The sequence below is a fragment of the Furipterus horrens genome, unplaced genomic scaffold (assembly GCF_987537825.1).
Source record: "Furipterus horrens unplaced genomic scaffold, mFurHor1.1.pri manual_scaffold_17, whole genome shotgun sequence".
Taxonomy (NCBI): Eukaryota; Metazoa; Chordata; class Mammalia; order Chiroptera; family Furipteridae; genus Furipterus; species Furipterus horrens.
In genome coordinates, this window is record NW_028327187.1 from 115,605,294 (window position 1) to 115,893,651 (window position 288,358).

Below are 288,358 nucleotides of genomic sequence, written 5' to 3' on the forward strand. Positions count from 1 at the left end.
TTGAATATTCACCAAAATTCTGTTTGAAACCTTCAAGGTTTTTCTGAACATGTAGGATATCTCTTTTTAAACAAAACATTCTAACCTGCTATGTAAATGTGATGTGCTCAGAAACATGATGGTGCAGATGGTAGCATTCTTTTGGTCATGTTATTTGACATGGTGTTATTATAAGATTCCAGTTTTTGAAAAGAGGCCCTTGGAAAGATCCAAGATGAGATGGCTCAATGAGGACCCTACCAGATGGAATTTATGGCCCTCTGTGCTAAACACATGTTTTCCAGCTAGGAAAGCTGTGACAACAAAGTGCACCCAAATGCATCTAATGGTCAGATTTACACACACACACACACAGCTTTTTAAAAACTGAAAATATTTCGATTGCTTAAAAATTAAAATGAGAAGTCTCAGTGCCAGTCACCACTGGTCCATCATTTATTTGAGATAATTGGAAAGTCAGATATAGTTTTGTATTTAATACTGTTTTGTGTTTATTCTTTATTTTTATTTTATTTTTTAGTTAAATTTATTGGGGTGGCATTAGTTAATAAGACTATATAGGTTTCAAGTGTACATTTCTGTGATACACGATCTGTACATTGCATTGTGTGCCCACCACCCAAAGTCAAATCGTCTTCCATCACCATATATTTGGCCCTCTTTACCCTTTATTATCTCTCCCATCCCCCTTCCCTCTGATAACTACCATACAGTCATCCGTGTCTTTTGAGTTTCAGTTTTATATTCCACATATGAGTGAAATCATATTGTTCTTAGCTTTTTCTGACTTATTTTGCTCAGCATGATATTCTCAAGGTCTATCCATGTTGTCTCAAGTGGCAGTATTTCCTCTTTTTTATGGCTGAGTGGTATTCCATAGTATATATCCACCACATCTTCTTTATCCAGTCATCTATCAAAGGACACTTTGGTTGTCTCCACGTCTTGGCCACTGTGAATAGTGCTGCAGTGAACATAGGGGCACATATGTCTTTATGAACAAATGTTTTCGAGTTATTTTTTAGGGGGTAGATATTCAGAAGAAGATGGCTGAGTCATATGGTAACTCTCTTCTTTACTTTTTGAGGAACCTTTATACTGTTTTCCACAGTGGCTGTACCAGTGTACAATCCAACCAGCAGTGAATGAGGGTTCCCTTTTCTCCACAACCTCTTCAACACTTGTTATTACCGGTTTTGTTGGTAATAGACATTCTAACCGGTGTGAGGTGGTATCTCATTATACTTTTGATTTACATTTCCCTAATATCTAGTGAAGTTGAGCATCTTTTCATATATCTCTTGGACATTTGTATGTCTTCTTGGGAGAAGTGTCTGTCTAGGTCCTCTGCCCATTTTTCAATTGCATTGTTTGTTTATTTGGTGTTGAGTTGTATGAATTCTTTATATAGTTTGGATATTAAATATCTTCTCCCATTTGGTTGGTTGCCTTTTTGTTTTGTTGGAGGTTTCCTTTGCTGTACAGAATCTTTTTAGTTTGATATAGTCCCATTCATTTATTTTTGCCTTTACTTCTCTTGCCTTTGGGATCAAATTTGTAAAATGTTTTCTGCAACCAAGGTCAATTAGTAACTAGGTTTTCTTCTATGTAATTTATTGTGTCAGGTTTTATATTTAGGTCTTTGATCCATTTTGAATTAACTTTTGTACATGGGGACAAACTGTAGTCTAGTTTCATTCTTTTGCATGTGGCTTTCCAGTTTTCCCAGCACCATTTATTGAAGAGGCTTTCTTTTCTCCATTATATGTTTTTGGCTCCTTTGACCATAAATGATTTGCCAATATACGTGTGGTTTTATATCCGGGCTCTCAATTCTGTTCCATTTTTCTCTGTGTGTTTTTCTGCTAATATCATGCTGTTTATATTATTGTAGCTCTGTAGTATAATTTGAAGTCAGATAGTGTGCTACTTTTGGCTTTGTTCTCTTTTCTCAGGATTCCTTTGGCTATTCAGGGTTTTTTGCGGTTACATACTAATCTGATGGATTCTTTTGTATTTCTTTAAAACATGGCATTGGAATTTTGATGGGGATTGCATTAAAGCTGTAGATTGCTTTGGATAATATAGACATTTTAACTACGTTGATTCTTCCAATCCATGAAAATGGAATATCTTTCCATTTTTTGTGTGTCTTTTTAAATCTCTTATAATAATGCTTTGTAGTTTTCAGTATATAGGTCCTTCACATCCTTTGTTAAGTTTATTCCTAGCTATTTTATTGTTTTGGTTGCAATTGCAAAAGGATTTTCTTTTTCATTGCTTTTCCTGAAATGTCATTGTTAGTATCCAGGAAAACTGTGGATTTTTGTACATTGATTTTTGTATCCTGCAACTCTAGTGTATTTATTTATTGTTTCTAATAGGTTTTTTTGTGTGTGTGTGAAGTCTTTAGGGTTTTCTATATACAAGATCATAGATATGCAAAAAGTGACACTTTTACTTCTTCCTTCCAAATTTGGATTCCTTTTATTTCTTTCTCTTGCCTGATTGCTCTGGCTAAGACTTCCAGAAATATGTTGAATAACAGTGGTGAGAGTGGGCATCCATATCCTCTTCTGATTTTAGGGGAAAAACTTCCAGTTTTTCACCACTGAGTATATATAATATTAGCTGAGGGTTTGTCATATATGGCCTTTATTATGTTGAGGTACATTTCTTTTATGAGTATACTCATTTTATTAAGTGTTTTAATCATAAATGGATGTTGTATCTTATCAAATTCTTTTTCTGCCTCCATTGATAAGATCATATAGTTTTTATCCTTTGTTTTGTTTATGTGGTGTATTATTACATTAATCAATGTGCATTATGTTGAACCATTCTTGTGCCCCTGGAATGAACTCCAGTTGATCAAGATGTATTATTTTTAATGTATTGTTGTATTTGGTTTGCTAGTATTTTGTTTAGGATTTTTGTATCTGTAGTTATCATACATATTGGTCTGCAGTTTTCTTTTTTGTGTGTTATCCTTGCTGTGTTTTGGTATCAGGATTATGTTGGCCTCATAAAATATGTTAGGAAGTATTCCCTCTTCAATTTTTCTTGAAGAGTTTGAGAAGGATGGGTACCAAATCTTCTATGAATGTTAGGTAGAATTCACAGTTAAGCCATTTGGACTTGGACGTATATTTTTGGGAAGGCTTTTGATGGTTGTTTCAGTTTTCTCACTGTTGATTGGTCTAGTTGATTTTCCAGTTCTTCATGTCTCAGTCTAGGAAGGTTATGTATTTCTAGGAACTTATCCATTTCTTTTAGGTTATTGAAATTGATGACATATAGTCTTTCATAGTTTTCTAGTATGATCCTTTGTATTTCAGTGATGTCTCTGGTAACTTCTCTTTCATTTCTGGCTTTGCTTTTATGACTTTTTTTCTCTTTATTCCTTAGTGAGTCTAGCCAGGGGTTTGTCAATTTTATTAATCTTTTCAAGGAACCAGCTCTTTGTTGTATTAATATTTGTATAGCCTTTTTGTTCTGTATTTCATTAAATTCTTCTCTAATTTTTACCACTTTATTTCTTTTGCTGACTTTAGGTTGCTTTTGTTTATCTTTTTCTACCTTTTAAAGATATAATATTAGATTGTTTATTTGGGATTCCTCTTGTTTCTAGAGATAGGCCTATAATGATGTAAACTTCCTTCTTGTTACTGCTTTTGCTGCATCTCAGAAGTTTTGATATGTTACATTGCCATTCTCATTTGTTTTTATATATATTCAGATCTCACCTTTTATTTCTTCTTTGACTCAGTCATATTTTAGTAGTATGTTGTTTAATCTCCACATATTTGTGGGTTTTTCTACTTCCTGTTTGCAGTTGATTTCTAATTCCAAAGCATTGTGGTCAGAGAATATACTTGGTATGATTTCAATTTTTAAAAATTTGTTGAGGCTAGTTTTGTGTCCCAACACATGATCTATTCTTGAGAATGTTCTATGTGCACTGAAGAAGAATATATAATCTGATGTTCTGGGATGAAAGGCTCTGGAAATGCCAATCATGTCTCTTTGGTGTAATGTGTTGTTTCAGGATGATATTTCTTTATTGACTTTCTGTTTGGATGTTCTTTGTAGAGCTATCAATGGAGTATTTAGGTCTCCAACTATGATTGTGCCTTTTTCAGTTTCTCCCTTTAGTTCTATTGATAGCAGTTGCTTTATATGTTTCAGTGCTCCCTCATTGGGTGTGTATATATTGAGAAGTGTTATCTCTTCTTGATGTAGTATCCCTTTTATCATTATAAAATGTCCATCTTTATCTCTTATCACTGTGTTATCTTTAAATCTATTTTATCAGATATAAGTATGGCTGCCCCTGCTTTTTTGTGAATGCTATTTGCTTGGAGAATCATTTTCCACCCTTTCACTTTAAGTCCATTTGTCTTTGCAGCTTAGATGTGTCTCTTGAAGGCAGAATATGGTCGGGTTTTGTCTGCTGCTCTGTGCCTTTTTATTGGTGAATTTGGTCTATTTTCATTTGGGGTCATTATTGACATATAAGGATTTCCTACAGCCATTTTATCTTTTGTGTTCTGGTAACTCTGTGCTTCCATTGGTTCTTTCCTGTTGTGTTTTTGTCTGTTGTTTTCGTTTGGTATTTCATACCTCTTTCTTCTAGTTCTTCTTTTTTAAAAAATTATGTGTCTCGTTGGAGTTTATTATGTGTGGTTAACATCAGGCTTGTGTAAAAGAAAGTTTGATATGCATATATGCGGTAGTCCTTTTTCTTTTGAATGCATCTGATGTTCACCCTACTTTGTAAATTCGTACCTTACTTCATTTTCTTTTATATTTCTGTTGTCACAATTAACCCTGTTTATGCTGTAAGTTTGTTGGGAGTCTACTTACTTGTACTTTTGTCATCTTTTGTTCTTTGTTTCAGGTTAAAATAACCTCCCTGAGTATTTCCTACAATGGAGGTTTTTCTGGTGATAAATTCCTTCAGCTTCTTTATGTCTGGAAAAGTCTTTATTTATTTTTTATATCTAACTTTGCTAGATATATTATTCTTGGCTGATAATTTCTTTCTTTCAGTTGTTTGAATATTTGGTTCCACTCTCTTCTAGCTTGTGGAGTTTCTGCTAAGATGACCTAATGGGCTTTTTGACAGTTTTAACACAAAGTGCCTTGGAGAAGGCCTTTTTTGATTGAGGTAATAAGGTGTACTGTTTGCTCCTTGGATTTAAGCATATAGCTTTTTCCATAGGTTTGGGAAGTTCTCATCAACTCTTTGTTTGAATAGGCTCTCTGTTCCCTTCTCCCTCTGTTCTTCTGGTATGCCCATTATTCTTATATTGCTCTTTCTGATAGTCATATAGTTCTCATAGAGTTCTTTCATTTTTTTAATGCTCAAGTCTCTCTTCTCCCCTCTGAGCCATGTCTAGATTTATTTTTTATTAAATATTTTATTGTTATTCTATTATAGTTGTTCCAACTTTTCTTCCTTTGTCCTCCTCAACCCAACCCACCCCTCCCCTCCACAGTCATTCCCCACCCTGTTGTCTGTGTCATGGGCATTTCTAGATTTCTATCTGTGATATTACTAATTCTTTTGTCCATCTGGTTCATTCTATCTCCTAAGCTTGCTAGTTCATTCTTGATCTCTTATTGATATATGAAGTTCTTCATCTTCAGAATTTCTGTTCACTTCTTTTTTAAAGTTTCAATATTTTTGGTAAGGTAGTCATTTTGTTCATTGATTTGGTTTCTTAGTTCATTAAATTGTCTGTTTTGTTGCATCTCATTGAGTTTTTTCAATACTGCAATCTTGAAATCTCTGTCATTTAAATCACATATTTCCATGCCTTTAAGTTTATGTTCTGGAAATTTTTTTGTCTTCTTTCTGAGCTGCCTCATTACCTTGGTTATTCATGGTATTTGATGGATTCCTTCTCTGTCTAGGCATGTATTTATAAGTAGATTGATAAGAAGTCTTTCTATTGTTTTTTAGTAGGTGGCACTGAATCTCAAGTTTTTTTAGCTCTCTTGCACTTTTCTGGCTGTTCAGTTCTCCACAGGGTGGTAGAAAATGGCCTGTATTTTCTGGGAAAGTGGGAGCCTCTCCCGTGATTTTGTTGTTCCAGTTGCAGGGGACCAACCCCACAGGGAACGTGGTGTGCAACGGGGCCCCAGATCCATGAAATCTAAGTGCTGTCCCGAGTAGCCAGATGCTGCCGGCAGTGCAGCCTCAATGTGTGGGGCTAGGGTGAGTTAGAGGAACCTGACCACCTCTGTTCTTGCTTTGCCATCCTAGCAGTGGCGACCTCATACCTTCATGGTGTACCCCCTGCACTTCCACCTGACCTGGGATTAGTCGCAGTGCACCCTTCACTCAGGGAAAAAATGTTTCTGTAGTATCAATTCTTGGGTTTGCAGATAATGTGCTCTGCAACCTGACACGAAGGGTGAGGGGAGGTGAGCTCTGAGAAGTTAAGGGAAGGAAGCCAGGTTCTGTGGCATTGTTCCTCTGTCTGGAATGCCAATTGCCAGACAGCTGTGGCTGCACATCTGGGCTTTGTCACTGCCTAGGTCACTGGGCTCGGCCCAGCTCATACTGCCTACTCCTGTAGGAGTGCTCACTAAATCTCTTTGCTCCTCCTGGCTGAAGGAAGTGCCAACCACAACCTGATTCCTCCCTTTTTGGGGATGAGCCCTATGTTATGCTCCAGGCTGCAGGGCTATGTATGTGGCTTGGCTCAACATTTCTCCCTTCTCGTCTCCCCAGGTCGCTCCCACTTGGCTCTCCTGTAGATGTTTCAGTGCATGGATCTCTCAGATATGTTTGTGTGTTGAGCAGGGAATCCTTTGTGGAATTATAGCTGTTCAAATTGTTGAACCTTCAAGGAGAGAGACCAAGGGGATCTTTTATGCTGTCATTCCTCTGACATCATTCCTCTGTACCAAGCTCATGTTTAATACTGTTGTCAGAATAGCCCGATTTATCAGCATCGAATCTCCACATCATTTGTGATAGTCTTTGAGATTTATGAATCAATTTCAATTCCAACCAGGTCAATTCTGGGCTACTGCTTTGAAGTTATTTAAATAGTAACTTCCATTTGCACCAAATTTTAAGAATACCAGTAAGGTGGCCTCTGACTTCTTGAGCTTTTGACATTCAACCACCAGAGGCTGCTCTGAGACCATTATCCTCCTTTCACTCTGGGTCAATCCCAATGGGGAAACCTGTAAGGACTGATTTGGCTTCTATTGCTTTGAATTGTCCTTGCTCAGTGCAGTTCCCTGGTGGTCTGCTGTTGGAGTATATGATTAATTAGAGTCAAGAGGAGGTGCTGAAAGAAGGCAAAAACTACACATTACTGTTTTGCCCTCTTTATTTTTAAACTCTTAATCTTGTTCTATTTCTTTTAAATAAGAGAATTGGGCAAGGCTTTCCTATGGACATTTGCTAACTCTTCATCATTTTTTTCTCTGTTATTATGTTTTCAAAGATTTCTGAAGATTTTTTAAAAAAATCTTTATTCAATAACATTTACTTCTATATGGTTTCTATTCTTGTACATTTTACCAGGATTTTATACTTGCTTTCATGCTGTTCCCTCTGTTTTATTTTTTTTTTAATTTTGTTTTTCTCCTTTAAGTCTTTCTCTTTAACAAAACAATCCAAAACTTAAATGGAGTATGTGTAGTTAAGTAAGAAGGATAAAAAATGGTTTTGGTGCCTGTGATGTATTTTCTATTTAATCTTGGACAACTAAGGAGTGATTTAGTTTCTTCACGTGAAATTGCTTTTAGTCTTTGCAAGCAAAGGCATGATATAGGTAGACATTGACCAGCCACGAAAAACAACAGATTTTGTGTTAATGTTACATATGTCACCCTAAAGAATATACTTCCATAAGAATAAGTTACTACATCCAAATGTAGAGTTTTAGACCCATGGAAAATATCAAATTAAATGTTTTATAGCAGGCAAAGCCATCAATATATAGATGATCTGGAGATTTTCAACACTACAATTCTTGAATTCTAGACTTTTTTTTCCTGCAAAATTCCATATATGATTGAAAAAGATATAATTTAGGTGTGTCTTCTTAAATACGTCTCATTTTCTATAGATTACAGGAAGAAATCAATTGAACTTGAAGGAAAGTGAATAACTATTTTATTAATTTTTATTAAAGATAAAAATTTCAAGATTTCTTTTGCTCTGAAATGAAATTACTGAGATACCACGAGACACTCCTAAATGTTTGGTGATGTTATATTCAGAGAATAGAACAATCCTTAGAAGTGTTCGAAATGTTTGATATTTTACTTCCAGTGTAATCACAATAATAGAGATTCTTACCCTAATACATTCATGACTAAAGTAGGATACAAGGTCGCTTATATTTGTAGGTAAAATAATAGCAGCCATACTGTGTAAATTGGCCCATATTTCACTAAATGCTTTGTTAAAGGGAGCATGCCTGTGAAGGTGCCAGATTCCTTCTCTGTGGCAGGTTCTGCTTTTCAACTTTCTGGTTCTCTAAGGAGAGAACCAGAAGTCACTTGCCCATGAGTAATACCTTATTAAACCATCATGTTTTCATGTGGTATATTTTTCTCTCGATTTGTGTGCCTGACAGTTGACTTCCTAAATATCATATTTGATCTGAGCAAAAAAAAAAAAAAAAGAGAGAGAGAGAGAGAGACCCACTGAAGTAACATTAGGTCAGCTTTGTGGGATGCATTAGCGGCCTGTCTGAACAAAGATGAGAGACTCAGGCACAGAAAATCATCACGTGGCCCTGGCCCTGGGAGCCTTGCAGATGCATTGCATGACTCATTGTTAAACATGCCGTGAACAGACAAATTCCAGGCGAGTGAAGCATCTACTGATCCAACCACAGTTAGGTAAGTTGCGTGATATTTGTCTTCCTTGCTTTTCCTTGAGGAGCTTCCACGCCATTTCCAACCGCTCCTGAACACCATATGTCAAATGCACAGAGCAACCGTATTAAGATAAAACTGTTAGCATTAAAGACAGGCACTTGAATTAGTATAACCCTCAGGCCAGTTACACTTCACTAAATTGTATAGCCTTTAAAATACCGGCACTCAATTAAAAAAATGTATCCATAGCAACCTCTTTGTCAAGGGAAAAGTTACCTGAAAGGATAGACATCTTTTCAAAGAAACAGGGAGACATAAAACCATATTAGTTAACTGTGGATGATATTACTTGGGTTTAAATTTAATTAGGGGCATGATTCGGGGTGAAATGGGACTTCTAAGAAATCTTTAGCACTTACATGTTTCTTCCCAGTAGAATGTGTTTTCATGCCTTATCACCAAAGGGTTCTGATGCATGAGACTTTTATTAAAATACCATGAAATAACTGAGTTTCAGATATTTAAGAATACATAACAGCACTCCTCGCATGCCTACCATATTCCTAGAAAGTTCCTTCACTTAGCATACACCATGTTTATTATCCTGCTATCAGACATGACATGGCCTCACGTAAAAGTCCACAGTCCTTCTCTTGTGAGCTGATCTGATTTAACTCATCCTGTTTCCAAGTTGCTCTCTGATGGAACGGCCTTTCATTTGGTCATGTTATATGACACTGGCTGCAGGGAAAACCCAAGCAAGTGAAGTGTCAGGCTTTTTGATACTATCCAGGGACAAACTGGGGTAAGTTAAAGAAGGACTTTAAAACTGGGGAGCCTGCAAATCTCGACTTCTCCCATCTCTTGGGTAAGAAGTGTCAGAAAGGAAAATCTTTTCCTCTACTCTCCTAGGTTTACTCACTAGGGTCTGTGAATTACACTAACAAAAGCCAGAATAACAGGATAAAAGGCACACAATTTTCAAAATATTCACGTGCACAGATCACAGAAAGAGAGTGAAACTCAAAAAAGTTGTTAGATTCAAGGACTTAAATGCCCTTTGCACAAAGAAAAGAGGATTTGGACTTCATGGGGAGACAAAATGTGGGGAAGGAGATATATGGAGGAGATATATAGAGATAAGGGCTATTTTTGTAAGATCTGTTTATGCAAATTCATCTTGGTGCTGACACCTCATCTTCAATGAGAGTCATTTTTTGTCTGTGTTATGGGGGGCACCTTCCTCAAAGAGAAATTTATGCCCTGACTATAGGCAGATAAGAAGAGGGTAGAGAACTCTTCCTGTGTCTGTTGGTTCTCAGTTGTCTTCTGTTCAATATAATCCTGATGCCAAAGTGGCATATTTTGGAGTAGTATATCCTGATTTTCAGGAGGTAAACACGTCAAGCTTGAAACTTGTATTTAGCTAGTGTGAGACAGGGCTGGCCTCATAAGCAAGTATGCAGTCACACAAGGCCCCCAAGCTTGGTTTAATGATTGGTTGAATGGGTGTGGCTGCCGTCCAATAAAATTTTATTTATGGACACAGAAATTTCAATTTCATACAACTTTCACATGATACAAAATAGAATTCTTTTGATTTTTTTTTCAACCATTTCAAAAATGTTAAAAGTCATTTTCAGCTGATGACCACGTGTAACATAGTGGGCAGAATGTGGCCTGAGAGCCTGAGTTTGCAGGCCCCTGATCTAGAAAAGTGGTTCCTAAAGCAGCAGCATCATCCCCACCTGGGAACTTGTCAGAAATGCAAATTTCCAGGCCCCACCTCAAACCTGTTGAATCAGAAACTCTGTGGTGGGGCCCAGTAATTGCATTTTAACAAGCCCTCCAGGGGATTCTGATGCTTGCTAAAATTTGTGAACCACTGATGTAGACTGACTTATGATTCTCAATCTTGGCTGCTCATTCTAATTCCTTAGGGGAGCTTTTTAAAAATCTTCCCACCAAAGCCCAGCCCAGATCAATTAAACCAGAGTCTCTGTGAGTGAGACCAAGACACTAGTATATAAATCTCCAAGTGATTTCAGTGGGCAGATAGGCCAACTAATGTTTTCATTGTACAAATAAGGAAACTGAAGTTCACAGAGTTCAAGCATCTTGCTTGAGGTACATAACAAGAAAAATAATTATGGCATAATCTACTTCCACTTTTTTAGATACAGAAGCATTAAAATACTACCTTTGGTTATGGAATGTGTTTGCCAGAAGCTTCAGGGGTCATGTTATCTTTTATTACTAGCACTGATTAATTAAAAACACATCTGGAAACATACCCTAAATAAAATGAAAGCTTGCTTTAGAAACTCGTTAGGCCAGACAATGTGACTATAATTGGAAGAAATCACTAGGCAGGACTGAGGACAATTCCATCTGTAAGCACTTTCGGGCTGAGGGGAGACCTTCAATATTGTGGTGGAGGACAAAGCCTGGAGCTACTTGCCAGTGTGTCTGAGCAATTGTTTCCTGTTCCATATATGGAACACACCAAGAAGGCACAGCCTTAAATGTCATTAATGACACTGGAAAACCAAAAGTTACATGCTTATGATGGGTTTTATGACTCTAGGACTCCTGTGCCTTGGGCGTTTTTAAAGGGAACTTTAAAATGATGAATGCTTTGTTCTTCTCAGCAAAGGCTTCGCCATATCTGTGCATTCCATGGAAGGAATAACATAAGCTGTGCACCCAAATTAGAGCTGGAGAAAGTTAAGGCACGGATAGAAACTGCATCATGTGATAATTACAAATGGAGCTGTACAAACATACAACTGACCATTGGATGTTTTTATTGTTTTAGTAGTTACCTGATCATAGTACAGGCTACATTTTTTTGAGCATTTGCTGTGTGCTGTGTTCTCATAGTTCTGTGGTTTATAAGATGTTTTCAGGAGCCAGTCAGCCTGAGTGCATAAACCAAGGTTTGTAACCCCCTAGCTTAGTGACCTTGGCAAGCCCCTTTGCCTCAGTTTTCTCTCCTAGAAAATGGAGATAATAGTAGTACCTATTTCCATAGGGGTAAATGAAAATTAAATGTGCTCACAGGTGTCTGGCACCTAGTAAGCACTCAGTAAATGTTAAATAATAGTTTTAAACAAATTCCTGGGTTCAAATCACAATAACTTTGAGGAAAAAATAAGCAGATGGTTCATATTCATACAGTTAAGTGACCAAGTTGATATTTGGACTGAGGCTGTTTTTGGAATTGGTGCTCCAGGCCACAGCGCTATACTGCATTAATTGGGATTAATGAATCATGGGCAATGCTTTTTTTCCATGTATAGTATAAACTTTTTGGGTTGGTTTGCATATCCCTGGACCTTCTTTTTATCTGGACAATTTTACAATGTCTCCAACCCCTCTTCCCACAAGAGACTGAAGCTGGAAGGTGGCCCTTCCTCTTAACAGCTCCCCCTGCAGTTGTCTTCCTCTCAGTAAATGGTGGCTCCATTTTTTTTCAGCTGTTCCAGCAAAGAACTTAGAAGTCATCCTAGTCTCCTCACTATCTGACACATTCACTCCATCAGCAAATCACATTGGCTCTACCATCACAAAATATCCAGAATCTGCCCACGTCTCCTCACCTCTACTGCCACCCCTATCCCAACCCACTATCATCTCTTACCTGGTTGACCTCGTTGACCAGAAGAACTTTGTCAGTGACTTCCCTTCTGCCCAACAGGCTGCTCTCTGTTACAGAACTAAAGGGGTCCATTTGCCTGTGGATCAAAGCCCAATCAAGCGCAAACAGGACTTTGTAGCCAAGAAAGTAAAGGTTTCATTTTAAGAAAATGGTGTCATGCCTGGAGTCACAGGTGAGCTAATGTTCAAATACCTGGATCCCCAATGGCTTCCAGGGGATGGGTTATATGGGGGAAAAATAGTTAATCATGGAGGCTGAAAGAGTTGGGGTTGTGGGCTCTACTGATGGGTTGGGGCCAGGGTAAGGAGTAGTGATCATTGTGTCAGGTCCTGATGTCAGCCATGGCCTTGTGCTCTCTGGTGCCATGAAGGTGTGGTCAGTAGGGTCAGTCAGCTTTAATGGGCTTGGGCCTGGAAACACAACCGAAGTCAAGATGTTATCTTTAGCTTAAGCAGACTCTGTCTCTGTAGTAAAGAGACCTGAGGCTTTGTTCTTAAGACAGTTGGGTGCTGACCAGAATCATGTATCCTCACTGTTTAATGATTAAGGATAGACAGAAAGGAGAAAGGGTCATGTTAAAGAAATTGTTACATCTCCACCCAACAGCCACAATGAACTCTGAAAAGTTACCATTTTGTGGCTCCAAAGCCTCCAAGTCTCCCCCACCTAACTCCGAGGAACACCCAAAACTCTTCCAGTGATTTACTAGACCCTACATGACCTACAAACATATGCATGCACACACGCGCACACACGCACACACACACACAAACACAGTCACATTTCTGAGACCCCAGCTCCTATTACTGTTGCCCTTACTCACTCACAGACTTCTTGTTCTCTCGCCCTGGAGCTTCTACTGTTATTGTTCCCTCTGCCTGGATAACTCTGCCTCATCTATCACCATAGCTGAAAGTCTTGCTTATTCACTTCTTTAGAACTCTGCTGAAATGTCACCCTATAAAATATCAACTTCCCTACTGCACCCCAACATTCCCTATCCCCCTCATCAGAACCTCTATCACCATCAGACCCATTTTGTATTTACTTCTTGATTTGTTTGTCTATCTCCACTAGAAGGTATGCTAATGAGGGAAGCCCTTGGCGATGCCTGGAACATAGTAAGCACTCAATAAGTACTTGTTGAATGAGTGATTGGCCATTCCACAATGAGAAAAGTATACCACTACATCATGGTTAACATGAGGTTAAGGCATGAGAACTCCTCAGCCTCTTTTGCTTATAGGAGGCACTTGTCTTTACACTTGAGATCTTTGGATGCCCTGGGAGGGGTGAACATCAATCCGTAGAGATCTATGGATATCTGTAGGTTGCTGATGAGATCAATGATTCAGCAATTAGCTTTGAGTGAAGAAAAAATCTCCACAGGCTGCATTTCTAACTGGAAATGAATCACAGAAATGTATTCCATTGGTAAAGCCATTGAGAAATTCTGAATGGAGAAGGAAAACTTCATTCACCATCCTAGACAAATAACCATAATAAAATCCACACCCTTCCCTACATAGTACAACAGTGGCATCTTTTTAAATGAGGAATACTCCATCAATGGGCATATACGTGTTTATTTTCCCCACCCGCATATACGTGTTTATTTTCCCCACCTACAGATGATCAGATGAACGCAGACCATATTTGATGAACCATTAAACATAGATAAAAACCATGAAAGTGTTTCAGTTTGCTTTCAAATGTAATGGGAAGTTGCTGGTTTAGCTTGAAAGTGCAGTGTGATATACTTTGGGAGGTAGATTGAGGTTGGGAATTTCAGAACCAAATCAGAACCTGAGTGGTAAATCCCAAAGAGCCCTGTATGAGGCTCAAGGGATGAGGGAACATTGTGGTGAGTCATGGGTGTGCTGGCTTTTAATGCTTCTTTCCAAAGGAGAACTGCATCTGGATGAGGATGACAGCATCACATGCTGAAAAGAACATGGGTTTTGGAGTCAGAGAGACGGGTTCCAGTTTCTGATATACTATACAAACCATGCACTTGCTGCATCTTCAAGATGCCCTGATACATAGCTGGTCTGTCATCAACACAGGATTCCTCTCATATCTCCCTTCCCATGCAGCACAAATACATCCTAATGTGTTTTATTGTATTAAATAGCACATCTCTCCTTTGCAGGTGTCCACTTTTTAATTTAAGCTTTAACTGAGTTGGACCTCTTAGAGTGGGATGTATCAGCTGATTTTGAATTTCTTTAATTAGGTTAGATTACTTTATCCAGTTGAAAATAAGTATCACCAATTGGTTGGTTTCTGAAGATGACCATAACAAAATTACATTTTCCCCACGTAGATACAGCTTAGGAGAAATATTAGTAGGTTTTTTTGATATAACATAGATAAGGCTATGAATAAGAGTACAGTTATCTTGGTCATTGTCTGATGTTATTTACATCACTCATTAAGACAATTTTAAACAACGGGACTATTTTTAAAGGAGACAAAACATAAGCCCTTTCTCTTGTAAATTAATAGAACAAAGGAGAAATAAATTGAAACCTCATTTGGATGCAGTTTCTCAGACATTTAGAGCTCTTTAATAAATATGGAGAAAGCTAAGGCACTGATAATCAATGTTTGCATTTTTTTTCCTTGCCAGGACTCAATATGTTTATCTTGCATTAGGAGAATAGTACAGGAAGGTCTATCTCAGTATATGTGAATTTTCATAAGTGGTTCCCAGCAGAGGAAAAGCTCACAATGAGCTATCTAGTTATAAGGAAATAAAGGCAAATATTATTTCCTTAATTACTTACAGAGTAAAAAACACCCTGACTTGTGTCTAGCAAAGGAAAGAGACATGTAAATAATGATTCTGAGGTTGTTTTTATCTTTACCACCATCTTAAATGCAAATATACGGGATAGGGTTTTCACCAGTCAGAAAAGAAATATAACCATTTCAGCATCTAGATTATAGAATCTTCATTCCTGGAGATCTAGAAATATTTGTCTAAAACTGTTTGGATTGGGGCTGTCTAATAATTATTTCTCACTACACATAGCAAATCGGTCATAAACTGAGCAAATTAAATCTGTGATGGGGGAAAGAGGAAATGTGAATCAGATCATATGTTCATGATGTAGTGACATTGCACTTGGGGTTTAGAATGGGCCATCAGGCATGTAACCTCTGACTCCTTGGTCAACTGTGGGCCATATAATCATAAAATACTGCTAATTTACAGAAAGTGGGTTTAAGGACAAGAAATTGATTTAATAACCAGCATATATATTTTGTTTATTTTAAATTAATTTAAATTGTATTGGTTTAATTTTTTAATTTAATTTAATTTTTCAATTATGCTAGACATTTAACATTATCTTTATTTGTTTCAGATGTGCAGCACAGTGGTTAGACAACTATATAACTTATGAAGTGACCCCCCCTATAATGCCTGTACCCACCTGGCACCATACATAGTTATTACAATATTATTGACTATTTTCCCTATGCTGTATTTTACATCCCTGTGACTATTTTGTAACTACCAATTTTTACACCTTAATCCTTTCACCTTTATCACCCAGCTTCCCAAGATCCCTTCAGTCTAGCAACCTTCTTTGTCCTCTGAACCTATGAGTCTGCTTCTGTTTTGTTTGTTCATTTGCTTTCTTCTTTAGGTTCCACACAGAAGTGAAATCATATGATATCTGACTTTCTCTGTCTGATTTATTTCACTTAGCATTATGCCCTCTAGGTCCATCCATGTTGTTAGAAATGGTAAGATTTCATTTTTATGGCCAAATAATACTCCATTGTATATACGTACCACCACTTGTCGATTGATGGGCACTGAGTTGCTCCCATATCTTGACTATTGTAAATAACGGTGCAGTAAACATATGGATGCATATATATTTTTGAATTAGTGTTTTTATTTCTTCAGGTAAATACCCAGAAGTGTGATTACTGGGTCATAAGGTGGTTATATTTTAATTTTTTGAGGAAACTCCATACTGTTTTCCAAAATGGCTACACCAATTTTAATTCCACCAACAGTGCATGAGGATTCCCTTTTCTCCACATCCTCACCAATGCTTATTTGTTAATTCATTGATGATAGGTCATTCTGACAGGTGTGAGGTAATATCTCATTGTAATTTTATTTTATATTTCTCTAATTATTAGTGATGTTAAGCATCTTTTCATGTCTGTTGGCCATATCTGTGTGTTCTCTTTGAAGAAGTGTCTGGTCAGGTCCTTTCCCAATTTCTAATTGGATCGTTTGGGTTATTTTTGGGAGCATGTCGAGTAGTATGAGCTTTTTATAAATTTTATTTTCTTTCATTCAGTAGGTTGTCTTCTCGTTTTGTTGATGGTTTCCTTGGCTGTGCAAAAACTTTTTAGTTTAATGTAGTCCTACTTGTTTATTATTGCTTTTGTTTCCCTTACCCAAGGTAACATATCAGAAAGAAAATATTACTAAGAGAGATGTCAGAGAGTTTACTGCCTATGTTTTTTCTAGGAGTTCTATGGTTTCAAGTCTTACATTTAAGTATTGAATTAATTTTGAGTTTATTCTTATATATGTTATAAGAAGGTGGTCTAGTTTCAGTTTTTGCATGTATCTGTCCAATTTTCCCAACACCATTTATTGAATAGACTGTCTGTACCCCATTGGATATTCTTGCCTCCTTTGTCATATATCAATTGACCATGCAGGCATGGGTATATTTCTGGGCTCTCTATTCTGTTCCATTAACATATATGTCTGTTTTTATGCCAGTACCATGACGTTTTGATTACTATAGGCCTGTACTATAGCTTGATATCAGGTAGCATGATACTTCCAACTTTGTTCTTCTTTCTCAAGATTGCTGTGGCTCTTTGGTGCCTTTCATGGTTCCCTATATAAATTTTAGGATTATTTCTTCTAGTTCTGTGAAAAATGCCATTAGAATTTTGATAGGGATTTCTTTGGTAGTATGGACATTTTAACAATGTTGATTCTTCCTATTTATGAGTACAGTTTATGCTCCCATTTATTTGAATATTCTTCAATTTCTTTTAATTTTCCAAGTACATATCTTTTACCTTATTGGTTAAATTTAAACCCTAGGTATATTTTCAATGCAACCATAGATGGCATTGTATAGAATTGTCAGTTTTAAATTACCGTATCTCAATTTTTATACTTCCAACCTTCCAGTATTGCAATTACGAAGCAATAATCAATCTATTATTTATAAAGAAGAGAGCCTTCTACTACCAGAGGTTTTTAACTTATTATTAATTTTGACAGTTTAGTAAACATTTACTAAACCATATACTCTATGCTTGCTGTTATAGGGATATACAGTAGTCTCTTAGTTAGGCTATTGTACCCAGTTATTCAATCAAACTTTGAGTGTTACTGTGAAGGCATTTCTGTAGATGTGGTTAACATGTATAATCAATTGACTTTAAGTAGAGGAGATTATCTCTGATAATGTGGATGGGCCACATCCAGTCAGTTGAAGGCCTTAATAGTAAAACTGAGCATTCCCTGAGGAAGAAGGAATTTTGCCTCAAAATTATATGATGAGCTCCTGCCAGCCTGCCATATGGATGTCAGACTTACCAGTCATCACAATCACATAAGCCAGGTCCTTAAAGTAAATCTCAATATATGTTATATATTCTTCTGATTCTATTTCCCTGGAGAATCCTGACTAATACAGGCCTCGATGACCTCAGAATCTAAGAAAGGCATTGATAATACAAGTAAAAATTAAACTTATAATGACTCTCCTCTTACAAATTGAAGCACAAATTATGATAAAAAAGTAGATGATTCAGAAATTGAAGAATTAATCCTAGGAAGTAGGATATTGTGTTGACATAAAGCCATATTTAACCAATAAACAAAAACTAGAAAATGTCAAAATATTTCACCTCTAAAAGAATAAAAATTTTAATAACGATATTTAACTAAAACTTAAAATAACATGATTTATTTTAATTTCTTAATTTTCAAGTGAGGAAACATCAAGCTTAATTTCTTTAAAACCTTGACTGGTGACCAGTTAGTCAGTTCTGTCCTGTCTGAAAGTCTACCCTTAGGGTGTATTCTTGTAAAGGATTCCTCATGGTGTGCCTATTTGTTCTGTTTTTGTATTCACGGATTTCTTCCCTTCTTTTCAGAATTTGCTGTCCAAAACATTCATACAACAAGCAATAGTTACAAAAATCTTTGCCACCTATGAGATCATTTGTCTTAGTCCTTGTGGGATGCTAAACAAAGTCCCATACACTGGGTGGCTTTTAAAGCCAGCAGAATTTTATTTCTCATAAGCAGCACCCGAAGACACTACCTTATAATTCCATCCCATGGAGTGTTAAGATTTCAACATATGGATTTGGGGGTGAGAGGACACAAACACTGAGTCCATAATTTGCCCAACTGTCCACTGAAAAGTCTTGAGCTTAAAGATGTCAGTTGGTTTATCTGCCATCCATCAGCTAGTTTACTGTCCATCAGCTAATTTACTGGCCACATCAACACTCCAAATTGCATTTGCCGTCCCTGCTTCTGGTATGCCACGTTGCTTTCATTAACCAACTTTAAATAAAAACTAACTTAATGAGCACTTGTACTCAGTGAGTATGAACTTGTTTCTTTTTTGTGATGTCCTAGAAGACTTATAGATGGCATTATTGTTTCTAAGCAAGGACTTGTGTTGTTGTCAACTTAAATTACCTTCACTAATTATTTCAAATACAATATTCCTCAGATTTTCCTCTGCCACCATAAATATGAAACAACTGGGCTTCTGTAACTTCTGAAGGAGAATAAACATACTCTTTTCATAGCCCCCAAGGGCCATACACTTGCACCAGGTGAACTGTTCAGTTCACTGAGTAGGCAACTTCTTTGATTGTGATGATGCATTCTGACACATATCTCAATAAACTATATGAAGTTACTGATACTATTTTTGTATTTATACAAACACTACTCCCATGTGTGTTGTCCTATTAGAACACTGAAAGAGATGGCACAGGTACTGCTAGTTGTCCTTTAAGGTGCCACACCAATGTCTGCCCATGTCCAGTAAAGCCTGGCGAGGACCACCTGTCCAGAACCTATGTCACATTTGTTGTGGAGGTCTATTTCTAACCAAACCACTACACAGGGGTATCATCTAGGTTGCTTTTTTTTTTTTTTTTTTTTTTTTTTTACGGAAGATCTGTCAAGACTACAATATCCCTCCAGCTGACATTTACAAATGCCGTTAATCACAGACATGAGAAATAGAACATCCTTTCCTTTGATGAATCCGCTTACTGTTTCCAATATGTAGCTCTAATCCTCACCTAATAGACAACCCCCCCAAGGGCCATTTATTTAATTAGAAATGATTTTTAATTCTATTTATTTGTAAACAAAAAACCACTTTATTTATTTACACTATTTACTTTTCTTAGGAGTTTACTGAGTCATTTCCAGATACAGCATATTCTATGATAAAAAGCAGAATAATTCTAATCCTAAATACTAAGTTTGATTCCTGGTACAGCAAGTTATAAGCAATAAAACCTTGGGTTATCTACTTTGCCTAAATGATCCAATCTGTTCATTTTAGCCTAACAATCGTGATGCCTACTTTTTAGTATTTTGGTGGAGATTAAAAGGCCTTTGTGAAGTGCCTGGCAAAAGGCTTGGCTCATATGTAGGGACTCATAAGTATTGGTTGTTCATGACATCGCCATTAGCATTCCTGTCCGTATGTGTTATGAGAAGATGGCAGATAACAGTCATCAGTTACTACCGCTTACCAGAGGAAACGTCCTTTTGTACACCTACCTGGGGTTATCATATATATCTCTCCCGGGGAGCTTGTAATCTATAACAGATCTGATGTAATACGCAGACACAAAAGTGTATGCTGCCTTCACATAAAAATATAACAAACATACTGTCTCACAAACGTGTCCATTAAACTGAGGTTCTGTTTTAGAAGGTTGGTCTCTTCTACTCAGACCTGGATATGGCACAGGTGTGGGAGTGTTAGGGTACAAGATGACATTATGCTTATTGTTTTCATAAGTGCAGAGTAGGTGCATTAAATTATGGTGAGAAGATAACCTTAGTCATTTATTTTCCAAGAAATTCTTTTCCCTTTTCAATGTGGCAGTGGCAGCAGTCCGGTGTTCATGTCTCAGAGAACTTGCACATTGCATTGCATTTTCCTTTCACAAATTTGTCAACCATCTACAGCAGAGGTCCAGTGTAAGTGGCTGCGGTTGCTAAGATGAACAGGACACCTTTCTTGCCCTTGAGAGATTTATAGATTGGTAGGAAAAAGAGACCCCAGGATATAAGATTACAGGACAGCATGCCAGTGAAACAGCAGACGTGTATTATGGGTTGCTCAGGCTGGTGCTTACCATCCCCTGACTCAGCATAGCTCTTTCCAACTCTGTATTCAATGTCCTCAACTGAGGGAAAGGAGGCAGTATTTACACCCTGGAAACTGGCAGAAGCTACAACAAAATTTGGCTTTTCTTTTTCTTGAGAACTAGTTAGTAAACATTTACCAGCAGACCACTGCGTGTCTAAAAACTGCTTTATGGGCAGAGTAGAGAAGAGATTAATTTGTCCTGGGGCATTTGGTGAAACCACAAGAGTGGTGACATTTGACATTATAGGATTGTAGTGGAGTGGGCCAAAGGAGAAGAAAAGTGGGGGAAACTTTGAAAGGGCACAGTGATTGCAGGCAGCTGTCCCAGCTCATTTACCTTTGAGGTGATGACAGCTGAAGGCAAATGCAGTCGTGAGAAGCTTCTATTGATAAGGTGATAAATTGATGTGCCTTGGGATTTAAGCCCAGCGGTCTCTAATGCGGCAGCTCTGGGTAGCTCTCTGTGTCCTGGGGCTGTGGGTATACCTAGGGCAAGAATAGGTGCAGCGTATCTCAAAGTGAATCAGAGTCCTTTGGCAGTGGGATAAAATGCTGATTCCCAGACTCCTCCTCAGATCTACTGACCGGATTCCCTTGGAGCAGGAGCAGGGGTTTGGGGATCTGCATTTTTTTTAAAGATTTTATTTATTTTTAGAGTGATGGGAAGAGAAGGAGAAAGAGAGGGAGAGAAACATCAACGTGTGATTGCCTCTTGTGCCCCCAACGGGGAACCTGGCCCGCAACCCAGGCATGTGCCCTGACTGGGAATCGAACCGGCAACCCTTTGGTTTGCAGGCTGGCACTCAATCCACTGAGCCGCATCAGCCAGGGTGGGGTTTACATTTTTAACAATTGCCCCAGAAGTTTCCTTGAGTATGTATCCAAGTTTGAGAACCAGTAGTTCAAAGCTGGTAAATCAGTGGTTCTCAATGGGGCATGATTTTGCCCCCAAGGAACATTTAATAAATGATTATTATTGATTGTCATGACTATGGGGGCACTACTGACATTTAGTGGGCTGAGGCCAAGGCTGCTAAACACCCCACAACACACAGCACAGCCCCCACCACAGAGAATGACCTGACCCCAAAAGTCAGCAGTACCAAGGTGGAGAAACCCTGATCTAGGTCAGAGTGAAGGGCTCAGAAGTAAATAGGAGAAGAGAACTGAAGTCAGCCTGGGCCTCCAGGTTGGTCCTTATCTACTGAAGTGGGGGCTGGGAGGTTACTGACCTCCATGCCCAGACATTGTGCTGCCAGATTTCCATAGACTTGGGCAGAGCTCACATCTATTGAACCCAAGGAGATGACACTCCTGAAACTGATTCATTATTTGCTAAGTTGTTTCTTTTTCTCTCTCTGATACCAAAAATCTAAGATTCCTTATTGAATGATTCTCACAGAATTTTGGCCACTTCTTTGGGGAAAAACCCTGCCACTAGTGCTACACCAAGTAGCCTGTGGTGGCACTTTTTTGAAATCTGAAAGCTAGATTTGCATTGAAGTCATGTTGGCTAAGAGTTGAATAAAGTTATTGTTTATATGGAGCTAAGAAAACTTTGGAAATTCTTTTTAAGTCTGGGTTTAAGTTTCTAAGAAGTCAGCTTTCCTCCCTTTCTCACTGAAACACGTTAATAAGCCCTCCAGATCAACCCTGTAGATAAGGTGAACCATAGTGAACGACAATCCCACTTATTTCACTTACTTAAAATTTGTTCTTGACCAAACATCCGTGTTTATTTTACTAAAAACAATTTTATAAATAAAACCATGCCTCCAGCCCTCAATAGACAAAGATTCTTGTTTACTTGCTGCGTTTCAACAGGTTTGTGTGCGCATCTGTTAAGATTTGTTTTTCGTAGATGGATATATAGTTCATTTATATGGAAATAAAGCAGGTAGAACCCGCCTCTTTTGATTGCTTGTTTCAGTTAAGGTGTTCTGCCTAACAATTTCGTTTCCTCCCCTGTGTCTTTGCAAAAAGAGGACTTCGGGTGCAACATTTTCAAAGTAGGGTTGGGTCCTGAGTGTTGTACTTTCCTGCCTGAAATAATTCTGCACCTTTCAAATGCTTTCGTGTTTTCAGGGAGCTCTTAAAGGCAAGGCCTCAAAGGTCCGCAACTAGTTAAGCCTTGAGCAGACCCAGCGGTGTGAGATAAGAATAGAACTCATCTTTTACTTTTGGAGCTTTGGGCAATGTTTCCAGCTGCTTGCAGTCATTTAAATCTTGTTAGTTCTCTAATCTTCGCGGAGGCGGCCTCGCTGGCTCCCTGGATCCGCCCCTTCCTCCTGATTGGCCGGGCTCCTCCGGAGGCCCACACCACCCACCTACGACTTCTCTGAGACCCGATTTGAAATAGGAGCCAGGCGGTCCTCGCTTCCCTGCTCCCTACTTTTCATAGGCTGGGGGAGAAAAGCTTGAGAAACTTGACATTGCCTCGGGCAGAGTGCATGTAGCAACAGATCAAAGGAAAAACGGAAGAAAACGTGCTCTTTGCTGCCTGTGGATCTCGCTGAGTAGCTTTTGTCTTGCGGGTTTGGTGTTTCCCCTCTGAAGACCGCAGCGTGGGCTTCGAGGCAGCTCACTCCCTGCCGGATGGGTCATGGAATTCTAAACATGAGGCAGGTAGGCTGCAGGGGCTGCACTGGCGGGTGGAGAGGGAGGGCGAGGCTTGGGATCCCTCCGATGTTGCTCCGGAGCGCTTGCTGGATTAGCAGATGCCTGACTAAGGCGGTCTATTTGGCGTAAAGACCGGGCTGCATTTTCCTAAGGGAAACACAGAAGGAGATTTTCTGAGGTGCGCCCCTCCGCCCCTTTCATTCTCCCCTCTCCACCCCTTCCCACTTTTTCCTTTAGTGGTGATTGGTGATGTCAGGCAGTCATTGTAAAGGGCTTAAAAGCGGTTCGTAGAATATGTAAATCAACTCCAGTTTTCAGTCGCTGGAATGTATTGTGCAGGACTATCTCGAGCTTTTAGCCTCTATCCTGTGCTTTGGGTTAGAATAAAGACAACTGAATATTCTGAAAAAGAATTACACGGGGCCTCTTATCTCATTTTGCCTCCCCATTCTCAGTACTTACTGGTTTTATGGCTGAGAAGGCGAAACCAGCTCAAAATGAGTACAGACAGCCCTTCCAGAGCAATGCAGATTTGTTTTTCTGTTCTAGCAGTTCTGAAACTGTACTACTTCTGGACGTGAGAAGATAACTCTCAAAGTAGTGAAAGTAGAGAAAGGGTTTGGGGATTACTTAAATGAGTCTTTGTAAAGAATTTAAACCAGCAGCTTCTTTCATGGCTCCAGGGCATGATGATAAAATTCCTTATCAGCGCTGGCAGAGTTTTATAGCATTGCCATTAAGAAACGAAAAAAGTGGGTGTAGGAAACTAAGAACAAGGTGTAATTTACAACTCAGTCACAGTTATGGAAGGATCTTATGCCAATATTTAAATAACAAGATCAATACTCCTAAGGGGAAGACAGGACTGGTAAAAACGTGCCAGTAGGCTGGTGAGGGCTGAGAATCACCAGAAGAGTAATTGCTTTTGCCAGTTCTGAGTAAGTCTGGGTAGGAAACTTTAGCATCTTCACTTTTTCTTTAAAGTATGCTGGGCACTGGGCCACCCTGCACACTTTGGGGGAAGTGATTTACATAGGAAGCAAACTTTCCATTTAGGGACCTGGGGCCACGGATTTAGAACTTCCTGTCTCTTTCCTACAGCTTAGGGCAGTGAAGGTGAAGTGGAGCCCCCACCCAAGGGTCAGATGCAAAGACCCTCTGCCCTCTTGCCTCCTTGTTTGCTTGGTTAATTTCAGTGAGTGCAGAAAAAGACATGAGATGAGCAAGTACCCTGTGTTTACAGTGAATTGCTTTTGCCTTGCTGGCGACTGGGGCTGAGGCTCAGTTTCTTTAAGTTCTCCGCACTCCCAGTTCCACCCCATTCGTTTTATGTTGAGCAATCAGATGGGATGGGGAAAAGGAATAAGAGGCCTAAATGGAAAGGACTTAAAAGGAAAATGAATGAATAACATTTTTAACAAAGGTCCTTGGCTGGAACAAAGAAGTCACTTGATCCTGTGTGGAACCACCTGTCCTCTCCTCAACGGTGTCTGAGCTTAATTTTCAGAATCCCTGTTCCCACACAGTTCCTCTGGAGCAGTGCACTCCCTGTGCCTCAGGCCAAAGGCATGCTGTCCGGAGCTTGGCATGATTTTCACCATGCTTAGCTCCTTGTGGCATTCACATGAATTGGAATCTAGCCCAGTATTGAAGTGCTAAGGGTACATATGTAGTAACTTCTCAGTTATTTAATGAATGGTTAGCTTTTTATCCCACAACTCTGTGTATCTAAGGAATTTTTTTTGGTTTATTAGTACTTGGAAAGAGAGTGGGGTGCAGTAGGATATACAAGAAGAAGAAGGAAGAGAGGGGGAAAGTCATTACTCACCCAAAGAGTCAGGCAGTGCAGCGTTTCAGAAATCTAACACATTGTTCCAAAAACAGAACAAGAATATAGAGGGGGCGATATGGTGGCATTATTGGCGTGGATTAATCCTAACTTGACTTGCATTTCTCTTGGGGCACAACTGACTGTTGCATCCAGGCAGGGTGGATCACACCTACCAGCCAATTCCTCAGCTCAGCCCTGCAGCCCCACTGGACTCGCAGGGTTAACTCTCAAATGGGTCCCTGTGTCATCAGCTCAGCAGTGAAATCCAATCTCTTCGCTGAGGAGTGATCGGTCCCTAGAGCTGCGCAAATGCTGAACAATGGTGTGGTAGCCGAGCCCCTTGCACTGACTACCACCCTGCACTGACTGGCCACAGTGGGTAGCCAGAAATCACCAGCAGAATTAGAAAATTGCTTGACTGGTGATGAGATTCAAAGGGGTTTTACCTTCTGCCAAGCTAGCAGAAAACAAGTGGTGTAGAGGAATAATCTTTGCACATTCCCAAGGTCATGCTGAGTTAGGCCAAAAGAAAGTATAAACCTGACTTGCCCTTTTCAGGAAGTAATTTTAAAGTGTCTGCCAACCCATTTCTGTACTCTGATCGTAAGTGGGAAACTTTCCTGAAACTTCCTTGAGAAGGAATTGCCATGTTCCCAGGCAAAAGGAAAGGCACAGCCACCTGTTCTAGAACCCCAGCCAAAAACAACAGGTTTGCCTGTGGCATTCTTACAACTGCAAATATCCTCTCCAAATAGCACACCCACCCATTGTCCGTACACATGAGAAGAACAAATAATTCTTTCTCGATCTGGAAAAAAAAAAATCAGATTCTCCAGACAAAATGCCTACTAGACACATTTTGTGTTTTTAATATCCTGATGACTTTAGAAACTACGCCAAGAGAAGAAGGTGTGCAGCCCATTTCTAATGGACTAAAACAAATCACTGCAGTCACCTTACAGTGTGAAAGGAAAAAGAGAGTAGTTAGCCAATGCTTTAAGCAGCTGCTAAATTCTTGCAAGGACAGGATGGTGCCATTATAAGGAAGCTATGACTTAGTTTGATTAACCTGTTTTGCATTCTTTAGATTGAAATTAAAATGCCCAAGGACATCTGGTTTAATAATGAATGTCTTTGTATTAATCTTTCCTTTGAGGATTAGAAAGCCCTTTACAAACACGATCTATTTATTCTGTGCCACATCCCCAGGAGAAAACGAGGTGGCAATTTGATCCTCATTGAACAAATGGCGAGGTGAAGTCAGAGAAAGGTGAAGTAGAAAGATACACAGCAAGTTCGGTGCAAGTCTGAAGTTGCATACTACCCACCCCCAAAAACAAACTGCCTGTGTAGCCTTCGAATCACCAGTGATAGTCTAGGGATTCAAACAGAACTCTCCTGCATGTCCTTTTCCTTACTCTGTAACCAACCTGTAGTGTCCCGAAGTATATTTTATGGTTTGCTGCATTTGAAAGGCAAGGCTGTAAAAGTTTAAAAGGCATTTCTGTTCTCATTTGTCCCAGCACTGAGATCAGGCAGCTTTTATGACATCAAATAGAAAGATACCATAACTAGCCGGAATTTCAAATATGTATCTGAGAAATGTTCCCTTTCAGCAGATGTTTTAAGTTTTTGCACACGGTGTGGAGGTCCAGTATCTTTAACACACATTAGAATTTCCATTTCTTCCCTGCTGTCTCTCCTTTGCAGGGAATGTTATAACCGTAAGACTTACTGTTGGATTAATGATCTTTATTGGTTGATTTGAAATATTTTTTTGAGTTGTCCCTTTCTGGCCATCTGCTATGACCTGCATTAGTAGCTTGCTTGGCTGTGGACCACATAGGCTGCAAGCAAATCCAGTAATTGGTAGTTGCATGTGATTCACAGACATTCCAGTAAGTTTTAGTGCTGAGCGTGTATGTAGATGTCTCCTGGCTTTGATCCCTTGTGTGGTAAATAGACATCCAAGGTAGCTATGGCAACCTGGGCTGTGCATTGGTGAAGGAAGGGAAAGGATTTGGTCACTGGACAAAGAGTCAGTTTTTAAAATTAGAAAAAGGTGGAGCTGATCAGGACATTTTAAAATCCACATTATTTGAGGATTCCAGTTGATCTGAATCATTTGTTTTTCTTGATAGACAAAAAGAATCAATGACTAAGTATAACCAGAGTATTTTGCAGATGTAACTTAAATGCTTTTTAATCAAGTGGTTGCTGCTTTCAAAAAGCAACTTATGAAATGAAAGGGCAGTCCAGCATATTATATTAGTATCCCTATTGTACTTAGTGTGAATGTTTGCATTTTCAGAACTTGGTGGAATTTTAAAAAGAGACTACAGTCTGACTGGTCGGTGTGTATTTCAGTTATCCACCTGCAGAGGTCAGGCTTGAAGTGTCTATAATGGAAGGCCAGGCGGTGGACTCTGCTCCTGGGAGGCATCAGAGTCAGAGAGAATTGCTCTGATTATTTGGAACAATTAGTTAGTGATTCTTTAATCTTGTGACCAAAGCCACGATGAAAAGGAGTTCATTCAAGGGAGAGAATATCAAATACTCTGTGATTAAAGAAGGGTCTACAGAGCCAGGTCAAATTGGAATCTAATCTCCATTTAGACGTGGGACAGTTTATTAACATGATTCTTTCTGGCTCATTATCAACTTTTATTTCACATGAAACTAGAAGGTTTTTGCCCAGTTTTATGAACTGGCATGCTCTAGAAATTTCATTAAACGAAAAGCCAAAATATTAGGAACCCTTCCAAATTCACAAGATATTTTTTCCTCCAGAGGAAAATATTCCATGGACACAGATCAGGATGGTTAACAGCCTGTAGGAAGTCAAGTTAGTATTAAGGAGCTCAGAAAACTGAAATACTGAAAAAAAAAAAAAATACAGGTGATTTTCCTAAAAACAAAAACAACAACAAAAACCCTAAGAACTTATCTACTTTGTGCTATAAAACAGAAGTTCTAGGTAAAAAAGGCAAAAATAAAATGAGAGACGTGCTGATTATTTATAGTACAAATGGCTTTGAAAGTTTTGTATATAGTCAACTGTTGATGATGAGTGTAATGCAAAGGTTCTCCTTCGTTTCTTTTATCATTCAAGGATTAATATATTCATTAGTTCATTCAATAAAGCTACTTTAACTGATTATTATCATTTAGCCAGACCACTTACAGGCTACAAACATGATTTTGGTATGGTTGCTCCCCTGAAAAACAGAAGATCTAGTGTATAGTTTACTCTACCAATAGCACAGTGTAAGTTATTCATGGGAAGAGTGCCAACTTATTAATAGCTATATTTGTATGAATTAGAGTCTGCTTAATAAATTGATCATAGCCAAAACTTTGCTGAACTAAGGATACTTGAGAAAGTATTTGTAATTGTGAAATTTGGTTGATTTTAACCACATTAATTTGTACAAATTTATGAATTCCCAGTTGAAATAAATTTATCATAATTACTAAATAGTAATTTAAATAATTTTTCTTAATAGAGAAAAATTACTCATAAAAAGTCTCTTATCTAAGTATGCTTTCTGCTCTACGAGTTTGTTGTTTGAAAGCCAGAACATTTTCCAATGAGAAATGATGCCATGGTTTAAGATGATCCCAAAACACTATTTGAAAAAATAACCAATTTTATTAATGTCAGGTTCATTTCTGAGTTTTGAGTCCATGCCTCCATGTTCTACAAAATGGAACATAGAAGGAGAGAGAGTTGTCATACTTTTGGTAGTAGGCCAGTCTTGGCAATATTTGAAATGAGAAAAGTTTGCAGTAGTTTTCACCTTTCACTCACCATTCTTCTAATATCCTCTGGGTCTTACTGGGATGTCTCTCCCAGTCCTAACTTAATATACAGTGAATTGGGTTTTTGTAATTGTCCATTTTCCTGCCCTTTTCCTCCCCCAGCTCCAAACCATACTCCTATTTCCTCTAGACAACCCGATGTTGAGAGAGAAGCAATATGGATGAGCTAAAGCTCGTGACTCTTAGCCCTTTAACCCTCAGGATGAATCTTTAATTGGGAAAATAGCAGGCAAGATAGATCCTGAAGCTGCAAAAATCAGGATTGCCCTTTTAGGGACATTATTTGTGGGCAAGGTCGTGCCTTTGGCAGGCAGCACTTGCTGGTGTGTCTGCCAGTGGGGTCAGACCTGTTCACTTGTTTTTTGTTTCTCAGCATCCTGCCTGAACTTCTGGGTTCACTGGGGTCTTTTTGAGTGACAGCCAGAGAACCACAGGGGGCTGGCCATGTGAGGGGAGTGATGGCATTTGAGGGTTTGTGCTGTTTGTAAGTATACTCTTTGTAAGATGAACATTGTCTATTTGGATTAGAATACATGGAAAGGAAATAGCTGGAGCCTCCTCCTTTACACACAAGTAATTGAAATGATGTATGCATTTCCAGTTAACCATTTGCCTATCTTGGGACTGAGTTACTCAAGAACAAGATTTACATCTTAATTACCTTTAAATCCCCATGTCCAACCACAGTGCCTGGCACACAGTAAACATCATTAAGTATTTTACAGGTACATGCTGGATTAACTTTAGCAGGAAAGAAAATGGAAGGTGCTTCTTATGATTAGAAGGGATATGAGGAAGAAAGGTCATTTGAAAGGTTGAAAGAATAGCAAGGACTAAATAAATTGAAATTAGAAAAAATTAAAATGTGTTGTCATTGCTTAACCATCTAGTCTATTTGATTGTGTTCTGGGTGAGGACAAAATCCAGAACATGGCAGGCAGCTTGGCTTATACACCTCATGATGTGGCTACAGAAATGATTAAGAAATGGGACATGCCTTCCAGTAGCCCAAAGCCTTAAAGCAAAGATAGAATCGGTTGTTTACTCTTATTGAGCCCAACCTGATGTTTTGGGCCTTTGACCCATGTGCAATTGGTTTATTTTGCCAGGCGAGGGGCATGCCTAAGGTCACTCAGCAACTAAGAGATTGTTTCTAGAAGACTGAAGTCTTCCACTCTACTCCATGCATATGGCGGCCACATTTTCTGCAGTAAAATTCAAGACATATGCTGGACAAAACATTTTCACTGCTTCCGGGTGTGACAGATCATCTGAGAGTCATGGTCAAAATAATGAAATAAAAATTTCTGAGACACTTAATCATTTATGGTGACAATAGGACTAATACATTTTCAAAGGGTCCATGAGTTAGACTATATTATCTGTCACATGTCAAGCTGTGGAGTGTGGTTTCAGTTGTATGTATTTTGAAGTGGTCTTCTCCAAACAATTAAGAGGGAAGGAGCTGTTTGTGGACAAATAGAATTCATCGAATGCCCTGCTGAGTTACCAATAACAGGATGAATGGGCAGTTAATGCAATCATTCAATGGAAGACATCACCAAATATTAGAAATGTACTCATTTGTACCAGATCATGTCTTCTATAGGAGATGCATTAACAATTCAGATAGAGTACTACTTGAAAGTTTAGTATTTGTACGCTGAAATTTTACCACAAAAGAAGGCTTTACTTTCTGACAGGGAGCAAAGGTGTGAGCAAGTTTGCATCTAGAACCTGAGTCTTCTACGCTCCACATCATATTCTCTTTTGACTGTACTATATACCTTCTAGTAAGATATAATTTGGATGTTTTGGGGTTACATGTTAATTTAATGTGCTAATAAATTTTGACAGTTTGAATGGATTGATGGTTTATAATGAGACAGGAATCAGGAAAGATTGATCACCTTTAGGAGAAAATATCATCTGAAAAATCCAAGTAGCCTAGTAGTCTTATACTTGGGTTTTGTGCTTCTTTTGTCTATATATTCTTTGCTCTGATTTTAGACAAGTGTGAAAATGTCAGAGAGTAAAAACTAGGAGGATTATGTTTCTACAGGAGAAATTTTAAGGAGATGAGTACTTTTTTCTACGGATTAATCAGCTGTGTTTTCTGGAATAGTGCAGGAAAGTTAAATGGAACAAATGGAAGAAGAAAGTGTGAGTCATTTTAGTCAACACCTGGGGAAAACAGAATAGAAAAACTGGCTGTTTGGTGAATGACCCAGTTGAGTTTTTTCATTTTTCAATTGTTTAATTTAAAGTGGATTTCTAAAAAGATATTGATATGCTTTTTCCCTTTTTATATGGCTCTGTGTGAAGGAAGGAAAAAGTGTCATGCTAAATGATTGAGATGGGAATGGCTTTCTGAATAGAGAAAGACATGATAGTAGACTATTAAATAATGAATATTTATTGCTTAATTTTTTTCAGCCCAGAAGAAACACTTTCTGAATATTTTTAACATTTCTCCTTTCTAACATTTCAGCTGTCAGAATTGAATGATTCACATGTAAACTACATTGTTTTGGTTTAACTAACAAAGAAAGTGATAAGACATAAATTGTTTGTGACAGCCCCGAACATTGATAACAGAAGACATTAATGCCTGCAGACATAGCCTACATGGTAAAATTCTGGGAGCAAAAATGCTTATTATGTTAGGCCAACATGCTTTGACCTAGTTCTGCTTTTCTGCTTGGAAATTATGTCAGTATTAGTTACATCATCCCCAGGGATGAGCAATTTCACATTCTTGTTTATTTCAGCATCATTTTATTAGCTTTGTATATTTAGTTCTGACCTCCATGAAGCCAAACTAATTTTCATTGACTTGCCCTTCCATTTTGAAATGTCTTCTGCATGATAGAGACAATTTTATGTATTAACAAAGTAATCTAAGATCCAGTCTTCAAAGACATTCATTTTTTAAAAAATTGGGAGCCACTGCCCTCCTGAAGGCTCCAAGAGGCCAGCCAGTTTTCTGCTGTTCAGAATTGGTCTTCCTTTCTTTGTCTTATGGGGATGGAATAGATTACTGTGTCTAAGACTGCCATAGTTGAAAAAAACAAAATGTGACAGAGAGGTTGATGGGACGTCTCCCAGCTCATCATCCTTAAGTTTGCCCATTGCATATTTCTGCTTTATTTATCCAGTAGAAACTGACCCACATATTTTTCCTATTTAATATTTTTATTGAATAATTTTCAAAATGAATTGTTTCCTCAGTTGATCTCAAACACTTTTTTGGCCACTTAATACTTTATGTCACCAGGGAAAAGAACCATTTAATTCTTTCATACATTTATGAATTCAAATCTTCAAAGAGTGTGAGTTCTTCCAGTGATCAACTTACATCAGATTTACAAGTATAATTTGCTACTAAAAGACTTTGTATGGTGTTTGGTGCACATGTTTGAACATTTCTTATTAACAAATATAATCAGGCAGAAGCCCACAGAATTTGTATTTATGGTTCCTCTTCAAAAATTGACCATTTGCTCTTGTTTTCTAACTAAATCCCTTTGTTGTTAGCTACTTTTCCAATCCCATGTCTGAATGCAGAAAACCTAAGGAGGGAGTGTGTCCTTCAAAACACTACTAAACCAACTGAATTTTAACCAGGTAAATTATTGATTAGCTGTGGATCATTTTAACAAACAGTAAGGAAGTAATTAGGATAGGCACAAGTCCTGTGATCCTAGGAGGCTTCAAATGTTTGAGTCAACTCAGTATTGTATTCTATGTCTGATCCTTATCTAACTTGAATACTAGTATCCTGGAAAAAAAAATTTTTTTTAGAGGATTTCTGGAATCCCTAATTGGTTATAAACATTGTCAAGTCTAAGTTGCCCAAAGTTGTGAAATATACTCTACGCCTCCTGTAGTGATATACATTTATAGGTATTGACAGCAGACTCCCAGAAATGTTTATGATTTTTATAGGAAAATACAAATACAGTTCCTTTATCTTACATAGAGAGTGGCCTTCCATATACACTATTTGCAACCTATCTTTCCACTTTACAATATATCCAGGAGATCTTTCCATAACAGTACACAGAACTTCATCCCTCCTTTAACAAAAAACAACTGCATAACATTCCATTGTGAGACTGTACCACAGTGTATTTGACCCTTTCCCTACTGCTCACCTGGGTCGTGTGCAATTTTTTGTCATTAAAACAATATGCATAGAAAAGCCTTGTGCATTCATCAGTTTATGTGAGGCAGGTGTGTCTGTATTATAAATCCCAGAAGTGGGATTGCTGGGTCAAAGGGTGCATGCAGTTCCTAATTTTGATGAATAAGTAAAATTGCCTACCCAGTGAGTGCTTCCCCAGAACCTGCCCAAGAGTGCATTGTCCAACTTGTACATCTTTTGCTTACTAATAAATGAAAAAAAGTATCACTGCATAGCTGTGCATTTCTCTTCTAAGTGATGTTGAGCATGTTTGCACATATTTAAAGACCATTTATATTTCTTGTGCAGTGTCTGCTCACATCCTCTTTTTCGAGTTGTTCTTGATATTCATTTTTAGACCATCTTTATAATCATTCACCAGAATGCTATATCTTGTTGACTGTCCCCAAGTATGTTGCCAATAATCCAAAGGGGACTCCTATAGTAATATAGCTAATTCTAAAAATTTTATATGAATGGAAGTGGAGCTGTTTCACAGCAGACATTCATGTAAGAGTCTGGATGTCTAGGTCTGTTTATTGCTTTCTAATGTACTCTTTAGCCAGTGAATATCAGGGGCCTGGGCTTTATAAAGCAAAAATAACCTCTAAAGTGTTGAAAGTTTGCTCCTGAGGGTCTAATCCTGGGAGGATGCAAACTAGTAGTACTCAGTTTGTTGGAATTGTGACCATTTTCCAAGGAAATAAAAGGTTCCACTTAAAATACTCAAGACCCTGGAAAATTCTTTAAGGAAATTGTATCTACTTTTCCTCTCAGAAAGCAATTGTCGGGGTGCACCATCTATAAGAATAATTTTAATATTTCTGCACATTTGTGTGATTCTGGGGAGAACAGTTGCATGGGTCTGAGGTTTCAATGTATGTTCTTTCTTTTAATAACGAAAATCATTTAATTTTATAAATGTTCACAACAAGTACTTATCATTTTATGGGACTAATCCAACTATTTCACCATGTGTGATTCCCCTGTAAAATGAAAACAATAGTCATAGCACCTGTATTATGAAGTTAAGAAGATTCAGTGAGTTAGTATTTGTCTACCACTTGGAATAGCACCATTTACAGAATAAGTTCTGTGTTAGTGTGTGTTATAGATTGGTGGTTAACAAGAATTGTGAAGGATATGAGATTTTACCCTACTTGCAAGCCAACAATTTGGCCTGTCACAGTTTCTTGGATTTTGGCAGAAGACATTAGACCCCTGGGTCAGAAACAAGGGACTTAGTCCCTCACAGCACAGCAAGTACCATGAGCTTTGTATTCACACTGGTTCTCTTTGCCTTCCAAGTCCCACAGGGCAGCACAGGTAGATGTTGTTCAGGTGGTGGGTTTGCCTCATAGGTATAGATCCTGAGCTTAGGGAACCTGAATCTCTTAAAATGAACAGTAAACACACCCTCCCATCGCTCTGGGGAGGAAGCTACTATCTCTGTCTCTATCTTCAAAGACTATTCACTAGACAAAAATCCTTGAAAGGGTGGTCTGGAACAAAGGCTTCCATCGCCTCTGCCTGCAAGATGTGCAAAGTAGCAGGAATGCATGGAGAATTTACTCCCAATAGTAGTGGTCCAGTGAAGTGCCTTTCAACCTTTGCTCCTCAGAGCCTCAGGAGTTCCACAGAGGAGAACTGCATGGGGCAGGAGGAGAGTGATTTTGGGCAGACACAGGAAGAGGGAAGAGAGAGGGGGCAAGAGCCATCTTCCACTGCCCTGCCATTTCCATAAGAAGAGCTGGGTGTTTTATTCTGTTTTTTGGCTCTTCCAAAATATTGAGCTCCTGAGTAAGATTTCATTTGAGCAAAAGCATCTTTCTTTAAGAAAAAAATGAAAATACCAGGCCTGGTACAGTGGTGTTTTACATTATTTTGACAGTGGTAAAATTACTGTTTAGTTAAGAGAATTATTTCAGGCAGTAGATTTGAAAGCATTATATCAGAGACCCCTTGGGTAAGGATGCTAGTGACTCACTTCCTAGCTCTGTGACCTTGGGTTGATTCCTTAAACTCTCCAAGTTTTCTTACTCATAAAATGTAAATGCTATCACCAACTCATAGGGTTTATATAATGATTAAATGAAGAACTACATGTAAAAATGAAACATAAAGCACTTCACAGAATATTTGTTATATATCAGGCATTAAGAAATGAACGACACAAACAAACGAACAAAACTGAACCAGAGGCATGTAAACAAGGAACAGACTAATAGTTTCCAAGGGGGAGAGGAGGAGGGAGAGAAGAGGAGTAAGTAGGCGAAGGGCTTAGTAAAGGAACGTGTATAAATGACCCACAGACATGGACAACGAGGTGGGGATTGACTGTGGGAGAAGGAGTGCGCTGGGTGCAGAGGAGCAATGAGGGGAAAAGTGGTTCAGCTGTAATAGAAAAACAATAAATAAACCAAAAAATTTTTAAAAAATGTTAGGTTACCTTCTCTTTTTCTGGAAACAAGGTTTCAGAGAAGCTGGGCTTTATGGACATTTTCACTTGTTAGCCTCTGAATGAATACAGCCCCCCCCCCCACACATAGTCAATGAATATCTACACACACGTACACACAGTGGGTGTAATGATCTGAAGTCATCTCTTCAAGCGGATATCTATGTGTGCGTTTGTCCACATGCATGCACAAATGCATATATGTTTGCATGTACATATAAAAATATCCCTGTAAAGTATAAGAAAACTATAACTTATTAATAAAAGTATACCTTTGTATGATGACAAAGTCTCCTAGTATGCTAAAACAAGACCAAATCTCATTAATGGACATGATCACTCATCGTTAGTTTTCATGTGTTAAAGAAAAAAGTTATTCTGATACTTGACACCTCAAAAAATAAAATGGAGTTGCCTTATGACCCAGTGAGTGATTCTACTTCTGGGAATATATCTGAAGAAACACAAAACACTAATTTAAAAGACTATATGCACCCCTATGTTTATTGCAGCATTATTTACAATAGCCAGGATTTAGAAGCAGCCCAAGTGCCCATAAGTAGATAAGTGGATTAAAAAGCTGTGATACATTTACACAATGGAATACTACTTCACTGTAAAAAAGATGGAGATCTTACTTTTGCAACAGCATGGATGAACCTGGAGAACATTATGCTAAGTGAAATAAGCCACTCACAGAAAGACAAGTACCATGTGATTTTACTCATACGTGGAATTTAATGAACAAAATGAACTATCAAACAAAATAGTCACAGACTCATAGACAGAGAAGGTTGGCAGCTCTGGGGTGGGGGTGGGGTGGTGGAATTGAGGAAAAAAGGAAAAACTGGAAAAACTCTTAGACATAGACAACAGTGTGGGGATTGCCGGGGTTGGGGGCAGGTGGTGGGGGGAGGATAAATGGTGATGGATGAAGACTTGAGTTGGGGTAATGAACACACAATACAGTGTACAGATGACATGTTGTGGACTTGTGCACCTGAAATCTATATAATTTTGTTAACCAATGTCACCCCAAGAAATTCAATAAAAAGGAAAAAAAGTAAGAAATACTTTACTTTGGGCTATTCCAATAGAAATAGAGGAGAGAGCTCTAACTCAACTCCTCTGAATACACCACAGACAGCCAAGGCTGTAGAGAGTAATGAAAAATTACTAAAAGGAGACATCAGGAGTAGAGGGCTTCTTGCTAAACCAACTTAACAGGATTCTTACTGAAGGCAGGCCAAGATGATCTGATGTCAAAGATGGGACTTAAAAGGATTATTTCTGGCCCTGGTCTGTGCAGGCCCAGCACAAACTATGAGCTAATAGCATAACATTGGTCAACTACAACTGCGAGTGTGGCCATTTAGATGCTTTGTTTCTCAGGGCTTTGTTGGTATAAAAATGTGGTTTTATAAATGTTGTTTGTATTTTTAAATACTTATAGATCCAGAAGAAGTTGTAAAACAAGGTACAATAAGCTCCCATGCACCCTTCACTCACCCCTGTCCCCCATCCTTAACCACTGGCAACCAGTAACCTATTCTTCATCTCTATAATTTTGTTGCTTCAAGAACATTGTATAGCCCTGGCTGGTGTGGCTCAGTGGATTGAGCACTGACCTGTGAACCAAAAGGTCATTGGTTTGATTCTCAGTCAGGGCACATGCCTGGGTTGTGGGCCAGGTCCCCAGTTGGGGGCGTGTGAGAGGCAACTGACTGATGTATCTCATTCACATTGTTTTATTCTCTCCTTCTCTTTCTCTTTCCCTTCCCCTCTCTCTAAAAGTAAATAAATAAAATCTTTTAAAAAAAATATGTATAAAAAAGACTTCTGGTCAAAATGGAGGACTCCTTGTATGACCACGGAGAGAATTACAACTAAACCTCAAAACAAATAACACCCAGAACTGTCAGAAAATTGAACTGTATCAAAGTCCAACAACCAAGGATTCAAAGAAACCACATTCATTCAGACAGGTAGGAGGGGTGATGATGCAGAGATGGGCAGAGAAGTCAGGAGATGCAGTGTGGTGCTGAGAGATGATGACAGAACAGGTGGTCCCACATTCATGTGTGGTGGATAAAAATCGAGGGATAACCTGGGAGCATGTGATCCCAGCCCCAGGCCAGACTGCACAACCTAGCGTTCAAGCACCAGGAAGATAAATCCCTATAACATCTAGCTGTAAAAACCACTGCGGGTCACGGCATCAGAAGAAACTGCTGGATTTTTGCCACTTAAAGGGCCTGCATGGTCTTAGAACGTACACAAACCCACTCACTCTGAGATTTACCACCACCACAACAGCTGGAAGGGCACCAGTTGAATACAGGGAGTGGTTGAAGTGACTGAAAATGGGGGAAGTACCGGGAAAACCTCCAGAAGCCAGGCAGCAGCACTGTCCCCTCCCCGAGAGCTCCCACCACACAAAGCCATGTAGTGGTGAATCCGGTTGTCCCGCCCTCGTGATTACCTAAGGCTCCACCCCACATAATTTATAGGTTCCTTTTCTTTTTTTTTTTTTTTTTTTTTTTCAGATTTAATGTGTTTTATTGATTAAAATATTACATTTGTGCCAATTTCCCTTCCCTCTGCTCCCCTCCACCCGGTGGCCCCCCTCCCTCCAGTTGTCCCCCCCTTTTAGATTATGTCCATTAGTTGTGCATACAGTTCCTCCCAATCTCTCTCCGTCTATTCCATTCCCTCCTACCATGATCCCCAATTCCTATATCGTCTCCCTCCCTCTCCCCACTCCTCCTCCCTGTTGACCTCCCCCCACTATGCTTCCCTTACCCACAGTTCCTTTTCCACTCTCGTTGCCTGTTTCGTTTGCCTTTGTTTCATCTCCCTAGCTTCTGTTTTTTAAACCAGTCCCTTTAACATCTCATATAACAGTGGTTTGGATCTAATGAACTCTTTCAGTTTTATTTTGTCCTGGAAACACTTTCTCTGTCCTTCTATTCTGAATGACAATTTCGCTGGATAGAGTATTCGTGGTTGTAGGTTTTGGATTTTCATTACTTTGAATATTTCTTGCCAGTCCCTTCTTGCCTGTAGTGTTTCCCTTGAGAAGTCAGCTGATAGTCTAATTGGGACCCCTTTGTACATAATTCTTTTCTTCTCTCTTGCTGCTTTTAAGATTCTCTCTTTATCCTTAATTTTTGACATTTTGATTATAATGTGTCTTGGAGTGGTTTTCCCTGGGTCCAGTCTCTTGGGAACTCTCCTTGCTTCCTGGACCTGCATGTCTATTCCCTTCCCCAAGTCTGGGAAGTTCTCCTTTATTATATTTTCACTCAATTTTTCAAGTTCTAGTTCATCTTCCTCATTCTCTGGCAAACCAATGATTCTTATGTTGGGCCTTTTATAGCTGTCCCAGAGGTTTCTGATCCTCTCATTGTTGCTTGCCATTTCCTCTCGCTGCATTGGTTGACTGCTTGTTCCTTCTCCATATTCCAGTTTGTTGAAATGAACTCTGGATTCCTCACCATCTGTCTCGTATGTGGTTTTGTTCCTTTCGTTATGAAAGTTTTTCGCTTCTTTCATATCTTTTTCCTGCTCTTTTGTGAATTCTGTAAGCCACCTGATAACAATGGCCCAGAACTGAGCCTCTGACAGGTTTCTTATCTGTTCATCTGTCAGGTTCTCCATCTGCTGTCTGGTGAGTTGTGCCACCGGGATCTCTATATTTGTCTGCCACATTTTGACAGATGCGTTTTGTTTTCCTGGGCTGGCTGTTGGGGGCAGTGCCTGTGTACGCGTCACAAATCAGCGACCGGCCGGCGCCTGCCTGTCCGCGACCTATTTCGCAGCCCTGTGGTGCTTTCTGTGGGGGTGGGGGTCCAAGATGGATTCACACAGTTATTCAGCTAGGAGACCGGGATCCGTCCTCCCGCCCCCCTGGGCCTCACTGTTCAAGGCGATGCTGCGGCTGCTCTCCCCAGCGCCCGGAGTCGCGCACCACCAGGGGCTTGATTGGAGTCCCGCACACCAGGGGCTTGATTGGAGTCGCGCACACCAGGGGCTTGATTGCCTCCCGGATTTTTCGCCGCCCCGCCCACCGCTCCGCAAACAGCTTTGCCTTCTTTAACTCTTACCTGCCCAAATGGCACCGCTGGTTTATAACTTCATATGTTGGGCTTCCGTGTAGTTTTATTTTCTGGAATTTCTAGTTATCCTTTGTTTTGAAGTAGTTGTATTCCTCTATAGTTGTAGAGGAAGACCTAGCGTGTCCATCTAAGCCTCCATCTTGGCCGGAAGTCTCTAGGTTCCTTTTCTACAATAGGCCACACTACTAAGACAGGGAGTCAAAGCAGCTCTACCTAACACACAGAAACAAACACAGGGAGGCTGCCAAATTGAGGAGGCAAAGAAATATGGCCCAAATGAAAGAACAGAACAAAACCCCATAAAAAGAACTAAATTAAACAGAGAAAACCAACCTATCAGATGCAGAGTACAAAATACTGGTGATCAGGATGCTTTTAAGAGGTAAATGCTTCATATTCCAAAGTAGGTGTGTTCAATACCTCTCAGGTAAAATTCTCACACCCAAATGTGCCTATCTTGGTTCATGACTGAACTGTGAAAATTCCCTGTGATTGCTGGGTCTTCAATTGAGCCCTCAATAAAATATTGATCAAAAGAATGAGCAGTGTTGTGCAAAATATGTCTTTAAACATTATATTGGCCTTCAGTTTATACTCTAAGGAACACAGAGAATTGATACTTACTCAAGACATGGCAGACCCACAATTCATGCATTCCTTGGGGAATAGACACATTTAATATTAGGAAGAATTGCCAAGACTATTTAAAACTTCTCTCCTCCCCCTAAAAAAACATATTCCCTGACTACGTATTTGCATAAGTTAAATAGGAACATGATCTATCTTCATTGTCTTCATTGTATATATACACACAAAAAGACATTCACAGGCTCTTTTGACTTTTGTCCTAAATGTTCCCCAACACACTATCTAGATTCTTTCAGGTCAAGGTTTCTCAGCCTTGGCCTAATTGAAACTTATGGTTGGATAACTCTTTGTAGGGCTGTTCTATGCATCAAAAGATGTTCAGCAGCATTCCTGGCCTCTAACCACTAGACACAGGTAGCAACACCCCCACTCCCCAGGTTTTGAGAACCCAAAATGTCTCCAGACATTGTCAAATATCCACTGGGGGCAAAGTAATACCCCACACTCTTTGAGGATAGCTGGTCTAGGTAGAAGAGGAGAATCTCAGGCTTCAAGGTAGCTCGCTGAGTTGCAGAAACTTGATGAGCATCTCTGTTGTGAGACAGATTTGGGTGCCTACTTGGTCACTTTTGATAAATACCACAGTTTCTTTAAATTTGTTTTTGCACATTATGGCTGAAGATTAGGGGTTAATGGAGAAAGATATCAACCCTTGTTCTTAAAGAGCTTGTACTCAATACTTTAAAAAAATGAATTTTGTTTTATTGTACTTTGTGTTGATAGTTTATCATTTACATTGGATTTTACAATTATTTCAACAAATACAAAATTGAATAGATAATAAAACATCTTTATTAAATGAGGCATATGCACATGCATAGAGAATTTTTTAGAGAGGTTGGCACAATATTTGGTCTTATTCTAATATATCTTATTTCACTGAATTCTCTAATGGTAGAGTTTTTAAGACTTTTAAGAATTCTAAAAGAGACCAGAAAAATAGTCAGTTTTTCAAATTTAAATTGTATGGTAAAAATAATTATTTTATCATATAAAAATTATATATTTTTTACCTTAAATTATATTTATAGGGTAAAAACATTATATTTTATGTTTATTATATCTCAATAGATATATTATATTAGTATGTTTCTCTTTTAGAATTAAAAGAGGGTGAAAATAATTATTGTTTGAAATACTGTACATAGCACATTTTTATTGATATTAGAATTAAAATATGTATCTTTTATTTACATATAAATTACAAATTACCTGAAACAAGAATAAACTATAACTGCATGTAAAAATTAAATATTTCTATATTAGTTATACAATTTCAATTCTACTTTTGTTTTTCACCCTTACCTCATTTTATTAGTAACAGAATATAAGTTATTATAGTGTGCTGGAATTTGGACATAGTTATTAATTCACAGCTATAATGGCCCTGCCATTGAATCATAATACAAATCCTCCAGGAATGCAAATGCTGAGTCAATCCAGAGTGAAGCCTTTCTTTCTCAGAAACAGAGATTTATAAACTGCCTGGAGATATCACTCTTTCTAGACGAAGGTGTGTCCTGAGGTGTTCTTGTTTTTTCTGTGTGCCTATGATCCCAGCAGACTAAGCTCAAGTGACACTTAAATACAGCAAAGGCTCTTGGGGCTGTATGAATTCTAATAAGAAAATTAACCAAGAAAAAAATACACAGAAATATAGGTTGACTCCTAAAATAATAGAATATATTTGTAAATGTATTAGCTTCATAGTATGACAAATAATACTCAAAAATACTTGAAAATTCTTGACTGTTTAAAAAGTGCTCAAAGGGATTTGTAGATTATGTTGAGAAAAGGCTTTGGAGGAAGAAATATTATATCCATATGAGCCAAGAAAATGATCCTCCTTTGTTTATAGGATTATATAGTAGAATTTTTACCTCTAAAGTAAGACTACATATTCTTCCAAAAAGTCTCTGTAAAGTTATATTATTTCATGCATCCTTCATTTAACTTCATTTAAGATCTATGTCATAGTAACATCATGCACACTTCTGTTTCCTACACAGTTGTTATGAACAGAGCAAGAGGTTCATTTATTTTTGGAGTTATAGAACAAAGGGCTGCTAGAATCCAAAATAGCATACCTCTAATTCCCAACAATCCCTGACAAACTCTATGTAAGGTACGATGTCATAGTATAAACCTAATAATGTCAGCATGGTCCCCACATGTTCTCATCTTTGCCTTTTATAATTCCTTTCTATGCAAAGATTGTATAAGGTGACTTTTAAAGTTTCAATATCTCCTTACAAATTGGGATTATTGGCTGAGATTATAATGGTAGTTGAACATTCACTCAAATTCAGAAAATGTCAGTAAAAGGGAAAAAACCCTCAATTTTTAGGCAGTTGTTTTATTTATTTATTTCCTAATCTATTTCCTTATTTATTTATTTATTTATTTATTTGATCTTCACCTGAGAATATGGTCATTGATTTTATTTTTTAAAGATTTTATTTATTTACTTTTAGAAAATGTAATTTTAAGAAATGAAAAGTACTTTTGATTAGTTGCAGCCTAAGGCAGTGGAATGCTTCTAGATTTTAAATTATTGTATTCTTCATAATTAATATCAAGGTAGAATCCTCCCTGTGGTTCATGATTTTCTTGTAAAAAATACATGCTGCCTTGTGTTTTTAAATTTCAAGTTTTTTCATGGAGCTCTTATCTAATGATAATTTTAAGAATCCATATATAAAGAGCAAGTATTTATCATTCAATTTTATATATGACATATATTTTTCTTTTAAATTCTAAATTTCTTTATTTTTATAAAAATATTTTTTATTTAAAAAAAGGATGTAGTATTAAATATCTGGACAGTTTAAAAATCCCTACCTATAAATGTTAACTAATGCTTTCCTTTTTGATCTGCTGAATTGCTGCATAAATGGTTTTAAAATTATGTTACCATTAACATTCAGGCATCATCTTATCACTTTCAAAAACATACCATTCTTTGGAGTTGAACCATCATAGCTGCTTTAAATTAAAAATCTCCCCAACTGGGTTCCTTATCACCACTCTTCCCACAGACTACATCACTGGGAGTCAAAGGTCTTTAGTTCATTTCTTTGTACCCTGTCCTATTTGAATTTCTATAATGTCAGCAGCACCCCCTTTCTAATGGCCCCAGGAATGCTAGTGCACAGGGGATTCTCCCAAGGCCCAATCTGATTTAGGACATTGTTTGCAGGTACAAGTTTGTCCTTAGATAAAATCTCTATGTTTCTTCCTATTGCTTTTACCCATGTTTGGCCCCTCTGCCCAATGCAGAACACGTGCAGTTATTCTGTTCTCTGACAGCACTTCAAAGACAAAGCTAACAGGGCCTTCTGGGGGCAATTTTCCAGGTTAAATATGCCCAGATGTGTTTGATTTGGACTCTATCCTTTAGGATCAAGCAATGTTAGTAAGTACAAATGTCCAACAGTTAAATGATCTGTCCGTGGGAGAGACTCACCTGATTGGAGGAAGTAGATACTGTTCAGGTTCTAATACCCGGTGATATGAAAGCCACTATTTTAAACTCTCACTGCCTATAGAGACTTTGTCTAGCTTACTTCTGGAATGGAAATTCTGAGTCTTCACTAGTGAATGAGCAATAATATGATGGCAGACATCTAAGTACTAAGAAAAAAACCATTCATGGCCAAGGTTTGAATTTTGTTTTCTTTGCCTGCCTGGTACTCCATAAAAAATCACAGTATCTTGGTGTGTGTTATAGGACTCAAAATAGTAATCAAATAAAGCAGTCCTAAGATGGAAGAGAAGAAAATATGGGGTAGATAAGTAGGAAAAGAAGAGGATGAAGAATCATAAACTTTCTTCAGATATCTGGAAAGTTGAAGGCAACAAATTATTTTGAACATCTTAAAAATTACATCATTTTTACATAAAAAACTAGAACTCTGGAAAATACATACAATATGTTGGCAATACGATGTTCAGGGGTTGACAGATCAAGCCAGGATCTAACAGAAAGTAAGGTGTATGAAGAGCTAGATCTGAAAGTCAGGTGTCTTGTTTCCCGTCTTGAATGGTACATGGCATAAACCAGGCACCCTATGATATTTTCTGAGTAAATGCGCTATTTTTTTACCATTTTGGAAAACTCAAAGGAAAATGCAGTCATTACCTTTAAATGATTATTTTCATCAGATACTTTTAAACCTGGGGATTTGTGAAATTAAAAGTGAAGAGGTTTTAAAAAATATTATATTAGTGAGAGAAGTCAGCCATAAAGAGCCAGATATTGAATGGTCTCTTTATAAGAAATATCAAGAAAAAAGCACAGGTCATAGAAACAGAAAGGACATTAGTAGTTTCCAGGAACTGGGAGGAGGGGAGAAGGAGGAGGGACTGCTAGTGGGTGCGGCATTTCTTTCTGGAGTGATGAAAATGTTCTGGAATCAACTAGTGGTGATGGATGCACAGCTCTGTGAATATACTGAAAACCACTGAACTGTACACTTTAAATGGCTGAGTTCATAATATGTGAATTGTAGTTTAGGAAACCCTTCTGTAAAATGATAATCAAACTCCCAGCATTTTAAAAGGTGGGGTGTCCTTTGTGGTTAAAAAGTCAGGAACCACTTGCTGATTTTATGTAGATTTTATTGCAGATTAATACATTCCTGTTCCATCTCTAAAGGGAACAAGCAGAATCTTTCTGCAGCTATAGAGCATGGAGGTAAGCTCTGCAGCTGGCAACTTCCCTCCTTCCTCGGCCCCATTAATTAGGAAGAAGTGTGGAAGTGGAAGTGTAACACGTGCAGTGCTGAGAGCTAGGTCGTGAGACTTCCATGATCTATGGACATCTTCGTGCTGTCACGGGGCAGTTTCAAGCTGGTTATACCATTCCCATACCACATAAATCTAGGCCAGGGGTCAGAAAACTTGTTCATAAAGGGCCAGATAGTAAATGTTTTGGGCTTTGTAGGTTAGGTTGTCCAGTGTCTGTCAAAACCACTCAACTCAGTCATAAACTATATGTAAACAATTGGAGGTGACTGTACTCCAAAAAATGCCCTATTTATGGACACTGAGATTTGAATTTCATATAATTTTTACATGTTGCAAAATATTATTCTTCTGACTTTTTTCAACCCTTAAAAATATAAAAGCCATTTGTATCTTGCAGGCCACACAAAACAGGAAGAGGGCCACAATTTGCAGACCCCAGCTCTAGGCTAATGGCTTAGAAAGGTATTCAACTAATCAGCAGGTTGTTGTGAAGCATGTTAAATTCCTTAAACCAGCATGCAATTTGAAGCAATAAATAATGCTAAATTATGTTTAAAGGCCAAGCTATTGAGAAACTAAATTGCAATAGTCAACTTCTTGGCAAATTATGGAAAATCAGCTAATAAGATCTTTTCTAAAGAGTATTTAGAGTATAATAATGTTACCTTGTGTGGTTTCGAGATTTTTCTTTTCTTTTTTATTTAAATTTAATTTTTTTGTACTTTTTTTCATTGCCTAGAGATTTTTATTTTCAAGTCAAGGAAGCTATGGATATCTTGAACATAGGCCATTAGGAATTCTGCCAAGGCTGTGCATTTAAAGACCTGGGAATTTTTCATTGCCCCTGGTGCTGAATTTTAACAGCAAAGTTATTCATTAAGTTCACATAATTTTTAACTACTAACAATGCTTCTTTATACTTTATCTGTATTTGATGCACATCCAGAAAGATGATCTTTAACTTGACCAATTAGTACATTCATTGTCGTTTTAATGACAACTAACTTACGGAAAGAAAACTCTTCAGCAAGCACGTCTCATAAATCTGGGAGTAAAAGTCCCTGATGCTCCAGTCCACGAAGGAGCAGTTGGCGTTAGGTGGCTCCTCCAGGATGCGGCCCTGAACGCACTGGCAATACTTCCTGGATAATGAGCTGGAAATGCAAACGAAAGAAAACAGTTTGAACTATGTTTGCCATTTTATATTATATATTTTGGGTTTATTTTCCAATTTAAGCACCAGTCAGAAGTTGAGGAGCATGAGAGTGAGGCCTACTCCTTGTAACCTCCATACGTCCCCCTTAGTTCTGTCATAGAAATATTTAGCTCTCTTAATTTGAAGAAAAGCAAAAGCTATATTTACCAAGATCATAAGAAAATTCACAGGGAAAAATCAAATGTTGAGCTCACCACAGTTTTCAGCATAAACTTCACCTTTAACAGATTTTTTTTTTTGATGCATAAGTAAGTCAAGTTGCCCCCTGGGGCTGCAGTTCTCAGCAGACCATGTATATATCCAAAGTGAATTAAACATGGGCTCTGTTCTCGGGGGGCTTATGGTTTACTCAACTTTATAGAAAACCCAACAGATATACGTGAACAAATATGGCAACTGTAGAACTTTCTTCCTAATCCTAAAATTTTTTCCTTATGTTTGTATGTATACTGAATATATATATATATATATATATATATATATAAAGTATATACATGATGCATCCTGGCTGGTTTGGCTCAGTGGATTGAGCGTCGGCCTGCGAGCTAAGTGTCGCTGGTTCGATCTTCCAGTCAGGGCACATCAGAGAAGGAAAACTCTGACTCCAGAAAACCTCCGCTGCCTTGCGGCATACCTCTTCAGGGGAAAGGCTAAGGGAGTAAACCCCGACAGAAAATCCGGAGCCGGAGTCCCTAAGGCGGTTTGACGTTGTAGTCAACACCGGCAACTCCTGCGGCGCACCTGAAGCCAAGCTGTATTGACTCCGTCTTTCCCTTGGACCCTTCAGCTGCGAAGAGAGGGGGGGTCTGCTGCATGGGCAACAGCAGACCCTCCATGTCGCCCTGCCCAGGCTCTGTAGCTTCAGCTTCACTGGAGAGGACACTCCAGCGTCATCGCAAGATGTCAATTCAACACGGGAGGAGACAGATACCGTGTCACTCCCGAGTCGGACTGCACAGCCATTCTCGGCGGTGCAGATAGACTCTTAAGAAGCTACACCATCGTCTCTCGAGACGGACGGCTGCCGCCGCCGACGACATGATGCATGTATAATGTTGTGAATACAGCATCCTAATGTGAAGTGATTATTTCTACATCCTACAGTATGCTAATTGTCAAGCTAAAGTCTGCCTTAAAGAAGGTTAACTGTGGCTTTGGTCTTCTGCTCATGGAAAAGATAAAGAGATGGAAAGCAATTTATACAAACTCTTACCTAAATTCTTCTCGCAGTGATATTTAAGTGTTTGCATATTTTATTTTCTGTTATCTGGGTCTGTCCCTCCTTGCAACTCTATGGTTAAATATTACTGTTCATCTTTTACAAATGAGAAAAATGAGGCATAGAAAGATTTAAACCACGCAGCAGGTACCCAATGTGATAAAATACTGGGAAAAGTTCAACTTCAGCCACATCTGATGCCTAATCCTCTTCCTTCTCTTTGCACTTTATCATATATATAGTTCGTCAATCACTGCTTCTCTTTTCTCTACAGAAACCTTAGGAAAATTAAGGGATGGCAGAGTATCTGACATAACCCTTTGAGTAGCTCACTACGGGAAAATGAAGGTATGGGGACTTAGAGAGGCAGAAGAAATGTTCTAGATGTAGAAAGAAAAGTTGTAAGCAGGTAAAGGACAATTTGAGTGAACTACATCAGATGGATGCATGAGCTGGAGACGACGTTAATTAAGCACCAAGGAAACCAGGTGGTGGAGGGCTAGATGATGGAAAGCACCACGAACTTGATCATTAAGTGAAGGTAGTGAAGACCCTCCTAAGGGACAGTTGAACAGAGCAGGGGTCAAGATCTAGGACTTGATAGGCAGCATTGATTACAAGTTCTCAAAGGATTAAGAAGGTCAGTGAAAGGCCCAAGACCAGAAACTTTATCTGAACTGGTCAGGGTCTGTGACCTAGGAGACAGACTTTGCCAGGATGCCACTCATTGGTATGACTGGTATGATTGTAGAATAGAGGAGAGAAAGTATATTATTTACTGTCGCTGTGTAACACATTACAGTATTCCCTCACTTATCGTGGGTATTAGGTTCTAGACCACCCTGCGATAGGTGAAAATCCGTGAAGTAGGAACCTTACATTTATTTTAGTATGTATATATATATTTTAAGGCTTTATAAACCCTTCCCACACACTTATAAACCTTTCCCACTCCCTTATTAACCTTTTCTACACTTTTATAAACACTCCTTATGTTCTTAAACATATTCTACACTCTTAAGCCTACATAACTTTAACAACATACATATACAGTACTGCAAAATTTTATATGAGTACTCACCAGTGAAGTATACTACAACTTGAATGATGAAGATGATGAATTAGCTGTGCAGTACTGATGATGATGAAGGTGATGAAGATGAGATGAATGTACTGCACAGCAAAGAAGCGCATTACAGCTCTTCTAAAGGCTCCACTTCATCAGGCGCTTCTTCGGGTGGTGCAGTTGTATCTTCGACCTCATCCATAACTTCTACTTCCGCTAAAGGCGTAACCAACATCTTCATTCAAGTGATGAGCATAGTTATGGGGAGTTGCTGGCACCGCTGCTTCTTCTGATTGAGAATGTTTTTGTAAACTGACATGGCACTGTCAATTGAATTTGCAAACTGCAATGAACGAACCATATGGGAGTCCCATTCTTCAGCCACTTGTTGAAGTTCTTTGGCCATTCTGACCATGGCTGCGAGATGATCAAGTGTTAGGCCAACCTCCTTCTCTTCTTCAGCCTGTTGTTCGTCTTGTTCCTCATCCTCTTCTTCACTTGCTGACTTAGTCAGCTCCTCTAGGTCTTCGTCTGTCAATGGTTGAGAGTACACATCGATCAGGGTACTTGCATCTTCAGTAGTCATGTCTGAAGCCCTCTCCTCCCAGTATTTTTGCCAGCTTCATGGCCCTACCCACCGCCGAGTGATGGATTTCATCAGGAGAGAATCCCTTGTAATCATGGACCACTTCTGGCCACAATTTTTTCCAGCTGGCATTCAAAGTCTAACTCTTCATCTCCTTTATGGCCTTTTGAATATTTTGGAGACACGATGCAATTGTGTACTCATGCCAGTATACTTTTAGCGAGAAGTCTTCATCCGAGTTCATTGCTTCAATGAGATTTTTCAGGGTGTTTTGGGTGTAGAGCACCTTAAAAGCGCGAATAACGCCTTGACCCATTGGCTGAATGAGCGATGTGGTGTTCGGCAGCAAGAAGTGTATCTGGACGCCATCATACGTCAGGTCGACAGCATGGCCTCCAGCATTGTCCATTAACAGAAACACTTTGAAATCAAGGCCTTTCTCTGCCAGATAAACCTTAACCTCCAGGATAAAACATTGATGAAACCAAACAGTCGTGAGGAGTGTCGTGACCCAAGCCTTAGGGCTGTGCATCCAGTACACAGGCAACACATTCTTATTTTTGCTTTTTAGGGCCCTTGGGTTCTTGGACTTATAAACAAGCCCTGGCTTTATCATAAAGCCCCCAGCATTCCCACACATGATTAAAGTTAGCATATCTTTTTGGGCCTTGAAACCAGCGGCTTTTGCTTTTTCCTTCATAATGAAAGTGTGAGACGGCATCCGTTTCCAGAATAAGCCCATTTCATCCATGTTGAAAACTTGTTCAGGCTTACAGCCTCCTTCCTCGGTGATGTGTTTGAACATGTTGTTCATGTACTCCTCGGCTCCGGCTTTATCCGCAGAGGCAGCCTCTCCGTGCAGAGAAACACTCTTGAGTCCAAAGCGTTTCTGAAATTTGTCAAACCAGCCCTTGCTGGCACTGAATGGGGTTGGTCTGGTTGGAGAAGCACTTGAAGGTCCTGCTTCAGCGTCGTCATCGTCATCCTATTCTTCATTCTCATCACCATCGTGATCGTCCCTTTTTGCTGCTAAATGATCATACAGCTGCTTGGCCTTCATCCAGATGGTGTTTGTATCCAGCGAGATATTCTCTTCTCTGCAATCGTTTATCCACACACCTAATGCAGACTCCATCTTCACAATGATCTTATTGTGGGAAGCAACCACCCTCTTTGCTGTTTTGTTGAAAGTCACTGACGCCGTAGACCTGATATTCTTCTCGTCCTTCTTTATATAGCAAACTGTAGATTCATTGATCCCATAATGGCGGCCAACAGATGCATAGCTTCTCCCCTCCTTCAACATGTTGAGAAGTTTCACCTTCTCTTTTATGGTAAGCATCTTCCTCTGGTGCTTGGGCTCACTGCCAGAATCCTTAGAAGATGCAGAACGTTTGGGTGGTATTGTAGGGCTTGCAATAAATTCAGTCTTTAAGGAAAATTTCACAAAACACAACACCGCAGAGCAAAACTGAGCACAGTGATCGGAGATAGGAGAGAAGTAGACAAGGCAAGATGCTGAACGTATGCACACAGTGCAGGATAGCAGACAGACTGATGCTATGGTTACTGAGCCAATCAGCACCCAGGATACACAAGACAATGCTCTGATTTGCCACCTTCCATCAATCAGCCAATCGTGTGCCATCTACAATCTCATGTAGGCAAACGAGCTCGAGCATACATCTCATTTTCGGTGTAATGTATGTGTCCATCTGCCAAAAAAATACATACTGTAAACTGCAGTATTTTATTTCAATTAAATATTCTTTTAATGTTAGAATCATTTATTATATTTTTTATATATTTTTTGAAAATTTTAGGCAAAAATCATTAAAATCATAAATGCGCATACAAATACGTACACAGTACCACAAAATCCCGCGATATAGCAAAAAATCCGCAACAAATAATTAAATATATATTTTTTAAATCGTGTGATACAGTGAGGTCGCGATAAGTGAACCACGATATAGAAAGGGACTACAAACGTATAGGTTAAAAACACATCCATTTATTAGCTCATGGCTCTTTAGGTTACAAGTCTGGGTGAGGCCCACTGTGTTCTCTGCTCTGAGTCTCATGAAGTTGAAATGAAGGTGTTGGCTGGGCTAGTCTCTAATCTGGAGACCCTGGGGAAGAATCTGCTGCCAAAGTCACTCCAGTTGTTGGCAGAATTCATTTTCTTGTGGTTTTAGGACTGAAGTCTCCATTTCCTTGAGAGCTGGGGTCCACTCTTTCTTCCTAGGGGCCACCCACATTCCTTCTCACGTGACCGTCTCCATCTTCAAAGCAGCGACAACACATCAAGTCTTTCACACACATATGCTCTATCTAAATTTTTCTTCTGCCATCAGGTAGAAAAAACTCTCAGCTTCTAAGGGCCCATGTGGTCAGGTCAGGTCCATCTGGATCATCTTTCTCCCCTAATGTCAATTGTACAATACAACCAGGGGAGTGATAGCTCACGTTCATAGGATCTGGGGATTACAGCAGACATCTTTGGGCCACTACTTTAGAAATTCTGCCTACCACAAAAAGTGATGAAGATTTTCAGCTGCTGCCTTGCTTCTTTCTGAGCTGTATTGCCTATGATGACAATAGCTTTGTGAGCAGTTGGTCCACCCTCTCCCAGGGTTAAAGGGCAGATGAGAAACTCTACAGCTTTTCCTGCCTCCTGATATTTGCTTCTTCCTGCAAGGAAGTCTGTGTCGTTGGGCATTCTCTTCTGTCTGTAGCCACCCCGTGGATGTTGGTGCCGAGAAACACTGGAGGGTAGGTAGATGGCCCATCAATTTAGGGGAACTTAAGGTTGTTGGGAAGAGGCATGCTGGAGTCCAAGAGAGCACAAGAGGGCAGCACAGAGCAAGAGCTGCTAAATGTTGAAATGCAGACTCACCAGTCCTACGCCTTTCAGAGATGATCTGTTCATCTGTCTTCAAAGCATCTTCTCACCCACATATGCCTCATAACCCAGGTCCCACTGAGCCTTCAGTAAGAACATTGCAGAAATAATGTGCATCCACCATAGGCATATCACAAAAAAATGAGCTCTCTAAAGATCAGCTTCATGAAACCCCAGTTTCTCCAACTCAAAAATGGGCTGGAATTCATTCAAAGATGAGACATTTAAAATGGAAAACTTCATCTTTTGAATTCCAGCAATGTAAAGAGCTCTATTTACAAGTCTGATGCTATACCACAATATTTCACAATCTTTCAAAAAAATTTTCCTAATCATTCCCCTCCCTTGAATTTTAATACTGCAACTATAATGTATATCTATTTATATATACCTGTGCTTTGCACATAAAAAGAATAAAATTTTTTGCCACCAAGAACTAATTTTCTCCAAAATGGAGGCAATATCGTCCTCACTGACAGTGCACATTGTAATGGGAAAAAATGCCCACATTTTAATATTTATTAAATCTTCAAATTACATGATCTATTTCATTTGGGAAGTGGCAGTAATACTTCAGTTATACTGAATGGTACTTACCATTAATCCTGAGAAATCAGAAGAGGCTTTGAACATGAAAAAGTACCGAATATATTGAATTTAAAACAACAACTTGCAAAACACGTTGTTTTGTGGACGTACAGGAAAATTACTAGAAAAATCAATCTACCACATGTTGTTTCTTAGTGGTTAGATTCTTCTCTAGGCCTTTTGCTTTGGGGGAATGTTACAAATAAATATATATTACAATTGTGTCAAAAAATACTATTTAAAAAGTTAACCATTCTCTTTGTTGCCTCCAACATTTAGGATTAATGGGAAGTGTAAACTCAATCATTCACGTGTAGCAAAAGGAGAAATATTTTGCACGGCCCATTCATGACTCCTGTAGATCTCTAGAGGGCTTCCTGCCTCAAAGTTTATTGTTGCATTTTTCTTAATTCTGCCTGAATGCATGTACATTATTTTATGCAAAGAAATACCACCTACTAAAGAATGTTTCTTCTATTCTAGTAAGATTTTGGTCCCCAGAGCCCCTTTAGTCCTGTTTACTTTGGATATTTCAGGAGTTACTGTAGGATTTAACTGTGGTGAGTCTTTAAGCCCTCTTTTTAAATTCACAAACTGCCTCTAATCTTAGAAAAATGTCAGGTTACACTTTGGAGAGGCTTGGGAACTTGACATTTTGTAGCCCAGTTGGGGTATAGGCTGCTTCCATTCTGAGCACCTTGTTCCAATTTACGTCAGAGGGAATTATATACAGGTCAGGGCTGAGAGCAGGTTATAATTAATGGGGTGGACAAGTGGATTTTTAGTGTTTCATAAAATAAAATAGAAATCACATGTGCTTGGAACTGTTGTGTGTTTTAAAATATTTACATTTATTCAGGTAAACATTAATTATAACTGATATATTTCTCCTGTGAACTTGCTAACTGGGAGGTCACAAGCCCTTCATTGTTTTCTGAGTAGAAAGGTTGGATGACAAGCCATATATATATATACACATACATACACATACACTCAGACACACACACACACACACACACACACACACACATATACAGCTTGGGGGAGATATTGGTGAGTGAACTCGTGGAAGCAATCCAGTCTTAGATTTTCCTCCTAATTTTCTCTCATGTTTAAAGCACCCACTTGCCAATATGATCCAGATGTCAGTTCTTCTAAAGGATATTGGGGAGTGCTTAGCTTAATTCCTGAATGGATCCTGGTGAACACGCATAACCAATGTTTAACTATTACTCTTTTTTTTTAAATTAAAGTTTAGAAGTAGTTGAAGTACAACCAGAATCTACAGCATCAAAATTTCTTTACATTCATACATTAGAAATTTCCATTTCCTTCCAGATGGAACAGCAACATGTTGCTGATGAAAGAGCTCTTTAGGAGTTAGAAAAACCCAGATTCTGGGTGGAGGGGAGCAAAGGGGAAAAAATTGGAACTATTGTAACAATATAATCAATAAAATATACTTTAAAAAAAAAAACCCCAGATTCTAAACTAGACTCCGTCATGTGCTAGCTCTGTGGCCCGGGCAAGATGCCTTCACTCTGAGCCTTGGTTTCCTCATCTGCAGAATGGGGAAAATGACCTCCTTTTTAGGGTTTGGGTAGGAATTAGAGACAATGTATGTATCAGTTATTGTTATATCAAGGAATAGTCAAAAAAAGAAATTCAAAGGAAACTATATAAATTGCATTACGTGTCAATCATTGGTGTTGGGTATATTAATGCATTCTTTGTTTTTGCCCAAAAGTATTCATCTCCCCCAAATAAATATTATTTTATTAAGGTAATAAATTTTTATAGGCATTCTTTGTTTTGTGCAGTGAAGAATCAATATAAGCACACTGTGTCTTTTGTGGTTCTACATGGGATGGGGCCACTTGTCCAGATACTTGACCAAGGAAGTTATATCTACTCAATCAACCTGGAAATCACTGTGGTGACAGATGTTAGAGCCTGATCACCCTTGTGTCCCTAACACCACTTTTGAGTATCCCAGCTTACAAAGTCTTTGCAGAATTCTCCAAAGTTTTTTTATATCTATAGTATTCTCTAGGGGTCCTTTAAAAAAATGCCTATATTTTGGTCACTACCCTTCTTCAGGGCAAGACTTGGTGAAAAGACACTGAAAGAAGATAGTACAAACAAAAAGATGAAATAAGCAAAAAGAAACATCCTGTTGATTATGTGTTGTAGATTGAGATAAAAAAAATCTACTCAGAACATATATTCCTTATATTCTTAATACATTTGTGCCCAAGTCATAGTAGTTTAAAATTAATGTACAAATGTACATGTTTATGCCTTATAATAAAGTCCTATTTCAAAATGGTCATTGTTCAGAAACACCAACACTGCTGCTAATTTTGGCATCATTGATCTAGAAAGAGATCTCTTGTAAGTCCATAAGTGAAATATGGCTTGTCCCTTCAGTTTCATTCAGTCCTTTGTGGAAATCTTCATGAAAATCCTACTATGTGCCTAGTAGCTAACAGCTCCTGGCAAATAATAGGATCTTGATATACATCAGATTTTGCCTAGGGATGCTTTGAGGATGAGTGCATAGTAACACCCATCATCACCCCGAAAAAGGATGTGTGTGTGTGTGTGTGTGTGTGTGTGTGTGTATGAGAGAGAGAGAGAGAGAAAGAGAGAGGGGGGGAGAGAGAGAAAGAGAGAGAGAGAGAGAGAGAGAGAAAGAGAGAGAGAAAGAGAGAGAGAGAGAGAGAGAGAGAGAGAGAGAGAGAGAGAGAGAGGGCACCCAAGTCTTATCTTTCTATCTACAGTGCAAGGCATTTGAAATTGGAAATGATCTTAGCTGACATTTTTTCAGTCTTTTATCCAGTGCAGGAATTCTTTCTATATTAATATTCACCGAAAGGATGGAAGCCTGATGTAAGGTTAATTTCTGTTAGGCAATTACTTGACTCAGTACAGTGTTGTTATTTGGTAGCTCAATGTGGCACAGTATAAAGTTCTATGAGAAATTGGACCATGGAGCCCAGGTGAGGGCTAGGCTGCTTGTGACAACATTGTTGAGGGAAGGATATTTGGGGACCAGTTTGTAATCACCATTATGGTCTACCATGAAACCTAAATTATAGTACTTTCTCAGTGAGTTAAAATACAAACATCAAGAACTTACTCTGTTCCAGTGATCTATATGTCTGTTCTTATGCCAGTACCAGACTGTTTTGATCACAGTGGCTTTGTAGTATTGTTTGATGTCTGGTGTCGTGATTCCTCCTGCTGTGTTCTTCTGTCTCAAATTGCTTTTGCTATTCGGGGTCTTTTTTGGTTCCATATGAATTTATGGAGTATTTGTTCTAGGTCTGTGAAATATGTCATTGGTATTTTAATAGGGATTGCATTGAATCTGTAGATTGCTTTGGGTAGTATGGCCATTTTGATGATGTTGATTCTTCCCATCCAAGAACATGGTATTTGCTTCCATTTATTTGTATCTTCCTTAATTTCTTTCTTCAATGTTATGTAATTTTCAGAGTACAGGTCCTTTATCTCTTTGGTTAAATTTATTCCTAGGTACTTTATTTTTTCTTGTTGCTATAGTAGATAGTATTTTCTTTTTTGTTTCTGTCTCTGGTATTTTATTGTTGGGGTACAGAAATGCCTAAGATTTCTGTATATTTATTCCGTATATGACTGGATCAAAAAACTGTGGTACATTTACACAATGGAATACTATGCAGCAGAGAGAAAGAAGGAACTCCTGCCATTTGCGACAACATGGATGGAATCAGAGAGAATTACGCTTAGTGAAATAAGCCAGGCAAAGAAAGAAAAATACCATATGATATCACCTAATACAGGAAACTAAAGAACAACATAAACAAACGAAGTAAATAGGACAAGGAGCAGAATAGCAGTCAATAGGGGGGAGAGGGAGGGGGGAGAGAGAGAAGGGGGATAAGTAAGGGAAGGATTTAGTCAAGGAACGTGTATAAATGACTCATGGACACGGACAACGGGGAGGGATATGATTGTGGGAGAGGGGGTGGGCTGGGTGGGGGGAGCAATGGGGGAAAATGGGACAAGTGTAATTGAAAAACCAAAAAATAAAAGAAAAAAAATTGATTGGAAGTACTATATTAAAATTACTTATTTTTTACACTTATTAAAAATCAGATAGAGAAAAAGGAATTTTTGCCAGTTTCTTTTAGCATGCAAACACAACGAAAACCTCAGTTTACTTGAATTTTGCCAAAAGAATCAAACTTCCCTGTTAACCACAGTTTTCTATATTAAACTTTCCTAAGATTTCTGAAGTATGAGGAAGAAGATGATATTATTGATTAATGTAAACATTCATGATCATGGATACTATTATACATTCAACTCAATCTCTTAAATCTTCTTTATTTATGATTCAAAGAAAAAATGATCTTTATGATGAAGATCCCGAGGAGCAATAAAATTTGAAGTTACCTTAGAACCTTTAAATTAGATCCAGTATGTTGTTTGTAGTTATGCAAGTAAAGTGGATTCAAGTGTTTTAGGAATGTTTCAATGAGGATTTTTTTTTTTTTTTTTGGAAAAAAGTTTTCTATTTGGGGTTCAGTTAACCAGAAAATTAAATTAACCAGAACTCTTCCATTTCCAGAGAATTTCAATTAATTGAAGTTTGACTGTACTTTTAGTGTAAACTTAGTTCCCATGCATAAATGAATTTCATCTTCTGACTCATTTCTTGGAAAGCGCCTAGCACAATGAATGCCTTGAATGAACAGGGCAGCGTGCCTTTTTGTGTTTAAATTTTAAATATTCCTACATATCTATGTCTGTACATATCTATATGTCTGTACAGTTGATAGAGGAAGAGCTTGCTGCCGGAGGTGTTAATGTTTAAAGAAATGTGAGTCGTTAATGCTCTCACTATGATTTGACTTCCATCTTCCTCTTTCAAGTATATTTCACACCCTTTGAAATCTGCCATTTAGAATTGAGAAGTATTTTTTTAGAAATAGAACAATGCTTTCTACTCTGTTTCTTAAGGCAGTGCACAGAAGGAAATGCATCATGGTAAAAATAATTTATACGTGAAATTATGATGTTTTGCTAAAGATTACCAGGAAATGAGGAACAAAACCCCTCAAGTAGCAGAGAGGCCAGATGGTTGGTCTGGTTTTTTTTTTGTTTTATATATGTGATCATTAAGCGGGAAATTTTGCATGATTAAGTAGACACTGGTCTTGATTTTCATACAGCAGTTTTGAGGTTCTTTCTTATGAATATATACACACACACACAACACACAGCTTTCATTCAGTCAATTGATCATTCGTGCCATTGTAAGTGAGATCGTGAGGTTGAGAATGTGAAGTCTTAATGATAAAGAAGTAAATAGGTTCCCAAGTCCGAGCTCTGAAAGAACGTGGAATCTGCACAGCACCCTACAAATCCTCGGTCATTACCATCTCCATCATATTGTTGTAGGCTCTGATGTTTTGTTTTGTTTTCTTTTGATAACTGGGAATGGAAGAAATGCTGTGTACCACAGTGGCTAACTAGGGTTTTGTGAAATACGGGGTAGACTCAGGAGAGAAGAAAAGAGGTTTTGGAGTTCAACACTCCAGGGGGCTAATGTGCATAAAGGACCTGAGTTTAATCCTTGGAGCTGCCAGTCAAGATCATGATGAAGAAGCATCCATGCAAAGAATTGCCTCTGGATGCTGGTGGGCGGGGGTGGGAAGGGGATCAGAGCACCCCTATTTGGACTGTAATGTTTTGGCAGTTGATGTTCGGGGGAGGTTGCCTGGCAGTGGCACAACAAAGCCCCCTTCTGGGAAGTCACCCTGCCATCGTCTGGCACCCTTTGCCCAACGCCCCAGGAAAGGGATATTTCCCAATCTGAGTTCTAAGGAAGAAAATGAATAGAGTTGTGAAACGGAATATTTGCATCCGTTTACAAGAGAGAGTCAGTTGGAGGAATTTGTAATGGAAAGAATAGATTTAGACAACTGGCAGCACTATTTGGAAGCCTGCCCTGAATCAAGTGTCTGTTGATTTAAATAAGGACAATCTGAAGAAGCTACATAACAACGGATAATCCATCAATCTTTACCATAAAGATGATAAATCAGAAAAAAGTTTTTTAATGCTATGCTTTCTCATGTAATTGTGATTCTTTTTCCAATTAACACTCATATTTATTATAAAAATACATATAGCTCTACTTTAATAACATAGCTTAGCCACCTTGAAATCTTACCGTTCTTTAAGCTAAGAATCTTTTCACAAGTAAATTTTTAAACCTTAGATTGCATCTCAAGTACTACTTTCATCTTTCCTTACATTAAAAAAGATAGCTTAGTACATAATTTGATTCAACGAAAGGATAAAATGTACAAGATGAAAATCACACCAGATTAAAATGAAACATTTTTAAGGTTCAAATACTCCCAAACAATAAACAAATAAGACACAAACCAAAACAACAAGAATGCTTAGTCAAGTCCCTAAGATCATAGCTTTTAATATTAATTTGAAGGCAATGTCTTGATTTCCTGTTTTACAAATTACATGTATAATTTCTCCCGAAGATACAGCAAGCAAATGTATTTGGATAATGCAAGAAAAAGCTACGAGAGTTTAGTCTGCCCTGAGAGTATTTTTAAAAAGACATTAGAAGTTTCATGGAACTTATGGGATTTATTGTCATGTAGATTACAAATATATATATAGTATTTTTGCAGATTATCAAGCCTCCAAAGAAACATTTTAAATCTTGGTTTTTAGGCCAAAAAGCCTTTGAGTTGGGGATAACTCACTCTCCAAGAATTACTTGCTTTATAACCCCCTCTACTCCTGCCACCCCGTCCTGGCCTACGCTTATTTGTTTCACTAGGGAATAGCTGGCGCCCCCCACCAGACTTCCCGAGCTCCTCTCTGGGCCCCTGCTGCAGCTGCAACAGCAATTCTTCATTCTTTCATAGCAGTTCTCTCTGTAGTCATCTTCCTTCTAGCTCCTTCTTTAAGAAATGGGCTCTAAAAATCATGAGTGGCTGCTACTGTGATTTTACCTAGCCAGTGACTTTATTTTGAGATACCTTTTGTTATTATTGTCAGTAAGACAACAATAGGTCTCTCGGGCAATGGGATCCACTCCTTTTAGTTCATCTTTGATCCCCCAGGCATAGAGCCCTGGCTGTACCTGTTCATTTCCCTCGCACATTGTTACCCCGCTTCTTTCCTTTTCCTCCCTGAAATTTCTTCTCCTAGAGAGGCAAGAACAAAACCAATGACTCTTGAAACGCCTCTCTTAATTTCCTTCACACCCTCCCCTGTACCTTTAACTGCATGTCCATGGTTACTTTGAACTCTAGGTTAACATCCTGCCATCAAACCTTTTGACATTCAGGGAATTCTAAGTACCACTGTGTGTGTGTTGGGGAGGGGGCGTTTCCCACTGTGTGATCCTGTCTTTTCTCTCTCCAGTTTCGGTGCTAAAATAAATAAAGTGGTCACTGCTTTCCAATAATTCATCACTTTGTCCGTTCCTGTAAGAAATAGTAAAAGTTGGATTTTAATGTCCTAAAAAATAAATTATTCCTAAAGCAAATCTGAAACTAAGCATTTAATAATTTGAAAAACTAATTACAACTCTTTTCCCAAATACTGGAAATTTTTATCCTGAAATCATAATGTTCTTTGCCTGTTTACTGGCAGGGAAAAACAAAAATATCAAGAAAGCTTGCACAGATATGTGAGTAGAAATATCTTCCTAGCTAAAGTAGACCTGTATCCCGTCCTCTACTTTCTATCATGACCCTGGCTGGTTTGGCTCAGTGGATTGAGCGTCGGCCTGCGAGCTAAGTGTCGCTGGTTCGATCTTCCAGTCAGGGCACATCAGAGAAGGAAAACTCTGACTCCAAAAAACCTCCGCTGCCTTGCGGCATACCTCTTCAGGGGAAAGGCTAAGGGAGTAAACCCCGACAGAAAATCCGGAGCCGGAGTCCCTAAGGCGGTTTGACGTTGTAGTCAACACCGGCAACTCCTGCGGCGCACCTGAACCCAAGCTGTATCGACTCCGTCTTTCCCTTGGACCCTTCAGCTGCGAAGAGAGGGGGGGTCTGCTGCATGGGCAACAGCAGACCCTCCATGTCACCCTGCCCAGGCTCTGTAGCTTCAGCTTCACTGGAGAGGACACTCCAGCGTCATCGCAAGATGTCGATTCAACACGGGAGGAGACAGATACCGTGTCACTCCCGAGTCGGACTGCACAGCCATTCTCGGCGGTGCAGATGGACTCTTGAGAAGCTACACCATCGTCTCTCGAGACGGACGGCTGCCGCCGCCGCCGCCGACGACATTAAAACACAAGCTTTCCCAGGGCAGACCTTTATTCTCATATCCATCAGTGCCTGCCACACAGCAGGACATGCGGAATACCTGTTGAATGAAAGAGTAATCAGAGAAATGACCTTCTCTGTGTTCTTACTCCAGAAGTAGTTCTAAACTAAAAATAATGCTTAGTTAAAGAAAGCCAAGTTAACATAAACATAGGATTTTCAATGTTATAAAAGTAAGAAAGCTACCTTACTCTTCTAAACTCTTAAAATGAGTTTACGTTAAGAGTGAAGAGTTGAAGTTGCAGACCAGGTACAAGCTGATTTGGGACTCATAAGGAAATTACTAAGGACTCTGTTTATTTAGGCAAAATCTATGTGTAGGGCCTGCCTGCCCTCTGCCAGTTTTCCTGGTTTGTCGGGTGATGTTAGGGGATGGTGGGGATGAGGAGTATAGAGCACTTCCTTGGGACTCCTTTTACCTTTGATCTTCCATGGCTCAAGCATAATTTAATGTCACTTAACTGCCTCTATCGTAACTGCTATTGACCATATCTCCAGGAGGAGACAGGAGCTGTGTCTTTGGGAAATAATTCTCCATGGATCTCTCCAGTTTCTGTACCTCTTGTCAGCTGAGGTGCTGTCGGCCTTTGTTCCGGACTATCTTTTCAAGGATGTTTGTACACAGAACAGCTGTGGAAGACTGAGATCGAATGTTTCCACTCGAGTAGAAGGCAGGTTCGTTTGTTGTCCATTATAATAAACAGTGTCTCTCCCCAGGGCAAATGTCAGGCAGGTTTACTTGCAGGTAGTCCATAATAAAAGAGTTGGTTGTCCTAAGATTGGGTTGCTCAGCTCTGATACAAACTCCCTGCATATGCAACCTGCACCTGGAATGCTCTGTGGGGCTTGATGGGACAGGGGAACTTATGTGAACATGAAACACATGCTTGTTGTGCCCTAACTAAAAGTGTCCTTCGTCTCTGATTGAGGGAACTTGTGTCTTCTGCCACCATCCATAAAACCGGTAGGCTCACTGAATAGTTTGCAAGTAGGGAAAATCTGAAACCCTTCACTGTTTTTGATGGTCTCACTTGCCTGACCGCTGCCAGGGTCCCTTATTTCCTGTAAAATTTAAAAAGTCTGGTAAAGAATTCATACGGGACAGGGAGCAGGGAATTGAAACTTCAAGATCATGGTGGGATCCAACAGAAATGAATACAGCTATGTTAAACTCTAAGAAATAGATGAGATTGCCTATATAGAGACATTTATTTAAGAGCAATGTTAATAATAAGAATGCTAGTTTGTTAATCACATAGTGTTCCTTCATATAAGCTGCTCTATGAACATTATTGACTAAATAAATGGATTTATGTCCTTCCTGTTTCCAGAAGTGGTTTGAAGAGGTTTCCAATAATGTATTCAAAGAAGAGTGGGACAAGGTGGTTCAGGACTAGAGGGGAAGAAGGATGTGAGAACTACAAGTTTTCCAGGCACTTTTCAAACTTTGCCTCACTTAAATCTCAAAAGACCCCTTAATATTGCTCTAATTGTCATATTTTACAGGTAAGGAAACTGTGTAAGATATGCAGAAAGCCTGCGAGTATAAAATACGTTGAGTAGCTGGCTCCTGTCCACCTTTGCTAGGAAATGGCAGAGCCAGCATTTGAACTCAGGTTCACCTGGTTTCAAGGCACACATTTCTTTGCATGATAGCACACTGATGGTCTCACTCCTAAACTAGACCAAAGACACTTGGGCTTAACTCCAAGTTTTCTGACGGCACATCAAAGAGAAAGCTGGATTAAATGCATTATCTAAAAGAAGAAAGCCTATCAGTTCACCTCTCATCTCACAATAGAAGGAAAGGATGGGAAAGAGAAAAAAGAATAATAACAGAACCTGCAATTTTAGATGCAATACAAGATATATCATTTACTTTCCTGAACCCCATTAGCTTAGAGACTGCAATGATGATGATGATGATGATGGTAATACTTATGTGATAAGTGCAATGAATTATAGGAACTCTGATGATCTTAGTAAATGTATTGTCATACTAACAGCTTTAACAGAACTTGTATCAGAAGAAAAGTAGAAGATGACATAAGCATGATTTGACAAAACTAGTTTGTTATATTAATACTAAGTAGTTAGTTGTGATTGTTTCTTAACACAGAATGCATTGTATAGCTTCTCTGGGAGTTCTTGAAAGCTCTATATAAAGGTTTTATTTAATGTGTAAGAGTATGGTCTGAACGAAGATGTTTTTCCTTTAAAAAAAGTTCAATATAAAAAAAAGTTAATAATATATACTGAGTTAACTCAGTTATTTGATTTAAAAAGAAACAGTATCTTATTTTAGATGGGACAAAGCATAGATCTGGAAATCTGAAGAAGTGGATCATGGGTTTAAAAGCGAGTGATTTAATGTGATTTGAAAGCAGTTTTAATTTTATGATACTTTAAATTGTGTGTGTTTTAATGATAACCTAATTTTACTGCTCTAAGCTTAAAGATATCTTGCTGCCTGGAAAACTACTTCATTCATCAGTGTTTAAATCTGTTCAAAGGATTTTTGCTCAGATTTCTTTCAAGAAGCTCCCACCTTTGTTCTGTACAGGGACACACAGTTCTGACTCTGTTCTTAATATCCTGTTTTTGTTTGTCAGCGCAGTTGTGCTTTTCATTGCCATGTTCCCATCGTTCCCCTTTTCTCATGTGGTTCTTTACAATAACAATTCGTAACAAAAGAGTCACTCCTCTTTCTGTTGCCTTAAAGAGAAAGGCTTGATCCCCTGACTGTAGGGCTTCAGTGATCACGGGAAATGTTTAAAGCATGTTCTTCATAATGGTTAACCAGGAGTTGTAAATAAAGGTTACTTTTCCTTACTTTTCAAGATCGCAAAGTAGCTTTAGGGTATTGTAAGCATGAGGTTTTTGTGTGTAGTTAACTTTGAAGTTGAGAGAAGAAGTGATTTCCTGTGAGAAATTGAGCTATCATATTTGAGAGAATTTCTCAATCTGTTCATACAAAGGTAATCAGTTACTATGAAACATTGTCATTACCTCAGTGAGTCATGGGACTGCATTGGTAGTTCCTTTCGTTGAACTTAAGCTTTCCCATATTCAGACAATTGTGAAATGCCACATTGACCATCATCAGCAACTATTTATTGATGCATCGTTCTTCTGGTGGATAAGTGGGAAGAGGAGATTGTGCACTTTCTCTGCCTTCTAAAGGAATATTTTATAAAAGAAGTAAGAAAAAATTTTCCAAAGTGGCAAGTGTTTTCCAGGTGGAATCTACTTGCTGCAAATATCTAGCTTAACTCTTCTGCCCTTCAGACACTAGACCTCATATCATTTTGCTCATAGCCAGGTAACCCTTTTCAGGTATAAGTAGGTGGTTTTTTGTTTTTTTAATGCATAAATTATTTACAGGTTTCTGGTTTTGCACAGATGGAGAAAAGTTTCTCTAATGCAGGAGGTCTATGAAGAGTGAATCCTATCAAGTCCCAAGTGATTTTGTGAAGATGCTTTTGTATATGTATGTGTGTGGGTGGGTACATATATACATGTACATATTTATATATGGCTACAAAAACTAAATCCGTTGTAGACAGATGTAGGATTTTCTATAGACAGAGATAGTTCTATGAGTACATATAGAAATGCCTACCAAACTTTAAATGTACTTGGAAAAGCATTCAGGGGGCAGTGTTGAAGCACTTTTCATCTGTGAGTGGTGTCACAGGGATCAGTGGCTTTCATTTCTGCCACTACCACGCTGTGGGTCTGCTCTCCAGGAGGGTCCATGTAGACTTCTATCTGGAGATTAGGTGTGACAAGTTCTGACTCTCTTCTTTCTCCTTCAATTCTGCTATCACTGCCTTCAGAACCAAAGGCTTGTCTGACACCTAGTACAGCATAGGCCTGGAAAACACCAGTCATTTTCAGTACAATTTAAAATAGGTTCCATTTACTTTTAAAACTATGTGCTTGATTTCTTAACATAAACTGTTAAAGACATGAAATGCTTGAGACCCTCTGACAGTGGAGAATTTCCTGTAAAAGTTGTCAGATTATGCTCTTTAGAATATTATAAAATTTGTTGTTCATCATTTTCTTTTTTTTTTTCTTTGAGGGGTAGAGTAAATATTTGTTTCCTTATATTTCAACTTGAGATGTTCAGGCTAATTTTCTACTACAATGTCAAAATATCTGTGAAATTTTTGACAATTTTAATGTTGTTTTAACAAAAGCAATGCTTTTAAATCTGTTGATTAGAAAGGTGTTTCAAATTCTATTTGATCCTGTAAATGTGTCTTACGTCCGTGGACAGTAAGGACCTCTTAGGGAAGTCATCTGTATGTGAAACTGAGTAATCCTTTTGTTTATTGTTCAAAGACAAATGAAATTACGATTTGCAGAGACAAAAGCCAAGAAAATCTATGTTTGCATTTTGATGTATAAACATGTGAAGCATGCTTTGGTTTACCACGGGGTGTTGCAATGGCATGAAAAGTAGGCGTCGCGATTTGCAAACTGTGCAACACAAGGAAGCAGCTCTGGCCTTCTGTTTGCTCTTTATCAAGAATGTTCTTTAAACACCTTTGGTGGAGTCCAGATGCCTGGTGTATAAATGGACGCATGCAAGTTTTCAGTTATCATGTTTGTTTGGTTTGGTTTGGCTTTTTACACTTTCCTGAGATTTACTTAAGTTGTTGTTTATTGTTTTGCATCGTGATAAGCAACATCCTTGAAAGAGCTACAGTTCAGGACACTTTTTTATTTTTTTCGCATTTGGAAAGACTTCTTCCCCTTCTTCCTTTAGACAACCAGTTTTTACAAGATTACTTTCCATTCTCAAGTCACTCTTTCTTTACTATTCTGGAGACCGAAATTTGGAATACCCATCACAGGTTTGCTCTGTGTGTGTATGTGTGTGTGTTTACATATGTATTATATGCATATGTGCACATACAATATGTATGTATGTGTGTGTGCATAATATATACATGCATATCTGTGGGTATAAAAGTTGTGTGTGTGCATATGTACATATTTCATACACACATATTTTCAGTCGTTTATCAGGCTGGTAGGTTGCAATTTAGATATCTAGTTTTGGAAGAATAATGACTGCTTTATCATGTCTGTACAAGAGTTCATCCTTCCTGATGTAATATTTAGAAAAACTTCTAGATACTGTATTTTAACTCAGAAGACAGACACAAAATAATAAGCATATTAGCAAAAATAACAAACCAGCACCCAGAGCATAATGTGATCATGTGCTCAGTGGGACACTGAAAGAACCAAATTGCAAGGGAGGTGAGTGCCCATCACGGACTCCAGGAGCTGGGCGGGACAGCCCCTGTTGGCAGCATGGAAAGCTGGCATCCAGTGGCACTGATCCGCTGCTGGTCCCTGTGAGCAGTGAGGTGGACAGATCCTGGTGCCAAGTTGTCATTTGGGGGAGGGGAGGTGAGCAAGGCAGTGGGTGTTGACCTGACCTGAGCTGTCTTTTCATTTAGTTTCAGTTGAACACTGAGTGGGCGAGGACATAGAGAAACCACAGCAGGGTCCGTGGAAAAGGCATTTGGAAAGCAAGAGAGAGTTTTGATTCTTCAACTCAGCAACCCTGGCGGGGTGGATGAGGTGGAGCTGGCCTTCCTGGAATTGTCGCGTCGATTTTCCTGTTGTGTTTCACTGTTGACGCTCTCACAGACACACAGGACTGCTCCAGCACTGCCTGCCACCCACCATCTGGTCTTGGTGGCCTGTCTGTCATTTCGTGGGTCCCCATCTCTGCCTACGGCGATGTTTCTTCAAAAAGAACTAGGGTGCAGTCCATTGGTGGGTATTCAAGGCAATCTATTTATAAGAATCTGGAGAAATGCTAAAAGAGCTATTAAGGACAAATGTGCTATTTCCTGTTTTTAACCTGTTTATCAGACTTTTGGTAGAATAAATTGCGTTTCTGAGACTGTTATGGGGGTTTCTTCGCTATTTAGACAGTGGAATCTGTCAGTTATTCCTGGAGAAATCAGGATTGTTTTACTGCATTGTCATTTGTGTATTTTTGCTTGTGTGCTTGTGTAAATGAACTCCAGAAGGTATATTTAAGCATTAAGTGAATTTGGGAGACTAGGTTTCAATTAAAATAACAAGACAATGAGACCTAGCTGCCATTTCTCTTTAATTTTTATCATTAAAGCCTTGATATCCCTAAAGACATCTGCCGTGCTTTCAAATGATTCTTTTCAGGAATGTTCATTCATTATTAATCAGGTTGCATGGTCAAGAGAGTGTGTGATTATTTTAAATAATGTCCTAGAGATCCAATTACTAAAAAATGAGTGTGTTATAGGCAGATGTGGAAGCACAGAAAAGGTTTTGTGAACAGTTTAATTCAATTTGCATGAATTCCACCAGGTGGACGTTTGGTGAAATTAAAAGTCTTCTCTGGCTCTCACTTTAGGTATTAGATAAAATGTTTTCACTTTACACTCCTTAGAATAAAGATGAAATGAAAAGTTACCAAAAATATCTGTTGTACTAATTAGTTATTTAAAACTTGGGATTAGTATCTCAGTGCTTATCAGCTTGTTGGGGTTTTTTATTTATTTATTTATTTTTCAATCAGCCCCTCTGGCGCCCTAAAATTTGGCTCACAGAAATTCTTAGTAATTCGTCAACTGCTGATGTGAACAAGTTTGAGTGTGTTGACAGTTGGAGGTTAACCACAGTGCTATTTCAGAGGCATTACCTATTAAATGTTTACAGGATCACTGTTTTCACCTGTTCCTACTCAGTGTATTATTTATACTGTTGCTTTAAGGACCTCTTTGCATTTTTACTGCTCTCTGCCATAATCTGGGGTGGAATATAGCCTATGTTGTGACATCAATTTCCAGTCTTTCATAATGCCATTAAATTCAATTGGAGCTCCTTCTCCCCTCTTTTCCTCTCTTCATGGGCCTGTTTTATTGTCATATACTGACTCATCTGTGTGTCAAATCAACCAGTGTACCAATCAGTAAAGTGTAATAGCATTTGGGTAGTGTATTTATTCTGTGGTTTTTATAAGTCAAAATTAAATACTAAACCATGACTGAATATGGACATTCAGTGTTTATGCTATTTAAAATACTCTTTTTCTGGAGAATTTGTCTTGGATGTAGCATCCAGTTTTTATTGAGTTTCTGTAGATAATGTTTTGTGATGAGAGATTATGTTTATCTGAGATGAAAGCAAGTCCCTCCTTGGTTTAGTCCCTGTTGCACACCCTACCTCACACACTAAAGTTAATTTCCAGTGTCTCACAGTCCCAAAGATATGAGTTCTCTGAAAATCTGTATTTCTGCTGATCCAACACAAAAATATTCCACAGTTCTTAAAAAAGATACTCCGCCTATGGTTCTATCATCTCATAGCAAAAATCCAGATGATAATGAGTCAACTAAATCTTAATTACCCATGTGAAGAGACAGGATAGGAATAGACTTGATCGTGTTTCTGAAATTTAGGACTCATAAAGAATTAAATTTACTCATAGCATTTCTGATGCTCTTTTTCCTAACACTTTTGGAAATTTTTCTTTCCAAACCATTTTTATGTGGCCAGGTGTAACATTGTGCAGTTTTGATAGTGTGTTTTCCACTTCAGTTATGTTTTGGTAAATTTAATGTCAAGCTTAGTTTCCATACCCCAGAGAACATTTGGGGGAAAAATAGAGGAAGTGCCTTGGGATACAACTGGGCAGTGGCTAAGAGCCACCTGGTGTTAACAATTGATCACAGGCCACCCAGTGTTGGTATCCAAGTCTATTCCTTGGTCCAGTGACTAATTAATTTCCCTCATAGTGATGGCTTTCAGAACTGTACAAAGTGAGGGACTGCAAGTAAAATTATTGGTGGCTAGAATGCATTCTATTTTTCATATACTCCAGTCTAGAAAGAAGATTATATTTCATGGACTATGCACACATGACATAGAATACTGGTAGAGACGCATTGAGAATTTCAGTGCCTCCATTAAGAGAAATTTGAAATAAAAAAGCTCATGGATGGCATGCTGACAATGAGTGTCTCCTTATTTTAGTAGGTGATTGCTCTCATAGAATGCACATGTTATGGAGACTCCTAATTCTTGATCACTTCTTTTTTTATTTTATTTTGATATTAGTTGTTTATTTTTATTTTTAAATTTATTTTTATTGTTTTTCTATTATAGTTGTCCCACTTTTTCCCCAATTTCTGCCCCCACCCAGCCCACCCCTTCTCCCACAGTCAACCCCTGTAGATGAGTGTATTAAAAAACGGTGGTACATTTACACAATGGAATACTATGCAGCAGAGAGAAAGAAGGAACTCCTGTCATTTGCAACAACATGGATGGAACTAGAGAGAATTATGCTTGGTGAAATAAGCCAGGCAAGGAAAGAAAAATACAGGAGACTAATGAACAACACAAGCAAATGAACAAAATTGAACCAAAGGCATGTAAACAAGGAACAGAGTAACAGTTACCAGGGGGCAGGGTGGGGAGGAGAGAAAGGGGGTAAATAGGGGAAGGGTTTAGCAAAAGAACTACTATAAATAACCCATGGGCATGGACAATGAGGTGAATATATGAGTGAAATTTCCATACTCGTGGGATTTTGACCTGGAAAGTGTGCTCTTTGACTTTGGCCATGGGTTAAATCTTACAGTGCATGCCATCTTCATAGAAGTCCCAGATGCTTCTTCAGGGTGCAAATTATATTTATTGTTTCATAAAAGAGGTCAAGAGAGACTACAAGGAATAAAGTGGTAAAAATCTAAAATGAGCTACCAAGTATGATGGTGGCAAGGGTTGTGATAGCATAGACAGGGATTTAAATGTTTTCTCTGAATTGGCTTGCCAAGTCAATTGTTTTGCCTCTTACTTCAAAAGAGGAGAGAAAAAAAGGGAGGCAAAAAATATTAATCCAACAGACATAAACCCCCTTAACTTCCATCTCCTTGGCCTATAACAATAATCCATAAGGGTACTTTTCTTGAGTTCCCTATCTCCCTTGTCAAGCCCAAACCCTACATCTGAACTCTTTAAGATCTAATGTCCTTCCTCATTCTGTTTCCTCCCAGATCTTGTACCTAAGACAAAAGAAAGCTATTCTCCCTCTAGGAAAGTCCTCCTCCTGGGATGAGTGCTAGCTCAGGCTAATGTATCTGGAGTCCAGAGGGAGCAGGGGTCCATCTGCCGAGGCAGCTGGATCAGCCAGATTACCTTAGCCGTCACTTGGGTGTCCAGGTCCTATCAGCCCTACAGGCCTCACCCTTAGCTCTCCATCTCTCTGTTGATTTCTCCTTAACCCTGAAAGGCATAAGTCTCTTATAATCAGCTTTTTCATGGATATGGGGCACTGAGGGGAGAATGGGTCTTTTGGCTCAGGTCACACATTCAGATTGGCCCCAAATTTATACCGAATGTTATCTCCATGTGAGATTGGTGTTTGTGTGTGCACTTGTGCATTCATGCCTGTATTAGTCCCAGAGCTAATCTAACTATTTCAAAAGAATAAGATGAATTATATGATTTTAAACCTGAGTCCCATTACTGATCACTGTTGTGTACTAGAAAATAGTATTATTCAATAAATACTTCAGTTATTTTGTAATTAGGATAATTAGATTGCTTTGTGTTTTCCAGTTAAAAGCTTTACTTTGCTAATTGTAAACAATTAAGACATGTCACACTATTTAAAGCCATTTTTTAAAAAACAATTCTTTTTGTTTAACATGAAATCCCCAAATATAGCAGTGGCCAGGGCTCTTTGAGCCTCTAGGATATTCTGCTCTCATCTTAGAAAACCAAAAAACAAAACAAAAATAAATAAATATGAAACAAAAAAATTATCTCACAAAGGAAAGATGATGTGTGCTAGGAAGAAAAGCAAAGGCAATTGCCAAGATTAGCAAGTGGTCCCGTTTACTGGGCCCCTGGTATAGGAGGCAAGTGATTGGAAATAAAGTTGAAGAAGCAGTTTGGGAGAAACTTGGCCAAGACTTTGAAAAGGAGACAAGGAGTCAGGACTCATGCGACGGTGTCAGAAGTGTGTTGCAAAGATGAAACTGAAAGACAAAGATGGGAGGTAAAATATGAAGTTAGGGGATTTTTTTTTTTTTTGTAATAGTCTAGGAATGCAGTAAAGAAGATCTGGATCAACACAGAGACAGTGAAATCAACCAAACACAGAGATAAGGAAACCAACCAAAGAACTACTCAGGATTGGTACTTACATATCTTGGCTAATGATTTGGATTTGGGGGATGGAGAGTATATAGTTTCTTATTGATGCTGTAGCAAAACACCACACATTTCATGGCTTTAAAGAACACTGGAGGTCAGAAGTCTCACATGGGTCTCACTGGGCTATAATCAGTCTATCTGCAGGGCTGAGGTTCTGGAGGCTCTATGGGAGAATCTGTTTCTTTATCACTTTCAAATTCTAGAGGCTGGTTGCATCCCTTGGCTTGTGGCCCCTCCCTCCATCTTCAAAGCCAACAATGGCCTGTTGAGTCTTTTCTGTGTCACATTATCTGACACTACTCTTTTGCTTCCTATTTCTACATTTAAGGACCCACGTGATTGCATTGAGTCCACTGGATAATCCAAGCTAATCTCTTGATCTCAAGGTCAGCTGCTTAGCAACCTTAATTCCATCTGCAACCTGAATTCTCCTTTGCCTTATAACCTAACATGTTCATAAGTTCTGAGGATTAGGATGTAGACACCTTTGGAGGCCACTATTCTCCATCCTCCAGAGAGGGAAGAGTAGAAAATGTGGTGAGTTTCTGACTTGTTGTGATCAGGAGAATGGAGACATCAGGAGGTGTGTAGGGCAGATGGGTTTGGGATGGAAGCAGATGAATCCCATGAGAGGCACACTCTGAGTTGAGGCACCTGCAGTAAATGAAGCACATAACTGTCAATACTGAACTGGGATTCTGGAAAGAGCTGTCACTGCAAGATACACACCTAGGAGTCATTCTCAGAGAGGCAGAACATGAAATGAATGGGCAACCTGTGCTTTTTTTTTTTTTTTTTTTTAAGGAAAGCTATAAAACACCTAGACTTTGATAAGCTGGAAGGAGAAGTCAGTGCTTAGAGAGAGAGGAAAACCGGAAAAGCACAATGTCAGTGATGCACAGGACGGGAGATGGAGGGAAAGGAGAAATGGAGAGGTGTGAAAATACATCATTGTTCATCCGTTCATTAATTTTCCATTTTAAAGGAGTGTATTCCTCAGAAGTCTTTAATCTGTACGTTTCTGGAAAAGATGTCTGGCATTCAGTGTGTTCCAGGGTGCAGGGTTTAACTTAGGGATGTGATTAGAATGAATACTAGAGGAAATCAAGGGAATATGTTTGGACACTCACCCAGAGACATGCAGCTAATAAATAACTAAGCTGCAGATCATCCCCTCCAGCTCTCTTCTTTCACTCACTATTCTGTGCCCTGCTCTAGACTACAAGCCTTGAACAAGCAGAAATATGAGCTGTGAATTGTCGCCATTCCCAGTTTGTTGCAGGGGGGTCCCACGATTACCCACATCCTCTTCTGAATGAGGACCAATCAAGCCATTCAGAAAAATGTAGGGCTATAGAATTTCCTGACGGAGATATGCAAGTGTGATTTCCTTCCATTGTAGTGACAGTTAAGAAGCCCTCTCTCTCTTACTTTCGTCTTGTAAACTAAATTATGGTAGTTCAGTAAAGAAAACATTTTGTACAAAATCTACCCATACCTGCCTGTATGTTCTTGGTGAACTGCTATTCATCTTTCTAAAACCCACTTTACATGTTTCGTTCTTCAGGAAGCTTCCCTATCCTCTTCTCCCTCAATCTTTGGCATGCCTTTTGTTATGATGCATAACAATTTGTTCATATTTTCTCTCCCCTAACATCACTGAGGCAGGGGCCAGGTGTTACCATTCCTTGTCCAGAGACCAAACACCTAGAGAGATTTCAACATTTTGTGAAAGAACGAATGACATTTTCATTTCTCAAAAAAACTATGTTTTAAAGAAAGCTAAATACCCTATGATCTCACTTATAGGAGGAACCTAATGAACAAAACAAGCGAGCACAGCAAAACCAGAAGCATGGAAAAACAAGGGACAGACTGGCAGTGACCAGAGGGGAGGGCGGGAAGAAAGGGAAGGCTCTAGCTAAGGAACAAGTATAAAGGACACATGGCCATGGACAACGGGGTGGGGACTGACCGTGGGAGAGGGGGTGGGAGAGTCAAGAGAGAGCAACGTGGGAAAAATTGGGACAATTGTAATAGAAAAACAATAAAATTAAATTAAAAAAAGAAAGCTAGAAAAGAAACCATGCTGTTTTTTAAGGTAGGAGATTGGAATGTATGCTTACTAGTAACATACTGTTAAGTAATTTAACAAAAGTAACGTCGATACCATGGCAAGATCTGCATAAAAGTAGAAAAAAATGGGATCCATTATGGATGTCAAATCAAAATTCGCCCCCCTCCTTTTGGCAGCACACAGGCAAAAGATTCAGCAAATTGACTGAGCCTCACTTTGCATCTAGATATTTTGTCATCACTTCATCCACGTAGCCAACATTTACACCCATAGGCACTTTCACAAAGCACCATGCCAAGTGCTATAGTGAGAAAAGAAAAAAACCCAGTTCGAGCAGCTTGTTACTAAATGTTTCTTACACGAATTGCCCCACAGCATTCGTCTCACATGATTTCCATTGAGGTAAGGGTGAAGTCCTATTGCATATGATTTCCTGATGGCACTGGGCACTTGTGCATTCCTGTCAAAGTCTTATTCCACCGTCGTGGCCATTGTTGCCCTGACAGCATTTCATTGATACTTCTCTGAGAGTGACTTTCATTTATATTTTGACTAGCTGTACACGTGCTTATCCTCTAACACATGGGCCAAATCCATCTTGCTATCTGTTTTTGTAAACACGATTTTACTGGGAAGCGACACATTCATTTATGTATTGTGTAGGACTCATTTTGCATGCTACAGTGGTAGTCACAGGGACTCTATGGCCTGCGATGCCAAGAATACCTACTACCTTGCCCTGTATAGGAAAAGTTTGCTGAACTCTGTTCTAATATATTGAGAGATCCTTGAAGATGGTGTTTACGTTTTATTCATTTTGGTTTTAACTCCAAATTCAGTACATTTATTAGTTTAATCAATCAATGTTTGAGCCCTACTATGTGCAAGGCACTGCTAGGGCAGCCCTGAAAGAGCAAAGCAGTCTCTGTGCTCAGAGAGCTTATATTCTAGTGGTGCAGCAGTGGGGAGAGATGGAGCAGTGAACAAACTAATAGATATGTCAGTGATCAATATTCTGGGGAAAAAAACAAGCAGACAGAGGAAGGCTTGCTGTGAGAGGTGTGTGGGTGGATGATTGTGGTGGTAGCAGGGGAATTGGTTTTATGTGGGTACATATGAAAGGTGACACTGGAGCAGAATCATGTGCATTCCAGGACCTTGTGAGGGGAAGACAGAACGTGCTTGGCATGTTTCAGGAATCACAAGGAAGCCAAGGGCCCAGAGCAGAACAAGGGGTAGCATGAAAGGAAATGAGGTCACTGTCTGAGTCTGTGTTTTCTAGGGCTAGTTTTATTCTGGTAAATTTCTCTCTGAGTGAGATGGGAAGTCCCTGGAGGATAGAGAGGAGAAGAGGCAGGCCTTGTCATGTTTTCACAGCATTGCTGGCTTCTGAGTGGAGGATACACTGTGGAGGGAAGGGCAAGAGTGAGAGAAGCCAGGAGATCATTTAGAAAGGCATTGTGATAATCCAGGTAAGAGATGATGTTGGCTTGGCCCATGATCACAGAAGTGGGATGATGAGGATGCCAGATCTAGTTTCTCAAGCCAGCTTAGTGCTTGGCATTCAGTAAATGTCTGTTGAGTAAAATGTCAGCATTTCCATTGGGGTCAACAATGGAATCACCTCTGGAAATTCTGATTGCGCCACTATGGGATGGAATCCTGGCAGCTACTTAAAAATCCTATCATCATAGCTCTCCAGACATAATCAATGTTCATCCCTCTCTGTTGAGATCCGCCTGTAAATGAAACAGACTATAAGGGCTACATTTTTACTTTAATTTACATGCTTGTGATGGGAAAAGAGAAGAAATTGGACATAATTCTATTTTTCCATGATTAACCAAAATAATGATTAGTAGGTAAAACCTTTCAATTTCTTTCAAGCCACCTGTCGGAAGAGTTACTAGGACCAGGCAGGAGCAATAAGTTTCTCACAACAGCAGTCCTGGGCTTTCCATTGCAGGTTGTGGAAAAGGCAAGCAAGCTTTGATATTTCAAACCTCAGCTGTCCATTCATTTGTTCTTTCTTATGTAAGTAATATTAGCAAATGGCTGAAGAGTTGTTTTTAAGATACCAGGTTTCTGTGAAGCCAGCAGCTCTTTAATTTTTAACAAGCCCAGCACATACTCTACACTTTTAATGAGCAGTTAACATTCAGTTGGTAGCAAGACGAGCATTAGTTTAACCAAAGCACCACATGGTATTTCTGAGGGATGCTGTTTCAGAAAGGGTCAGGGTATTGTAGAAATTGAGAATTTCGGAAATAAATAGAGGTGTCAAGGCAAAAAGGCCAATTGTTGGAATCACTAAACATAGCTCTGGGTGTAAAGCCTTCCCATAAATCGGGCTGAGACCACCTCCCTGCAAATTTGAACCGTGAGTCCACTGGGTGAACTGCACTATTCTCACACAGCCAGCAGTGGGCTGTATCTAATATTCTTGGCACCGTTCTGCAGGCCTCAGCTAATGGTCTTGAAAAGGCGAAGGTTCAAAGAGGCTTGGTTCCCAGGCCTACTAATGAGCATGAGGCCTCTTCTCCTTAATGAACCAGTGCTTTTGTGGGATTCTCCCCCTTACCCTTTTGGAAGGGAAGGCAGACAAGAGTTCACAAAAGCATCAAGTCTTCATGGCAAGGGGAGTATGCAGCTGGGCCACCCAAAGGTGGCCTGGAGTGGAGCAGAAACACTAGTGGAGGCTGTGCTGGGGCTACACAGCTGTGAGTGTGAGGCTGGACCTTCTTGCCAGCCCGGCCAAGCGCTTGCTGGGAGTTTTCCGGCCAGGGGGGCTGTGCAGGGTCCCTTAGCAGCCTGCAAGCCTCTTTAGAGTAATGTGACCACCCTAAACTGCTTCCTAAATTGTAATCATTACCACTGTTATAACTTATCAACTAAATAGTATAGCCATTAAAATGCTTGTTCTAATTATCTAAATCGTTATTACTCATTGATACCCAAGCTCCCCACAGCCACTAAACACACCCTTAGATATTGTTCTCTGTTTCTCTCTGCCTACCCACATCCCACTACCTGGATTCACAATGGATGATTCAGAAGAATAGCACACACATGCCAAAACCACTGCCTCTGTCACAGTCATCTTTGTGAAAGTCAGTGTTTTCTCTCAGGAATATATTTTGAAAACTGACATCCCACATTGAAGCATTTTTTCTGCAGAAATCATGCATTTGATTTCATACACATTTCATGCCTGTTTCTACAATAAGTGCCTTTCTACTTCTCTGATGCCTGCTTTGGTATTCCAGAGTACAAAAACCTTAAAACACATATACATGAAGTATACATTCATAAATTCAAAGTTATGAAAGACTCTATAGTTCATTAATTAATGTTCCTACAGTTTAATTTCCAACAGAAGGTAAGACTTGGCTGTGACACAATGAGATTATTGTGATGACACACAAATTACGAAAATTACAGTTTCAATAACTTGCCAATTTGGAGTAAGACCTTTTAAAGAACAAAATTGTCCCTCCTTCCCCCCACCCCCAAATTGCTGCTTTCAATAACTGGAACTGAGGAAATGTTCGCGGGTATGCTGGCTTAGGGTGTTTGTCCCCTCCTTATTTCCCCAGTGAAAAGAAAGAATTGTTTGGAATGTACACGGATTTATCCTTCCATGAACTGTGTTTGGAATTATTCTGAGATGCATTCACGGCTGACAGCCCCCCATGGCTGACCCCCTCGTGCCTAATCAGATCTTACGTTCTATTTCCAGAGAGCTGATCAGCTTCCTTGGAATTTGCTGATGATCCAGGAGAGCTGTGCCTGAAGATGGAAACACTGGAGTCGGAGCTGACCTGCCCTATTTGTCTGGAGCTCTTTGAGGACCCTCTCCTGCTACCCTGTGCACACAGCCTCTGCTTCAACTGCGCCCACCGTATCCTGGTGTCACATTGTGCCACCAACGAGTCTGTGGAGTCTATCACCGCCTTCCAGTGCCCCACCTGCCGACATGTCATCACGCTCAGCCAGCGAGGTCTAGACGGGCTCAAGCGCAACGTCACTCTGCAGAACATCATCGACAGGTTCCAGAAAGCATCTGTGAGTGGGCCCAATTCTCCCAGTGAGACCCGCCGAGAGCGGGCATTCGACGCCAACGCCATGACCTCCGCTGAGAAAGTTCTCTGTCAGTTCTGTGACCAGGATCCTGCCCAAGATGCTGTGAAGACCTGTGTCACTTGCGAAGTGTCCTACTGTGATGAGTGCCTAAAAGCCACTCACCCAAACAAGAAGCCCTTCACAGGCCACCGTCTGATTGAGCCAATTCCGGACTCGCACATCCGGGGGCTGATGTGCCTGGAGCATGAGGATGAGAAGGTGAATATGTACTGTGTGACTGATGACCAGTTAATCTGTGCCTTGTGTAAACTGGTTGGGCGGCACCGAGATCATCAGGTGGCAGCTTTGAGTGAGCGCTATGACAAATTGAAGGTTAGTCCGATCCGCCTTAAGCCAACCCCTTTCTGCCAGCAAATGTCATGGAAATAAAAAGTGTATTCACTGCTAGCTACATAGCAGGTGAAGGTTTTCTCTTCACCTTTGTTATCTGATTTGTTTTAGCATGTTTTTGGCAGCCTATAAATGTTACACAATCAGGGTATCTTGTAAAAGTTGACTGCTGCTTGTAATTTTAGCGTTGTCAAGGTGAGGGCGAATTTGAAAAATCTGGATCATTTTCAATACTTGCAGTTGAGAGAGAGACAGACAGAGGCAAAGGGAGGGAGGGAGAGAGAGAGAGAGAGAGAGAGAGATCAAGAAGGAGCGGCAGATAAAATCTGGCTTTGGGCATTTTGGAGGCATTTATTTTCCTCACTCACCAGGGAAAACTAATTTCACTCACATTGTACTTGTATCTAGTTACCACACAAACAAAAGACTAGAAGGAGGAATGCCTGCAGCAAATGTGGGATTCTAGAGGACATGTGACCTTTTATTCCTTGTGGAAATGATATCCAGCTTATTGTGAACTCGAATGCTCTGACCATCTCAGATTTCACGAAAGAATTCCTTTTTGTGGAGACTTTTTATTCAGTAAGGTTACAAGCAACACTGTTTGAACTTCACTTTCAACGTGAAATTATTAACTTAACCCCAGCTCGGGGAATTATAATTAATACGACTATTCGTCAAATTTAAAAATCTCTCTAAATATGGATAGAATGCACCAGGGAGGAAATAAGCCAAGTCTCCAGATGTCTGTTCAACTTCAGATGATGGTGGGTCTAATTATTGCAACCTTAGCCAAGAGAGTTTGTTCTGTTAGTGAGATACTATGTTCACCAGCTAATTTTAGTTCACAAGACATCAATTAAAAGGAAAGGAAGTATAAATTAAAAGCTTTGAGTAAATATATATTGAAGTCCTTCCTCTCAGGAAAAACACACATCATTTTGTTGAGCAAACAAAAAAGGAATCACATGATTCAAAGAGTATTACCACTCAGAGCACATCGTCACCTTTCACAAATGGTCCCTATCACTTCTCAGCACGAATGGATGCTTGTGTTGCCTGGGACCTCATAGTTTATTTTGTGACATGAGGATTAACAGACCACAACTGTGATTTGGTTTGGCTATTTCTTGATATGATGAGGGAAGTTGACATGCTGAAGTGAATCCCTGCTTCCAAATGTCACTTGGGGAACAAAAACATCACCTGGGAAGCATGCCTCACTTAAGAGTGTCTAACGATGATTGGTGCAAATCCATCTTTAAATGTGGAGAGGAAGTTAAGCCCAAGGATTTAGTCATATAGACAAGGCAAGACAGACAATGACTGGTTTTCTAGTGCAATGCATGGCAGTAGCCAGAAACGCGCTGCTAAAGTGAGTAATAGCAAAGGCAGTGCATGTATAAATTGTGTCTCTAAATCAGATTCCTCAGAACTTGATATGACTGTCAAATTTGAGAAACCAACATGATCTCCCTCCATCCCCTTTTTGATTACGAACAAAATGTTTAGGATGATTGGACAGGTGGTATTGTTTTCCAAAATGTAAACACACCAAATTTTTTTGTTCTTTTATCAAAAATGTTCCTTTGATTGGATTATTAACACCACCATTTAATAATCGTTTGTTAAGAGGCCAACTCCCGGATTTCATATTTGAATCTGGTAGTCCAGATTTTCACGTTACTTGTATACTGTCACAGAGGAGTTATTAATTATGTATATAAAACCTCCAAATTTATGAGGTGATACTGTCATGCTCTAACTCTTTTTTGTGGTAAAACAAAACTCTTCAATTATGAGCCCCACACACCTGTCTTATGAAGCCAGTGGGTTAGCAGGTGTTGATACTGTCACCAGGAGGGCCTGACAATTAATGGTATAATATATTTTATCTTCTAATTACAGAAATATAAGCATATAAACAGCACCCAGTGCACCAAAACACATTTAGAGCTGCTCAATAAAATATACTTATGAGCACTTATTTATAGCCATTTCACAAAATGTGCTTATAAGCATTTAAACAAATAACATTCTAGCATAGCTTGTTTGTTCTAAAACATGCCACTTATGTTATAATAAAAGAATCAAGGATATATGACATGTGGGTATCTATGGTATTTTAGTTATCACATATTTATGAAGATCTGTACTTCCTTGCTTTTAAAAAACCTTGGTACAATATAAACATTGATTTCTGAAGAAAGTAACAGCATCCAGAAAAGACCTTACTTTACCAAGAAAGTGTATTTTTGTTAATTATTACTTTGGTCTGAAAAAAAAGACATCTGTAAGTGTACTTTTCTGAGGCTTTCATGATAAGATAATAGATTCGCTTGACTGATTTTGGATATGTAAGGGTTAGGGTGTCTCCTGTTTGAAATTGTTTTAGTCCTTCTGTTAGTAAAAGTCCTTTTTTTGTTTTCTGTTTTTTGAAGAGGGGAATACTGCCATGATTATGAAGAATAATCATTTCTTGCAATAGCACTAAACCTTAGGGGACATTTGTACTCATATAAGGTGTCAGAATACATGTGTTTATATAAAGAATTGGCATATACCTTTTATAATTTTTTTCTAGGCGTAAAAGAAAAATCTCTCATAAAAATTCCAACATGTAGAATTCATACAAATAAAATCTTCCACATCATCTGAAATAGCATCATGTCAGTAATCTAATGCTTTAAGAGACTATGCATTGGAAAGCACTCATAAAATATTGAAGCAAAGAGAAAATTAAGCCAGCATTTCCTGAACTCTATTTTAAGATAAAAAGAGAAAAATCTTCGTGCCAAATGAATAAGTCTTTAAATGGAGCATATCATAATGTGGGGCTTTTTACATCATTTTAATTGAATTTTGAGAAGCCTCTCAGTCCTCCAAACTTGGATTAAAAGTTTGGTTTATGAACACATATCATACAAGAGAATTTAATATAATGCATTCCAGAATTTTCAAGGAATTACAATGCATAACTCCTTTTCTTCTGTTCCAACATACAGTGTTGGAGCTCTTGTTTCTTTTCTCTAGTTACACCTATAAAAATATACAAACTGAGAAAAATTGACCTTTCCTTGCCCTTCAATTTCAGCACAGCCCCACTTCAAGTTAGCTGACACTAAAGTTCCAAACCATTGTCTTGCTATTCTGACTCTAAAAGTTGGCTGAGGGAGTGTATTTGTACAATGCTTATTTCAATGGATCATCCCATTGGAATTTTATAATAGTTTGATAGTGGTTCCAATTAAAGCTCAGCTTTCCTATACAGCCCTTCTCATCTGGAGGTGAAGGCTTGGGATTTCACTCTTGGGTTTCATTTACAGATTGTAAGGTTTTATATTTTTGAAAGTCTTGTACTTTATTTGCAATTGGGAAAGTTGTAAGTGGATACTGAGCTAGATTTTTTTTTTTTTTTAGGTTTCCTCAGAATTCTATAACTTTTTTTGTCTTTGAAAATAGTAGCATATGTAGTGCAGGTTCCAGTGAAAAGTGTGTTTGTGCTACACATAGTGGCTAGAGGCCAGGGATGCTGCTCCATCTTACCATGTGCAACATATACTCTCCACCACATATAATTATCTGGCCCCAAATATCAATAGTGCCTACATTCAGAAACCCTTGTCTGTGAGATTTCAGTGTTTATCACTATTAATTAGCTAGAGCTCCCATAACAAAGGACCACAAACTAGGTGGCCTAAGCGATAAAATTTATTCTCACAGTTCCGTACACCAGAAGTCCAAAATCAAGGTGTCAGCAGGGTTGATTCCTCCTGAGGACTGTAAGGAAATGATGTGTTCCAGACCTTTCTCCATGGGTTGTGGCTGTCTTCTCCAAGTCTTATCACCGGGCATTCTCCCTGTGTGCTTGTCTTTGTGTCCAAATTTCCCCTTATAAGGAAAGCAGTCATATTGAATTAAGGGCCCACTGTACTCCAGGATGATCTCATGGTAACTAATTATACGTGCAATGACCCCATTCCTAAATAAGGTCACATTCGGAAGTATTTGGGGCTAGTACTTCTACAAATGAATTTGGGGGAGGCACAATTCAACTTATAACAGTTACTATGGTGTATACCTAGTTATCTAGTCAACTGAAGACATGTTACGTCTATCAAGGATTTAATCACCTTAAGTTAGGCAGAGACCTTTGGCTGACACTGTCATCACTCACCTAAGCCTAAGCGCAGGGTCTTGTAGATAATTAATTCTCAATAAATATCTGTGAGTTGCTTCATTAATCATCAACTATTAACCCTATGTGAAAGTTTCAATTAAATTCATAGTAACATTGCAGGTATTGATTCATGTATATGACAAAGCATCTGCAAGATAATTTCTAAATAATAACAGAGCCAGGTATTTTACCTAATTACACATGTACATCGCATTTTGTGGGCTTAAACTTAATGGTGTGAATTTGGGTCAACTAGGTCTCAAATAATTTAGAACAATTTATGTTTGCTTCATGCTGATATGTGATGGATATTATTTATTTTATTTATCTTCCCAACAACCATATCTGGCATATAGGGTTTTTTAAATTTTGAATCATCATCAGAAAAGTTAACATATGCTTAATAAGTGAAGGCAACAGAAGAGATACAGTTCCCCTCCTTCATAGAGCTTGTAATGTAGTACAGAATTCTAGTAGGTGAATATTTGCTCTGGTGGTGGAGGTAGATACATCATGCCCAAAGCAAGGACGCCAACCCCAGACCTGGGAGATGGAGAAAGGCTTCCCAGAAAAGGGACTCTTACACCTACCATTTACAAGCCTTTATTTAAAACCAATGTTTAATTACTAGATATCTATACATTCTCTGATATCAGTCTTTCTTTTTTATTTTTATCACATATGACATGCCCTCATGTAACACTACATTTTTTCAAACTAGTTCACAATCATTTCAGGCTAGATTTTAATCTAAAATGTAGATAGATATACCTTAGGACGTTTCACCACATAATGCCATGGGGTATGTAAATAAGTCCTATATCTCCTAAAATGTTTTGGTTATATGGACTTTCACCAGTTCCAACTGGCCCCTTCAAAATGCAGTTCTGCTTGTTCTCATTTCACAGGAATAATTCTTCAGTCTGCACTATATGTTAAAGTTCCAAATATTTGTAAAATATGTTAAACTTATATTTTAAGTTTCTTAGTTTTGTACAAAATTACTTATGATATATGGAGGAAAAGAAAACATCTGAAATCTCCAGGGATATGCTTTTAATGGGAAGCCCAAGGCCACATCCTTCCTCTCGCTCCTTTTCACCTGTCTATCCCCCCTCATGAACTCCTTCTCCCCTCCTTCTCCAGAGGAGAGGAATATATTACTGCCTGATGGTTTATTATTATTGGCATCATTTTTTATAAACTCGGAGAGTTATGAAAAAATGCACAGACAGGTAAAATACATCCACTAGGTAGCCTTTCTTCATGTGGATGTGTAAACAAGTGTAATTCTTGACTCAAGTTCCTGTACTCATCTATGAAACAGGGCTAATAGAAACAGAATCACATGTTTCATGTGTACCCTCATCATTTGGCCTAGCACAGAGGAAGCCTGAAATATGTGTGAGAACATGACAATATATGTTAGCAACAAGGGGGTAGAGTGGTATGATGGGTGAGATGTGGACTTTGGAGGTAGACTGCCTGCCAATTATTTTCTAACCACTGCTTGTGTTATTTGAGTGTGAGATAAGGATTCATGTTGTTGCTTTAATGTGTTTTGTAGTTTTGTTTCCGAAGCACCTGGCAAAGGACAGAGGCACAATAATGAAGAAACACTTGTTGACAGACATGCAGAATTGATGGGTTAGGAGTGTTTCAGGATTCGGAGGAGGAAGAGATGATTCTGGTTTTGAGTAGACGAGAAGCCTTGCTTCAGGGTGATGGGATTTAGCTGCCATGACAGATCAGTGGATTATGCATCAAATAAGAAGCGTGAGGCATTCCTTAGGAGTGAGGCCAGCAGAGACCTGTTGGCAAGAATCTGCAAGACAGCTTAGGGATTCTAGACAATGCTGGCTAGAGCACGGGGTGCTGATTGAGAGGCCAGGAGAGAGCATGTTGGAAGAGTCATGTGGGGAGAAGATTCTGAAAGTCTTTGAATGCCAGGTTAAGGGTTTGGGGCATTTCAACACCGAAGTAATTTGCTTTTTGAGAGAGGCTGATGTATATGTTCTGAAGGTAAGGTCAAATAAGGATATCAAAAGGATTAGGGCTACTGTGAGCATAGAAGAAGTAAAAGGGGGAAAACACATTCACACTACTCTAGGTTTTGTGGTTGGTCTCTTTTTCACTTGGCAAAGTGAAGTAGTATTATAAGTCAAAACCCACCACACTGTCAGCAGAAACATGCAAGGATGAGAGACTCGTTGTCTTTCCCATGAAGACTAAGAAGGAATAGGTGTCATTGCTGGTTGGCTCTTGGACCCAGGCATACATGCAATTCTTTTCCTGCTTCCCTAGTGCGACGACACACTGTCAATGATATGTGCTTATTTCTTCCGGCTTTTTTTTTTTTCACTATAAGGACGATGCTACTCCAATCTCTGAATTTTTACTACAAACCTAAGGAACATTTTAGAGCCCGAAACAACCTTGGGGCTCATGTTGTTGCACCCCCATTTTACAGATGAGGAAACTGGGGCTGAGAATAATAAAATGCAGTTGCCCAAAATCACATAGTGAGATGACTCTGAACTAGGACTAGAACACAGTTCTGCTGCCCAGTTTGTTCCGTGTCTCTTTGGGTACTTGCTATTGCAGCCAACAGTGCCAGTTCAGACACCATTGCCTTTTGAGCAATCCAGTCATTCCTGATGTTTCTTTTAAGGTTTTGAGACTAAATCCAATGCTTTTATATAATTTTAAGCACACACCTGGCTTGGCTGTAGGCCACCATCATGGTTGTAGAATGATGCCTCTAGAGCCACCAAAAAGATGCCTTAAGATATCCCCATGCTGATGTTTTCTACAGTTAAGCCAGTGTAGACTAAATTATCTTGAAGGGCCAGACCTCATGCCGGGAGCTGGGTTCACATAGACAGACCCAGGTGAACTTGGGGACTTCACAGAGGAAGGGAGATGCTCATGTGGAAACAAATGAATCATAATTACAGCTCAAATGGGCTCCCTAGTTTCCTTCTTAGAGTAACTTTTTCCTGAATGTTGTAATATACAGATAACTATTAAATTTCATTTAAATATATAAATTCAGTAAACATATGTGAGGAGTATCTATTTGTGTATGGTATTTGAACTGAAGTTGAAAAGTTTTAAAAGAACACAATTCATCTTGACCAGTTAAAAAGTTAAAGCTAGTATGATTTGCTGAAATTACATAAACTAAATATTTTATTTTTTTAAGACTGTTATTCAAAAGTGTCTTTCATTCAATGTAATGGACAAACCATAAATTGGGGTATTCTTAAAAAGACTGGTACATTTTTTGACACTGCCTAGGTAAATAATAAAGAAGATATGAGTGGCCTGAAAAGTGAATATGGCTAAAGATTTTATTTATTTCAGTATGTGATATAAATATTCTGGAAAAATATGATAAAACTACATTTATAAAATCCACTTCAAATTTACTAACGTCAATTTTTTTACTTTTGGGCATAATACTTTAGGTGTTTCAATATCCATGAGGATAGCTTTCCATGATGAAAACACATTTTCTATTTCTCATCAAAAAAGAAAACACTTGTAAAGTGTTTAGCACGGTGATTGGCACATGGTAAGCGTTCCACGAACACGAGGTATTATTATATCTGGACATTTACTGTTACAATAAAGACTTCATTGGTGTGATCCAATCATGAATTTCCTGACAGTATCATAAATTACTCAGTTGCCATAGGGCTGATTGGTGTTTCTGGCTGACATTGGAAACTTTGAACAACCCTCAGGGGAATAATAATTGGGTGGAAACTTTGATTTGTCTTAATTCCTAAACCAAGCTAAGTAGTAAAATGGACTTTTAAGAAGCAGCACAAAGTAGACTGAAAGAAGTGCTTTTAGAAACAAGTACCATTTTGAAGTTTGTAGGGGATGAGCTTGTCTTTCATGTTCCTGGTTTAATTGACAGGACCAATGCCATAGGTGTTGACAGAGAACCTACAACTGCTTCATAGGAAACAGAAGCTGGCATTTGGGTTTATGCCATGACTGTCACATTCAGACATGGACAGATAGAAGTAACAAATATAGGTGACATGACACACAGGCAATCTGGACCAATCACAAGCTCAGTTGGTCAGCTTTCTTTCTCGTTGTAGACTGCCTTTGCCGTGTGAGTGGAGAATGGACCAAGCTGGACTTGGCCTGTGTGTTAGCAGCTATCTGCTTTAGAATCAAAAGAAGGCAGGCTTTCAGTATTGGTTACAACTAAGAGAGAAGGAAAGTATAAAGTGAAGGAGCTTGCAGAAGAGCAGGTGTCCAGCCCCTCTGTTTAGTGGCCCTGGGGTGTTTTGTTCTCCATGCTGTCTTCTGTGGCATCGGGGCAGAATGCATAGAACAGCAGTATATCATCGGCCTCCTTCCTTATATGTACTTTACTGTTTAATGGGGAGAAAATCAGGAAAATAATAGTTTTTATTCACATTGGGATAGACTAGGTTCTTATTACTGAAACAATATGGAAAGCATGAAAATCTTCTATCCCCTTTGTGCCTTTATAAATAATCTTTTCCCCCATCTGCTCTATCAAATCCTGCCTTAAAAAACGAAAAAGAACCCTTATTTATTCACCCAAGGAGTATTTGTGTGTAGCTGGTGAGATAGGCACCGGGTAAACTCTGGGGATGCAGAAATGAATAACAAAGATAAGTCACTGCTTCCGTGGTCTAAGCGTAATTATAACTTGTGATAAAAATATATTAAAGGGCTGTGATAAGAGTATATAAAGAGGCTATGAAAAGAGTTCCATGAAACTCAATCCATGAGACAGTTTTTAATATGAATAAAAGTACAAACTTGGAGACTTAGGTGTCGCTATTTGGAAATTGCCTAATTCCAAAAGCCGAAGTGAAAACTCATTTTGATGCAAAGCAATGTTCAGAGAGGCCAAACTGTGCATCCCTTTGCAGTGGCAGATAAGGGGAAATATGAGGGTTGCAGTCCATGATAAGACTTGGGACAGACCCTTTCTTATTAACAGTCTGCTGTTCATGGGCCGGGCTGTTAGCTCTCCACGCATACTTTCCTTGGAGGTCTCTATTTCCTTCCTGAACAGGGCTAACAGGTCAGGTGACTATCCAGGCTCAGAAGCGGTTTCTGTCATTTCCGCTGTGAAAGGACCCGTCGCCAGGCACATGTTGTGAGCAGCAGCTGGAGGAGGTGCCGTTGTGTTGCCAAGCTAGCTGATGGGTGTGCTGCATCTATTATGGAATGTTGACAAACTTAGGTGTTAGGATGAATATCCTGTCCTGATAAGCGAGGTTTATTTCCTCCTCTTTTGACCCTTGCCATGGCTTTCCAGAGCTCAGTTGCTCTTAGTTGGTGTCGTTAGATTTAAGGCTGAGAGTGGTGAAATGGGCAGGCTTTCACACTCATGCTTACTGTGACCTGTTGCTTCTGGAAGATGTAGGAGACATAGGGCACTCATGCAAAACCCCACCGGAAGGGCTTGGAGGGAGATGCATGTTTTGCCCCTAGATTGCTGAATCAAGCTCTTGATGGTTCCAGCAAACAATGGTCTCACCCATTCATAGCATTTCAATTCATTAAGTGAAATGGTTCCAGTTTTCCTTTTATTCTGGATATTCATCTGGAAACATATTAGGCAAAGCTATCATGCTGCCTTCGTACTTCCAGAAAAAAGACTTGTAGGCCAGGGCTGGGTGGTAGTAGAAGGAGAAAGAATTATCTTTCAAGATGCTGCTTTAGGTTGTTTTGAGGGTGTGGTTCAAGGGTATTTGTGGATTCAACACCAAGAACTAGCTATTACCAAGAATAATAACTAGCATTTGTAAATCTCCAGATTGACAGTTTGCAAAGCACTTTCAAGTATTATTTGATCCTTGGAACAACTGTGTATCCCCCGAAAAAGTATGAGAAAGATAATACCTGCTCATTAGGGATCTTGGAGGATTAAATGAGATAATATATAGGTCTAAGTGTCTAGCCCAGTGTCTAGTGGTGGGAGAAGCATGGTAAATAGAAAACTTCTTAACCATGCAGAACATGAGGCCACAGGAAATTAAATAGCTTAACTGTGGTTAGAGAAATTGAAGTTGGGGAGCTCAGACCGAGGGGCCCCATCTTGCCCCTAACTAATCATCGCCTATGATTAAGGCAGAAGGAACTATGGCTCAACCATGCCACACTTCAAAATATTAGCAAGCAAAAAAAGAGCTTGGGTGCTGGAGAGACAAAATACTTCTGTATTAGCTTTTGACACAAGGACTCCCTGGACTGAGCAAAGTTTTCTTTAAAATGGTGACCGTGATTGAAGATGATCTATTTTCAGTTCTAATATAAATAAAGAAGTAAAAACACAAAGTGGAAGTATGGAAATCCATGTGGAATAATTTTTATTTACTTACAGTAATGTTGAATTATTTGATAGTCATCAGCTACTCTATACATAAGTGTTAAATGAAGGAATGAATGAATCTCTGATGATCCTTAAATTCATTTCATCACTTGAAATGTGATTATTTATTTGCCCTGGTTAAAAATAGAAATTTAGAGTCTTGGCCTATGAGTTCAACATTTCAGATCTCTTAAGAAGCCTAAATGAATTCTTATTCATATTTCGTTATTTTTGGCAAAGCATGGATGCAAATAAAAGTGGTCACCACGTGTTAGTCACTAACAAATCTTTTTGGTCTGTTATCCATTCTTCTTTCTAGAATTGCTTATCAGTCAGAATTGTAAGTTTAAATTAGTTTCTTAAACCAGAACGTCTCAATCATAAATGTACACAGGAACCACTCGGGCATCTTGTTAAAAGGCAGATTCTGATTCAGCAGGTCTGAGACGGGTTTGGAGTCTGATTACAGCTTGCACCCTGGCCTTGCCATTGTAGAGTTGTGTGAACTTAGGTTAAGGAAAAAGACAAAACAAAACTAACTTCACTAAGCCCCATTTCCTTGTTGGGAAAACAGAGGAAGTAATTTAGGGTTTAACCCTGTAATGCTTGACCCTTGGGAAGCCCCAGCCAAAAGACAGTGGCTCTTCTCTCCATTACCATTTTATTCCTTGACCACTTATACCTCTTCCACTATTTATTCCAAATTTGAAACCTTTTCTACAATTATAAAGACAATACAGTTTCTTCCAAGAGGTTTATATAAATAAAAGCAAACAATTTCCCTTCTCAATCCTTCTATCCCTTCCTCTATTAACTGCACATTGGCCTTAAAGGACCAACTCTTGGCTCACTGAAGCTACTCTAGCATAGCTTTCCATACAATTCTTTAACCTCAGACACTCCACATCATTTTTACCACTCCTTTGTAATTACATAGCATTCCATATTATTTTATAAATATTCTTTGATCACAAGCCTTCTTGCCCCAATCATTCATCCATTTCTCCAGCCCAGTGACTGTATTTTATAGTTCTTTTTGTATCTGATTAGTCATTTTTCAATGACTAGAACATTTTTAGAAGTGACAAGGTATTTTATCAGCAGCAAATACTTGTTGAAACAAATGAAACAGCCCATAATAGTTTAATCATATTATAGTCTCTACTATGTCAGTAGAATTTGTCCATCAGATAAAAAAGAAAAACCATAGCCCACCAACATTTGGAATTTTGAATATATAAACAAGCAAAATATTGCCTTTCAGGTTTCTACATTCATTTCTGAATCTATAAATTGTTCCCCAATGATTACAAAAAAAACATTTGATTTTTTAAAATTTTAGTTCAGGCAAGGGTGATGAAATATTTGCCATTCACAGGAGGTAGAGGAAAATAATGCTATATACACGTACATACACACTGATACACACACACACACACACACACACACACGCCAGAGACACTTCTTATGTATATATTTTGTTCCCTGCTGTCTCAGTACAGTTACTTTTATTTCCATTTTGAGGCAGGATGATAAGAAATAATGTGAGGACTTTAGGATAAACTTAGCAGAACATAATTGCTTTATTATCACAAGTTGAGGGTCAGGAGGGCTGATACTGGCACCTAGTGGGTCAAAGACCAGGATGCTGCTAAACATCCTGAAGGAACAGGATGGCCACCACAGCAGAAAACCCTTTTGCCCTAAATGTCATTGGTGCCAAGGCTGAGACACCCTGAATTGAAACAAAGCCATTTTTGCCGGCAACACAAAGGGAGATGCCCGGCTTCACTCTCAAGAATTTACTGTCTTGTGTGACCTCGAAAACCGAATCTACTTTGAGAGATAAAAAGCTCAGCCTTTGCAGAATCCTCCTCCACCATCTGTAGCTGCCCTGAGTGGCAGGCTGGCAGCCACCCGCAATGCTCTGTGCATGGCAGGCTTCTTCCACCCCAAGCACCGTGCCCATCTTGAGCAGTCTGGGCCTGCACATGCTGTCCTTTGGGCTGTTTCAGGAATATTCACACCTCCAAAGGCTTATTAAATATTCTTTAATCCCTTCCCAAAACTTGATTTAGGTGCAGTTTATACTATCTGCTTTCCCCAAGTTTCCTAGTTATTGCAGCTAATGTTCAGGACTACCTTTCAGGTGTAGCTGTCTGTCTCAGAGGTAGCCTGGGGCTTTCTACCAAGTGAGAAGTCTGCAGAGAATAGGCTGGTAGCTGAGGTGTTTACCTGAATGGCTTATATTTGATGTATAATAGTTGTAATTGTGATATATTCAAAGTAAATTATTTCCATAGATCAAAAGTTCCTCATTAAATCTCTTAGTCTATTTTAAATCTGTCTTCCAAAGAAACTGTTTACACTTACAGAGCTTTGCATCTTTATCTATGCAAAACTGTAGATTCTAAACTCTTGAAGTTGAACACTTGGAATGGTATAAATCAAATGTGAGTCTTCAATGCCAAGGCTGAAAGTATTTAGGCATAATTTCCAAGCATTTGTTCGTGTAGGCAGATAGTGTGTATTTCACAAGAGGTTCATGTTGTGAAAGCCCTGAGCTGGAAGAACTTTTGTCATTGTCTAGTCTAGTGATTCTCACCCTGGCTATGCATAAATCACCCTGAGCAGGGGCCCAGGTCAATGCAACATAGTCTTGGGTGCAGCTCAGGAGCTGGAATTTCCCCAGAACTCCCCAAGTGACTCCAATGTGCATACTTGGTTGAAAACTTTAATCTTAAGCAACCTCTCAATTACAAATGGGGATGCTGAGGCCCAGATTAATTCATGAAGGCAAGAGCTAGCAAACGTTGTATAAGAAGCAGGTACTAAAAATTGTCGGCTTTGCAGTTTGTATGGTTTCCGCTGGAACTGTGCAAGTCTGCCCTGCTGTGAAAGCTGCAATACATAAAGAAATGGGCATGGCTGTGTGCCAGCGAAACTGTATAAAAACAGGTGGCTGGCCGATTTGGCCCACGGGCCATAGTTTGCCAACCCCTGGTTTAGGCCTCATAATTGATCAGTGGAAACCCATATGCTAGACCACAAATACACCAACCTTCAGTAACTATTCTTCCGCTTGATGCAGTCTTCCTGTTTGAGGCGGTGTCTGTGATTGATACATGCAGTTTCTGTAGAAGTTAAATAAATACCTTCATGTAAATTAAGACAAGTATTTTAGTGTAGATACTCTTAGTTTGGAGCACAGAAATTTTCATTTTCTGTGTCCTAATGAAGGATCATCATTTTGAAGAGATTTATGAAATTTAAGTTAATAATCACCACAATGTCTCTGTTCTACTAAAGTTATAAGCCCAGTCAATAGTATTTCTTTTCTGCCCAAGAGATTTTTTAGCTGGAAAATCAGAAAATACGATGATGTAATGAGAATACCAAAGCAAGGAGGGAAAAAGAATACCATTCTGCTAGGGAAAATGAGATCTTATTTTCTTTTCAAGTAGTGAAGAAATTAGTTGTAAATCTCTAATTCTTTATCATTGTGCTGATAACCAAATAGGGGATGTTTTACTTAGATTTCTCTTGACTAAATCTGAGAAATTTAAATGTTATCTCTAATAGCTAATGATGCTTTGTAGGAGTTTTTGGGAGAGACTGTGAGGTAAGGCCAAGGTGGTGGAAATGAGTTCATCACAATTAATATGAAGAGTTATGTATTTGGCTCTTATATGCTGTTTGTGTAGCCCTTCCTCCAAAATGTACTCACAAAAATAGATTCCTTGGATGGTCAAAGGCCACTGAATCTGGTCATCTTCCTTGGAGATTGATTTGTCTGTATTTGGTAATTACCTATATCTTTTAGAGAAGATGACTTCATCTCTTTCATTTTGTACCTAAACAATACATTTGATAAAAATTCTTCCTGTTCTGAAACATATCATGGTCATATTCGCAAGGATAAAATCACTTTCTGTCAGTGATTTCTCAGGATGGCTAAACACTAGAGATGGTGAAACAAAAATAATCTGTCTCCCATGGGAAGTATCTCTCATCCATCTCTGGGATCCCTCACTTTATGATGCCCTCCACCCATGATGTTCCTCTCCATGCTGCCATTGTTAAACTAGGTTTACTGAAGGAGCATTATAGAAGGACATCATAGGTAATAACATGAGAGAGAGAAAGAGACATCACAGATAATAGCAGCATAGAGAGGGATCTGCTAGAGGGGACATAAGAGATTAAAGTAATCCAATACTCCATCTGACCACATAAATAATAGTGATTATACTTTATGAGGCCTACTCATATTAATTATAATGTGCATAATAACAGTAGGTCGTTTTCATCTCTTTATGCTTATATCATGCTGTTTTTCCCTTCTTGCCTATTTTCTTTGATATTCATAGTCATTGGCTTATGATTTTGGAAGCTACTGGAAACAGGTTAAGATGAACAGTTTCCCTGAGGCTTTGTGCAGTAATCTTCCTGGCATTATTAAGTTTTTCTGAATCATATTTAGTTAGAGGAGATCTACAGCCCCACCAGCCTTATTTTGAGTTTTGTCTCTGCCTCAGACAAGTTTCACTTTTGAGGTTTCCGAACATCTCTAAGCCTGAGTTTCCAAATTATAAAACTAGTCCTAATAGCTGCCTTTCATGGCTTGTGTGAGGAATACATATATCATGCCTCTAAAGGGTTGAGTAGAATGCCTGGTACTCCGGAGACTTCAACAAACAGTGGTAAATTATTATCTTTAGTATTGTGATTTTTATTCTACTGCCTGACCTGAGGTTGTCTAGGCTGCAGCCTGTGGCTTTATCACAGATGTGTGTAAGGTTAGAAGAAATGCAAGAGGAAGGAACATACTGGAAAATGAATTTATCCCCCCATGAATGTGAGGACAGCTATATCTAAGTCTGCTTTCTCCACTTTGCTCACTCCACCCTAGTAAAACTTTACTGCTGCCTTAATCTTTGATTCTTGAGGCTCAGGGGAAGAGTCATTTTTCCAGTGCTGTTGAGAGTTATATAGCCCTAAGTGATTTTTATGAAATTACAGTGTTCCAAAGGAGTGTTCTAGAAGATGAGTGATATAAGTTAATACCAAGCATTTCTTCTGACCAGGAAGTGTTAGGTGATAAGAGAGATGCTGAAGATTGAACTGATCCTTATCCAGATAAGTGCTGCCCTTGAGGTCTTTGTGCAGTGCTTTGTTTGGGAGGTCTTTGCTGTTGCTGCTTAAAGAATAATTGTTACCTTAAAATAGTTTAAAATTTTTTCCTAAGTAATAAATGTCATGCAACAAAATATAACAAGCCAGAAAATTTCAGGTGCACCCCATATGTCATGGCAGGATACAAGATGGAAGCTCATGGGCCTGGTTATATATCTTATAAAGTCTTAAACTACCCTGAGAAGTCCCTGTAGGACAGGGGTTCCCAACCTCCAGGCCACTGACCAGTATTGATCTGCACAGCAGGAGGTGAGCTTGAATGTAATGCACTTGAATCATCCTGAAACCACGGCCCCCCCACTGGTCCATGAAAAAATTGTCTTCCATGAAACCGATACCTGGTCCCAAACAGTTGGGGGACCGCTGCTGTAGAGCATGCTATTGTTTGGAAGTTCCATTTAAAATGCATTGTCAATATTCAGTATTTTTTTAAAGTTCTGGATATCTAAACTATAAGCTTACTCAAATATTTATTTATTTATTTACGACTGCAGCCAATACTCCCAAACAGAACTAAAGAAAAATAATTAATTGGAGAATAATTGACTACTATAAACTGATAAACAAAAGCTTTTTAAAAACAACCAAACAAAAAAACAGCGATGTTGTTTGAGGGCATTAAAGTGGCATTATTTCAGATGTATTTCTTTTTCCTCTTCCTTCTGCTGTGCCACTCACCTCCTGCTTCACTCAGAAATAATCATCTTTTTCCCACAAGCATGCCTCCCATCTTGAAGAATTTTTACCAAGGCCCATCTCCTCTCTATTCATTTGTGGCCTGAATATTGGTATGACTTTCATCCTTTTGGCAGGCACAAGGATTAGTAGTAGATGCACTGAAGGAAAATATGAGCCTTTCTATGACTGAAGACTGACCAAAGGGTGAAGACAAGGTTTTGTATTCTTACTTCAGTTGTGTAAGACAGAGGCTTCCAAAATTACCTTAAGAATTTGTTAGCTGGTATCATGATAACCTACTATGTCCTGAAAGTTTCACTCATCTGGGTTCAAGATACCACCTTTTTAAGCCAGAAGGGCTGAATCTTTCCGTAATGTTCTCCACCCTGGATTTCACAAAGAAACTTATATTCAGATATTTTTTCTTGATAAAATCCTGAAATAAGGCAAGGTGTACATACTCTTATTTACTGATCTAATACTCATCTTTAAAAGGACAGCCTTTCTTTCACAAATCACGTTTATAATTATGTCGAATTGTTACTGTTTAGGATAGCACCATTTTTCACCTGGTCTGAGTTCATCTGTTATTATTTCCTTACAAATTTGGATTCAGACCTTCTTACCAGGCTAAATAGATGTTCCCTGTAGTTGATGGAGATCTAAGTAAGAATTAGCCCATAAGAAAAGTTTGAAAGAAACCTGTTGTGTTAAGAGGTAATGACAGGGAATGCTATATATACATCTACTGCTAAGTTGGATTCAGTCCTATTATTATTTGTGAAATTCTAAATTACGTCAATGGCCTTGAATTGGTTTTATTTAAAGTCACTTGGACATTAAAATGGAGCAATATTTCCCTTCTTCTGAAAAGTCTTCTAATAAAAATTTAAATTCATGCTATAAAAGCATTTTCTGAATTAAGATCTTTTAATTAAGTCCTGGCAAGCACACCCAAGCATGCCCCTTCCCAGAAGAGTTTCTTCCACATGGCGTAGTGTTGACTGAGATTTCAAATCCTCTATGTTCTAAGCTGCGTCACTTAGATGAAGACCCTTGTTTATTTGCTTTTCTCCCTTAAGTGTAATCTTGCAAATCCCAACCATCCCTTTGAAGCACTGACTCTCTCTGGCGTTTTAGTTTGTAAAACCAGCATCCTATGTTGCACTCATAACAGGCATTCTCTAGAGATGTTACAAGAGACCAAACCAAATAAGTGAAAGAAATTGACTTTCTAGAGAATGATGCCATAAAAATCAAGACATAAATCTACTCCAGAAGTCAGATGCTGTGGAGGAAAAAAGGCTTTGGAATCAAATGGAACTGGGCTTGGAAGCCATGCTCCCGCATTCACCAACTGTGTGAAGTTGGGAAAATGATCTTGAATGTGTTTGTCTATCAGTAAAGGTTAGGGTAAGAATACACATTCCTTATAGCAGTATTAAGAAGGTGAGAGAGAAAATATGCAAAATACTCAGCACGTAGTTTTATGTTCAGTGAGCAGTAGCTGCTATTACCATTAGTGCTATTGGAGCAATTCTAATAGGCTGCTATTATGGCTGCTATTGCTACTAATATACTACCACTATTATTGTTACTACTGTGATTGCTGTTGTGTGAGAAGGGTTATGTGGAAGAGGAATCAACTCCTCCAGTTCTAACAAGTAAGTTGTTACCTCACCCTAGCCCATCTTTCCAATCAGAATAGGAGAATGACCAAGTGCTTTGGAATCACATAAACTCAGGACCAAAGACGATGTGAGAACCCATGCATGCTCCCAATGCTGAGTTAATGGCTATGAAAATTGTTTTTCTAAAATTTAATATTGTTAAGGATGTTGAGTTTATCTCATGGTCAATATTTGATCTTTCTAAGCTGACAAATACTTCACACACTTCAAAATGGGTTAGAAGTATGCAGACTTTGTTGTGTAGATATTGTCATAAACATTTATATACCAGCGAGTGTGTCACATGGGGAAAATTATTATGTTTGGTACATGGTAATTGAACTGAGAGGTCCACTTAATGAACTGGAATGGAATTGCACTAAAAAATTTGTTTTAATCCAGAAGGGTAATTCAAATGTAGTTATAATAGTGCATGATGTCGTTGGAGTATCTTTGAAATGCTTTGAGTTTGAAGTAGAATGGAATGGAATACTTCAGTACTCCCACCACCAATATTTATATATAGTCCAATGCTATTCAAACGGTTATTGATTCTACTCAGTGTCCAGATGGGAAGACAATAAGAGTAGCACAGAGATACCTTTTTCATTAAGGAGGTTACTATCTGGTAGACCTGGCTGCTATATTTAATCTATGATCATTTTTTAACAGATTTTATTTATTTATATTTAGAGAAAGAGGAAGGGAGTCAGAAAGAGGAGAGAAACATCAATATGAGAGAGAAACCTCGATCGGTTGCCTCTCGCATGTGCCCTGACTGGGGACCAACCCAGGATTTGAACCAGACACCTTTTGCTTTGCGGAACAACACCCAATTAACTGAGCCACACTGGTCAGCGATCTATGATCATTTTAAAAAATTTTCTTTTCATTATAAATTTATAATAGTTGGAGGAAAGAAAATCTTTAGAGCAGCAAAGGTTCAAGTTCAATGATTTTATTCTTTAACTTTTTATTTAGACTCTATTTCTGATTTTTATCACTGCATTAATTAATTATTAAGTTCCCCACCCCAGCCCTCGTCATGACTTTTTCATTTCTTAGAACTGGTAGACATTGGTAAATAATGAGCTACAAGATTTTTTAAGATCTTGAGAATTTATTCCAACAGCATAAAGTACCCTATCGAGACATTGCATACACTAGTAGCAATGAGCAAATGTTTCTTTTATTTTAATAATTGTTTTGGAAAACTATATGATTGCCAAAGACAGCATACACATGGTCAATTTGGATTCATCCCAGCCTTTAAAAAAATCTGCAAAACACATTAATGGTTGTAATGTATACAGTTGAAGTTTCTCAAAACATGCCTTCCAGCTGTACATTTGTAATGTTTAATTTAGGTGAAAATTCTATGAAGGATCTAATTTATATGATCCAGAAGTTTGTTAACTATTGTAAATGGCCATTGATTTTTGCCAAATTCCATTCAATGTCATAAGAACATTGTCCACACCAGGTTCTATTAGTGGTGATAAAACTCCCCTGATAGATTTGACGCTTAAGCCAAATGGTAAAATGGATGCCTGGAAATAAGTGAACCACAGTCCTGGGGAGTCTGATTAGGCTTGGAAAATCTAGTGGAAATGCATAGCTATGGAGGGTTCCAAAGGTCTTTGAAGTAAGGTGTTTCTCCCTTAAAACCCCCACTCTACACCCACCTCCCAAATATCTCTATGGGACTCTTCATTTACACTGCCTGTGCTCAGAAAGTTCACGCTTGAGATTTTTATTTTGTGATTTGAACTTATTTTTGTAATTTTCTTTTACATTTCTACTTTAGTGTCCTCACTTAAAAACCCTCATTATACTTTAGGACCAAACAGAAGAAAGTGCTTGTCAATGACTTCCTCCTGTTTTTTAATCTTGGTATATATAATTGGTTATCGAAAGGGGTGGCATGCACATAGCCTGCTTCAGGGTGCACCAAAAAATATATTCTTCGATTCAATTCAAGTTTTAAAGTTAGTGATTTCAGATATTGAGGAGTTAAAATAACCAGCTATGACTCACTGGAGGGAAAACCTCTTACCAGCACCTGAACTCGGTGTTTTCTGTTTGTCTGTAATCTAGAAACAAGTGTCTACTGGTTTCATTTGCTAATGTGCAACACCAACTTTCTAGGTGAAGAGTACAAGAGGGAGCCCTGGGAGTGAGGCCCTTGTTTTTAGCACTAGTTTCATTTGCTAATGTGCAACACCAGCTTTCTAGGTGAAGAGTACAAGAGGGAGCCCTGGGAGTGAGGCCCTTGTTTTTAGCACATGTACAAGAGAGATTAAGGGTTTGGGGCAGAGAAGGAGACAAATAAGCCTATCACCTTTGGTATTTTTCTTAGAATGTCAGAATGCCATGTAAGTAGATCCTTCCAGAAAGCTCCCAGTACAATCAGAAGTGCTTCTTTAAGAGAACTAGAAAAACTTCCAACTTCCTGGAAGTACCAGCATAGTTCTATAATCTGAGAACATTCTGTACCCCCTAAATTCATTCTCAGGATTTGGGACCAAAGTGTCAAATTACTTTCTCTAACTCTGTAGAAGCCCTATTTCATCTCCATTTCTATCTGTCTACTCAGCCACTCATTCATTCACTCACTCATTCACCCATCTGTCCATTTCTTTAGCAAATACTTGTTGAGAATCTACTATATAGCAAGCATGGTATCAGGATACTTTGAATCTAATGGAGGAAAAGAGAGACAGAAATGCTGTCCTAATGATGTTTCCCCTCTAAGGGGGTTCATGAGTCTTTTATACCTGAAGTCCCCTGACTATAAGAAGAGGCAGGGAGAAACTCTGTATATGTTACTAGAGAACATTGGCACTGGTTGATTTATTTTGTTCACCAAACTGATTATTTGGGTGGGATTCTCATTGCCCACACCATATATTCAACTTGGATGGAACCACCTAAGTTGGAATAATAGACCTTCATGATTTATGACTGCAAGGATGGGATACTGGGTCTCAGATGATCAAGGACAAACTGATGCTCATACTTCAAAGCAATGCATCAGACTGTATAATTGAGCTAGTTTAGCTCTGAACCTCTTTCTCTGAATTGTAGACCATTTTGCAGAACTGTTTGTGTGGAATACTAACAAACAGCCCAGAAAACAGACTGAGGTCACAAGCAGAGCTCTTTGGACTGATTTCATAAGTACTTGGTGCTGTGAAGAATTTGGGAATCTCCCAGATCTTTGGAATCTCGCAAAGGCCCTCTAATGGTGTGTACTCTCTAAACATCTGTAGGCAGAATGCAGGCATCTACCTCTACCTGAGCTTTCAATACCATCTGCCAAAGCACTTGCACGATGGTAGTGAACAGAGGCCCAGTCACCCTATCTGTCTCCTATATGACAGGAGTGTGGTAGAGCCACTTCTGGTATTGCTGTGTCCAATAACTGCTGGCCATGATTTCCTCTGTAAAGTCTCGGGACTAAATAATCATTAAGATTCATGCAAAAATCCCTGACCAGTGTGGCTCAGTTTGTTGGGCTTTGTCCCACAAAGTGAAGAAAGGAAGTGGTTTTGCTTCCTGGTTGGGGCACATGCCAGGGTTGCAAGTTCAGTCCCCGGTTGGGGCACGTATGAAAGGCAACCAATTGATGTTTCTCACATAGATGTTTCTCACCCTGTCTTTCTTCCTCCATTCCCTTTTCTCTAAAAATAGATAGATAGATAGATAGATAGATAGATAGATAGATAGATATAGATAGATAGATGATAGGTAAAATAAAAGAATCTATGAAAACAGATCCAGGAACCTGCCTACCAAGTATATTTCATCCTCCCTTCTACCCCAGGGGCTGGCTATAGCCAGAATCAACCTCTTTGGCACCCCATCATTGAGTGGGCTCATAAGGGTCTCTTTTCCAGACCTAGGATTTTGTCTAGGGCTAAAGTATTCTTTGGAAGCTAGAGACTGAATAGCAGGAGTATCAAATTCTCCAGCAATATCCATCTTGACAAGACAAAACGTGTCTTCTGATTGGTACACCACCAAGCCGGTCTACATATATATTGTGGAATAATTATATTAACCTCTCTTAAGGTACATCAGGTTACCTCTGTATCCTGAGCACCATGCATGCTATTTTTATTAAATCAACATAAAGTTCACTTTAGATACATGTTTTTTATTTTTAAATTTTTTATTGGTAATTGGGGAAACAATAGCTGCAAGTGGTGTTAATTTTGAAGAAACTGGTTAAATGGGAAAATTCAGGAAAGCATTGTATTCAAGTTTAATCATGAAAAGAAAGTTAAATATCTGGCTCAGTTTATTTAGTTATCTTTATGTAAAATGAAATAACATTACAAAGAAAAATCAGATAAAAAGAATAGAAATCACAGGGCTAACATGTGGTTGAAGCAGTACTGTAGGTCACAGGTAGTGTAAATTCTCTGATTATTACCAGACAGAGAGGAGCTTTATTTTAGGGAGATGGATCACTATTAAGTCATCTGTCTGATCTACAGCCAGCAATACGATCTAATGACTTCATTCCTGAATTACTTTTAATATATAGAATTAGAAATATATGGGGAGCATTTGCTGTTATTTTAATAGTACAGTTTCCTTCTTAATTGATTTTGTTAAGTAAAATAATGTTGCATTGGAAGAGAGTGTATATTTTCTTAGTAATGCTTCACAATTCCTTGTCTTACAATTCAATAAATCATCTTACACCTGTCAGCACCTATGTTCTAAGTTTGTTGCCCAATCCATTGAGTAATAGATAGTTCCTTGGCCAGAGAGCAATTTCTGAAACTAATTCAATCAAAATGTTTTTATAGTATAGTGAACTCTGGCTTGATGTCTCAAATATGTATTGATGTCTTCAAAAAGGTAATATTTAATCCTATCCAGTTTTAAAATAGAATTAAGATTTAGGTTTATGTAATTTCTATTATAGACAGGAAATCTTTAGTTGCATTAATATTATTCATGTACTCTTTTATTGAGCAAGCATTTATTGGTGCCTTTAGTACACAGCTAGCCTTCTGCTAGATTCTGAGATGCTGTAGGAGAATTTTAAAAATTCTATGTCGGTGGAAAGACACAACCAAGGACTTGGAGCAACCGACATGGAAGTTACTGGTCTATAAGGAATCCAGTGTAATTGAAGTTGAATGTTCACATTTTAGGGCAGTAGTGATTATAGCTAGCTTTTACTGAGCAAATTCTAGACATACTGTTGGTTTGAGGTGTTTGCATGCCAACTTGAGAGTTTGACCCTTTAAGAATAGATAGCTTTTGGACTTTTGAGAATGTGATGTTATAGTTATACAAGCTTGGTGGGAAGATTACTTTGGTGGCCTCCCATGGACCCAACTGGCTGGGCAAAAAATAGAGGAATGAAAACCAGCAATTTATGGAAGAAAATCTTTAGACTGGTTACCTTGGGGGGAAAAGGAATACTGAAGCCAAGGAATCTTTTAATGAACAATCAAACAAGTGATTAGGGTAAAAGGCATGAAAAAGAGGTCAGAGTCTAAGATTATGTTGTGGTTTTAACCTTAGAGAACAGTAATATCCTTTGTAAAGACCAGAAAGTGGGAAGAAAAAGCAAAGGAGCAGATGATACAGTTTAAGAAAGTTGAGTTCAAAAATAACAGGAGAGCATCAAAGCTAAAAGTTGGTATAGAAATGGGAATGAGATATCAAAGTTTAGGTCAGAGTTGAGATAAGAGATCGAAATTTGAATATCAGTACAGAGGAGAAAATCGAAGCTGTAAAAAAGTTCATGTTTGCTGAGGGAATATGTATCTATGGAATCACAGTTTTGTCATAATTGTTTGGAGATGGAAAGAACATGTTCTTGTGTAAAACTCACTTGCAGTCAGAATTACTCAGTGCTGAAGTCTGCCTTTAATTATAGTAAATGTGTTTGATTCAAAAATATGTTTATTAGCTATAAAAGTGATAGCTCATTCAAATAAAAGTAACACATTGGTGAAAGACTAATGGTTAGTGGAAGGCCACTTATAGGATTTACTATCACCTTTTAATTAATGAGCTGTCTCTGATGTCATATGTTAATATTCTGCCTCCCTGGAGTGTCCTATCACAGTGGTTGACCAAGGTCTCAAACTTTTGAAAATCAAATGACAAAAGTCACACTAAAATGTCCTGAGAGTAAAGTTTAACATGTTTGCTTTCAGCTTGATATACTTTGTGTCAGGCCAAATTTTAAAGAGGTGCACTGACTCCAACCAGTTGGGGGGAGGGCATTATGTTTTCATCATAAACAGATGAGTTTGGGTCCTCTGCTGGCTGACTGCCCTCTCCCCCTTTCAACACTACTTAAATTTTTTTTTAACTGCATTTATAAATAATTGAGAATACACTAGGGCAACTTCACTAAGACTGTTTTCTTTCCTGGAACATTCTCAACATCTGAGCTGTATCTGTTTTTATTAGAAAAAGCAATTCTGAATTGCCAATGATGACGGGGTGAAAAGCATGGTTGGCTGAGGTGCACATCCATTCCCAAACCTTCCCTCTGCCGCAACGTTTGGTCACATCGTCCCACCTCCCCAGTTTTCCAGCCCTGCCTGTTGCCCACTGTGTCTTAGCCAGCACTCTTTTCCATTATGCTTCCGATAGAGGCCGAATGAAATAAGGAGAGGCCCAAGAACAGGGCCTGATGAGCAAGACTGAGTAAGGGTAAAAAGGTGGCCATGGGAAAGGGAAGAAGAGCAGCACAGGTATCACTACTACCCCCCACCTTAGCTTCTCCTCTCACTGAAAATATCTACCCCCTGCCACACACACACTGAAGGGTCTGAAGGATGTTCCAACATTCCGGTAAATGGTTCTCAAACTTCAGCACCCAAGGGAATTGCCTGGAGGCCTTAATAAATTAAAGGTTGCTGGGCCCTACGTCTGCAACTTCCGATTCAGCATGTCTGGGGCAGGGCCCAAGAATTTGTCTTTCCAACCAGCTCCCTAGGAGGCCGCTGCAGCTGGGCCTCACTACATTTTGAGAACTCCTGGTCTCCATTCTAGACTCTATGACCAGACAGGTTGTTATAATTCATGGTTGTTAAAACTAACAGGTCTCCTCCCAATTCTCTGAATATTGGACAGTTTTCTCTCACTGGTTTTAAACCAAACGGCTTTAAAAAAAATTTTCCTAGGCCACATTTATTCTTTGACTTCCTCTTTAGCAAAACATTGAATGTGTAAACTGAAATATATTCCAGGGGTATGAGAATTAGTTCATTTCTGAAATCTTTTGACCTTTAATTTGTCTTTAATCATATATACTCATACACAAACCAGCTCTGGGAAAATGGCTTAATAATTTTTTGTATAACACCACAAATTAAATAATTAACTCTCCAGATTTTTATTTTTATTTTTGCAAGTGGAGCGGTGGCCAGCCATCACAGAAACAGAATGCTATGGACAAAGATGAAAGGAATGAAATGTTGTCACTGTGGTTTCCATCATTGCAAGTCTTTGCATTTTACCTGCTGTTAGACCACAGAGGCGTTTCTAGTCTTCAGGGCACTTGTCTTGCTTGAGTTGACCTTTAAAAGTATCTGGGTAGGGCAGTAAGTCTATTTTGTTATCATCAGAGTCCTTAAATTTTCCCCCCTAAATCTTTGATTTACTGTATAAAAAATCTTGTTGAATTATAAACATCTGTAGTATACTTATGTTACATTTGTGGTGAAATAATTACTTTTAAAATCAACAAACCAATTTGTATGATACTAACACTATTACGGAGTATAAATCGAGGGGACCTGTGAAGGAGTTCCTTTTAGACGTTAAGAATACTTGAATGACTCAACAAAGCATTCCTCTATGTTTTCAAGTCAAAAAAGCCCTCTGGATTACTTAACACTAAGAATCAGTACTCCATGCTAAGCACTGTTCTGTCAAGTTCCTGGCATTTCCTATGATAAATTTATATAAATTCATACTTCTAGCTACTTCTTCATACAATTTTATTACTCTACTTATATACATATACTACATTACAAAAATATTCCTTTTATTTTGTATAAATCTTAAAGTGTAAAACTAGTATGTTAAATAAATTACTAATTATTGTTCACTGTATCACAGATCCAACAACTTAGCAGCCTGACTCCTCAGTTTTGAGCCATATTTCTTGTGCTTGGCTGCACGTTAGGATCTCCTGAGAAATTTTAAATGTTCTAATCCTTGGATCTCAACCCAGTTCAGCAATTCAGACTCGAAGTGGGTATAGACCAAGAATGGTGTTTGTACAGTTCCTTGGATGATCACAATGTGCAGACTGATGTGGGAACCACTCACCTAGTGGATGGTCATCATTTTCCTTCCATCCTCCCGTAGCTTTCATGTTTCTTTCATTTCAGCTCAATCAAAATTACCTTGATTGAACGAAGACAGCGTCAGTCCTACTAAATGAGAAGGAAATGGCTGAACAGAGGTGGTGAAATCAGTAACAAAGGATGCAATGAATTAAGGAATTTGAGATTTAAACATCTAAAACTCAAAGACGATTCTGTCTTTGATGGTTCGTCAGGGCTGAGAAACAATGGCATGTTTCATATTCATCTTTGGTTCTCTAGACTGTCCCAAGCAGGGAATTCTCTAACATAACATTGATTTAGTAAATTCTTAACAGACCAGACCCACTTTGGATAGAATAGATTTTAATCTATTTTTTAAGCCAAAGAGTGTAACCTCCCTTGGCTTTAATACTTTTTATACTGCGCATACGGGGACATGAACTTTCTGAACGGCATGGATCCTCCCTGGGAATACCACAAATTCAAGAGCAAAGCTGACCCTGTATTGAATTTTAATAATCATTTTTAGCAGCTGGTCCTAAAAAGCCATGTTCTTCTAAAGCCTAAAAATTTAAGAGATAAATATTGCTACCCATGCAAATAATAGTTACCCATGCAAAATTGTTAGGTCAAAGACTCAACTATATTAGTTTCGAATGTATTCAGTATATTCACTTCACCTAACATGAAGTCTCTGCAGAAGGACAAAAAATGGTCTTCCCGAAGTATCCTAAAAACAAAAATGTATTTCTATTCATCGAAGGCTAAGTACTCACCATGAGACATTCAGGTCTGGTAAAAATGTTTGATGGTATCAGTTAAAACCCTATTTAAGTAGAAAAGCCAGAACATGTTTGTTAATGAGTATCTGGCAATGACATTATCTCTGTAAGACAGAGAAAAGGTGATAAGATAAAAATTATTCAGTCTCTGAGTGATGGAGGAAATACACTTGAAGTAACGCATACAAACAACGTGCATGACATACATCAATATCAGGGGATTTTATAGACATTAATTATCTAATATTCTAAGTCCCGCTTTGAGGTGTATTTTATGATTTATAACAAAGAAAAATAAAATGGATGGAAACAGCAATCAATGAGTAATTCAACATTCGGTGTGTACTTATAAACCCAGCACCTTATACTTATTTGCAGAATGGAAAGAACTAACTAATCTTCATGTTGCGCCTTCTTTACTCACTCTTGACTATGTTCTTGCTATAGCAACCTTCATCCAATTTAATATCCTTTCTTCCTCTTTCCCATTCTGAATCTTCTCCTTCTCTGAACAAAAGTTGATAGTGGAATTTATTCAGACTTTATATTTTACCCACAATTAATGCTACTTTTTCTGTTGTTCAGAAGTTAAAAATTGTTGTCGTAGCCAACAAAAAATAGACAAAAAGGATCTTCTTTAGAATTATGAGTACCTGAATGATAGAAATTTTAGGCATATTCCTATACTCTCATAGCATGGGTTGAAAATATTAAGCAAATTGAGTTATATTCAAAAAATTTTAAAGTGGTTTGGACCAACAAAGGAAATATTCTTTATTAATAAATAAAAAGCATTTGGATCATTTTTAAAAGATGTTATTTTTTTCAGGGAGACAGCAATTTTAATAAATTTATTAATAAATTAATAAATGAATGGGAGTGTCTGTGTTCCCATAAAACTTTCTGGGCACAGAAATTTGGATTTCATGTACTTTATATGTGTCACAAAATTTTATCCTTCTTTTGATTTTTGAAAATCATATAAAAATTTTAAAAACCTTTTTACCTAGCTAGGCATTTAAAGACAGACGGGCGAGCAGAATTTGGTCTGCGAGCTGTAGTTTGCAGACCCTGGTTTACGAGATTAAATACTTCCCCAAGTTGAAATTTTTCATTTGAGAAAAAATAATAAACTATTAGTCTGTTTTCCAATATTTTCATAAACCTTTCACCATTTAATTCTTAACTGACAAATTGGTCGCCTCTCTTGAGTCAACACTATGGATATTCTGTGGCAGTCCAAAGTGCTGTGTTGAGAAGGATTCAAAAGAACCCGAACAAGGGCAAATAAACGAGCAGAGAAAGGCAGCTGGAGAGCTGCCAAATTGGACCTTCACGGCTCTTATACCTATGCTATAATCTTATGAAATGCTTCCTGTGTGTTCGATTGATAAAAGTTACAGTTGTTTTCTCCGAAATGTTTCTCTCCAGGCATAAATTTTGCAGTGGAGATCATTGTTTAAGTTAAAGATTTTCAAAGGTTCCTAGGAGTTTAGCTTCCTTTACTCAATATTGATTGTCAAAAATGACAAATGTATTTCTTGATCAGTTGTTCACCTCTCTTATTATAGGCAGATATAGGGCCAGGAATGACGAGTGAATAAGAAAGGCCATTCACATCTCTAATACCTGTAAGTAGCCATCATTGGAGCTGCTAAAATTATAAATAAATGAACATAACTATACTAAGTTTTGATTTATCTTCCTTAAAATTTGAAAGGTCTTCTAGACCATAACTGTCATTTAAAAATTGTTCTCTGTGTATTATTGACAACCAGATTAGAATAATAAACACTGAACTCCTGACGACAGAATTCATAACTATATGGAGCAGATTCTGTGAAGTTAATATAGAAATATCAAATAAAACCTGACAAGGTAAATATAGTATCACATATCAATACGGCTTTAAATTGTAGTCCATGGAACACTAGACTTAAATTTGTATGCAGATTGGGTTTTTATTATGTTTTTGAAGTTCCCTGGGTGACCTGTCTTGCCAGGGCATTTCAAAATGTTAACTATCATAACCAATGAAAAAAGCATTAAAAAATAAAACTGGCATAAATCATACATATTTGTGGTTTGTCATGAGTTGAAGCTGAAGATAGCCTAAACTCCTGCAATGTAATTAAAACATCTTAAGAGTTTAGTTACATATAAAGAATTTATGCTTTTATGCAAGTGGCATGTGTTGATATGGGTGTGTTTTCATATTAAGGGTTGTGATTAAAGTTTCTTAGAAGAAAATATATGGCTTGTGGCACTCAACGTGTTCATATCCTGATCATGCTGGAGTGGTGGTGTTGGATGTCGGGGCTACAACACAGTTCCTGAATGTCGCTTGGAATATGATGGAATGAAACAAGCCAGATCTGTGTTTGCCTTGAAAGGTATCCAGACTTAATATTATACTTTAAAGACGTTCTGAAGCATCGACTTTGGAATAAGAGCAAACATTCTCTAAGGTCTGGACAGACCCTAAAGGAATTACTGAAATCTCCTGTTTCACGCATACATTTTAATAGTAGTGCTCAATGACAAGTCATTAATTCCCTGCAACCTGACTCTTAGGTACAGGTCTCCGAAGGCTAAAATTAGGGGTATTTTTGTCTGCTTACCTTGCTCTTTGATTGGGTATCAGTGTATGTAGAAGTACAAAGCTCATCTGTTAAGTCTGATTTCTTATTCTCAGTTGGTGTCTACATCCATGCCTAAGGGCTCATATTGAGATTCATGTAACATCAGCTGTCCTCCCGTGGGCTGTTAAATTATCAACTCACATCAGCCTCACTAAAAACTACATAAAATAAAGGAGGTTGAGTATGGTCTACAAAAATGCCCTAGAAGTGTATGCGTTAAGAACAACATTATGATAAAAAAACAACAAAAAAGAACAAACTCTATAGGGCAAATCATTATCCTTTCTGTATAAAGTATACATGGGGTGCCTCACTATTTAAGGAGCATGTGTTTTACAATTTTGTCTTTTGCAAGTTTGACTTTTACCCAGTCTTTTGCTTGATATTAAGAAGGCAAAGCTGCCTCCTTGCAGATTTATATTTAGAAGGATGATCTTGATTTATTTATATTTTTCTTTAGTGGTGGCAGTAATTGCATCAAAGAGCTACCTACTTAAGAGAGCCTTATGCTTCTCAACAAATAGCCTTAGCACATCCTTTTTCCTTCACAGAGTAAGAGTACTGTGTGGAGGGAAAGAAAAACACCTAAGGAAGAGGTAATAAATTAAGGCTAGGAGCAACTTGACTTTGGTTTTAGATAGAGTTTGGGTCAATGCTAATTGCTAGACTATCTATTTATGTAAACTTCAGTTTATAAAAATTTATTCTACAATGTAATATTTGCTTCACAGAAATCTTGTGATCTGATGGAGTTACATAGTATTTAGAATGCTTCTGCTCTGTCGATCTCTTCTTGGTTTCAGACTTAATATTACCAATGAGAAAAGCCCTCAAAGATAGAAGGTGTTGTTTTAACAGTCTATAGTAGTTGTTAAATGAACTAACTAGTTAGTTGATTTACTACATTAGATTTCAGGAGGATTATCTAATCAATATTTAGTTTTCCGTGCTAATTGTTCCCACAATGAATATCTGAGGATTTAGAATGGGAAGGGACTAAGCAGTGATAAGTATGTAGTAGATACTGCATACATACTGTGGTTTTGTAATGCTCTCTCCTTGGTGGTAGGATTATTTCCTGCTATGCAGATGAATTCCAGAACAAGAGCATGTATGTGCCAAAGCCCGGGACAGAGCTTGGCCCAGGAGCCAAATCTCACTTACTACCTGTTTTTATAAATAACGTTTTATTGGAATACAGCCGTGCCAACCATTTACATATTGTTTATGGCTACTTTCTTACTAAAACAGCAGAAGAATTGAGGAGATGTGACAGAGACCATATGGCCAACAAAACTTAAAATATTTACTTACCTGGCCCTTTACAGAGAAAGTTTGTTGAGCTGGGTTCTAGACTAATACTGTGCTATCCAATAATGTAGCCAATATCTACATGTAGCAGCTAAGTGTTTGAGATGTGGCTGATGGAACTGAGATGTGTTATGTGTGAAAAACACATACCAGATCCCAAAGACTTAGTAAAAAAAAAAGAAAAAGGAATGTAAAATACCTTATCAGTTTTTTATATTGATCACATGTTGAAATACTAATATTTTAGATATTGAATTAAGTAAAATATTTTTTAAAAACTAATTTTACCTGTTTTTTTTTTTTTACCTTTTTAACATGTCTATTAGAAAATTGAAAATGTGGCTTGCATTTGTGGCTCACATTATAGTTCTAAGGACAGTTCTGGTTTAGAGCCTGGAAGTTGGAGAATATGGTGGCCTCTAGAAAAAGGTTGGAAGAAAGAAGATGGGGACGAAAAAACAATCTCTTGTATTTGAAAATATCTTTCAAAAGCAATAAAATCTATTAATTTGGGTATTTCCCATAAGAAGGAATACTGAAAAATAATGGATTAGTTTGTCTATGAACAAGGTTTTAGTTGAGTTCTCCCAGAAGAAGACCCCAACTCAGAGACTCAGAATTGAAATTGGGAGGTGATCTGGGAAGCATCTGTCAGGGAGAAGGGAAGCTGGATAGAGAAGGGAAAGAAAGAGGGTGTGGTCATGAACAGATTGTTTCTATGGGCACCTGGGCTCCTCCCAGTGGAGCTCCCTGGGAGATTTGATGAAACAAGACTCAAGAGTGGTCCCACCAGGCAGGTGAGGAACCTGGGCTGTTCATTCACCCACTGCCACTAGTCAGTTGATGGTTCAGGGCTGCCCCTAAGGGCATCAGCATCCCCTTGTTCTGTCCTCAACATCCCAGCCTGCCCTGCCTGGGGCCAGATAAAACCGTGGAGCTGAAAGGAACAACTGTTTGCAGCAAAGAGCCATCAGAGAGCTTGAGAATGGTGACTGCCTGAGGCATGAGGTTGGGCCCTAAAATGTCTGGTATTGACACCAAACTGAGTGTGTTTTATCTTGTAATCCATGATTTCAACAAACATTTGTATAGTTCCTGGTGTATGTGTTCATTTTCTCCTCTGATCTTAACAATAGCACAGATAGGTAGATTTATCATTATCTACACATTATGGATAGGAAAACTCAGTCCAAGAGTCGTTTGTCCAGGAGAATTCAGCTGGGATGGTAACTCCAGTCTTCTCGCTCTGCATGGATGGTCACTTCTGCCTGACTCCTTGGATTTCTACAAAGCTCAGCTCCATAAGGAGATGTAAATATAGTGATATTCTTGAGGTGAGAACATGAAACTCAAACTTTTGGGAGGAGGTACTCTGTAGAATTCCTTAGATATCCATAGGGAAGTAGATACTTATATCACTTAGTCCCAAGACTCATGTCAAAAAGCATTATCTCTCTTGTACACAAAGCACAGTCAAAATCAAGAGGTTATAAGACCTGCTGGCTGCCACACAGGATGTTAGTGATACAGTTAAATTCTAGAAAACTCAACAGCGGTCCCTGTAGTAGAAGCTTATGAATGCGTGGTTCATTGAGGACTGGATTTTGTTACCTTCCCATTACCCGGGCTCTCTTCAAAAGTGTTGTCAGTCCCTATAGTGCCTCTTGGAAACAGTCTCTCTCCCAGCTTCATTTTCCCTTTATTATACTTCTAACTGACTCAGTAATTCTTTGCGGACTTCAGTAACACTTGTACTATTTAAATTTGAATAACCCCAAAGGATGTAGATAGGTCAATATGTTTAAACCACAGGCTTTAGTCTACATATTAGTTGATTAAGAACAGATTTTATACATGATGTATACTTAATCAAGGGAGGGGGAAGCAAGCAGATGTTTGTAAGATCTAAATGTGTTGAACTATATTTATTTGGCTCTCTTGCTGACTGGCTTTAGAAAAGTCATACCTACGACAATTGAACTGTAAACAGTAGATGTCGTGTTTCCCTAGAAATTCCCTGCTCTGAAGGGTCGGCCAAAAAGAAAAGTAAAAGGATTCCCTAAGATTGACATACTAAAAGTTGACAAATATACCATAAAGTGGTCATATTTAAATAAAGAATATTGAATAATAGAATACCTCAAAATTATGCTTTAGTTTCTCACCATAAAATGAGTAGTGATTGCAATTCATTTAATCCAAATAGTAGGAAAACTTTGGCTTTTGTTATTGTTGTTATTAAGAATTTTGAAAGCTAGTTTTTCTTTGATGCAAGCATGAAATTATTAAGGTACATCTAAATTACCGTGTCTAGTTTATTCTCCAACTTTTTATTGTATCTCATCCTTTAACTGAGAAATGACCTTTTTTTTTTCTTCTTTGAAATATTTATATTTGAGGCACTTTGCATGTTTCAAAGCCAAAATTGAAGATTTTTTATTGGTGTTACAGTCTAGGTAAAATATGCACAAAACCTTCCTCTGAATTCTGAACACACAAGAATTACAGATTAAATATTTTAAATGGATTTTAAAGGATAATAACTAAGCTTAAACATAAGTGGAAAGTCTCCAGAGACGAGAAATGAAAGGAAATGCAAAATGGTGAAGGGAGGCTGAAGTTGGGTTTCTCAAAAGAAGTAGAGATGAGCTGGGGCAGCAAGGACCTGAGGGCAAACGTGGTGGAGTGTACCCTGCACATGGCAGGAACCTCAGACTGCCCTGTATACCTGAAGGCCAGGATAACCCATATAAACTCTAGGCTCACTGGGTACCTCCCACCTTCTCTGCAGTTGGAGTCAGACAGATTTCTCATGGAAGGAAAGAGAAACTCTGAGTCCAGAAAAAAATTCTATATATTACACACATAGATGCCCTAATCTTTTGCCCTCTCACAACTCTCTGATCTTGGTGTATGACATTTCCTATTCCCTGCCCATGGAATATACTTTCACATGCTCACGCATACCCCCATTCCATCTTCCCAAGAAATTCCTACTCTGATTCACCAAAAACTTCCTGTCCATCCTTCTAGCCTCAGTGGAACTACTGTGTTGTCTTGGAAACCTCCTCCAGGCAGCCCTGACTCTTCTCTTGATTACAGCATCTCTCTCCCAGTTGCACAGCCATCTCCTTATGGACATGGAGTACATACTATTTCTTCTGTTTCCACAGTATCTTTCTCAGAGTCTGGCATATAGTAGAAGCTCAATACATACTTGTATGAATAGACAACTAAATGAATGAATGCTATAAGTGAAGAGCATACACAATGAGAAGCAATGGAGAACTCTTAATGAATCTTACCCAGAGTAGAAGATTATTGTGGTTAAAAATAAGATTTAATAGTCATTGTGGAGAACTTGAAAGTTGATGTTCTGATTGTGGAAGCAGGTGAGGAGCAGGGGAGAGCAACAGGAAAAAATTAGAACAACTGTAATTGAACAACAGTAAAATTAAAAAGAAAAGAAAAGAAAGTTGATGTTCTAATGGAATAAGCGCTAGTTCTAGATTCTTAAGTAGGATAGTGATCTAAAGATGTAGCATTCAAGAAAATTTGATCTGGCATCAACAGGTTGATAGACAAAGAATAAAAGCATGTACAGTAAGAAGTACTAAGAGTGAGTAAACTTATTAGAAATACCTATAAATGACCATAATCAGCAGTAGTTGGACAAGTCATACCTTCCTCCAAGGGATTGACCTCAGTCTGTTCACAAGATGGTAAATCCTAAAAATTCAATAGTACGTAGATGATTTGATGTGGGAATATATTCTTTACATCATTGCCATTTCTGATTCAGATAAAGGAATAGAAATTCAATGACCTCCTTTCTCCCCAGTTCACAACCTAAGAGTAACCTATAACTAATCATACCTGAGCTAGTGCAAGAAGCAGGAACCAGAAGAATGAAATTTGAACATTTTTAAAGGGTTCTTTTAAATACGACTTTTCCAAATCCAGTTTAAATCTATGAATACTTGAAATTGCATAGATCTCATTGAAGTTTCTGAAAAAATAAGTATTAGTTTTCCTGAGTATGAGTAATTTTGTGTATAGTAAAATATTAAAAGTATGCAGAATAATATTTTTCCTCTCTTTTTTGAACAGCAAAACTTAGAGAGTAACCTCACCAACCTTATTAAGAGGAACACAGAACTGGAGACCCTTTTGGCTAAGCTCATTCAAACCTGTCAACATGTTGAGGTGAGTATCTGTGTGGTGTGTTTCATTTGAAAACTACTAGATCATGTTTTTTATACCCTCAACCTTTCTATTTTAAAAACTGCAGTCTTCTTAAAACTATACCCTTTGCAGAAGCTAAATGTGTGAGATAGATGAAATTGGAAGGAACTAGAACCTTAGAGAACCTTTTCCCATTGACTGTTTTCCCTGACCCAGCTTTATTTAGCATTCCTAATGTTGTAGATTTGAATCACCCTTACAAGAACAGCCAATAAAAAGCACTATTTAAAAGTCATTGTATTGGCTGCCATAACATATTACCACAAACTTGGATGGCATAGAACAACAGACATTTCTCTCATAGTCTGGAGGCCAGAAGTCTGAAATCAAGGAGCCAGTAGGCTTGCACTCTCTCTGAAGGCCCTGGGGGAGGCTCCTTCCATGCCTCTTCCCACCTTCTAGTGGTTCTAGAAAATTCTTGAAGTTCCTTGGCTTGTAGCTGCAGCGGTCTAGTCTCTGCTTCTATCATCACATGGCATTCTCCCTGTGTATCTCTATATTTGTGTCCAAATATCCTTCTTATTACAGGGACACCAGTAATTGGATTAGGAGCTGTCCTACTCCAGTATGAACTCACTTTAACTTGATTACATCTGCAAAGACCCTGTCTCCACATAAGATCATAGTCACAGATACCAGGAGTTATATCTTGGGCATATCTTTTGAGGGAACACAATTCAACCCCCTACAGGTGTGCATTAAATGCATCTTGGTGGTCAGATATGCTTCCATGAAATCGACCCCAGTTGCAATGTGCTGGGATTAATTAAGTCAATAGTGTTCAGGCAGCAGTGACAGCAAAAGCAAGTTACAGAACCCAGATCTTGCTGATCCTCTGCTGAGATGGATTCGCTTTCGGCAATAATCTCTCCCGGGAACCTTTTGAGTCTTGTTGATTAAACAACATTGTAAATAATAGAGAACAAGCATAATGCCTTATTATTGTAGAGGAAAGCAAATATGTATTATAGGAATAAATGGGTGAACAAAATGGAATGATCTCGGTGCTATGTTTTATTTTTATAATGTGATGGCATTTGTTGTTTAGGCCAATAAGAAAGAATTATTTCTCTTCAGCAAAAAAAATTACCTGTGTTTTATAGGGAAATCTTACAAACACTTTATGAGTTGGATGATTATTTCATTTAATTTTAGATAGTTACTTCTTAAAGCATTAGTGTCCGGTTTCCATTATGGCCTGTAGTGGTTTCAGAACAACTGTCTTGCTTCTAATGCACTATTCGTATGGCTTGAATTTACAAAACGCTATTCATCCTAATATGTAAAATTACATTCTGTAATGTTCAATCATTTCAAGTGATAGATAGATGTGCCATTCACAAAATTTACAAGCGTATTTCATTTTCATTTCAAAAGATTAGATATTTAGTTAAGATATAGGCTTTTAAAATAAACCCATTACTGAACTGATTGTAGTGGACTTACAAATAGGCACACACAAGCTATTAAAAGTTATTCTAGACAAGGAGTAAAGAATACCCATTCTTTTCACTATCATTGTTTCTGTATACATCCTTTGGAATAGAAAGAAATGTTTGTCAATGAGTAAGTCTATTCTGGATAAAAATTAAAGAAAATTAATTATGAGTAGAAAAAGTATGGTACTAACAGTACTTATTTTTACATGTTCCCTTAGTCATAATTATTAATATTCTCAAAGTATAATTTTCAAAAAATTGAGCATCCAGTTCCCATATAATAATCCAATGAGTCTATACTGAAGATGTAATTAACTGATGAAGGAACTAGCAAGATGGTAAAGCTGGCTTAAGGAATATGGCAGGAACTGATATGTACAAACACTGAGGGAGGAGGGTAGTAGGAGAAAAAGAATGATAGAATAAGAGAGCTAAATTAGATGCACAACTGGTTAGTTACCTGAAGGACAATAAAGTCATAACATTTTGGCACAGTAAATTGCATAGCATCAGTTTTCTCTAAGTTAACATTTAACTTCGCAGAGATAAGCCCTAATCAATAGTGACTAGAAAGTCAAGCTCTGTTATATCCCAGCCTGGAGAGTCAGATGCCCTTTGCTTAGGCTGGCTTGATGGAGTATGCTCTAGTATGACACCAAAAAGGCTCACAGTCTTCTTTTTTGCCTTATTTCCAAGTTTTAACTAATTTAGTTTACCATGACTTTCTGTTCTTCCTGCCCTAGACACAGTTGATCTATGAGCCGTGTTCATTAAACAAATATTTCTGGATAAGGGTGTAAATGTTTGCCTATGGTCAGTTACTTTGGCTTGTTAAAGCATCACATTCGTTTGTTCATCCCATTAGCATGTATGGAGCATCCACTGTGCATGAGTTGCGCTGTGCTAGGTGCCAAGGACCCTGCCCGCAAGGAGCTTACCATATTGACTAAGACAAAAGAGCAACTACGTTATGTACAAAATAGAAAACTAATTGCCATAAGAAAGGCATGGCTTTTATACTTTGGAATTTCAGAGAAGTAAGAAATTTCTTTCAGAAGGGGGCTGGGGGAGATAGTGCACAATTTGAGCTTGCCTTGAAGAGTTGGTAAAATTTGGGCGTATACAAGGATGGGAAAGGCATGGAGACAGAAAAATGAAGGGTGTATACACACAAAACAAGTGTTCATTCTGTAGAAACAGGAAGGGGACGGATAAGTAGAAACTGGCTTTGGAGAGATAAAAGCTGGGTGGCCCTTACTATTGCATCAGAGTTTGAACTTTATTTCCTCTTGAAGGGTTAGTGTGAGGACTCAAGGAACACAAAGACCTTGTAACTTTCATGGTTACAATCAGCAGCCCTAACTCTTTTCAGGAAATGATATTTTTGGTTATGGAGAAAATAATGTGGATATCTTGCTGCAACATGATTACGTGTCCAAGGGAAACATCACAGCACAAGTAAACTCCAAAAAGGTAGTCGAATTTGTTAGGCACCAGCATGATAGTTTTTTTAATCAGTGCAGTGGAAAAGAATTTCCTGGTTCACATCCTATGTTCCTAGACTGTATTTCTTCCTTTTCCTCTTCCTGAAGGTGTCCTTGTGTTTGGGTATGAGCATGGCTCAGGAAAATAATCCCCGTTCCAGCTGGAGCTAAAAAACTTAAAGCTCAGAGGCAACTCTCAATTGTTGTAAATGAAATCAATGAGTTCCCACAGAATCCTGAGGAAATGTCACATCCTTGTAAGTCCACACCTCCTTCCTGGGATTCACTTCTGCTTTTCTTTTGAATAAGGAGTTTGAAGGTCTTCCCTACCCCCATTGTTTTCATAACTTGCTTTTAAAATAAGGGTAAACTAACGAAATGCTTTTTTGATAGTAAGTACCAAATTTTGTCAAAAACGAAATTCTGGAGGATATGAAAGCCAAGGCAGCTTAGACTCAGGAGGTAGAGGCATTGAAAGAGCAGCATCAGCTAGATTCTCCAAGAAATGCTTGCGTAAGTTGGTGTTGGGATTCTAAAATCTACTGGGTTTTTACTCACTGGGTGTTTTCTTCGGGAGAGGAATACAGTATAAAATTCCAATGGGATGAGGTTGAGGTCAGTTATGGAGTGCAAGACAAGCCTACCTATGAGAGGTGATCAAAATGTGGGTCAGCTGTAGAACTTAACATTTCTAGGTCAAACACAGACTTTTTCTCTTCATCATCTCCTCCTTTCTTTCTTTTAAAAATCAGAGGACCTAGTTTATTAACTAAGGAAATACTTAGAGTCACTGATGTGCATCAAATTCTTCCCACATCCTGATGATCAAGTTCTTTCACAGGGAATACAACACCTGCACACACAATAGATGCTCATTTGAGGAATTACTGGTGACCAATGACTGAATCCACAGTGAGATGGTAAAGAAAAACTGCAGAAGGGTGACTAATTGTCGTAGTAGTTTGGAGAAGATAAAAGCTCAGCTGACCTCACTGTCATTGCCTGGGCTCAACCTAAGAGGGCATCCTCTAAGCCAAGATCCCATCAAAGCCCTGGCATTAGCCCCTTTGGCTTATTTTGCCTTGTTTGTAATCACTTTTTTAAAAAATTCTTTTGCTATCATTTTTCACACTAAGTTTTTTTAAATTTTATTTTAATGGAAAGATCGTTCTCTTAATGTCTTTCTCTGAGTTTTTCCAGTGCTAGATGACAGTAGGGAGTGACAAATTCCTTGTAGGTAAATTAAGTGCCATTTAATTTCATTTTTGTTCGGGTGTTAGGCTCTCTAAATTGAAAGGGGAAAAGATGATGTGTTATGGTAACTGGTAAGAAATGGTGAAAATTGATTCGGGAAACCAGATGGGGTCTCTAAAAGACTTTTTCGGTCATTCAACAAGCCCTAAAGGCTTTCAATTGTAAATTTATTTGAAATAAGGAGGAAAATCACTGGGAATATGAACTTTTATGTTTAAATTAATTTTGTTGTGAGGTTTTATGTCAATGCACTCTCTCTTATGGAAACCTTGGCAAATGCTTCATCTAGAGCCGTTGGATTCAGACCAGCATCTAAACACCAGATACGTTGTTTGCTTCATGTGGACAGGTGTTTGATTTTGCATGATGTGTATCCTGCTAGGGGCCGACTTGAATATCCCAAAGTCATAATCCATTTTCACTTGCATGTAAGAGATTCCCACCCTGTCTGAGCCCTTGTGATAAAGTTATTAAGGTATAATTTGAGTCAGATTTGGGATTCATTAAACCACATCAGGTAACCCACAGTCATCCATGGCTTTCTGTGTAAATGGCTCTGGGATGATGATAATGTGAGAGTGCAAATATGATTATGGTGAGCCACTGTGGTAAAGGCTGATCTCCCAAGTTCAAGTCTTACGATTCTCAGGACAAAGGAGAAAAGGAACTCTCAGCCTCAGAGAAATACATCATTTATGGAGAATATTCACGTTTCGACTCCTGCATGTGTATAAGGGCTACATATCCAGTTTACTCTGAGTTTTCTGAAATTGACAATTCATGAAGCAAATTTAGCTTTGCTCAGTGGAGATAGAATGTACTGTTTATAAAAGTAATTTGTAGCACATATCTGAATGTCTCCCCTTAGATTCAATCCTCTTGCCTTAAAAATTGACTTATAAAAGGTGTTGGGTTCTGGAACCTTCTTAGTTATGTTCATAAAGAATGATGAGAAGACATCAGTAGGAAGTCTTCCAGTATTTTGGAATAAGAGATTAATCTTATGAATCAATGAATAAATGAACTAATATAAGGTCTAGTTAGTGTGGCCTTAATTTCAGAATAAACTTTCAAGTTTCAGATTTGAAACTTTTTTTAAGAACATGATCCAAACCTTTTACTATCTGTCTGTTCATTTTGGATGGAATGACTATTGTGTCATATTCACAGTCCTACCAGGTGGCTCAGATTGGAGTAGGATTATATGCATGTGCCTCTGAAGACAGTCCCTCTGACATATTTGAATTTAGTAATGCAGATTCCCAAAGCTGATATTTAGATGTGAAATAATCTGCCTTAATCAGGGGCCCAGTAGATGAGCAGTAAGAATGAAGAGAGAAGACATGGTTTTAATGATGTGTTTTAATGTGGTTTCTTCAAATTTATAGGAATTCTTTATCACGTCTTCCTTGCACTATCCGACACACAATTTTCTTGCCTTGAAATATTTACATACTTGACAAAAGCAGCAGAGATGATGTTTCTGACATGACATAAAGAATAATAAGAACAGAGTGTGACAAATTTGAAAAATGTGTGGTAGTCAGATGGATAGAGATGTGAGAAGAATGATCTCACATGAGAAGGTGACTGTCAGGTAGAAGACTGGGTCCCATTATTGCTCCAGTGCATGTATGCAGAGACAAGCATGATCCCAACCATGCATCATTTTGTTACCGAACCAACCTCTTTACTTTCTAGTACTTAATATCTAGTTTAAATTATTTTTCTCAATAAGTGAATATAAAATTGCTTTTTATGATAATCAAGCAGAAATTATCTTTGTTACAGATTCTGAAACAGAACACATCATCTTTTACCTTCATTTGATTGGCTTCCATTTTTAATTGCTAAATGTCGTAGTGAAAACTGAAGAGCTTTGTCCTAATTTTGAAAGTCCCTGGCAAAATAATTGAGTCATGCATATAAAATGTTCGTTAACAAGAGCACAATTGTAGCACTGCTTATTTTTGTTTGAAACAGAAAGATGAAATTTTAAATTCAGCTATTTAAAAAGCCTGAGGCTATGACTGAATGAATGCAAAGGGTTTTCAGCAAGGAGCAGCACAAATAAAGATTTTTACAACCAAGTGAGGTAACTTCCTGGCCTAGGAATTTATGATAGAGTTTTTACTCTGCTTTTCTAAGTATTTTCACTAGATATAACATCAAGTTCACATATGTGAGGTGATGAAAACTATCATAGTAGCCTAATTCTCTAATGAGGCAAGCTCCATATCATGCTGTGATCAAGTTCAAGGAAGCCATAGGTTGGGAAGATGGTGCCTTGCCCATCCTCGCAGGTGTTGGGAGATGATTACTGTGTCCACAGCAAGGTATAGCCTGTAGTGTATCAAAAGCAAAAATGGTAGGACTTATGCAAATGTACACAAAAAAACAATAATGACCAAGCTCCTATCACTTTTTGATTTAATTATCCCAGTAGCCTTTTGAGGTAAATGTCATTCAGATGACCAGAAGAGCGTGACTTGAAGCCAGACACAACAAGAATCACGCAGTAAAGAAATGGCTTGAATCCAATCAAGTAGTAAAGCAATCGGAGTGGATACTGAATGTCAGGTACCCGAACCAGGTGACACTGTTGAAAGAGATGATTAAAAAGTTAGATTCCTAGGAGAATTCTCATGGCAAGCAACAATCCCATGTGCTGAGGAATTGGAAACCCTGTTCAACCCACCATAACAGGAGTCCGATGAGTATGCATCTGTGGTACCAGTAAAACCAGGGAGCCTTTAGTTCTTGTGAATTATTCCAAAATCTTTGACCACTAATTCTTGACCTGCTAACCTCAATTTCTTGGTCACTTTGCTTTTTTTAGCAAGTAAATTTCTTTTGTTATTCCTTCCCAAGAAGTTTGAGAATTATGTATAAAAATGAAGAACTAAGTAATATCAATAGAATCAATATTTTGTGTAACAATTTAGGACTAAAACATATGTTTGTATCTTGAGGGTTTGTAGCATCTAAGAGAATATGGCATATTACAGAAATTTGACAGGTTAGCTTTGAGATTCCAATCTGAAACATGTTATTTATTTTAGACCTGCGATTTTAAGTTGTAAGCGTAAAATAGTTTGTTTCAAAGCAAAATTGTAATGTTCAAGAGAACTTGAATTTCATTACATTTGTAAAGTTTAATTTATTAGATTTTTAAGAGCCACTTAAGGACTTGGAAGGTTTAGCTTGTTAAGGTTTTATTTTTACCCCATTAGGCATTTAAAGTGCTTATAAAATAAATTGAGTATGTTACATTTATAAATGCAATTTAAAATATTAGAGGAATTTGGTGATAAAATCTGAATAAAAATCATTATTCAGATTGGGTGAGAGTTGGCTGGAAGATGGGCTCGAGGGTACTTTCTGGGGTGATAGAAATGTTATATCTCATCAATAGCCATGTGCTATGTGCTAAATGCAGGAGATAACTAGGAAAAGAAAGCTACTGTCCTGTTTTCCAGCCGACTAAGAGAGGGAATAGACAGACATGCACTTAAAGACCATGAGAATTTCTGTCCAAGGACTGTCTCTATGTCAACAAATCACTATGTAGTTTTCCTTAAGCTTTTAACTTCAAATTATTAATCTTATTATTCTACTCATAAATCCAAGAAATTTTATAAAACTAAGAATAATCACTCTCAGGAGTCCTTAAATCAATATTTGATTAACTCAAGTTGAACAGACTCCACTCCATTAAACAGTCAATTCCAACTATAAATTAGTTGATTAAGTTGCTGTAAAAATTTTTGTGAATTGAGGTAAAATTTACATACAGGCTCTAGTGTGGTGCTTTGCACATTGTGGGCACTCAGCAGGTCCGTAAGACCGATTTTTGCAGTGTCACTGGGACACCAGAAGCAGCCTCCTCACTCATGGAGAAATCAGGGCATCCCTATTTCCCTCACTGTTATCCCTTAGCTACTAAGACTATTGAAAAGAGCTCTGGAAACCAGTAGCTTTAGCCATGCATACTTTAAGTGGAGAAAGAAGTAAAACTTGGTACTTAGAAGCAAGGGCTGCATCAAAAGTTCAGTTTGTAGTGAGAGTCATAATAAGCACTCGATGAAAATTTATGTGATTTCCCAGTGTTACCCTGCCCAGGCTCTGTAGCTTCAGCGTCATCACAAGATGTCGATTCAACACGGGAGGAGACAGATACCATGTCACTCCCGAGTCGGACTGCACAGCCATTCTCGGCGGTGCAGATAGACTCTTAAGAAGCTACACCATCGTCTCTCGAGACGGACGGCTGCCGACGACGGATAAGTAGGGCTTCCAAGGGGAGAACATTGGCTTGTTTCTTTTTGGTGTAAAATGTTTCTTCTTTTAGCATGTTACCTGAAAATAACGATGCCAAAGGGATGAGATCCTAAGGGAAGGTGTTTGTTTGTTTTTTCATACCTCTCACATAGCCTCAAGCTAATCTCGATGAAAGAATGGGTACCTGGGTAAAGAGTGCCAACAAATGCCCATGTAAAGAGAACACATGCCAATGCTAACCTGGAGTCAGGCTCTGGCTACTTAAACAAAGGATTGCTTTAATTTTTGCAGAATAAAGTATTTTTTCCTTCTGTTTTTCATGAAATGGCCTTAAAGAATTCCTCTTGTTTGTGGTCTCAGAAAAATTAGAACTATGCCCATGAGGCCAGCTTTTAAAGGTTCCATTAAACAACAAGAAGGCTTTGTTCTTGTGATAAAATTAAAGCAAGCAGTGTTTGCATTGCCTGGCAAGATGCCGTCTCCACCATCCCCAGTCCTGCCCGTTGTAAATGGAGCATTCTGCTTCCCAGGTAGGAAGGTGAGAAAGCAACATCTGTCAGGGTTCCATATGGAAATATAGTTGACCTTTCAGATAATGGAGTAATCCCTAACTTAAGTTTTTAAAACCCAGTTTTACTGAAGAAATTGTAAATATTGAAGCTTAAAGCTGTAAAGCCATTGTTTTAGAAAGATAATAGTTTCACAATGAGTTGAAATGATGGAAAATCGAGTGGTCTCCAGATAAAGAAATGTATATATTTTAGGCAGACTTACTAGATTTCATATGTTTTCTTTTCCAGGCAACTTTGCCTGCCATTGCTCATATTTAGACCCATTTATGTTCAGTTGGAAATGAACTTTTGTAGGTAGATTGTGGCCCCGTAGTCAGGAATGACCAAGGTTAGCACAAAAAACACTGGTAAATGCAAACTCTGTTCAGCCCCACAATTAGCCCTATGTCATTGGAGGTATAGAACAGACATTTTTAACCAGTGTGCTACAGTAATTTTTAAAACATGCAATAGCTGACTATTTAGCCAAGGGTATTGACCTCTTTTCCTTTAGATTGTCAAATTTAAAAAATGCATCTGGTGTGAATAAACCAAAATTATACCTATTGTTTTGTCAGATTGGCAAAAATATATTTTTGGTGTACCACGGAATTTTAGTCATTAGTTTATGTGTGCCCTGAAGTGAAAAAGATTGAAAATTGCTGCTGTGGAACAAAGTGGACAAATGGGACGCCAGTGCCCTCTGACATCCACAAGAGCCTTTCTTAAATGTCCAGATTGTAGTCCCCGCTAACGGAAACGGTCCTGTCTGTAACTGTCAGTGCCATGCTGATAGAGCACTCACCAGTTCTTTGTCCCCTGGCCTAAGAGCTTCCAGCTGCAAACTACTGAGACTATGCCAGGATGCTTTTTCTGCCCACCCTCCACAGTTAAATCCAGAGAGGGGTTAATGCCCATCCACTGCGAACACCCTTCAGACAGCCACGGGTGGAGGATGTTAGGTAAATACCACTCTTCCTCCCTGTCGGCTGGAGTGTTCTGCACTGTTTCCCAAAGTTCCCCTCTGGGATTCATTTCCAGTTGCCCGCAGTGGTAGGGCACACTTCACTGGCTTCATCCCTTTCCTTATCTCACTTCCGCACCCCCTACTGATGTTTCCTGGGAACAATTTGTGCTTCCATCCTAGTATCATGCCCTAGTTCGAGAACAGAATCCACAAACCTCCTCTAAAATGGAATGATAACACAAATCTCCCTTTCCCAGCATGACCATAGCTCACATGTTTAATTTCCCTAAACTCTCCTTTTCACTGTATTTGAATAAATGTGAATATTAAGCACTAGGCAACAAAGATATTTAAACATCAGTCTACCAGCTTCTGTTGGTATCCTAGAGGGACAACAACCAGGCAAGATATTTTATAGCTCTCACTGTGGTTGCATCAACAAGATAGAAGCAGAGCTTAACATTTTCCAGTTCTACATCCAAGTGCAAGCTTTATCAGTGATTAAATCAAATATATTTCATTCACTGTAAAAAATACCAAAGAGCCCCAGTCCTCATTCTTCACCACTTGGCAAGAGAGCAGATGGCACCTATACTTGAATAACTCAAGCCTGAATGGGGAGCCCAGCTTTGTATTTTTCCAGTACATCTCTATTCAGGACTCATGGCCAACAACTAAAAAGAGTACCACTGGGTGAGAAATGGCATGTAAGATTGAAAATGAGTAACGGAAGGTCATGGGATAGAAGCTTCCTCTTTCCATTAGAAATGACTTCCCTTCCCTGAAACACATCACCTCAATCCTCCACAGCAATCATTAAACCACCCTCTGCTGTAAGTGATTTTTTAGCTCTGACCACAATGCCTAAAGGCTAATTTTTTGCCAAATACATTTATGGAAAATTACTTCAAAATATGACTTTAGAGAAAATTTACAACTATGAAAAAGACTTGATAGAGACAAGTGCCCATGACAGGTTGTTTTTTCTGTGTGTCCAACCCAGACGGAAGGGTGTGAAGCATTTGTTTCATAAAGTGTGTAATTAATAAGAAAAAGGAAGGGAGGGGTTTATTGCTTTTAAATGAATTATGAGCAACACCTTCCATTCTGCTTCTTTTTAAAACTACTTTGAACAGAGTTACCATTAAACATAAAAAGAAAAGTCTGTGGTATTAATGCCAAGAATGTGAGATTGAAGTCAGTTGAGTGTACTCAGAAAGACATCCCACGAAGAGCAGCATTTATAGAAGTCAGCAGGACATCATGGGAAAAGTAAAAACCATACTGCAAGTATATTTTCATTTTTAAATTGAAGTTCTATGAATATAGTAATTGCAACTCTTCATGCCTTGAAGGAAGAAAACTAATATATCAAGCATTTACTATGTGCCAGATAGCTTACAGATATTTTCATGGAAAGTATGTAAATAAACATTCTCGCAGAAATCCAGCACAGTTTTCATACCTTCAGCTTTTTGACTACAAAGTTCATAATCTTTTCCTCCATACTAAAGGTTGGTAAACGATGTCCCTAGATCCGAATCTGACTCATCACCTGTTTTTGTAAATAAAGTTTTATTTGGCAGAGCCACACCCATTGATTATGTATTGTCAGTGGCTGCTTTCCTACTACAACAGTGGCGCTGAGTAGCTACAACAGAGAGCATGTGGTCTACAAAGTTCAATATTTACCATCTATCCCTCCACAGCAAAATTTCCCAACTCCTATTCTACATCATGGAAGACTTTTCTCTCTGCCTCCCTCCCCTGGTCCATTGCCCTAGAAGGAGCCTTTCAAGGTTGTGTTTGGGATTTGAAAGTAACCCCCAAAATTCTGGAGTTAGTACTCATGTTATACCTTCCAAAGCCATTGTTATAGTGAAAGCTGTAGATGGATGAAAGTGTTGACCCATGCTAGAAAGCCCGCAGGTAATCAACACAGACTGATTGGTGCTGGAACTTACCATGTTGATTCTATATGGACATTCCAAATAAACAGTTTGGTAACAATAGTGACAGTTAACATTTATTGAGTAATACTACGTGCCAAGTATATTCAATGACTTTTTATGTGTTAATTCATTTAGTCTCACCACAGGGTTTCTCTACCTTAGCACCTGTGACATTTCGGTCACATTGGTATGATGGGCAGTCCTGAGCATTACTGAATGTTTAGCAGCATCTCTGGCCTCTACCCACTAGGTGCCAGAAGCACCCCCCCCCACTTCTGTTCCACCCCCAGCTGTGAGAACTGAAAATGTTACCAGCCATTGCAAATGCCCAAGAACCCACAACAGTGACTAAGGAAGAGCTAGCATTAAGTCTAAGAAAGACTTCTTCATGTCCCTGAGTTCTGAGCTACTGTCTTCTCTAGCCCTGTTCACTCTAAGTTACTTCACCTTGTTTATAGACAATTTTGTTTTATTGAAAAATTAACATCAACAATAGTTTGTGTGGGCATGTGATGTGTATTAGTGTTGGGAGAAAAATTCCCTGTGTGAAGCTTCAGAGTTTTAGGCAATAGCAGTGGTATTCTGGTTGAATAGTTTTATCATACTGTTACAGTTGTGTTTCATTTATAAGAAGACGTTTATTACGCAGCTTACCACAGTGTGTTGCCATTTTTAATAGCATCCCACTCCTTATCCAACATTCAAGCTTCATAATCTTAGAAACCTCAAGAAAAGGGGATTTATTATGAATTCCTGGGAACTATTTTTTAAAGATTTTATTTATTTTTAGAGGGGTGGGGGGAGTGGAGGGAAAAAGAGAGGGAGAGAAACATCAGTGTGACAGAAAAACATCAATTGGTTGCCTGTTGCATGCGCCCCAACAGGGAACCAAACCCACAACCCAGGTATGTGCCCTGACCGAGAATACAACTGGCAACCTTTTGCTTTGCGGGCGACACCCAAACCAACTGAGCCACACTGGTCAGGGCTAGGGAACTATTTTTTGTTCTCATTGCAGAAACATAGCAAAACCCCATCTGGATAGTTAATCAATATGTAGAATTGCTCTCCTCTGGGCCAAATCATTTTCCACCACATCACTCTGTGATAAAGGCCGGAGTATATATAGTTTCTTTCCATTCCCTCGCTACTGCTATTTCCCACCGAAAGCACTTTATGAAGAGATTCCATTTTTATTTTTCTGAAAAGCCTTTCTTGGGATTTAAAAGTTTTAGTCAAAGTTTTTCAATATTAAATTCACATAATAAATATTTAAAAACATTGTCCTGTATTTTGGCTTCTTCTCCAAAGACAGGGACCCTGGGAACTTGGCCATTCTTCTCACTCTCATCTACTTGAGCGAGATTCACAAATAGTTGACTTTGGTGTGAGAGAGTTTCAGGATGAAGATTACATATAAACATATTAGATGAATTACAGTAATACAGTCTGCTCTTACTCAATTCTGCTTGGCTCAGTTTTATATACAAACTCAAGAATTAGAGTCCCTTTCATTGTTCCTTCTGGCAGCTCTGTCTAACTTCTGCCCCAGGGTCTGGAATGTTCATCACAGCTGCCTTTGGCAATAAAATCCAAAGCACCCTCAGATCCTCATATTTCTCTTTGCACCTGGTCAGCGGTCCATGGCAGGGCGTAGAGCCCAATTAAATACAGGTTTTCCTTGTCCTCTCATCTTCCTGGCCAAGTGTTTAACTTATCTGCAACTCATTTGTGTTTCAGTTGCTCAAGTCCTGAGCAGAGTGGAATTAAGGCCCCCAATGTTTGTCTTTTAGAGTATGATGGAATTGTTATGAACATCATAACATATAACAATATGAAATAACAATGTTATTAGAATATTATAACACTAATCCCTTCATATCTGTATGCAGGCTGAAAATTACACATTCTTATTAAAAGATAAAAGTGCTGTTGAATTTAAACAATAACAACATCAGCATAGCATCAGATAAAAAAGAGTGTTAACCTTTCTCAAGGTCACCTTAATTTGAATCATGGTACACAACATTGCTTTTGCCATGAGGACTGATTTTAGGCAAATTTGTAAACTATACACTTCTCTTTTAAACCCTCACTATTGGTAGTGATTTAAAGAATAGCAAGGTTTAGAGTCTTACACCAGGGGTTTGCAGTTTGATCATACAATTTCAAGAGCACCCTAATGGTAGGCCAGGTGGTAGAGGGCTCTTCTGGTCTGTGCAGGTCAAAGGGCACCATTCTCATGGAATTCAAAAGTGAATGATGGGCTCTGGGATTGTGCAATGCCAATACTCCTCTTTCCTCAACACCCTGAAATAAACTTTCCTTTCTCCAACACATTGGGGTTATCTTATCCTCAGCTCACTTCAGTGTTTGCATCTGTGATCTATCAAGTCAGCATATCCTTCTCACAAGAGGAATTAAAAGGCTTTATTCTGAAAATCTAGAGATGGCTAACTCATTTGAACAAAATGACCTAATGAGGATTTCTAAAATGCATATTAATAAGCTCAATTTTACTGTGAGAAGTACCCAGATATTTTCACCCATTGATGTTTCCTTCTAAGAGTGCCATAAAATATTCCTAATGATGTGAAGGCCACACATGTCTGAAATCTAACGATGTTTATACTCTACACTGAACATCTCATTCTGCAGTTGAATACAAGTCAAATGAAAAGAGTAACTTTCTCAAAATACTTAGAAACTGTTTACAGACTGCTAAGGAACATTTCACAGACGCATAGTCCAATGTTTAGTGTGTGTATGTAATTAAATCCCTTTAATGTTTATACATATATGACAAGAACAAAATAATAAATGGTCTGCTTCACCCCACCCTTCTGTGAAATACTGCAACACTATTATACCATAAAACTCAGCAGTGGGTCTCTTTACTGGGCATTGCTAACCAATTGCTTTGGATAAAATAGCCAACCCATTTATGTTATCATTAATTAGTCTGAGGAATGACCATGTGTAACTGTGTTGCTAGAAAAGGCAGATAAGCTGTGCACCCAGTGCCAATATACCTGAGACTGCAACTGACTATTGGTATCTGATGTGAACATTAGTGAGGCTCAGTGGCCCTCAGTACTGAATTATATCTCAGGGCTAGGAGAGTAAGACATGAGTGTTGACCTACGCTCACTTCGTTATTTGACTTTCTAATTTCTCTTTCACTACACTATAACAGGATCAGAAAGTCATAGTCTGTCAAAGAGAAGCAGCAAAATAACCATAGGAATAGGAGAGAGTGGGTTAGCCAGATCCTACTGGCTACAGAAGATTCTATTATTCTGTTTCTACCAATCCTGCCCCTCAAACAACTATGTATACACTAGGTAGTAGGTAAATACAATTGATTCTCATTATTCATGGTACTTATGTTGTATAAAGCCACCAGGAACACTAAATTGGCTAACACTGAACTACTGCCATTATGGGAAATACACAAACACACACACATGCACACCCCTCATATAGATTATAATCCTAAATCCTAAAGATACATCATCCTGGTAGATTCTATTTTTTTAAATTTCCTAAAAGAGAAAAGGAGGTTCTGAAGTGTTAAGTGGCTTGCCCAAGGCTGCCTCACTAATAGATATCAGAGTTGGAACTCAAACCCCATTGCACTGGCCCCAGAGCCAGAGCTTCTTGCAAGGCCCTGGCCCTGTGTCTCCATCCTGTGGTTACACGAGAGCTGAAACAAGAAGGCCAAGTGTGCTTGTTTCTAATCTCAGCTGGGTGCTGGTAGGGTAACTCAGATCTTTCATGTTCTCAGCATATCTGCAAATGGATTTGAAAAGGCCACAAGTATTGACTTGGGGCTTATAAATTAATTTTTTAATTTTAGCAGGTTGGCAAATACACAGATACAGAATCTGTAAATAATGAGGATAGACTGTGTAATTTTTGAGGAGATATACCCTGTTAAAAGCAGAATCCCATTTATACAATGGAATACTACTTGGCCATAAAAAAGAAGGAAATCTTACCATTTGAGACAGCATGAATGGACCTGGAAAGTAATACGCTAAGTGAAATAAGCCAGTCAGAGAAAGACAGATACCATATAATTTCACTTATATGTGGAATCTAGTTAACAAAATAAATGAACAAACAAAATAGAAACAGACTCGTAGATACAGAGAACAGATTGACAGCTGTCAGAGGGGTTGGGGGTCTGGGTGAAAAAGGTGAAAGGATTAAGCAAAAAAAAAAAAAAACAGAGACAGACAATAATATGATGATTGCCAGAGGGGAAGAGCGGGGAGGAAGAACAGGGCGAAGCGGGGGATAAATGGTGATTTAAAGAGACTTGGGGTGATACGTACACAATGCACTAGCAGGTGATGTATTTTAGAATTGCACACTTGAAAGCTGTATGGTTTTATTCACCGATGCCACCGCAATAAATTCAGTAAAAAGGAAAGGAGCGGCAGAGTCATGAGTGCCTGCAAACACCCTTTCCACATCTTCTGGCTGGTTCCTTTTCATCCCCTGGCAGACTTGTTAGAGAATTTTTGTCTAACCACCAATAAAATGAACCCTACTCTCAGCCATGTCCATTAACAGGGTATGTTGCTCTTTTTAATGTCCTATATTCTCATGTCATGATTTGAAATTTTTATTCACTTATTAAATTATTCAGCCTGTTCCTCTGCTTACATGTAAACACTGTGATAATGAGACTTTGTCTCTCTTAGACCTCACTGTATGCCCAGTACTTGGAATGCTGTCTGATACACTCTGAAAACCCAATCGCTATTATTTGACTGGATAGATAAAGGAATCAGTTTTTGTATGTAGCTCTTTCAAAATGAAAAGCACAAGTGTTTTGTAAGAGTAGTCATGCCGTGAGCTAGCATGACATCAGCTATGGCACTTGAAGCCTCACTAAAGGTGTTCAGACTTTAAAATGATAGCATAGTAACTCCTGAGAGAATAATAAATCCTGAAAAAAAATTGACATAGAATATAACTTTAAAAGAATTAATTCAGAGTATTTTTGTAAAAAGATGAAGTTAGTACTAAGGATTAGAAGAGAAAGATGGGTAGAAAACGATGTATTTCCAGACGAGAAAGGAAGCTGTAATTCCAAATGTAGAGGAGCATGCTGCACACATGGGTGAGGCCCAAATGGGATGAGCTGAAAGAGACTGTGTGTATAATTGACATGAAAAAAAAGTAACAGTGAGGAACCTGGAATGGGGAAATAGCTCGATTTTAAGCTATATTTTGTCCAATGATGTCAAGCACTCTGAAGGACAAGGGCCCCCATTTCCACTGTTGTCCAGATGTGGCATACAGTAGTCACTTACCGCTAACCACCATTCCTAATTATCTCCATCCTTGTGTTTAGGTTAAGGGACAAGAATACAACTCACAAAGGTGGGAGGATAGGTCTATGAGAGTAGGTTTTCTGGGGTTGTTTCTTGCACCCTTGGATTGTCCCCACTCCATGCACTTCCATCAGCTGCAGTGATTTCTGAATCAAAAAATGTAAATCAGAAATGAAAGCTAAAGTCATAACTGGGGGCTGCCAGCTTCCCGACCAAATCTGGGAACCAGAAACACCTGAACACACTGCAAATAACTAATAAACCCTGCCATATTTGAATTAATAGCCCATTTAGAAATGAAGTCCAATCAAATCATTGACTTTTTTAAAAAAGTGTCATATAAAACAGCAAAACTGTGGAAAACTTCTTTGTAGTAGAAGAATTTTAGAAATATAGGATAGTGGATAGTGTTCAACTTATTTTATTGTACCTTTTGGAATATAAGAATGCTAGAGTTACAAAATTTGGAAGGTTCATCAAAGTAGAAAAGTTCTAGTTCATCAACTTTCCTGGTTTCAAAGGAGAGTCAACTCCATATTCTTTGAAAGATCTAAGGAAAATAGTTGGCCTAAAATTAACAGATCGTGTTTCTAAATTCTGGGAATTTATGATTTGGGCCAATGGTAGTTGTGGTATGAGTTTTCTCAAAACATATTTGACTTAGCAAAGTAGATCTCGGTCCATGTTTCTTTGTAAAACAAAGCTATTAGTTGTAAATATTGAATGATCAGAACTTGAATTAAATTGAACGCAGGTTACGATGGCAACTGGGGCAGCTTTCCTCCATAGAGTAACCTAAATCCCAGCGATTCTGAGAGTGAAAAGGGTCCCAAACCAAATGACAGTCTATTAACAGAACTACTTCTCAATATAGACAACACTACCACAGAGTTTGCCTGTGGCTTCGCAACGTTAGTTATTTCCTCACGTATTATTTCACGCATTTACCACAATAATCCCCCATGGCTGAAAGAGCAGATATTATTCACCTCAGTTTACAAAACAGGAAACTTAGAGAGGAGATGTTCCTTTCCTAATATCAACATATGAGTAGAGCTAACACTCCACACATTTCATGACACCTACTCTAGGCTTACAGCTGTATTGACTCCATCTTTCCCTTGGACCCTTCAGCTGCGAAGAGAGGGGGGGGTCTGCTGCATGGGCAACAGCAGACCCTCCATATCACCCTGCCCAGGCTCTGTAGCTTCAGCTCCACTGGAGAGGACACTCCAGCATCATCGCAAGATGTCGATTCAACACGGGAGGAGACAGATACCGTGTCACTCCCGAGTCGGACTGCACAACCATTCTCGGCGGTGCAGATAGACTCTTAAGAAGCTACACCATCGTCTCTCGAGACGGACGGCTGCCGATGACTCTAGGCTTACTAGTGGAGCCTCACCAGGTTTAGTCAAAACCAGAATATATTTAAACACAGAATATGTTAGCAACAACATCAAAACCTGGTCAACAGTATGGTCAATTGATTTTTGACAGAAGTGCCAAGACACTTTGGAGGAAAGAACAGAACAGTCTTTTCAATAAATAGTGCTTAGACCCCTGGATATTCATAAGCAAAAGAATAAAGTTGGACCCACACTTCACATCACACACAAAACTTAACTCAAAATGGCTCATAAACCTAAATGTAAGAGAGAAACTTTTAGAGGAGAACAGGTGTAAATCTTCATGACTTTAGATTAGGTTTCTTACCTACAATACCAAAAGCACAAATGGCAATAGAAAAATAGGTGAATTAGACTTAATAAAAATAAAAAACACCTGTGCTTCAAAGGACACCAGCAAGAAAATTAAAAGACAATCCACAGAATGGGAAAAAGTATTTGCAAATCACATATCTGATAAGGGACTTCATGAATCCTTAAAGAAATCATACAGTTCAATAATTAAAAGACAAATGATCCAATTACAAAATGAACAGATATGACATCATATTTCCAAATTAGATATACAAATGGCCAATACACACGTGAAAAGATGCTAAACATCATTAGCCACCAGGAAAATGCAAATCAAAACAACTGTGAAATACCACTTAATACCCACTAAGATGAATTTTTTTAAAAGACAGTATTAAGTGTTGACAAGAAACTTCATATATTTCTTGTTCGAATATAAAATTATGCAGCCACTTTGGAAAACAGTTTGGCAGTTCCACAAAAAGTTAAACATAGAGTTCACATGTGACCCAGTAATTCCACTCCTATACTCAGGAATAATGAATATATATGCAAACACAAAAATTTATACATAATGTTCACAGCAATAGTATTTATAGTAGCCAAAATTTAGAAATAACCCAAAGGTTCTTGTGCTAAAGAATGGATAAACAAGATGTGATATAGCTCTAAAGTGGAATATTATTTTGCATAAAAAATAATGAAGTACTGACATGTGCTGCAGCATAGAAGAATCTTGAAAACATGATGCTAAGTGAATAATCTAGACAATAAGAATCACATATTGTTTGATTCTATTTATATGAAATGTCCAGAACAAGCAAATCCATACAGAGGCAGGGCATAGATTAGTGGCTCCCTAAGCCTGGAGGACAGGGGAAGGGTAGTGAGACTGTGGAGTTACTGCAAATGGGCATGTGATTTCTTTCGGGAATGTTGATATTGTTCTAAAATTAGATTGTGATGATGATTGCGCAACTCTGAATACACTAAAACCCACAAAAGTTTACATTTTATAAATGGATGGCTTTTATGATATGTTAAATATAACTCAATAAGGCTGTAAATGAAAGTCAACAATCCCCTCCCCACCTCCCTAAAAATCTTTAGGACATAATTGTGTCTGCATAGTTCTGGAAAACTGCATATTGAGTGTTTGCATTATATCACGGTAGGTACTTGCTTCATTGCTTTTACCTTGTCTCTCCTTCAAGATAATTTTCACTATCCATTCATTCAACAAGTTGTTTTTGAATGCCTGTTCTGTACCAGATATGCTACTAGGTGCTTGGGATAGATGCCTCATTTAATACAGCAACCAAAGGTCCCTGCCCTTATGGAGCATGCATCCTTTTAGATTTACCTTGATCGTATGCTCAAATACAGCTTAGTTATTAGACTTCATTCTAGGAAATACTTTTCAAGTGCAGGATGCTACTTCCTAGAAACTGTACTTTCTCCATCATGGTGTGCCCATGGTTTCAGTATGATCCCATCCTTTTTGCAACTCAGTTGTAATCAGTTATTAATTGAGTTTGAAGTCAAAAGGAAATAGAAGAAATTTCTTGGGCATAGAAATCAGAACATGATTTCTCTGAACAGCCACCAATGGATTTTTATTCTGAACTCCTGACCCTAATTCCAGTTTATCTCATTCTTAGAGAATGAAATTACTTCAGTTAAACAAAATATCCCAAATCAAAAGGGCTTAGTGACTGGGCCAGGTCTCCTCCCTGAGATTTGCTAGAGTAATCAATGCTGTTGTCATTCCTTGTAACACTGCGGATTCTCCTGTGCTGTGTGAAAATCATTAAACTTATGTATGCTATCTCCATTTCCCATAGCTCTGATTTCTGGGTCTCTGTGAATAAGCATTTCAGAATTGTCATGAGATGGAGGAAATAGCATGTGCAGAGTATTTCCCAAGCCCATTTGCCAAGAATGAGCTAATTCTGACCCTCCCTTGTAAACAATGAGTCTTAAAATCTTCAAATACAAGCCAGTCTATAGTGATCCACCTTTCCAAGAGAATGGCATGCTTTCATTGTAGAACCTTGGTCCTTCAGAAGCATACCAGAAGTGAAATTTTAAATTATGTCATAAGATTAATAAAATATTTAACTATCTTGGGTTTTGAAATTTCTTAATACTGATTAAATATAAAGTTGATATCTGTGCTTAAGAGAAAAATTAAATGAATGTGATTTTACCTTGCTACCTTACTTCTGGAAAATTTGTCAGACACCAATAGTAATCTGTCCTCCACAAATGAATAATATTCATTTTTAAACTTACTTTGTTTAATGGGTCAAAATTACATTTTTATTCAAAATTTAAAAGCAGGCATTGAAAACGTATTTCATGTCAATTTCCAACTAGTTGGTAGTAGCTATGTACATGATGTGTTAATAAAATTTTGAGACTTAGTCTGCCTTAGAAGAAAAACTGCTATCGTTGGATAATAATTGTTTCCAGGAATGCAAGATGGGGAGTAAACATGTACATCCTATATTTACCATGCCTGCGTAATTGGAAGAAGAGTTAACAAAGAAGGGGAAGGGTCTAGTCAGGGAACTAGTATGAATGACCCATGGACATGGAGAACTGGGTGGGGATTGACTAGGAGAAGGGTGGGTGGGGTGGGGGAGAACAATGGGGGAAAAGGTGGGACAACTGTAATAGAAAAAACAATAAATACATTTTAAAAAAATAAAAAAGATTAAAGAGACAACAAAATAACATAAGATGAAATAAAATAAAATAAATTTTTAGCAATTACCAAAAACACACTCGTCTACATTAATAACATCATTAACTGAAAACAAAGGCCAAATTAATGCTTACTATTTTATTTATCCTGTAGGTCAATGCATCACGTCAAGAAGCCAAATTGATGGAGGAGTGTGATCTTCTCATTGAGATCATTCAGCAAAGACGACAAATTATTGGAACCAAGATCAAAGAAGGAAAGGTACAATTTCTAGGGCAAAAGATTTCATATTCTCTAGCTGGAGAAAATATCATACTTCCATGCACTTCAATAGTTTAGGAAATATTGAATACCCCCTCATTTTGTGTTTTCTATAACCTCTTCAGAAGTCCTCAAGATATAATTTAAAGACCCTTGTTTGGCCATTTTTTTCTCCACCCCTTTCTTTGTATTGTCATGGTCTCCTATGCACATCTAATTCTAGGAGGCAGCATGGAGCGCTGGTCTATTACAGCAACTGTTTTCCATTTCTCTTCTCTATGAGATGAGTTCTGTAGAGGAAGAGTTCATTTTGCATGGGCAACAGCAGACCCTCCATATTACCCTGCCCAGGCTCTGTAGCTTCAACGTCATCGCAAGATGTCGATTCAACACGGGAGGAGACAGATACCGTGTCACTCCCGAGTCGGACTGCACAGCCATTCTCGGCGGTGCAGATAGACTCTTAAGAAGCTACACCATCGTCTCTCGAGACGGACGGCTGCCGACGACGACGACGACGAGAGTTCATTTCATATTTATTGCTATGTCCTAGCAATTAAAACAGTATTAAATAAATGTTTAAATGAATCCGACTTTATACATATATAAAACTTATAAAATGCTTTCCCATGAATTTAGTTATGTATAATTTCATGGTGGCAAAACTCCTGTAGTTTCACTATATAATATATCCTTTTGTGAACATTATAATAGCACTTTTTTCTAATGTTTCTATATTTAAGTTTCCTGTGATTTTACAATAAACTGTATTCAAAAAGCAGTTTACAAATTTATATTATTTTTTATGAATGCTTTCTTATTTATTCAAAATTCATTCAGAAACTGTTGGTAATCACTTTATTTTTAAATTACTCATATTTATATTGAAATACTTATGATCCACTTTATTTTACCCATTTCTCTGCCACCCTCAAAAGTAATTTTATAAATATTTAAAAATAGACATTCATTCAAGATATAATAAATTCATTAATTTATTTTATTATTGCTCATAACTATACTAAAATATGCATAATTAAATAAAATTAGCAAGTATTAAGATGTACACAGAGATTAAAATAGCTAATATATGTGTTCCTTTGTTTTCTACGGAATTTTAAAGGTACTTCTAACATTGTATAATGTTTAAATTACTTTTTCTATATAGACTGAAAAATACTTATACATGTACATTGTGATGGTGATCAGAACAGTTAAAAGTCAAATCCAATCCAATAGTTGTTGAAGCTGTTACCATGAATTTACAAATTAATATGAAATTGTTCCCTGGCCAAGGACTGACACAGATGGCTTAAGAAACTACTTTTCCCCACATACGAATTGTACAAGTTAAAAGAGCACTGAGTGCCAGCCTGGAATCCTTACAGGATATATTTCCTCTTCCATAATCACGCACTATGTGTTTATATCTGTTAATACTTGACATCTTCCAGATTCTCAGACACATGACTGCCTGAAATACAGCTGCGATTAATTATTAATATGTATATGGAGGGCAATTTGTTGCTTTTACATGGTTGCATGCAGGGACCAGCTCTCAGTGACCATATTAATTTCTTATTGCTGCTGTAACAGATTACCACAAACTTGATGGCTTAAAACAACACAGATTTATTATCTGTCCTCTTAGAAGTCTGAAGTCTAAAATCGGTCTCATAGGGCTAAAGTCAAGATTTTGGCAGTGCTGTTTCTTTCTGGGGGCTCTACTGCAGAATCCACTTCTTGCCTGTTCCCACTTTTAGAGGCCATGCACACTCCTGGACTCATGGTTTCTTCATCATATCATTCTGACCTTTGCTTCTAGCCTCAACTCTCTTTCTCTGACACAGATTCCCCTGGTTCTCTTTTATAAGTCCATTGGGATCACCCAGATAATCCAGGGTAATAAGCCTCCATCTCCAGATCCTTAATAACATCTGCAAAGTCCCTTTTGTCATGTAAGACAATATATATTTGGTCTTTTTGGTTCTTTGTGTTTGTTTTTTATTAAATGTATTGGGGTAACATTTGTTAATGATATAATTTTTAGATGTACAACTTTATAATATGACATCTGTATACTCTGTGGGCTCACTACTTGATGCCTAGTCTCCTTCCATCACCTTGTATTTGATCCCCTTTACTCTCTTTGTCCTCCCCTACCTCCTTCCCCTCTGGTAACCACCATTCTGTTGTCTGCATCTATGAGTTTTGTTTTTCTTTTGTTTGTTTTGTTTGTTGATCTGTTGCTTTTCATTTTATAGCCCACATATGAGTGAAATCATAAGGTTCTTGTTGTTTTCCATCTGACTTATATCACTTGGCATAAAACTTACAAGATTCATCCATGTTGTTGCAGATGGCAATATTTCATCTTTCTTATGGCTGAGTAGTATTCCATTGTATATATGGAACACATTTTTATCCAATAATCTTTCAAGAGTCACTTAGGTTATTTCCATGTCTTAGCCATTGTGAGTAATGCTGCAGTGAATATAGGGGTACATATATTTTTACTAATAAGTGTTTTCAAATTTTGAGGGTAGATACTCAAAAGAGGGATCGCTGGATTATATGGTAGTTCTAGTCTTAATTTTTTAAGGAAACTCCATACTGTTTTCCATAGTGACTGCATCAATTTACATTCCCACCAACAGTGTGCAAGGGTTCCCTTGTGTCCCCAACCTCTCCACCACTTATTATTCCTTGTCATATTGATAATAGTCATTCTAATAGGTTTGTGGTGGTATCTTATTGTGGTTTTGATTTACATTGCCCTTATAACTGGTGCAGCTCAGCATCTTTTCATGTGTCTCTTTGCCATATGCGTGCTTTCAAATTATTACTTGTTTGTTGTTGTGGGATATTAGCCCATTATTGAAGGTATTGTGTACAAATTTCTTCTTATATTTAGTTGGTCACCTTTTGGTTTTATTGATTGTTTCTTTTGCTGTGCAGAAGCTCTTTAGTTTGATGTGGTCCCATTCAACCCTGAATTCAAGAGAGGGTTTTCCTCTGGAGAGAGACATGAATGAAATTAGGGAGGGACACACAAAGGCTTCAATGCTATGAATAGTTTTTTACTTCATTTTGAAAAATCTGACGTTAATATGATGAAAATGTTGAGATTTAGTAAAGCTGGTACTATGTAGAAGAACGTTGATCATATTACTTTTTAAATTGTGTGAACTACATAACTTTTTTAAAAGAATGTATTTGCTCAGGGACATTATCTTAGAAGGCTATATTAGAAAGCAAACTTTACTTGGAAAAGATCAGGGCCTGATTCAGCTTTCTCTTGAGTTACTATTTGGCACATGACCAAGCACTAGTTGATCCCAAACCCTGGAATTCACACGGACTGAGTCCCTGGCCAGCGCATGTGGTGTCAGTTACACATTTTGAAGAAGAAGAGCATGGGCGCCAACACCCTGGAAATGTGAGGTGCCGGGCAGAGAGGGCAAGGATGGATTTGGTCCCCAATGAGGATGCCCAGGGTGGTGGCTGGACAGTCTCATGGCACTGAATCTAGAGAAGGGCCCTCTGACCAGCACTTGGAATTGGGGAGCTAGAGGAAGAACTGGCCGAATTGTGGAGACCACAAAGGTGAATTTCATCTGCTTCATGAGTGCCTCCATGGTCTCTGGTGCCAATCACAAGGCCATTAGATCTGGTGGGAACAAGTGCACCACAAATCCTCTCACTGGGGAGGCTGCCAAGCAGGCGATGTTGTTACACATTAGTACATACTGGTCATTCCTGCTCTCAGAACATTGTGCATTATTTGAAATAAATAGCCTTTATACTTACATGAACTGCAGAGTCTCAAGCTATGAGACACCCTGGGAAAGAATTGTCTTATTTCTTTAGTAGTAGGGGATAAATTTCATGTCAACACATGCAAAGCTGATGGAAAATTCCAGATTAAACAAATTATGAATTTTATGTTCAGACATAGATATGTGGTAGAAGGCCACAGCTAAAGAGAAAAATGGTCCTTCTTTTCACTGCTCTTATGTACTCTAAAATCTCCACAATTTAACTTGGACTAAATGTTCAGGCTTTTCTATAGTCTTATAGAAATGCTGAGTATTGGCCTCATTGTCAATTCAGATACTTGTGTTAATTGAAGATCAGTTGTTTGCACATGGCAATTTTGCAAAGGGAATTGTGTGTGTGTGTGTGTGTGTGTGTGTGTGTGCATTTGAAATAATTTAAGGAAAAATAAAGGGCTACTTTTAAAAGCATATGTAAGGTATAATAAACAAGCAATAAAATGACATAAATAGGTCTATGTCCCCACTAAAAGGACGTTCCAGCAGTGATTATTTCCATGATGAATATGGAATGAATTCTAAAAATTACAGTGTGGCAATTACACTTCCCAAAGGACAAAAAATAAAGTGCCAACTTGGAAATATTTCCCCTGCAGCATGAATGCATGCATACAAAGAATCTTCTTATGTATCAGGATCAAGTTATTTCTTTTTAAAAAAATCAAATTTCACATTGTCAGATTTTTCAAATAACAATTAAAAAGTTTTTAAATTATTATTTGAAAAATATGATGAAATTAGTATTTCCCTAACTGATCAGTGTCTGATTCTGAAGTGTCCTACCATGTAGGATAGTGTTTCACAGAGTGTGGTTCAAATCAGTGCCATCTGATCAGAATCATTTAAATCAGAAAACTTTTTTTGTAAAAGTCCAGGCCAGATAATAAATATTTTAGGCTTGTCATATGTTCTTTGTTGCAACAGCTCATCTCTGCCCAGAGTTATAGTGTGGAGTCAGCCATAAATGATGCATAAACGAATGAATGTGACAGTGTGCCAATAAAACTTTATTTGTACAAACAGGGTTCATGCTGGATTGGACCCACAGACCATAGTTTGTGAATACCTAACTTAGAGCAGTGGTTTTCTCTATTCTTTTTTTTTTTTAATGAAACCTATAAGAAATACATATGACATCAAATTCAACACAGACACACACTCATGAAAGTTTTGTAAAATATAACTTGCCCTTTATACCAGGAGTGTACTCTGCTACTGTCTTTTCTCTTCCTCTCTCCTCTTCTATTTAGTTTTTTAAATGCTAGCCCTGAGCATACTAATAATTCATCATCTACAGATCAAAAATCATTTCTTGCTAGTTAAGTATTGATTCTTGCTACTCTACCAATTACAGCCCTTTACCTAAGATATTGGAGACTGGCTGCAAACAACTCGTTTTTCTTTAAGAAATATCTCCAGCTGATTCTTGTGCACATTGGGTTTAAAAAGCTCCAAATTTGGTCTATCAGATGGAATTGCACACTGAAGGAAAATTTAAAGTATGCCAACAATTGTTTTATGTAAAACATTCCATATTTCAAAGGAGGCTCTCATTTTGGCTTGCTTCAATTTATGCATGATATAGGTCTTTGTTTTCTTTGCCACTTCTGTCACTTTTAATTTCCAGTGTCATGACTGAAGAAAATAAACAAGAAAATAGAGTTCAAGCATTGCTTCATTTGTAATCTCTGCCGTAATTAATAGGCATGCAGAAAGGATATATGAGTGATGTAAAGTTATTCTAAGGGAGTATTTTGACCTCATTTTTCTTCTGTTAGAGTTGTATTAAACATCTTCAATTCTGCCATGTAATCGAAAACATTTTCTGCTGTATAATTAAATATTCTGTTTATTTGGTTTGTTCTAAGGACGTGAAGTTATTTTTCCTTTGACAATTTCTTATGGACATGTTCTCATATCTTGAATTGGACTCTGGATATAATGATGTTAGAAGCTAAATCTTACTTGGTGTAAAATAAGTGTTATTGTATTTTATTACACTAATGAACACAGTTAATCTGCTGTAGCTGGTCACTATAATTATAACGGGTTAAGTCTTTTATCAGGCTTAAGATCTCCTACTGTTTGCCCAAAAGTTTTGACACTTCATTCCTTAAATCTTTACTTTCAAGAATTTTTCTCACTCTTGCTTGAAATCTGTGGCTGCTGCCTCTTAATTCAGCATTCATTTCCTTTGTTTTCTCTACTACGACATACGACATGGCTGGAATTGGACGTTCCTCTGAGGCCTCAGGCTCTGACATCTCCTTCCTTCCTTTTCTTCAAATTAGAGTTGCATGGGGATGATAATGATGACTTGGAGAAAGAAGGAATTTCTTGGAGTTAGCAGGAATTCTGGAGGGAGCCTGAGTCCGCCTTGTCTGGAAGACAGATGAACTGGCCTCCTCCCTTACCCTTTCACCCAGGGCTGTTTTCCATTCTGGAATGATCATAAAGCCAGCCAAGACCTGTCCCAGGCTCTGTGGATGGGAGCACTAGGCGCACGGCAACTCCAATTAGCAGTCTAATTTTATCTTGGCTTCTGGCCAGAGGGCTTCATCTAACAGCACATTTCAAACACCAGAGTGAGCGGTCAAGTGGGTTACGGTGGACTTATCTGGGCCTGCCCCAGAGGTTATGGTCAATTACGTTTGAGGGTCGTTTTTAAGTGAGACAGAATCAGGAATTGGAATGGAGGTTGGAACCAAACATGCGTTTTTATCCCAACTGGGGAAATGCTTATCAAAATAGTTCTTAGTTATCAAGCAAGCACAAAGTGCCTGGAAATGACGTTCCCAGTGAGGGGAAATGGCCCAGCTGTGCTTTTTTTGGCTTTCGCTCATCTGCTCAACAGGAAAAATATTAATCAATGGAAAAATGCTCCCTTTCTGTTCATTTACACTTGAGTTTTAGATAGTGTGGGGAAATAGCAATACCTAATGTTTTTATATCACAATTTTATAACATAGATTGCAAAGAACTTTTTTAGAAAATGGCTTGTCCTTAAGCCATCGAAATGTTTTATTTTCTTGATGGCACAGCTGAGAAACTGAGATAAAATAAAGTTCCAGGGTTCTCTCCAATCTTACAGTAGTTGCATGTAATAGTCAAGGGGAGAGGCCTGCTGGCCCTCCGGAACTTCCCACCAAATACCATCTTCTTTCCCCACCAACAGGGAAGCAATTCTCAAGCCAGGGTTTCCTTATAACACAAATCAGGAACACCTCTTCAAGGAGATAAAGAATATCTAAGACAAGAGTTCCGTAACAGATTGCCATACTTCAATATCTCTCAACTTTTTGAACTTTCATTGAAGGACGAATTCATACAACAAAATGCACACATCACGAGGGTCCAGCACAGTGAGTTTTCACTATACAAGGACACCCATATAACCCTCTCCATGCTTTTGTTCAAGGTGATGAGGCTTCGCAAGCTGGCTCAGCAGATTGCAAACTGCAAACAGTGCATTGAGAGGTCAGCATCACTCATCTCCCAAGCGGAACACTCTCTGAAGGAGAATGATCATGCACGGTTCCTACAGACCGCTAAGAATATCACTGAGAGGTGAGTGCAGGGGCTGCTGGGAAATTCTCAGCTACTGGAATTCTGGGTCTGGGGTGTGATTGCTTGGCCTCATCCTTGCCTTGGTTTTTGTTTTCATTTTCAAGGCTGAGTACCAGACGGAATAGATGCTTTGAGTTGCTTTGTTCCAGATAAAGGTGCTTCCCTTTGACATGTCAAAGCCTTTACACTAGTAGCCTGGAGTTCAAGGCCTTTGAAACAAGAGTCCACCAGTTAGAAAGAATAAAATCTGCCTGATTTTAGGTAGGGGAGAGGGTGGAAGCTTATGATGGCACAAAAACATCATACATTGTAACTCTCAGACCTGATCTTATCATACAGAAAGAAGACAAAAACATAAAGGGGAATCTTTTCTTCCATCTTACGGCTCATCTACTAAAGAAAATTGGGCCAGGTGTTGTTCTCTGTGAGGCCTGTTTTTATTCGGTTGAGAAGCTTCACCTCTCCTGAAAAGGTCAAGACCAACTCACATAAGAGAGAAAGGACAAAACTGTCAACCTCATAGATCCTGCTTTTAAAATACCCTTTATTCCAATATAGGGAACATAAAAATAAAATTATGTGAATGTCTAGTTCAGCAGTAAAACTGGCAGGGTTAGTGCTCCTTCAAGTACCATACTTGATTGACATAAAATTTACTGGCCTTCGCTGATGCAAACACCTATAGCAATTCTAGTGGAGCCAAATAAAAGCACCTAACACCACCTGAGTGACGTCTCCAATTAATGTCAATGGCCTTGACTTTTTATTCGTTGTAATTTTCATAGTCAGCAGCCCCTATACAAAGCCATAATAGAACCCTATCACTAGGAGACCACAGACAGCTCATTCATCTAGCCTTTCTCCTAGAGCAGGAGTCTGCAAACTTTTTCTGTAAAGGACTAAAGAGTAAATACTTTCAGCTATGCTAAGCTAAGGTATTGGTCACAACTATTCAACTCTGTCATTGTAGGTCTACAACAGTCTATGCAGATAATACAGAAATGAATGAACATGGCTATGTTCCAGTAAACCTACAAAAACAGGCAGCAGGCCAGATTTGGCCCATGGGCTGTACTTTGCCAAATCCTGGCCTAGGAAAAAAAATACTCACCATCTTAGGACTTGAATTTCTTCAAGGAAGGAGAAAGAAAACTAACATTTATTAAGTGCTTGCTTATGTTGGATACTTTGCCCTAATTCTCAAAATATCACATAGAGGTAGGCATGGGTATTTTCATTTTCACTGTTCTTTCAGTGAGAGTAATGTACAGTATTTTTACAAGTCTGGTCTGTTATCCAACTGTGTTATTTCTTATAGTTGAGAAAATTTCCTTCTGCATCTGGTTAGATACTTATCTCTTCCAAGGCACATGGATGAAAGCTGATTATCATCCCTTTTATATCCTCGAAATGATCTCCTAGAAGCCAGTTTCTTTCCTCATGACTCCTAGGTTCCAAGTGTTTAATTGTCTTTGCTACTCTCACCTAGGCTGTATCCAATTGTTTTATATTCATCCGAACATTAAAAATTGCAAATAGCACTAGTACCCCAGTATACCCAAGACACTCTACTAGACAGTGATTATACTTACATCATGATTTCCAACTGTGATCGAAGAGTACTTTTCTCCAGCTATAATTGTCGGATGTCCAAGTGAAGTGGCTACTATAAGCTATGTTTCTCAGCAAGCCCTAAAAATTAGATCAAGTATAATGAAAAAATCTCACCTAGCAAGGAATGAGAATATGATCCCATAACAGTTAATACAGAACATTCTGAAAGAACACCTGCATTTGAAGTACAATGCAAGCTCATGAATGACCACATGCAATCTCCCTCAAAGATAGCAGGTCATATCTGGTCCCATTCAGCTCTACCTATAATAAGCCCATTCATCAAGAATAGAAACATGACTGATTTATCTTTATACAAATGAATTGTATACTATACCATATTCTCAAGCCTCACTAATGCATAGTTCTTGATGTGATTGTAAGTGGACTTGTATAAAATTATGTTAAATGAGCAAGACTATTCACTAAGTCCAGGCATAAGAAAGTTGCCTACTGCTTATAAGAAGTCTAAACCACCATCAAGTTTGAATACATACTGCCTGTAAAAATGTGCTGCACATCTTTGTCCCTCCGTCTCTGCATCCTCTGTCTCTGCATCTCTATTCGTCAGTCCTCTTGGTTTATTCCTGAGCCTTTCTCATTTTTTAGCAACTGGAATGTGATAAAAGGGCACTGGGCTTGGCCTAGGAGTTAGGAAACCTGGGATCAAATCCTAGTGCTGCCACTTCATAACTGTGATTCTTTGAATTTGTTCATGAGTTATTTTCTACTTAGAAAATAAGGCTCATAATAGCTACCTCTGTTAGTAGTTGTGAAAACATTGCTGATGACTCTTAAGTAAGAACAGGCCTTAAGTATCACAGGTATTCTATAATGTTTGTTGGATTTTTGTTTTCATGTTTCAGTGTGTAAGTACAACCCTTCCTTGTATGTGTGTATTTCAGTGCTGGTCTCTGTCTACCTGTCTCTGTTCTTCATTACTTAACATCCTTTTCAAGGATGTGACTTCTTGGTCCTCTGCTTCATATTTGTCTGCCTTGGGCTTTGGTGCCTGTATAGTTCTAAATCATATTTATTTTTCTATTGAAAGGTGGAAAGCCCAGAACAAACTTTTAATGCTGCAGGCCTTCCTAAAGTCAGACTTGGATGCGATTTTTCTACATTGTGAAATCACTTAAACTAGATTCATCTACAAGCTGTGAAATTTTTTCAATTCAGAAACATCAAAAAAAAAAAAAAAGGAGAAGGTCTCAAGCTTTACACTGTAAGAGATGCATATGCTTTGGAACCAAGCGCTTGGCTCTGTGGTGTTGATTAGTAGTGATTATGGATAGCATTGGGCTGCTCCTTAACACTTGTGAGTACTTCTGCCGTTAAGTTACCAGTGGGCAGGATCTGAAGCCATATCATTTTCACCATTGTAGCCGCAGCACACAGCAAACTGTCTGACATGAATGAATGAATGAGCAAATCTATCAAAGAGGTTTGATTATTCCTATGTGTATCTATGTGCACATGTGTGTGGGTGTGTGTATTAGAGGGATAAAATGAAATCATGTAGTAAAAATATTAACTCAGCTCCTGTCAAAAGATGAGCATGCAACAAATACTAATTCCTTTCCTTCCCACTCACTATATGGATGCCAGTGGATTGTATCACATACTATATTCTCAAGCCACACTGATATATAGGTCTTTAGTATGATTATACAGTATATGCATCTTTATAAAATTACACTAAATAAACAAACTGTTCACCAAATATAAGCATAAGAGAATTGGTCTACTACTTATGAGAAATCTAAAATTGAAATCACTTTTAATAGCAAGTTATCTGCATCAAGAGGATGGTAAAAAGAAAATTCCCTCTGAACAGTATCCATTTCTCAGAGCTCCTAGGAGGGTCTCAGACTCTACAAGGTGACCCCTGTGTGCCTCACCACCACAGGCAGTTCAAGGGTCCATCAGACTTTCCAGAATACAAAGCCAAGAACTCTATAGTTGTCAGCTCTGGAAAGATGTCACTTGATTCTAAAAATCAGAGTGCATCTTATGAATGGTTTTTTCAAGTGTGTTCTGCAAAATGTTAATTAGTATTAAAACAACAATGAGGTTCCTGGGCCAAATACATTTTGGAAATCCTGAGCTGACCAAAGTAAGCCACATTTTGTTACTGGGAGACCTTACCAGGTTTTACCACTCTGATGTGCATTGTAGACCACCCCTCTAACAGAGGCCCAGTTAAGCGCCATTTTCAGGAGTTGGGCACAGGGCAGTGGGTGGATATTAGGTGGGAAGGGTAGAGCATCTACCTCTGGCATTGGCTATTTCACAGAAACCCTGTGAGCCGTGTAGTTCTAGACATATCCACCTTCTGAAAAAGTAGCCCCATGTGGCTGCTAGCAGCTGAGTGTCTTGGAGATTAGGGTCATCAGAGTGGGCATAAAAGCAGGGAGTAATGTGTAGCCCATTCTCTTTAGCATCTAGCTGCAACACAATGCCCTTACTTGTTCCAATGTGTTAAGAGCTTAACACACATACCCACAAGCACAGACACACATCTGCACATACACACACACAGATACATGAGTGTAAAAGCAAGGCATTGAGAAACTGGCATACATTGATGGCTCAGTGGATTTTGGCAACCTATCTGAAAGGCCAGAAGATGGGCAACAAGGATTTGGGGAATAAAAACATGGCCTAAAATGTTGAATTTGGCAGCTCTCCCCTTGCTTTTCATTCCAATTAAGAATCTGAAATTGTAGCCAAAGATAAATATCTTCCCTTCCATCAAAAATGTGCTGGTGTTAAAAGCTACAGTGATCTCCAAAGAGTCTTGCTGTCAGTTTTTCCCTCCCAGGCTTAGGAACTTTTATCCTTTTCAGTCCCATTCCCCAAAGTTCCCACTATCAAAATGGCAGGCATTTTTAACAGTGTCACTTGACCAAAACATGTATTTAATTGCTTGTGGGCCATAGAACCAGGAGGAACTTAGGAATGAAATCTATTTTGGATAAGACTATAAGAGGCTTCTGCCTCGGGACAGAAAAAGTGCTAAAGCAAGATTATCTATTCAAAGCAATTGAGATTCTCTAACCTAGTGAGCACGTGATCTCCATCACACATGCATTGGCAGGGCAATGCAGTTGAAAGTTAAGTACTTGTTTCATTATAACTCATTGCAATTCTCCCTACTGTTCATTATGAAACAGAATGGATTAGGGCTTCACTTTGAGAATTTTATTTGAAAAGTTCAAATGGCACTATAGCATTTCTTTAATTTTATTTTTCAGTTATAGTTTACATTCAACGTTATTTTGTATTCATTTCAGGTGTATAGCATTTCTTTTAACTTTTCTGTATTTCTTGAATATTTGTTGAACAACCCTAGGATCTCTCTGACTTCTAAAGAGTTTTTCTGTTTATGGGTCTTAAGTAAAGCATTCTTAAATACAACTTGACCATCTGTGAAAAAAATAATGCCTAACAGCCACCCCCTTATCCAGTAGTTTAAATTAGTAGTTGTTAGTCACAATAATTAGCCCAGTTCCTTTGAGTGCAATATTTATCAAACAAAATAAAAACTCTGTTATTCGCTGCTTCTTGCTGAAAGGGTCGAGTGCTGAGTTTAGATTCTCTACTCTTATTCAAACACTAGAAACTTTTCTTTTGGGTCCCTATGTCATTCTGACTATTACACTGTTAATTTTTTTCTCGACTTCTTTCCCACTACAGCACTGAAAATGCACCAGAAATTACAGAAACTTTTAAATTGCATATAGAATGCAATTATAGAAACTTTATTTCTAAAGATTTTGAGCATTTCATAGGTGTAACTTTTTATTGAGGCGAAATTCACATAACAAAATTAACCATTTTAATCTGTACAATTCGGTGGCATCTAGTACATTCACAGTGTTGTACAAACTACTACCTTTCGTCAAATTCAAAAATAGTTTTCACCACCCCATACCTATGAACAGTCACTCTACATTGCCCCTACCTCAGCTCCGGCAGCCACCAATCTGCTTTTGATTTCTATGGGTTTGCCTATTCTGGACTTTTCGTGCAAATGGATCATACAATGTGTGGCCCTTTGTGTCTGGCCTCTTCTTTCACTTAGTGTAACATTTTCAAGCTTCATCTACATTGTAGCATATATCAGTATTTCATTTCTTTTCATGGACAAAGAATATTCTTTTGCATGGATATACTCACAAGTATAAGTTTTATAGCAAAGATATATTGTCTGTATAAAATAAAAAGCTTTAAGAGCCATTAGAAAATGAAAGAGGAGATATATCTCTTGAGGTAACTGGTTTGACATTTTTCTAGATTAAATGGAAGAGTAATAGGCCTGGAATTCTCCTCCTAGCTGCTGCCAGGTAGCTTTGTGGACTTGTATAAATGAGTATCAATGCCCCTAATTAGAAAATAAATAACTAGATTTAGAGCTAAATCATTGCAACATTGTTTCTTTGCTCAGAAATTCCCAGCATCCTACATAATATCCTACTACACATAGTAGGTCCTTGGTGGAGTTTACCAAACTTAACAAAATACCAAAATCAACAAGATTATGAGTTTAACACAGTTTTATATGCTCAGAAGTGTTTACATCATGCCACAATTTTCTTGTCTTTAAGAGAATCACTTGTATTTTTAAATTAGTCAAAATGTTCTGACTAATCAAGTTGAGAGTCCATAGAAAGAAACTGATATTTACCAATACTTTTCTTTATGGTTTATAAACGAGAAGTCTAACTAGAAACTCTAAGTGAAGTGGAGAAATAGCACATCCATGGAGGGAATTTGTGAGAAACCTCATGAATATTTTCCATGCCATCTGCTGGGAATATGGTGCAAGAAAATGAATACAAGGAGAATAAAAATGAGCCAGACAAGAACTCTTTTTCAATGTTTATTTTAGAGAGAGGCTAGTAATTGATTAAACTAATCCAATATCTGGAAGCATTCTTTTTTAATCTTCACTTTGCCTTTTATGCAGTTTGAAATTTTGGAGACTCCTCTTTGAAGTGGAGGAGGGTCGGGTCTGAAAGGAACAAACAGTTTCCCAGACAGATGTGTGAAGAAATGCCTGCAGCCATGTGCTTCTCACTGGGGTTAGATATGATGGGGCCAGGCTGTGAAATACACAGCAAGGTGAAATACGAATATTCTTTCACCTCCATCGGGAATTCCCATCACCCCCTCCTCATAGTAAAAAGGAAGGGGAAAACCATTCTGCTGTTTTTCCAGTTCCTTTGCCTTTTCTTTAAACGCAAGTTCATTTGCATCGTGTTGCTGTGTTCTGCTGTTCCGAGAGTCCTTTCAAGGCTCACGTGTAAAAATCGCACTATTTTTAAATGATACTTCTTTTACGTGATTTTTTTCATTCCTATGCACATATAGTGAAAGCCATTTTGACATTTCTAAAAAGTTGTTTTGTTTAAATTACAGAGTCTCCATGGCAACTGCATCATCCCAGGTTCTAATTCCTGAAATCAACCTCAACGACACATTTGACACCTTTGCCTTAGATTTTTCCCGAGAGAAGAAATTGCTAGAATGTCTGGATTATCTTACAGGTATTGTCTTTGTGAGGTTTTTGTTTTTTTTTTATGATGTTGCGTATATCCAGTGATACAGATACTTTGCCACCAGATCAGTTCCCTAAAACACAGAGATGGAGGTTTCTGCTTTAAGAATGGAGTCTAATATTCCTGGAAATGATTTCTGGCACTCTTTTTCCTCAACCAAAATAACATAGTTCAAGACTAATTGGGGGTGCAGGAAAAAGGAGAATCTCTATCAGTAAACACATGCTTTCTACCATTCTGCTCACTCTCAGAGTGTGAGCAATACAAAGAACATCCTTATTGCTCATCAAAGAGATACATAGGGTAGCGTGGCTATTTTCCATTTCGTGTCAGCAAGGCATCTGACTCTTACAGTGCCTTGGCAGAGAAAGAAATCAGAGCTAACTTTGATACTAACATCACCTTGCTCCAGCTCTTTGTATTTGTGACCTTGTTTAATCTTTGTAACATCAAACTGGAGTATTATAATCTTCATTTTGCAAATGATGGAGGTCATTTTGCTGGAGGTCAGATAGCTAAGGAGCGGCAGAAGCAGGATTTGGACCTGTTCTTTCTAGTAAGACACTGAATTTTATCTTAGCAGAGGTCACCACGGCAAACATTCCCCAAATCTTTTGAATTCCTGGTGCCATGTTTCAATCCTATGCTTTCCGATAGGCATGATTGGCCGGGGCAGGGGGGAGCAAGCTTTAAAAAAATCAAAGGAACAACAATAAAAGAAACCTCAGGCTGCTTCCAAATTTTTATTTGCTGTTAACCTCTAAAGTGGGAACTGAAAACATCCCCTGGTAGAATGTGGGCTGTTTAGATGACCTTGTTTGTGTCAGCTGAAACCGCCGGTGCCTGTGACTGCAGGAAGGCTCCGTGGATACAGTGAAGCCAGATGTGAACTGAACTCAGGCCTTGCAGCCCTCAAGAGACCACATCCCTAACTTAGTGCAGCATCAGCTTCTCCATTCTAATTCCGTGTGTGTGTGCTCGCAGGAAAGTGGAGCAGGAGAGAGGAAGCACTGTGTGATGTTTGTTTTTACGATCTGTGCATAGAAAGCAAGGAGTTCTATATTCAAGGAGCATTGTACCCAGAAGATCAGTGTTTTCATTGCAAGGACCGGAGGTGCTATCTTGAGCCTTTCTGCATTTACAAGGGAGGGGAGTCATATCCTGCAGCTTCTTATGTCATTCTTCTCTCAAACCATGCCACTGTTATTAAAGAAGAAAGAAATCAACTCACAAGGCATTTACCGTAAAGAGCCAAACTTGCTTTCAAAAATTTATGAATATAATGCTATCCTTTTTTAAGCTTTTAGCTATGAGCTTCATCTAAACTAACACTGTCTATTAGCAGTTTATGGGAAACATTCTGTATCTTTGCCATCTGATATGGTAGCTGCTAGCCACATGGGGCTATGGAAGACTTGAAATATGGATAGTGAATTTTTACTTTTATTTAATTTTATTAAATTAAATTGAAATTTAAAGAGCCACATGTAGTTTGTGGCAAATGTATCTGACAGTTGAAGTGTAGGAATTTCTCTGACTGAGCTATTGTTCATGATGGAATCCTGTTTAAAAATCTCCTTTTTTTTAAAATATCACTTGGCAATGAGCATGGTTGCAACAACAAAAAATCAAATTAGCAGTGACTAGAGCCATCAAGGAATGTTCATATCATGAAGCAGGAGACCAGAGGCATGTGATCTGAGGCTGGGCAGCAGTTCAGTGATGACCTTGAATCCCAGGCTTTCTCTTTTTCTGTTCTGCCACCTTCATTGTGTCATCCTTTGGCCACATGGTTACAACATGATGACTCTACCTCCAAGTATTATACTCAGGTTATACACAGAAAGAGAAGGGCGGAAGGGAAATGATGACAAAAAACTCTCAGCCAAGTTTGTCTTTGTTTATCAGGAAAACAAAAAGCTTGCTCAGAAGACCCATCTAGCAAACTTCCGCTTGTGTCTTGTGGGCCACATCCATCTTGCAAGATCATGCCCAAGGGCAAAAAAGACGGAAAAAAATGTTTGGCTGGGTACATGGCCACTCTGCATAAAGTCAGTGTCTTGCTGATAAGAGTATGTCCTCCCCATGTCCCAATAGTTGTTTAATAGTATTTCAATAATGTATGCTCGTTCTAATCTTCATGTGAATGCCCAAGTGCTGATTAAAGGGGATATTGTGAAAGCAGTTTGCACTGACGAGTAACATGAACACCATATATCATCCCGATGGCTGTTTATGCCAACCTAAACACCATATGGGGTACCTGCTATTATGCCTTCTTAGCTGTCAACTTCAAATACAAATTTGGCCCACTTCTAGACATAACATCAATTCTGGCCATAGCATATGATGCTTGGCTGATATTGCCAAGTCCAAATAGTTTATCAGACATCTGTAAGCAGGAAATGAAGTGTTTGTGGAGTATTAGCCCACCATTCCTTGTGTCCTGTTTATGATAAAGGCAAGAACATCCTAGTTCTGGTACCAATGCTGTGAATATTGAAATTGGCAGCATGTTCCTGTTCTCATTTAGAGTAAATTGGGTATTGACTTTTCAAGACATACCCATTGGGTTTCTAATCAAAACAGGGTTGGCCTGCCTGCCTGTAAAAACAAGCTTTTTTTTTTTTTTTCTGTATGACATGCCTCTAAGTGGTATGTCAAGTTAATAACCCAGAGAGGTGACATTTCCTCCCTGACTGCAGCTACTGCCATGTGTCTCACAGCTACTTGCCTATTTTAAACATAAGTTTTCTTTACATTAAATCATATATTGCAATGCAAAGCAAACAAAATCTTTCCACAATGGTTGAGTGAGAAATAATTCAATGAACTGTTTAGATTATGGAAGAAGAAGTATTTCTCACTGATCCATGCAGGATGACCCTGCACGAGCAGGGACCACACAGACAATAAGCATGCTTTACAGTGTAGCGGGGCCGCCCCCAGAGAATGTGTCTCCTAAATGCTGTCCCTGATTGATCCACATCCAAGTCACCACACACAACATCACTACATCTTGCACGTGGCTACTTCAGGAGATAAATGTGTAAATATATATTCCAGAAAGAATGCTTTAAAAGTTCTATTGAACCCTCGTGTCATAATGTACAACTTAATGCACTGCCTGCCACATGTAGGTATTCAGTAACCAATAGACAAAGCCGGGCTAATTGACTTGATACAGCTGTCATAAAAGTCACTTGTTTTGTATGATACTTGTCTCAGATATGCCTTCAGGTGGCAAAGTGAAGAACATTAAAATAATCAGAGTTTTAAATTTATCATTTTCATAAACTTACCCCACTCTTTGGATTTATTTAGAACTCATGAATCCTAATCAAAGCTTAGAGCATAAATGAACTCTGCAATAGTGTAAGAAAAGGTGCTTCTAACTTGTAGAATGCAGGTATGTTTCTCCATCTGAAGTTAGGTTATTTTTTAATTAAATTTATTAGGCTAACATTGGTTAATAATACCACGCAGGTCTCAGGTGTACAGATCAATAAAACATCTGCACACTGCATTGCACGTTCACCACCAAAAGTCAAGTCTCTTCACGACCACTTATCCCTGCTTTGACCTCTTCCACCTCCCCTCACCCCCATTTCCCTCTGGCTATCACCACACTGCTTTCTGTGTCTGTGTGTCATGTATATATATTTTGCTTTCTCCCTTCACCTTTTTTCACCCAGCCTCACCACACACACCCCAACTGTCAATCTGAAGTTAGGTTCTAGTGTACAGAGTGGAAATAAAGGCCAGGATTGACTCTAAACCAGAAGTCATCAAACATTAACTCTGAAGGGCCAGATGACAAATATTTTAGACTGTACAGGACATATGGTCATAGCTCCTCAACTCTGCTGTTAGACAAAAGCAGCCATAGACAATACGTAAATGAATGAGCATGGCTGTGTTCCAATAAAACTTTATCAGAAAAACAGTCAGTGGGCCAGATTTGGCCCAAAGCCATAGTGTGCCAACCCCTGATCTAAAATATTATTGCCAGTGCAAAACACTCACTGCCTAGTCTTTTTCTTGCTCACAAACTCTTCTCATAATACCAGTTACTGAAATCAATCCAGTAGAAGTCAACTTGAAATGTTATTTTTGTAAGATTTAGACTTGTTTGCTCCCAAATGTTTTTAAGACATAAAACAGCAGCCTTCTGCACTGATAAAGTTAACCTAATGCCAAAGAATCATGTTTTCCTTAGGGAAAGAAAATGTACTTATTTGATATAATGGATTGTTAATCTTGTTCTTAATTTCAAATACCACCTATAAATTTAAAAATGAGAAGAATATAGAGCCACACTAGTTAGAGTTTTTTTTATAAGGAATCAAAACATTTAATAAAAGAAAATTTTCAAACAATTATTTGGCTTATTTGTTATGGGATAACAAATTCCACTATTTTTCCAATTAGGTGCAATTTCAAATATAAAAATGAACAATTGAAACCTATATAATTTTATAAACCAGTGTCACCCCAATAAACTCAATAATTTTTAAAAATAATAACATGCTAATAACAGTGGGGTTAGAAGATAACCCTTTCCACACTAGGCATAATGTTTGCTTTGGGACTGAGTCTAATCTGCTTATTAAGTTAGGTAATTCTTTCATTTCTGTTTTTTTTTTTTTTAATTTAATTTTTACTTAAAATTTTAGAGAGCGAGGAAGGGTGGAGAGAGAGATTTGTTGTTCTGCTTATTTATGTATTCATTATTTGATTGCTCTGTGTGCCCTGACTAGGATCAAACCCACAACATTGGCATATCAGGACAACATTCTAACCAACTGAGCTACCAACCAAAGATGTTTTATTAAAATTGAAAAATAAATTATGTGGCATCATATAATTCCGAGGTTGGCAAACTTTGGCTCATGGGCCAAATATAGTCTTCATTTGTTTATGTAAATAAAGTTTTACTGGAACATGGCCATGTCAATTTGGGTACAAATTGTCTGGCTGTTTTCATGATGCTAAGGCAGAGTTAAGGCATTGCAATAAAAGGCACAACTTCTAAAATATTTACCATCAAGCCCCTTACCAAAAAAGTTTTTCATCCTCCCAAAGTGGAAAATTATGAAAGTTTATCTTGATTACTTTTTTAAATTTTATTGATTATGCTATTACAGTTGTCACAATCCCCCCCCCCATTTCCCTCCCCACGCAGCACCCATCACTCCCTGCAGCAATTCCCCCTCCTTGGATCATGTCCATGGGTCATGCGTATACATACGTTCTTTGGCTACTCCATTTCCTATACTTGCTCTTCACACCCCCCTACCTATTCTGTAACTACCAGATTGTACTTCTTAATCCCTTCACCTTTTCCCCCATTCCTCCAGACCCCACTCCCACTGGCCATCAGCCCAATGGTCTCCATATCTGTGATTCTGTTTCTGTTCTGCTTGTTTGCTTAGTTTGTTTTTTAGATTCAGTTGTTTGTATTTATGTATTTATTGCCTTTTTAATGTTCATAGTTTTGATCCTTTTTTTTTTCTTAAATAAGTCCCTTTAACATTTCATATAATAATGGCCTGTTGATAATGAACTCTTTTAGCTTTACCTTGTCTGGGGAGCACTTCATCTGCCCTCCCATTCTAAATGATAGCTTTGCTGGATAGAGTAATCTAGGTTGTAGGTCCTTGCTTTTCATCACTTTGAATACTTCTTGCCAGTCCCTTCTTGCCTGCAAAGCTTCTTTTGAGAAATCAGCTGATAGTCCTATGGGAACTCCTTTGTAGGTAACTCTCTGCTTTTCTCTTGCTGCTTTTAAGATTCTCTCTTTATCTTTAACCATTGGCATTTGAATTGTGATATGTCTTGGTGTGGTCCTCTTTGGGTTCAGCTTACTTGGGACTCTCTGTGCTTCCTGGACTTATATGTCTATTTCCTTCACCAAATTAAGGAATTTTTCTTTTATTATTTTTTCAAATAGGTTTCCACTTTTTTGCTGTTTCTCTTCTGTTTCTGGCACCACTATGATGCAAATGTTAGAATGCTTCAAGTTGTCCCAGAGGCTCCTTACACTATCCTCCATTTTTTTGGATTCTTTTTTCTTCTTGCTATACTGATTGGATGTCTTTTGCTTCCAAATCATTGGTTTGATTCTCTGCTTCATACACTCCATTGTTGATTCCCTGTAAAGTGTTCTTTATTTTAATTAGTGTCTCCTTAATTTCTTTTTTTTAATTTTTTTTGTTTTTCGATTACAGTTGTCCCATTTTTCCCCATTGCTCCCCCCCCACCCAGCCCACCCCTTCTCCCACAATCATATCCCTCCCTGTTGTCGATGTCCATGAGTCATTTATACCCATTCCTTGACTAAACCCTTCCCTTACTTAACCCCCTTCTCTCCCTCCCCACTCCCCCCTATTGACTGTTATTCTGCTCCTTGTTCTATTTTGTTCATTTGTTTATGTTGTTCTTTAGTTTCCTGTATTAGGTGATATCATATGGTATTTGTCTTTCATTGCCTGGCTTATTTCACTAAGCATAATTCTCTGTAGTTCCATCCATGTTGTCGCAAATGTCAGGAGTTCCTCCTTTCTTTCTGCTGCATAGTATTCCATTGTGTAAATGTACCACAGTTTTTTGATCCGCTCATCTACAGATGGGCACTTAGGCTGTTTCCAGCACTTAGCTATTGTCTTAATTTCTGAATGAATCATTTTTATGCTGTTGAAGTACCCACTGAGTTCATTGAGCATCCTTATAACCAGTCTTTTGAACTCTGCATCTGATAGTTTGCTTATCTCCATTTTGTTTAGTTCTTTCTCTGGAGTTTTGATCTGTTCTTTCATTTGGGCCATATTTCTCTATCCCCTTGTTTTGGGAGCCTCCCTGTGCTTATTCCTCTGTATTAAGTAGAGCTGCTTTGACTCCGTGTCTTGGTAACATGGCCTAATGTAGTAGGTGTCCTGTAGGGTCCAGTGGCACAGCCTTCCCTATACCCCAAGCTAAGTACTTGGGTTGTACCCTCCATGTGGGCTGAGTACTCCCTCTTCTTGTACTTGAGTCTTGATTGCTGTCAGCAGGTCAATAGAAGGGATTTACCCAGGCCAAATAGCTGATAAGACTGGCTGTGACCACTGGCCAGCAAACACCCCCCTCCTTGGCTTGTGAAGGTCGTTGGGTTGTGGTACTCCAATGTGGTCTGTAATTGGCTACTGGGTGTGCAGGCTCTGGGGTTTCCCTGGTAGTGCAGGCCAAGGTCAGCCACCACCTGTGTTTTGTCTGGGGCCCTTGGTGTAAGCTATAAAGTCATGTGCCTATGACTGCTGCTAGAGCCCAGCTTAGAGCCACTCAGCTCGAGGTACAGAGGCTAGGCTTAGCTGTTGCTTATTTGAGAGGATTTAGGAAGGTCTGAAGCCTATGTCTAGTCCAGCCCTTCATATGGAAAAGCCACTGTTACCAACTTGGGTGGGCCCATAAGTTGGATGGGGGAGCCTTAGGTAATCATCAGGGCAGGGCTATCCATGTAAGCTGGGTTGATGGAGATTCAGCTATGGTGATGCCACACTGTGGCTCTCTGTGGGAGAGGGCTCAGAAAAGGAACAATGGCCACTGTCTGTAGTTTTGTCCAGAAGGAAGCTGTCCCCCGGCTCTTACCATGATGTCATACATTTCATTTCCTCCCTGTATGCCACTAGTAGACTTCAAGGTGCAGCTCTGGTGCAGGAGCCCAAAGGGAGTGAGCCTGAGCAAGTCTATGTGTGGGGCCTTCCAAGAGGAGATGCCTGAGAATCCTGTAGTTTCTCCTGTTGACCCAACCCCCATTGGCTTTTACAGCCAGAAGTTATGGGGACTTATCTTCCTGGCACTGGAACCCTGGGCTGGGTGGTCGAGTGTGGGGCTGGGATCCCTTGCTCTCAAGATATCCTTCCATTTTATATACACCACACGTGGGTTTGGGACCATCCCATTCTGTGCCTCCATGTCTCTGCCCTTCCACTCCTACCCATCTGGATGAATGTGCTTTCTTTAATTCCTTAGTTGTCAGACTTCCATACTGCTTGATTTTCTGGCATTTCTGATTGATCTTTGTTCTGTAGTTTAACTGTAATTTTGATATGCTTGTGCGAGGAGGCAAGCTATGTTTACCTATGCCTCCATATTGACCGGAAGTCCTGTTTACTTTTTGTTTAACATGTTTTTTTCATGGATGAGAGAGTATTGTTTGCTTAATCTCCTAAAATGCTTTCAGGATAAATAGAGAAAGTTCATACTGGCAGTTTGAAGTCACACTACTCACTACAAATCAAACATAACAAAGTAACCAAGTGTTGTTTGGATTGGGGTCACCATCTCTAGGATAGTAGTCCTGATGAACCTCTCTGAAATGTATCTCAGAGGTGAATGCTTCTCCATTGATGAAAATTCTTGATGCCCACAGCTCCCAACCCTCCCACAATCAGAGAAGAGCTCTGCACGGCTTCCTATGATACCATCACTGTTCACTGGACCTCCGATGATGAATTCAGTGTGGTTTCCTACGAGCTCCAGTACACCATATTCACTGGACAAGCCAATGTTGTTAGTGAGTATCTCATACTCTATTGATTTATCTTTCTGGTGACTGTTTCATGATAGATTGTATTTCTGAATTTAAACATTAAGAAAGACAAGGAAGGAAAGAATGCACAATATTTGTTAGCTTGTCTTTCTTAACCAAGAAGCACTCACTTTTACTATACTAGTAAAAATAACTGGCCAAATAACAATGAAAGTTAATGATCTTTAGAAAACCACATGGATGAATCTTACAAACTATTGTTAAGAGAAAGAAGCAGGAAAAAAATATATATATATGCAGTATGATTCCATTTATACATTCATAACTTAAAAATAATAAAAATAAACTATTTTGTTTAGAGATGTACGCATAGGTGGAAAAACTATAAATGAAAGTCAGGATTATGGTTATCTCTGGGTAGGGAGTGGCACCATTGGGCAGAAACACACGGTGGTTCATGGGGTTAACAGTAATTTCTGGTCATATTCTGGTTATTTGATGGTTATATCACACATTTAATTTTATGTACTTTTCTGAGTATTATTTCACAATGTTTTAAAGAAAAGAATTTAATAAAATGAGTAGCCAAAGAACACCAGATACCTGGTCCCATTAGAAGGAGAGCAGGGCCATCATTTGAAATATTACTAATTGCCCTCCACCTGGGAAGAATTGCAGACCTTACTTGAAATACAGAGAGGCCTCTCTCTTACTGAGGCCCATGAGCTGTTAGCTATTGAAGACAATTCAATGATCTCACATGGCAGTAGCTGGCTAGAGAGATGACAACAAAGGAAACATTCCTCTCCATCCACAGAGTTATTTGTCTTGAGTAAATGGAAAAGGACCAGAAGAATTGACTTTTCAGGAGAGCAAGTTTGAAACTTCTTTAGCAAATAAAACTAGAATATGTCAAAGTAGAATAGAAGCCATTTTCAACAAAGAAATGTTTCGAATAAATTGGTATCAACTTAACGTGCTCTTATTGTATAACCTACTCTCTCTTAACTACACTGTTGTTTCCTAGCACAAGAAGTAAACCTGAGTACGTGATGCTTAAAATAAAAGTTTGATTTAAGATTACTTAAAAAGAGACATGCCAAAAGACCCCACTTCTAAGTGACTGAATTATGAATGGCCCATGCCCAACAGATGGTTCCTCCTGTCCTCCTCTTATCTCCTTTTCTGAGCTTCCTCTCCTCAGCCCCTCTGCCCATCCACTCCCTAATTGGCCAGCTTTAGAAGCTTTTATGAAAATCTTATTAGAGATTGTATCAGACACTCATTTTAAAAAGATGAAATTCAAAAGATAGTCAGAAATTCCAAGGTAATCACAAAAGGACATCATGAAGGTCTGAGAAAAGCAGATACAAAACAGAGGGATGATTTATTGCAAAAAAGTGAACTGGGATCAATAAGGATTGTGTCAGACTCAAAAAACAGAGAAGGTTCTCTGAAAACACACAGAAGACTGATAGAAGCAATATCTGTTGATGACCAAATAATGTAACCAGAAAAAGAAACATTTGGACTCATTTTATACCTAAAAATTGCTTCTTAGCCCACGTAAGGAATATTATACTTCTCTGAAATTATTTTTGGTTGATCAAGGAAAAATTAGTATCAGTTTTCTGTTGTTGTGTAAGAACATTTCCAAAACTTAACAGCTTAAAACAACACCCAGTTATTATTTCAGTTTTCATGGGTCAGGATTCTGGTCACAGTTTCACTGAGTGTTCCTCTTAGGGTCCATAAGGCTGAAATCAAAATGTTGGCTGGGTCACATTCTCATCTGGAGATCCAATTACAGAAGAATTCACTTCTTGGCTCCCTCAAGTTGCTTCAGAATTTATTTTATTATGGTTGTGGAATTCGTGGAAGCCAATGAGAGAGGCAGAGAGAGACACAGAGAGAGACACAGAGACAGAGAGAGAGAGACTTTGCTACTTCAAGTCTCTTATCTCTAAATCCTTTAAAGAGCTTGCCTGATTAGCCCACACTTTCTTTCTTTTGATTAATTCAGAGTAAACTGATTAGGAACTTTAGTTACATCTACAAACTCCCTTCACCTTTGCCATGTAATGTAATATCACAGGAATGATAAAAAAGATAAGACATTTGTCCTTTGCCATATCTGTTCATTGGAAGCAAGTCACAGGTCCTGCCTATACTCGAGAAGAGAGAATTATACAAAGTTATGAATAGTATGATGTGGGAATTATGGAGACCACACAAGAACATGTCCACCACAGATGGTTATGTCTCTCCTGAAATTTCCTGAATAAAATTACCATGGGCATTTAGACAGTACATATAGACTTGGCCTGGACAGATGGGCCCTGTATCAGCTGGTTTTTACTGAATAGCCAACAACCACAGAACCTAAGTAGCATAGAACAATGAAAGTTTATTGTTTGTTCACTTGGAATCAGCTGGGGGTCAGCTAGGAGGTCCTGCTGATCTTGGTTAGACTCCCTCGCATGTCAGGCTGATAACTGGGGCAACTCAACTGTTGCACAGCTCTCTCCCACAAGCATGTTCTCTTGGAGATTGCATATGTAACAGTGTAAAGGCAGGCCCAATTGCACACATGCTTTCCAGGCCCCTGTCCTTGACATGCCATTGTCCAAGCAAATCCCATGAGTGAGCCCAGAGTCAGAATGAGAGGGTCTGCAAGGTTCCATGGCAAAGAAGGAAGTGGAGCCAGAACCCCAACAGTACCAGCTCCACCCCATCCCCTAAACTAAAGGAAGGTACCTATTGCTTGAGACTTAGAGTTTCTCACGTGGCTAAATGTGAGTGACTTGACCTCCATGCTGTTGGCATAAAAAATAATATTAAAACAAGACATAAATGTAATAGATAAGAATAGGCCATGCCTGCAGAAATCCAACAACAGCAATGCTACTGAGAATAACGAACTCAGCTTTGTGCTGGGTGATTCTACAAAAGGTATTTTGTTCCCGGAAACCAGTTGTCACAAGAAAATAAAGGCAAATGGCTTGATGAAGATGATGGACCTGACTTATGTAATGCACAGGTGCCAGAAAGGCCCACTTCCCTGGGAGGAATGGAAAATAATGAAAGTGCAGGTGCTCATCCAACTGGGCCGCTCTCATCATCTTGTTGATATCAGGTTTTGTTCATCTCTTTAATGTTTAGTAAACCAATGTAGTAATGTCCTGATGCCTACAGGATTACATTGCAACTCAGAAAAAATTTAGATAAAAAGATAACTGAGACACAAGCATTTTCAAATTATTTTCTTCTTTTTTTCTTTTCTTTCCACTTTTTTTTTCCCTTTGGTTTTTCAATTACCGTTGTCCCATTTTCCCCCATTGCTCCCCCCACCCAGCCCACCCCCTCTCCCGCAATCATATCCCTCCCCGTTGTCTGTGTCCATGAGTCATTTATACATGTTCTTTGACTAGACCCTTCCCTTACTTATCCCCCTTCTCTCCCTTCCCCTTCCGCCTATTGACTGCTATTCTGCTCTTTGTTCTATTTAGTTCATTTGTTTGTGTTGTTCCTTAATTTCCTCTGTTTGGTGACATCATATGGTATTTTTCTTTCTTGAATACTATACCTGTTTGTAGTGACTGAGGAAGACCTGCATTTGAATCCCAACTATGGGGCTCACTAGCTCTATAAATTGGGGCAAATAACTTAACATCCTCTGAATCAGTTTCTCATCTGTAAGAAGAGGTAATGTTTTAACTTTCCATGGTGGAAATAACAAAAATAAAGGCCTTAGCTCTGTGTTTACCACTGTGGTAGCACATAGACTTTCAAAGTTATTATTCCTACTAAAATATAGACTACACTTACCGATCATTGCATTTTTTTAAAGGCTGATATTTTTGTGATATGGTAAAAGTCAATAATGTCATTTGCCAGGTTTATCTACATGATAGCATTTTACACAATCTTCAAGGAAAAGGTCTCCCTTGAATATTGTTTGACCTCATCTGTCCTATCATTTGGAGGAATATCCTTTGCAGACCTTTAAGTGAATGACAAGATGTAATATTGAAAATTTACTGTAAATTAAAAGATATAATGCCTAAAAACTGGCTGTAGCTCCTTATGCCACCAGGAAATCTACTGTCTCTGTTTCATGGTTCTTTCACTTGTCATAGTAAATTCTAGCTAACCCTCCCAACTGACTTCATTGAAGGAGGATTACATAATATCTATGGAGCTTTTTAATCTTATAAAAAGGTTCCCACTAATCAAACTCATACATTCAAATGCAAAATTAATGATATTACTTACTTTTTATTTTCCTTTTTATTCACAGACTCATGATTACATATATTAATGAATGTATTAACAATAGATATGTTTTTAATTTTACAGTGTTGTCCATGTTGTTTATCCAATTTCAGTGCATCATTTAAAATCTTAAATTAGTGCTTTTCCCAGCAGTTTATTTTTATTATTAGCAAGAGTCAAAAGATTCATTTCTTCAAGGTTTTCTGGCAAAGACGTTATCTGTATTTAATTTATTTTAGTCATTTTGAAAACATTTATGAAAGCTATTAAACATATACTATTTTTATAGAAAAGAAGTAAAAGAATGTTCACTTCTGTCCAATCTATTAGACAAAGGATGTTAGAAGCTGGTGTGCAGCCTCTCCAAAGCATATCTATGTTGCATAATGTTTTATATATAATGTTTTATGGCAGAATGAAAGTTCTTATACAAAGCTATGAAATCCCAAATGTAATTAGGATCTTGTAATGAGCAGCATTATATAGGGAAATGCTTCTGACTCATTGTGAATGATAAAAAAATGTACGAAATTGAAAAACTCAATTAAGTTTCATTATGGACTAATTATCTTCCAAGTTCCATTGTTATTTCACTACTTCAAGTGAACTGAAAAAGGTGAGTGTTGGAATACCCTGAAAGATGATTGGAAATGAATTTGGAGAAAAGTGAAGTTTCTCAGGATGGTTAGTGGGTGTTTCATAAAGAAATGAATAAAACCTGGTCAATAGTCCCAACACAGTGGGGTATCGAGGCAGAAAAGTCTGGCACTTGACGCCATGTGCAGAAAGTTAAGTGGTGCTGGCGCAAGACCAATACTAGCAATGCAATAATGGTGCACTCCAAGGCACCCCACTTACTCCATCCCCCAAACAAAAATGGTCAATGTTGTTTTTTTGGCATTTTAAATCAACTTCTCAATTATTACTCTGGCAATAATAATCATATAAAAGGTATGTCTACACAGCAATAGTTGTTAGTATTTACGAAACTACATTGTCCCAGTGTAAAGCTATCCAATGAAATTTTACTACTTCATATCAACGAAAGAATTGGTGACCTCTTCAAAGTAATCAGGATAGTCAGAGTCCGTTCTTGTGTTTGGAAAAGTTTACTGAAACATTACATCTTCTTTGTTGAGTTAAGACGTTGGATTGTAGGCCAAGTTGTAGTTTGCAGCAATTCCAGACATCTGCTTTATGATGTTGCTGAAAGCAGTCCCCTACCACATTAAACCCGGCTTTGGGTTGTGCAGTGATGTAAAGTTTATTGAAACATTTTTACATTTACTTTCTTTGACCACAATAGTCATTTTACTATAACATATGCAATTAAACAGGAACAGTGTAAATGCAGTGACATTGATAGGATTCTCACTGATTGTACTGAATGCTATTATTGTTTTCATTCATGCGTGGGTGCTGTTGACAAAGGTCTAGGAATATGAGTGGATTATCCTAAACAATAGAAAAGCTCGTTGTTTTTGTCTTGTTGCTACTATAATATTATTATTAAATATCTAAAGTGAGTTACAGGCTTCTTGGGGCCCAGAACTCAGAGTTCAAAATGACCCTTCTTTGCTTGGATCAAAATCTACTATTTGGCTGTGGCACTATCCAGAAGTATTGAGTTTATTACAGCTATGTTCAAGGAAAAGGTAAGGTGAGAAATTAGCAAAAGTGATATGCATCAGGGAGAGTCCCATGTTACTAAACTTTTTGTGGATGTTTTCCTCGGTCTTACACAGGTAAGAATTTGCAGGAAGACAGAAAGCTAAGAGTTGGGGAAAGTTTGGAGTGGGGTGAGGGGTGATGGTGTTTTAGCTGCTCTGCTGTATCTGCAAACATGAATACACGCAACCTCTTCTCTGAGAATCATGTTATTTCCTCGCTTCATGCTGGCTTTGTCAAATCTGGCAGTCCTGGTAAAAATGTTCCCAAGTGGAAATGTAAAGAGGTGATAGAAAATTCCCAAAGTCAAATATATATATAATGTATTTTAAAGACTCATTGAAGTATGTCTGAAAATATGGTGGATCCAAGATACAAATCATATGCAAGGAATTTTCACAATTGACAAAATACTTTTATGTTCTTCTCCACTGTGAGACTACCATGAGCAATATTTAACTCAAAGATTGGAGAAAGTATTTAGTAGGCTTTAAAGATAGACTTTACGGGGTGTGAACACCTTGAAATGTTATGCAAATATTTGTGGATTGGTATGGATATGCATATGTGAACTTCTTTCTACAGAAATGTTTTAATAGATTCTCAAAGAGGTGAGACCAAAGAAAGATTAAGGGACTGCTTCTTGAGAGTATGGTAGGGTATAAGTTAACTCAAAATCAAAAGAACTAACCCTTTGACTTGCAGATCAATTGAAAGAGAAGGATGGAGAGCTGAGTTTAGAGCCCCTCAGGAAGTGCAAGGGCCAGGCTCTCTACCAAAAACTGGTGAAGGAAATTCACCACAGTCAGGAAACTTCATCACAACCCAGTCACCTTAGGAGCTGAGAAAAGGTTCTATTAGAGTGGAGATTGACAGGTAGAGAGGGGAGAGAGGAAAGTTGGATCAAATACCAAAGAGATGTTTTCAGCATCAGCCAGCTGCGAAACAAAATGGGCTTCCTTTTTCCTGCATGTTCCTCCAAGCATCGTAAATTATCGGCCTGCTCCCCAACCCACATCCTGCAGAATCCAGCCAGCGCAGCAGCCCCACTCTACTCTGAAACCAGCCATTCTAGGGATGCAGGTACTCAAATCCCTGTGGATGCTCTTCTGAGGCGCACAGTGGGCACTGAGCTGCCCATTGGTGCCACAGCTGCAGGGTGTTCTCAGGAACATGTCTCCTGAATCAATTAACTATGGCCACACTAATGATGGATCACAAATAACCCCGATGATCATTTTCTTAGCTCTCCTGTCAGAAGTTAGCTTGGAGCTGGCAATTCTCTGTTATCTTCTCTCCTGCATTAGCTGGACAATAGAGCTGTTCCCTGTGCCTCAACCTAACCAGATGAACAGATTCTCTGGGAATTGTTCTCCTTGTGACAATGGCAGAGGCGCAAGAGGGCAACAGAGGCTCTAAGGGCTTTGTAATGCCTACTCTTGCAACTGGCATCTTGACATTTCAGCCTCATCCTATGGATTGAAGCAAGTTGCATGCCATTCAAAGCCATGTGATAAGGGAATATATCCCATCTGTTTAGAGGGAGCAACTGCCAAATCTCTTAGTACGGGATCCAGGGTGGGGTGGTGAATTGGAGGCAATAATGCAATCTGCTACATCTACTTTAGTGAAGTCAACTTCTCGTACATCACTCAGGTCTCTTCTCACTTTCTGTGAGTCTCAGAATTGATGACATGTAAACATTTAATGATCATCATAAGGAGAATGGGGGGGGAGGAATCAGTGGCGACCCATAGCACATAATTCATGCTTAAGGTCCCAGGCAGAACCATCTTTGCTGCTCCTATCCATACTGAACAGAACTCGGAATATAATAATTTTAAGTGGTTTTTTTTTTTCATTTAGAGCACACAATAGGAATATATAATAATAAATACAGGATGAACTACTGGAGGCAGGACTTTGAGCACTCAAATTTATCAGCTGTCTCCCTGAGAAGTGAGAAAGCGCTCAGGGTTCAAATAACCTGAAATTACGCAAATGTTGCCCCGTGCTTGCACCAAAGAACTGCACTGCATCTGGTTGGCTTTGCAGGTCTTTGTAACTCGGCCGATAGCTGGATGATTGTGCCCAACATCAAGCAGAACCACTACACTGTGCATGGTCTGCAGAGCGGCACCAAGTACATCTTCGTCGTCAAGGCCATCAACCAGGCAGGCAGCCGCAGCAGCGAGCCGGGAAAGTTGAAGACAAACAGTAAGTGCCATAAACTCAGCAGAGCTGTTGTGTCTCCTTTCAGCTGCCTCTGTCCCCCTTTCTTCTCCTTTCTTCTGTCTCAGGCATCACTGACAGTCTGGGAAAGCAAGTAGAGGGCCAGTGGGGACTCGTGCATTTTGCATCAGATGCCACTGGGTTCCCAAACTGACTCTGTTCTTAAGGGCTATGAGACCATTAACTTCTCTGTACCTCAGACTTTTCATTTTTAAAATAAATAATCCTGGAGGAGTTCTTGTGAGAACTAGAGTGCGCACGCGTGCGCGAGTGTGTGTGTGTGTGTGTGTCACACACAGTTGTGGCTCTGTAAATGACAGATCATATTTTCTGTAGCAGATTAGCAAATTAATAACTCTTCTTCAGGAATTTTTTTTTTTTTTACCAATATCTGTCTAGGTCTGTGGTTCTCAATCAGGGGTGATTCTGCACCCCGTCCCCAAGAGGGGATATTTAACAATGTCTGGACACATTTTTGGTTGTCACACTGACATGGATGCTACTGGCATCTAGTAGTTTGAGACCAGGGATGATGGGAAACATCTCACAACACACTGGACAGCCCCACATCAAAGAATGATCTGGTTTATATACGTGTCTCGTAACACTGCTGTCTCTCTCTGTCTCTGCCCACATGTGTTTTGTTTTATCCTCATTTTTTTTTACATCTTTTGATCTAGAAATATTATGTTATATAACATGGTATTTCTTTACATTAAGACCTCCCAAGAGAAAGCAAATTGGAATGTGTCAGTATGGTGCCATGTTATAGGATTGCCAGCCAGCCCGTCAAGAGGAACAATAACTATTCTGGAGGACCCTAATTTAATCCAAATCCTTGATTTCAGTAGTCAAATAACTTTATTTTACTGCTTACAAAACATACTCTTCAACATGAAGCTAATTTATCCTCTCAGTATTTCTGCTGGTATAGGTTTTTAGAGATTAAATAGGAAAAAAATGAATAAATACACACACTGACGTTAGTTCTGTAAAATATATTTTTGAGACATGGCATGACTGAAAATATGTTATCAGTCATATTAAATAAACAGTCCTTTTCCTCTTCCTCTTTTTGTTTTGTCCCTAGGCCAACCATTTAAACTGGACCCCAAATCTGCTCATCGAAAGCTAAAGGTGTCTCATGATAACTTGACAGTAGAACGTGATGAATCGTCATCCAAAAAGAGTCACACTCCGGAACGCTTCACCAGCCAAGGCAGCTATGGCGTAGCTGGAAACGTGTTCATTGATAGTGGCCGGCATTACTGGGAAGTGGTCATAAGTGGAAGCACATGGTAGGCAATTATATCTATTGTCTCCAATTATAAAAAGGCACATCTCACTATACTTTCAGAGCATCAACCCATGCCAGGGTCCACCTCGAAGAATATGCAGAAAACCTTTATCAGTTAGCTGTTGGTATAGTCATGCTGCATAACGAACACCCCAAAACTCAGTGGCTTCAAACAGCAATCATTTATTATTGCTCATTAACACCCACATCTATGGGTCAGCTGAGTGAGGCTAGGGTGAGGTCAGGGTGCAATCTACATTGGAACTATTTTACCCTGCCAAGTTAACCTCACAAAGCTGACCCTGACTATTCCATAGCCACAAACTGAGCACCTTATTCTGACTGGCTGGCTCACAAATTTACCTGTTTGCTATGGCTCAAAAACGGAGCTACTTTATTTTTATTTAACCAGCCCTCATCCAGCACAACTATGCACCAGACACTAGTCTAAGCATTTTACAAGTGTTGACCCATTATCCTTAACAATCTTCCAAGGGTAGGTGCTAGTATCCCATTTTCCAGAGCGGATAGCTGAAGCACATACCCAAGGCCACAATGTCACAAAGCTCATAGGTGACAAAGTTAGGAAGTCTGCAATCAGAGTGAAAACTCTTTTTAAAAAAGAATTTATTTATTTTTAGAGAGAGGGGAAGGGAAGGAGAAAGGGAGAGAAACATCAATGTGTGGTTGCCTCTCCTGCGCCCCGAACTGGGGACCTGGCCCACAATCTAGGCATGTGCCCTGACTGGGAATCGAACTAGTGACTATTCGGTTTGTAGGAGGCTGGTACTCAATCTACTGAGCCATACCAGCCAGGGCCAGAGTGTGAGTTCTTAAACAAGGGTTCACAAACTGCCTATAAAGGGCTAGACAGCCAATATATCTGGTTTTGCAGGACAGGTGATTTTTGTCACAATTACTCAACTCTACTTGTAGTGGGAAAGCAGCCATAGACCATACATCCACAAATGGGTGTGGCTGTGCACCAAAAAGACTTCATTTCTAAACCAACATGCTATATTTTCAAAACATAATTACTTTTTAGGGCTTACAGTGATGTACTTAATGAGTAATAGGTTAATCCTTGCTTTAAAAAGAAAACTTAAAACTGCACAACCTGAAGATGATGAGTATTATAACAGTGTTATTTTTGAGGAGGGTGCTAAAACCCCTCTTATTTATTAAAAAACTTTCAATTCAAATTTATGCAAATAATATTTGCACAAGCCAAGTGAAATCACAAGCTTAGATGTCTCATGTCTCTCAACAGTGGTGCCTATATTGGCCAACCAAGTAGGTTTTCTTCTGTTGTGATCCTCACATTTCTCTTTACTTGGAAACTTTTCCTGTTCCAACATCCTGCTGGAGGATGGAAAATGAATCCTTCCACCTCACTCGGCTCTGGTTCAGACTGGCATTTATAGTTTTTAGCTCCACTGGGGCAAGATAAAAGCTCAAAGGAAAATACACTGAATTTTTGCAGGTGCACAAGAGCAAACATTTCTAGTTAATTAACGTGCTGTATTAATCTGGGATGGAATCCAGTGTCTAAATAATTACAAGCCCATTAATAATTATTTATGATAAATGATACCTGATCATTATGATCTTATTCCCATTGATGAATGGTGCGGGAAATTCTGCCAGACCACTTCAGTTGTATAAACACAGATCAGCATTACCTTGAAAACACCCTCCAGATGTCAAAACCAACTCATGAGGAGGGAAAATTTTAAATTAATTGCCACACTTTGGTTTTTTACAAACCTGATTGTGTCAATTTCAGAAAATTCTCATGTAGAACATAGTCGAACATTTCCTGGGAGGTGTTAGCAAGCAAGGGGGTGATTTCTATGATCAAATTCCTGTGACGCCTTGATTTGCAGCAGCTAATGACACATAGATTTTCTCATGAAATATAGTCTTGACTTTAAATTAACATGCATGTTATGATCCATGCAATGGGGCATGTTAACATTGCTCTGAGAAACATAATTTTTATCCTTTTTTAATTCTCCAAGTCTCACTGCGTAACTTAATGGAACATTACCTTCTGCCTGTTCCTTTCAAGTTCAATAGAAATATGTGCATAGTTTTTCAGATTAATGATAATATAATGGTATTTTCCTTTGCTTAATGGACTATACATGTAGTTCTTAACTGTCTAATGCTGTTAATGTGCACTTGGTGTTTTATGAAATAGTGTTAACTAAACATGGGTTCACGCAAAGATTACTGGGCCAGAAGTTCAAGGGGAAAAGGGCAAGATCCTGAATTTTGCTCCTAATTTTAACCTTCTCTGTGTTTTCCCATTTGGTGAATGAAGTCAGTCATACCTGCAGCTGCTACTTCATAGGGGGTTCAGTTAGGTTCACACGGGAAATAAATGTCCAAGTTCTTTAATAAAACAATAAAAATGGTGTGCAGAAACAAGAAGGAAACAATACAGACATATGGCTACCTTGTGATGCAAATGTACATTTTAAATTATCTGGAAAAATGACGACGGTGTCTACCAGGGCATAGAGAATGTCCATGGGGAAAATACAAAAAAAAAAAAAAAAAAAAAAACATACAAAACAAAACCTTTTCCAAAGTGCCTCAGTTAAGCTTCAACAGAAAAACAGAAGTCACCGTAGGTACTCCAAGGAGAAAGAGAACTAGGGGCTTACTGGAACCAAGGAAGGGCTGAGAGCACAAATCAGGGAGCCTGCTGTTACAGTCCATGAAGCCCTGGTGTGCTGCAGGTGCTGGAAGGTGATCCATAGCCCAGAGGCAAGTGTGCCCAAGAGCTTGCCCAAAAGCTTTCATAACCCTTGCCTATGCTATCTGCTGTGGAAAAGACTGCTTCCCCTCCTCTTAGAACTTCTGAGTCTTGTGCAAGGGAGTCACAGTGGCAAAACTTGATCCTGACTCCTACTGGAAAGAGGATTCTGGAAAATGCAGCCCCAGGATTCTCCCTCTGATATAGGGCAGGATTTGTGAGAGGGGAAAGAGAGGAGGCTGAATTGATGGCAAACGGGTTGACACACTGGGATTAATGGGTTATCAATTCCATTCTCTTTTTTTAATTCAATGATTTTTTAAAACAAAGCCCTTTTAAATAATAGATTATATTTTAAACCCAACATGTGACTTTTTAAAAGAATGTTATTTTATCAAAGAACCATGAAGTTTTTCTCTCTGCGTTGGGTATGGTATCATATGTCAATATCTAATTAGACTAGTTTCTGTTGTAATGTGTTAAGAGTTGAGCTCTCAATTGTTCACTCTATTAAGAATGATGGGTTTTGCTTATCTTCATAACTGAAATACTAGAAATATTACAGAGCTCTATCTACCTCAGTGAGGTAAAAGGAGATTAAGAAGCTTAGAACATTGTAAAAAGAATTCTTAACATGTTTTTGAGCAGTGAGAGAACATTTAGAATAACCAGGATATCCATCTGCTCAAAGACATTCAGAATTTTTTAAAGTGTAGCAGGAAATATAAGCAGGACAGCTCTTGGCAGTGAAGAATTACACATTAGGCATTAGAGAACGTTGTTTGTGGCCTTTTGAGCGATCATAGATTTAAATTCTGAATCTCTTACTTATTAGTCATGTGTCAGTGGACAAGAATAATAACAGTTACTGAATGTTCCATGCCGGCCTTGTGCCCAGGATTTTACATGTATTCTTTCCTTTACTTCTCAGAATAACCCTCAGAGATGGAGACTGTCTTTGTCTCTGTTTTACAGATTAGAAAACTGAGGCTCTGTCGTGACAAGAAACTTATCCCCATAAATGAAAATTATTCTCCATGATTGCCTTCTGCAAAGTGGACTTGAAGTTGTGGGAAGTAACAGACATGGTGGCAGTTGAAAGATTCAATGATCAAGAGAAGTCTAGCGTTAATTAAGTCTTACTTAATTAAAATTAAATTTAAAGTTCAGTTTCTCATTCTTAACAGCTGCAGTTCAAGTGCCTGGTAGCCACATGTGGCTCCTGGCCACCATATTGAACAGAGAATAACATTTAAATCATTGCAGAAAGTTCTGTTGGATGGCACCGGTTTAGAGAATTCATTGTGTGAGTCCTCATGATGGTAAAAATAAAAAAAGCAGCAAAACACAGGGTTCAAATTCTCTCATAATGTCTGAACTAAAAACAGGGATGTGGGTCAATACAATGGCCCCTTTATGCCCACTATATGTTTGGGAGGGAAGAAGATGAGGAACATATGTGTCAGGGCTTTTGCCAAGCTTTCACTGAAGGAAATGAACAGGGCCAACAGGGGATCACGTTCTCATGACCCCTGAGGACCACAGAAAGGGTTTCACGTACATGCGCAATGTGCTCACTGTTTCTGCCGCTGCTGTCTTGTTTCTGCAGGTATGCCATTGGCCTTGCGTACAAATCAGCCCCGAAGCACGAGTGGATTGGGAAGAACTCTGCTTCCTGGGCCCTGTGCCGCTGCCACAATAACTGGGTGGTGAGACACAACAGCAAGGAAATCCCCATTGAGCCCGCCCCCCACCTCCGGCGTGTTGGCATCCTGCTGGACTACGACAACGGCTCCATCGCGTTCTACGATGCCTTGAACTCCATCCACCTCTACACCTTCGACATCACATTCTCGCAGCCTGTGTGCCCCACCTTCACCGTGTGGAACAAATGTCTGACCATTATAACTGGGCTTCCCATTCCAGACCATCTGGACTGCACAGAGCAGCTGCCATGAGCGCCTGGCCACGTGGAAGTGCTTTCTGGGGAATAGAAAGGTCCTTAGCTACCATTTAGGGAACAAAGAAAGCACAGGCTTCTAGAGTGTGATTAAATCTCGCCAAAAAGTATCCAGAGATTAGCTAAGATAGGTTTCAAAACAGATTGCCTGCCCACCCCTTTACTGTGTTTTGTATTAAGTGCAGTTTTTAATACTTTCTTCAAACTTTTTTGTATTTACAGGAAAATTTATAGATTATTTATAAAAGAAACATAATGGGAATTACAACTCTTTTAGGAATTATTTGGTTTTGCACATTAAGAGGCCCATACATTTATCACCTCTTTACAATCTTTATTTCATCATAGTCTAGAACAGTGCATAACAGAATATGCAACTGCTTTAAAAATAAAACAGTTTTGAACCTAGTAGGAAAGTAAATGGGAATTCTTACTCTGGTTTATCTTGAGGTGTTTGAACTGTGATGTAAGAAGCTTTTGTCAGGTCAACTAAAATGGAGAGTGAAAGCGAGAATTGAAAGAATTGATTTTGGAGCTTGGGATCTGCCACAGCTAAGTCTCTAATTACCTTTTGATGGCTGCTGAGATAGTTGGAAAAAAAGGTTCTGAAACCTTTGGCCATATTTTGCCCTGCAATTTCCCAGGATTAAAGATTCTGGGAGAACATTAAGAATGAGATTGCAATTGAAAATAGTCACTTTGAATCCGACTGATTATTCAGAAGTTCAAACTGATTTGTGTTTCATCAGAAGTAGGATTCTATTTCACAGTATAGATCTATTTCATTCTTCCTTTTTTTTTTTTTAAACTATTTTTTTTTTATTTTGGTTTTTCAATTACAGTTGTCCCCTTTTCCCCTAATTTCTCATTCTTCCTTTTAATAGTTTCTTTAGGCCTGTGAAATTTCTTCACTACATTTAATAGCTGTCCTATCCCACCACTCCCTCCAAATAACTTTTCTTTTGTCACTGGGGCTGAGGAAATAAACACTTTTTATCACAAATGGCAGCACCACTGTGCATTGATTTTGCTCTCAGAACATCAACACACAGCCCCAACCACCACTACCACGTTCGAATATAAGTTACCCCCCAAACACTTAACATGTATGAGTTGGTAGTGACAAAGGACATTGCATAAAGTACTATTCACTAGTATACATGCCTCAAAAGTTATTATAAACTGACTTATTAAACGCATCTTGAAAGATGTAGAAGACCCTCTGTATATTCTAGTATAGTTTACCATAGACTTATAAGACAAAATCAAATTTGCTATTCCCACACTGGAACCTGCCAACAGAACCTGCTAATAGAATATCAGGTGGGATCCTTGGCATGCTGGTCTGACATGTTGGAATGGTCGATGGAGTAAGGCTTTCTCAAGCAGTGCTTGGACCTGGAATCTTGCATTGGTTCTACCTTGACGAAGGGCATGACACCTACAAATTGTTTCATGTGCTGAAATATTTATCTGGGCTACTGGGTCAGCCATTTTGACTCGACAGGCTAGTGGATTTAGGCATTGTTTTTAGTGATTTTGTTTTTAAGCAAATCAACCAATTGTTCTCCTGCACTCACTCCATCCATAGACCCACTGTTTCAACATCACGTTATGTGATTTCAAGTGTGGACGTCATGGCAGCTTGCCATGCTTCTGACCTCTTCACTGGCGGATGCTGTCCTTTTTCTTAACAGATAGAGTCTATATATTTACTATATTATTTATACCCAGATGAATATTTTGATAGCTACTTAGGACAATTTCACGTCTAAAAGAGGGACCTCAATGGGAAGAAAAAATCATTCTCTGGAAACTGAATAAGATTTTTTAAAAATATAAAAACAATGTGTATTTGCCTTCCTGGAATAAACTGAAAGTTTTGTCTCAGTAATTTTTACATACTGTTTTGGTAGCTGAAGAATGAATATTTTAATGCACTTTGTACATTAACAGGTTTTAAATAAAAGGGTCTAAAATTCATGGTCTCCAGGTACCAATAAATGCTACAGTTTGCCTTACAATGCTAATGTAAAGCATTTACCAGAAAGACAATATTTCCTTGAATATGTTTTTCAGTATAAAGCAGCTACTACTCACATTGTCACTGCAAGCCATTTAGGTTATGTTTTGACTATTTTTATAAGGACAAGGGATTATGTTATAATTTTGTTGTGGAAGTCTTACCCATTGCTAATTTAAAAACATTGTGGATAATAGCAATTATGTCCATGTTGTCATATTTACCAGAAAATATGTATATGGCAGAAGCCCACATTGTTTACTTGCATTACTGTAATGAAGTAGAAAAGATTTCCATGTGGATTTTTTTGAAAGTCTAAAAAATATATGCTATATACACTTGTTGCAGTACAATTCTTTAAATTGACTGGAGTCACAGTATTTTGTTTTTGATGTCCTTACTTCACAAGAAGCATTGTGATTCAGGGGAGAAAGAGGTGGCAGTGCCAATTAAATTAATGCAACTAAATTGATGCAGTGCCAGCTGAGGCTGCCGGGTCCATCATGTTTATGTGAACAGTACTGTCGCCATCTTGAGATTCGTAATAGTTTTGAACTAAGGGCCTGCATTTTCATTTTGCACTGGGCCTCAAATTACACAGCCAGTAATAACAAAACTCAGAAACATGGCACCTCTCTTCTTGGTGGATACAAATGAAGAAACCTAGACTTAATGTCAAAGTGGCTGGCCATGTAATTCAAGTAGGAATCTAAATAGATTAAGATGAGAAAGAGCCTGGATGAAGATTTTTCTTTCCAGCTTTTCAAGAAAATGACTTCAAAAACTGACTACAAATATTAATGATGGTTTCTGCTGGAGAAGAGGAAAATGGAAGATGACAGACAAGCCTTTTATTATGGTACTGATATGTTGACCTTAAACTTGCTGAGGAACCAAACCAGCACCCTCCAGTGAACGTGGAATTCCATTTTGGCTCCAGGCATATATGCATTGCTTGCAGAGACACACATATATGCTCATCTGCATGTGCTTTTGATGTTGAGAAGTTGAGCTATCTGGTCTACCCTTATAAAGTGTTAAGAAGAATAATGAGGGAGGAAGGTTGTTTTCAAAATAGTGCTTCTCAACAAGGGGCAATTTGTCAATGTCTGGAGTCATTTTTGGTTGTTCGAACTTGGGAGAGGGTGCTACCGACACCTCATGAGTAGAAACCAGGAATGCTGCTCGACATCCTACAGTGCACAGCACAGCCCCCCACGACAAAGAATTGTCCAGCCCAAAATACGACTAGTGCCACAGATGAGAAACTCCTGTTCTTTGGGGATTTTTAAAAGCAAAACTCACAAATATTTTCTACTTTTTCTGTAACTGATTCAATGTCACCAATATTTTCATTGTAGTGGCTCCTTCATTTCCAAAATATGTACAAAATCTCGAAGCTGAAAAGCAATCCAAGCCAGTGTGAACGTGAATCCACTGATTAGTGTCATGAAGATCTGGTGGTGATTTGCTGAGTTTGTAAATAGAAACTCGGTGCTCTATGTTGCTCCTTTCACCTGGACAAATTCAGTCCCTGGTACTCGAGCCACACTGCCAAGCCCTCACTCAGCCCAGACTGTTCTCTCCATTGCTGTTGCTTTCTGGTTCAAAATAAAATCGGTTTTGTGGTTCCACGGCCCTCTGACTCTGCCTGTGTCTGTTGCCTTTTTTCCATTTTGTGTTTTCACATTCATGATTCCCACATACATTTACCCAGCTTACTACTTTGCGACACGTAATCCATTTTCTTTTTTGCCTGAAATTTGCTCGTGTCTACCATCTTGCCACTCTTCATTCAAAATAGTTACTTTACAAGACTTAAAATAGAACCCAGGGATTTTAAAAACACAATAAAAGAACCTATATGGGAATGGAGACCTGGAACAAGAATGGCTTGATGTTGAATCTTATAGGTGGGGTGTAGGAGGGGAGGACAAGGACAAGGAGCAGAGGAGTTGAGGGTCTTTATAGTGTGGTCTGGAACAATCCCAGCAGTTGGTTCATAAATCTATCCCCAGCCCTGTCCCTTGGCTCATAGGACTTGACTTTCTCATTATAGATAGAGGCCCTTTTGATCTAAGCCAATGCTGTGCAGTGTGGTCATGAGTCTGCAGCATTAGCACCACCTGCGAGCTTGTTGGAAACGCCATTTCTGCAGTCCTATCCTTGACCTACTCATCAGAATCTCAGGGGGCAGGACACAGCAAACAGTGCTAACGAGCTCCAGGGGGTTCTGATACTAGCGAAAATTTGTGAAGCGCAGCTCTGGAGGCCTTTGTCCATTCTCACATCACATATGAAAATGCACTTAGATTGTGAAGTGTGTTTTCAAAGTAATAATGTGCTTTGGAAGCAGCATGATGTAATGCAGTGATTCTTAACCTGGCTGAACACTAAAATTGCCTTTTTTTGTTTGTTTGTTCTTACAAATGCTGATTCCTGGATCCCTTCCCGAGAGTTGGGAGATGAAGTGTAGAGTGTGGCCTAGCACTCTGTACTTTTTTTGGAAGTGATTTTAAAGTGCAGTTAGGATAGGCAGATAATGTCTAGAAAGGTCAGATCGTAAGTATTTTAGGGTTTGAAGGCCATAATGTATCTGGCAAGTACTCAACTCCGCAACTGTAGTGAAAGCTGTCAGAGACATATGTAAATGAATGGATGAGGCTGTGTTCCAATGAAGCTTTCTTTATAAACAGGGATGGGGCTGCATTTAGCTCCTGCCGTATTTTGCCACCAACTGCTGTAGCGAATACGAAACCAGAAAAGCCGGTGTTCATGCTGGCTGTCACCACCAGAACCAATAAGCAAAAGCAAGGGGATCTGAGAAGCTCATGGGTTATGTATCCTAACAGACCATCTTACATTCCATTGCAAACTGACTCTTTTTATAAGGAGAAGAAAAGTGTAGGTAAGGGGTTTAGGATTCAGGTAAAAGGTTAATCAGATAAAAAGCTGCAGCATTCTTTCACCTGTTAAATGATGATTTTTGTTTTTTAGATTTTATTTATTTATTTTTAGAGGAGAAGAGAGAAAGAGAGGGAGAGAAACATCAATGTGTGGTTGCCCCCCGCGCACCGCCAATGGGGGACGTGGCCTGGAAGCCAGGCCAGTGCTCTGACTCAGAATTGAACCAGCAACATTTTGGTTCACAGGCCGGTGCTCAATCCGCTGAGCCACACCAGCCACGGCTAAATGGTGATTGTTTATCTGTGTCATGTGGTCATCTCACCCTGGAGTACAGTGGCTCAGGAACTGCTTGTGGTCTGTCGGAGCCAGGGTGGTCATACCTTCAGTTCCTGAAACAATAGCTTTTTACATGCATTAATTATTAAGCTTATTGCCTGATCTAAAACTAAAATTTTCCAACTCTTGAATTCCCCGTCAGATACAGCATTGGACTGGCAGCATGAAGCCCTCGGGGCACACTCCAATGCTCTCACTCACTGACAATTCAGCCGTGTCCCCTCATGGCTCTGGGCCACAGTGAGTTCTCAAGTCCTTTCCAACTTTGAATCACACCAGTTCTGAAATCACAGAACTCATGGAGAATCAGAGCATTTAAGACAGGGCCACTCAAGGGTTATTAGAAGATTCTTTTATTCAACGGACTAGGGTGTGCCAGTTCTAATGATTAGCTTTGCCTCCCTCATAATTTTGACTTGAATCTGCCCTTCTCATAAGTGACAGGTGTGTAAAATATATTCCCTTTAATAAGACTTTTGAAGTACACTTAATTTGAACTTTGAAACTGAACAGACGTTGCTGTAATTAATCACCTTTCAAAGTCAACTTGAAGGGCATGTCATATGCTCCAGAGAGTAGCCTACCCTCTCTTTAAAATTACTTTTAAAAATATAGGAGTAAAATTTGTTGAATAACATAGTTGCTTGTGATTATAATAGGAGCATAAAAAGGGGACGTGTGGAACTTGCCAAATCCTTTTCCCATGATTATCGTACTTACTGTGGGATGCATATTCAAGAATGTAAAATAAAATGGGGTCAAGGACTTTAGTTGTCCTGTCTCAATATGGGTGATTTATGGAAAGAAATTCAGGTCTCACTTTGGATCTTTTTCAGCCATGTTCTAAGAGAATTATAAAAGCGTAATTAAATAGGCAGTATAGCAATTAACAAGCAAATATGTTATGGCCAAAAACCAATTACTAATTAAGAAGAGAGACAGAAAAATGGTTTAATGAACATTGGTTCTTTTGCACGGCCTATTTATTCTCAAAGCTCAGTTTTTGCTTACGTTCATTCAAAGCTGTTCAGTTTGTTTATGTCACCCCTTCCCTCATCTTATTCTCCCTTTATTTAGCATCTGCCTTCTCACCTCTTTTCTGTCAAGTTTCACAAAGGGCTGTTCAGATGTTCTGCTTCCGTTTCCTCACTTCCATAGCTTCCCACACGCCATCAGGCATCCGGTGTCTTGGTGATACTCAAACAGCACTTACTGATGTGAAAAACCGTCTGCAACAGTACCTATTCCCATTGATGTTTGGCCTCATCTTGACATACAGAAGCTTTTGAGATGTTGACCACTTCAGTTCTTTTGTAATCTCTTAGGCAATGCCATCCATACTATCTCCTCCTTCACCATTTTATTTAGATCCCCCAAATTGAAATCTCTGCACCTAATTTCTCTGCTGAGCTCAACCCCATATACTGAGCTCTTTTGGATTCCTAAAGGGCACCTCAAATTTGACATGTTCAAAATCGCACTTAATGATTCCTTCCCAGAACCTTCCCCTATCCAACCAGTTTCATTAACCAAAATCCAGAAATTCATGTTTGTCTTCCTCACTCTCCATCTCCAATTGATCATCAAGTCCTGTTACTTTTATCTCTTAAATATCTCTTTAACTAATTCACTCCTCTCCACATCTACATGTGCCCTCTGACTTCAGTACCCCGCCTTCTTTATAGTTTCACCCAATTTCCCAGAAACCAGACTCCCTATTCTTCATGACAGCATCACCAAGTCCCAGCCTCCCTTCTCATTTCTTCTCGGTAGCTTGGTTCTCTGCCCTTGAACTCCCTTTGACATGATCTTCAGCACATACTCTGAACTTCTTACGCAGCAGCAGCCCTCCTTTAGGAATTTCACCCAATGCCTATGTTGCCTGCTTGTTCAACTTGTAAGTCATTAACTGGGTACTGCTGCCATGCTTCTTTGTCTGGGTTGATTTCTCTTGTTTCCTTCATTACTTTGGAGTCTGCTCCCATGTGCCCAAGTCTATTGCCTTGCAGCCCCTTAAAACAAACTGGTCACACCATGTTTTCCAAAGATATAGTGACTCAGGAACAACTCCAGGCTCATTTATCCTACACTATATTTAATCTACAAGAAAACTCGCTTTAAGTAATAAAGATATATATGGATTAAAAGTTACAGGATGGCAGATGATATAGCATGCCAACTCTAATCAAAAGAAACCTTGAGTAGCTATATAAACAGCAGATAAAGAAGACATCCAAACAATGAGCATTCCCTGGGAATTGATTCACTTAATAAATAAAGCATAATTCCTTTCTACTCCCATTTGCTTTCACCCCCAAAAGAACAAGAGCGAGAGCAATGACAGCGTCAATAGAAGAAAACAGGGTCTGGGGTCAGAAATTTTGGAGCAGGCCTGTATAAATGAAGTTGGCTATGCAGCCTTTTGGTTGGGACTGCTACTTTTTGGAGTCTGTTGTTAGTACCCAGTAAGTAAGTTACTGTACATGGTGACAGAGATGAATAGCCTTGGTTTAAATTCCCATGTCAAGCCTTGCAGTGAGTCCAGCTTGGTGAGGCCAGACTCAGAAGCAGCAAGGAACACAGACAAGAATGAACATCCAGCTGTCAGTGTAGAACAATGAGTCCAATCAAAGCTGCTGACCTTTGACCCCTGGGGAACTGATCCACACAGAGAAAGGAGGGGAGGTGTCCAAATCACAGCATCTGTTATCAGTTGCCTCTTGCTCCCTTCCCACATTCCAGACCTGGCATTCAGGACATCCTGAAATGGATAAGGTTGCTGTTGGGGGTATGTTTGAAACCTTCAGATGATTGACTGGAATCAGAAGTGCCAGGGCATGAACCCTCAACCCCGGAGTTCATGGGGGCCAACAAGCCTACAGAGCCCAAGCCCTTGATCCCACCAGACAGGCAGTTCTCATTAAGCAATGCCGCTGGTTTTGGTGCCAAAAACAGAAGGCCGCCTGCCCCCTCCTGAGCCCAGTTTCTAGGCCCTGAAATATATGTATTTTTTAAATTTCCAAGTTAATCAGTCTTTTCTTGGTTGAATTGTTCAAGCAATGCTAACATTGTTGAGCAAGGGATGAGAATACAATTGTCCTCACATATAGCCACATGGGAAACATCCTGGGCATGGAGGACAAGGCCAGAGAAACATTACAGGCCTCCCACTCCCTGCAGAGAACCAGGCAGGAGAGACCCTTCTGAACCAAGACAGAAGCACCACTCTAGGCTTCTGTTTGTATTACTTCAGACAGTGGCTGCACATGCTGGGGCAGCCGGCTTTCAAAGGTAGCTCATTCTTCCTGAGGTTTTTGCCCTTAACACCAGGAAGTCCTCAGGGACAGGTCTGACTGGAGGAATATCAGCACAGCTCATGATAGCACTGGAGACACAAATGTAAGCAATTTTCCTTGATGCTGTCAGGCACAGCCGTCAAAAACATCACCCAAGTGGAATGGCTAGGCTCCGGGTTGCAGGAAAATTCCACTGCAGGGAGATTGAAATCATGAAACCTTTCCAGCTCTGGAAGGAAATGAGATGACTGAGTGTTAAAATGCCCTGATGAATTGTGTAAAAATTAGGAAGTTGTTCATTCTTGCTAATTACAGTCTGGGTGTCAAAGTTTTCATTTTCAATTTAGGCAAGGTATTACAAACTTTGCTTGCTTGTATATTTTGGGCCTAATGAGATTACCAAGTATAATCTTCTACCCTCATGAACACGCTGGACAGGAAAGCCAGTATCTGTTGACTATATTTTCCATAAGTACTTTTTTTCCTCACCTCACTCATTCCATGGACAAATTCCTCTGGTGCCCTGTTTCTATCATTCAGTCTTTTTTCCTGGCTGTCCCTTCTGTGAAGCAGAAGTTCTCACCTCAACACTGTGGACACTTGGGGTTGAATGATTCCTTCTCGGGGGCTGTCCCATGCACTGTAGGATGTTGAGCAGCATCCCTGATCTCTACCCAGTAGATACCAGTAGCGGCCTCCTGCCAATTGTGACAGCCAAATATGTCTCCAGACAGCACCAAATGCCCCCAGCACCAAATGGCTCACTCGTGTTGGAGAACCACTGCTCAGATGAACACTTTATTCATGATATCAATGTTATATCATTAGAATTTTATAACATTATTTCAATGTTCTATCATTACAGCTTTCCTTCTGTCCACAGAACCTTCCCAAGTCACCTTCCTGCCAATTTTCTGTCCCTTCCTCTTTGCTCTCAGGCCACTGAATCACTCGTGGGGTGCCTGTTGAAAATGCAGCCATTGTCAAGCTCATTAGTTCCATGTCCCCGGTGGGCCCAGGGTGCTGTCATAAAGTCAGAGAGGGAGGTGGGGTGTGGGAAGAATAAACACTTCCAGCTTCTCCCTGGATCTGGAAGCTGCCAATAAGCAAATAACCAAGAGATCTGACTCCAGGTATACCTGGAATTCAGGTAGAGAAATTTTGGTGTACTTTCTCATACTATTATGCAGATTATTATTCCTGCAACAACAACAAAAAGAGATTGAGACTGCAATGTGTGTTTTTACGAACGCCTAAAAGGAATTTACTGAAGCTCCCAAACTATTTCTTTGTACTGCAAAAATGAATTCTTTCCAGACTTCCTTGCAGCACAGGAAATACTGGCACCCTCACCCTCCAAATTAGACCTCAAGGTAAGATACTGCCTCAGGTCATGGCCATACTTAGGCTCTGCTGTCAGGAAATTAAGCTTGTCTGCCCAAAGCTAGAGAGAATCGTTTTTTGTTTGTTTGTTTGCTAACAGCTGTAAACATATTCTACATATAATATGGGGGTGTCTGCTTTCTGATGGAACACAGTAGCCCCAAATTAGAGCTATTATCCTTTCTTTCTTCCTCTTTTACATAGTTCAGAAGAACCCACCCATTTCTGCCTTCCCCTGAGGGATTTTTTTCCTATTAGAACATAAGCTCCATGAAGGTAGGGATAATGCTTATTACTTCTTAATACCTCTGGTACCTAACACAGCCCCTAGTTTGTTGCATGCCTTCAGTGGATGTTTGCTACAAGTAGGAAGAAAGGAAAGAAAAAGGCAGAGGAGGAGGGAGAAAAAAGGGAAGGGAGAGAGGAAGAAAGGAAGGAAGGGAGGAACAGAGAGACAAAAAGGAGGGAAGAAAGGAGAGACAGAGGAAGGAAAGAAAATAGAAAAAAAGAAATGGAGGGACGGAGGGAGAATATCAATGTTCAATTTATATATTACTCAATTCGAATTTGTTTCAAGATCTAAAAACTTTATACAACAAACAATAAGCCTAACCGGCTCTCATTTGCTGCCATCTAACCCAGAGATTAGTAGTGCTTCCAGCATCCAGCAGCTCAAGCAGAACGAACAGAAGTGATATGCTGGTTCAGCTGGTCCAAGAGATGCATCTGAATGAACACTGACCATAAGAGAAACTAAGCAACTATGACAAGTTGGTAGATGCTCAACTTTGTAAGTTACACACATTCTCATTAACTTACTATTAAAAAAGAGGACAAAGGCTTCTACTCTGGGGCCCTAAAAAAGAAACAGAATTAAAATAAAAGAACAAGCTTAAAAGTCCTCCAATCCACCCCATCTTGAAGTATCCTCTTTAAATCACATCAATTTTTCAACTCTCATATTTAGTCTCTTTTCTCCAGTCTAGTAAAATATACTTACTGAAAAATATTTTGAAAATATCAAAGAACACAAAAAAGAAAAAGAAAGAAAAAATGCCCATGGTGTCCCAGGAATCATTTAATCAATAAAATTTTTTATTTCTGAAAAACCCCATTTCTGCTACATATTATATATGAATCATTCCGCCTTTACATCCTGATTCAAGACCCGCTTCTTTATTCACCGTTAATGAGAGTGTTGTATATTTTTGAAGTGTGTTTAAAAGTCTTATTTTAGGACATGGGCCAAAAGGCAAGGTTCTCCAACTCATTAACCTGCTCCATAAACTTTAAACCACTGTTTCCTACGGGAGAAAAACATACCTGGGAATAGAGTTACTATTTTAATTCTTTCCTTCTATTTCAAGACCAGTTTATCCCCATTTCATCTGAATGAAAATTACTTTAGAACGTTTCCTCCCTTGTGCAATTGGGACTTAACAATTTAATTCTGGTTAAGAAATCCAATTGCTTCACTCGGTCAAAGAACCAGAAGCTAAACAAAAATTAAGAACCAAAGGAAATCCGTCACGATGGTGTGGGGAGTCCCTTAGAGGGTGTCGCCAATCATAGAGACCTTTGGATGGATTGCACCTTCTGACCTAGTTCATTAACTCTGAGCAGAGTTTCCTCACACTTCTGCCATAAGAAGGAAGGAGGTGTTCCCTGTATAGTGTTTGTCCACAGCTATCTCCCAAACCATTTCCTTTCCAAAGAGGAAAGGGAATTGTTGGTTTCGGTTTGTATGAATTTCATTTGTTTTTCCACTTCAGGATTATGTTCTTTGGCTGGGAATGTGGGAATTCTGCTTCTGCAGGCTTCAGCCTGAAAGCCATCACTTCTCCAACTTGTCCAGGTGGGAGCGAGAGTCCAGGCCTTCTCGGTTTCCAGGGGGCCTGCAACCAGGGCTTCCTGCTCTGCTCAGGGAAGCCTGCTCATGGATCCGGAGGGGGGCTGCTTTCCTGGACCTAATGTTGGGTCCATGCCCACATTTTAATGACAGGCTGGAGCCAAGTACTTTTGCTGATTGGGAAAGCTATATGCTTGCTTGGAGCTTTTTAGTCATAAAAAGCCTTTGCGGGCTTTGTTCCCAGGCTGTTTCCACCTTGGCCTTGGGGTTTTGAGCTTAATAGTCTGCACACTGTTATCAATGGTCAAAATACTCTGCCAGTGTATTAGGGCTCTCCAGTGTGGTCTGGCCTTGCACAGAATCAATAAAAGACATAACCTCTGTCTCAAAGACCTTGTGCCCCAAAAGCCTGGTAAGCATATGTAGATATGAGTGCCGATAATCAATCATTGACAAACATCTGAAACGTAGTAAAACCTTGTTAATCCACTGTTGCTGATCCCAAATAGCATGTAATTCAAAGCAACTGCCGTTCCTGCCCTCCATTATTCTTTAAGGAATATATTAAATAACTGTAAACTGGTGATGGGAGGTTTATTTTTTTCAGGTCCTTAGCATTTCAAATTTTTAGGATGTTGCTCTAATTTTATTTTCGTGATTAAGTAACTGACATACTGTTCTGTATCCACCACTCAAGTTCTCCCTAAGAAAAATTTTCGCTGGAGCTACAATGGCATTAGCGTTCTCATTAGAAAGCTAAGTCTCATATTGTCCAAAGAAATTGTTAACATCAACTACAAATCCCAGTGTGGATTAGCAACTCAATTTTTAAAGGAATTCTTATGTGATTTAAAAAATGATATAGGTTTATGGCAGAAAAATTTGAAAATAAAGAATAGCATGAATGAAAAAAGAATACCCATGAGCCCATATGCAGAGAAAACACTGGTTTATTTACCTGCTCTCATCACTTATAAAAAAAAAAAAAGATACCTCCTTTACACTAATTTGAATCCAGAGTAGAGAATTTAGTCTACATCGTAATGAACTCTATTTTTCACAAAGCAGAGTTCATGATAAATTAGACACACTCCCATTTCAATTCCTGAAGAAAAGAGATACTCATTCCAAGATGGCCGCTCACACAGGAAGTGAAAATACACATTGAGCCCAAAGGACACATTTATATGCTCAGTGCTACATCTACATTACAGAGATTGTGTTAAACCAGTGGTTCGCACTGTGGGGTAATTCTGTCCCCCAGGGGACATTGGCAGTGTCCAGAGACATTTTTGGCTGTTACAACTCGGAGGGCCGGAGGGAGGTGTTACTGGCATCTAGTGGGTCGAGGCCAGGGACACGGCTAAACAACTTACAGTGCACAGGACGGCCTCTCCAACAAAGAATGATTCAGACCCACGTGTTCATAATTCTGGGGTTGAGAAACCATGAATTAAACTCATCCCATTCTTATCCATAAAGAATCACAATTTAAGAGGCCACACAGATGCAGAGAGAACAAGAGACCAAACCGCCTGGCCTTCCAAAGACTTGGTGTGTGGACAAATATTCTGAGAGTGTAGCATAATGTTTAGAAGCATTGGTGTGAGGATAAAATGAGTATAAAATAGTGTAGTGCCTGGCACATTGTAAGTGGCTGGATAAATGGTCACTTTTACCATGGTGGACTAAATCCAGTACATTTTGACACTTGGCTTCCAAACTGAGTTGCATACTTGAGATGTCCTCTCGCCATGAACAAGTCTATAAAGGGCTCTCAGAAAAAAAAAAATGCAATTATTTCTTTAAGAGTTCATTTGTGTTCTAAACAAGAGTAATGCATCATGTGGACAGAAGCCTTTTTTTTATTTTTATTTTTATTTTTTTTTGGTTACCATTGTTCTGTAATCATGGTATAATCAAGTGGTCTAAGAAATTCTCCAGGCTATAGATTGCTTCCCCAATGCTAAGCACTTTCTAATGACAAATGCTAAATGAATTTGTGGTAAATGCTATAATGATATTCTGTTGAACAGTTTTCCAGCCAAGTAAATCTTCGGCTTTAAAATTCTAGACAGCTATCATCTGGCTGTCCTTCCCAGCATTAACTAATCACCAGTGAAAAATACAACTGTCATTCACAAATCATATCAAAGATGGGAACAGCTGGAATCAAATTCAAGAGACTGCATCATTTTATCATCTTGACATTAATCATTCTACATGGATAACACAGGCAATCTGGAGCAAAGAATAATTTATGTTGCAATATAAATGTTAACCATTTAGGACTGGGAGACTCTCGTCCTACTCCCTCCTCCCAACCCAGAACACCCCTAGAGGCTCAAGTCCAAGGATTACATGAAAATGTTTTATGAAACATTACTTATAAAGTAGTCATGAGAGCTGGGGCAGTGGGGATTCCCATATAAACAAGTCTGAGTCATATGATCATCTTGGTTAGGAAACTACAGCTCATGGGCCAAGTCCCGCCCACTGCTTGTTTCTCTGTGGCCTATGAGATTAAAATCTGGTGGCATGTGAAGTTTATATGAAATTCAAATTTCACTGTTCATAAAGAAAACTTTATCGGTATACAGCCATGCCCATTTGCTTACATATTGTCTATGGCTATTTTCATTCTACAACAGCAGAGTTGAATAGTTTTAACAGAGACCATATGGCTCATAAATTCCAAAATATCTGGCCTTTTACAGAAAAATCCTTGCTCACCATGATCTAGGGATCTAATGACTCACCATTATTTCTTCTAGGCAGTAATTACAAACTTTAGGAAGTATCCATTGGGTTTTACCTTCCTCACCACTACTTCCCAGATAGTACAGCACTCCACTCCAGCACCCAGCCAATATGTCTGCTACTTGCACCTTAGTGTCCTGCAATCTGCACCTATGACTTCAGGGGGACCTTCCTATGAATTCTTCGTGTATTCATTTGACAAACATCTATGGACCATCTCCTATTTTCAGGTCCTGTGCTAGACTCTGCACATGGTAGACCAAGTCTTAGTACCCATGAGAGCATATACCTAGGATAGATGATAAACAGCCAAACAAATCAATGAACAAGTAACTTTAGGTAGTGATCAGTGTTACAAAGACAATCAAAGTAGTTATTTGACAAAGAGTGGGAGAGGTTGGCTAATATAAATTAGCAGTAAGCAATTGCATCACCAAGGAAACCATGTGAAATATGGACTGCCATTGACAGGAACCTGGAAGTGTTCAGTGTACAGTTTTTAGCTCAAAGGAGACATTAAGGCTACAGAGATGAAATTGGAAGTCATAAGTATAAAGAGAAATTTAAATCCCTGAGCATCTAAGGAGAAAGGGTAGAGGAGTGAGGGAAATATAATCTCCAAGGAGACGAAAGGAAGAAATGATTTAAGAACAAGAAAGTGACTCGATGACGGAAAATTTCAAGGCAGGTCTATAAAGGCCAGCACTGGTTTGATGTAGATTGCTGGGTGTTACAGTCCCAAATGCAGGCAGCCCTGAGGGACAATGGAGAAAATAAATCTCCTCAATATACAGTCAAGTAGGACATCTCCTTTCCCTCTTTTCCTAGGATAGAAAACAAAAGCCCTGAATTAGATTCAATACTGAGTCACAGGTAGTGGCTAAAGATCTGGATGGATGGTTCTTGGGTGGAAAGAGCAAGAATGGAGGGCTTGGTGGAAAGCAATAGTCGTGGGTGAATGGGCGTAGAACATTAAACCTTTCATGCCATGTTTGAATGCTAATCTGGCCAGACCATTGCAAAGTGTTCAATTTCCCAGAAGCAATATATCAGACAGTATAAATATCCATCAAAAAGTTTTACACTCTCTCCTTAGTATAGAATTGTCATTAGGAAATGGCCACTGAGCCAAAGGCTGCATTTCCTAGCCCCTTTTGGCACCCTTTGCTGCAAAGTTAATCTACCCTAACTAATATAAACCCAAACCCCAGATGAGATGACATACATCAACCAACCCTAGTAAAAGAATAGGACTGCCACAGTGCATTCAGATGAACAAGATATTCTTGAGTTGAAACTTGAGATTTCACTTGACCTTCTCAGTGCTTCTTCCTTTTCTCTTTCCCCAAATTGCCTCATAAAGCAAGCAAAATAGTGAGACTCCAGATGGAGCCAAGTCACTATCAACATGTGTCATTAACTTGGGATATATTAGTCTATATAGTTTTCACAAATAATTAAATAATTTTGAATAACAATGAAAAAGACTGTTCCAATCCTGAGAATATTCTACTGTGGTATCAAAGGCAGGAAATGTGGAGCATACAGCACCATTGCTTTGCCCTTGACTCCAACAAAAATTGAGCTCTATTGGCTATTTTATTTTGTTTTTAGTTGTTGGTACTAAAAAATATCTAACTAGGCTAAATGAGGAGTGGGAGATGGAGAAATGAAATGAGTTTTCTCTAAATTATTTAAAGATGCCCAGAAGCCATTTGTGAGGACCAAATGAGGTCAATGGAAGATACTCAGTTTATCTTTGTGTGCATTTAATCTCCAAGGTAAGTTTGGTCTGCTTGTTCACCCTGGAGATAATGGCAGGCCAGTGTTTGTTAGATAAGACCTAGAAGTTGCATTTTGGAAGAGGTTGGATGTTTTGGAGCTAAGAGTCTTCCCCCTTTTGAGACCCAAACAAAACGGAAGCAGAGACTGTCTTAACCTCTAAGAGGGCTGAGCTTGGAGAAGGCTGAGATGTAGAATGAAATGCCTTAAGGAAGATTCTGGAAAACAGGCAAAATCATTTCTGGCTCAGCCTTGGAAATACAAGTTTCTACTTTCTTGAGATCCACTTTCAGAATCTAAAAGAGCAAATTGCATTTAAAAATAAGAAAATGTGGGTGGCTCTCCTGTTAGAATTTTTACAATGATGTGTTAGCGTGGTCTCCACCAGTTCAGATCCTTCCTTCTCTTTGAATTCACTTTGTTACTTTAAATTTATATACATTTTTAAATTTCTGAGGACTCATATAATTATTGTATTTTGCTCATGAGCCCCAAACTTGAATTAAACTATTTGAACAACAAATTCTTGGAATCTTTACATACGGTGTTTCCTTCTTTGTCATACATTTTTGCTGTATTAATGGTGATGACTATAAATTTTTGATAATGTCAAATTAAGCATTATTCAATACAAGAACTTTTCCAAAGAGCTTTCATAGCTGAGTTTAACTCAAACATTTGCCTGCTATTTTTTCCAGTTAATGATATTGACATTTTACTATATTAGTTCATTAGAGCATGAAACTTCCTGTCTTGTTTCTGAAAAGCTATTTTAGTACTCCATATAAAAGTAACCTTATACCTCTGGGACATAGCTATGCAATGAAATGATCAACCACTCAGTGGGGAAAAAAAGCATTGCAAGCCACTAGTCATTATTTTAAATGGAGCACATTTTAGACCTCTCACCTCACAGAGGCAGTCCATACTTTTTACCACAATAGATTCCTCACACTCCCTCTAAATACTAGAGTGGTGAAAAGTAAATCATTCTTTTTTACTTGTTTTGCTGTGTTTGAAAAGCTTGCTTCCCCTCTCCATAGGTCTGGGTAGATGCGATAAATTTTTTTTTAAAGAATATCTACCTACCTGTGGCAGATTCTATTTTCTAAAGTTGGCCACAACTATGTTTCCTGTCCTCCATGTTCTTAAAATGTGTCTTAGCCTATTCTCCTGTCAAAAGTTAACAGTCTAGATTCCTTCTTCTTGAACCTCATTGAGCTCATGACTGTAGTGACTTCCAAGCCTGGGTATATGGAGGATGTTCCCTCTTGGAACCCAGACACCATGCTGTGAGGGAGCTCAAGCTGCCACATACAGAGGCCACGTGCGGTATTCTAGCCCCTGCCAACTGTGTCAGTGAGTGAGCTTCCAGGTGATTCTGGTCCCAGCTGTTGAGTAAACCCCACCTTGACTCTTACCAGTTGAGGCTCCAGACATTGCAGAGCAGTCACAATACATCTCTCTTTGTTCTATCCAAATTCCTGGCCCACGGAGTTTTGACATAATGAAATGGTAGTTTTATGTTACTAAGTTTAGAGTGGTTGTTATGCAGAAATAATAACAGGAACACTGACTTCTCATTTGGTTGTCAAGTCAGTGACATGATGGTGTTCTTTCAGTCCTCACATATCTACTGAGTACCCCGCTGTGCAGGTACCAGAGATGTGGAAACATAGGAAAGGTGGCTCTTGCATTCCAGAAGTTTACAGTTTAGCAGGGAGAGACTGTTTGTAAACAAGTTAGTGCAAGAATGGGTTTCAGGTAACGTGATGCATTTGCAGGGTCCAAGCAACAGTTCATATGGAGACCTGTCCAAATCACAGTCCCTCATCTTCCTGCCTCCATCTCTATTGTAAACCATGAAGGGCCTCAGGCACATGAGAGTATATACCTTCCCTGTGCATCCAAGGGCCCTCTGAACATTCTACAAACAACTTCCCCTTGGCCAACTTTCAGGCCTAGAGGTGCGTACAACAGCATGGTCTTCCTTCTGCTCTTGGATACATGAAGAATATTGGGAAGAATCCATGTAGGCTTAAAAGCAGGCTTGGGCATTTGTGCACAGAATTCCTAGGTCTCAGGTACAGGGGCCTAGTCAAGAAGGGGGTTCCATATCCACTTAGCCCAATAGAATCCTGAGTTTGGGGACAGGTGTGGACAGAGAAGGACCTTCAAAGCATGAGGCCTGAGACTAAAGAGGGTCCCCTGGGTCTAGAGAAGACACACTGGGGGTACACAGTGGAAGTGCCATTCTAACTTAGCCACTTAGAAAGGCATTATGGACTACATGACACTTGTACTGCCTCTTGAAAAATGCATTTCTCTGGAAGCATGATTGTTGGTATTGATGCAGATTTTAATATTGGTATTATTCAGGTTAACTGGTACATAGAGAAAAGCTAGTTGACTAAAAATTTTCCTTTTACATTGGTTTTAGTGCAGCATAAGAGTCACAGTTTGACACACAAATAGTCGTCACAAAGGGCCTGACTGCAGTTGTAAACCTGAGTCCTCTTCTGGGCCCCTACCACTATCTGTATGTACACCTTTAGCAAGGCCATTAACCTCTCTGAGTCTGGAAAAAGAGCTAAGGAGCCTTGTACCAGATGTGCAAATCTATAAGCAAACAGACTTAAAATTGTTTCAAGGAAGGTATCACATAAATGGACTGCAAAACCACCAATTAATCATTGCTCAAAAAGAAATGAGCACCAGAAAATAAAATAAAATCTTAAACTTTATTAATTAACGGCCCTTCAAGTCAAGGTGTGGTGTCAGCAAACACTTTCTGTAAAGGGACAAAGAGAAATATATTTGGCTTTACTAGCCATATAGTCTCTGTGAAACCTACTCATTGCTGCCATAGACAATATGAGCATAGTGGTGTTCCAACAAAACTTTATTTACAAATACAAACAGAGGATCGGATTTGGCCTAAAGACTGTGGTTTGCCCATTCCTGATCTTTGTTTAAAAAGAGTATCTGGGGTCCTTTCATTATGAAATGAAAGTTTTCAGTCATCATATTAAAAATAAAACTAAGCAACATGCCTCTAATCTTGATTAGGACCTCCAGAATGTGCTGGAAGTAATTAGCAATATTAATGGACACCTTTGTATCTTTTTGTGAGATGGTTTGTTTTTAAATGAAACAAAACCTTCATCATCATTAGACACAGCACAGATCATTGGGATTTGGTGCTCATTGAGTTAATCATATAGGATAAATATTTTAAAAACAACATGAAAGAGAAACATTTTTCTAAAAATAAAAGGCTATTTTTATTTCTCAGATTACTTACCTTTCTTTGGAATGTCATTCTTCCTTAAACCCTTTCCATCTCCAAAGTAAGAATGGAGACTGTAAGTGTTTTACATTTTTTAATTAAAAATATGTACAAGAAACATAGAAAAAAGTCATGGATTTTAAAAAGGTCACAGTCACATAGGAGAGAGAAAATAAGACTGGAAAGTACCACAACACAAGACAGAGCAAGAAGAGCAAGGCCAGTCCCTGTCCCAGGCTTGCATTGTTTTGTTACATCCCTGAAAAGGGGAGTTCCCAGTTCTTTGCAGACATACCATATCCCAGGATCCCTACTTGGTCAGGAAAATGCAGTTCTTGGCAGAAAAACCAGGCACTTGCCAGGCAAGCCTGCTGTGCTGACTTAGCTGGAACAGAGTGGTCACACTGTGTTCCTGGCCCAGCCCTAGCAATGCAGAACCCGGGGCTAGGGAAGCAAAACGAGTTTCAGATCCACAGGTGAACTTGAGATTGATAAATCACTAGCCCTAGTCTGGGCTGGCTCAGAAACTGCTCAGGAAAGAACATAGAGCGGCAGCCTGTGAGTTAGGCTGGGGAGGGTAGGTACGGATGATAATGGGTGATAATTACCTGTTATTCTTCACAGTATGGGGCCAACAAGGTTAGTTGATCCTTAAGACCCTTCCTGAGGTTGCTTGATAAGGATTAACAGTTTGCATAAAGTTCCTGTTTAGTGTGGCACCTAAATGTCTAAAATGTGAAACAAATTCCCTCAGTGTAACAAACTATGCAGAGGCTAGGAAGCAATAATATTTCACACCACTTAAGTTTGTCAGCCGATGGTCATTGGCGCCAATTCAACACCAACAGGAATTCCCAATTTGGGGTGCGGTGAAGAAGGAAATTTTATTCAGTGCAAACAGCTCAACAGTGATACAGCATAGTTATAAAAACAGCACAGCCATGTAATAGCTCTGGGGCCAGGTGGCCCTGGGGCCAGGCCCCTCTCCAGCTAGACTAGATGGCTCTGCTCTGCTCCTTGATGGTCTGATCCGCTCTGATGAGACATCTTCCATGTTGCTGCTCAGCCACGGAAATGCAGTTTTCAGTCTTCAGTGAAAAGAGAAATTGTGCTCTGAGCCAGAGAGGAGCTGGCTTATATGAACAGGAGTCCCTGCCCTTGGTCCCTAACTGATCTGTCCTCATGCAAAAGAGGACTCCAAATCCTTGTCGTTTGATTGGTCCAAAAGGTGCTGTCCTGATTGGTCAGAACAGAGCCTCTCTGGCCAGAACTTCTCAGCTCCAATTGCGTGGGGCAAGCCTCAGTCTTATTGGTTGAAATAGGATTCCAGGAACTCCTTTACAAAGGCTACTCAGATGACAGGAGCACAGTGCAGAGGCAGCCAGGTCAGTGCATGCTTCTTCTCTGTGAAGTGCAGTTTGTGTGAGAAGCCCCTATGCAGAAATGGCTGCTAGGCTCTGTATTTTAGTTTTTAATACAATGTAATCCTAAAGTTTTAAGAATCTATTATTTGTCAATAGTTTCCCCCCAAAATACAGAAATGAAATGTTTTCTATAAACAACAAAAAGTTGAACCCAGTTAGCCATCAGGAGCCCTTCTTAGTAGGTGTCTTTCCCCCCCTCAGGGTTCACAGGTTAAATGTGCTCTGCAAAGATCATGTCCTTACCCTCTCTAGTCTCATAGTGCTATTTTAACTTGCTGTGTGATTTTGAGCAGATTATTTAATTTCTTTGTGCTTTAGTCTTGTCACCTTACTAAAATGGGGGGTAAGCAATGGTTACCCACCTCATAGGGAAATTAATGAACTCATGCCTATAGTGTGCTGTTGCGGGCAACTATAGCTTTGGCTGCTCAGACTTCACCTACTTGCATTAATTGTGTTGTTACTTTCTGTGTTTTTATTATTTTTTTAATTTTTTCATTGTTGTTCTATTACAGTTGTACCAATTTTCCCCCCCTTGCTCTCCACCGTCCCCTATTTTCTGTGTTTTATGATGCTTTGACATACGGGGCCTTGCTGATCCTGGAGAGGCTGCCCTTTCTCGAGTTAGGTAATTCCTAGAGACAGCAAATCAATCAATACGCAGCCCATCCCTGTCAACTGCCTTCTTGATTGGGCTCTCACAATTTGAGCCACTATCCCAGTTATAGTCTGACTTCTGTCCCTGAAAAATTCATATCTTGAAATCCTACCCCCCAATACCATGGTATTAGGATATGGGGCCTGTGGAAGGTAATAAAGTTCTGAGGGCAGGAGTCCCATGATGGGATTAGTGCCCTTATGAAAGAGACCCCAGAGAGCTTGCTTGCCTTCTTTCCACCATGTGAAGACACAGCAAGAATATGCAGCCTATAGAAGAGGGCTCTCACTACAACCTAACTGTGCTAGCACTCTGATCTCAGACTTCCAGCCACCACAACTGTAGGAAAGAAGTTTCTTTTGCTTATAAACCACCAAGTCTATGGTATTCCATTAGAGCAGCCTGAATGGACTAAGACAATCACCCTGTTGTACTATTACCCCAGGGCCAGCTACCAGGCAGTGAGGGGTAGTCTAAAATTATTCAAACTAGCCAATCCTAAGTCTGTCTATCCTACCTTATCCTTTATTTGCTATGAAAATCACAATAAAGACTTTGCTCATGCTTTTTTATTGCCCCTCTCCTCCTGACCAATTCTGGTCCTTCTCCATGTGGCCCTGTATGGTATGTTGGGACTCCTATTTTTAGAGATCTGTGAGTATGAACTTCTTTCATGACAATTATTTTCATGTCCATGCATCTTATCATAGCTGATTAAAACAAATCCCAGGTACATTTTAACGCACGATCCTTCTCCAGTGCCTGTAGCCCAAATCTCTCGGGGGCATTGTATTTGTTATCTGCCATTACATTACAAATTACCACAAACTTGGCAGCATATAACAACATGCACTTATTATTACACAGTTTCTTTAGGTCAAGAGATTGAGTATGACATAGCTGAGTCCTCTGCTTCACAGTCTGTCACAAGTCTGCAACTGAGTGGCTGGCCAAGGCTGGGGTACCATCTGAAGGATCTGCTTCTATGTTCACATGGTTGTGGACAGGATTCAGTTCCTAGGGGGGGTTGGACCAAAGACCTCCATTCCTCAATGGTTATTGGCTGGAGGTTGTCTTCAGTTTTTTGCCATATGGGCCTCTCCAACATGGAAGCTTGCTTCATCAAAATGTGCAAGCTCAGAAAGCAACGGAGTCTGATAGCAAGACAGAAGTCACTATCTTAAGTAACCGAATCACAGAAATGACACCCCCTCACCTTTGCTATATTCTGCTAATTACAAGTGAATGACTAGACCCAGCCTTGCTCAAGGGGATAAGAATACACAAAGGCATAAATACCAGGAGGCAGAAATCATGGGGAGGCGTCTTTAAAACTGTCTGACTACAGAAACCATCCCTCCTTTGTTCCTGGCCCATAAGTTTTGGGTGGAGCTCCCCTGATTCAAGAGTGGGGAATGTGACTAGGCCTCAGCCAACCAGAACACCATATTCCCCAGGCTTTGTGATTACTGATTAGTTACAGGATAGGCACATCACCCATTCGGCATCAATAAGATTCTGAAAAGGAGGCACCTCTTTCTTTTTCCCATGGGCTTGAACCGAAGATGGTACCAAAAGTCTAGACCAGCCGTTGCCATCTTGTTACCAAACAGAATTTGAGGTGGAACCAATATAAAGTAGATGGAGCCAAGAAATTGCAGGTGAGAAAAAGAGGAGGCAAAAAACATCACTGGAAAGCTAACTAATTTAATATGGCTTGAAACATTCAACTCACATTGACGGAGCCAAAGAATGTATCTATAAGCATTCACCTCTCTTCCCATTCTCAGCCCTTTTCAAGAGCTGAGCTGAATACAAAAAGTCCCCTTATTTTTTGATGAAAAAAAGCACTGAGTCTCCCATTTAAAAAATAAAAAAGCAATACGCATTACTTGGCAGAGTAGACACAGTGTCAGATATTTTAATTTCTAAAAATAGAGTTACATACAATCCTTTGAGGTGTTCGTCACTTAATATTGAGACCTGAGGATTTAAAAATAATCAGCATCCATGAAAAGCAATCTCTCCCCCTTTTTTCTTAATGCTTTTTTTGACCAAAAGTGTTTCGTACACTGAACTCTCTAATGAGGGAATATTTATATGACATACCAAAGCAGATGTGAGTCTCATTTTATGAAATCCAAACCCAGATGGTCTTTTCTTTCCATTGTCTTATGTAATTTATATGAAAGCAGAACATGAAAAAAATTCAAATGTAATTTCTTCTCCACCATTTATGCTTAATGGCCCTGTAATCACTTTCATGGCCTCAGTTTCTCTGCCGAGTCTCCAGAGGGTCTGTGGATTACTTCATGTCACAGAGGTGCGTTCCAGCAATTGCAAATGCCCAGCAAGAGTGGAAATGTCTGTTATCATGAAACATGCATTTCCAATTTAGGATATTCCACCATGTGTCCTCCATAGAGAGTCCAAAATACTCTTCTAATTTGAATCAGCCCAGAGGATATAAACTAAAAGAAAGACCCGTAGATGAAAAAAAAAAAAAAAGAAAAGAAAAAGAAAAAGAAAGAAAGAAAATAAAAAACTGACCCTGAGCTCAACTTCTTTAAATGAGTTTTCTTGGGGAACATTCTATTTCGTCTGGTCATCTATGGGGAATGGAAAAGAGGATTGAGGGATGAAAGAGATGAGAATACAAAAGGGCTGAGAGCAGTGTCTAGAAATTTATTTTTGCTTGAGAATTCCTGGAATATGATGGTGAGAGGGTTTAATTTTTCCACTTGGCTTAGTGACAGTTTCTGCCACCTTCCCAGACATTACCTTGACAACCACTTCATGCTGCGTTCTTGAGAATTCGTTAGCAGGCTCAGAACAGAATAATAACACCCATTTAGTTATCCTCTATTTAAGATCTTATTTGTAAATGTTGGCTTCAAACACTCTGAAGGGCATTTGGAGCTCCACAGATTGCATTAAATTGGACTGTGTAATGTAGTATATTTTCCAGCACCTCATAAATTGTACAGTACTCATATATTCACAGTGTAGAGATATCTCAGATTCTCTTTGAAATTAAAAATTATTTTCTTTTCGTGTCTCCTTAAATTCAATTCCCACACTCCCAAGCCTGTGAGTTATTGAATGAGCAAGAGAGCACTGAGTTCCTCCACCACTGACCAGTTTGCTAGAGAGTTTTGAGAGGGAGGGAATCAATTATTTGGGGTCCTAAGTGACTATAGGTTGGTGCAGGTAGGGAGTCTGAGCAGCCAAAGGAAAATTAATATAGGGCCCTGGGCATCTTGGGTCCGGAAATTTCCACAGGCCAAGGAGAGCTAATATTTGGATGTTTTTCTGAGCATAAAATTTTCTGCATTTAACTCAAGGTATTTAGTGCTTTGTATTGTCCTCTTTGTGTTTCTAAAACTAGATGCAAAAAAAAAAATAAGTTTTTCCATATTTGCAGGCAATGGCTAAGAAGCAACAAGAGAGTTTAAAAAAATTTACACACCATTAAACTTCGAGTCCCTCATAACACTCTGAGCTTTTATGACAGATGCTGAAAATATGTGCCGCCTGAATAGCAAAGGGGATCGGGTCAGGTCCTTCGTCATTTCACTCTCTTTTAAGTTTATTTTTTCAGGAGATGGACCTTAAAACGTCTTGTATTTCCCGTTCACCAAGTCTGTCCTTCCGACAGCACCTTCATTCCCCTGACGGCATCCTGTCAGCAAATATAAGTCAATATAAGCCAGTTCTATCCAGCAGGTCCTGCGACTCCATCCAATTCCAAGCACCAGCAGAGCTGCATTCACTTTCCCTGCCTCAGAGACATTCCCATTGGACTTGAGTGTGAACACAGAGTCCCAAGGAAAACTTACGTGGATGAGGATTACAAAATCACAACTGCTGAATACACCCAGTGTGTGATTGCTTTTCCTACGGGTTCGCTGTGGAATGGGTCCAGGTCTCAGGGGAACTGTGAAAGTAAATGAAAAGTACAGGAAGCAGTGGAGGTGGCTGAACGGACTCTTCTGTTTTGTAAACCTGGATGAATTAGAAGCAAAATTGCCATGTTGCTGGTGAACTGTCCATCCACAGGTCGGAAGTCCCTGTTCAAAAGCTATTTAACCATGCACTACTAAAACCTCACTTTTTATATTTAATTAGCAGTCACTGCAAGCTGCAGTTTTTATGCAGATGTCCTGCTGTTGGCGCAATGACACAGTTCACCCACCAGCCCACTATTAGAAAGGAACTCACCTCTTCTTCTAATTGAAGAAGAAATGAGGACGTTTGGCGGTCGGATGATTTATATCTCCTAGGCAGCTTCACATATTTTTAGAGTTATATCAGTGACTAAAACCACACAATAAATACCTCCAGATTCAGAGAACTCTTAATTTTTTTTTAAACACAGACCTTCCAATCTACAAAATGTTTTGGTCACTTCCATAATGCACAATTGATTTTAATAACTCAATTACCTTAAAGAGAGCCTTAATGAGTACCACTGCTCCCCTTAAATGGAAATAGTTCTGAATTTTAAGATCTTATAAACATAAAAGTATATTATATGATGATTTTTTATGTAAATAATGTCTTGTATATTTCAGCAGCCTGCCATTTCCATAGCAAATGCATTTTGGTAGTGAAACCATATTTTCCCCATTAGGAATTTTGTTTTAAACGAAACCTCTCCCATAAAAGAAAAGATAAGCATCTAATTGGAGAACCCTGGGAGTTTTAAGTTAGAGTTTTTGTCATGCAGCTTATTGCTGTCTTTGGCTGAAAATGTCTGGATATCTGCACACAAAAGCACACTGCCCTCTGCTTGCATGTTTTTAACTTTAATCTCAGCTATAAAAAAAATTGCATCATTGGCCCTTGAAAAGCTTTCACCATCAAAAGGAAATATAATAACCACTCCTGCATAGGGGCCAGGTGTCCTGTAGTAACAAGCTTGGTGATAGAGTGGTACCTCCTCCCTGATAACTAGGCCCTGCTGATTTTGCGCGATCGCAGTCAAGACGCTAACAACCCGGGGCTGAAGACAGCTGGGCACACCGCACCATCCCACACAATGGAGCTCTACTGCGGGGGGAACTGCTGAGAAACTTGGGAAATACAATAAGCTTGATCTCTCATGTGGGAAAACCGATGGTGTTTAAGAGCTTCATAAAGTGGCATGCTTTTGTCTCTGTGTATAAAGTCCCCAGTAAATTCTAACATTACCACTATCGTAAAACGCAGCAACGGAAACGTTGAGCTCTGCTATGTTATCCTCAGTGGCAAAGGTTAGGAAGAACCAAAATTCACAATGACTTCCAAGAAAATACTATTAGAGTGTAATTTAAGTAGGCTTTACGGCCATAATTTTTAGTGCGGCGCAGAACGTGCTTTCGTGACATACACACCCCCGCCAAAATGGTAACCCTTCACAAGGAAAATTGACAAGAACAAAAAAGATGAAAGGTCAGTAGGGAAATGAAGAGGGTGATCATTTGCCACAATTGGCTCTGCTGCATGAGTTCATGAAAATAGACCATGTGTTGTTACATAGAATTCTATGACAGCGTGGAAGGATCCACTCTCCATGAGAAAGGACACTGCTTTCTTCATAACTGTAATTTCAATGTGTGCGTTGAGCCTGTGGTTTGAGACTGAGAAGGGTACTTCCACTTAATGATCATGGCTCACATGCAGTGGACACCAGCCATTCAGACTTATATGAAAGTGGTAATGTGGATTTTCCCACATAGAGACCCGATGGATGAACGTGCATCAGTTTCACTCTGCGGTGGGGCTAGCCAATGAGGAAGTGAGAACGAACTCTTTCATAAGGCTACTGGCATCACAAAACTGATAGAGTGAATCCTCTGCTATCCACTGACTGGGCAGTGGAGTGTTACAGTTAACTAACCGCCTTAACTTAGGATTAGCCTAAGTGCATCAATTTTCTGTGAAATAAAGGAGTATAATATCTCTTTAATATCAATTTAAAAATTCAATAACATCCACAAATTTAGAAAATGCACTTTATTTGATAGTCCAGTACAAGGGTTGGCAAATTTCATCTGTAAAGGAGCAAATAGTAAATATTTTGGGCTTCACAGGCTATACGATCTGTGTCCCAACTACTCAGCTCTGCTTGTTGTACAACACAGAAACAACTGGCCTGGCTATGTCCCCATAAAACTGTATTCACGCAAACAGACAGTGTGCTGAATTTGGCCAGCCAGACATAGTCTGACAAAACCTAGTCTAGAAAAGCCTTGCCCAACAGAAAGAAATATAACGGCAGCCACAGATGTAGTATTAAATTTTTAGTAGCCACCTTAAGAAACATTAAAAAGAAACAAGTAAACCTGGCTGCTGTGGCTCAGTGGATTGAGCATTGGCCTGCGAGCCAAGTGTCGCTGGTTCGATTCCCAGTCAGGGCACATGACTAGGTTGCACGTCAGGTCCCCAGTTGGGGGCACGCGTGAGAGGCAACCACACAATGATGTTTCTCTCCCTCTCTTTCTCCTTTCCCCTCTCTCTACAAATAAATAAGTAAATAAATAAATAAATCATTAAAAAAAAGAAACAATTAAAATTAATTTCAATAATATATTTGATTTAACCCAATATACTGATATCAAAAATATTATCACAAACATGTAATCAATGTAGAAATTATCAGTGAGTTAGTTTTAGTCTTGATTTATACTGCCTTTGGAATCCAGTGTGTATTTTACAAATACAGCATATTTCAATGCAGATTGGTGAATTTCAAGGGCTCAAAAGCTACAAGGACTAATGACTACTGGTTTGGACAGTATTAATTTATAAGCTTTGCTACAATTGTAACCAGTTCCGCAATATGAAGATTTTGTCCTCTGCTATGCTAATTGATGAAGTTAGAATTACTGGTGCGAGATGCTGCACAGGGGGTCCTTCCCCAGAGCTAGCAGTTAGGATTCGCTTTAGAGAAAAAGCACCAGGTTCCCATACCCTTAGCTCAGAAGACTGCCAATTGCTGACACTCACATAAGCCCTTGGAGGACCCCCTGACAGGAGCCAATCAGCAGAGTGAGCACAACAATCCCACTCCATGTAATGAGAAAGAGCTCATTATGAGAGATGCAGATTTAAAGACAAAATGCTCTGTCTACTCCCGGAAGAGGCAGAGCTCCTAGACCATATTCCTTTCCAAAACCAAGGCAGAGAGCTCCCTGAGAAGTCTCTCAAACTACGTGCAGGAGGGAAGCTGAACACCCCATTTGGTGGTGGAACATTTTCTCAGCTACTTTACCTGCAGTCCTCCCCGTTGTTCCAGGAGTAGTGAGAGGAGCCCTGGGGAAGGTGGAATATTCCAGTGAACAGAGGGGCAGGGGCAGCTTCTCGAACCTGTGCCTGTGGAGCATCAGGTTGGAGTCAGAAGTGCTGGATCTTACAGGTAACTGCCTGCAGAAACGACCAGAACCACAACCCTACCTTTGCGCTATGGGGAAGGAGAGCTGTGATCGGACCTGGACAGTGCTGCCTTAAAATGCACAGGACTGTGTCATCTCAGTCAACACAAAACTGTTGAAATAACCACAAGTGACAAAGTCATGAACTTGGATTGAACTGAATATTTGCAGACGCTGCTGCTCAGAGCAGTGCGCTGGCGAGCAGTTATTACAGAAAGTAAAATCACTCGATCTCTATCCTATGGGTCTTCTCTCCCAATAACATGGTCCCTATCAACAGGGTTTTTCACTCAATGGATACAGGAAATTAGAGGTCGGTTATAATTATAAAAGCTTGAGAAACCTAAAATATTATGGAACCTAAACTAAATTTTCCATATAAACGAAAGCTGTGGCAATTCAGATGAGAACATTTCAGACAGAATTACTACTGAGAAAAAGAAAAGGACCCCTGACATGTGGGAGCTGGCAGGCACGCCCAGCCAAGCCTGGGTGTTCTGCTCTTGAACATGAACAGTTTCATAGAACATCAACATCAGACGAGGCTACTCTGTGACTGTGATGGATCAAGACAAAAACAAGAATCTCCCGTAATCATATTTGAACGCAAACAAAACACGAACACTGCCCAAGCCACAAAATACAAAACTTCCCCCTCTCCTGGCTAGTATCAATTGCTACTGCTTTATCAATTACAGCTTTGGCCTTCTTCTAGTTGTCTCTCCTCCTCTAGGAGATTTGTTGTGATATGCAGTCACAGAATTACCCCCACTTCCCGAGATCATGTGATCCAGAGCAAAGTCCTGCTTCCTTACACCCTCTCCAAAGTCAGCTAACAGAAGTTCAAATCTTATAAGTGTGTCAGTGGTCCCCAAGACCACTCCCAAGTTTGGTGATTCACTAGGGCTCATGAGACTCAGCATATAGCCATGCTCATGGCTAAGATTTATTATAGTGAAAGGATACAAAGCAAAATCATTAGTGTGTGTGAGTGAAGTCCAGAAGAAACCAGGCACAAGTTTCCAGAGTTCTCTCCCAGTGGTGTCCAGTATTGAGTTGTGACAACACATAAAATGTCATGAGGGAAGCTTATTTGCCACTCAGTGCCCAATGTTTTTACTGGGGGCTAGTTACATAGGTACTCCCTGCCTACCATGTTATCAAAATTCCTGACTTCCCGAAGAAACACAGGTGCTCAGCAAAAACCACAGTGCCTTCATAGACAATTTAAGCACAGTTAGCTACTCTTACCAGTTAGGGAAAGGTGGGAACACATCCCCTCCTTAACAGGAAACACGACCAGGACACTGAGGGCTCCCAGGGCAATGGAGTGTAGTCACCGCCCTCGAGAGCATCACAAACGAACATGGGAGCAATCAAAATGTAAAAACAACAATAAAAGCAGTAGTCATGGATCAGCATTCGTGAAATGCTAATGGAGTAACACAAAAGGAGTGATTAGTCCCAGAAGAGGGGCAACAGGAGAGCTTTATGAAAGTGTATACATTGCATGAGAAATGTTCTATTTCCCCACCTTTTTGTGTGTCAATTCTCAAACCAGATTGGAAGCTATTTGAGCATAGGGAGCGTAATTTCTAATCATGTCTCAGAAAAGAACCCCTACCATGGTGTGGGATGCATACAGGTGCCCAGGGCAGGCATCTTTAGTTTGATTTGGTAGCCTTCTTCCCCTGGGTGAGGGTATGCTTAGGATCCTGATCAACACAGTACTGCAATCAACAGCATTTAACACAAGACATAACATTTATTCTTCACTGTTAGCGTGGGCACGTTATGGAAAAGATTAAAACTGTTCTGCTTTGAATCACTGGCATTTTATACATTTTACTTAATTCCCAGATTAATAAAATGCAAGAGTTCTCTTCAAGTTAACTGTTTTCATTGACAATAGTTATCTTCTCCAGTAGTTTAACTGCATTTGTTGGAATGATTTTATCTACACCAACTAACTAGAGACTGCAGAGTGTAGCCTGTCAGATGATTTAATTAGTCCCCTTTAATTATTTAAATCCCAATGTCCCTATTTTAAATTCTTTAAGTTCTCATGAAAAATTCCTTTTGGAAACCAAATACTTTGTGCTGTTTCATGGAGTATTACTTTTATTGTTGCAAAAGTGGAAGCCTTTGCAATTAAGTTGGTGAGAAGTGAGCAACTCGACACGAAGAGGTAGCTCCTCCCAAGTAGCAGGGGGTCAGAGTCACTTCAGAAGTGTTTACCTGGCACATATGTCCACAAGAAATCCTAATTCCCCTGCTTCCAATGGGTACCCTTGCCAAAGTAAATTCCTGTTGCTTTGGGATACCCCTCCCCCAAAAGGTGGGAACATGGTTTAGGAAGATAGGCCAGCTTGCCATTCATACTGAGCATCCAGGAATGCACACCTTGATGGCGTGACCACAGAAAGGTCTAGTTCCTGGATGCTGAGAACATTATCTTCTCCCAAACAGCACTGATGACACAGGGGCAAAATCTTTATATTTTTAATAGACAGTCTCCATGTAGCCCATTCCTTTTCTGTTCTGGCAACATAATCCTGGCTCCGCCACCATAATAAAATCGGTTTGAATTTTCTTGATGATAGTAGGAGGAACCCCTAGCATATCAGCAGCTCATTTACAAACTAACTCTTTGGCTTCTTGTTTCAAATGTCCAATTTTCTTCATTTTGATTTTTATTAGATTTGCTTTCAGAGATTTACATTTCTTGGTCTTCTCCTAAATTCAGGGTGGATCCATTCCTATACTGGAGCCTTTTTGCATCAACTTTAATAGCTGACTCTCCCACTCCCACAATAGCTGATTCTCCAAGAGCAAATGAGATTGCTCATCTGTGAGTTTCATAATTACAGAAAGTAATTATAGTTACCTTTTAAATGCAAAATATATTATTTCTTATTCTTTCAAATACTTCAAAAACCAGCTCATGACTTCCGGCCAAGATGGAGGTGTAGACAGACATGCTGCGTCTCCCTCCACAACTAAGAAGGAATACAACTACCTCAAAACTAGAAACAATCAGAAGTTCCAGAAAATCAAACTGCATGGAAGTTCAGCAAACAAAGATATAAAGAAGAAATATGCATCCAGACAGGCAGGAGAGGTGGAGCCGGGGCAGAGAGGACGTGGTGTGGTGGTGGCAGCAGTGGCCGCAGCAACAGGCTGGTAGAAAGCACAGTCACACATTTTTAAAAAGTGGGAACGGGGGACACCTGGGGAGCATTCCCAGCTCCTCACCGGACCTCGCAGCTCATGGTGCCAGCACCAGGGAAAATCAAGCCTCAATGCTTCTGACTGTGCAGACCAGTGGGGGTTGGGGTGGAGGCAGAAACTGCTGGTCTCTCAGCTGAGTCCGCTTGTTTAAAGGGCCCCCATGGTCCTAGAACACCCGCAGACCCACCTACTCTGGGAACGACGGCCAGGGCAGCAGCTAGAGGGGCGCCAGTCCGGTGCAGAAGTGGGAGAGGTGCCTGGAAAAGGAGAGAGTGCTGGGCAGGCAGATTGTTCCCTCTCTGACCCTCCCCCACTTACAGCACCACAACGTGGTGGAACAGTTCACCATGTACTGATGAATCCCTAAGGCTCTGCCGCTAACAATGTAACAGGGGCAACAGCTCTACCTAGGACGTGGAGGCAAACAAACACAGGAGCCTGCCAGAATGAGGAGACAGAGAAGTGTGGCCCAAAAGGGGGAACAGATCAAGGTTCCAGTGGGAGAACTAAGACAAGGAGATAGACAACCTAACAGATGAGGAGATAGACAACCTAACAGACGCAGAATTCCAGACACCGGTGATAGGGATGCTCACAGGCTTGGCATATATGCTTGAGTACAGCAAACGCATAAGAAGTAAAGGCTATGCTAAGTGAAATGAAGGAAAATCCACACAAAACCAATGGTGAAGGGAAGGAAACCAGGGTTCAAATTAATGATTTGGAACATAAGGAAGAAAAAAAAAGAGTCAACCAGTGCAGAATGAGGAAGCAAGAATTGAAAAACAATGAGGAAAACTTCCCAAGTTTTGTGAAGGAGATGGACATACAGGTCCGGGAAGCATGGAGGATCCCAGGCAAGCTGGACCCAGAGGGGACCACACCAGGACACATCATGACTGAGATGCCAAAGGTGAAAGATAAAGAGAGAGTCCTGGGGGTAGCAAGAGAGAGGCGGAGAGTTGCCTACAGGGAGGTGCCTATAGGACTATCAGCTGATTTCTCAGAGGACACTTTGCAGGCAGGAAGGGACTGGCAAGCAGTATTCAATGTGATGAAAGGCAACCTGCAACCAGGATTACTCTATCCAGCAAGGCTATCATTTGGAATGGAAGGGCAGATGAAGTGCTTCCCAGACAAGGTGAAGCTAAAGGAGTTCATCACAGCAAGCCATTATTATATGAAATGTCAAAGGGACTTACTTAAGGAAAAGAAGATCAAAACAATAAACACTAAAATGACAACAAACTCACTACTATCAACAACTGAATCTAAAAAATAAAAACAAAATCCAATGAAGCAAACCAGAACAGGAACAGAATCATAGGTATGGGCATCATTTGGAGGGTTATCAGCTGGGAATGGTAAGGGGGAGAAATGGGGAAATGATGCAAGGATAAAGAAGCATAAGTGGTAGGTACAAAATAGACAGGGGGAAGTTAAGAATAATATAGGAAAGGGTGAAGCCAAAGAACTTATATGCACAACCCATGGACATGAACTAAGTTGGGATTGCTGGAGGGAAGGGGGGTACTGGGTGGAAGGGAGCAAAGGGGAAAAAATTGGAACTACTGTAACAACATGATCAATAAAATATACTTTAAAAAAACACCTCATGTTATCAAGACTAATCCCATTGATAAGCATGAGGTCAGTGTTAGAGTCTAAATTTGGGGGTTGTTTGGGGTTTTTTTTAAATATTTTCTTTTATCTGGTTATTGAGTGTGGCCATCAGAGCCAGTGAGTTCATCTTTCTTGGTCTAGTTCTAACTTTTTCTGAAAATGTTGCCTATCTGGCCTTCTCTACTAAAGAGAGGGAAAAAAAATAATACTTTATGAATAAGTACATGCTTAATAGAAGTACAAAACACCTTTTAAAATCAATACTCCCTTATGTAATAAAATTAATATAGAATAGAATATCTCCCATTCTTGTCATTTTTATTTTTTATTATAACTTCCTTTGGACACTTTGTATGTATTTATCATGGACTCATAGCCTTTCATAGACTCAACTTTCTGGTAAAAACAAACATTCCATACCCACTTTGTTTTTCCCTCCAGCAAGATATAAAATCTGATAGTCACAATATGTTCTTTTTTTTTTTTCATTTTATTTATTTATTTATTTTTCTTCTTTATTTATTTTTTTTATTTTTTTATTTTTTTTTAAATTTTATTGTTTGTTATTTAATTACAGTTGTCCCATTTTCCCCCCATTGCTCCCCCCTCCCAGCCCATCCCTTCTCCCACAATCATATCCCTCCCCGTTGTCCATGTCCCTGAGTCATTCGTATACGTTCCTTGACCTGACAATATGTTCTTTTAATGGAAAATACGGTTAGAAGCCCACATCTGAAAATTCAGAGTATACAGTAAAGACTTAGTGATGGTTTTCAGGTCACTTCAGTGATAGAGCGAGAACGATTTTTTCTATCTAAGTTCATGACTTCATATGATTATTTCCATTATAATGCTGGTACTAATATATCTCTTTTTAAACTTTTGTTTGCATCTAAATTTTTATTCCTTATTTTCTGTACAACGTAACAACTTAAACTTGTAACTCCTTTCCCAAGCTGTAATCATATCCCTTCCCTCTAGAATTCTCCACATGTCTGTTTGACCACTATTTTGTATTCACTCTTTTGACCTGTATGTGTCTATTGGGAATTATAATATCAACCTCACTGGGTTGTTTCGAGGACTCAGTGAGATAATGTAAGTGAAAATTTTTGGTAAATTGTCCTTTTTTGATTAGTCTACTAATGTATAAAAAATAATCAAACAGCTTCCACAAAAGTAAAACTGGGAAGAAGACACAGTCTAGTTGAAGCTAAATAGTTTTGAAGCTACTCATAGGTAGTCCCATATAGGTAATCATTTTTCTCTCTGTTCTTATGTATGTATCAAGCCTTAAGGGCATAATGAGATCTGATTCCTGGACTGTTTAAATATACTTCAATAGCATATTTTTCTGAGTTCTTGTGACAAGTAGACCAAATAAACTCTGAAGTCATTTTCAGTTTTAACAATCTATGACTCTAGAGTTGTAGATTTGCATCTTTCTCAGGAGGTAATTATTTCTGCACTTGCAAAATATATTTTCATGAGGATACCACAAGGGAAACGAGAAGGAAAAGACACAGCCTAGGGAAACAAGGGGACTTTGTAGAAATAAGAGTGGAGAGTCTTCGTTCACATACACAGATAGTAGTTAGAGGACACATCAATGCTTTCTTTAGCTGAGATTTTTATTTGACAATATTTTTACTCCAATGTTCTGAAAAGATATGAGATCAGTGTAATGCACCACATTAAAATAACGATAAAACCCAGATGATCATCTTTATTGATGCGGGAAAAGCATTTGACAAAATTTAACATACTTTTATGATAAAAACACTAAAAATAACTAGGAATAGAAGAAAACAATTTCAACATAATAAAGATCATATATTTTAAAAATACAGCTAATGTTATATTCAACGGTAAAAGGCTGAAACTTCTCCTCTAACTTCAGAAACAAGACATGGATGTCCATTTTTACCACTTCTATTCAACATAGTACTAGAAGTTCTAGCCAGAACAATTAAGCAAGAAAGAAATAAAAGACATCCAAAATAAAATAAAAAGATATCCATTGGAAAGGAAGAACTATCTCTTCACAGATGACATGATCTTATATAAAAAAAAAAAAAAACCTAAACATTTTTTAAAATTGTTGGAATTAATAAATTAATTAAGCTTGTTGTCCAATACAAAATCAGCATGCAAAAATAAGTTGTGTTTCTATGTACTAACAATAAACAATCTGAAAAGAAAATTTTTTAAATCCATTTATAATAGCATTAAAGAATGAAACATGTAGAAATAAACTTACCCAAGGAGGTGAAATACTTTTACACTAAAAACTGTAAAACATTGCAGAAAGAAATTAAAGAAGGCAGAAATAAATGGAAAGACACCCTGTGTTCATGGATTGAAACACATGATATTGCTAAGATGTCCATACTACTCAAAGTGATCTACAGTTTCAATGGAATACCTATCAAAAGCTCACCAATATTTTTTTCAGGAATAGAAAAATTTGTCCTGAAATTAATATGGAACCTCAAGGGACTCCAGATAGCCAAAACAATCTTGAAAAGGAGGAACAAATTTGGAAGTCTCACACCTCCTGATTTCAAAACTTATTACAAAGATATAGTAATTAAAACAGTGTGGCACTGGCATAAAAAAAGATATATGTCAATAGAATTAAATAGAGAGCTCAGAAATAAACTCTCGCATATATAGTCAGACGAATTTTGGAGTGCCAATACCAGTAATTCAATGGGAAAACAGTCTTTTCAACAAATGGTGTTGGGAAAACTGGATATTCATATGCAAAAGAATGAAGATAAACTTTTATCTTGCATCACAAATGAAAATCAACTTAAGTGAATCAGGCTTATAAAAATAAGAGCTAAAACTGTAAAGTTCTTGGAAGAAAACATGGGAGGAAAACTTTATAATATTAGATTTGGCAATGATTTGTTATATATGACACAGAAAAAAATAGATAAATTTGACTACATCAAAATTTAAAACTTTTGTGCATCAAAGGACACTATTAACAAAATGAAAAGGCAACCCACAAAATGGGAGAAAATATTTGCAAATCATCTGATAAAGGGTTAATATCCAGATACATGAAGAACTTCTGCAACTCAACAACAAAAATCCCAATTAAAAATTGGCAAAGGACTTGAATAGGCATTTCCCTAAAGTTATACAAATGGCCAATACAAATATGAAAAGGTGCTCAACATCACTAATTATTAAGGAAATGCAAATCAAAACCTCCTTCCCCCTCTCAGCTGATAACCCTCCATATGATCTCCACATCTATGATTCTGTTCCTGTTACGGTTTTTGCTTAGTTTGTTTTTGTTTTTGTTTTGTAGATTCATTTGTTGATACTTGTGAGTTTGTTGTCATTTTACTGTTTATAGTTTTGATTTTCTTTTTCTTAATTGTGTCCCTTTAGCATTATATGTAATAATGGCTTGGTGATGATAACTCCTTGTCTGGGAAGCACTTTATCTGCCCTTCCATTCTAAATGATAGCCTTGCTTGGTAGAGTAACCTAGATGAGGAACCAGGTGAGAGGACTAAAGTACATCCAGGGCAGGACAAACTAACATGTATCGCCCAGTGCCCATACTGATAGTCATTCCTCTTCTCCATATTCTGCTGCACATGGAAATACAAACACATAACCCTGTCTTTATACTGAACCCATGTGTGTGTGATTATGATACATTTGCTTGGAAAAGACCCTCATTGTTTTAGTTTTTATTTCATTTGCCTGATTATAATTTGTTTTATTTAACTCATTCAGTGATTATGGAGTGGATTTTTCACTTTGCTGCTGGATAAAAAGGAAGCATTAAACTCATCATGAAAATTTCTCACTATTCATTTGGGGGTTCTTGATAATGTTTTTCAAACTGTCTTCAGATAAGATTGTGAGAAGTTGTTTGAGGTGTACACAGGGACGAAAGGAGAATCCAAGCTGGGTCTCCAGACTTCCAACCAGCTTCAAAGTACTTTTGCTTCTTTGTATCTGTCTTACACATATACACACTTCACTAGAAAATTCTATGAACTTTTCTGAATTATACAAACTCCATCAAGTATCAAGTTTGGATCAGTCAGTAAAAACTAAATTGTACCAGAGTAACAACAGCCTCCAAATCTTAGGGCTTCACCAACCAAAACCCTCATTCTCTCTCATGTCTGACATGTTTGTGTAGGTTTATGCTCATTGCAGTCACTCAGGGAACCAGGCTGATGCAAGCTCCATCTGGGCAGTCTTCCATAATAAACAAGGTAGGCAAAGGGGAAGTGCTATATTACACACTGACTTGGAAAGAATCTCCTCCCATATTTTTTTAATCCTCACTGAGGATATGTTTATTAAATTCAGAGAGAGAGAAACATTGATTAGTTGTCTGCCATATGCGCCCCAACTGGGGATCAAACACATAACCCAGGCATGTGCCCTGACCTGACCGAGGATCGAACCAGCAACATTTTGGTGTACAGGGATGATGCTCCAACCAACCCAGCCACCTGGCTAGGGATCCCCTTCTTTTTTTAACTGATGTAAGTCATCTAGCCACACCCACCTCAGGGCAGTGAGAGGAATGAAATCCCCTGGCATCCCAGGAAAGAGAGTAAGATTAGGATATTTGTGGCAGCGTGAACAACCTAAGCTGCAATCATATGAGAAATATTTATAAAAAGATTACTAGGAGTTTACTTGAAGTTCTGTTTGGAATTATATAATCTCAAAGATGACGAAAGTCTATAAAGGAATTTCCCTATAAAATTATTTTTCTATTTTTTGGAGGAAGAAAAATTAAGACTCAAACTAATCGTATTTAGGATTCAGGCACTTGAGTATGTTTGGTCATAAAGTGTATTCCACACCAGTGATAGCTTTGTACCAGTCAGCACAAGCTAGTCAGAAGAGTACTATAATTTGTTGAATTTGTCTCCTTAAATTTGACAGAGCAATTGTGCCACAGTAAATAGACTCACCTTTCCAACTACCCTCCTCTGCCACTTCTCTGACTGGGCCTGAGCACAAAGTAAACTAATAAGAGGATGAAATCTGTAGCTGTGAAAGGGAGGGGTCAGTAAAGAATGACCCAGCCTTCTTGTAATAGATAGGAGTAGGGGTAGGGCAGGGAAAGCAGGCAAAGGTCTGAAGCCAAGGCCACTGGCATTTGAGGTGTTATATCTACCATATTCATGTGTTTCCCTGACAGCCGATGCTCCTCTGCTTTTCTCAGACAGGAAAGATGAGGACTAAACCTCATGACCCATCCATGGAAGATGAGAGAGGATTAAAAGCACACCAGTGTAAGACACATATTAAAAGAAAGAGCAACTCATCCACTAAAGATACTATCATAGAACCAAAATGGGAGGCAACTATTGGGCTTCTTCTCTACACCCACCCCCCGTTTAAGTACTTTGGGTATCGACAGCATAATTTGGTGGAAACATGACATAGTGGTTGGTCTTGGGAGTACTTAAATAAGCTGACTTTAACTCAAGCTAGTACAAAAGTATGATGCAAAATAACCAATCCAGTCATTCAACATATATCTATTGAGTGGGCACTAGCACTTCAACATGTCAGTTGAATGCCCATATTAGCCACTACTTTGTACAATTCTTGTATTAAGGCAGCTCCATATCTGTACTCCCCAAATATTATGTTATAGATCACATTTCTACAGCTTGAAAATGACTGACTCAGCTTCACATAAAAAATAACAAACTAAGCCCTGGCTGCTGTGGCTCAGTGGATTGAGCGTCGGCCTGCGAGCCAAGTGTCACTGGTTCAATTCCCAGTCAGGGCACATTACTGGGTTGCACATCAGATCCCCAGTTGTGGGCACAAGTGAGAGGCAACCACACAGTTAAAAAATAAAAATAAAAAAATAAAAAAAATAACAAACTAGAATATATGTGTACCTCTTCCACTTCTTAATATCTCTTTCATAACTCCCATGACTATACATATATTTACAAAACAAAAGGCAGAAACCTAGGACAACAAAGAAAATAGAGGAGATAATAAGATCAAATTTTCAGCAGCTGGTGAGCAGATGGATATGATAATTTGTTTAGCAGGCCCACGAAAATGGAAAGCTAAATCAGCAAAGGAGAAAGCCAAGAGAAAAATCAGTATTATGGGCTCCCCACCCCCAAGGCTCAGGAACTCATTGGCTCAGATACTATAGCAAAAACAGTGCAAATGTGGAACCCATGATAGAATGGTTAGTGGAATCACTATTTCACAGAACTAGAAAAAATAATTCTAAAATTTGGATAGAACCAAAAAAGAGGCCAAATAGCCAAAGCAATATTGAAAAAGAACAAAGATAAAGGTATCATGTTCCCTGATGTAAAACTATATTGCAAAGCCATAGTAATCAAAACAGTATGGTACTGGCACAAAAACACACAGAAATCAATGGAACACAGTAGTGAGTCCAGAAATAAACCCATACATATATGGTCAATTAGTCCACAGCAAAGGAGGCAAGAATGCACAATGGGAAAGAAACAGCCTCTTCAATAAATGGTGTTGGGAAACTGGGCAGCTACAGGCAAAAGAATGAAATAGGACTACTGTCTTGTACCATACACCAAAATAAGCTGAAAATGGAGTAAAGACTTGAATGTAAGACCTGAAACCATAAAAATCCGAGAAGAAAAACAGGCAGGCAGCTTTTTGGCATCAGTCTTAGCAATATCTTTTTGGATATGTCTTCTTGGAAAAGGGTAACAAAACCAAAAATAAACAAAGGGGGCTGTAACTGAGCAAACCAAGGCTAGTTCACACGGTGCCTTCATGTTTGACCCGACAATTAGTGTGGAGAAAAGCAGGTCTTTACTTCCATTACTCCAACCTTGGGGTCGACGCTGGAGCACTCCTGCTTGGTGCTCTGTTCTCCCACGACACCCAGCACTTCCGTTGCTCCCCAAAAGGCTATAAACCAAAACCAAACTCAATAGTTTCCTGTCCCTTATCTGTCAGCTCTCTCCTCCAGGATCTGGGGTACATTGTCCTCAGCCTCCGTATAATAGTCCAGGAAAGCATGTGCCGTGTTCCACTGGATCATGGTGACGTCCAGGAAAGGTACAAGTCCTACAAGAGTGTCCTTTCCATATGTCCTGAGTTCCAAGAGTCCAGATAGAGTCCGGGTCTGCAAGGCAGAGTCCTTGGTGGCTTTGGAGTCAGCTGGATCGGGCACAACCAAAGCAGCAGCGGGCCTGCTTTCCTACTCGACCAGGCTGCATGGCCAGATCCTCACTACAAACTGCATAGCTGCTTGCTACTTCCCACATGGCTGCTACAAGTTGTTCTTCCAACATACTCCTTCTCCTTCAAGGCTGCCCGCCCTTCCTTTTAAATTCTGAAAGTCACATATATTCTGCCCTGGGGAGGTAGCATAGCTATTATCTAGCTACCATCTTGCCATAAATATTCAAAATACCTTAAAAGCTGTATTATCTCCTTCCCCCATCCCCCAAACCATGGACTGTGGGGAAGATCTGTACCCCCATTTCAGGACTACATCAAATCAAAAGTTTTTTCACAGCAAAGGGAACCATCAACGAGATGAAAAGACAAGCTACAGAATAGGAGAAGGTATTTGCAAATGATTTAGTGTCCAAAATATATAAAGAACTCATAGAATTAAATGTTTTTTAAAAACCAAATTACCTAATTAAGACTGAGTAGAGGACTTCAAGTACTGGTAGAAAAAGTGAGAATATCTGCCACAAAATTCCCTTAAAAGGCAAAGATAGATGGCTTTGCTGCTCAATATTATGAGGGTTCACCCATCTCAAGCTTACAATGGCCAAGTGGGATTGTCATCTAAAAGCATTCAGTATGGCAATTTGAACCAAGTTTGTAGGTTTGGGGCTGAGTTCCTGATTTTCAAACTGGCCATCAGGAAACCAAGAAATAAATGCTACAAAAGAATAAATAAACTTTCTGGGCTCAACCTTGACCTTTGCAGATCAAAGGTGAAGACAGGTCAGGATCTTGGGGGTTTTATTTTATACACAGAAGATTCCAATCCTCAGGCCCTGCCAATCCCAGAATCAACACAAGCACTACACTTACCTAAACATACTCAGGGCTTTTTTTCCCTGACCTGATATATATATGAATCATTTTTCCTGAAATCATAGGTTTCCCTGAACATCACATTTCATCAAATTCATGGTATTCTTTGACATGATATAGAGTAGAAATCCCACATAAGAGAACTAGCCCAAATTCTAAAGGCTGGTTATTGCTCTCCTCTATATTGATGCTGAAATTACAGAAAATGGGAAACTGATAACAACAAAAGCAAAAAACAAGCAAACAGCACTCCTTTCTACATTTTGTCAAAATAAATATGTACCTTATTACTTATTATAAAAGTAACATGAGCATTGGAATAAACTTCCAACAGTAAGAGGAACATAAAATAGATAGACACATAGAAGAGCTCACATACCACATGACACATTCATTATTCCAGGCACTTTTATATGTCCGTGAGTATATTTTTAAAGCAAAACTGGAATCATTTAATATAATCTCCTTGGAGACCTGTTTTCTCACAGAGTAAACAATTTTTTTCCTGTCAATTCACTCACAGTTTCTCAACAAAAAATATATATAAAAGGTAAAAATTTCTTTTAATTTTTTTAAATTTCCCTTTATCCAACTGGTGAATATCCTGCTCCTCAAAGAAATGAAGAAATAGTGTAATGGCAAGTTTTATAGCTGGAAATCAAGCAACTTCACTTGTGTCTCTGAGCTTTTTTGCTTCTAGGTAAAGTGAAGGGTTGCCAGGAAGTGTCTCTAAGATAGTTTCAGGGGAGGACAGCCTCTGATCTTGGAGTCAGGGCTGATGGTCTTCAGCTCACCCCATATTACACAGGAACCTTGTGCCAGGCACTGAGCTTCACTAAGTGCTGCTGTCCTCCTCCATCCAAAGGGACTGAAATGAACTCACTTTAACAGGCTGTTGCATCGGAATTTCCCTGTCTGGAGTTCTGGCTGGGACCCAAAGCTGAAGACAATAGATAATGCTAGACTATCCATGAAGGATTTGTTAAGTGGCTCAAAACTGACGCTGTGACCTTTATTCATTGCTCAGCAGCTGCCTGCCCATGAGAGGATCCCAGGCATGAGACAAGGGAGTTGCATGTAGAAAGGGAAGAGAGGGCCACAAGTTTGCTCTCTTCCCCTTTGGGAGAACAATCAGAGTGCTTTCCTACTTCCTGCAAGGGCAGAAGCCAGCCTCAGGGACCTTTGCTCTTCCCCCTGTCCCAGTGTTTGGGCCACAGAGGCTGGCACCTGACTCCTCTTGCTGGGCAAGTTTAAAGATGAGAAGAGAAGAGAAGTCAGAGGCTAGGATTGGTACAGCCTACCACTCCAGAGCTCTGTGGGAAATGGAGTGAAGTTTTCTGAGGCTGAGAGAGTGATGCCAAAGGTGGTTATAGCAGAGTAAGCTGCCTAAAGACATGCCTGCCAGAGTGTGATGACCCCAGGGCAGTGGCCGTGAGGGGCCTATGGTCAGAGGTAAGCTAGAGAGAGAATGGCTGGAGCTGGGGAAATAGAAAGAGTCTGAGGTCCCACAGAACAGTGTACTCCACATTCCATGAAAGCACTGCATATTACAATGAGCCAGCTTTGGGGTGGCTGCCCGCACAGGCATCAGACTGTGAGACTATCAGACCAGTGGAAGGTTTTACTCCCTGACCCCCCTCCCTCCTTCAGCTTGACACTGTGGAGGAGGCAGAAGCCGCAGGCAGGCAGAGAAGGGTACAGGCTGAAGATGGAAGTGAGGAAGAGACCCTGCCCCATTTCTCCACTAAGGTTTCCACTCTGGGCTGGCTCAGCAATGGGAAAGCTGAGAACCTTTGAGTTGCATTTGCTAACAAAATATCAGTGTAGATTGGACCAGACTTCTTAATAGCTAAAAACAGGACTGTTCTAATCTGTCCAGAAGAAGAAAAAAAAAAAACAAAAAACTAGGGGATCTGCCAGAGATTTGATCTGGTGGGACAGGGATTAGGGAAGGCAGATGCAGTTCCATAGATTTTAGAGGCAATTAGGGGAGGAAAACAGAATTGTTCCCATAGGAAATCCTATATCATTTCTCTCAGCACTGCTCACTCTGTAATGTGCCTATGCATTACATGGGTCTTCTTAAAATGCAGATTCTGGAGACTTCTGGCCAAGATGGAGGCCTAGACTGACACGCTGCATCTCGCTCCACAACTGAGAAGGACTACAACTACCGCAAAACCAGCAATAACCAGAAGTTACAGAAAATAAAGCCCCATGAAAGTCCAACATATAAAGTTATAAAGAAGTGGTGCTCGTCCAGAAGGGCAGGAAGGGCAAAGCTGAGGCGGAGAGGTCAAGCTGTGCTGGCGGTGGCAGCAGCAGTGATGGCGGCAGGACGACAGTAAGCAGGGACACCCGTATTTAAGGGGAGGAGAGAAGCACCTGGGGAGCACCCCTGGCTGCAGACCAGACCCATCAACTCGCGATTCCAATGCCAGGGAAGGCAGACCCCCATTGCCTCGGACTGTGAGGGCTGGAGGATGTGGGGACACAGGAGGAGGCTCCCAGTCTCTCAGCGGAGAGTGAACGGCAGGAATCCATCTTGGACCCCCGCCCCCACACACAAAGCGCCACAGTGTGGTGAGAAGGGTCGCCCGGTACTGACGAGTGCACAGGGCTCTGCCCCCTATAGCATAGGAGCTGTGACAGCCCCGCCCAGGAAGCAAACGTAAACTCAAAACAGTCAGGATGGCACAGATCATGATAGAGATCCCAGTCACATAGCTGACCAGACAGCAAATATATGATCTATCGGAGATAGATAATCTTTCTGAGGCTCAGTTCAAAGCTATATTTATAAGAAACCTTACAGATCTAACAGTGGATCTTAAACAAGACAGGGAAGAAATGAAGGCTAGTCCTGCTAAAATGAACGAAAACATATATGGAACAACTGGTGAGGGAAGGAAAACCAGGGATCAAATCAATAAATCGGAACATAGGGAAGGAACACAGTCAACCAGTGCAGAAAGAGGAAATGAAAAGTGAGGAAAAATGAGGAGAGGCTCAGAAACCTATGGGACAGCTATAAGTGGGCCAACATTTGAATCATAAGGTTGCCAGAAGGTGACGAAGAAGAACTAGAAATTGAAAAATTATGTGAAAATATAATGAAGCAGAACTTCCCTAACTTGGGGAAGAAAATGGAATTACAGGTCCAGGAAGCACAGAAAGTTCAAAAAAATTGGGACCCAGGGAGGACCACGCCAAGACACATTATTATCAAAATGTCAAAAATTAAGGATAAAGAGAGAATCTTAAAAGCAGCAAGAGAGAAGAGAATTACATACAAAGAGGTCCCAATAAGACTATTAGCTGATTTTTCAAAGGAGACTGCAGGCAAGAAGGGACTGGCGAGAAATATTCAAAGTAATGAAAAGCAAAAACCTACAACCACGATTACTGTATCTAGCTAAGCTGTCATTCAGGATAGAAGGGCAGAGGAAGTGCTTCCAGGACAAAGTGAAACTGAAAGAGTTCATCAGACCCAAACCACTGTTATATGAGATGTTAAAGGGACTTGTTTAGGAGAAAGAGGATCAAAACTATGAACTTTAAAATGAAAACTGTATCCCAACAACCAACAACAGAAGCTAGGAAACTGAAACAAAGGCAAACTAAGTAGGCAATGAGAGTGGGAAAAGAATTATAGGTGTGGGGAACATAATGGGGAGAGGTCAATGGGGCAGAGGAAGGGGGGAAAGGGAGGGAGATGGTGCAGGAATTAAGAAGCATAGTAGGAGGGAGTGGAGTAGATAGGAAGATGCTGAGAAGAATAATATGCACAACCAATGGGCATGGACTAAGTTAGGGTTCAGCTGGAGGGAAGGGGGTCACTGGGTGGGGGGGAACAAAGGGAAAAGAAATTGGGACAACTGTAACAGCAAAATCTATAAAACATATTTTTTTTTAAATGCAGATTCTGACTCAGGAGATCTGGAACCAGAAATCTTCATTGCTAGAAGCTCCCAGGTGAGCTGGTATTATTGGCCATGGAGCGGACTTTGAATAGCAAGAGTCTACACCAAAGACTGGCAAACTGTAGCCTGTGGGCCAATATGGCCCACTGCCGCTTTTTGTAAATAAAGTTTTATTAGAATATAGCCTCAATTATTCTTTTTTATATTGCCAATGGCTGCTTTCACAGTACAATGCAGAGTTCAGGAGTCACTGCAGAGCTCTATAACCCACAAAGCTGAAAATATTTACAATTGGGCTCTTTATGAACAGCCCCTCACCCCAACCAGAGAGGAAGGGGATTTTTTCTTTTGCCATAGTTAAATAATATATTTCTTCTATAAGAACACTAGGTGTCTTAATGGCCCAACCCAGATGGTGGCCCAACAATGAAGTCCTCTGCCTGTCTCATAAATACCCTCACTCCCTAGTTTCCACTCTAACTTGGTGATTAGGAAACAAAGGCTTCTCTACTGCTATGTGCAGCTTTAGATGGGTCTTTTTTTTTTTTTCATGGAGCTCAACGCAACATACATCAGATCGGCTCCCACACCCAAGGTCACTCTGGAGCTACTCATGTTCAGAAGAAACAATGCCCTTTATTTCTTAACTTCAGAATGAAACTCCTCACAAACACCAGAACCCTAACCTAGCAGTCCCCCAAGAGTCTTTCAACCCAGTTCATCTGCCTTAGAACCTCTCTTCCCTGACCCAAAGATCATAGCAGAGACCCTATGGAAGCTCTTGTTTTGTCTTTGGTCTTTCTTGATTGTTTCTGAAACAAGATCTTGTGAAGGTCACACAGATTCTTCACATCTCTACCGACCTGCCACTAAACAGCTGCATCTGTGCCCCAACAATGCCTTCAAGTCAACATCTTTCAACAAGTATTTATGAAGCAACTACTGTATTCTGGGCTCTGTCCTGGATGCTGGGTTCTCTACTGTGAAGAGGACAAGTGCCTGGCCTTCAGTGGCTTTGTGGTATTTGGGTCTATAAAATAGTCTCAGAGGCCACTGGGGCTTTAATGATTATCTCTGTAAGATCTTTACATGGTAGTTCCTTTTACTTACTCTAGCTTCATATCAGTTTATCTCTAAATTCACATATGATTTTGGGGGAAAATAACTTTGGAAGTCTACAAAAGAATGTGCCAAACTTGGAATGAATTACAATGTCAACAAAGGTGAGTTAGGCCTAACCAAAAGATGGGAGATAGAAATTCCAATACAGATACTATAGAACAGCCAAGAATTTGTCAATAATTGCTTTGTGGTAACAATTCTCCCAAAATGGAAGGGGTCCTTCTCAGTGAAATGTGACTACCACTCTTTGCAGTTGGCACCCTATCATTATATCCAATAGACATGCCCTTCCTGCTCACTGGAAAATTCTTGTTGCTTAACTTTTAAAGGGTGAATTTCAAAGACCTACTGAGGATTTCAACCACAGGCTCCACTAATTTTAAAGGCTGTGTTTGATCAAAGCCAGGTGGGTATGATTTCAGTTGGAGTTTTCTAAATGATACCTCAGGGTTCATATAACTGGATATGATATGTGGATGTGGAATATACCATATATGTGGTATATGGACTCTATGGTATATCATGTATAATATATCATGTATACCACTTCATTCTGCAGATGAGACTACCTTCTTATCTGAACATTCCAGCATCAGTAGATAACAGTCTGGAAGGTGTCCACGCCTCTAGGACATCTTCATGTTCCTTCCCCTAGTCTGCCCCTGCTGATACCCAGAGGGACTTTTGACTGTTCTGATGCTAACGGTATTCTCATGCACATCTTCTGCTCATTCTCTTTTAAGCATCCACATGTTCAGGTCCTCTGATCCCACCTTCATTTTTCAGTGTCTGAAGATGCTCTCAATGTGCTCATAATCCTGTTTTATGGGAGTTGGAAATAAAAGACAGAGCTCCAATGACTTGCTCTGAGATATCAAAGTAAATACTCAATTAGAACAGAGATCTCCAGGGTGTTTTGTTAAACTCTTCCCTTTATTAAATGTTACACATAATAAATTTTCAAGGCAGCACCATTCCTGGAATGTACAGTGTACGTTACCCAGGGCCCAGTAGAGTTAACTTTGCCACAGGAACCTTCAGACTCATTTCTACATTTGCTTTGCTGTTGGTGGATTTTTAGAAGAAACATTAAGTTTACATCCACATAGACAGAGTGCATTATTTCCCAAAATGGTCTCTGAGTGTACCTTTTCCAAGTTTATCATCTTAGAGATGACTCTTTTCGAAAGGGTCGGTCAGCCCACTGGAAACAACGGAGCCAATTATCCAAATACAGAGACCATTCATTTAAATAAGTAAACAGGTTATTTCCCTCCCAAAGCCTTCGGATTTCTACAGGCCATTTTAGTTAATAAGAAAAACAGATGAAATGTGTTTAGTGTATACCTTTTGACAAGCAGTGTGCTACATACTTTACACAAATCTATTTGTACCTCATAACCACCATTCAAAGGATTATATCTGAAGAATCCTGAAACACCAATTCAAAAGAAGCTATGCACCCCTATGTTCATAGCAGCGCTGTTTACAATAGCCAAGTGCTGGAAACAACCTAAGTGCCCATCTGTAGATGAGTGGATCAAAAACTGTGGTACATTTTACCAATGGAATACTATGTAGCAGAAAGAAAGAATTTCTATCATTTGCAACAACATAGATGGAACTAGAGAGAATTATGCTTAGCGACATAAGCCAAGCAATGAAGGAAAAATACCATATGCTATTACCTATTACAGGAGACTAATGAACAACACAAACAAATGAGCAAAACTGAACCAGAGGGCATAAGCCTATGATCTCATTACCTGAGTGATTGTCTGTACGTATAAGCCTCATTTAATCCTCTCTGCAGCGCTGCCTCCTGAGACTCGATGGTTTGGCTGAACTAAGTGGCTGGAATACAAGGATGCCAGCCTGTTAAACCAAGCACGCCATTGTCCGGGGACAGCCAACTGACCTGGAGTCTGCACGATCCTTCCCCATGTGGGAAGGCAACCCTCCCCTCCACACCCCCACTCTTATTAGGGATTTCTGGACCCAGGTGTAGGTAGGACGACGACCATGTCCAGCTTGAAGCAGCTAAAGGATCACGAGACCTTCAGCCATTGTCCTTTATAAGATTATAAAGTGTTTTAAGTCTGAGAGGGAGGGATTGTTATTTTTTATTGTTATAAATAAATAATTAATTAATTTTTTAAAAAAGAATAATATAGGAAAGGGTGAAGCCAGAGACCTTGTATGCACAACCCATGGGCATGGACTGAGGTGGAGGGGATTGCTGAAGGAGGGAGGGTGATAGACAGAGGGGAGAAAAGGGGGAAAATTTGGAACTATTGTAACAATATGATCAATAAAATACACTTAAAAAATGTTGTTGACCTATTTCAGAGATAAGACTTGGGCCAACAGACCTCCAGCCAATGAGGAGGCCTAGACAGACACGCTGCATCTTCCTCCACAACTAGGAAGGAATACAACTACCTCAAAACTAGAGACAACCAGAAGTTCCAGAAAATCGAGCTTCACAGAAATCCAACAAACAAATATATAAAGAAGAAATACTCATCCAGACAGGTAGGAGGGACAGAGCCAGGGCAGAAAGGATGCAGTATGGTGGCGGCCGCAGCGGAGGCAGTGGCAGGCCAGCAGAAAGCATAGTCACACATTTTAAAAAGTCGGGAGGGACACCTGGGGAGCACTCCCAACACCAGACCAGACCACACAGCTCACGGTTTCAGCACCAGGGACAATAAAGCCTCATTACTGCTGACTGTGCAAAGAAGTGGGGGTTGTGGAGGAGGAAGAAACTGCCAGTCTCTCAGTAGAGTCCGCTTGTTTAAAGGGCTCCCATGGTCCTAGAACACCCGCAGACCAACCCACTCTGGGAATGACAGCCAGAGCAACAGCTAGAGAGGTGCCAGTCCCATACAGAAGTGGGAGAAGTGCCTGGAAAAGGGGCAAGTGCTGAACAAGTGGAACTGTTCCTGCTCAGATCCCTCTCCCACATACAACGCCACAACGGTCGCCCTGTACTGATGAATCCCTAAGGCTCCACCCCTTACAACGTAACAGGAGTGACAGCTTTACCTAAGACACAGAGGCAAACAAACACGGGAGCCTGTCAAGATAAGGAGACAGAGATGTATGGCCCAAAAGAGGGAATGAATCAAGGTTCCAGTGGGAGAACTAAGTGACGAGGAGATAGCCAACCTAACAAATGAGGAGATAGGCAACCTAACAAATGCAGAGTTCAAAACACAGGTGATCAAGATGCTCACAGACCTGACAGATATGCTTAAGTATGGCAAATGCATAAGGGAAGAAGTGAAGGCTATGCTAAATAAAACAAAGAAAAATCCACACAAAACCAATGGTGAAGAGAAGGAAACCAGGGTTCAAATCAATGATTTCGACCATAAAGAAGAAACAAACAGTCAACCAGTACAGAATGAGGAAACAAGAATGGAAAAAATGAGGAGAGCCTCAGGAACCTCTGGGACAACTTTAAACATGCCAACATCTGAATCATGAGGGCACCAGAAGGAGAAGAAAAAGAGCAAGAAATTGAAAGCTTATGTGAAAAAATAATGCAGGAAAACTTCCCAAATTTGGTGAAGGAAACAGGCATACAAGTTCAGGAAGCATGGGGAGTCCCAAAGAAGACAGACCCAAAGAGGACCACACCAAGACACATCATAACTAAAATGCCAAAGGTTAAAAATAAAGAGAGAATCTTAAAAGTAGCAAGAAAAAAGAAGAAACTTACTTACAAAGGGGTGCCTATAAGACTATCAGCTGATTTCTCAAAAGAAACTTTGCAGGCAAGAAAGGACTGGCAGGAAATATTGAAAGTGATCAGAGGCAAGGGCCTACAACCAAGACTACCCTATCCAGCAAAGCTATCATTTAGAATGGAAGGGCAGATAAAGTGCTTCGTAGACAAGGTAAAGTTAAAGGAGTTCATCATCACCAAGCCATTATTATACTAAATATTAAAGGGACTTATTTAAGAAAAAAAATCAACACTATGAACATTAAAATGACAACAAAAGCACAACTATCAACAACTAAATCTAAAAAAAAAAAACAAAAACAAAAACAAACTAAGCAAACAACCAGAACAGGAACAGAGTCATAGGTATGGGGATCATTTGGAGGGTTATCAGCTGGTAGGGGGGAGGCGGAGAAATGGGAAAATGGTGCAGGGACTAAGAAGCATAATCGGTTGGTACAAAATAGACAGGGGGAAGTTAAGAATAATATAGGAAAGGGTGAAGCCGAAGAACTTATATGCATGACCCATGGACATGAACTAAGGGGGGTGGGATTGCTGGAGGGAAGAGGGGTGCTGGGCAGAGAGGAGGAAAGGGAAAATAATTGGGACTACTGTAACAACATAATTAATAAATTATACTTAGAAAAAAGACTTGGGCTAACAATAAATGTTATTCACTTCAATGGATGAGTCAGCCATGTCCACCTTCCAGTTTCTTGGGATTGAGTCCTCAGTGATGTGATTATCTTCTCAAGGGTGCAAGAGTCAAAAAAAAAAAAAGTGCAAGAGTCAACACTCCCTTGTCTGTTTGATGCCTTAATGTTGACTAAACAAGAGTGACAGTGACCAAAAACACCAAGCTCTCCTGGATCACTGGAGGCCTGGGATGATGTCAAACATCCTGTAGTGCACAGGACAGTGCCACAACAATTATCCAATCAAAAATGTTAACAGTGCCAAGGCTGCAAAAATCTGCCCTAGGGTGCCCCAACCTCCCCCAAGCATCTGCCAGTGGAGGCCACTTTCTGTCTCTGGCATCTGACCCATGGGGACAATCTCAGCTCACCCTATCCCTCTCTGCTGGTCCCAGTCCCTTCAGCCTGGGTGGGGACCAGGGCTCATCACCCCCACCCCTGGAAAGCCATCCTTTTGATTTTAAAGAACTGGCCTCCAGGCAGCACCATCAAGAAGACCAAAACAATTATTTTGTTCCATGGTGTTTCTTGAGTCTTTATATAACACATGCTTTAGCACTGGAGCAAAAGGTAAGATTACATGTGCTTTATACTTAATTCTATGTTCCAGCTCACAGCATCTAGGATAAATGGACCTTTGGGTGCCCTATTTCTAGACAGAAAGCAAGTTATGAATATACACAAAAATTTCAAAAACATTTCTTCACTTTTTTTACTGAGTCACCAGGTAAACTACAGACTCTGGTTCATTTGGATTTTCAGATAAACAATGAACTTTTTTAGTACAAGTATGTCTCATGCAAAAGTAAGATCTCAGCAACGTCTGAAGGCCATATTTGAGATATATTTATCTAAAAAAGTTATTCCTTGTTTATTTAAAAGTCAAATTTAACTGGATAACTGGGTATTCTGGGGGTTTTTTTATGGTAATTTTTAAAAATTGTTTCTTGGCCAAATCTGGCAACTCTATGTTCTGTATATCAAAGTCAGTATCAAGTATGAGCCTTGATTTCCTTCTCCTGCTGGTGGCTTCTTCCCGTTTATCTCTTCCCTTCTTCTGACTTCCCAATCTCTCTTCCTAAGATGGGTGCAAACTCTCTTTGTAGTACTATAGACCCCTCTCCTGAGTAATTTTGACACGTTTTTAAATCTCCCTTTCCACCAAAAATGGGTAAAGTTGAGGAGTGATTGTGGGATAGGCATCAGAATCCTTATTCTAAAAAGCCCTACTTTAGGAAAATTAAATGAATTAAAAGTGAATGTAAATATGTTATTAGTTTCATCAAACCTTTTAAAAAGTTCTGCTTTACAACAATATGAATTATTAAATGATTGAATTCTTCATGTAATTCCTTTATATAGAAAATTTCCCTTGGATGTTCAACATCTTATTTAATTTACTAATTGAATAACATACTTTTTCAAAAATATAGACTCAAAGAATGTTGGGGAAATAAGTATGGCAGAAAAGATGGAAAAAAGAAATCTGGGACAAGTAAAAACTTTTGCAGCAAAAAAGAAAATGAGCAGTACTTGACAGATTATTTATAAGATCTCAAACATTTAAAAAAGGAAGAAACGCAAGTGGATAAATTAAATTATAAGTCATGTGCGACCTCTGCAATCAGATAACAAAGTCCTTACAAATGAAGAGTAGAAGATAGGATACAAGCAATTCCATGGATACCCTATTTAGAGTGTCTAGAATTCCAGTGGCTTCTACCATTTACCGGGTCTCTATGTTTTGCTCAGAAAGGATACACTATGTTTCATATACTGATCAACATTCCTATGATTCATGTAAAGGAAAGGTGAGTTTCAGAAATAATATCATAATACTAATCATTCAGAAAATAGACTCATGAAGGTAGGGGCGTGATCTGTCATGTTCCACTTCTTTACCCCCAGTACCTAGAACAACACTTAGGCAAAAACAAATACTTGTTGAATGAATGATTATACAACCACAATCGTTATATTATGTAAACTTGCCTTTATTTATACTTCCTATGAAGTTAATGATGACAAAGCATTCCTTGTATAATAAACAGAGTAAGTGATGGTGTTGCAGGACAGGTGGCTGATTCCCTCCCACCTTCAATTGCCACCGATCACACTCCAAACCCAAGGGTTACAGTGCCTAAAATTCTCACATTTTCGATGCCTTCTCTTCAAGGAGGAGTGATGTCTACCAAGATTTATTAAGCATATTTCCGCTCTGTGCTGGACACTGCAGTAAGTACTAGAAACAAAGCTGCTGCCTTCAAGAAAGAAGAGCAAGAGGTAAAATATTAGTTTCAACTCATAGAACTGAGTAACCTATCTACCTTTATAGCAAACCAAGGCACTGTAGAAGCCTACAGCAGGAAGAGTCCATAGAGGAGATTGAGCTGAATCTTGAAGGTCATATACAAAATTACTGCAATAGTCAACACAGGCAAACTGCTGTAACAAACAGCCTCAAATCTCAGGGGCTTAACACAATGGAAGTTCTTGTGCTGGCACAAAGTCCAGTGAGATGCCCCACCCCCAACATGCAGCTGTTTTGGGCAGCCATTTTTCAACCAGGCTCTTTCTGTTTTGGGCTTCAGAGATATCCAGAGCCTTGACCCACCCTGTTGAATTCTAACTGGCCAATCCAGGAAGAGAGGATGAAAGTGGAAGATTCTGCAGCACTTTCAAGGAGCCAGGCCTGGAAGCGGCAAACATCAACATTGGCCGCAATGCCTCATATATAATATACATTATCTGATGGCCCACTCAATGCAACAGTAGGAATGGAAACCGTTTCATGAATTTTGCATCAATGCCTCCACAGACACCAGAAATGGAAGAGTAAACCAGGCAGAAGGAAAGTAGTGAGTCCTGGTCAAATGTAAATGGGAGAAACCAAGTAAGGAGCAAAATTAGAGAATCCAAGGGCCCTGAAGGAAGGTGAGAAGGAGCTATGTGTGATATAATATCAGGAGACAAAGTAACCCTTACAAATAAACGCAGAGGGGCAGAACTGTGTAATGATCAGAGAGGGAGGAATGAGCCATGGATATTTTCCAGGAAGAGAGATAAAGAAGGCTACTCTTCTTCTAACTGCCTTCTAGAGTTCAGTTACATATTTACTTATTAAATCTTCATAAAATTATAGGAACACAGCTCTGATTTATACAAATCTAAGACTCCTTTATACTTACGACTTTCTCCTTTCTGCAAGTTATAACAACAAGAAGCTTTGAAAGTGGTTAATAAATATACAGGAATGTGGTCCTTCTGGAAAAGCCACAGGAGAGGACTGAGTGTACCTAATATTTATGTAAATTTTAACCACATAATGAGCAACTCAAGAAATAATGATGTGACTGCTGGGACCAATCGCTTGAACTGCAAAAGCGTTTGATTCACAAGAAACAGCCTGCTGCTCTGTCAACAGGGTAGGCTCTGCATTTCGATCAGTTTTGGTGGGAACTGAAAATAGCAAACCTAAATATTAATGGACTCTAGTGGTTCTTGTAAGAAATGAGCAAGTTAAAAATGGATGTATAGCGTGAAGAATTGTTAGTCACACTGAATTCTAAAAGTGCCAATATAATAAGAACATGCTACTTACTGGAACATAAAGGAAGTTGACCTTCAAAATGCCAGATTTACATGTTTTCTTTCACTTATTGTGCCCCTTTTGTTGCATCAAAGAGTTGGAGAAATATATATGAAAATGTAAAATTCATCTCCATACTGGATAGTTCTTTGAGAAATAAAAGACTTTGTGAGACAATGAAATAAATGCTTTAATATGTTGTATAAGGCTGGAAGGGAAGTGAGCAGAGTGTTCATTTATTTCTTTCCTTTTATTTTCTTGTAATTTTCCTACTTGTTTATTCTTTTTTGTGTATAGTGGTTTGCATCTGTTCTACTTATGTTCCTTAGATTTCAATATTTAAATAGTGCCCTTCTGTTTTCCTCATTCTGTCCAGCACTAAGAATTTATTTGCATTATTATAATGTGCTCCTCAATTTTATTATCATCTTCACTCTTTGCAAGTGGCTTGTAGATCTTCTACCATAAGGTTCATTTAAAATGTAAATTCTCATGAGAGTCACTTGCATATTCCAGACCACTCCTAACTTATAATTTTATGTTTCCTCAGAAGAGGCACATGTATTATTTTAAGAGCAGAGACTGGTAGACACAAGAGTTCTCGGGAGCCTTGGACTCCCGGTTTGCATTTGTGCCTACTCCACAGTCAGCTTGATTCCTACAAAGGACAGTGAATAACCGGAAATTGCAAGTAGGAAAGTATTCCTTGGTGTATCACTCTAACACTTTAGTTAGTCAGTCCCACTTGATTTTAAAACAGCAATGTTTGTTTCTGCAAATAAATATGATTTAAGGGAAGAGCCTAAAAAAAAACTAATGTATTTTTAATGGTACATTTATTACCACTCTACTGCTCTCATTACAAATATAAAAGGTCATGAAAATGTAGAAGACTTTTTGTCAGACTATTTAGCTCTCAGGACAAAAATAAGCATTTAATAGCTGGTGGAAATTAACAACTTGATCCCTTACCAGAAAACACGTCAGTTCCTCTCTATAATTCCTCTTAAACATCATAACTAGTCAAAATAGATTTACACTTGAGAAGGTCACACATATTCCCCTGGGAAACCCTCTCCCATTCAACTACATTTTGATGCATGGCTTTACGAAGAACAGTACACTTCACAGCACTTTCTGACTTCCCTTTCTCGGCATGTGAGCTGAAAGGCATGAACAACAATGGGAGATGTCATTTAAAGCAGAGACAGTTGAATTTGGTTTCATTTAGAGTTAATTGTACATTTTGAGTGATTTGGTTTTGGCAAAATCCGAAGCATATTTTGCAAATAGCTTTTCCCATTAAATGCTAAAACTCTTTATTTTTAAAAGGAAATGTAACCCATATGTTTGGAATTTGTTTACACTAAAATTATAAAAATATATATTTTATTCATGTTCCAGAAGCTTTCTGGGTCATTTTGTACCTTTTTCAAAAATCAAGGAGTCATGTATTGCCAAAAAATAATGAGAGCAAACCCATAAATGTTAGAAATATTGATTTTATGATTCATTCTGGTCTGACCTTAGAAAAACACATCTTCGGTTTTCAATCACCCATTGTAGAGAAAAACACCTTTTCTTTGGAGAAACCTGTACCAAACAGACCTTTTAGGGGACTGAGTTCTTGTTGTGTAGGAAGGTTTTATTTTGCCTACACTTATCAAGCTGCTTGGCCAAATTAAATTATGAAAATTATTAAATTTATTTTAAAAACAAAACAAAACAAAACTTTCTAAATGCTTATTTATTTAAAAACCACACCCAAAATTGTCAACTTGAATTCACGGGGTTCCTTAAATAGAAGAAGGTTTCATATAGTCAAAAATCTCCCACCTGAAAATAAGGAAGCAAAAGAGGAGATAATGACTCCAGATATTCCTTTCTAAAGAGGTTGAATATGAAGATGAATTTATCTTTGTCTAGGATTATGAAATTGTCAAAGCAGAAATCTGCCAACTGTTTCTGAAAAGGACCCAATAATAAACATATTAGGCTTTGAAAATCACATAGTTTCTGTCACAACTACTTAATTTTGCTACTGTGGTGCAAAAGCAGTCACAGGCAATACATAAATGAATGTATGTGGCTGTATACCAATAAAGCTTGATTAACAGACACAGGAGGAATTTGGCCCATGGCCACAGTTTGCTAAGGGCTGTGGCTCAGAGCTACTTAACAAAATACACAACTCTATTTGGTATATATCTAAAGTCACACTTGAAAAATTGACTTTGGATGCTGAAAGACAAGACTCAACTTTTCATCTGTTCTACTATTTGCATTCTTGGAGATCTCATTTTGAGACACAAAGAATTAACTTGTAAAGAGACTGAAACCTTGTCCTTTGTGCTCATAAACATTAATCATATGCCTAAAGCTACCAATGCAAATGTAACCCCTCTGAAATGAGTGCAGCCTACTCTGTACTTTTAGACCTTGTATGATTACGATCATGAGGGGTGGCGTATTCTTAATAAATATGAACATTGACATGTTTAAGAAGTGGTAGTTACTAGCATGAGCTAGTATTTTTATTAGCATGATTCTGGTCAGGTTATTCTGTCTCCAATGTGCTTGTACTAGTCTTTTTGCTTAATAAATATACTATGTTGTCTTGTCGTCAGTGGTTTCAAACCTGAACCTTGGACCAAAGTCTTATGCTTGCATAGCATGGTGACTGAGAGCACAGGCTGTTGTGGTGCCAGGCCATGCAGAATCAAATATCTAATCTGCCACTACTAGCTGTGTGCCCTTGGAAAGATGTCAATGTCAATGGGTTTTTTGTATGTATTATTGATTATGCTGTTACAGTTGTCCCAATTTCTTTTCCCTTTGTTCCGCTCCGCCCAGCAGCCCCTCTTTCTCCAGTAGTCCCAGCCCCCTTAGTTCATGTCCATGGGTCGTATATGTAAGTTCTTTGACTTTACCCTTTCCTGTACAATTCTTAACATCCTCCTGTCTATTCTGAACTCTCCTGCTATGCTCCTTAATTATTGCAGCATTTCCCTCCTTTCCCTTCCCCCTCCCAGCTGACACCCCTCTGTATGCTCCCCAGACCTATGATTCTGTTCCCACTTTGGTTGTCTGCTTAGTTTGTTTTTGTTTTTATTTTTTAGATTCTGCTGTTCATAGTTGTGATTTTGTTGTCATTTTAATGTTCATACTTTTGATCTTCTTTTTCTTAAATAAGCCCCTTTAACATTTCATATAATAATGGCTTGGTGATGTTGAACTCCTTTTGCTTTACCTTGTCTGGGAAGCACTTCATCTGCCCCTCCATTCTAAATGATAGCTTTGCTGCACAGAGTAGTCTTAGTTGGAGGCTCTTGCCTCTGATCTCATTCAATATTCCTGCCAGTACCTTCTTGCCTGCAAAGTTCCTTTTGGGAAATCAGCTGATATTCTTATAGGTACTCCTTTGTAGTGAACTCTCTTCTTTTCTCATGCTACTTTTAAGATTCTATCTTTATCCTTAACCTTTAGCATTTAATTATGATGTGTCTTGGTGTGGTCCTCCCTGTGTCTAGTTTTTTTGAAATTCCCTGTGCTTCCTGGACCTGTATGTCTATTTGCTTCCCCAAATTAGGGACGTTTTGCTTCATTATTTTTTCACATAATTTTTCAATTTCTGCTCTTTCCCTTCTCTTTCTGGAGCCCCTGTGATTTGGATGTTGGCGTGTTTAAAGCTATTCCACAGGTTTCTAAGCCTCTCCTCATTTTTTTTTTCAATTCTTGTTTCCTCTTATGTACTGGTGGACCATTTCTTTCTTTCTGATGTTTTAATTTGTTTATTTGAACCCTAGTTTCCTTTCCTTCACCACAAGTTTTGTGTGGGTTTCCCTTCATTTCACTTAGTATAGCTGTCATATCTTCCCTGTCATGCTTAATCTTTTCTGTCAAGTCTGTGAGCATCTTTAACACCACTGCTTTGAATTGTGCATCTGTTAGGTTGGCTATCTCCTTGTTGCTCAGTTCTCCCACTGAAACCTTGATCTGACCTTCCGCCATTTTGGGCCATACTCCTCTGTCTCCTCATCTTGAAAGCTTTCTGTATTTGCCTCTGTGTCTTAGGTAGAGCTTTTGCACCTGTTACGTTGTAAGGGGCAGAGCCTTGGGTATATGTTAGTGCTGGTGACCTGTTTCACCATGTTGTGCCACTGTGGGTGGGAGGGGTCTGAGAGGAAACAGTGCCACTTGCCCCACACATGCTCCTTTTCCAGGCACTTCTCCCCCTTCCCATACTAAACAAGCTGCCTCCATTGAGAGACTGACAGTTTCTTCCTCCGCCCCAATCTGGTTTTCAGAGTCAGAAGCAATGTGGCTCTATTTTCCCAAGCACTGGAACTGTGAGCTGCGTGGTCTGGCTTAGGGCTGGGATCAGTATGGTTTGGGGCTGGAATCACTGCCCAGGTTTAAAATGTATGACTACACTTTTCACCACAGCTACAGTCCCTGTGCTGCTGCAGCTTCCACCAGCCACCACTGCCGTTAGCCAGGCTGCCACGTGCCACCCCCACAACTGCTGCTGTACCGCTGCACCTGGTTCTCTCTGTCCCAGCTCCACCCCTCCTACCTTTCTGGCTGAATATTTCTTCTTTATTTCTTTGTTTATTGAACTTCCATGTAGTTCGATTTTCTGGATCATCTGAGATTTTCCTAGTTTTGAAGTTGTTATAAATTCCTTCTTAGTTGTGAGGAAGATGCAGTGTATCCACCTATGCCTCCATCTTGGCCAGAAGTCCTTCAATGTCAATGTTGATGATTCTCTTCTCTCTTATGGTAATAAACTCAATGTTTGTCAAATACTTCCAGTCATAAAGGAGGAATAAGTAGACACACTTTGCTTCTTCTGAAACATAGAAAGAATTACAACCAGATCTCAAAAACAAATAACAACCAGACCATCAGAAAATCAAGCTATATGGAAGTCTGACAACCAAGGATTTAAAGAACCCACATTCATCTGGTTGGGTAGGAGGGGCAGAGTCATGGAGATGGGGCAGAGAGGCGGTGTGGCTCAGACAAGCAGCAGTGGCAATGGAATGGATGATTCCACATTCATGTGTGGTGGATAAAAATGAGGAGAGATACCCTGGGAGCGAGTGATCCCAGCCCCAGGCCAGACTGTGAAGTCCAGGGTTCTGGCACTGAGAAGATAAACACCCCTTACCTATGGCTGTGAAAACCAGTGGGGGTTGGAGCAGTGGAAGAAGCTTCTGGATTTTCATCGCTCAAAGGGCCAGCATGGTGGCAGTAACTGGAAGGGCACCAGTCGCATACAGAAAGGGGATGAAGTGACTGGAAATGGGGCGAGTGCCAGGAAAATAACCAGAAGCCAAGCAGTGGCATTGTCCCTTCTCTGAGTCCCCTGCCACAAACAGAGCCAGAAAGTGGTGAAGCGGGTGGCCCCACCCTGGCAATTACCTAAGGCTCCGCTTCACACAATTTACAGGTGCCTTTGTTACATAGGCCATGCTACCAAGACAGGGAATCAAAGCAGCTCTACCGAATACACAGAAGCAAACACAGGGATGCTGCCAAATTGAGGAGGCAAAGAAATATGGTCTAAATGGAAGAACAGAACAAAACCCCAGAAAAAGAACTAAACTAAACAGAGATAACCAACCTATTAGATGCAGAGTTCAAAACACTGGTGATAAGGATACTCAGAGAAATCATAGACTACAGCCAAAAAATAAAGGAAGAAATGAAGGTGACATAAAGTAAAATAAAGAAAAATATACAGGGAACCAACAGGAAAGGGAAGGAAGCTGGGATTCAAATCAATGATTTGGAACATAAGGAAGAAATAAACATTTGACCAAAACAGAAAGAAGAAACAAGAATTCAAGAAATAAGGAGAGGCTTAGGATCCTCTAGGACAATTTTAAATGTACCAACATCCAAATCATATGGGTGTCAGAAACAGAAGTGGGAGAGCAAGAAATTGAAAACTTATTGAAAAAGCAATGAAGGAAAACCTCCCTAATTTGGCAAAGGAAATAGACATACAAGTCCAAACAAGCTAGACCCAAAGAGGACCACACCAAGACACGTCACAATTAAAATGCCTCCTAGTCCTTTAGAATCACAAAAGGACAACTAAGGCAATTCCAACTGCTTTGCTCAATTTTTGGAGTTCTCAGCCTCTCTAGGTTGTCAGGCCAATAATTTCTTATCATGTTATTAGTCCTTTGGATGCTTCTGAGGTTTCAAAAATAACCCATTAAACTTATTTAGTGGTGGGAGGATTGGTTCATATTACTAATGGTGGGACTCCTGAGATTTACACTCATATTCTTAAAGGGAAGGAGAGGCATACTTTTCTTCCCTCTGTAATAGCTATCTTTACTTTGAAACATGGAAGTAATGGTCAATCTTAGACCATGCAGATTAGTACATCACTTGAAAGGAAGGCAGAGAAACCAGATAAAAAGACGCCAGACACCTGGAAGCGTTGTTGAGCCCAACAAACATACAAAACTAGACTGCCTATCTTTGGACTATTACATGGAGTAATAATAATTCACTGTTGTTTTGGACCTCATTACACATAGGCCAACAACCCATATTAAAACTAAAAGAACAAGTCACTTAAGCTCTGTGGTAGATGTTTGTAATGATGGGCCCAATTATTCCTGTGACTTCAAGAAAGCAGGATGCAAGCGGGCTTAAAAAGCACTTGTGTGTTTCTCACTTATGGATTGCTCATGAACCCCTGCTTCTACCATGGGAAAATTCATGAGCTTGACTACAGAAGGCATGCAAGAGACATGTGGAGGAATGTCAACATGTAGTGGAGTCAGCCCAGCTGGGGCCATTCTAGATTTACTGCCCAGGTGACCTACAGCTCACTGTAGATGAATGAGCAGGCCCAGACAAAATTAGCAAAACCACCAACAGACCTACACACTCAAAAGTCATAAATGGTTGTTATAAGCCACTGAGTTTTGGGAAGGTTTGTTATACAGCACTAAGCATGTCAAGATCTAATGATTACATGGGGATAATTATAATACTTACCTCGTAGTTTTATTTTTAGACTAAAATGAGTTGTTTCAAATGAGTCCCTTAGAATAGTCACTAGTCCATAGTAAGCACTCAGAAAGTATTATGTATTCATATTATGGTGACTTGTATTATTACTATAATTATTACTGAGATCCACAGTTCATCCAAGCCAGGAAATTCAGTGTTAATCAGATATAAACTGACTCCAATGTCTAAATCACCTCAAATTTCTAAGGTATTGTTATTCCCTTTGTTCTTCTTCCCTTTTCCTTTCTTACAAAATCTCACCTCTCATATCAAGTACTTCAAAGATAATTTTGCTATTTCTTTTGAGCATTGCCCTGATGGAGCATATGAATACTTGAGTGAGTTCTTTGGTGTTTATCTCAGGTTTGGCATAGGGGAGAAATAGTCTGAGTGGCAGATTGCTGAGGCAGGAGTTATAAGGTGGGGTGTGAATCTTGCTTTCTTCACTGACTAGTTGTAAAATTCATGTAAGTCTTCTCAGAGCTTCAGGTTAAGTTTCTTCACAAAAGGACTTAGATATTTAATGGCAGGCTGGATCTTACTTGTCATTGCAGCCCTAGGGCTGATACATTATAGATGCTTGGTGAATGTTTGTTGATTTTATTGAATAGAATAAAATCAAACTGAGTGCATTGGATTAAGGAAATTGGCTAAACCTCAGAAAGTTCCCTTTCAGCTTAGTTTTTCTATGATTTACCACATTTCTTCTTTTAAATCTCCTCTTTTAAACAACACCTTCCCATTACAAACAAATGAAATAAAATCAAGTTGGCTTCCAGTAGAAATTACTTTCATCCTTCCTTCCCAATGGATGTTGTTCTTTGAAGCAAACTGTTTGGAAAAGATGTGAACATGAGCCATTTTCTGTGTATCCATAGACTTTGCTTTCCTAAAGTGACAGACTTATTTCCTCCCCTGATCTCTTCAACCATTTACTATGTCATGGGAACAAGATGAGCAGGGCTCCAGTATCAGGAGAAAGGACATACTTTTTCTATTATTAATTTAATGCAATAGTCAAATTTAATAATTATGGAGAAATCATGACATGTGAAAGCATGACAGCCCTCAGTTTTCCACCTTGGAACTTCAAACCACAGGAAACAAGCCTACAAATTGGCCTCTTTCATAATGTTTCTCTTCATTATGTTTACTTAACCTTTTCAGTATATTTCTTATTGTTTTGTCTGAATTTAAAAATAGTTTACTATAAGTATGTCTGTATATATGTTACTTCTGCAAATAAAATAAAAATTTCTCTTACTGCAAGAACTAAGATACACTATGTTAAGGCTGTCAAGAAGGTGGGCATGAAGTTAATGGGGAGGTCAAATGGTAGAACAGCTGTTAAGATGGCAGATTTGGTTTTAAGTGAGGAGGAATCCTGTACAACTCCGTTTCATTTCTATTTTCCTGATACTAACATTGGGAAATGCAAGGTCTGAATTGTCAAAATGTCAGGTGTGATTTGATTTGGAAAGTTTCGTCACAAACCTGATGAGGTTTTGAAATTAATCATAAAAAGGGCTACAGACCCAAAATATTTACTATCTGGCCCTTCCAGTTTTTAGTTAAAATAAATATATACTGGTGACCATTCCTCTTGTTCTCTCAGCCTCTCCCTCTTCCTTCCCTCTTCCTTTCCCTTCCTTTGAAAAATATCAATCTTTGTTCATTAAACAAAGACAGAGGAAACATTTTACACCTGTCAGGACAGGTGACGGAATCAGTGCTCTGCTCATTGCCAGGGCAGAGGTGGCAGCAAGATTCACTTTGTGTGGAAGTCAGGAAAGGGTCTGCACAGCTCGATGGTGAATGGAAACCTGGTGCTCTCCCGTATGACTTTCATCTGAACTTGAATGTACAATCAAATCACCTGAGACCTAATTAAAAAGTAGATTCTGATTCAGTAGGTCTGGGGCAGAGACTGAGATTCTGCATTTCTAATGAACTCCCAGGCGATGGCAATATTTCTAAGTCAAGCACCACTCTCTGAATAGCAAGGTGAGCACTGGTTCCCAAACAAGGCTGCTCTTTGCAATCCCCTAGGGTGTTGTAACAAATGCTAATGCCTGACTCCTGCCCCCAGAGATTCTGATGAACTTGGTCTGGGGGTGAAAGCCAGGGCATCTGGATGTGCAGAGTTGCCCAGTTGATTCTAATACACTGCAAGGTTTGAGAGATTGTTGTAGAGCTCACAGAGGTGAGAATTGGACTTGGATCAATGATGATCATTTTGAAAAGAGATTATTGGTAAATATGAAGATAATATTAATTCTAAAATCAAATTGACCATCTACCCATCACCCATCAGGTGATTTCTATAAACTATCCTCCATTATAAAACTAATTTGGACTATCAGGGGAATTCATGTAATTCAAAGCTGGATGCATTTTACAAATAAGTGATCTGGTTTCATTACTCTTTTTCCTGGGAACTGTGCCTGGCCAAGCTGTGATCAGCTTCCTGCCTCTCATTGTATCAATAAATACATCAGCATCAGGCCACTGGGACCTCATCTACAGAGAGCAGAATGTGCAAGATGATCCAACAGTTAATGTTTTAGACTTGTCTCTTCCCATTTCTAAATTACGTACTTATTGTATTCAGGCGAAATCAACATGAGGCCAAGTCTGCAGATGTTTGAAAACTTCCAGATGATTCCTTAAGTTGTTCGTTTTTTATCCTGATGTAAAGATGCCTACATTTATGGTTTTTATTGTATGTCCTTAGTGTTGCAATAAACCCAAGTGTTCCAATCCTATCTTCCATGTCTCCAGACTAGGAGAGAAGACACATAAGTGTTTATTAATAAGACTAAAATGCTAGTGGATGTAACCCCACCCCCAATCTGGCCTTCTATTGCCTAGTTCTATCTGGGCTACTTGTCATAGATTATAGTCTTTAGAACCTTGTATTCAATTCCTTCAAGGATTGAAATCCATTTTTAAAACAAGTCCCCCTTACACCATGCTACCACCACTACTACTTGTATTCTCTTCATTGCAGTCTATTTTCTCTGGGTAATTGATCCAGATTCTAGCTTCTATCACATCAAAAAAAAATAGCTACATCTGATAAACTCAGCTATTTTTATCTGTGCCGCACAATCTGTCAAATATTTATAATCCAATTAGTATTCAGTGGTTTATATCAGTGATTTATAAAGTGGTTCCTTGTACCAGTAGCACCAAGAAGCTTGATACAGAGGACTTCTGGCCAAGATGAAGACATAGACAGAGACACTGCATCTCCCAACAAAACTAAGAAGGAATACAACTACCTCAGAACTAGAAACAACCAGAAGTTACAGAAAATCAAACTGCATGGAAGTCCAAAAAACAAAGATTTAAAGAAGAAATATTCATCCAGACAGGTAGGAGGGGTGGAGCTGGGGCGGAGAGGACATGGTGTGGTGGTGGCAGCAGCGGTGGCAGTGGCAGGCCGGCGGAAAGCACAGTTACACGTTTTAAAAAGTAAGAAGGGACACCTGGGGAGCGTTCCCAGCTCCTCACCAGACCACGCAGCTCATGGTCCCAGCACCAGGGAAAATCAAGCCTCATTGCTTCTGACTCTGCAGTGCAGTGGGGGTTAGGGCAGAGGAAGAAACAGCCGGTCTCTCAGCAGAGTCTGTCATCACAGTACCCCCACAGTCCTAGAACATCTGCAGACCCATCCACTCTGGGAACAACAGCCAGGGCAACAGCTAGAGAGGCACTAGTCCCATACGGAAGTGGGAGAAGTGCCTGGAAAAGGGGCAAGTGCTGAGCAAGTGGAATTGTTCCCTCTCAGACCCCTCCCCCACATACAGCACCACAACGACGTGAAATGGGTCACCCCGTACTGACGAATCCCTAAGGCTCCACCCCTTACAATGTAACAGGAGTGACAGCTCTACCTAAGACTCAGAGGCAAATACACACAGGAGACTTCTGGCCAAGATGGAGGCCTAGACTGACATGCTCCATCTCCCTCCACAACTAAAAAGGAATACAATTGCTGCAAAACCAGAAATAACCAGAAGTTCCAGAAAACAAATGGAAGTCCAACATATGAAGTTATAAAGAAGTGGTGCTCATCCAAACGGGTAGGAGGGGCAAAGCTGGGGCACAGAGGTCAAGCTGTGCTGGTGGCAGCAGCGGCGGCGGCAATGGCAGCGGGACGGCAATAAGCACAGACACCCAGACTTAAGGATAGGCAAGAAGCACCTGGGGAGCACCCCCAGCTACAGACCAGATCTGTCAGCTTGCAATTCCAATGCCAGAGAAGGCAGATCCCCATTGTCTTGGACTGTGAGGCCCAGAGGGGGTGAGAATGGAGGAAGAGGCTCCTGGTCTCTCAGCAGAGAGTGAATGGCAGGAATTCATCTTGGACCCCCACCGCCACAGAAAATGCCACTGCGTGGTGAGAGGGCTGCCCGGTTGTGACGAGTGCATGGGGCTCTGCCCCCTATAGCATAGGAGGTGTGACAGCTCCATCCAGAAAGCAAAGGTAAACACAAAACTGTCAGGATGGCACAGATCATAATAGAGATCCCAGTGACGCAGCTGACCAGACAGCAAATATCTAATCTAAGGAAGCAGCAGATAGGAAATTTTTCTGAGGCACAGTTCAGAGCTTTGGTTATAAAAATGCTTACAGACCTAACAGCAGATCTTAAACAAGATGGGGAAGGAATGAAGGCTAGTCCTGCTGAAATGAACAAAAACATGAAACTAGTGGTGACAGGAAGAAAACAAATTGGAACATAGGGAAGGAGCAGTCAACCAGTGCAGAAAGAGGAAACTAGAAGTGAGGAAAATGAGGAGAGGCTCAGAAACTTATCGAACAGCTATAAGCGGGCCAACGTCTGAATCATATGGTTGCCAGAAGGTAAAGAAGTACTAGAAATTGAAAAATTATGTGACAAAATAATGAAAGAGAACCTCCCTAACTTGGGGAAGAAAATGGAATTACAGGTCCAGGAAGCACAGAGAGTTCAAAAAAACTACCCAGGGAGGACCACAGCAGACACACTATAATCAAAATGTGAAAAATTAAGGATAAAGAGAGAATCTTAAAAGCAACAAGAGAGAAGAAGAGAATTACATACAAAGGGGTTCCAATAAGACTATCAGCTGATTTCTCAAAAGAAGCTCTGCAGGCAAGAAGGGACTGGCAAGGAATACTCAAAGTAATAAAAAGCAAAAACTTACAACCACGATTACTCTATCCAGTGAAGCTGTCATTCAGAATAGAAGGGCAGAGAAAGTGCTTCTAGGACAAAGTAAAACTTAAGGAGTTCATCAGATTCAAACCACTGTTATATGAAATGTTAAAGGGACTTGTTTAGGAAAAAGAGGATCAAAACTATGAACATTAAAATGAAAATTGTATCACAACAACCAACAACAGAAGCTAGGGAACCGAAACAAAGGCAAACTAAGTAGGCAACAGGAGCGGGAAAAGAATTATAGGTATGGGGAACATTATGGGGGGAGGTCAGCGGGGAGGGGGAAGGGGGAAAGGAAGGGAGATGGTACAGGAATTAAGAAGCATAGTAGGAGTAGACAGGGGAGGTTGAGAAGAACTATATGTGCAACCAATGGGCATGGACTAAGTGGGGGGACAACTGGAGGGAGGGCGGTCACTGGGTGGAGGGGAACAAGGGAAAAGAAATTGGGACAACTGTAACAGCATAATCAGTAAAGCATATTAAAATTTCTTTTAATAAAATAAAATTTTAAAAAGCTTGATACAAATGCAAATTTGGGGCCCCAATCGCAACCAACTGACTCAGGCTTTCTGGGGGTGGATCTAGGAGTCTGTGTTTCATGGCCCTCCAGGTGACTCTGATGTCCATTCTCAAGTTTGAGAAGTGCTGGAGTACATTAACTGCAGCTATTCTGTAGCTTTTGTAATCCTGCTCTCACCAGGTGTGTTAGATTAGCTATGAAATACGCCACCACCAGATATCAGTGGCATACAAGTACAATCAGTTCTTTCTCACTTGTGAAGTGCTCGCTGTTTCTGCAGGCTGACTGGGGAGCTCCCCTTCAGATGGCAGGTTGAGGCCAGGTGTGCTCCATACTTCTTATTCTTGGGCTCAAGCTGGGGGAGTGGTAAGTACCCGGGTATATAATTCTAATTCTTGTGGCAGAAGACAGAAGGTCCCCAGAGGACAAATGTTCTTAAGGCCTCGCTTCAGAACTGAGGCATCATTTCTTTCACCCTCATTCCATTGACCCAAGCTGCTCACATAGCCAAGCCCAGCGGGATAGAAAAATACACTTCCATGCCGGTGATTGGGGGGCAAGAGGAGTGAATATTTGCAGAAGAAAAATCTACTAGAGCACATTGGGACAATAAATAAATAAACCTAATGTAGATCTTGCCAGCTACAAAATGCAATTAAGTTCTATTTGACTAACAATGGGAATCACGTGAGAACAGCAGCTATTTCAAGAGAGTAGCAGTCAGCCTTATAGAGAGATTTTTCATTCTTTCATATTCATGTGATAAAACATAGACAAAGAATTTCTGTCCACATTTCCTTTCTGATTCTACTTCTAAAGAACATATGCAGTATGTAGTTTTTTTTAAATCAAGGGAAATACCTGCTGTAGCACTTTCCCCTATGGTTATTTCCACTTTGAAAAGCTGACCAAATATTTTCCTCTCCTACTGTGTTTTTTATAGAAAACTCTCTTAAATTCCCATCACTGACTCTCTAACCATATTCAACTGGCAAAAGTCAAAAAGAAACATATCTTTCCTGAAGACATAGTGAAGTCTGCCACTACTAACAGAGACAATCATGTGCCAGTCACGGAATCCTTACAGGACTGGGGACAACACCATCATACTCTGGGAGGCTGGGAAGGCAATTAAAAAATTTCCTGATGACAGGACTGAGAGAGCTTTCATTTCCCTAGCTCAGTGGTTGGGATGTTGGGCCCATAAATGTTTGTTGACATGAAAATGTGTAGATTCTGCTCAAGATGTCAAGTAAATGGCAAATTCTAAGCTCAATATCACTTGCAAAGGGGAGCAAAAGGAAGCCCACCTGCCATGAGTCAACACTGAAAAGTGACTGTGTTGCCATATAATGGACATGTAGAACAAAAGCAGAAGCACTCTACCCAAGAGGGCAGTGAAGTTTCCTGAACACTTTTTTGTGGGTTAGGGTTAGTTGAAGAATTTCAAACAGGGTGGGACAGTCTAACACCTCTAGAAGAAACTCCTTGTGTGGGCTGTGTGCACAATCCTGGTTTATCTGGACATGTGGGCAGGACCTATTTTTTTAAATGGGTCTATAAGGAGTAAGGCAGGACTTTTTTGGAAAAGTGGGATGCTTTGTTAAATTCCTGTTTTGGAGTTCCAGCTCTGGCCTTGTTTCTTACATTGTTAGATACTAGGCAAGTTAGGTAAGCCTTCTTCTGTAGAATTAGAATAATATATCTGGCTGGCTCTGAAGCTCAGCTGGCTTTGTATGTGAAGAGATCCATTGATATGAAGAATATTCTTACTAGGAGTAATGCTGACACTGGGGAGAATTGGGTGATAATGAACTCTCTTCCCTCAGAGGGAGTGGTTGGAACAGACATTTTTTGCCTATGTAAATGGCACCCCGGGGGTTATATAGTGAATAGCCTCTACAACTCTATGCTTGGTTGCCTCATTGCCCATCTAAAGGTCACATTGATGAACATATTTTCAAAGATGGTACAAACACACCAAGAATCACCACCATTTTCACTGAGTGAGTTCTTGATCATGGTTGGTATAAAAAATAGTATGTGTCACTCATAATAATAATTTTTAAAAACTCTTCAGACACTAACAGAATGATTCCCACAACCACTGAGGTGACAGAAGTAGCACAGTTGGCATTTTTCTTATGATTTTGAAGTTTTAACTTTACAGATATTACCACTTTTCAGGGATTCATTTGGAAGATAGCATGAGAAGTGTCACCCCTTTACTTCCCTTCCTGTTTGCTACCAGCATCATCTCTCAGAGAGGGGAGAAAAAGGGGGTTCATTCCAGAAAGATCACTCTGCTCCTGAGTTTCTTATACACCTGCTGTGACCCAGGCACTCAATGGTAAATAAGGTACCATGTGGAATGAAGCAAGTCTTGCCCTATTTCTCACTATGTGTGGTGGATACACTCTAAGGAAACCCCCAATGAGTCACTCCCTGTGTAATTTCCTCCTTTTGAGTATGAGTGGAAGCTGTGATTTCTTTCAAACCAATAGAATATGGCAAAAGTGATAGGCTGTCACTTCCATGATTAGGCTGTTATATGGCAAAGGTGACAGAATGTTATAGTTATATTGTAGAAGACACCATCATAGCAGAATGAAGAAAGATACTTTCCTGCTGGCCTTGAAGAAGCACACAGTCATGTTGTAAACTGCCTATGGAAAGAGATACATGACAGGAAACTGCTGACAGCCTCTAGCACCTTAGAGCATCCACAAGCCAACAGCCAGGAAGATGACAGGACCTCAGTCCTACAACCCCAAGGAGACAAATTCAGCCAACAACATGAGGGATCTTGGAAGCAGAATCTTCTCCCGTCAAACCTCTGATGAGAATGCAACCTGGCTGGCATACTGATTCCAGCCTCCTGAAGCCTCTAAGTTTGTGGTAAGTTGTTATGCAACAATAGGAAACTAATACATATACTACTATATTGAATTATATTGTTATTATAATTAATCATCGCTTTAATTGTTTAATTGCCTAATAGATAGAATCTGAGGTGTGTCCTATTCAGAGAGAGAAACCCACTGTGGACTTTTAACACTGAGTGGAAAAGACAAGGTGGGCTTTCCCACCCCACAGCTCCTTCCCTATAAAGAACATGCATACTGCTCAGAAGTCACCTCTGCAGAGTAGGAAATCCCTCAGGTGTCTCCCTCACTCACAGCCCATGGCCAGAAGTCCACCAATTCTCTGGGTAACATAAACCATGCAGACTCCTTTATGATTATCAATTTGATTATTATCACACTAAAGTTACCCTCAAGCAGACATTCACCTCGCAACTCTCATAACATTTAAGGAATTTATAGTTGGAAAATATTCTCATTTTACCAGGTAGGAGAGAGACTCTGCAGATATGAATTTTGAAGGATTGTAAACTTCAGCATGTTTTGTGACATTTGACTTGTTTTTCAACATAGATTCCAGGTTTCTGGTTTGATATTTAACAGCTTACAGAAAATAGAGATGCTCCATATGTTTTTTTAAATGTGGTCCTTTAGAATACATTGCACATAAGCACAAAAAGTGTGTAGTAGCTCTGATTTAAAGTGGTTCTTTTATTTCTAAATTTAAATCACATTTTTATATCATGGGTAGTAGTTTCTATTCTTAGTCAAACTTTCTGTCTGTCTCAGAAATTTAAGCAATAGTAAGATCAATCCTTTTGACCACATTGAGAACTGATTTGATTCATAAATATCCCCAAATACCCAATTCTTCCTCTTCTCTACTTGACATGGTCATGGGTACTTTAAATAAATGGCCACTGAGAATTATCAAACTACCTGAATGTCTTCTACAAAATGTCAAGTTGGATCCTAATACAAAGTAATTCATTTTAATCCATGCTTTATCCTTAATGTGGTATATGGCTGTGGAGGATATTTTTAACTCTCATGTTTAATGAACCCATAAAGGTTTCCAATATCTCCAAGATCTTCTCCAAGGTCTTAGAGTCTGAACTTAAGTGGTCATAATATGTCATCTAAATCTATTACATTTTTATAATATTTAACTGCTTTCAGAGACTGTCCATATATGAAGAGATACATTATACAAGCCTGTGACACAACTCTATGTTACAAGAAAGACAATGTCACTTTGAATTTCCACTTGATTCTGGCCTTTAGGTTAGCATCAACCATAGCAAAGAGGACTCTTTCAATGCCATCTAGACCAATGACAGTCTTCATGGCCTTGCTACTCAAGGTGTGGTCCATAGACCAGCAAGCATGAGCGTCACTGGGAGCTTGCTAGAAATGGGGAAACAGCCCCCTCCCAAGATCTGCTGAATCAGAGTCTATGTTTGAGCAAGAGCCTCTCGTGTGCATGATAATGTCAGAAAATCTTCATTCTATGGTGCACTTTAAGTCCAGGTGGATTGAACACCTAGCCTTTGCTACCAATTCTCCTCCTTTTCCCAGTTGTGTAAACTAGATGTTGAAATGCTGAGCTTACATTTGTAATGGACTACCTCCAACACACCATAGACTCAGGTGCTTCTCAGGTTCTAGCTGTGGTCTTCACATACCATCCAAGGACATCGCTGCTAACAAGAAACAGCAAGGCCAGAATGAGATCTGCATGGAGCAAAGACCATTGGACTCTGAGGCTTCCATGTCAAAATATATAGCAAGATTGGGTGCAAAGAACAAAGAAAGTCATTGTTGTTAAAATCCAAATGCCCTCTAGTTATTTATGAGAAGCAGCTCTCAAGGCGCTGCTCGTATATGGTATTTTAAGGTCCAACATTTCATTATGATTTGGGTAACATGGAGAAATAAGAGCAGTGCCATGATTATGTTAAGATATTAGCAATAGGGAAGCTGGGTAGAAGATAGGTGGGAATCAGTACTATCTTTGTAACTTTTCTGTAAATAAAAAATTATTGCAAAATAAAGAGCTTATTTTTTAAAAAATACAAAATTTGACTTGTAATTTAGGAGAACTTTTCAAATGATCTCATTTAAAGTATAGTCCTAGGGGTTGCGGAGGGTGGTCCCGAGTAGGGTGTTAGCCTTTTTTTATCTAACCCTAATTGCATAGGGCATAGGCACCATGCTTTTGCCCCCCCCCCCAAAAAAATATGTTAGCCCCTGGCTATCTCACCCCTCCCGGGACCCTGCAGTGCCCGCCCACCCAGCCCCCGCATCCCGCTTGGAGGCCACGATCAACCTGGGGCTTCTCCAGAAAATGTAGCCCTGGCTGGTGTGGCTCAGTGGATTGAGTGTCAGCCTGGGAACCAAAGGGTCACTGGTTCGATTCCCAGTCAGGGCACATGCCTTGGTTGCGGGCCAGGTCCCCAGTTGGCATGCAAGAGGCAACCACACATTGATGTTTCTCTCCTTCTCTTTCTCCCTCCCTCCCCCTCTCTCTAAAAATAAATAAAAATCTTTTTTTTTAAATACCTAAGTATATAAAAAGTGGGAAAATATTAACGCAATGGAAATAAACACACTTCTTACATATTTACCACATTTTTTCACCCTATGTCATAACAGAATATTCCTTTTGCTTAGCAAAGCCAACGGGGCACAAGAGCATGAAAAAAATTAAAAAGAACAAAATAAGAATGAATAATCATAATTGCAGTGCCAGAAATTTGATTAATGCATGTTAGGAATATGAAATCATGGCAGAATCTCCCCTCAGCAGTTTTTCTCACCCCTTCCTCCATGATATATACAAAAAAAATTTAGTGAAAAAAGTATATATTTAAAAGGAATTCTATATATCATCCCATACATGAAGTATTCAAACTTTATTTTATTGGTCAGGATTCTGACTGGCAAACAATGGAATCCATTCTCTGGTGAGTTTAAGCAGGAAAAGGGATTATTGAAAAATATCCAGTAGCTCCGGAATCACTGGGAGAGCTGGAGAAACAAATCCAGGACGTAGCTTCCAGGAAACATGCCAAAACCACGCCGCAGATTAGCCTAATTTGAGGGGAGACGCCACTGCTGCTTTGCTGTTGCCACCAGCAAGCCCCCAGTGCCAGGACCTCAGCTTGATTGCAAATGATAGGGCTTCTAGCCTTTGGCTCTTTTGTGTCAGGAACTCAGACTTGCAGCCATTGCCCCCAGCCCTGAAAGGCAGCCAGCTGGAGTGTCATCCCTGCCAGCAAATGGAAGCTCACTTGAAGCCTGTTTTCTTCCTAGCTCAGCTCTGAATCCAAGCCTTGGATGGGGTTTTTATTCTAAATGGCAGAGCCTTGGTTACATGCCACATCCTGGCCCTCAAAGAGCCTGGGAATGTGAGCTCTGATTCTACATCTAAGAGATAAGACCTAGGGTGACCAACTAATCCCCACTTGGCTAGGGTTCTCCTGGTTTTAGCAATTAAAGTCCCACATATTGGGAAACCCCTCAGTCCAAGCAAACAAGGACAATTGGTCAATTTAGTGAGACTTCATAACCTGTGCATTTCTCCAAGTATAGAAAGGCTTTGAAGAAAAATGATGGGTAGCCACACTATGATTCCTATCACTTACAATACTCAATACACGTCGATGGAAAGATAAATTTGAGGCAATTGCATCTGTAAACAAATTGGTCACTAGACTAACTGGCCTATATTTGTGATAAACTGACTCATCTCCCTTTTTATTCTCCTCACTCTTCCCCAACCCAAGTGTCCTAATTTGTTTCTGTCCACACATAGTCATTTGTATAAAGTGCAAATAATTGTCCTGGTCACTTTGCATTACTAATATAGGCTAGTTGTACCTGACAATTACTTAACTGGATTTAAAGTGGCTTTTACATTTTAAACATTCCCCTCCAACCACCATCATCCCACACACACACAACCGAGCTAGTTTTCAGGACAGGTACTGGAAATGGTCCAACACACTCCATTTGACTTTCAGCATAGGTTCCTGTCACATAGATGCTGTGACAATGAAAACCTTTCCAGACTCCTTTGCAGCTAGGCTTTTCTGCACAAGACCTAGAGTCCTAAAAATGTCTATCAGTCTCTGAATGTTGCAGCCCCTGGTGTTTCTCTGTATCATCTTGATCACCTTTGCCCTTGTTTGTTCTGCTTCAGCCACACCACCTCCTTCTTTTTGCTCGAACACTCTAGAAGCACTAGGGCTTTAGACCTTTGCACTGGCTGTTCCTTCTGCCTGGAATACTCTTTCCAAATATCCACATGGCTTGCTCCCTCAACCCTTCAGGTCTTTCTCCAATGTACATACACACTGAAGCCATCTCTGGCCACTTTTTTATAACATTACAACCCATTCCCCATACTCCCAATAACATATTTCAGCTTTAATTTTCTCGTTAGTACCTACTACCATCTAACATACTATATCTTTTACCTGAGTCTTTTTGTTCTTTATTGAATCTTTCTCTATCTAAAATGTAATATCCCCCAAAGCAGTATATTTTTCTGGTTTGTTCATTGTCCTATCCTTGCACCCAGAACACTGCAAACACTTAATAGGTGCACAATAAGCAACTGTTGAATAGGGGAATAAAGATGTCAAGTTGTCCTGGATTAAGCCCAAAATATAAAACTACCTCGATAAAAATGCCATTATTTTTCATAGAAGAGCCAAAGTTGATATGGAAAACTAAATTAAAAATATGGAGAAATTTTCTTGGAAAAAAAAGAATAATAGAAGGGGACTAACCTTACAACATATTAAAACACATTATAAAACCACAGCACCTTAAAAGGGTTTAACGTGGAAATATTAAAAAATCAAATCAGAATTGAAAATGCAGATATAGACCCAAATACATCCAAGAATTTCAGTATCTGATAAAATTGAAATCTCAAATCAATTTAAAAATATATATTAGTCAATAGATTAGGCATAGTATAACATTAAAAATCTGGGAAAAATAAAAATCCAAGAAGTTCCATAACTCACCCATCATACAAGGATAAATATTGGATAGATGACATATATGTACTTCTATGTTTTATATATAAACCTAAACATATATATAATATACCAGTACTAGAAGAAATCACAGGGATCCTGGCCAGGTAGCTCAGTTGGTTAGAGCCTTGTCCCAATACACCAAGGTTATGGGTTTGATCCCTTGTCAGGGAACATACAAGAAGCAACCAATGAATGCATAAATAAGTAAAACAATAAGAATCAGTGCTTCTCTCTCTCCTCCGCCTTCCTCTCTCTCTCTCTCTAAAAATTGATTTTAAAAAACCACAGAGCAATTTTTTTTAGGTCTCAGAGAGTCAAAGACTTTTCAAAGTATCTATTGATATACAAGGTCTGTCTGGAAAAAATCCAGCCATTGTTAATATAATGAGAACAGTTTGTGCGACATTGATATAACCTGGCAGCCAATGAAAGTGGACTGGAATGTGCATGTGGGAACAATGATGACTTCACTGTACTAGTCAGTGGGGGCGGTAGACACCGTTGAGTGACCATGTGCACTGTGTGGCCGTTGCATTCAAAATGACTGAGTGAGTAGAGCAACCAATTTGCATCAAACTTTGTGTTAAGCTTGAATATTCTTCTCTGGAAACTATTTGGATGAATCAGAAGGCTGCAACTGTGGGAAACTGGTGATTGGCAGCTTCATCACAATGTACCCACTCATGAATCACCTCTCATGCAGAGTTTTTTTGGCAAAACATCAAATCACCCAGGAGACTCAGCCCCCCTGCAGCCCAGATTTGGTGCCCTGCAAATTCTGGATTTTCCCAAAACTAAAATCACCCTTGAAAGGGAAGAGATTTCAGACCATAGATGAGATTCAGGAAAATACAATGGAGCAGCTGATGGAGACTAGAACTGTGTGAGGTTCCAAGGTGTCTACTTTGAAGGGGACTGAGGCATTTTTTCCCAATGTACAATGTTTCTTATATCTTCTTAAATAAATGTCACTATTTTTCTTATTACATAGCTGTATACTTTCTGGAAAGGCTTCGTAATTACATGATTTTTCTTTTTAAGCCTGTCGATTTGGCAGCGTATGTTAACTGGTCTTCAAGTATTAAACCAGCTTTGTATAATTGGAATAAATTCCACTTTATTGTGATGTGGGGTGGTGTATAACTCACTTTATACATCATTGGACCTAGTTTGTTAATATTTTGTTGAGTATTTTTGCATCTATGTTCATATACATACTGGAATATTACTTGGCATTAAAAAAAGAATGAAATCTTACCACTTGCAACAGCGTTGATGGACCTAGAGGGCATTATGCTAATCCTAATATCTGTGCAGGTTTGTAGCCTAGGAGCAATATACTACATAACCTGAGTGTGTAGTAAGCCATACCATCTAGGTTTGATGTTCCCACAATGATGAAATCACTTAATGATGTAAATTTTGAGGGAACACAAACATTCAGTCTAAAGCATTGTGTCAAACATAAAATTTAGCAGATTAAATAACTGTAAGTCCAACATCTGTGTAACTCCATGCCAGATCAAGAATTCAGACATTACAAGTACTCCATAAATCTCCACTTATTCCTACTCAATCACATCCCTGCTCTTCTGCACTATAGGAAACCTTTTCCTACCATATCCTATGACCTCTTCCTTACTTTTGCTTACAGTTTTACCATCTATACATGATATATCTGGAGTTTGAATTACAATGATTTGTTTTCATTTCTAAAAGTTCAATTTGGTTCTTTTGAAAATCTGCCTGGATATTCTTTACTACTTCCTGCTCTTTCACATTGTTATTCCATCTGTAAACGTTTTATAGATACAGTGTCTTTGGCTAGTCTTTACCTGATAATCCTAATATCTTCTGTCCTGGTAGTCAACATCTCCTAGTTATTGTTTTTGCTGACTCACTCATATTGGTTTGTTTTCTCATATATTTAGTCATCTTTATGGTGAGCTCATATTTATTGTTCTTTCCTCTATCAAGATTTATATTGACTCCAGGAGCTACATGTCTGGAACTACTGAAATTTAATTTATTCACATTCAGGGCTAGCATCAATCTGAACATCAGAATCAAAGTTATATCAGGTTCGTGGTTGCAGATGAACAAAGGAAGGCCTCAGTATAGTCATCATTATCATCCTTGTTAATATCATCATGATGTTATTTTTCACCCCTAGCTCCCTCACAGAGTCCTGATTTATACAAGTATTCCAGGGACAGCAACTCCATTTCCCAGTTTTGTCCCCCACTCAACCCTGCCTGTCCTAATAGTAGCATTTGTGCCCAAGGTAACTCTAAAACTTCTCTTTCTCCTGTTCACTTCACTGGTCTGATCATTCTTGTTGTTATTATTATTAACATCACTTGCCTTTATAATTTTCCTCCTTTTTACTGGATACTCAGCATTGCATTAAAAAGTATATTGTGCCCTGGCTGCTGTGGCTCAGTGGATTGATCATCGGCCTGCGAGCCAAGTGTCACTGGTTCAATTCCCAGTCAGGGCACATGCCGAGGTTGCACATCAGGTCCCCAGTTGTGGGTGCGAGTGAGAGGCAACCACACAGTGATGTTTCTCTCCCTCTCTTTCTCCTTTCCCCTCTCTCTAAAAGTAAATAAATAAATAAACAAACAAATAAATAAATAAATTTTAAAGTATATTGTAATTTATCAAAAAACTGCATGTGTTATAACAACAGGGCTTTTCAGCATGCCTAGTGCCCTAGAAGGGAAGCTTCCTATGTCAAAAACTACTTTTAACTAGTGAAAAGATAAGAGAAATGCAAATTAAATGCACATTGAGATAGCATTTCTCATGTATTAATTCAACAACTATAAAAATAAGTTTGATAATAGACTACTGGTGAGAATTTGGGGAAATAAGCACTTATTTTCATACGTCGTTTTTAGGGGAAGCATTCTAGCCATTTCTGTCATAAATACACACACTGTCTTACCTGAAAATTACCTTTGGGAATTTATTTTACAAGTATAGCATATGTGAAGCATACTCATTGAAGCATTACCTGTAGTAGCCAAATATTTGAAAGCACTTACATGTCTATTTACTATTTTAGTAAATTATAGTTGATGGGTGAAAAGGTGCAGGGATTAAGAAATACAAATTAGTTACAGAATAGTCACAGGGATGTAAAGTACAGCATATGGAATACAGTCACTAATGTTCTAATAACAATGTATAGTGTCGATGGGTACTAGATTTATCGGGATGATCACGTAGTAAGTTATATATCTAATCCCTGGGGTATACACCTGAAACTAATATAATATAGTATGTCAACTGTAATTAGAAAATAAAAAATGATTTTTTTCTTTTTTCTTTTTAATATGTTTTATTGATTATACTGTTACAGTTGTCCCGATTTCTTTTTCCTCTACTCCCCTCCACCCAGTGACCCCCCTCCCTCCAGTTGTCCCCCCCTTTTAGTCCATGCCCATTAGTTGTGCATATAGTTCTTCTCAACCTCTTCCTGTTAACTCCACTCCCTCCTACTATGCTTCTTAATTCCTATACCATCTCCCTCCCTTTCCCCCTTACCCCTCCCTGCTGACCACCCCCCAATATGTTCCCCATACCTATAGTTCTTTTTCCACTCTCGTTGCCTACTTAGTTTGCCTTTGTTTCGATTTCCTAGCTTCTGTTGTTGGTTGTAGTGATGCAGTTTTCATTTTAATGTTCATAGTTTTGATCCTCTTTCTTCTAAACAAGTCCCTTTAACATTTAATGTAACAGTGGTTTGGATCTAATGAACTCTTTCAGTTTTACTTTGTCCTGGAAGCACATTCTCTGCCCTTCTATTCCAAATGACAGTTTCACTGGATAGAGTATTTGTGGCTGTAGGTTTTTGATTTTCATTACTTTGAATATTTCTTGCCAGTCCCTTCTTGCCTTCAGGGTCTCCTTTGAGAAATCAGCTGATAGTCTAATTGGGACCCCTTTGTACATAATTCTTTTCTTCTTTCTTGCTGCTTTTAAGATTCTCTCTTTATCTTTAATTTTTGACAATTTGATTATAATGTGTCTTGGAGTGGTTCTCCCTGGGTCCAGTTTTTCTGGAACTCTCTGTGCTTCCTGGACCTGTAAGTCTATTTCCTTCCCCAAGTTCGGGAAGTTCTGCTTCATTATTTTTTTACATAATTTTTCTATTTCTAGTTCTTCTTCTTCACCCTTTGGCAGTCCTATAATCTGAATGTTTGTTCGCTTATAGCTGTCCCAGAGGTTTCTGAGTCTCTCCTCGTGTTCATTCCTTTTTGTTTCCTCTTTCTGCACCGGTTGACCGTTTGTTCCTTTCCTATGTTCCTATTTGTTGATTTGATCTCTGGTTTTCATTTCCTCACCACTTGTCTCGTACGTGTTTTCGTTCGTTTCAGTGACTAGCTTTCATTCCTTCCCTGTCTTGTTCCAAATCTTTTGTTAATTCTGTAAGCCACCTTATGGCTATAGCTCTGAACTGAGCCTCAGAAAGATTTCCTATTTGGTCATCGGTTAGGTCTCTCATCTGCTGCCTGGTGAGCTGCGTCACCGGGATGTCAATCGTGGTCTGCTTCATCCTGACAGTTTTCTGTTTACCTTTGCTTCCTGGGCGGGCTGTAGGTGGTGGCGCCCCATGTACTCGTCACTACCCGGCAACCAGTGACCTTTTTCACCGCTCTGTGGTGCTTTGTGTGGGGGCGGGGGTCCAAGATGGATTCCTGCCATTACTCTCCACTGAGAGACTGGGAGGCTCCTTCCCCACGGCCTCACTGTCCAAGGCAATGGGGGGTCTGCCTTCCCCAGCATTGGGGTCGCGAGCTGCCAGGTCTCGACTGCAGCCAGAATTGCTCCCCTGGCGTTTCTCGCAGTCCCGCCACCATCCCCGCTGCTACCGCGGACAGCACAGCCTGACCTTTCTATCCCGATTCCGATTTCGCCCCTCCTACCCGTCCAGATGAGCACCGCTGGTTTATAACTTCATATGTTGGGCTTCCGTGTAGTTTTATTTTCTGGAATTTCTGGTTATCTTTGGTTTTGGGGTAGTTGTATTCCTACTTAGTTGTGGAGGGAGACAGAGCGTGTCAGTCTAAGCCTCCATCTTGGCCGGAATTTTTTTTTTTAAATAATTTTTAAAAAAATGAAAAAAAGAAAAAGTAGTTGAGATGCAAAAAGTAGATTATTATGCATTAATTTTACAAATGACATTTTAATATACTCATATGATGCAATATTCAAGACACATCTTCAATGGAAAGTGTAAGGTGTAGAACTGAAACCAGAAAAGCCAGTGTTTGTGCTGCCTGTCACCTGTCAGACCCAATAAGCAGAGACAGGAATGGAAGCTTTATGGCCACTTTATTCAGATGGTTGGTGACTGAGATGATGGTGGGTTTGTACCCTAACAGACCATCTTTAATTCCATTATAAACAGACCCATTTTATAAGACAAAAAGAGTAGGAAAGGGGCTTGGAATTTAGGGAAAAGGTTAATCAGACAAAAGCCACAGCATTCTTTCATCTGTGTCCTGGGCAGTGGTCTTTGTGTCCTGGGTGGTGGTCACCTCACCCTGGAGCACAAAGGCTCAGATACCATCCTGATTGCTTGCAGTCCCCCTGAGGCACAGAGGTGGAACAGCTTGTGGTCTCCTGAAGTCAAGGTGGGTCATCCATCCAGTTCCTGAAACAATTGCTTTTTATATACACTGATTATTAAGCTTATTAGCTGTTACCCGAAACTAAAATTTTCCAACATTTGAGTCCCCCGTCAGGCCCACATGCATTTCATGCTGTGTTTTTAAAAACATATTTACATAGTAGTTTGGATAGTCCTAAAACATTATTGGAATGGTGTATAGAACATTCTTTCAGTGTCTGCTGCCTCCAGGCTACAGAAATGGGTGCCTGAAGACAAAGGTAAGACAAGAGTTATCATTGTAACTCCTTTTGTACTTTTAGCATTTGAAACCGTGTGAATATATCATCTATTTGAAAAGGGTTTGTCAGCTTGAGGTTGGCCTTCCGTGAGCAGATGTGCTGAAGAGGGAGTGCCCAAGACAAACTCTGCTTTCTTTTCCATTTGGCCTAAGGCTATTCCCACCCCAAGGAGAGAGGGGGGTGTGGAGAAACCTGGAAGCCAGTTTGTCCAAGAAATACTGGGCCAGCTAGTGCTGACTCATTGCCTGTGCACTAGACTTCCTTACCTCCTCAGGTAACTCGGAATGAATTCTCTGGCTCTTTGTATTATTGCTTTTCCCCCAGAAATTTGGGATGTTGCAGATGATTGAGTTTTTACAGGAACTTAATGCATACCCAAATGTACAAAATTGTAGAATGAAAGTCTTGAAAAACAGCAGTTCTCTCTTTCTCTTGCTTGGGTCCTGTGTTTTCTGTCTGGTCCTCCTGACCGACATCTTGGACTTGAGACATACTGAGTTACCAGATAATACTTCCGGACCTTTCTCTAGAGTTCTTTAATTTCTTGGTTCAAAAACTTGGGGAGGGAAGGAGTTCAGTAGGTTTCTGAAGTGTGTGCAATCATACAGTATGCACAACTTTGGAATTCAAACTTAGAACTAGAAAATTCAACATTTGAACTAGGAAGTTCAACATTTAAACTGAAATTCCATCCTAGGAAAAAATCCACACCCCACCCCTTGATCGCACAATTCTGTTTCCACAAAAACTGGCAAAAACATGAGCGCCACAGAAAAAGTTAATTTTTCCTTTTGTTTTGTTTTTACTTTTTTTTTTTTTTCTGCCTTAGGATGAGATGTTTCAGATATACAGAGAAGTAGAGAATATTCAAAAGAACATCCATGTACCTACAATAAAACTTTGTCAAATATTAATCTTTTGCCATATTTGATTCAGATAATTGTTCTAAAAAAGGAAATAATTTTGGATGTTGTTTGAGGCTCCTGTGTCCCTCTCCCTTCATCCATCTGTTTCCCTCCCTCCCAAGCGGTTATTGTCTTTCAAACTTGTTTATCATTCCCATGCATGCTTTATGCTTTTACAGCATATACAGGTATTCATAAACAATCTACAATACTGTTTTTCATGTTTCAAACATTATATACACGATCGTCCTGGTCCGTCATTCAACTTTTTCTGTTGAAGGATCTATGAGTTGTTACCATTATCCCCTTTACCAAAAATGCTGCAATAGACATTTCGTACTTGTCTCTGTGTATATATGTGAAGCACTTTCTCTAAATTGGTGTTTGGATATGCCTCCCCTTAATGTTTCTGGATAACAAATTACTCTCAAATATGGTCAGACCACTTTACCCAAAGATTTCTAGGTATGCTTCCTAGCTTCAGGGAGTAGCAGAAAATACATTTTGTATCCAACTACTAATTTGACAAATAAACCTGCAGCAGACGCTGTTGGCACCCACCCACATCTCCTCGCTCTTAGCACTCCAGTGCATACACCAACTCCCAACTGCCAGTACCCATATTTTTTTCTCCTGAGAACATTCTCTGGCTTCCAGACATAGCATTGCTTTTGGAGCAGCAATAGCAATTGGGACCACTGGGGAATTTACATCCCCTGGGAGCTGTCTTAACCAATGGCTAATGGGAGTTGGTGTATCAATACCTCAGACCCTCATTCTTTAGGCAGGATAACTCTGAGGCATGTGTTTGACACAGATTTTTGGAATGCCAACAAGATTAAGTCACAGTTGCCCATAGTGATCATTTACTTGATATCAAACCCTCCGTGTATTCAGCATTTGTGTCTCACTTCCTCTCTCCCCCACCGGTGTCCTGGGACCACATACCAAATAAACTACTCGCATGCAAAGCCTTGGCTCATAGTCTGTTTCTGGGGGAACCCAACTGGACTCATACTAGCTCACATGTCTATGCATTCAGATGCTGGTAATGACCCTAGGTTTGGGGCAAAGGTCAGCAGTTGTAGTTTGCTCATAAGCACACCACAATAAAAAAAGAAGGAGGAGCTTGCTTGCATGTTATTCAGAGGAAGGATACAATAAACACTTCATTGTTTGGTTCTTGGAGAACATTAGACAAAAATCCAATAAACTGTTAATAGCTGCTACACCAGGAAGCTTTCCTTTGAAAGCCACACCTCATTTTCCATTCCAAATATCTTCAAGTGCAAAAGGGAAGTGATTTGCATATAAAAGTCACTTCATCTGCCTGAGTTTGAAGGGAACGTCTATTTAAAGCATAGGTTTTAGTGCAGTTTTTGGTGGCCTTTTCCTGTTTGTTGTTCTATTTTATTATTTTGCAAAATTGCACAAGCAACTGCAGCCCTATGAATGCACATTGGGCAGCTGGCAGTGCATCTTGATCTTTGTTTTGTGGAGTATCAAAAGTGATTATTTTTCTAAACCTTTTTAGCAAAATTTTAAGTATATTTTATTGATTATGCTATTACAGTGGTCCAAATTTTCTCCCTTTGCCCCCTCTGCCCCCAGTAACCCCTTCCCTCTAGCAATACCCATCCTCAGTTCATGTCACTGGGTCATGCATATAAGTCCTTTGGCCTCTCCCTTTACTATACTATTCTTAACATCCCCCTGTCTACTTCATACCTACCAGTTATACTTCTTTGTCCCTGCGCCATTTCCCTGCTCCCCTTCCCCCTCCCAGGTGATAATTCTCCAAATGACCCCCATACCTATGATTCTGTTCCTGTTATGGTTTTTTCCTTAGTTTGTTTTCGTTTTTGTTTTTTAGATTCATTTGTTGATACTTGTGAGTTTGTTGTCATTTTACTGTTCATAGTTTTGATCTTCTTTCTCTTTAGCATTATATGTAATAATGGCTTGGAGATGATGAACTCCTTTAGCTTTACCTTGTCTGGGAAGCACTTTATCTGCCCTTCCATTCTAAATGAGAGCTTTGCTGGATAGAGTAATCTTGGTTGTGGGTCCTTGCTTTTCATCACTGAATACTCCTTGCCAGTCCCTTCTTGCCTGCAAAGTTCCTTTTGAGAAATCAGCTGATAGCCTTGTGGGAACTCCTTTGTAGGTAATTCTCTGCTTTTTTCTTGCTGCTTTTAAGATTCTCTATCTTTAACCTTTGGCATTTTAATTATGATGTGTCTCAGTGTGATCCAGCTTGTCTGGGACTCTGTGCTTTCTGTACTTGTATGTCTATTTCCTTTGCCAAATTAGGGAAATTTTCTTTCATTATTTTTTCAAATAAGTTTTCAATTTCTTGCTCGTCCTCTTCTCCTTCTGGATTTCCTATGATTCAGATGTTGGCACTTTTGGAGGTGCCCCAAAGTCTTCTTATACTCTCCTCGTTGTTGTTTCTGGTTTTTTAATTCTTGTTTCTTATTCCTGTTCTGGTTAGATGTTTATTTCTTTCTTTTTTTCCAAATCATTGGTTTGAATCCCGACTTCCTTCCCTTCACTGTTGGTTCCCAATGGATTTTTCTTTATTTCACTTAGTGTCACGTTCATTTCTTCCTGGGTCTTTTTTATGATGCTACTGTACTCAATGAGTTCTCTGAGCATCCTGATCACCAGCATTTTGAACTCTGCATCTGATAGGTTGACTATCTCTATTTTTTTCAGTTCATTTTCTGGGGTTTTGTTCTGGGGATTTTTCTTGTTTGTTTGTTTTGTTTTTTTAATTGGGCCATATTTCTTTGCCTCCTCACTTTGGCAGCCTCCCTGTGTTTGTTTCTGTGTATTAGGTAGAGCAGCTTTGACTCCATCTTAGTGCTCTTGTTAAGTTGTATGGGGTGGAGCCTTAAGTATTCGCCAGGGCAAAGCAACCTGCTTCACTGCTTTGGGGTTCTGTGGAGGGGGAGGGCTGTGAGAGGGGACAATGCCACTGCCTAACTTCTAGATGTTTTCCCAGCACTTGCTCCATTTCCAGTCACTTCACCCACTTTCTATATGTGACTGGCATTCTCCCAGCTGTTTCCCTGGTGCTGAATCCCAGAGTGAGGGGGTTTGTGTACATTCTAGGTCTGTATGGACCCTTTAAACAGACTCGCCTGAGGAACCGGCAGCTTCTTCCACCACCCCAAACCCCACTTGTTTTTACAGCCAGAAGTTATGGGGACTTAACTTCCTGGCATTGGAATCCTGTGTTGCACGGTTTGGCCTGGGGTTAGGATCTCTTGCTCCCAAGGTATCCCTCCTGATTTCTATCCACTACACATGAATGTGGGACTGCCTATTCCACTGCTGCCACTGCCACCGCCACCACCTCTCTGCACCACAACGTGTCTCCTTGCTTCTCTGCCCTGACTCTGTGTTTCCCTCCTACCCATCTGGATGAAGGTGGTTTCTTTAAATCCTTAGTTGTTGGACTTCCATACAATTCAATTTTCTGTCAGTTCTGGGTGTTATTTGTTTTGAGGTTAGTTGTAATTCTTCTTGTGGGTGCATGAGGAGGTGAAGGGTGTCTATCTATACTTCCATCTTGACCAGAACTCCTCCTTTTAGCAAATTTTTAATAAAAGAGCATTTGTTTTGATGTCTGCAGAGATAACATATAGCGTTTTTTCATCTAAAAATCGTGAGGTGAGGTAAATCATTTAGTTATACCCCATAAAAAGGTCAAGGCTATTGCTGTACACTGAATGCTTGTGTCCCTGTCCCCTCCAAAGTCAATATGTTGAAATCCTAATCTGAACAGTAATGGTGTTTGGAGGTGGGGTCCTTGGGAGGTGCTTTTTCATGAGGGTGGGGCCCTCATGAACGGGATTAGTGCCCTTGTACTAAGAAGTGTGTTCTCACCAGACACTGAATCTGCCAGCCCCTTGATCTTGGACCTCCAGCCTTCAGAACTGCGGGAAATACATTTCTGTTGTTTAAGCTGGCCAGTCTATGGTATTTCATATGTCAGCCCAAGCAGACCAAGACAATTACAGAGCATGAATGACCATATAATGGGTATCAGGCAACCAAAATTTCAAGTCTCACTTTTCATATTGATGGAAACAGCTTCGGGCTGCAGACAGAATTGCATATTTCACAGTAGTGCTCGATTAACTGACTTGTGAAGAACTGTCTTCAAATTCAAGAGCTTATTTTCATTGTTAATGTTCTTTCACTGCATTTATTAAGACACATGACACATTGATGGGTATTAGAAAGCTCATACTTAAAAACTCACCATCTGTAGTAGGGTATGAGTTGAGTATTATATACCTGGCTTTGTAGACCTTGTTTGAAGACCCAACTTGGTTGTTTTTCTTTTTTCTTTTTTTTTTTCCTATGTATAATAGAAAAATTACTTCTCTAAATTCAGCATCTTCATGTGTAAAATAGTGATAATCATAGTACTTATGTCAATGATATTCACATAGAATTCTGTACTTTATCGCATGGCCTCTGGAGTGGGGAGGAAACTACTCTAACTTGTAAATCTTACAGCCAAAAGCAAAGAGGTAAAGTTGTGTTCCGAAAGCATTTTTTTCTAAGTACCTAATTAACTAACATTAACATAGAAAAAATCCTGCAGAATCTATAACAGTACAAAAAATAAAAATGAAACATTTTGTCACCTGGAGGAAAGAATCAGTAATCATTATCTCTGTATATGTTGTGACCCTCAATTTTTACACAAAAATATTAAGTATACCATTTTATAAGCTACATTGTTACTAAAAGTATCATGAAAGTGCTCCATGTCATTAAATGGCCTTAATAAAGTGTTTGTTTGTTTATATGACTAGTTGGTATTACTGATACATCTAATGAAGGTACATAAGTTATTTAACCAATTTAGTCAGTTTCCTGGGCCTTTGTATTTGCCCCTTCCCAATTTCTGATGCATCAACGACATTCTTTGATGATATACATTTATGTATGTACATCTCTCTTCCGTTTCCCTGAAATTTTAGATGAGTAATCACTCCTTCAAATGATAAGAGCACTCTTAAAGCTTCTGATACCTGTGCCAAATTGTCCTCCCTAAAGTTTGTTCCTATCTCCACTGATTCATGATGTGAGGGGGTATTTGAAGATACAAAATAGTTTATCATTTGACAAGAGTTACCGCAGATGTTGTGAGAGAAAGTAATCCTCAAGACCTCACATACCCAGTCTTATTTGAAGTTTGGCTTAAATTTTCACTTCGACACACTTAAAAATTCCAACATGTCTTGGTTCTCTGGAAGCTAATGAACAAAATGAAAATGCTAAGTCATGAATACCAAGCTTTTCCTGCAAAAATCTGTGATGATTGCTAAATTCTAGAGGGCACAGGCAACTCTGATTTGCCTCTTCATCTTAAGGACCTGACCCTTATCTGGTGTGTTTTATGTCCTGGCTTCACTGAAAGAGCCCCTCTGCAACACTTCCCAGTTGTACTGCTCCCCAGTTTGGTTGTGAGATCTAAAGTGCTGAATTAGTTCCCATAAGGTGTTAATGGACAATAATGTGCTTTGTTTCATTCAACACTTACTAGCCACTTATTATGTGTCAACGATCTCTGCTAAGAATGAAGATGCAAAGTCCAGAGTCCTTCACAAAGAAGGTGACTTTTAAATTGCTTGAAAATGAGGACTTTCAATGTTTAATTCAAAAATTAACATAGCACAAAGGAAGAAATACAAGTGGCAAAAAGGGGGTACAAAATGCTGGCTATTTCTGAATGTGATGGCATGCTCATCAGCTGCACCAAATTGCCTGTGCTCTCAGCTCTTCTAACTCACATCTTTCTGTACAAGCTTGCGTGACAACACGAGTGCTAACCCTAACCCTAACCCTAACCCTCCAGGTTTTTCCTCCACCCCGCACCTTCTTTAAGAAACTTCTCAAAGCACTACTTTCCAACACTAAAAAAGCCACATTGGTTTCAGTTGCTCGAGTTTTTATGTTTTACAGGAACTGATAAGATGGCATGTCTACAGTTGCCTGGGCAGCAGAGGTCCTTCATTTCCTGCAAGATGATGGATGCCTCCCTGGGATGCTGTATTTTCTGCTCCTGCTGACACCTTCACTGCCCTCCCCCCGTGTCCTCATCTCCTGATGCTCATGTCCCCTCAAGGTCTCCCCAAGGAGATTTCCAACAAACTCTCCGTTCTGTCCCTGGCAAGCTCCATCTATAACATTCCTGTTTCTTTATTCCCATTCCTTTGCCTTTCTAGTTCACCAGCCTTTCATGTTACATTTGCTTACTTGTGTTGTGCCACTTTTTTCTCTTCTTCTAACCCACAAAAATACCTACAGAATAATCCAGACAGAAGCTATGAGTTGCTATATTTCAGGAAGACCTCAAATAGAGATTATAATGGCTACATATGGAAATCTTATAGAAGCTTCGAAAACATCACAGATATGTTGCCCTACATAATGCTTTTATTTTTCAGCTGGGGTGCACTTGACATGAAAATGCTTTTCATTTATTTTGAGGCCACACTTTCTTGTGGCCATTTTTAGCTCCAGAGAAGTTAAAAATCATGAGCCCAAGGCTGTTGGCCTTGTTCTCTCCCCATCCATCCAGAAGCAGCTGGTTGGAGCAACTTACTAATTTCCCTGGAGGAAGGGGACTTGTCAGGTTCATGATTTAATGATTATTTGTCTTCTACAAATTATAAAATGCCTCTCTACTCTACTCCTTTCTGTATTTCTCTTCTCTATTCCTGCTAGCACACAGACTTGTATTTCCTACCAAATAAGTTGACTGAAATGAAAGAGTCTATTTATTCACATTGATAACATCAGGAAAGAAAATAACTGCTTCTATATTATGCTAGAACCTGCCAGTGAAAGTCACATGATTTATGTCAAGGTTTACCGACCTCAGCACTACTAACACTTTAAGCTGGACAATTCTTTGTTGGGGGGGGGGTGTCCTGTACATTGAAAGATGTTTAGCAGCATCTTTGACCACACTATCTACTAGATGCTGCTAGCACCTCCCCGACAGTGATAACAATAAAAAAATGCCTCCAGACTCCAAATATCCTCTGAGGGATGAAATCATTTTAAGTTGGAAACCATTGGTCTATACTACATGGAACATGAATGTTCCCAAAGTGACATAAGCTTTGATAAATCTAATTTTGTTTACTTTCCATGACCTACTTGGGTGCCAATTTTCTTGACTGTAAAAATCAATAAAGTTTGTGCTGGCTAGTGTGGCTCAGTTGACTGCAGTGTCATTCTGTAGACTGAATGCTCACAGGTTTGATTCATGACCAAGGTATATACCCAGGTTGCAGGTATGAGCCACTGTCAGGGTGTGTACAAGAAGGCAACCAATGAATCTCTCTCTCTCTCTCTCTCTCTCTTTCTCTCCATCCCTTTCTCCCTCTCTGAAAGCAATGAAAAAGAATATGCTTGGGTGAGGATTTAAGAAATCAATAAGGTTCATCAGGTTACTTATATTTGTATAAGACTATTTATAACCATATCAATAACTTGGAACTGGGTGATTATTTGAGAATGACTAACCTCATCACTAAACGGAATGATGAAACAAATTAGAAATAGTGCACAGAGATGCATAGCATTTCACTGAGTGTTTGAACTCATGGGACCCATCTAGTTCCAAAGGAAAAAAAAAGGAAAGATTGATCAGTGATTTGGGCCAGGATAAGCTACATAGGTTGGCCATGGTGCTCAGGATGCTGGCACCAGGAAAAGACATTCAAGAGAATTAGATTAATATATCAGGCTCCCTCGGACTCCTGTGTAAAAATGGATTGGGGGAAGTACGGTACACATGGAGACGGAGTTAGGAGGTCACTATGGTAGTTCAATAAGGGACAATGGTGCCCTGGCCTGGGGTGCTCTCAGTATACGACATCTACTAATGGGAGTAGCTAAAGAATCAAAACACTCACATGAGCATAAGCTCTAGAATTACTTAGCTCTATAGTCACTTGAGAAAAGATATTTCATCTTTCTAGGCATTGACTAGGAGCTCTATCAGATTAAGAGGCCAGAGTCAATATTGTCTGAGAGCCTTTCCAATCCTCCTCCTTACCCTCCTCACTATCCCCAAAAAAGCTTTGGATCCAAAACTAAGCTGGTGCAGTTGAGTCAGAGACCAATCAGTGCTTCCCACGCCTACTGTTATAACAGAATGAGAAGAAAAATGAATGTAAACAACCTCAGTATACATGGGCAAGTCACTCCAGGTATGTGTAATTAGTAGTAAAAAGTTAACAGCATATTCCTGACTGTTTTGGAGTTACAAGCAGGAGGCCAATGTTTCTGAGGCTGACCAAGTTGGAAAAGAAGACTCTGATTCTTTCTAATAGTCAAGCCTAGAGCAGGCGGGCAAACATATTCCCAGACACGTTGACAGCTCATTTACACCAGCACTTGACACATCATCTCCCAGAATTATCAGTGAAACTTTTCAGTTTCGAATGGGACAACTCCTGAATTGATCTCTGTGGTTAAGAATTGCCACAATGTGATTGGCTTAGGCATGAGTCATCTATCTAAACCAGTAACTAAGGCCAGGAGATTAGTATTGGTTTAATCCAATCAGAGGCCCACACTGAACGTTGGAGTCAATGCTGCAAACTGCATAGCTCCTACCCAATGGAGTAAGGCAGAAAGGGTATTGGGAATCTACCATAATGCCCCTGTACAGGGTGCATAAATATCTAATAGAGTAAGAGAGAATACTGTCATAAGAGAACATAGTAAAGTGTTACAAGTATTTAGCGCTGACCCAGAAAGTACATTTTTAAGTTTGAATCGTGTTGTTCCCATGGTCCTAGCATGGCACAGATGCTTACCTACCTGCAGTGTATCCAAATGGAATTAATCTGTGTACTATTAGCTCACAATGCCTTATACTCCAATACATACAAACACATGATTTATTTCTCCTACACAAATGATGCAAACACCACTGTTACGTTAGCACCAAGCCCAAACAAACACTCTGAGGGTGAGGCCATGCCTTCCCAGCGGAACCTCACTGGATTATAATTTTTTACTTACGTGCTGATCTCATCTATTAACCTGTGGATGTTTCATGCTTTATAACCAGAGGGTATTCTTATCTTTGAATATATCACAATGTTCCATTAAGCAAACGTCAACTTGGAGGCTGTTTTATTCTTTTATATTAAGGTTGTCTTATCAGAAAAGAATATTTGAAACTCAAAAAAAAAAACCTTTAAAACCCCCAATTCTCTTAATTATTTGACAAATTATTCTATATAAAAATAAACCATGCATTAATCTGGTTTTTAGACAATAAATGCAAGACTTGGCAATGATCCCTGCAATGTCCTAACATGACTTTTCTCATATAAGTCAGCATTTCCCAATCATGCTTACTCATCATGCTTGCTAGACAACTTTTAAAAATCCAGTTCCCTGGGTCCCATCTTGAAATTCTTACTTCATAGACCTCAGGTCAATCAAAGCATTTGCAGCCCTTCAATGTCCCTGTGAGATGGTATAATTATTCATAAAGATTCGCCGTGGCTCCCAGGGGAGAACCACACCTCACAGACCCACCATGGAAAGGAATGAACTCAGACCCTCTGCAGAGCTACCTCTGCGCCATCGCCTACTGGGCAGGTTGGCAGGCCGTGCACTAGCAGAGAGCAAAGGAAGAAAAGGGACTGCCAGCAAAAACACAACTTGGCCGGCATGCACGATACCATATACCAGCTCCTTTTCCCCATCCTCCCTCCCCACCAGTGAGCCTGGCAGTTCCCTTCCTCGTTCTGTTCTTATGAGAGCTCCCAAACACGTTCAACCTGCAACCAATGGCCCTGGCTGTTGATGTTTACAGAAGTCCATGGAATGCTTCTGCTTCTTGACAACTAAACCGAAGGGCAGGCTGGGGCTGCAGTGGGGTGAGAAGCTGCCAGGACCAGCGGAGCCCAACAGATGATTACTTCTGGGCTGCAGAGCAGGGTCCCAATGGAATATTTGATTCTAGCAAATCCTAATTTTTAAAAAAGGCATCAAGAGACTCTAACCCAATCCTAAGTGGACTGAGGTTTTACCACAAATAATGCAGCAGAGGAGTTCTACTGTCAAACAACGTTTACATGTTCTCATAGGGCTAGTATTCCCTTTACATGTGTAGATTTAAGCCTCTAAAAGGTGAAGGCAGGTGCACCTCTTCTTACACCACAAACAGGAGTGGCCATTTTTCAGGGAAGTAAACATAACACTACCCATGGCCATTCCTCTCATGAATTCCAGCACCTTTTGTGTTGTGCAGTGCAAACTATCTGTTAACTTATGGTTCCAAATTCAGAATCTCACTCGCTGTACTGAAAATATACATAAGAATTCTGTATGAATTTTTTGCACCACTCAGCCTGAAAACAACTCTTGCTTGTTTCCGAATCAACTCTGACGTGCTTGAGATAAAATCAAACATAAATTGGCTGATTGGGCTTCTTGCCCGTGCTTCATTAAACACAGCAAAAACTGTTTCACCTTTTCAAAGATCACAGATTGCCTGACCACAAAGCAGAGCGATCATCGTAATTTCATGAGTTGATGATTTTATCAAGAAATGCATGTTTCTAGGTTCACTTAGGCACAATTTAAATCTTAAAGGGATAAAAGGAAGTAAGAAAAAGAAAAAGCGGACAATGTATTACTTGCGAGAAAAAAAAAAAGAGCAATTCTTAGAAATTCCAAAAGAAATGCTCAAAATACAAAAGACAGGGTTATTTTTATTCATGTTTGCATGTATTATTTCTAAAATAGTATTTTATGTTCCCTCTCCTTGATGTTCTCTCTCAGATCAAATTCTGATGGCTTAAGTAAATGTATCTTTTTATTCTTAAGATTCATTCCAGGGACTTTGTGAATTGGTTGAGCTTAACTACTAGTGGCAAAGGAAGGGGGTCTTTCTCATTTTTCTTTTCTGGAGCAAGTCACAAGGCAAAGAGACTCCTACAGTTGTTTCTGGACACTTCGTAAGTACAAGCATGTTGGAGATATAAAGGAGAAAGGAAAAGCTCAGTGTCATTAAGCTTCAAGGAATTACCATTAAATGAAATTTAAACCAGTATAAAAATGCAGGTTAGCAGGCTTGGTATTAGTCTTTACCTTTCTTGGATTTAAATTACATGCTAATTAGATCAATTTTATCAGAGGTAGGGTGCCCTTCCATCATTAAATAATAAAAGGCCTGTTTCCACCCACAAAGTACATTTGTATGTGGATGTACTTGGAAATTTCTATCATCAAAGGCTTAACTAGACATGCAGGACTCATAAAGGGAGAAAATATGTGCCATAAATATTAGAGTTTTAAAACTTGAAACAAATTTGAGTTATGAATTTCCAGCTCTGGGGCAGGAACATGAGAGATGGGGTGTCTGAGTGATTTTCCTGCACGACATGCAAAGCATTGTTTTGCATCATTGTAACCCAGCACCAAGCAGAGTCAACACTGAGGTGTTGTGTTTCTGCAAAGAGACTTTATCATAAGAGACATTGTGTGCTAAACACATCATCCTTCAAGCGCTCCTAATATAATACATCAGACAAACTACATCAATTAAAACAATGTAACGAAACACGGTGGAAAGTACGAAAGAGAAAATTGCTTGTGGTACTTCAAAGGTACCACATGTACCCCGAATTCCCAGGAGGATTTTCTGTATGGTAAAAATGCAACATGAGCAAGCATGCCTTCCAGCTGCAGAGCCCAAATACAGAGACTGATGAAGAGGGCTCAGGTTCTAGCTCTTCAAATAAAACTCCAGGTGTTTACCTCAAGGACTGCCTGGAAGAAACAATTACCACTGGATGCCTAGAAATGAGACTAAAGGAGATTAAATGTGAAGTAAAACACATCCACATAGAACTGACCTGCGGCCTTAGCACAGAGGATGCAAGAGCTCGGGAGGAGGAAGGCCCCTCTGGGATGCTGGCCCCAATTCACACCAAGGGAAAACGCAACCCCTCTCACCCCACCCCGCACCTCCAAAATCAACTCGTGCATACTTCAGAACAAAAGGAACTTCAACTCACGTTTGATGGTGCTGAAATTTTCTTCCACAGAAGAGACTTTTCTCAGTGTGCTATTAATTTGAAGGGCATCTGGCCAAACCATTTATGAAGGTGCAGCCTCCAAGGGGGGAAAAAAATGAAGAAAAGGGATTCACTTTTTTGAACTTTTCTAGTAAGGAAATGGATTCTGTTTGCTTGCAAAGTTGGGAATTTGAGTCTTTAAGTACACTTCCCTGTCTGTGTTTTGAGCATATTCAAAAGAATGTGCTAAAGAAAACATGGATGTTGGGCCTGATTAACATTGTGGGGTTGGCAAGGCTTTAGGAATAAGAACAGCAGAAACTGTGACTTTCCACACTGGCTGTGACCACGGGGGTAATTTCATCAAGTGATGAAAGGCTGTGGAGATACAGCCCAACTAGAAAGGAGGACACATGGGTGCTCAGTTTTATGAGTGGAATAATCAATTTAGGGTTGGGCTCACTGCCAAGTTGGGTTGATAGGTGGTGTGGAAATGAACTCTTATTATTGTCACAAGCACATTAATTGACCGAATCATTGTGAATCCGGTGGCTACCTTAGAGACTGTGGTGTTCTCAAAAATTCACATTTGGGACTACTAATTTATTCCAAATGATAACTGGGATTTTCTCTTGATCAGTGAAGATGGTCAGGATAATTATTCAGATAATTCAACCTTCACCTAGGGATGTGACTCGCAGAGAGAGCTAGAGCAATCATTAGGTCCAGTTCTCAGTTGTCTAAGAATTTTCAACATCTTCCATCTTCTCATCTCTTTGATGTCTCCTTGGGCCTCATTTTCCAAGCCTTAGATTATTATTTTGGTAGTTTCTTTATATTTGGCATTTTTTGTCCATTCAAGCCTGATTTTGAAGATCATATTTAAAAGGCATTGCTTGAGCTCTTATGCACTAGTCCCTTCCCTTGAGCTCCCTATTGTACTAAAGGACATTTATATTTATGACTCCCCTAATAGATAATAAAGCAGTAATGGAATGGGATAGTGTTGTACCCATCTCTGAACCCCAGTGCTAGATGTAATACTTGCCTTCTATCAAAGTTTTTCCAACAACTTTTTAAACAGAATTTTTGCAGAAATGAATAAAGGATGCACCAACATATAATTCAATGTTAAGTGAAACACTTAGGAAATTAATATTTTCACAGTTTAGTTTCTCCTTGTCACAAATTCTAAAATATTTTAACATCATCTACGAAAGAGCTTCTCTGTTCTCTACTAAAAGGTGTTAATAGCTATTTATAATCCACAGCAGCATCTTTGAAAGCGAAAAATTCAGCTAACTCTATGGCCTGGATGGAGGCAGGGGAGGTCCCTGGCTGGGAATGACTTGAAAATAAATGAAGTTCTCTGACCAAACATCTTTTTCACAGGTGACTACTGAAGGTGTGTAGAAAGAGGAAGGAAAATATGTGAAACACAGGAGAGAGGAAAGCCAGACTGTGTCTCCAAGGGGAACTGAACACAGAGAAAAGCAAGGGTGCTGAGCACTGGGACGTGGAGACACCAGGACCAGGTGGCTACCAAACACAAACGTGGTCTCCTCTTCATGTTGCCTGCATGCCCTTTGCTTAGTGATGCTTGTTGCCCAGGAATTTCTAAGGCTTTGGAGAGCTGTGAGCCAGGAACAGTGGATGAAGACCAAATATATATGAGAAATATATATTGAGTCATCTAAATGACCAAATATATATTTTTCACAACTCACAATACTGCAAATGCATAGAACAGCTCCCACCACAAAGAATTACCTGGCCCCAGATGCCAATAGTTCTGAGATTGCAGAATCTTGGTCTAAAGAATAAATTAGAACTCACACGTGGGGGAAATGTAAATATGTTCTTAGAATGATATGTAAAGTTGGGCAATTCATTACTGGGCAGGTATAGATCAGGGTTCAGGAAGGAAAGAGAAAGCCAGCTGAAATATTGAAATTTGAGGAGATTTGAATCAAGACGATGCTCTCAGTGATCTGCCTACATCCCCTGGGATTTCTGCACCAGTTTTGTGCATACTAGCTCCCCAAGTCTTAGTACCAAATATATGAAGAGTTTCTGCAGCTCTGTAACAAAAAGATGAAGATGTAGGAGAAAAGTAGTCGAAGGTTGTGGCCAGGTAACTTGTAGAAGAGAAAACACTGGACTACAGTGGCCATTGAGATGCATTGCTCAGATCTCCTTTCAAGAGAGCCTCCTGTGGGGAGAAGAGCTAACAGCCTAAAGCTAGAGCATGCAAAGCAATCTTGAAACAGAAGAAGAAAGCTGGAAGTGTCACACTTCCTGATACCAAACTATACTACAAAGCTATAATAATCAAAACAGCATGGTGCTGGCGCGAAAACAGACATATAGATCAATGGAACAGACTAAAAAGCCCAATAATTAACCCACACTTATATGGTCAATTAGCCTATGACAAAAGAGGTAGCAATATATGATGGGAAAAAGACAATCTCTTCAATAAATGGTGTTAGGAAAACTGGACAGATACATACAGAAAATAAAGCTGGATTATTTTCTCACACTATACACAGGAAACTCAAAATGCATTAATGACTTAAATGCAAGACCTAAAACTGTAAAACTCCTAGAAGGAAACACAGGCAGTAAACTCTTTGACATCACTCTGAGCAATATTGTTCTGGATATGTCTCCTCAGGCAAGGGCAATAAAAGCAAAAATAAATAAACAACACTATATCAAACTAAAAAACGTTTGCACATTGAGGGAAACCATCAACAAAAGAAAAAGGCAACCCAATAAATAGGAGAAGATATTTGCAAATAATATATCTAGTAAGGGGTTAATATCCAAAATAAATAAATAACTCATACAGCTCAACATCAAAAAATCCAATTAAAAATGGTCAGAGGACCTAGATAGACACTTCTCCAAAGAAGGCATACAGATGGCCGACCGACATAAGAAAAGATGCTCAACATTTTTTATCTTTTATATAATTAGCTTTCCAAAACACTGCTGAAATCCTGGAGAAGAATTACAGATGATGAAGGCCATGGCTGCTGCCTTTACCAGAACAATTTACTCCGTTAAGGGTCCCATTTTAAAATTCCCTTAAAATGACAGAAGTTTAAAGTGGGGCTAACGCTGGGAAAGCTCCATCGTTTGTTGAGCTGTTTTGGGCTCGACCTTTGAACCCATGTGTCATTCTTCTGTGCCCAAAGCTAGCATTGGGCAGTTTTTTAAAAATGGGTTCTCTAAGATTGGACAGCATTTCAAATTTCCGTAATGGGGGTCATTACACACTTTTAAGACTTGAATAGCCCCACTACCTCCTGCCTGGCTGTTTAAAAACACAAAGGGTTGGCAGAGTTTAAGCGAATTGCTCACATTTGGGGTTTTTATGTATAATTTTTAGACATATGAAAGACAAAATAAGGTGCAAAACCCCTTTCATAAAAGGCCCCATCTGCTGCAAGGAAAATATTGTTATCATGTGTGAAAATTCAACTACATGGTTAAAGGGAAAAATCAGAGCATAATCTAAAAGTAAAAAAGATCACGTTTCCTTAAATTCCATCTCTTACTCTGTCTCCTCCAGTTCATTCTGGTGTAAGATACACACAGCAGACCTTCAGCTCTATGCAACCATGGCACCAAATATAGCATTTGTTTTTAATCATGGAAGACTTGATTTTCATTCATTTAAAGCCAAGAGTAACCACGAACTTATGTGGGAGTTCACAGTGAGGCGAGAGATGCCCTAGGCCCGCCCCCTGGAGAATCTGATTGGTCTGAGCTTTGGGCTCTCAGTGAATTGCTTTCACCTGCGGGATGTCCGCTGTTTGATGCTGACTCATGCTGCCAGCAAGCTCTGGGAGGGCACTGAAGACAGCTAATGGGGCGCCTGAGCTGTGACATCTTAGAGGCCTCTGCTCACTTGATGTTTCCAGTGCTAAAAGGTCTCTGCCTCACTGCTGGATTTACTCCCTTGATCCTCCCTGAGAGGAGGTGGAACAATGACTTATGGCCAGCAGGATTTGAAAAGACAAACACTGACTTACAAATCGCCAACTTAATAGATTTGTCAGAGTTTGCAAATGCAGTCTGAATTTAAGGTCATCTTGAAAATATCATTAATGTTGAAGAGATATTTTTCATTTCAATAAAATGCTAAGAGTATAGAGAGGTGTTCCGGACAGGCTTTTATCTTAGGAAAAAGATAAAATGTAGCATTAAATGATCCCATCATTTACCTAATTGTTCAAAACAGATATTTATCCCCAGCCTTCCCTGCCTAATGAGTCTGTTGATTTTTTATTGTGTTTATTAAGAACTGAGTAAACACAAAAGAATATGTATAGTATATGTTTTTTAAATCATTATAAAATATATTCTTGTGCTTGCATTACTGAATTAATTCGTTACGAAGCAAAAGGGTGTTCATTCATTTATGTTGAGAAAAACAGGTCTTTATTTACAAAAGTCCAACCTGCGGCAGGGGTGGTGGTGCTGGGAGCATGTCAGCTCAAAGCCCTGTTCTTCCACAACACCCAGCATTTCCCTTGCCCCCCAATAAACCAAAACCAAGCCCAAGAGTTCCCCATCCTTTATCTGCCAGCTCTCTCCTTCAGGATCTGGGCTATGTTGTCTTCAGCCTCCGTATAATAGCGCAGGAAAACATGTGCCATGTAACACCGGATCATGGTGACGTCCAGGTCCTAAAAGAGTCATTTCCGCATGTCCCGAGTTCCAAGAGTGCAGAGAGAGTCCAGGCCTGCAAGGTGGAATGCTTGGCAGCTTCTGAGTGAGCTGGAGCGGGCATGATCAAAGCAGCAGCGTGCCTGCTTTCCTACTAGCCCAGGCCACATGGCCCTCTCCTTTCCTTCTTTCAGACTGCATGGATCCCGTACCTCCTTTCAGACCACATGGCCCTACCCCGGGCAAATGGCTGCCACCTTATCTTAAACCCTGACCACGGCCTATGAGACAGTGTATGTGGTAACTTGTTCTGACAATTCACAGAACCTTGAGCAGGCCTTGTAAGCTCTTTCATCACCATTCTACGGTCAAAACCCTCCCATCTCTTTGACACTGAGGAAGGACCATAGCTGTTTGAATAACTAAGAAACTAGCTATCAGCCATAGATATGCAAAGGCATCTCTCAGGCTGTACTGTCCCCTCCCCTATTCCCCAAAACACAAGCTGTGGGGAATTTGGGGATGGCCCCATTCCACCCTGTAACAATTCAAGAAAATCAACATTACTGTTGTTTTGTTTCCTTCGTGCCCCACCCCAAACCCACTGCCGTTCTGGAGGTTCCTCAACCTCAGCATCTCTGCTATTTGGGACTGGATCATTGTTTGCTGTGGGAGGCTGACCTGTGCATTGTAGAATGTCCATCAGCACCCCTGGCTTCTACCCACTCGAATGCCAATAGCACCTCCCAGACAAGAAAACCAAAAATGTCTCCAGATAGCACCAACTTTCCCATGACAGCCTAAATCATCCCTCGCTGAGAACCATTGCTGTAGAGGTTAAGTCTTACCCTGAATCTTGTGTCTATTGTTTCTTTTATATAATTTTGTCCCATATATTTGCAATGTTATTTAGCTTTGCTAAATATCTTTTTTAATTTTGCTAAATATTTAAGAATTTTAAAGTTCTTATAAATCTAAGTGTTAATAAAAATGTAGACCAAACTTACAATTAAGGCAAAAGGATGCATGAATCTATTCATTAATTGGTAGACAACTGATAACTTTATAATATTGAGTTTTATGGCAGTTTAAATTATGTCCAGAAACTCCTTGACACTCCCTTCAAAAGATAGAAGCTATTTCTTCTTCCCTTGAATGTGGGCTTGACCTGGTAACTTGTTTCCAATAAATAGAAAAAAGCAGAAGTGTCAGAAGTGACAGTATGACTTCAGAGACACTCTCTTTTGACCTCTTACTGGTGGGGAGGAGACGTGGCTAGCCAGCTTTCAGGTGACCTTATGGAAAGACCCATGGGGTGTGGAGCTAATGCCGCCTGCCATGTAAGTGAGCTTGGAGCGGATCCTCTAGCTCCTGTGAAGCCCTCAAATGACTACATCTGCAGCTGGCATCCTGATTGCAACCTCACAAAAGACCCTGAGCCAGACCACACAGTAAACTGCTCCTGCTTTCCTGACCTACAAAAACTGTGAGATAGTAACCAGTTGTGTTTTGAGCCCTTAAGTGTGGGGTAATTTGTTATGCAGCCAGAGATAACTAATACATGTTGATTTCTGTGAACATGCTGTGACTTTCCATTTTATTAATCTTCTTTAATGACATTCAGTAAGTCTACTTATCTCCAAATACTTAAAAATTTTGATGCTGTTGTGATTTTCTCCTTTCTTGTTTTTTCTGTTACTGGTGAAATGAAACATAGTTAATTGTGTGTGCTTATTTTGTATTCAGCAATTTCAAACATTTATCTGCATCTATTGAAATAGTTATATGATATTTCTCTTTCAACCTCTTAATAACATTTGCTGATTTTTCTCTTATTAAAACTATTACATTTCTGGACTAGACACTTATTTCTAAACAAACTGTTGTCTCAATTTTGGAAGTAGAAGTGAGGGTTCAAGACTTAACTGCCCCACCCAAGTGGTTAATCCAGCCAATATAATTGTAACCTTAGCAAGCAGAAAATTTAACTGATTTTTGCTTTTATATTACTCATAAAACAATTGTATTTGTTATTCATGTTCCTGAGCTACTTTAAAAGGGAATTTTTTCCACGTGTAGGACATTCTGGAAAAAGCAAAACTATGGTGACAGTAAAAAGATCAATGGTTGGCAGGAGAGAGAAGGATGAATAGGTGCAGCACAGAGCATTTTTAGGGCAGTGAAACTAGTCTGTATGATATTATAAAGGTGAATACATGTCATTATGTATTTGTCAAAACCATAGAATGTAAAACACCAACAGTGAACCCTAATGTAAACTATGGACTTTGGGTGATAATAATGTGTCGATACAGATTCATCAATTTTAACCACTCTAGTGGGAGATATGGATAGTAAGGGAGGCTGTGCACATTGTGGGGGAAGACAGTGTATGGGAAATCTCTGTACTTACCACTCAATTTTGCTGCAATTCTAAAACTGCTTCTAAAAATAATCTATTTTAAACGGAGGATTTGGTTCTTGTTTCATGATGAAACCCTATATTGGGCTGATTAATGGGCTCTGGGTTTATTCCTAGAATTGACACATACTGAAACATGCTTGAAGCATGCTTTTATAGTTTTTAATTTTGCAAAGGATGAAATTGGGTAGAGGGGAAGTAGAGGGAAAGAGAGACGTAAACAGTTTTGAATATTACATTTCCACGATTTGAGGCTTTAACACTATATTATTACTGGAAAATATTCATGTTTGCAAAAGCCTGCTATGAATGAGGATTGTTTTGATTTGTGTTGCTTTGTTTTTCTCAAGAAAACAGAAACAATTATAAATAACAACCCACTCAATGCCACATATGAATTAATGTTGCCAGCTTTTGTGATACTGTGTGCTTGAAATTATATCTTGAGATTACAATCATAATTAAGTCTTTCTCATGTATATTTTTGCTATTCACTTTTTTTCTATCCTGCTTCCTGCTCTTAGTGAAAGTGAGATATCTGAACCCACAATTTACTGGATTCTAGTTTCTCATTTGTTGTGTGGCTGATACATGAAAGGCACCATACATAAATGCTGTGGTTTGGCCCCTCTAGAATGAAATAGAAGACCTCCTCAGAGGGTTACCTAGCTACGCCGCCATCTGAACAATGTTTCGCTCACAGTCTCAAGTCAAAAGGGTAGAAGGATTCTTGCTGAAGGCAGGCCAAAGACTTAGACATTAAAAGTGGGGGTAAGGAACTTGGTCAGATATCAAGGGTAATCGGATATCAAGCCTGACAAGGACAGGATGGACACAGAAGGCCACAGCTGAGGCCTAGTCAAGAGGGCTCACAGAAGCCTAACTAAAGTTTGGTCAAAGAGAGAATCTTTGTCACCTTCTACATATCAGTCAAGATTTACATCCTCCTGTTCTGATAAACTCAAGGGCAAACATTGATCTTTCCTAAAACCTCTGGTTGAAAATGACTGATTGGTCTGGTATGGTCTACATGCACATTTTTGAACCAGTCACCATGTCTAGTTTGATATACCATGATTGATCAAGCTTGGTTTATCTTTCCTCCCCTGTGAATGACAAATAGCCCATACTGGGACCATATAGAAGAGAGGAAAAGATTCTCAAAGGAACCAGAAAAAAAGGACAGGGACAAAGGAGCTTTCCCCAGTCAGGAGACTCTACCATCTGCATGTGATAAACCACTTTTAAGTCATCTCTACTTGTGAAAGCCATGCCCATCCTCCAGGACCTCAATAAATGCCATCTCCACCCTGCTGCTTCTCTAATTGGCATGGTATATGTCTCATCACTCACAACCCTGCAACCCCCTTAGATTGGGAGTTCTTTAAGAACCGTGTCTCTGATAATGTGGTGTAAACCTTAGGCAGCTTCAAGATAGTTCTACAATTGAAGCTGGGGTTAAAATAAAGTTTGCTTAATGAACAAACATATTGATTCCCATTCATTAGGAATGCATTTTGAATGTATAAACTCTTAATTCTTATCTTTTCCCAAAGCTTTACCTTAAACTGAATGACTATTTATTTAGGGGTTCATCTGTATGACCATTTGTAGACATAGTAAGAGGATGGTTTAAGGCACTTTTTGTTAATCCTTTGGAACTCTGTCTTATCACGGAGCAAGCATTCAACTGGGAATCAGAAGACCTGGCTTCTAGAACCAACAATGTCACCTATGAAGTGTTGGACCTGGTCAAATTATTGACTCAATCTTCTTATCTGTAACTTAAGGGATACTTCAAGGTTCTTTATGACTCAAAAACATTTCTATGGTTTCTTTTTTTTTTAATGAAATACTTTTATTTTTAGAATGTTTAAAATGGAGAACAGACACCAGATGGTCAAAGTGAGGATGCTCTTGACAAGGCAGGTTCATATGAGGAATGATAGATGAGATTCACCTGACCTGGGATTGTCACAGGCTGTATGGGTTAGAGCAGTGGTTCAAACAGATTGCTGGGCACCCCCCACCCCACTGCGTTTCTGATTCAGGTCTTCAGTATCCCATTTCTAACAGTTCCCCAGGTGATGCTTATGCTTCTGGTCCAGCGACCACACTTTCAGTACCACTGGAATACAGATTAGGCAGGGATAAAATTCCTTACAAGAAATGTACTACTTTTAACATACTGTGAAGAATGGAGGCAGGGTAAACCATGGTAAGAGAATGTACACCTGACCCAAATCCATGACCTTTGACTAAATCACCAGGGATACTTTGCATTAAGTTCAAAGTACAATATAATCAGGGCCTGCCTCTATACCTGGTTGCTAGTATGTGTATAGGGGAAACTTGAGTAAACATCACCTTACCGAGACAGGTTTGGACATGTGGCTTTATACCTCTCTGATGGACAGAAGTGAATCTATTTGTGATTATATAAATTTCTTATTTGAAATTATAATAGCCAGGCTTATAATGAAGTTAAAATTAAAAACTCTATCCAAGTCACCAACAAAAGCAGGATTTTTCTTTCTTAATTACATGTTTTGCCCACTTTATAAAATAAACCCAGTATCCTATAGTGAACTACCACACATGTGGCACATCTCATACTGACACTGATTGGTGGCCCTCTGTTCAAGCTCATTTCCCCTCTCACCTTCTGCTAAAAGGAATGGAATTTGCGAGTCAGGCACAAGATGCTAGGGAAACAGGCCACAGTTCCAGCCTAATAATAGAGATCTGAAGTGAACAATATGTTCTCTCTCTACTCCATCCATCAGCAGCAAAAGTACTTGAATTCAAACGATAAAATGTGAGGTTCTATGCTTGAAGGAATACCAGCGCCCAAGAAGAGAATATCCTTCCTTGCAAACATCCAAGGCAAAGGCCAAGAGGAATTGGCATCTACTGGCCAGGTACAAATGTCTTCTAATCCTGGCTTCATCGAAGTCAGGATATTTCCCTAATAAGAGCAACTCTGCTATTCTGAACCAAATTTTCTTTATAGTAACCCCAATCAGAGGTACAGATAATTCCTTCACAGATTTCCAAACTTTTGGACTTCTAGAAACTATTTGTTGTTTTTCTTCCAGTACCGTGCCATTGATTCTTGCATAAAATTCTGGAACGCTGGCTCTTCATGGCTTTCCTCTGTATCTCTCTATGGTCAATATCATCAGTGTCACTGTCTGCTTCCTCATCCTCTTCCTCCAAGGTTCCCCGCGTCAAGATCAAGTCGGAAGGGACCTGCACAGTAGGTGAACTGTCTGTAGCAGTTCCTGTGTCCAAAGCTACAGAGCCCATGTCTTTCCAAAGGCGTTCCAGTTGTTCTTTCTGCTGCTGGCTCTGTGCGCTGGCCAGTGATTTCTTCCAACGTTCATATTCAGGATGATACTCCCTTTTATATTCTTCCACAGCACTGGTGACTTGCACAGAGAGTTCATCTAAGCCTGTACCCAGAACAGCAGAAACACCTACCGCCCTGAGTGAGCTGTAGAACTCACCTGACACCAAGTTCATTGAACGAGTCAGGTTACTGACGTATGTAGTCTCTTGATTCAAGGCATCTTGGAAAGTCTCAAAATCATGCATCCATTCCACTGCAAAGCTGTGATCAACGATGTCAGTTTTATTCATAACCACAGTGAAAGGAAGCTTGGTTTTGTACAAGATGCTGCAGGCATAGAGCATATTGGACATGAAGGCCACTGGGTTGGTACTTCTCAATGTGTCCATTACATAAATGACAATCGCTGGAAATGAGGATGCCAGGGCCTCAATGATGATGGTCCCAGAAGCTGACCAGGTGAATACTTCAGTCTGCCCAGATGTGTCAATCAAGACATATTCTTGGCTTTCTCAATAAATTTCATCACCTGATCAAATATGGTAGCAAAGAGATTGAGTGAGGTCACTATGCCACCACTGGGCCCAAGTCCATATTGTTTCATGACTTCTTTATATTTCACAGTGTCACGAATATTGATATTGGCAGGAAAAGGAACTCCATGCACAGCAGGGTCCAGATTGATCACATAAGGTGGAGAGCCTTGGCTATGCAGGTGTCCTGTGAGCCTCTGTACAAAGGTGGTTTTCCAAGATCTCGCCATTCCCAGCACCAAGAGATACACTGGGGACTGAAGACCCCCAGAAGCCAGGGAAGCCCGGGTCTCTATAGTTTATTGTTCCCTGTGTACATGTCATCTTACGGACCCTCTTCACACTAATTGTTTTTAATGTTGTAGGTCCCCCAAACTACCTAATTCTTTCCTGATGTAACAATAATTACTTATATCTGGATTGCATTAAATACTTTATCAAGAGACTTCACAATTGCATTTGTTTTTCATAAGAATGCTCCCTGATAGATATTACTTTCCCCATTTTAATGATGAGAACACTGAGTTTCAGAGAGGTCCCATGACTACTAAGTAGTGTTGGACCCACATCTTTCAACTCTAAGTTTAGTGCTCTTTTCACTACTCTACAATGTCAGGAAAGGTCCTAGGAGGACATATTTTTTGTGTGCTTTTGTACAAGATTAACAAGAATATAAATTAGTATTTGAATATTCATTGCAAGACTGGCCTGATCTTCAGAGAAAGGCAAGCAGGACTCAGATCACATGGCCTCCGTTTTCATGAACTAGACTAAGAACTGGTGTCTGGGAGTGAAAAGGAAATTATGTGTGGACCCTCTTAACTCACATTTGTTTTTATTTTAAATGAAATTAGAGATAATGTGCAAATATGTGGAAGGTCAAACAAAAGTGCACTTGAAGGAACCTCCAGGCAAAAGGACACTAATGGACAAACACACAAGCCTGCTTATGATAACCTTGGAATGCTGATACAAAACCTAAGAGCATTTTCCTTTGAAGGAGCAACCCTATTTCACCTCTCCTCCCTCTTTCTTGAGCTTCTTCCTCTCCTCCCCAGGCAGCCTATCTAAACAAAAGCCTGACAATTTCTTTCAGAATGGCTCTCCATGGAGCACTCCCCTAGGGATTATCAATTAATTTTCCTGGGGCTTTGAAAGCCACTCAGCCAGCAGGACTCTATCCCTTTTTCTCCGACTATTTTTTTTGAGGTTATTTTATTCTCATCATTGTTATTGATGATCCCTGAGAAGTGAGCTGGATAATATCTAAGACCACAAACTCAGCCCCTAATGCTAACCAGCACACCCCCACTCACCACTGTTGACTGTCACTCAACTGGTGTACAACTCAAGCTATGCTGAATATGGGCCAGTGGCATGATGTTCAGAGACAGAGCTATTTTCAGTAGGTTGAAAAGGGAAAGCAATGAGGGGAGGTTACCACCATCTGTGAGGAATAACTGAGGAAATACATTTAATAGCAAATTTACACAGCAGTAATGACCATTAAGCAATTTCAGCTACAAGAACTGAGCCAACTGGTTAACTCTTTATTCCAATCTGATCTTGCATATATCTCTTTAAAAAAATGAGGGAACTCAAAATTTCCCAAATATCTACAAATGTATCAACCAAATTAAAGCACACAGGAATTTGCTTGTGTGTGGGTTGCGAATGGGGGCTTCCTCACATTCTCCCTTGGAAAGAATAGTAGGTGCCTCTCTCAAGATTGCAACTAACAGGATTTTTTTGGCCCTGTGCAAGTTACTTATTCGTTCTCATTCTCAGTTGCCCCACTGGTAAAATCAATGTAGTTATACTGGCTTCAGAAAGTTCTGGTAAGTAATAAATGAGATATGTGTGGAAAACACCCAGTCCAGTTCCAAGCAGAATGGATGATCAATCATAGAAGGGTGTTGTATTTTTATTGCTGTTATCAAAAGTTCTGCATGTCAATATTTAGATACAATTCAATATCTAGAGCCAAGTCTAGTTCTGTATGTCAATATTTGAATATCTGTATGGCAACATGTAGATATCTGTAGGTCAATATCAAAAATCAAGGACACTGCCACCATTCTTCCATTCAGGCATGTGGACTGAGAAGGATTTCTTAGTTAATAAATTGCAGGTCAAGAAATTAGGAAAACATAGTCTATAACAGCTTTGTTTTCTGGACTATGTATTATTTGCCTTTCAGCTGGAGAACCAAGGCCCAAATAATATTAAAACAGCTATAATAAGTGCTAAAGAAGATAATATATTTTGCATCAAATATAATGGACTTTAATGCAAATATACAGTTTTAATTAGTAAATGTGTTCATATACCTCTTATTTTAACATGCTGTATTCTCAAGTAAGGACTGCATGTGGTAGACTGAATAAATATCTATCCCAGAGATGTCCACATCATAATTCCTTGAATCTCTGACTATCTTACCTTATCTGGCAAAATGACTTCACTGATGTGGTGAAGTTAAGGATGTTGACATGGAGAGGTCATCCTGGATTACTCAAGTGAACCCAATATAATCACAAGGGTCCTTAGGGGAGAGAGGGGGTGAGAAAGGGAAAGAGAGGGAGAGAACATATAAGGACGGAAGTAGTTCAGAGAGGGGAGAAGATGCTACACTGCTGGTTGTGAAGATGGGGGAAGGGGCCATGAGCCAACAAATATGGGCAGCCTCTAGAAACTGGAAGAGGTAAAGAAACAGTCTCGTATAGAGCCTCCAGAAGGAACACAGCCCAGTGGACCTATTATAGACTTCTGACCTCCAAAACTGTAAGATATAAAACTGTGTTGTATTAAGCCATTAAGTCTGGTATTTTGGTATTTTGCAGAAACATAATATGACTCAGCACCTCTCACTGACGGCCCTACAAACCTAAATTGCCATGCCTTGCACTTCTCTTTTTGGACAAGGGTAGGACTTTTATTACCCATGTGTACCTTGATGATTTGAAAGCTGTGATGATGTATGGGAGAAATGTTTAACAAACACCATCACAGCACTGCTCCGTCATTATTTTTACCTCAATGTATGCAGATAAAAGTGTCTTGAAACAAAGATTCCATGTAACTATGACCTGAAGTTTTAGATACCTATTATCATCTGTCATATCTGTTATTTGCAAGTGCAGATGGCTCATTTAATAGAGTAGATTAACTCACTATTTATAAGAAACACAGGGATAACTTGGGGTCAGCAGTGATCTATTGTTCCTGGTCCCCAAGGCAATATGGAAGTGCAAAAAAATAAATGTTCTACTTTCTTTCTCATGATGATTTTTTGAACCTCAGGTATTAATAGCCTTCAGTTCCCTATAACTCCCAATGTCATACACAGTGTTTTGCCCTGCTGGACAATTTTTCAAGAATTCCCACCCACTTACCTTTCCTTACAGTAGTTTCTCTCCTTCCCATTTTCTCATCATACTGGGTGTTATTTGGCTAAAGAATAATCGCCTAGCAAATTAGAGGTCTAGATGAGTGGATAAAAGAGCTGTGGTACCTATATACAACGGAATATTATTCAGTGTTAAAAAAATGAAATCTTGACTATTTGCAAGAGCATGGATAGACTTAGGGGGTATTATGCTAAATGAAATAAGCCAGTCATTGAAAGACAAATATCATATGATCTCACTTACATGTGGAATCTAAGGAACAAAATAAACAAACAAATAAAACTGAAACATAACTATAGACACCGAGAACAGACTAACAGTTGTCAGATGGGAGGAGGTGGGAGACTGGGTGAAAAAGGTGAGGGATTGAGAAGTAGAGATTGGCAGTTACAGAACAGTCACAGGGATGTAAAATACAGCACAGGGAATATAGTCAATAATATTGTAATAACTATGTATGATGTCAGATGGGCACTGGAAATATCAGGAGAGACACTTTGTAAAGTATGTGATTGTCTAACCACTATGCTATACACCTGAAACTAATTCAAAATAATATTGAATGTCAACTGTATTGAAATATATATAGAGAAAAAATATATAGCTGTGTAGTCAAAATAATAATAATAAGTGAAGTTGTTGGTTAGGAAAAAAAATTAGGGATGTAGTAGATGAAATCCTGCCTGGAGTTGTATACCTTGCTGATTTCTTTGGAGTAAGTGTGATCCTAAAAGAAAATTTCCCAGGCTTTTCTGAAACATTTCCTGGCACGAAAAGAAAACTGATGGATTCCAGGCCTGTGGCATGTTTGATCTAGGACTGGGCCAGAAAGAGCATTCTCTATGCATTCTACATTTTCTAATCTACTGTCCCCTGCTATTGATTCACTCTCTTGTCAGCTCCCTCCCTCCCTTCTTTCTTTTCTTCTCTCTCTTTTTTTCTCTCTTTCATGTTCTCACTTTTTCTTTTTCTTTTTCTTTTTCTTTTTTCTTTTTGAATTTTAAGTTTTGAACTCTGAATTTGAAGTTCAGGTAGCAAAACTACATACCTTAAATCTAACTGCAATAAATTATAAGAGTTATCAAAATCTTTCTATTTCTCTCTCTCTCGCTCTCCCTCTCTACTTTGGCCCAGGCCATTTAAACCAGGTTTTCCTAAACCTCAAATGCAGAAGGCTTATAATAAGTCTTCACTGGAGCAAGTCAATTTTCCACGGCCACATCATTGGTCATGAGTGTTAGGAGCTTTGGAAGGCCCTGGAGAATTTTTAACAGACTCTAGGTGGAATTAGCCATTCCCATGTTAATGTCAGACTGCAGTAGGGAGGCCCACAGATGGTGATTCAGAAGGATTTATACCCCCATTAACTTCATAGATTACAGCCAAGGTAAGGGGATTCCAATATGCACAAGAGAAAATAAATTACTAAATAATGTGGCATCAAATGGCTAGGCTAGTTCTTTTGTAATCTTATGTTTATAAGGTCACATCCTACATACATACAGAAAAATCAGAAATTGCCTCCTGGGCAGCAAGAGAGCGTGTGTGGTTACTGATTTGCCTGCTTTCTCAGGGCCTGGGCTGAATTTTTGTTTTGCCACTGACAAGCCTTGTGACTTTGAACAAGTTATTTCAACTTTCTGAGCCTTAGTGTGCTCGTCGATAAAATATCTGCATAGTGTTTTACTGGCTTCATAATGTTCTGAGAATTACATGAGAAAGGGCATGGAAAATGCTTACCACAATATCTGCCTCGTAATAAAACCCAATAATTATCAGCTATGACTGGTTTCTCATTGGGAGCTTCTGTAACAAAATACCACTGACTGGGTGGCTTGTAAACAGAAATTTATTTCTCACACTTCTGGAGGCTGGAAGTCCGAGATCAGAACACCAGAATGGTCAGGCCGATGGAGGCCTCTTCCGGTTGCCGACAGCAGTCTTTTTGCTGTGTCCTCACCTGGTGGAAGGAGAGACGGGTCTTTTATAAGAACATTAATCCCACTCATGAGGGCTCTACTGTCATGACCTTCCAAAGGCTCCACTTCCTAATACCGTCACATTGGGGGTTAGGATTGCAACTTATTAATTTGGGGGAGGAGACACAAGCATTCAGACTGTTGCAGGGAAAGTCAAGGAAAAGAATTTTTAGCCCCTCCATGCTTATATGATCTAAGTTAATACCCATAACAACTCCACCCAGTACTTGCTGTGAAGTCAGAAACTCTGGGGAGTCTGAGAACTTATCCTACTTGATCTGACTGGAGGCATGAAACTTTCTGGATTAGAGAATACACAATTTATTACTCAAGGCAAAACAGTCAGAGCAGCATTTTAGCACCCGTTCCCCAAGCTTAATCCCCATGGGGCGATGGAATGGAGGCCAGATTTTCATCCACATGCAGCAGGGTTCCACCCTCTAAGAAGAACCCCTAAATTAAGAAACCTGAAGCTTATATAGCCTGCTGGTACATCTGCCCATCATCCCCTCCCAGAAAGAAAGATGACTCATGAAACAAACCTCTTCCATCTGGGGTTAGGGGACGTCTCTAGTTCACTGGCCTGAATGTCAGCAAATGGCTCTGAGCTCAGTCCTTAAATCTCTCTGGCTTCAGGGAAACACTGTCTCTAGCTTCCAAGACCTTTGTCAGAAAATTTGAACCATACAGGAACATGAAAAGTCGTGGAGAATTGTCTCCCTCCCGGTGTCATCCAAATTATACAGACCTAACAGTTGTGCACCTTGGGATCAGGAATAGGAGACATTGAAGCTGGGTCATTATGCCAATTCTGCTTCTTTAATTTGTCCCCACAACCCATAAATAGTATTATTTATTGTCTTTGTCAGAGCCAAGTATTAAAGTACTTAATTCAGCTGAACCATTTGGGTGTGCTAGGGAAAGCAAAATAGGCTATAAATCACTGAAGTCAGCCCATGGAGATTTTTCCTGCAACATACCCCTCTCATTTGGACTTACTTCTTCCTTCTCCAACCTTAAAATTGAATTTTTATCTGTTCCATTTCTTTCAGGCATTTTAAAATAATATTAAAAATAAAAATTTACTTTGAGTATTAATGGAATCTTCTAAAGAATTTGTATTTCACATGGAACACTGTTAATAAATATCCCATACTCGCAAATCATAATGAAAGGTTTCAGACAAGTAGATATTTTGGTGGAAGGATATGTCTCACACAAAACACATCTCTAATTAACAGCTACAAGCATATTCATGTGCACTGTTTTATTCAATCCATTCAAATACCCAGGGCAGAGGCACTTCAGAGGAGAAAATAGAGAGTTCAAGGTTAAGTGTGTCTTAGAGGTTAAGTAGAGGTAAGCTGCAACATATATCCAAGTCTTCACATTTGAAGGATGCTGGACTTTTGTTAGCACCTGAACATTCCAAACCACTGATTCTCAACTATTGTGCATATGTATTGGGGGAAGTTCTTTTGGAGGGTCACCATGTCAGATTCACCGGGACAGGGGTTCAAACCATGACCCTTTCAGAGATTTGGCTGTCCTCCTTGAATGAAAGCCACATTGGTTTTGGGAACCTTGCTGCTGATAGGATAGTGACCTAGCCCAGGGGCTATTCAGAGAGAAAAATTCCTGAGACCCATTAATCCAATGTTATAGCTAATCAATATACTTTCAAATGGTTAATAAAAGTAATTTCATGTAGCCATAGAGATATGATCATAAAATAAATACAGAAACTTTTAGTGCATTCTATTTTAGAACCAGTGGTTTATGCAGCATGCACATAAATATTCATATTACCATCTTTGCATAAATATTTTTCATTCTTGGTTTCGTTTCATTTAACCAGGTGTATAATAGTTTTATGTCTATCTTTTTACAATGACAGCTAAAGGTTACATCTCAAAATGTGGAAGTCTGACTTAAGTGTAGTACTTAAATTCTAATAATAATGAAAAATAACTCATCAGTGGGAACCCTTTTGGAAAAGATCACTCAAGGAGAAAATTGTTCTTGACAGTGTGAAGAGCACTGCTCCACTCCAGCAACAAGCAATCATGGAGCATGAGAGGAAATCAGCATTAGCATCAGATAACATTCTTCCAGATGCCATCAAAATTCCTCTCATCTCCCACAAGGACAATACTCTGTTCCTCACCACCTGTTTCACTGGAGTTTGTTGCCAGAGAGAGGAGAGGAACGTGTACATTTCACTGCCCTGCAATTTCCCAGAAGCCAGACTTTATAATGTAAAATATTTGAGTTTTGTATATTTCTTGAAGTGGGAACATCCAAGGAAACCCAAGACAAACAAGAGCCCTAGATTCTATTCACTGTCTGCTGAATTTGAAGTGCAGGCAGGTCATCTTGGCTATGGTAGCACTGGACCGTAAAAATGATCATGCAAGCAGCGGAAGGCATTATGATTACATTGAGAATTATAACATTGATATCAAAATATTTATTAAAGGCTCTTACTACCAGTTATAAATGAGCAGGCAAGTAAAACATAGCAAAACTAGTATTTATTAAGTACACTTGCAATAGAAACATTAAGAATCAAAGTGTTTTATTGATTTGTAGAACACTTAACTTAAAATGGAGCATCTTTTCTGGGCCTTGGGCAACTGTCATACTCCTTCCTAAATCTGGATTGGCTGCTAACATTTTATCCTTGTACCTTCAGTACCAGAAACTATGTCTGGGAGTTCCTTCAGTGTGAAGATTTTTGCCACCACCCCTTCCCATGGAACAAGTTCCTTTTTCTGTGCAGCCACTCTCCTCATTTATGTTTCTATGGTCCCCTTCACTAAATTTCTTGGGCTGCATGTCTAGAATCTCTCAAATGGCGGCAGCAGCAATCTTTCCATGTCAGCTTTCTCTTCTTCAATTCCACGTTTGGTATGAATTTCACTGCCAATGTTGGCATGTTTGCTCTCTTTGCGGCTCTTTCATTTTTTTGGCCAATTCCCTCTCTCATTTATCCGTTTTGTATAACACCATGTGAGTTTATCACTGGGGGACAAGGAGACCTTGCTGTCTGTGTGGAAACTGAATGACAGGTATACTCACCAATAAAGTTTGAAAGAAGTGATGGCCAACTAGCCAAATGCCCAATACACCAAATAATCAATTTGTTTAAAGCCGATTAATTGAGGGATCAATTTTAAAAATGATTAATTCACCAAATGACCAATTGATTGAATTTGCCAAAATTACCCATTGGCTAAAATCTTCCTTTAAGAGATAATAGTCTTCTTGAATATATTCAATGAAATAAATATTTTATTCTTAGGATCATATTCTTGCTAACTATCGTAAATAAAAATATTAAATCATTAGGTTTTAGAATATAGTCAAGAATATATTTAGCATACTTGTAATGCAAAATCTTTATAATTATTAATGTATTCAATAAATAACTTTATTAACATGGTTTTTCACAAATATGAACATTACTGGAAAATATATTCATGAAGTCAAAACCAGGCTAAAACCAAGAACTTCTGACAAATGAATGTGTCTAAGAAAAAAACATTGACTATACTCAAGAAGAATATTCTTAAAATAAATGTTTAGTAAACTTATAAACTTTGATGAATTAGCCATTACGCACTAAGTGTTTGGTCATTGGGAAATTAGCTCTCAGCAAGTTGGCTCTTGGCCAACTGGTTTTCAGCAAAATGTCTCCCAGCCCACCTTTCTGTCCCTCGCACCACCTCTCCTCTAGTCTGGCTTTGGAATCCCTGCCCCCTGATGTCCAATACTCCTCTATCATTATAAGCAGTGTGCTGTTCTTAACCTTGTGTGTCTGTCTCTCCTTTCCCACTGCAAGCTCAATCAGGTCAGAGACCAAGTCTGTGGCGGGTATCTTTGTGTCCTAGAACCTAGCACAAAGTAAGTACCACTCCAACAGGAAACATACTGACTTCTTCCTCTAGGATGGGCACCATATTGGCACCTTGTATGCATCATTTCATTTATCCTTCATGTAATCCTAGGAGAAGGGTGAAATTATTCCTACCATTTTATAAATGAAACGAGGCTGAAGTCATACAGTAAATATGTGATAAAATAAATTTCAAAACTGCTAAGCAACTTCTCAGTATTAGGAGTTCCTAAACAGAATTTGCATCAAACACTTACTAATGTTCATTCATAAAGCAGCTGCTTGGCAAATGAGTGTGCCAGGAATTTCTATCTGCATTGTCTCCATGGAGCACAGGCAGGATCCTTATACTGCAAGAGCAGACTTTGAGCTGGGCTCCCAGAAATTACCTGTGAAACCCACCGCTGAACCAGTTCTGCATGAGCATTGCTACCTCTCTCCTAATCAAGAAAGTGGAGACCGGGAACTCACCTCTGGAACTGTTGGCTCCAGGGGTTGCACCATGCATGCTAGATCTGGGCCCTGTCTGTCAACTGGTACACTGGGATCTTTGGTAATGCACAAACAGAACACACTTTACTACGTACATGTCCATGTG

At 39.2% G+C, this 288,358-nt stretch overlaps 1 protein-coding gene and 1 pseudogene across 2 annotated transcripts; one reads left to right on the top strand and one right to left on the bottom strand.

Moving 5' to 3' along the window:
• Nucleotides 1–23,291: 23,291 nt before the first annotated feature.
• Nucleotides 23,292–173,254, top strand: MID1 (midline 1). 2 transcript variants are annotated; one of them, XM_090264870.1, is made up of 10 exons: nt 23,292–23,562; nt 77,370–78,085; nt 113,367–113,462; nt 135,344–135,451; nt 142,706–142,854; nt 149,893–150,020; nt 158,443–158,586; nt 166,561–166,722; nt 167,828–168,035; nt 172,408–173,254. In XM_090264870.1, the coding sequence occupies exons 2-10, from the start codon at nt 77,426–77,428 to the stop codon at nt 172,754–172,756; spliced, it is 2,004 nt and encodes a 667-aa protein (XP_090120996.1). In that variant the 5' UTR covers nt 23,292–23,562; nt 77,370–77,425; the 3' UTR covers nt 172,757–173,254. The 2 variants fall into 2 exon arrangements, with proteins under 2 accessions (XP_090120996.1, XP_090120995.1); XM_090264869.1 differs by lacking the exon at nt 23,292–23,562 and adding an exon at nt 66,812–67,116.
• A 104,410-nt stretch (nt 173,255–277,664) lies between these two features.
• LOC149991889 (GPN-loop GTPase 1 pseudogene) lies at nt 277,665–278,563 on the bottom strand (annotated as a pseudogene).
• Between the last annotated feature and the right edge of the window lie 9,795 nt (nt 278,564–288,358).

Bases quoted from the DNA above. Each gene is read 5' to 3' on its own strand.
- MID1 (XM_090264870.1), top strand. From the start codon at position 77,426: ATGGAAACACTGGAGTCGGAGCTGACCTGCCCTATTTGTCTGGAGCTC. The intron at 135,452-142,705 runs GTACAATTTCTA...CTTTTGTTCAAG, and splicing joins CCAAGATCAAAGAAGGAAAG to GTGATGAGGCTTCGCAAGCT. The intron at 142,855-149,892 runs GTGAGTGCAGGG...TTTAAATTACAG, and splicing joins GCTAAGAATATCACTGAGAG to AGTCTCCATGGCAACTGCAT.